This window comes from Heloderma suspectum, chromosome 7 (genome assembly GCF_057233095.1).
Source record: "Heloderma suspectum isolate Gila_16-S chromosome 7, 16-S_ref, whole genome shotgun sequence".
NCBI classification, from domain to species: Eukaryota; Metazoa; Chordata; class Lepidosauria; order Squamata; family Helodermatidae; genus Heloderma; species Heloderma suspectum.
The window spans coordinates 45,558,825-45,838,709 of NC_139464.1; the positions used below are offsets into that span (position 1 = coordinate 45,558,825).

The 279,885-nt window shown below is 42.2% G+C and overlaps 5 protein-coding genes across 23 annotated transcripts; 3 read left to right on the top strand and 2 right to left on the bottom strand.

Moving 5' to 3' along the window:
* Positions 1–357: 357 nt before the first annotated feature.
* Positions 358–30,733, bottom strand: SLC25A17 (solute carrier family 25 member 17). 7 transcript variants are annotated; one of them, XM_084809939.1, is made up of 11 exons: positions 30,688–30,733; positions 30,203–30,237; positions 21,192–21,252; positions 10,163–10,229; positions 9,244–9,395; positions 8,561–8,677; positions 6,023–6,168; positions 5,614–5,709; positions 5,041–5,103; positions 4,587–4,669; positions 358–3,092 (listed from the first exon to the last, which is right to left on the bottom strand). In XM_084809939.1, exons 3-11 carry the CDS (start codon positions 21,235–21,237, stop codon positions 2,945–2,947), a joined length of 918 nt encoding a protein of 305 aa, XP_084666065.1. In that variant the 5' UTR covers positions 21,238–21,252; positions 30,203–30,237; positions 30,688–30,733; the 3' UTR covers positions 358–2,944. The 7 variants fall into 7 exon arrangements, 5 of the variants coding, with proteins under 5 accessions (XP_084666065.1, XP_084666064.1, XP_084666062.1 ...); XM_084809938.1 differs by lacking the exon at positions 30,688–30,733 and adding an exon at positions 30,421–30,593; XM_084809936.1 differs by lacking the exons at positions 30,203–30,237; positions 30,688–30,733 and adding an exon at positions 30,421–30,593.
* Positions 30,734–32,458: 1,725 nt separating this feature from the next.
* On the bottom strand, positions 32,459–59,194 carry ST13 (ST13 Hsp70 interacting protein). 2 transcript variants are annotated; one of them, XM_084809935.1, is made up of 12 exons: positions 58,964–59,194; positions 55,625–55,682; positions 52,370–52,442; positions 52,164–52,234; positions 50,536–50,602; positions 47,432–47,516; positions 45,262–45,372; positions 43,305–43,407; positions 39,563–39,679; positions 38,998–39,049; positions 37,620–37,732; positions 32,459–34,070 (listed from the first exon to the last, which is right to left on the bottom strand). In XM_084809935.1, the coding sequence occupies exons 1-12, from the start codon at positions 59,071–59,073 to the stop codon at positions 33,942–33,944; spliced, it is 1,089 nt and encodes a 362-aa protein (XP_084666061.1). In that variant the 5' UTR covers positions 59,074–59,194; the 3' UTR covers positions 32,459–33,941. The 2 variants fall into 2 exon arrangements, with proteins under 2 accessions (XP_084666061.1, XP_084666060.1); XM_084809934.1 differs by having other exon boundaries at positions 38,986–39,049.
* Positions 59,195–59,616: 422 nt separating this feature from the next.
* Positions 59,617–110,657, top strand: XPNPEP3 (X-prolyl aminopeptidase 3). Of its 5 annotated transcripts, none has more exons than XM_084809931.1 (11): positions 59,617–59,703; positions 63,038–63,154; positions 66,869–67,267; positions 81,260–81,462; positions 84,482–84,544; positions 88,741–88,854; positions 96,119–96,204; positions 96,888–97,071; positions 100,982–101,102; positions 107,311–107,456; positions 109,663–110,657. In XM_084809931.1, the coding sequence occupies exons 3-11, from the start codon at positions 66,925–66,927 to the stop codon at positions 109,864–109,866; spliced, it is 1,464 nt and encodes a 487-aa protein (XP_084666057.1). In that variant the 5' UTR covers positions 59,617–59,703; positions 63,038–63,154; positions 66,869–66,924; the 3' UTR covers positions 109,867–110,657. The 5 variants fall into 5 exon arrangements, with proteins under 5 accessions (XP_084666057.1, XP_084666054.1, XP_084666055.1 ...); XM_084809928.1 differs by lacking the exon at positions 59,617–59,703 and adding an exon at positions 59,730–59,941; XM_084809929.1 differs by lacking the exons at positions 59,617–59,703; positions 109,663–110,657 and adding exons at positions 59,730–59,941; positions 108,930–109,039.
* Positions 110,658–113,200: 2,543 nt separating this feature from the next.
* Positions 113,201–127,292, top strand: RBX1 (ring-box 1). Of its 8 annotated transcripts, XR_014784311.1 has the most exons (8): positions 113,201–113,285; positions 114,916–114,994; positions 121,251–121,321; positions 122,638–122,723; positions 123,949–124,597; positions 124,666–124,721; positions 124,768–124,912; positions 126,328–127,256. XR_014784311.1 is itself a non-coding variant. In XM_084809941.1 (5 exons), the coding sequence occupies exons 1-5, from the start codon at positions 113,208–113,210 to the stop codon at positions 123,959–123,961; spliced, it is 327 nt and encodes a 108-aa protein (XP_084666067.1). In that variant the 5' UTR covers positions 113,201–113,207; the 3' UTR covers positions 123,962–127,257. The 8 variants fall into 8 exon arrangements, 1 of the variants encoding a protein (XP_084666067.1); XR_014784310.1 differs by having other exon boundaries at positions 123,949–124,721; XR_014784309.1 differs by having other exon boundaries at positions 124,666–124,912.
* Positions 127,293–166,753: 39,461 nt separating this feature from the next.
* On the top strand, positions 166,754–270,560 carry EP300 (EP300 lysine acetyltransferase). Its single transcript, XM_084809943.1, has 31 exons — positions 166,754–168,354; positions 182,128–182,786; positions 211,302–211,478; positions 221,010–221,271; positions 222,164–222,277; positions 224,933–225,169; positions 227,541–227,634; positions 228,412–228,549; positions 232,868–232,985; positions 234,680–234,848; positions 236,988–237,065; positions 238,211–238,311; positions 238,672–238,833; positions 239,398–239,856; positions 240,353–240,541; positions 241,470–241,626; positions 242,024–242,142; positions 242,542–242,781; positions 243,836–243,924; positions 247,326–247,406; positions 251,059–251,115; positions 251,859–251,936; positions 255,135–255,202; positions 256,863–257,013; positions 257,749–257,895; positions 259,815–259,928; positions 261,862–262,027; positions 262,426–262,590; positions 263,044–263,205; positions 265,459–265,740; positions 266,484–270,560. The coding sequence occupies exons 1-31, from the start codon at positions 168,264–168,266 to the stop codon at positions 268,713–268,715; spliced, it is 7,356 nt and encodes a 2,451-aa protein (XP_084666069.1). The 5' UTR covers positions 166,754–168,263; the 3' UTR covers positions 268,716–270,560.
* The last annotated feature ends 9,325 nt before the right edge of the window (positions 270,561–279,885 follow it).

The following is a 279,885-nucleotide window of genomic DNA, read 5'->3' on the forward strand; positions in this document are numbered from 1 at the left end:
GTTCTTCCTCTCGCACTTCTGGCTTTCTATTAACATACTCTATCAGACCCATAGGAAACTCCCTTTTGTACAAGTTCTATGTAGTGTTGCCAGTATCAGATTATTAAAATACTAGCACAGGTGAAGTCAATGGACAGAGCCTGATTGGCTGGGAGAAGGGAATAGCAGCAGAAAATCTTTGCTCGTCTGAAGTGCATTGCCACACCTGCCAAGCAGAATATCCACACATATTTTAGGCTCCCACAGATCAACTCAACATAAGCCAAACCACATGAATGTCATCATAAGGAGAAAGCATGGACAAATAACACATATGCAGAACAAATAACACCAGGTAATATAAACAGGTGAGCCACATTTCAAGATAAATAAAATACATATTACATGTATATTCAGTACATGATTAGAGAATTAAGCATTTGCATACAATTCTTCCAATTTACAGCTGGAGAATGAGAGAAGTGACTTATCCAAGTCACAAACACAAAAGCCAGCCTGCCTATGCTAGACATGCACACATAGAGCAAGCTAGCCATCCAGCTGTGCCAGTCCACCCTAGCTGTGAACATGTGCAACACATAAACACACCAGCCAGACCATCCATGCCAGGCATATACATCCCAGGTACATGCAAATGTGTATGTCATAATACTAGAACCCGGGATCATCCCACAAAGCTGATTAGTGGGCGATTCATAAAAGGAAGGACGTCTTCACACTACTCATAGTTAAACTATGGAATTCACTACAAGATGTAGCGATGGCCACCAGTTTGGATGGCTTTAAAAGGACACTGGAGAAATTTATGGAGAAGGCTATCAATGGCTACTAGTCATGATGGCTATATGCCACCTCCAGTATCAGATGCAGTATGTGCACCAGTTGCTAGGGAACATGAGCAAGAAGGTGCTGTTCCACTCATGTACTGCTTGAGGATTTCCCCCAGACAGCTGGTTGGGTACGGTGTGAACAGAATGCTGGATTAGATGGACCCTTGGTCTGATCCAACATGGCTCTTCTTATGTTCTTATGTCACATCCACTCAGGGCACTTGGCCAGCCTTTATCATCTTTATCCTCTTTATGTGCTTTATCCTCTGCTCCACTCCCTTGCTGTAACATCAAAGTACAACTGTGAGCCATGTGGCCAAAAACGTTCAAGTTCTGGCACTGCCAGTATGCTGTTCTTTATTCAGGAGTGATTCATCAGCAACAGAACAGCCCATTGCCTTTGGTGAAAAAGCCATAATATGACTGGTGCTAGGCACACTTACAGAAATGATGGTCTTATTCTGCTTGGTCTCTTTTGCATTTTGTCCCAAAGATTAACAAAACCATTTTGGTATTGACAAGTAGCCTGGAAAAGCTGCCCAATAGCTTATGATCAATATGCAAGTGGTGTTTACTCTCTTTTTCACTTAGCACTGTCAAAGGAAGTCAGTAGTCCAGCATGGGAGTCTTATAACTGAGTTTAGTGTTTTGTATAACACATCCCATTGCTTTGTTGCCAAGAGGAGCCCACAACACTGTGCCAGTACTGGGAAAACCCCAAGCAATGTGGCTCTTTGGGGGGGGGGGTGCAGAAAGGTCACCATGGGGCTGATGTGAGCTCTGTGGGAAGGCAGAAGCAAAGGAGCCTAAGCTAGGGAGCCTGTGTCATCAGTTTCTGAAGGGACCATCAAGTCAGTATTGCAACATTTGTCTAAAAATTGTAACCCACCTTTGGTGCAACCCTTTCCCACTCTGCTGTAGTTATGGCCACAAAATCCTATGTACATCAAGCAGCTACAGCAGAGGTTTAACAAGGCTGTCTGTTTCTTAATGCTTCCTCATCAAGTGTATTATTTACAATAAAAGCTCCTGTGGCACATTAAAGAATAATGTACTGTGACAGTGGGGCCACAGCCTACTTTGGCAAATGCACAAGGGCTACAACCCATATAAGCTTATGTCATAATAAATGTGTCCTTAAGGTGCCACAACCCACTGTTCTCTTTGCTTTAAACAGACTAACACAGCTACTCCTCCATACATTTCCATCTATATATATTCATGTCCTTTGTTGTACAACACAAATTACTGCATCTTTAAGTTAATAAAAAGTGAAACCCCAAGTCTTCATTTTATGTTTGATATGTCATGTAACAGAAGGAGAGAAGAAAATGCAAGGAATTATTCAATTTCTTAAGCTTCAGGAATCCAACATGAATAATGATATGGAAGTTCGATCAGTTCCCAGATGACTTAACTTCAACCATTGGTGAATATTATAAAATCTTAAGAAAGTAGATTGGCAAATAATATAGACTAGAGCATTAAGATACTAAGAAAGCTGGTGCTTAAAAGAACACATTCTGATTGCATTCACATAGTTCTTAGGCCACTACATGGGGAGGCAAAAGAGACCACAAGACAGCTCTTCTAGGACAACTCTTTTTTTTTTAGCCAATAAAAGAAAATAAAGCTTATACTAAAAGCATAGTTCTCTATGAAGTCCTTTAATGGGCCACTCATGAAGAAGTTATACAATATCAAATCCCTGAAACACAATCTGATAGCAAATGGAGAATGAATGATGGAATGGTACTTTAAAATGCAAGAAAAATTGAATACAATGAGAAATACCCTCATTCCCACAGAGAGAGAAACTAAACCCAACCAAGGAGTATAATGAATGTTTCCATTTTACTTCCTAAATCCAAAACTCCAAGAAGATGATCAAATCATCCTACAATGACTGGCAGCAGACACTTCAGAATACACTTCAAGCATACTTTCAGGCATATTCTGAAGCATTCATTCAGAATGAGAACATAGTAAAATACTATTGTAGCCTTTGAGATGAAACCGTCTATGGCATGCAGTCATTCCCCAGATTGTGCCTTTCTAGTTTCCCAAAAGTAATTTCCTTTTCCTAAGCTTAATGTGCTGTAGAAGCCCATACTTCAGTTCTTCAATGAACGCTTTAATCCCATGACTATGAAAGTAGCAGCAGTAAGTTTTTCATAGACTAGGAACATCAGTGCAGCAGTGAGGACCGTTTGGAGCAGCTTTGCTTCCAGCCCTTTATAGAGTCCTGCTAATCCGAAGCGCCTATAAAGAAAGAGGTTTAATATATAGAAAAAAAGTACCTTCAGTTATAACAACATGGCAGGTAATTTCTCATTTCATCCACAATTTATGACGAGGGATGACAGCCCCTCTCTTCATCAACCACTACTAAAGATCACTAAGGTTTTAAGGAGGTGATGTCCATTGACTAGTCCAACTATTATCTTTGTGCATGACTAATCATGAAAGAAACTAAACCAAATATTTTGCCCACTAAGAGCTGAATACAAATCTTACAGCCAAAAAATAGCAAAGATGTCAAAGACTATTGAATGCTCTCTGCTATGATGCCCTGTGAGCCAGCAGCCTATTGCCTTTATGTAGCTGCCCAAGGCAAACTATACACTACCATTTCTTCTTTGTAAAGAGATATTGGGATGGCACATTTTCAGCAGAGAAGTGGCAGAAAGGAGAGAAACCTAAGCTTCCCTCACTTTTTGCTTCCTCCCACTGCGAGTCCAGTTTCCAGGCCAGTGTTTATTGCAAACATCTTGTCTATTTGTTTAAAAAGTTTTGTGTACTGCCCTTCAGCAAAGCTTCTGCAGCAGTTTACAAAAACAACAACAAATTCCAAAAATAAGACATTAAGAATCATAACGTGTTTAAAACTATGTACATTAAGACACATTAAAAAGCTAGAGAGAATAACAAATGTCTTTGCCTGGTGCCAAAGGGATAACAACATTGTTATCCTTTTGCCAGGTGGGCCTCCCTGGGAAGAAATTCAATGAATGGGGAAGAAATTCAGTGAATGGGGTGCCACTGAATTCTCTCTCCAAGGTTCTCTCTGGTCATCAAATGGTGGGGGCACCTAGAGGATGCTCTCCAAATATTACCTCAATACATGTGTAGGTTGGGTCTGGAACCTTGGCTAGAGGAAAGAGTACCACTTCTCCATTGGAAACCATGTCCTCCTGGCTTGGCACCAAAGGCCTTGAAGTGGGCTTCACTTCTGGAGGCAGAAGTAGTATTTACTATTTTGGCAGACCTTTGGGATGAGGAATATTAACAGCTCCCCCTTTTCTTGCATGCTGCTTTTCATGCTGTTTTTAGTAAACTGGGTTGATATATCTATATCTTATCCTATCATAGGATTGTTTTATTGTTGTAAACTGTCTTACATGCCTATTGAGTGGAAAGCTGGAGTAAATATGGGGGGATAGATAATTAGGTAGTCAACAGAAGTAAACATTACATTTGGGAAAGAATGGCCAGCTTTTCCGTATTATTTCAAGTGTGAAGAACCAAAAGGCTCCATAGAGAGGATTACTGATCTCGCATGAAAGTGTTAACACTTTAAGATCAAATGTTTAATTCGGAAAGAAATTTCTTTGTAAATATTTAGCCATTTATAGTCAAGACAATTGTACACAATCCACAGTAATTTATCAGGGATATCCAATTGGATAGGAGGAACCCAATATTAAGATCCATATGTACTTATGGTTAGAATATTTTTAAAAATACAAAGCTTACTTTATTCTCTGTCGAAGAAGATAGAGAACATTTTTAAGACTACCTAGTCTCTTGTTTTCAGGATTCAGTCGGTGATGTCCAAACTGAAAAGGAGACAAAATGAATAGTTTTTCCTGTATTATTTTCCTCCTAACTTCTTTTTGGGGAAGTGTAACACCAGAAAAACCAGTGGCATTTTGTAATTTCAGGCACGAAAGAACAATGAAGAATACCGTGAACAAGCTTTTTCAATTCTATTGTTTGCTTATCTAGACATAACAATTCAGTACAATGATTTGTTTACTATGATTAAGATCTGATATCAGGGAACCAGCCCTGTATTCAACTAGTTCTCACGTATTCAGTACTAATATGTTCTTTCTTCAAGTTAGAACTTCACACCCTCCAGAAATTATAAAGAGAGCGTGTATGTATCTGTACAATTAAAAATAAAACTTTCATCAAGGAAACTCACATGCATCAAAATTATGGAGATCACCAAGGCTGTAGTGGTAGAGAACACCAAAGAACAGAAATCCTAGAAAGAAAAGAATATGGGGCTGCCAGGCCCTATCCCCAGGTAGAAAGGTGACATACAACTTCTATGTAGGAAGGCAAGTAAGAAATCCTGACTAAGTGCTAAATGAAATTATGCAGTCTCCATTTTGGCTAAGTTGCCTTTAGAACTTTAGAACTAGGGGAATCACATGTAGCTAAAACACAAAACTCTAGATCAATTACATATCCCACCTCCCCGCTCCCAAATAAAATTTCTATTTATGTTCAGAACCAGAAACCCACATTTGATGCAGGTGGTTTTGTTGTTGTTGCAAACACAACATATCCAAGATTAATTAGTGATGATTACTATTAAACAGTTTCCTAAAAGTTTCTTGACTTGGTTAAGCTGTCCTCTTCTACCACAGCAATAAATTAAGAACAATCAGATGGAATAAATGTTGGCCTGTTTGAGCTGTAAAGTACTGGCCAAAGGTAATTATATATAGAAACAATAAAATAAAAGTGATTTGGTGAAATGGATACCTACCCGTAAAATTGACTGTACTGTCTGCATAGGATAAGTGAGGGTAGTGGCAATCCCCTTGGCTATTGCTCCAATGACAAATGCATCCAACGAGGAAAGCTGTAACAGTATAAATAAATAGTTACCTGAATGCAGAAACAAATCTACCAATATTTAAGCTTAATCATAGAATCATAGAATAGTAGGGTTGGAAGGGGCCTTTAAGACCATCGAGTCCAACCCCCTGCTCAATGCAGGAACCTAAGTCAAAGCATCCCTGATAGACGGCTGTCCAGCCTCATCTTGAATGCCTCCAGTGTGGGAGAGCCCACTACCTCCCTAGTTAATGAAGTAGGTAAAGAAATATTTTTATGGGACCAACTTCTGACATCAGAATTTAACATCATCTTGATTTCAGGCCTTGAAATCTCACCTGCAGTTGAGTCTTCAAAATCTTCCGCTTAAGCCCTTCATAGAACATGAATTGTATGGCAGGATTGAACACTAACAGAAGTGAGGGGAAAGTACCATTCCACAAAGCCAGGACTCCTTCATCTCTTCTTATCTGATTAAAGGCATCTGATGAGAAAGATGAAGAGGGGCAACAAGAATCTTTAACAGCCTGCTTGCAGTTAGTTACACCTTTTGTCTGCCACCCTGTAATACATTTGGCGGTCTAGCATCATTCACTGTAAACTTCCACATTTGCCTTCCAGTCTAGGGCAGTATTTAATGGAACCTCTGCCCTCCCGCTGATTGTGTTGCAGCAGCAGGACTGACCACTTGCAGAATGGAGAGTTAGCAGTTCTAAAATTAACCCTTCCCTTTCTGCAAATTCCTTCTGCCCCGTTCTGAAAATTAGCATTTCTGCTCATTTGGGGTTGCTTTTAGAACCTCTAGCTCCCCACTGCACTTGCAAATAGTCTTGCTGGTGCATGAGCACAATAGCATACTGCCCCTAGACAGGAAACTCAAAGTACGTATTTTGTATTCCTATTCTCTTTACATCCTGATTTACTACCACCATCTTTCTTTTGTACTTCAGGTATTGTCTAAACAAGAAGTATATACAAATCAGTTGATATAACAATTGAAACATGTCAAGTTGCAACTACACAGAGCCTTTGTACTACTAGGGGAGTTTGTACACCTTATCTCTGTATGTATCTAACGTAATTTAACAAGACCAGTTACTTGAGGATTAAATGCTCACCCATCTTTTCAGATGGAAGGAAAGGTACTTACCGGCCAGATCAGTGTTTTTTCACAACTGAAAGCAGACCTCCATATTATTTGTTTAGCAGTTAGTCATAGATATTTGAAATTTCAGAACTGAGCATCATAGAGATAGAGGGCATAATATATGCATCCAGATGAGTTTAGCTGATGATTCTAGTGAAATATAGGAGTCAGGGGTTGATCAAACAGCTGTGATTTCTTTTCCCAATTCCTAGCCACCATCTTTATTTATTTATGGAGGGAGCAATCCTATGGTCATTAGACAGTGGCTAGACGGCCATAGGATATCCTGTTTTCCAGGAACCGACCTCCCCCCACTTCTGCGCTGCCTTGGAGGCAGCTCGGAACAGCCTCATCCTCTGCTCTCACAAGAGGAGTGTAGAGCGGCTGAAAAGGGGCATGTCTGAGGGCATTCTGGGGCAGGGAGGGTGGAAATGCTTGTACGACACACCCAATGTGTCGTACAACAGCCTCCTTCCCCACTCAGCCCTCCCTTCCCTCCCACAAAATAATCTCTGGAAGGCTGGGGGACCCCATGGAACAGATTTAGGTTGTGTGCAGGGAAGAGGGTGGAGGAGAGGAAGGGGAAATCCATTCACACAATTTTGAATGGAACCCAGTATTTCTATCTTTTTTCAAGCATGAGTGAATTTGTATGAACAACACAGCTCTACAAGAGGATTCTTGAGTCATGAATAATTAATATAGCGTGCATGTTATTGTGCTATATTTATAATGCTTGATCTCAAAAGGCAGATATTTCTAACATGGTTTGCTCTTCACATATGAAAAAAGTCTTTAACTACGTATTTTAAAAAGTTGAATGCAATAAGATAAAAACTAAGATTCTGTATTAAATTCTGATTTTATTTTAAACCAGTTTCTGTAATTTCTGTAGGAAATTAAAAAGTTATAACACCCAGTTCAAAATCTTTAAAAGTCCACTTTAAATTTACAAACTCCTTTAAAAAAAAAAATCCATCCTGCAAGCTGGAATGTATGTAACTGTTTTTGCTACTGGATCCTGAACCCCACCTCCATCTCATCTGTTAGATATGTAAGTTTACACCACCACTGAAGCAATGCCACTTTAGGAAAAAGAGACACACAGCATCTTTAGAGCAGTAGGGCTACACTCTCTCCATTGAGTTCAAGTATATCATAATTCTCTAGGTTGTAACTCTAAAATAAACGATTTTGCAGCTGAGGTAGAAGCTCGCTGTTCCTAGTGCTGATTGCCTGCTTCTCCCAATACTGCCACCAGAAAACCTCCCTCCCATCCCTTCAGCAGTTTTGCAATTTGCCAAATATTTCCTTTTTATAATTATTAGTAGGGGACAACTGACTGATTAAATGTGTGGCACTTTTCAATTCTATATTTCAAGGGGGATAGGCCGCCTGAAGCATGGGAGAAGAGAAAGAGAAGTGATTCCTGAGTTACTGTTGGATTTGCTGGTATACATATCTGATTTCATTGACAAATTCAAGCTCGCCCCATCTCAGAGGAATGAGCTATGAGCTCTCTTCTTATAATATGTCTGCCTTTACTCTTTGTTGATAATCCACTTTGTGGTTTTAGAATGGGCAGTGTCCATATATTTGTTCTGAAATGCATAATAGCAAATGAAGACACTTGCCCTATTGTCTGTAGTGCAAATAAGAGCTTGCTATCAACAAAGCCATCAGCCCAATACCAACATGAAATCTCCTCAAAGAAATAGCAAATGCCTACCTACAATGCCGTTGTAGTTGGTCGGTATAATCTCTTCATTTCTAAATTTTGCCCCCTGGAGTTTCAGACGGGTGTTCACTACCCAGAGTGGAGTAGTCAACAATACATTCACTACACCTGAGGCAACACAAACAAAGGTAAATAAAAAGATGCCTAAGAAAATTTAAAATAACAACCAGAATTAATCCTCACTTTAGCTTCAATGTACAAAATAATTAATATAGAAGAGCACATCCCAAAAGAACAGCAGACACACAGACTGAGGATTTTAAAAAGAGAGACACATGCGCAGAAAGGGCAATGACCTTGCCTTGCTCTAGTTCTTCACCATATTGAGAGTTGGCAAGGTGAGGTGTGATGATGTACATAATCTGCTATGCCAAGCAGGAAAAGCAAGTTTACTTCTCATAACAGGAACACACCTTAGTACTCACAAATACATTCTCTGACTTAATGCAAAGTAAAGTAACATAGGTAGAAGAGCTCATGGCATGTAAAATAAAAGGCACTTCTTTACAGAACAATATGAAGGATTGCATATGAAGAAAGGTGATGAAGCAAGTCTTCATGTAAATCTTCCAAGTTCAAAACACACAGATACAATGACTTTAAGCTAAGTTCATGAATTCATTAAACCCCTCAATTTCAACAAACCTGTAGCACATCTGGTAGGATTTCATTACCTGCAACCACCCCAAGAACCAAGTCTTTTCCTGTGGTTGAATGATGACCTTTGACCCACAAAGCTTTTAAACTGTTAAATGTATAGAAATAGACAAAGTTGGAACAACAAAGGCTGGAGATGACAGGGAACCACCCTCGATATGGTGCAAGGCTGAGGAACAAACAAAAGCAAAAAGTAAAAATCATGCAACCGCCATTGGCAAGAAGCAAAGCAACAACATCTGCAGCCTGACCCATACCGAAACATTCACAATATTTACCTGCAAAACAGGTTTTGGGTAGGCCTTCAAAAAACAAAGTGACTGACTAAACTGTAGACCCAAATATCTTTTATTAGTAAGAATGGTGTTAAATCTAATTGAACTCAGTAGCACTTATTTCTGATTTAATGTGTGCAGGACCAAATACGTTTTACTGATGGACAAACAGAAAATAGTATCTAAAGTTGGAGGGGGAGAAGCAACAGCATCACCGTTCAAATATTTTCTGTCAAAAATCATTCCTTATTATATTATGAAGGTTTATTGACTTGCAATAAATTACTACAACTATTTCTTATCATAATTAGCAACATTATTCAGTTCACAATGAGGGCTTTAAAAACATGGGGAGTTTCAGCCCATTCCATGCCTGCCTGGGAATTCTTACTGTAGCACTAAAAAAAGTGTTGCAGCAGTTCTCTTACTAGAGAGTGCTCGATTCCTTGTTTTTTATTGTAAGTAAGGGTGTTTTGAATTACAGAACAAATATAATCACAAACAATTCTATAATGTGCTTTTTACACAATCCCTTTTTCAATGACTTGTATTTTTATTAGATCATACAACGACTGGACTCTAGGGGTGCCCTCCTGCCTGATGCAAATTACGGCCTGTGACACTGAGTTAGTTCTACTTCAGTAAAAGGTTCTGTACTTACAGGCCTTCTTCTTTTATTATCTCCAACAGAACCGTGTGCGTTCTTTTAGATTTGCGTTTTTCATCAACTGGAAGAAAAGTTAAAATAATTACTCATTACTCATTCCAATATCGACCTGAGGGCAACTTCAGGTGTGATGGTATTTTATAAATAAACAATTGTTTTGTATTGTTTTATGCTGCACTTTGTGGTTTTAATTTATGTGAACTGCCCAGAGAGCTTCGGCTATTGGGCGGAATAGAAATGAAATAAATAAATAAATAAATAAATAAATGGTAAAGCAGGTGGGACAAAAACTACAAGTGCCTTGCATTTCCCATCTCCAGACTTCTCTGTTTCATGTTAAACAGAACTTTTACTGTCTTACTAATAGACCACGGGCTATACTTCCTGGAAGATGGGCTGTTGGCTAGGGATGGGTTGCACCTCACAAAGGCTGGGAAGAATGTGTTTGGCCACAGCATGAAGAACTTCATCAGGAGGGCTTTAAACTGAATCCTACGGGGAAGGGAGATGTAATGTTGGGGGTAACAATGGACGTAGGCGCATGCACTGCAATGGAGAGAACAGCGCTGATAGCGCCCAATAATAGTCTTCAGACACATGTAGGAAGAAAGCCAGACTATGAAGCACATGGTCTTCGATGTCTATATACTAATGCCCAGAGTATGGGAAACAAACAGAACGAACTTGAACTCTTAATACAGGAGGGAAATTATGACTTGATAGGTATAACTGAGACTTGGTGGGATGACTCTCATGACTGGAATACAGCAGTTGAAGGATATAACTTGTTCAAAAAGAACAGGAGGAACAGAAAGGGAGGCGGGGTTGCACTGTATGTGAAAAATACATATCTCTGCACAGAAATACAGGAGGAGGAGCTTGGTAGCCCCATCGAGAGCATCTGGGTTGAAATAAATGGAGCAAAGAATAAAAGGAACCTGGTGGTCGGAGTCTACTACCGGCCACCCAATCAAGGAGAAGCCAAGGATGAAACTTTTGAAAAGCAAATAGCCAATGTTTTAAGGAAGCATGATGTAGTAGTAATGGGGGACTTCAATTTCCCCGATATTTGTTGGGAGACAAATTCTGCAAAACATGGCCCCTCCAGGAAATTCCTGACTTGTGTGGCGGATAACTTCCTCCTACAGAAAGTAGAGGAAGGAACTAGAGGATCGGCTATCCTTGACTTGATCCTAACCAACAGAGATGACTTAGTGGATAAAGTAGCAGTTACAGGAACTCTGGGGGAAAGCGACCATGTTGTACTTGAGTTCTTGGTTCTAAGGGAAGCAAAAGCCGAGTGTACTCAAACGCGTACCCTGGATTTTAGGAAAGCTGATTTTAATAAACTCAGAACAATGATCAGTAAGGTCCCATGGCAAACAATACTAGCGAGAAAAGGAGTCCAAGATGGGTGGGAACTTTTAAAAAAGGAAATTCTCAAGGCACAATCACAAACAATTCCAACAAGAAGAAAAGGTGGAAGACAACAGAAGAAGCCAATGTGGCTTCACAAAAAGCTTAGGGATGACCTGAAAACAAAAAAGGACACATATAGGAAGTGGAAAGAACGCCAAGTAACAAAGGAAGAGTACAGGCAGGTAGCACAGAATTGCAGGGATGGCGTCAGGAAGGCTAAAGCGGAGAACGAGGTGAGGTTAGCGAGGGATGCTAAAAACAACAAAAAGGCTTTCTTCAGCTACGTGCATAGTAAAAGGCAGAGGAAAGAAATGGTTGTTCAGCTATTAAATAAGGATGGCAAAATGATAACAGATGACAAAGAAAAGGCAGAGGTGCTCAATTCCTACTTTGGCTCAGTCTTCTCCCAAAAGAGGGTCTATGACCCCCCTGGCAAAGGCGAAGTACAGGCTGAAGGGGCAGGATTGCAGCTTGAGATCGACAGGCATATGGTCAAGGAACACCTCATTACTTTGAATGAGTTCAAATCTCCAGGGCCAGATGAACTGCATCCTAGAGTCATAAAGGAACTGGCAGAAGAACTCTCAGAACCGCTGTCTATTCTCTTTGAGAAATCATGGAGGACCGGGGAAGTGCCAGATGACTGGAGGAGGGCTAACGTTGTCCCTATCTTCAAAAAGGGTAAAAAGGAGGAACCTGGGAACTACAGACCAGTCAGTCTGACATCAATCCCTGGGAAAATTCTGGAGCAGATCATAAAGCAATCCATCTGGAAGCACCTTGACAACAATGCCGTGATTACTCGAAGCCAACATGCATTTGTCAAAAACAAGTCCTGCCAGACAAATCTGATCTCATTTTTTGATCAAGTCACCTCCCTTGTAGACCGTGGGAATGCTGTAGACATCATATACCTCGACTTCAGCAAAGCTTTCGACAAAGTGCCCCATGATATCCTGATGAGCAAACTAGCTCAAAGTGGGCTAGATGAAACAACGATCCGGTGGATCCACAGTTGGCTACAGAATCGGACTCAAAGAGTGCTTATCAATGGGACCTTCTCAAGCTGGAGAGAGGTAACGAGTGGGGTACCGCAGGGCTCAGTCCTGGGCCCAGTGCTCTTCAACATTTTTATTAATGACTTGGAGGAGGAGGTGCAGGGAATGCTGATCAAATTTGCAGATGACACAAAATTGGGAGGGATAGCTAATACTTTGGAAGACAGAAACAAAATTCAAAGTGATCTGGATAGACTGGAGCGCTGGGCAGAAAACAACAGAATGGCATTTAATAGGGACAAATGCCAAGTTCTGCACCTAGGAAAAAGAAACCAAATGCACAGTTACAAGATGGGGGATACGTGGCTCAACCACACTACGAGCGAGAAGGATCTTGGAATTGTCATCGATCACAAGCTGAATATGAGCCAACAATGTGATGTGGCTGCAAAAAAGGCAAATGCTATTTTGGGCTGCATTAATAGAAGCATCGCTTCCAAATCCCGGGAAGTACTAGTTCCCCTCTACTCAGCACTGGTTAGGCCTCATCTGGAGTACTGTGTCCAGTTCTGGGCACCACACTTTAAGAAGGATGCAGACAAGCTGGAGAGGGTTCAAAGGAGGGCAACAAAGATGATCAGGGGACTGGAAACAAAGCCCTATGAAGAGAGACTGAAAGAACTGGGCATGTTTAGCCTTGAGAAGAGAAGACTGAGGGGAGATATGATAGCACTCTTCAAGTACTTGAAAGGTTGTCACAGAGAAGAAGGCCAGGATCTCTTCTTGATCATCCCAGAGTGCAGGACACGGAATAATGGGCTCAAGTTACAGGAAGCCAGATTCCGGCTGAACATCAGGAAAAACTTCCTGAGTGTCAGAGCAATACGGCAATGGAACCAATTACCTGGGGAGGTGGTGGGCTCTCCCACACTGGAGGCCTTTAAGACGAGGCTGGACAGCCATTTGTCAGGGATGCTCTGACTTGGATTCCTGCATTGAGCAGGGGGTTGGACTTGATGGCCTTGTAGGCCCCTTCCAACCCTACTATTCTATGATTCTATGATTCTATGAGAGATACGTAAGCCAGCCACCAATTAAGAAATGGAATAAACTACAGAAGTAGTATTTTGGACAAAATGGAAAAGAAACTTGTGCTTCCTGCTCATCCCACATCTGTATCATGTCTAAAGCTGCTTTGAATTCACTCCACACAGCAGTGGCGTTGTTAGAAGAGGGGCCACCTGGGCACAGGCCTCGGATCTTTTGAGCTGTCCTAATTGCCTTTTTCCCATTGACTTGCATTGGAAAACAAAAACGGCCATAACTTGCTTAGTTTGTATGATAGATACATGAAATTTGGAGGCTTGGTAGCCCCCATGGAGCTGATTGAATCTGCCAAATTTCAGGCAGTTAGGTCCAGTAGCACTTGTGCTAGTCACAGGTAAAATTTGCTATTTTCAAGAAACTCTGTCAAAGCAAAGAGGTATAATTTTTTTGTGCTTCCGCATACATGCATGGAATTTGGGGACCTGGCAGCCCCCATACAGCTGACTGAGCCTGCCAAATTTCAGACAGTTAGGCCTAGTGGCTTTTGTGCTAGCCACAGGTAAAATTTGCTTTTTCCAAGAAAATCTGTCAAGTAAAGAACTATAATTTCTTTGTGCTTCCACATGAATTCATGGAATTTGGGGACCTCGCAGGCCCTATGGAGCTGACTGAACCTACCACATTTCAGACAGTTAGGTCCAGTGGCTTTTGCACTAGCCATGTGTTAAGTTCCCTTTTCTCAAAGTCTAAAACAAAAAGTAAAAACTGTCAAGTCACCCAGGGGATTAGAGATCCTAATCAGGTGTTTAAGGTGACCATTAGGAGGTCACTATCCCTAATCTCTGGGGTAGGTTTTTTGTTTTTGTTTTGAGGGGCAAAAAAACTCTCTCCCCCTACTTTTCTTTTTTGCTCTTACATGCCCACTGTTGGGAGCTTGCCTGCAATGAAATTTTGAAGAGGGAGAAGGAAGGGAAGAAAGAGCTCCATGTGAAATACTGGTATTTCACCCAGCACCTGATTTTACTGCCCCAAGCTGGAACCTTTGGCTTCTGCAGAAGTTTAGTAGCTTCAGTACAGCAAAGGATCCAATCAGCCTCCACAAACTTCTTTCTCCCCCTCCACTTTAATTTCTCCTAAATAGCTACAGAACTCAAATTATTCCAAAAGGAGGGTTAGGACTATGTGGCATCATGATCAAGGAACTGCTAAGGCTTCTGAACAGGTTCTACAGTTTTAAAAAAGCTAGGAAAAGCCCTCCACCTCACCTCATAAAGTTAATTTAAGTATGTGCAATCCTTGCAAACCCTGCACAGCCTCCTAAATTCCTCTTTAGTACTACCTCTCTGAAAGGAGCCACTTGGCTTAGGGAATTCTCTCTACCCCCCACCCCTGCACTTCCAATCACCATTCTTCTTTTCATCTTCCTTCCCCTATCCCTTTCTTTCTTTCTTTCTTTCTTTCTTTCTTTCTTTCTTTCTTTCTCTTCTTTATTACACCCAGAGAATATCTTGGGGAATTCTTAAAGAGAATTCTCTTCGGTGGGCAAGAGAAGTTCTGAACGGTATATGACTTTATACAGACAGACAAGAGGGCTGGTTTTTCTCCTTCTGCTCACTTAAGTCTTTGAGAAAAGTGGGTTCACATGGTTGCAAAGAAACAAATCTGGGGCTGTTTTGTTTGTCAGTTGCCATTATCCAGCAATAGGAAGGGCTGTAGCTCAGTGGTGGAGCACATGCTTGGCATGCAGAAGGTCCCAGGTTCAATCCCCAGGATGTCCAGGTAGGGCTATGAAAGAATCCTGCCTGAAACTTTGGAGAGCTGCTGCCGCCAGTTATTATCAACAATTCTAGGTGGACTAGGGTTTGACTCAGTATAAGGCAGCTTCCTATGTTCCTATGAACAGAAAGCTTTAATTTTTTAAAAAGGAGTCTTTGGTTTGTTTTTTTAAGTGGAGAGGAGATAAATATTGCTAATTCATGCAATCCTATGTATGCCTCCTAGGAAGTCCCATTATGTTTAATGAGGCTTATCCTCAGGAAAGTGTGCATAGGATTCCAGCACAAGTTACTTTTGCAGGGAGGTTTGCACCTTGATGTTCTGCATGTGAGTTGTGAGCATGGTACTGCAAGCTTAATACAGTGCCTACCCAATTCCGTCTAATGAATTGACTACCTTTTCAGCTCAGTCCTATGCATGTTTTGTCATTTGGGGGTTTGGGGTGTTTTTGCATGAACTCTAGCTTCAGTGGTGAGGGAAAGGCACTTAGTACATGCTCAGATTTTCTCCATAACTTAGCCCTAGTTTTGAAAACAGACTCATTGGCTAAATCCTGGTGAAGTCTTGGCACAAATAAATTTATGGTGAGGAAGGTACAATGAGAGCTTGTGCATAACAAGGAGGAGATAGAGAGCAGTTGCACAAAACAAGACATCTGTTTTTATGAAGAGTTGCTGGAGGATGGTAGGATGAGGAGGGATGGTTGCATGGAGGGGAACAGAATTGGTAGGGGGAGATTGTAAGTGCTCAGTGGTGAAAGAAAAACATTCTGCACATGCTCAGAGGCACTCTATATTTAAGAACATAAGAAGAGCCATGCTGCATCAGACCAAGATCCATCCATTCCAGCATTCTGTTCACACAGTGGCCAACCAGATGCCCATAGGAAAGCTACAAGCAGGACATGAGTGCAATAACACCTTCCTACCCATGTTCCCCTGCGGCTGACACTGGTGAAATGTAAATAAGTTCTAGTAATTCTAAATTAGAATGCATGTATATCCTTAAGAAACTTTGCATGTTTCTTGCCTGGGAGACACCTCTAACGACCTGTGCATTTTCATACAAATTTACCCAAAAACTATCGGGGAAGGGGTGAATAGAAGGGAAAGCAAATCACTCCCTCCCTCAAATTGGAGAACTCCCCTTCCACATGAACTGCTGCACCTATCCTTCTGAAACTTTGCTGGTTTCTTACTTAGGGACAACTGTAGGCTGTCTGTAATTTTCAGAACAATGGTCCACAAGAAACATAGGGAGATAAGAATGCCCTCTTTTGGAGACCTCAAAATGTCAAGGCCACCCTTGCACAAAAAACCTTGTGGCTAGCATACTGAAATTTGGCAGACATCATATCCTCTGATGGGACAATAAATCCTCAAATTTTTATCCAATTCTTCCAAGGAATTAAAATGTTATTGGCAGTTCCCTTTAAAAGAATATCAAAATATAAACCCTGCACCTATTTTTCTGACATTGGGCAGGTGTAATCCCCTTCTAGGGGGCTACTATGCCTGAAATTATCATCCAGTTTTGACCAAAAGAAAAAAGTTAGTTTTTTTCTAATTTCCCATGGTAGTCAACAGGAAGCATAAAGACTCATTTTTCCAAACATTGACTCAGTTTGGTGCTGAGCTGAAGCGGTCTGACTACAAATTGGCCAGAGCAGAAGCAGGATGTTTTCCAAAATGCTGAATTGGGGTCTGAGTTGAAGTGGGGTGGGGGGTCAGTGAACACTTATGTATGTATGTAATCTCTACACACACGCAAGCACACGGCATGCACACACACACACACATATATATTAGACATGCACTTAGACATATATATGCAAAAATGTGTTATGGGCCTGTGCCCCGGATCTTTTAAGAACCTAGCAACGCCCCTGCCTCACAGTTAACTAATTTATGACTTCTACAAGAAGTGATCACATTCTTTCCCAGATTTCAGTTTCAAAAGTCTCCTTCCTCTGCCTGGTCTCGAAGACCCAAACACAGAATTTCAAAAAAAGGAACATATGCTAGAGATCACTTGAGAACATCTTCACACTTCTCAATACCATTTCATATGTTAGACCAGAGCTTTCCAAACTCTTCATGTTGGTGACACACTTTTTAGACATACATCATTTCGCAACACAGTAATTCAGTTTTTCTAGCAAACTGGAGGTTAAACTAACCCGTTATAAGAGATATGGACACATACATAAATTGTAATAACAAAATGTATGGGGACACAACATATCTCATGAAAACCTTTAATTTATATTTTTAAAAATATATGATTTGTAAGATAATAACATTGTTGTCATTTATGAGTAACAGTATGTAAATATGTGCAAGAATTTTAAAAAGTTGAGTAACACCAATAACTACTTACCATTTTAATGGGATATATGAGGTTGATGGGATGAACACAGCTTTTCAATAGTTGGTGGAATATTAGATGAAGACACTCGATTTTGTCATCAAGCATTTTTAAGCTTCCACATTTCATTGTCTTTAAGTTTGCCATCGTTGAAAAGGATACTTCACAAATGTATGTAGTAGAAAGCAGAAGAATTTTTAACACTCTTTTAGCTATGTTTGGATGCATTTTTGAAATGCGAATCCAAAAGCTGTCTTAGTCACCCTCCTCATACATCATTAACAGATTTCGATCATTTTTTATGTCAGCTAATTCTTCTTCTTCAATAAGTGAAATCTTATAGATCAAGACTATGATCTGATCCAATCATAGTCTTGGATTTCAACATTTGGGAAGTAATGATGAACTTTCTCTCCAAGCAATGTTAAATGGTCAACAATTTGCAAGCTGATATCACATTTTAGCTGGCACTCAGCAGTTTTGGAAAACATTTCAAATTCTTCTTTCACTTTCCTTTTCCAAATTGCTATTTTGTCTCTCATAGCACACATTTTATCTACTGCTGTTAAGATATTTTCTCCTTTTCCTTGCATACTGGTGTTTATTTTATTCAGATGTTCAAATATGTCAGCAAGACATGCCAATTTTGTGCACCAAAGTTTGTTTTGAATTAGATCGCAGAATTCATTTTGCTGATTTTCCTGAAAAATTTAAGCATAATTTCCCTCAATTCGTATACACGGCAAAGCGCTCGACCTCTTGAGAGCCAACAAACTTCTGTGTGTAGTAGAAGCTTTTTAAACCTTGCCCCCATTTCTTCACAAATAGGAGCAAATAATCTTGATTGAAGAGGTCTACTTTTAATGTCATTGACCATTTGAACCACTTTGTTCAAAACTTTTCTTAATTCATTTCCAATGGTTTGCGCGACTAGTGCTTCGCAATGTAAAAAGCAATGAGTAATTATAATATTTTCATTCTCTTTCTTTGCTAAAGCTATAAAACCTTTTGTTGAACCAACCATTGAGGGTGCGCCATCTGTGCATATTCCTACACAATTTAACCATTGCAAATTATTTTCCTTCATGAAGCAATATATCTTCACCTCTAGTTCTCATTGGAAGTTCAGGACAACACAAGGATTGCTCAATAATTCTGTCAGTATGAATGAAATGTATAAAAAACAGTAATTGTGCTAACCCACTGACATCTGTCGCTTCGTCTAATTGCAATGTAAAGATCATATTGTCTTGAAAAATATCCTTCATTTGCTGCTTAATGTCATCAGACATGTCTTGAATACGTCTTCCAATCGTGTTATCTGCCAAAGGGATTTTATTAACTTCTATCTCAAATCTGGGCCCAAATATTGTTCGAACAATAGCACAGCAAGATTCCTTTATGGTGGTTTTGGCAATAGCGTTTCTGGCAATTATTTGAGCAATCAAGTAACTTGCCTTTTGAGCTTTCTCTGATGTCTTCATTCTCTTTGTGAATGATGCAGACTGCTTCTTTATAGATTTTGAAAGCTAATAAAGCATTCTACTGTTTTTTCTGACAAATGACAGTGTTTTGAGGTAAAATGACACTTTAATTTATTTGGTACCATACTTTAATTTGCAAGTATTTGCAAGCCACAAACTAAACACTGGGGACAAGGATTGTTTTCATTACCAGAAAATGTGAACCCCAGTTTCATATAATCTTTATTGTGTAAACGAGGCTTAGAAATTGTTCCTTTACACTTCTTACGTACTAATACAGACGGTTCAACAGCTGATTCTTGCATAGTTTCCTCTATAGCGGCTACATTTTGTTAATCGCAAATGTCATCTTCACCAGCTTTCCTTTTCTTAATTAGAAACGTATCCATTTTACGGGTAATTCAACTGCAATGTAACGAATAAATCTATGCGGATTTATTTTTAGGTCTTAGCATTAACTAAATATGAAAATAACAGGACTGTTTTTAGCGCTTATCTTTCTCTGTTTTTTCTTATGAAAATAACAGCACCTGCGCTCCACTCCCACAGTAATAAAGTGAAATAAAGATAGGAATCAGGACCAGGAGAAAATGTGAAAAATAAACAAAATTAACTAAAGTATTTACAATACATATTAGGACACATAGGCCCAGGTAGGAGCTCAGCTGCAAAAACACATGAAGTAGAGAAGCAAAAGTCCAACAAAAATGGTGTAAATATATATGTCTCACTACAAGGCTATATTGCTGAAAATATTTGCAATGCCTCTGTCCAGAGTCCAGTTCCAGCACTCTCCAGTGCTATACTGCTGGTGGGTGGTCAATCCACAATTACAGCAGAGTAAAAATAAAAATAAATGGCAGAAATCAAATTACAAGTGCCACATAGTGGGTGGCTTGCTGTTTGCCACATTGGGTTTGGGAGGGTGGCCTCCCTTCAGCCAGCAGCAGGTGGGTTGACTGGGTGACAGCCTGCATCTGCGCTCGCCCGGGTGATTGGGAGCACGCTGATTCCAAGGCTTCTGGCCTCCACTGAGCTCTGTTCCGATTGGCCAAGATGACGGACAGCCCGCTCGGTGCAGTCCCAGTCCAGGACCTCCGGGGGACTCCTCTGCTCAGCACAGCCGAGAGTTGGGGGTGGTGTAACTCACAACTAATTGCTCCATTAAAGGAGTCTCTGACGAGAATTCCGAATTCTCCACACTCCTCGTGCAGCCAGCGTTACCACACTCCTCGTCGTACCTTAGCTGCTTTAACATTAGCTGCTTTAGGAAGTTCCAGGGGAGGGGCCAAGGGAAGCAAACGCGAGTAAGGGAGCTCCGCAGTGCCCTTCCGCACAATTTTCTGCATTTTGAGTGACACGCCTACACACTGCCGCCAACACACTAATGTGTCACAGCACACAGTTTGGAAAGCTCTGCTCTAGACATACCAATCTTTTTCTTCCAAACATTGGAGGTACATGTATGGAAGCAAAACTATGTGTGTACTTTTAAAATATGAGCACATCTTCTTCCATTTCTATTCATGGGAATAAGGAGTTGTATCCAATGTTAGTCTAAATTATCTAACTTAAGTCCCACTCATTTCAATAGGTCTACACTGTTTCCTTTGGAAAACTTTCTTCTAACCTGAGGAAAAATAATAGCTGATTACAAATTGCTAATGTCAGAACTGCTTTAGAGGTAACTTGGACAGGAGAAACCTTGGTTTAAAGCCCTGCTCAGCCATGAAGCTCCCTGGGTGGCCATGGGCAACCCATTAGCTTACAGCCTAAACCACCTCACAGGATTGTCATAAGGATAAAATGGGACAGCTCCATGTATGCTGCTTTGAACATCTTAAAGGAATGGTGGGTTATGAATGCAGTAAATAATAAAAAGCCAAACTGAAGATAACATTCACAAATATATAACAGTATATTTTTGCTTACCTTGAAGTCTTAATCTAGCTGTATCCAGAGGAAAAAAAACAGTCATTGCAGTCACACTACCCTAAAAGATTTAACACAAAAAGTTAGCTTTATTGTACCAGCACAAAAGCCTCCAAATATTTCTGTATATGAACAAACTTCTTGTTAAAAAATGCAGGCTTTTGCCAGACTAAACTTCTGATTCTAAAAACAAAACAAAACTAGAAAAATAAAGTTCCATTTTATATCAACGGTACTTACTTTCAAGCAAATTAATTTGGGATTGAGGTCTTGTACATAATCAATACATACTGACTTTTTAAAAAAATAAATGTATAAGTCACCTTTTGGCCCAGACAGGGCCCCCAAGGTGACTTACAATGAAAGTCAATATAAAGACTTTAAAAAACACAAACAGTTTTAACCCTTTAAAGCATTACAAACAACAGAATTAAGAGCCGGAGAAAATCTTAAAAACAGTGTGTGGTGCGGAGGGAATACATTTAAAATCTTTAAAAGCCATGAGGAACAAAAATGTTTTAAACATTCATCTAAAACTGAACAAAGGGGGGCAGTCTAAGAGGAAAAGAATTCCACAGGCATGGTGTTGCCACAGAGAAGGCCCTATCTTGTGTTCCCACCAACCTAAACTCTCTTGTTGGTGGGATATACAAAAGGTTCAAAAAGCTCTTAAACTATAGGCAAGTTCATATGAAAGAAGGCAGTCTTTCAATATCCTGGCCCAAATCATCTAGGGCTTTATAGGTAAGCACCAGCACCTTGTGCCCAGAAATAAATAGGGAGCCATTGCAGTACAGTTGAAACAAGACCAGTGTGATATAGTTAACAAAGCATGTGTCAAAAAGCAATCTGGATGCCACATTTTGCACTGGCTGCAGTTTCCAAACACTCTTCAATGGTATCCCCTCATAAAGTGTGTTGCAGTAATCTAAATGGGAGGTGATTAACGCATGGATCACTATGGCCAGAACTGCCTTCTCCAGGCAGTTCTTGTGCATTAACTGAAGTTAGGCAAAGGCGTTCCTGGCCACAGCAGCTACCTGACCTTCAAGGAGTAGTGCTGGGTTCAGAAGCAGCCCAAGCTGTGGACCTAATTCTTCAGAGGGAGTACCACCCCATCTGAAACAGGGTGTACCCCCAATCCCAGATTAGTTTGTCTATTGACCAACAGTACCTCCGTCTTGTCTGGACTGAGCTTCTTGTTTGGATAAAACCCATAGTGTGTGATATATATATATATTTGTTGTTGTTCAGTCGTTCAGTCGTGTCCGACTCTTCGTGACCCCATGGACCATAGCACGCCAGGCCTTCCTGTCCTGCGCTCTCTCCCGGAGCGTGCTCAAGTTCATATTCATTCCATCCGTGATGCTATCTAGCCATCTCATCCTCTGCCGTCCCCTTTTCCTTTGGCCTTCAGTCTTTCCCAGCATCAGGGTCTTTTCCAGGGAGTTTTCTCTTCGCATTAGGTGGCCAAAATATTGGAGCTTCAGCTTCATTATCTGTCCTTCCAATGAGCACTCAGGGTTGATTTCCTTTAGGATGGACTGATTTGACCTCCTTGCAGTCCAGGGGACTCGTAAGAGTCTTCTCCAGCACCACAGTTCGAAAGCATCAATTCTTCTGTATAGTTCTTCTGTGTATTCTTGCCACCTCTTCTTAATCTCATCTGCTTCTGTTAGGTCCCTGCCTTCTTTGTCCTTTATCATGCCCGTCTTTGCACAAAACGTTCCCTTGAGATCTCCAATTTTCTTGAAGAGATCTCTAGTCTTTCCCATTCTGTTGTTTTCCTCCATTTCTTTGCATTGTTCATTTAAGAAGGCCTTCTTGTCTCTCCTTGCTATTCTCTGGAACTCTGCATTCAGTTGGGTATATCTTCCCCTTTCTCCCTTGCTTTTCGCTTCCCTTCTTTCCTCAGCTACTTGTAAAGCCTCATCAGACAGCCACTTTGCTTTCTTGCATTTCTTTTTCTTTGGGATGGATTTCGTTGCTGCCTCCTGAACAATGTTACGGACCTCCGTCCATAGTTCCTTAGGCACTCTGTCTATCAGGTCTAATCCCTGAAATCTATTCCTCACCTCCACTGTATATTCATCAGGGATATGATTTAGGTCATACCTGAACGGTTTAGTGGTTTTCCCTAAGTTCTTCCATTTAAGCCGAAATTTTGCAAGAAGCAGCTCATGATCTGAGCCACAGTCAGCTCCAGGTCTTGTTTTTACTGACTGTATGGAGCTTCTCCATCTTTGGCTGCAAAGGACATAATCAATCTGATTTCGACACTGACCATCTGGTGACGTCCATGTGTAGAGTCGCCTCTTGTGCTGTTGGAAAAGAGTGTTTGCTATGATCAGCATGTTCTCTTGGCAAAACTCTATTAGCTTTTGTCCTGCTTCATTTTGTACACCAAGGCCATGCCTGCCTGTTATCCCGGTGATTTCTTGACTTCCTACTTTAGCATTCCAATCCCCTATGATGAAGAGGACATCTTTTTTTGGTGTTAGTTCTAGAAGGTGTTGTAGGTCTTCATAGAACCGATCAACCTCAGCTTCTTCGGCATCAGTGGTTGGGGCATAGACTTGAATTACTGTGATGTTGAATGGTTTGCCTTGGATTCGTACTGAGATCATTCTATCGTTTTTGAGATTGTACCCCAGTACTGCTTTTCCCACCCTTTTGTTGACTATGAGTGCTACTCCATTTCTTCTAAGGGATTCTTGCCCACAATAGTAGATATGATGGTCACCTGAATTAAATTCGCCCATGCCTGTCCATTTTAGTTCGCTGATTCCCAAGATGTCGATGTTCAATTTTGCCATCTCATGTTTGACCACCTCCAGCTTACCTTGATTCATTGATCTGACATTCCAGGTTCCTAAACAATATTGTTCTTTACAGCATCGGATTTTCTTTTCACCGCCAGACACATCCACAGCTGAGTGTCCTTTCGGGTTTGGCCCAGCCGCTTCACTCTTTCTGGCGCTACTTGGAAATACCCTCTGCTCTTCCCCAGTAGCATATTGGACACCTTCCGACCTGAGGGGCTCATCTTCCGGCGTCATCTCTTTTAGCCTTGTGATACGTTCCATGGGGTTTTCTTGGCAAGAATACTGGAGTGGGTTGCCATTTCCTTCTCCAGTGGACCACATTTTGTCAGAACTCTCTGCCATGACCTGTCCGTCTTGGGTGGCCCTGCACGGCATAGCTTATGGCTTCACTGAGTTACGCAAGCCCCTTCGCCACAACAAGGCAGTGATCCATGAAGGGGAATATATATATATATATAAATAAATATATTTCCCCCCCCCCCATCAGCCAGAGAACCAAGAGCCGCTGGGAGGCTGCACCTCCTGCCTCCCAGGAAGAACAGCATGACAAGGAGGAAACCAACTTGGTCCTATACATCAGCCAGAGAGGGAGGAGCTGCAGGGAGCTCACTCCACCCCTCCCTGCTAGAAAGAGCACGCAGCTCCAACTGACAGTTCTCTGGGTCTGCAGACTCTGTCCTCATCCATCAGCCAGAGAACCGAGGGCTACTGGGAGGCTGCACCTCCTGCCTCCCAGGAAGAGCATCATGACAAGCATCATGACAAGCATCATGACCAACCTAGCCCAATACATCGGTCAGCGATGTATTTGCTTTCTTTCCCCTCCTCCCTCCCATTCCCTTTTTCTTTTGTGTCCTGTCTTTTAGATTGTAAGCCTGAGGGCAAGGACTGTCTTAATATTAGTCTTTGTAAGCCACTCTGGGAGCCTTTTTTGGCTGAAGAGTGGGGTAAAAATGCTCTAAATAAATATTTACAGCCCACCATGTTGGAATGGCTTGGGAGAGATTACAGTATGATAATCACTTAACTCCTTATTTTATTGCAGTGATTAAATCTCACACTGTCCACAAAAAGCCAATTTGAGTAAAAACATATTGCACTGCTTCCAGAAAACACCTAGACTCGGGCTTTGGTAAGTCTCTAGGATAAAGGAATTTCCAGAGTTGAAGCACAGAAGTTCAACACTGAACTTCTCTATGAATACTTGCCGTTCCGACTTGAACACACAGATAAATTGAAGAGGGCATTCCCAGTTAATCTTAAATCCTACGATGGAACATGGGGTGGTGTTGGAACACTGATATCATATGAACAACTGGTACACTAATACAATATGAACAACCTATCCCTGTCGCTTATGATCCCTTATTTTATAAGTAATAGTAATGCTTACTATATTAACATTAAATATAAATGGCAATAGCATATATAAGGGGACAGGGAGAGAAATACCATGGATAAAAGATAATTACATAACCACAGAAAATCATGTCCTGTCCCTTAGGCTATAAACACTTTGACAAAGTATCGTATCGCTACTGTACGGCACCCAAAATTTAAGTACAAATGATGTCCTTCATACTGAAAGCAGCCTTAATGAGGACAATTTATTGTATTTATTGTATTTATTTATTTATTTCTATACTGCCCAATAGCCAAAGCTCTCTGGGTGGTTCACAAAAATTAAAACCACAAGGTGCAGCATAAAATTTAAAACTGAAAGCTTAAAACCACAATATAACAGTACAACCAGAATAAAACCCAGCAGCAATGTAGAGATTTAAAATACAGATTTAAAACACCAGAGCTAAAACATTAGGAAGCTAAAATGCTAAAATACTGGGAAAATAAAAAGGTCTTCACCTGGTGCGGAAAGGAGTACAACATAGGCGCCAGGCAAACCTCTCTAGGGAGCTCATTCCACAGCCAGGGTGCCACAATAGAAAAGGCCCTCTTCTTGGTAGCCAGTAGCCACCCACCTCACTTCCTTTGGTGGGGCCTCTCGGAGAAGGACCCCTGAGGATGATCTTAGGGTCTGGGTAGGCACATATGGGAGGAGCTGATCCTTCAGATAACCTGGCCCCAAGCCGTTTAGGGCTTTGAATGTTAATAGCAGTTTGAATTGGGCCCGGAAATGGACTGGCAGCTAGTACAGCTGGAAAAATACTGGTGTAATGTGATCTCGTTGGCCAGTCTCTGTTAACTATACTGTTAAACTATACTGACAATAGAATTATACTGATGTAAACATGCTTTATTAAGCTAGGTTAACCTACATAAGCATATTATGGCATTCCCAAATAATTTCTTCATAAATTAGGAACTTGCCATGTTGGAAAGGAACTCTGGGACATTTTGTTTGCAAAACAACGCTCATTTGCAATTAACATGTACATAAAAAACAATTACATAGGGGCATGAAGTACCCTAAGTTATCCAGTGATTAGAAGGATATCTCAGTCATACAGCGTGGGAAGAGCTTGACACTGTTTTTTAAAAAGCTTTAAAGTCTTAAAAGATTTTAAAATGTAGTTTTGCAAGCCTAAAGTCACTGGGTAGATAAAATAACTCTAATTCACTCCCATAACTGAAACACCTATAAAAGTCTGAACAAATTATCAGTGTGATGAGTAGGCGAAGACAAGTGATAGTTTCACATGTAAATCACACCTGGACGTCTTCTCTATAACAGCACACCATTCCTAATGAACTACTTTCCTAGGCTTTAGTAACTGTCTTCACACATACGTACATGCAAGGGGGCTGCTACAGTATTTGTTTTAAAATGGTCAGAAGCACTGTATTTGACAAACAGTATGAGTAATCTCAAAGCTGTGGAAACTGGTGCATGATTTAATCACAATTTTCACCAAGTTCTGATGTGGAAGTTTGCAATACCCAGGATTCTGAATAAAATGTCCACTGTTCTCTTTGCTTTTTAAATGGGCTACATCTTCATTTCTTATGCAGCACAATTTTAAGAATATGTACATATAGCTGCAGGCAAAACCAAAAAACAGCATTAACATACTGCAGCAAAATGAGACCACATGAGTACGTGTGGTCCACTGAACAGAGGATTATAAATGGGGCCTGCTTCAAATCTAATCTCAGCCAAATTGCTTGGGTAACCCTGGGCAAGTCACTCCACAGATTCACAAATTTTGGCTGGCCTAAGCAAGCTAAAATTTGCAACAACAACTGACTGTGCTGTTCTCCAAACTTGGGGAAGGGTGAGCTCTTGTCTCTCATGCCAAGCTGAGCTACAGAAGCACTTGTCTCACAGCAAACAGTCTCTCAACTTCTGTGAAGTGCATCATGATGCCAAGGACAAGCCCTAGCCCAGGTTTCAGGCTCAGGAGAAGGCTCATCATTTACTACCATGCCCTACGTTTTGAAAGCACTTGAAACAGCCAGACCTCTCATTGTAAAGTTAGGGAGGAGCTGCCCTACTGTGACAGTTGCTCACCAGAATGAAAGATATACTTGCCACTGACGGGTGCATTTATAGACCCAATTCTTCATACATAAAACAAGAGTAACACTGATCCGCTTCAAAGGCAGGATTAATGTTATAAGAAAGAATTTAAAGCAGATTCTGCAAAATTACAAATGCTCTGAAGTGGGGAGAGATTTTTTTTTACAATTCTTACTAAATTAATGCTAAAACATAGCACACCAGAAACCGACACTACTATGATTCCCACAAATATTTTTCCTTAAGTGCTTTCAGCCCAAAGTTCTACCAGTGTCAGAGAAAAACAACAAAAAAGGGAAAGGTGGACCACAAAGCCCAATCTGAATGTTAATTGCTTTAAACAGATTATCTCAGTATGAATGCTGCAAATATTAATGCAAATTTCTGCATTTAAGATGTACATTCAGGACAAGTTGTACCACTGAGTTTACGACCAAACCCTAACCTGGGGAGCTTATAGTGGTCACTAAAACAGAAAGGTACAACATACAAGAAATAGCTGTGCACGGTTCCATGAACTGCAGCATCTAGCTTTTAATGAAGAATCTGGTGTTTGTCAGAATCTTGGGAACAGAATTCACACACAAAGAATTCATTTGTAGCTTTTGCAGCTATGCAGATAATATCAGGATGTGTAGCAATTTCTGCTAAAGGTTCAACTACTAGAAAGTTGTACTTCTCTTCCATAAACGGTATGTACTTTCATATATATAAATGTCACATATCCTATCCAAGATGCTGATAAAGAACTCTAGGTTCTCCAAATATGAACAATGAACTACCAAATGGGCTTTATATTTTCTGAGACCAGCTGAGTGTGCCCTATTGCCCCACATTTGCACAAAAACGGAGAGAAGTGTTCATGGGGCAGTTCCGCAGCCACAATACGCCCTTCCCCTGGAGGATTGCCAAAGTACAGTCATTGTCCAGAAATATGATGTGTATGGATCTTTAACACTGATTAAAGCAAGCATGGTGTTATTTTAGCATTAAAAAAGTAGATCCTTAGAGAAGAACACAGATTTTTGTTGTTGCAAAAATGCCTTCTCAAAGAGCAATTGTATGGCCCCTAGACAGAGTCTGTGGGGCCATAGGATAGTTCGGACCTCAGAGGGAAGGGAAAAGGGGCGTGCCAGTGGGTGGGAAGGGGGGGACAGTTTATGCTAGAAGCTAACTTTAAAGAAGTGAAGCAATAACAAAGAGAATGCTAACAGTGAATTTCTCTATATAAGTTATAGACCTGAAGAGAGTTGGTTGCAAAAGCAATCTCGCATGGAATAGAGGATTGTTCAAGAAGTATAAAGAAGAGAGATTGTATAAGGAATTGAGGATGGTATCTAAAGCTGAGAGCCAAGGAATCTGCCTAATGGGAAAGCTTTTCAAGTACGGTGTGGCAAATAGGCATCAGAGAGAAATATCAGAACACAAGAACGCAGCAGAAAGTAGGAAGCACCTTAGAGCCAGAAGAATAATGGCTGGAAAGCTTATGTAAAGTACAGGTTGTTTTACAGAAGTTTAAAAGTACAAATGGCAAATCTCTTATGCTTGTGACTCCAGTGGAGGCATTCTTATATTCTAGTGCACCAAAAAGGAAGTGATGTGGCAACCAGGAGTCCTGTGAAGATGAAGAATCTAGTTGCAAAAACTCTGAGAACCAAAAGTTAATACTAGTAGATACTAACAAGATATACACAATACCAGCACATCAGTTTACAACAGGAATATCTTATATGTATCACTTGTATTATTATGCTGTATTATTTTTTGTAAACTGTGTCGAGTCTCTGAATCTCCAAGGGCAGAAGTAGAAAGACTGTTGACAGAGAAGCATCCAAATGGGGAAGGAAAGCTCTCCTTAAGAGGAACAACCTGTTGTGTGTCTCAAGTTCCAATTCCTAGACTTATCTATCTTCCTTCACTCATCCTGCTTTTGGACCCTGCCCTTAAAAATGCTGCTGTGGTCTGACAACTCCATTTAGGTGGGCTACAGGAAGGTTGCAGAGCAGCTGAAAATATCTGTACTTCGTCCTGCTTTTGATTGATTTTTTCTGACAACAGAGGTCGGTTCCCGGAAAACAGGATATCCTATGGCCGTCTAGAGGCCATAGGATTGCTCCCTAAAAAATATTTATGCCATAGCTGATACTGAATGGGACTGTTGGACAATGTTGACTTTTTCTAGAAAGAGTAAGGGTACTAATGCTCAAGATTCAACAGTAAGTTCGGACTTTGATTTTCACCAGATAGGCCTCTTGATCCTAGACAAATACTCAGGTGAATATAGATAATCAAATGGCAACTTACCACAATGTGCACTTGGTAAAAGTGGTTGCTTGTGCGTCAACCTACACATTGTTTTAAAGATGTAGCTAGCAGTTAAGTGTCTATCTTTTTTTTTTTTTACAGTAGGTAGCGCAATTTTTATTGGAAAACCCAGGCAACAAGCAGCTTAGCTGCGATTTTACCCACAATCACTCCTCTCAAGTGGTTACATGACTTAGGAAAAAAGCCCCCATGGGCATCCCATTTCAGGGATGAGGAAGGGGAGAACTATACCACAAATCCACACCCGATGCAAAAAAAAGTGGGGGAACACAGGAATGATAAAACTATCCTCCTTACTTGACAGGCCATTAGTGACGAAAACCTAAGTGGCGGCACGCGCAATTATGGTAAATTATTGCTGGTAAGTGGTCGTCTGTATTCACCTGTCGTCATGGCAGTTTGGGCTCGGAGGCATCACCTGAAGCAAAAGTTAGGAGGAAAGCTCTACCTCAAGTACTGTACACAAGGCGACTGTATAGCCGATTTACTAGCGAGAAGAACGAACCCAGGACTCGACGTCCCTACCCGGCAGCCCTCCCATATCGCCCCTACGAACCGGCACTCCCTTTCCTCACAAGCTGCCCCGCCGTGGTCAACTCACCATAGCTCCAGCCACGGCGTGGACCAAGCTCTCGTAGGAGAGCACCCCAGCCATGGCTACACGTTCAGCGGGGCCCTCCCACTGCCCCGAACTCCCGCGGCTGCATGGAGGGAAAGAGGGGCGAAGGAAGGAGACGAGAGGGCGTCACCAGCTCCACCCCCGCCCATGACCCTGAAGCGCCACGTGACTTCGGCGTCCGACGCTTCTTTCGCCTCGACCAATCACACGGCGGCCAATTTCAGTCGCTGAGCGGGTGGGAGGACTCACCTGACAGAATAAGCGCTATGCGCGCGCTGCTCACTTCCCAGACCCCGCCCGCTTTAAGTCAAACTAAAGGGGCGAGGTCTCTCTTCTGCTTCCTTCTCCGCCGGCCGGTCGCCCCCGTCCAGTCCTCGGCCGCGCGCCTGTGCGTTGACCCAGTCACTGCTGCTCTTTTTTGAAAACGGTTCTCTTATCAACTGCCGGAAGACAATAAGCCAAGACGGAGGAACCTCGCATGAAGCCAGCTCCTGCTTACTAAGGGACAGACGCACCTGCGCTAATAGGTTGTCAGTAGGGACCCGGGTAGCAATCTCTGCTACAAAGCCTAGTGAAACCAATAGGAGTATGCGCACAGGCTTAAAACCCAAGTCCCGAAAAGCAAAATGGAAGGCCAAATGTAAAGACGATCAAGAATTTAAAAGCAGCAGGAACAAAAATATTTGGGTTCTGTTAAGGCTGTGAAGCAAACAGATGCACACACATAGGTATGTGTAGTACCACTATTAATCTTACATTGTGACATTCCAGGATTTCTTCAAACCCCTGCAGTTCAGTTATTCAAATATCAATGGACAAGCCCCGGGCCCCTATATGCACCAGCAAACGTGGCCAAGTCCAAGATTGCGGGAGTTGTATTCCAACACATCTAGAGGATGCGCCTGCCAATCTGTGAACTAACACATTCATGTGTGTAAAATGAACTAACAAATGGTGTGTCATGTTTGGTATAATCACTCTAATTTCCATACTTCTGAGTGAATGGCTGGTTTAATCCTTTGGTACCAACTTCAAAATCCCCTTTGCTTTTTCCTGTTCTCAATATAACTTTATCACTAAACATTACGCATCAACTTCATGCTCTCACCATCTGAGAACAGCCCTCCCAGCCCACTGATCTTCCTTTTGCTTCTCATGTCAAAAGGCAAGTGATAAAACAGCACAGGAAACTTGCATTCATAAAAGCCCAACAAACCAATTCCATTATTTTTGCAGTGCAGGGTTCCCTTGTAGAATATACAGCATGCATATCAGTCAACAGTATGCACTTGGCAGACTGCATGCTCTTAAGGGTCATGTTACATTCAGGCTGTATACACATAACTTTGCAGAGATTTAGAACTGAGACTGTAGATCCATCATTGCTCATGGTAGAAGTATTTATTTTTCTGCGCTGTCTTGGTCTCAAACCAGTTCTGCAGGTCAATAGTGCTTCAGGTAGTATCTGTTGAAAGCCAAGCATTCCTAGTTCTACAACTTTTAACAGTTAAAATACGAGATTGGCAAGGCACATAAGCAGCTATACCTGCAATACAACATATCCCTACCCCAGCTAAAATCTCTTACACTTTTTGTCAGTTATGGTGAGGTAAAGACATATGCATATTCATTTAAAACACATGAGCTTTCATATGGCAAGACTACTCATTCTTGCACACAACAATGCCCCACAAGTAAAAAGACCTGTTTTTCACTGAACAGTGTGCATTTCCCCTCTCCAGCACATTAAAGTCCTTTTTTTCCTTTAAAGTTTCCCTTAGGAGTGAAGTTTACTAGTTTACAAGTTGATCACCACTCAATTGACTTCTACTGGATTAGGGGAAGCAGCAGCAATCATAACTTATTGGATCAGATAGGTTTCCCCCTGCAGCCAAACTCCCCAAATTACACCTATACGTTTATCAAGCTATCAACTGGAAGTACTTAAAACTTGAATACCTTCCCTTTGATTTGTTGTAGGTACTTTAGGCACAGCTTATACAAAGATAAACCAAGAAGATTCTTCAAAACCAGTCTTTATTATTTTTTAAAGGCAACTAGAAGTATTTTCAGGACTATTTCTTAAGCAAAAATGGATTCCTCTCTCCTTTCATTTGATAAGATAATTACTGTATGAGGACAAAATGTTCTGGAATTTATTTTTTAGAATCTACTGAGTTCTTAAACCAGTCCAGGCTTAATTAAAAAGAGAAAACATACATAACTTATGGATTCAGACAAAATTACAAGAGCACAGGACAAGAAACTTTCAAAAGCCCTATAAGAGACCAAGACCTAATTATAATAAGCTGTCCAACATTAAGAGCAGAAAATCAATATTTTAGTATAGACAAAGAAACAGAATTGTATTAGTTATCAATAAACTTTTCAGCAAGGTGTTCAATGAATACACATGCTGTAATTATATTTCAGATGTGCATTCCAGCACAGACCTTCTCTCTTCTCCCCTTCAGAACTCAAGCCCCACAAGTATTAATGCAACAGTATGACATTAACAAAAAACCCATAAAAACAATATTCAAGGCTGATAACTGGGGTATGTGGAAATAGGAAAGTACTCAACTGCATTAAAAGAACTAATACCACCAAATCTTAAAAATCTGGACAAGATATGTAGGACTCATGAACTCCAAATCCAGAGCTTCATCACTTTACAACAAACTTATACTGTTGTCTATCTGAATTGATTAAGTAATGAATGTGAGATGGTGGCAGGAATTAATTTGTTTCCCTACAATATTAAGAAGTTAAGCCAGGCAATAATGTTTAATAGTCAAATCGGTACAAATAACAAAGAGGTTCCCACCACTGGAGTCAATCAGCTTACTAATGGTGATAGAAACATATGCCCCCTAGACACCTTGACAAAGATAACTCACATGTTAATCTGTTCAACATTGATTGTATAAGTAGTCCAGTCTCAACAGCATTTGTGCCAACATATTTAAAGCCAAAGCATGCAACAGTAAGGGCGTTTCCAACTGCTGCAGATTTTAACTAAATTTAAGTCACTTTTGTGAATGTAAAAAATGAATATGAATGTACTATTTCTTCCAGTTAAAATAAAAATACCAAGCCTCATCTCATGTTAGAACTTAAACACTGTTAAAAGTTCTTACTAAGGAGTCCAACACCGTTTTAAGAAGAACCATCACCCCCCCAACAACCACCCACCCTATACTTTCTGGTACAATCTACTGGGAGATTACTATTAATGCAATTTAAAAGCAAAATTAACTACTGTTGAGTAAGACGAACTCCTGGGCAAAAGTGGTGAGAGAGAAAGAAGTGTTTTTGAAATAAAACCTGGATACAATCGTGAACAGACTGACATTCATTTCTGAAGCATTGAGGGAGAAAAAAGAGGGATTCTACCCAGAGCACTCTAGTTCTCTTTCGAGAATCAGAGGTACAATGGTTTGTGTTATTGCAACATACAGTAAGTGAACAATACTCCCCCTGTCTTGCCATGAAAGGGGATTTTATGGTTGACTTCCAAATTTGGCTGATAATTTGCCAATGAGATTCATGACTTTGGGGTTATTCTGGTACTTTGACATATTTGCTGGGTTCTGGGCAACATCTTGAAAAGCTGCCATGACTTCTGGGTCCTGTAAAACAAGAAGGGAAAAATGGGTTGGGCTTGTACTATTGTATGAAATTAAGTGAGCTTTTATTTAATGGCTTATGCAAAGCCACAATGCAACATAGAATCAAACATTATCTTCCCTACTAATTTCAATGAAGCACCCTTCATGCTTTGTTAGATTGTGGTCTAAATCATATCATAAGATGTGACCTGAAAAGCAAAAATCAAGACTAACGATTTAGTACCTGAATTAGTACTTCATTCAAAAAAGTGCAGAAGGTACTGTTTGAGACCTACCTCACATTTAATTCTCAAACCACTAACAGATTTATCCTGAGGTTAACTAGCGGAATGCCTATCCATGTGAGTAGCTAGAAGGGTAGCCATAAGCAAAGAAGCCCCTGTGGCAACATGAAGAACTGAGAGAAAAAGGGTCTGGACCAGGAATAGCAGGAGGAGCTTAAAGCTCGTGGTAGAAGCTAAGAAGGGATTGGCTACGCCAGAGAGTAGAAGTCTGGGCACTGTCAGTGACTACTGAAGGTAAGCAAGCAAGCACTGGATCCAGGACAGGAGGAAGCTAAGAAGCTATAAGAAGGGTTGATTGAGAAAGAAGTCCCAAGAGTTACAGAGTGGGCAAGGTGGAGATAGTGCACTATAGCCAAGAGTAGAAGGTGGAGAAGGGATTCTGGCTGGGAGTGGAAAAAGAGAAGGGAGGCCATGGCATGGTGAGAGCTACAGGCAACAGTCTCTCAGTGCATGCAGGAAGGTGCAGTTCAGAGCCCTAGGTGGGTGTTGTACAGAAGCAAAGTGAGTGTAACCACACCCAGTTTGTTGTACCCAACAGTTCCTTTGAATCCAACTGCTGGAGTGACTACCCTTCTTTGAGGAAAGAAGGCAATTCAATATGGAGTCTTATGATGTAGAATTGCCTTCAGCTAGCCCAGAAGCAATACTTCGCCTAGCCTGGAGGCAACACTCTACCTACACCATACAGAATTGGTTTTCTTCAGCATAGGACAGTTATTCTGAAAAAAGACATTTAGGCTTTCAAAGAGAAATGGAGGATTTGTCCAATGAAATTACACCTATCATCCATCCTTCCAGACTAATATTTTGCTTCTGAGAGCAATCCAAACCATAAAGAAAATCAAAACTGTTACTTACCATGCCATATTAAGACATAATGATATGAGTTAGTGCTATTTGTCCAAAATCCAACTACTCCACTATTATTCTAAGAGATTATTCAATTACATGATGAATTTTTAAACATTAATGGGAAGCAAGATGAGAAAGATATTCAGGATGCAAAAATTATGCAGAAAGGAGTTCTGTTGAGTGAATTATATTGACAAGCAGTTTAGACTTGCCAAATAGTAGTACTAGCAGGGAGGATTTAGTCCTTCAGTTTTTGTTCTTTTTTAAATCTGTTATTGTAATTTTTAGATCTTTACACTGCTGCTAGTTTTTACTTTCATTTTGTAGTGTAGTTTTAAACTGTTAAAAGTTTTATATTGTATCTTATCATGTTGTATTTTATGGTTTTAACTGTTATGAACTGCCCAGAGAGTATAGAAATGTAATAAATAAGTAGACACAGACACCTAGTTAATAGGTTACATTTGTTACTGAGGCTACATAAATGCTATCTTGAGAGCATTTTTAAAGCAGAAAACCAGGGTAACAGTACCTGGAAATATATAAATGGTGGAAGAATCGAAATGTTTTGGGGAACCATCTTAAGGAGTAAGTGCAGCACCTATGTAGAATCATGGCTTCATATTTCTCACAATCTTCATTATTTTTATTTGTTCTATGTTCTCTCTCACCTGCTGGACATCTTACCGACTCCATTATAACATCAAGAGGAGTGAAACAAGGATGTGTTTTGGCACCCTTATTATTCACTTTTTATATTAACGACGTGATCAGTTGTCTAAATACCACTGATATATTCCCCCCCCCCCACTTTAGCCGATAGAAAGATTCCTGCACTCTTACATGCCGATGACACGATATTACTCTCCAGAACTCCTGTGGGTCTCAGAAGAGCCCTATGGATATTTAGTCTCTATTGTAATGAGAATCAGTTGGAGATTAACTACCAAAAAACAAAGATTATGTCTTTTGGGAAGCGTCCTAAAATCAGGATACGGAGTATTAATGGACACAGAGTAGAGCAGGTGATGCGCTTTAAGTATTTGGGGGTGATGCTATAATCTTCAGGGGCAAGGAATGTCCATCATGAGTACGTGGCCAGGATTGGCCAAAGATCTGCTCAGGCTATATTAAAAAATTTTCACACTGATGGAGGGCAATATATACCTGCTTCCCTTAAATTATATCAGGCCAAAACACTATCTCAACTTCTCTATGGGACAACATCCTCTTGTTTTGGCCCATTAGAAAGAGTTCAATCCAAATTTATAAGGGCAATTTTCTGTATGCCCAGTTGTGTTTCTAATGCTAGTATGCGTTTAGAATCTGACTTGATTAAAATAGAGGCTAGGGTAAGCCTTGCCTCTATTAACTTCTGGCTCAAATTAAATTATTGCCCGCAAGGATTAATTTCTTTAATTCTTCGGGACAGCTTTCGTTCTTCTTGGCTAACTGCAGTCCATCAAAAGATTACATTGTTAGGATTCTCTTCACAGACTCTCCTAACAAGGGGATTGGATAAGGCGACGGTAACTACCAAACAGACAGTGTTAGATATTGAATGGCAGTGTGATATTAGCAGAGTACCAGACTTTCTGGCACCGGAGGACACCAGATACACTGTAAAAATGATTATGACAGCCTATGTATTGTTTTTGGAGTCTCCTACTCTTCGCAGGGCTTTCTCTTTAGCCAGATGGCGAGTACTCCCCTCAGCGGTGCTGGAGGGGAGATATAGTAAGACTCCAATGGCAGAGAGGATTTGCCCTTGCGGTGCTGGAGCGGTTGAAATAACCGAACATGTTATTTTCTCTTGTAGGTTCTATCAAGAAATTCGTGCAAAGTTTATTTCTCCTCTGCTTAGAAGGTTTCCAGGCAGATCTGATGTTGAGGTTGCCAGGAAGCTTCTTTTAGGTGCTAATGTGCAGTTAACATATCCTTGTGCAAGGTTTTTTGTAGCCACTTGTAAGATTCATGGGGATATTGTATATAATGTTTTAAAATCCTAATAATATTAATTTGAATCTGTAATAGGTAATTTTAAATAATGTTTTATTGTTCATTTTTTTATATTGTTCATTATCTATTGTTTGGGAATATTTTAGTTTATTGTGATATTTTTAGATTGTTTATACATATGAGCTGGTCGTACACTGTATTAACAAATTTATTAAATGCAGCCACCACTCTTAACGTTACTATACAGTCGCCTTGTTTACAGGCTATACAGTCGCCTTGTGTACGGTACGTGAGGTAGAGCTTTCCTCCTAACTTTTGCTTCAGGTGATGCGCCTCCGAGCCCAAACTTATTTTATCTTATGTATTCTATGTGTAATTTTATGTGTTATGTGTTTTTATTTGCTATGCTGGTCATTGACCGTAACAATAAATGATTGATTGATTGATCTCTCACCTGCATGGCTGCAAGAACTTCAGGGTCACTAAGAATTTCATTGAGGCCTGGCATGCCCCCCATTCCAGGCATGCCACCAGGCATGCCACCAGGCATGCCACCAGGAAAACCACCTGAAAATACAAGGAATACAGTTAGAGATTTTTTTTTTTACAATAGACTATATCCTGTGTATGTCATGTCTTAACATTTTCCCATTCTTTGGAAGATTCCTGTGTCTAAGAAGGCAAGGAAGATATTCCCTAAACCAGAAGGCCAAAACTTTATCATAAGAGTTGCAAAGCACGATTAGCTGCACCGTCAGTATCAAAATATGGTCTCTTCCAGCTGAAAGTTACCGAATACCTGTTAAATGGTTATGCCACCTCTCAGTTTTGTCCTACCATAAAAAGAGAGTCAACTCAAAACCTATCGTGATGCCCTCTTTAGTCAATCCTATGTGAATGAAGGGTTACTGCAGTAGAACAAGTTCTACATGCTCTTACTCAATAAGATTTTACCCACAAAGCAACACACAAAAGGCAAGCAATTCTACAGTGTACCCCATTTTTAAAGGTTCACTGTCAACAAGTTTATTTATTTATATGTCTTCCATCACCACATTTAGTCCTAGAGCAAAAAATGAAGTATCAAGAAACAACCAACCACATAAGCCCTACCACCAGCCATTCCAGCAGGCTAGGGAAATGAGAGGGGAAGCAGGGCCATTCAGCCCTGCTGAAACACTACTTAATTTTTTTCCTCTTCCCTTCCCACGCTGTTTTCCTTGAGTGTCATGTCTTTTTAGATTGTAAGCCTGCAGGCGGGGTCTGACTTGTTTTACTGATTGCATATAAGCTGCTCCAGGAGCATTTTTGGCCAAGGAGTGGGATAAAAATACTTTAAACAAATAATAAAATCACCAGCAGATAAGAACAGAGCAGTTGGCAATATTTTAATATGCTTAAAGCCTGGAAAAATAAAAGGTTTTTTTCCTTGTGCCTAAAAGCAAGCAACATTGGCACCAGGCAAGCCTCTCTGGACAGAGTGTTCCATAGATTGTCAACCACTTCACCTCTAACCAGGAAAGGTGGGGATGAGAGGGACAGAGAAGGGCCTTGGCCGACAATCTGTTTGGTTCCATGTCACTTTTACAGGCTCCTAGGCCACTGTCCTGGATGCCTATTCCTATTATTAGTAGTTACTTATTTCCTCTGCATACAACTCTGGCAGCCAAGCAATTTCCCTCTTGCTTAGTAAAAACAAAATATGTAAGAGCTTTCCTTTGTCGCATTTGCATGCTAATCAAAATGCTATGGCCCAGATTCATAAGGAAATTCAGTTACCTTCTATCTGAAGCTATTAATGCTTTGAAACGAACACATACCTGGGAAGCCACCTGGGAAGCCACCAAATTGAGGTCCTCCTGTCTGTCTACGAGCCTCTTCCTCCTGCAATCAAATAATTATAAGAATATTCCACATGCTCTCCAGCTACTCAAGCTGGTCTACAGAAAACTGAGAAAATCGTTTAAGATGTTTCCAACTGGATCTGAGGCCTTACGTGTTCTAGAGGTTTTAGTGTTCTGTGATACCACTTCATTCCAGTGCAATATAGAACTTCTAGCCCCGCTGAGGAATAAGGGAGTTTAACATATTTGTGACTTCTTTTAATGCTTAAATTTCTTGCTACTCCCTCACATAATTCTAGCACTGGATTTCAAATTACAATATTTGTTATCATTTTACAGTGCTCTGCAACTAAATACATACTCAGTTCAAGACTTACACTCTAAAGCAGAGGCTAGCATTTGAAACTATGATATACTATTGTGCAAGAAACAAGTTTTATGACAGTGTCTACTCTTTTCATGAGCCCATTTTGGAGTTTATATTAAAAAATGTGTCATATATGAAGTTATGTTCTGTCATTTTCCTATTGTACATGCTTTATTAAGCTCTCACCCTTTGAGCTCTCTCATGTTCCTCCCGTGCTTTCTTTACTCTCTCCATTCTTTCCCGGATTTCTTTTTCTTCACGCTTTCGTTCATATTTTCTCCTGTGTTCCGCGATCTTCTGAGCCTGAAGCACAGGGGGGAAAGTATTCACCATATGCACCCAAAGCATCTATATAGTACTATCTTAGCACTCAACCTATCATAACTACCTTTAATATGTAGTCTGCCAAATCTCTTAGTACTGCATTTCAGGTTATATCTGACATATATTCCGTTCCTTCAACAATATGATTTTTTTTCATAGAGCCGTTCCCCCCTCCCCGCTTCCCCAAAAGTGAACAGAAGAGAGCTTCGGCTATTGGGCGGTATAGAAATGAAATAAATAAATAAAAATAAATAAATTATGAAATATTTTCTTTTAGAACGAATAAAAAAATTAAAGTAAGGTATTTCTATTTTGCTACACAGCTTTTACTTCCCGCAAATGATTTCTAAAAACCACATAATATAACTTTTATAGAAAGACTAGAGATGTAAAATGTCTGGAAATAACAAAGCCATGGAGGGAAATGCTTTTTAAATTCTCCTGTATGATTCCAAAAATAGTTATTTCTTCCATTTCTTATTAAAATTATTGACATAATATATTTTTTACGGATAGACATTTAGAGATGCTCCAAGTCATGCTCAGTTTCCCAACATCTGAGTGGAATCACCATGTCATAATATGGAAGAAAATGTACATTCTTGACAGTTTGGGTTTTGTTCTATAGAGTCCTGTGTTTCTGGACTTGTCCTGCTTAGATGCTGTAACAGTCAATTAATGTAGTTCTAATCTAAAACCCACACGTGAAAGAAATACTGTAGGTTATCCCACCACTGCCACCAGAAGCGACGGAATAGCATGTGGGTTATCCAAAGAACATTTCTTTTTTTAAAGTTAACATTGAGGCTTGTGTCTATGGAAGTCACTGTCACAGTTTTAAACTTCCCAGTTAGACATCACTGCTAGGGAATTCTGTCTCAGCTATAAAACCATTAACTGCTGCCACTAGAATAAACCCTCTCTATCTAAAAGAAACTCAGTAGCCTGGTTCCTATGGCATAGGCATGGGATTGACACCTCCACTAAAGACAATCTTTGAAAAGGAACTAATATTAAGATGTTTATTAACAGATATTATTTACAAACGATAATAAAATGTCACTCTTCAAATAGATTGAGATTGCTTAAAGGTTCTCAAATTAAATATGGACCCTTCCATTCCTAACAGCTAAGAGAGCCTTTCCCAGTTAAATAAAAGCACAATAGCTTTTCCTTCAGACTGGATTTCCCTAAACTCCACCCCACAAACAGGAACAGGTTTGGGAATTTCCCTAAACTTCCTTATAAAAAGGAACAGATGCATAACCATTCTGCCTCCAGTTCTTCCTACTTCTTCTGTCTTGGATGATTCCTCTTAGGAGGATTCAGATATTCCAGGAACTACTTGCTGAAGTTCCCTTAAGTGAGACATAAAATAAGCAGCCGAAAACATCCATTAGAAGAGCAGTATTGCTGAAGGCCATTGGCAGACATTTTCTTCTTTGTGTTCCCCTTACAGAAATAAGCAAAAAAATTAAAATGGCGGAAAATTGTGCAAAAATCACTATATTGCTAAAATGTACATTTGCACATATGCGCAAAATTGCAGTATATAGCTACAACACACATTATGCCCATATATCACTAAAATGCAATTTTGTGCACATGCACATTTTAGCAATATACAGCAATTTTGTGCAAATGTGTATTTCAGTGATATGGCAATTTTTGCACAATTTTCCACTAGGTTTTTTTTTGCTTATTTCTGTAGGGGGAGCAGAAAAAAAGAAGAAAATGGCCGCCATCAGCAGCCCCACTCCTGTAATGGGTGTGTGAACTGCTGAGGCTGCTGGGATGCATGACGGAGTGGTTGGAGGACTGCAGGAGGAAAGGTGGTTAGAGAGTGGTTAAGCTAACTATGCTGTAGGCCATGATTAGCTGCATGTGTGGCAGTAGCTCTCGCAGTGGTTAGCACTAACCATCCTGCAGCATGGTTAGCCTAACCACCCTGCCCCATGTGCATCTGAACAGGGTCTATGTATAATTTGCTTTGCTCATAAAGTTTATCTGAATAATCTATACTTTTAAATTTAATATACCAAACACAGTTGTCAATCAATTTCTGGTGTGAAAACATGTTTAGCATCCACAACACTTCTACTTGGATAAACTACTGCGGAAAGTTTCCCTGAGTTTTCCACTTCCAGAGACTTTTGCTGAAGTTCTCAAGCAAGCCTTTCTGCATCTTTTATTTAAAAAAAACTTTAAAAGGCCTCTGGTGGTGGGTTCTCCGCTGGTGGGCCAAGGGTCAAGCCTACCACACCAAGGGTTGGCCTAGCTAACTTTATCTACCTTGTGAAATTATACTGCCACAATTCATAATTCTTTTGTATTTTCCCCTTTGGTGCAGTTTCAGTGGGAAGAGGACATGCCTCAGCAGTTTTCACAGCAACTAATCCAGCCCATTTTGCAGCAAAGGGCATTTCCTAAACACACCCACTCCTCTCTTCACATGGAAAGCAGTAAAGCAAGAGACATGGAGACTATAATGATGAGTGAGGGACAGAGGAATCTCCCTAAAATGACTTATGTCCTTTTTACCCATAAAACCTACAGATAAGAAAGGGAGACAAGAAGCCATATCCCATTCTGCAAGCCTGGACAATGTAATAGACAGAACATGTTGAGCACTCAAGGTTGTTGAATTAAAATAGAATTCTATATATTGACCATCAGGGGTGGGGAACAGGTGTCCCTCCAGATGTTGCTCCCATCATCCCTGACCATTGGCCATGCTGGCTGGTGCTGATGGAAGGTAGCCCAGCAACGTCTGGAAGGACACACTTTCCCTACTGCTGATCTACACAGTGGCAGGGAGAGGAAACAAAAGCAAGGCTGTCAGATCAAAGTTTTGGAAGTGTTCAATTATTTACATGCTTATGATATATTAAAATGAATGAAATACTACTGGATTGATCTTCCCTTTGTATAAAGTTAAGATTTGACCCTTGTTGATCTCTACTTTACATGGCAGTTTATAGAATGTCAAACCAGAAGCAACAGTACAGTTTAATAAGTATTCAAAACTATTACTTTAACCTATAGTTCAGCTTGCAAATAAAGGAGTGGTTCTCTGGAGTTACAGCTAAGAATTTTCTGTACTGTTTTTAATCAAACCTGACTGTACTCGCTTGTGGCCACCTCGCAAAGCAATCAAGAAACAACACTGCACTGCACCCAATGCGCTAATATCAGAGCCAGTTCACACTTTACACAGCACACTTATCTGATGCTTTTCCACTGAACATGTTGATATTGGGAGAGGAAGACATATTCATATATACAAACATTTCCGCTGCAAATGTTGCAGTGTTTATCAAGAGACATGCAACGGACCAGTGGCAAGCTTGTCTACTTTGCAGGGTATGAATTGCTCCTCAACCATCTTTGCCAAAAGACAGAAAGACACCGCCCATACATAATTGCTTAGCACTATGAGATCACATAGATTTTATTATATTCAGCGGTATATAAATGCCACAAATAAATAAAATAATTATAATAAGCACTGCTTTCTGATATGCTTTCTTGTAAAATAACACAGCTGTAAAACCATGAACAAGGAAGTAATCTCCCCATCATCTTTCTTTCTTTTGTCACTCACTCGTGGCTGCACTTCCTTCAGCATAGCACTAGCTTCATCATCATAATCCAGTTTACAGGCCAAAGCCAAGTCATGTGCGGCCTCCTCCCAGTGACCTAACAGCCTGGCAATGAAAAGTATTCAAGAGTTAATATTTTCTTCTGGGTAACTAAATTTTAAAATCAAATTTAACCAGGCCTAAAAGAAAACTCATGGATGTGCACAGGTATGTCTTCAATTAATGATTATGCTCAATAAATTTTTGCAGAACCAATATGTCCCTTATTTCAAAGTTTTACATTTAGGAAGCAAGGTGGAATTTACCATCTAGTATGCTTACAAGATAGAAATAATGGCCCGGTTTGCACAATGAGGCTACAGGCGGGCAGGGCACATGCAGCTGCCATTCTGTATATCCAAACCCCACTTGGGAGTTGTTGTGTGAACCCAGTGAGTGTGGGTTATGTGAGGGCTAAACAACCCACGCATAACCCTAGAACAGACCTCGCATAACCCGCACTGGCTGGGTTCGCACGACATGACAACCACCATCCAGGGGTGGATTTAGAAACTGGTGCCCATGGGCTCTGCAGCTCATCATGGGTTAGTGAATCCACACTGAGCTGTGGAGCACAGAGGCACCACCTTTTATCTGTTGCCCTATCCAGGGTTTTTCTGGTAGACTATCAGTGAAACTGCAGTTTGTTCTCTCAGTTCCTAAGTTGGTTTTTGCCTGTTCCCCCCCCCCCCCCATATCCCGAATGTCTTTGTAGTACTAGCAGGACTTTAATGCTTCAGCTGCCTGCTTACCATTGGTCTGTTCCCAACACCTCTCATAGTTCTAAAGAAAAGCTCTGTTTCCCCATCCCCACCCAAAGCTTTGGAAACCTTCCTTTCAGAGAATGTTAACCCTTTCTCACTGCAGTGGAGTTCGTGACCTCCAGAGATTGGGTAGTTGATCTGAGCACTTTACAGAAAGGAGAAATGTGTTTTGGGGGTAATCTCTGGAGGTCTGAAGTTCTTGACCTCCGTGGAGTGGGGTGGAGATAGCTTGGTACTTGCAGTCTGGCAAATGAGGCACCCCGCTCAGTAACTAGTCCTTGAAAAAAAAAACCCAGCACTGTCAGGAGCCATGCTGTGCTTCAGGTGGGGGAGGGGAGAAGATCTGCCTGGATGGTGTTGCTAGGCAGACTTTGCCATTAGTGTTAGTTTGGGCAATAGACAAACGAGAGCACAGCTTCCTGTGGAGTGACTGGGTGTGTTTTTTTTAACCACTGTTGCCTACTACTTCTGTGGCCTGGCAAAACAAACCAAGAACAACCCTCAATTGTGACTTTGCACATAACAACCACCTATGATTTAAACAACCCAGAGTTCACAATCCAATAACAAACCATGGGTTCTCATTCTGGGTTATTCATGGTTAACAAACCATGGTTAGTATGGCCACGTTCACACATCGTGACAACCCAGAATTCAACTACCCATTCCATAAGTTAGCTCTGTGTGAGAACCAGTTCATACAGCGGACTGCCCCAAAGCATCACCTCCTAAAAGTTACTTATGTGTAAAGTCATAGTATGTTGACTTTGATCTTAGGCCATATTTCAGTATGAGGTCTAATCTGTTACAATCGTATTTATGTACAGATCCAAACCCTAAAAATTACAACACTGAACCTGTTATTTAGAACATTGGTATTAGCAGTTTTACACCCAGATTTGACCCCCATTTAAAAAAAAATGGTAGTCATACAACTAATTCATGTTATAATAAGAAATTAGACTGGGAATTCAGTATTTCAGTATTTATACCCCACTTTTCAAGGTGAAAAAGCCTTCACAAAGTAGCTTACAAGGTAACAATGCTAGTATAAGCACAACTTAAAACAATAAAAATTCAATTAAAAAGCAAACAAAAAGTTGTCTTTTCATTAATTAGGGAACATGGATGTAAGCAGAGGCTGCTGTTTCTTTACCTGTGGGCTTTTCCTCGCCATTTGTAGGTCTGTGCTGAATCAGGGTTAATCTGAATAGCTCTATCACAATCTCTAATAGCAGCGTTTGGCTTCTGCATTTTCACAAAGACACTGTCAACAACAAGGAAAATATGCATGTTTAATTAAGGAACAATCAGCAGCGGATTGTTTGGGTCTTCAGCCTGTGACCCAGGAACACTACAGCAAGTTACATGACAGTTAAAGTACCTATTCACCTGACTGCGCCCCTTCACTGTCCACCAAATTACAAGTTGTTTCAGTACTTTGTGTATATCCTATTAATAGGTCAAGCTTCAAATGCCAATAACGTTATTGTCGTATAATGGCTACTACAGGACCATTAAGAGGTGGTATCAATCATCAGTTTCCTTCCATGTAGTCATTTGTTTGTGGCAACGTTAGGCAGAACGATAATTAGAATATCAGCTGCCAATTAAAGGCTAGCTGTTTAATAAAAAGAGCACCAAAAATCAGGATCTGGAATATGACATCGAAATTATGTACAAGTGCCCTAAGTAGAAGAAAATGCATGCTTCCTTTTATATCAACCTGCCTTGAATACATGCTATAATATGATCCCATGTATAAAGGTGAAGTGGTATTAAGGGAGGGGAAACAGAAGAGGTCATATCTGTAGTAGAACATGGACTGGGACCATTAAAAGGAGAAATACTTAGCAAGCCAGAAAATTGACATTACACTGGTTTTTCTACAGACCATCTTATAAACATTTCCATAACAACCATAAGGAATGGGGAGGGGGGATGCTTCTGTTCTTTCAGTTGATTAATAACAACTCAGAATGGCGAGAAGAAGCATTGGCTTGGGGATGAGCTTATCAAAACTAAGAAGCACAAGAGCCTACAATATTATTTAAAATATCCTGCTACATTTTGCATTGTTTCTGAAGGTCAGAAGAAGACGTTCCTAAACCATGAAATGGCGGAGGCATGACTGAATGTAAAAATGCGTGAGATTTCTGTTTCAGCCCCATGAACTGGAATTTTTAAATAAGCTTTATTAACTGTTTATGTTGAGTCTACATCAGGGGTCCCCAACCCCCGGGCCGTGGACCGGTACCGGTCCGTGGCCTGTTAGGGACCGGGCTGCAGTAGGGGTGTGGGAACCCCCCCTTACCGTGGGTCCGCGGGCAGGGGGAGGCGATCCGTCCCTTCCCCCCGCCCCAGAATCCTCGCCGGCCCTGGCTGGCTCCACTCCGCAGTGAGTCCGCGAAGCTGCCGGATGGCTCCGGCCCTGTTTTTTTGCAGTAATAGCCTATTACTGCAAAGAACAGGGAAGTAAATGGCTATATGATAGATATAAAAATAGATATGATATGCTGTATTTAAATATATTGTTTGAGGGTGTATTGTGCACACTCATTTATATATCTAGTATAAAATATATCACTGATATATTTGGCTTCTGCATTTTCTGCATTGTGGTAAGGTTGCTTTCAAGCTTTATTATATAATATTATAATTTCATCTTTTTTTAAATCACTATTACTATTATCATTATTTTAAGATTACTCAGTAAGATTGGTTGAATTGTTAAGCTTTATTATTACTATTATATTTTAGCTTAAGGGCAATATATGGTTACTGGGAATGAATTGTAGGCCTGCGTTCTTGTTATAAGATTGATATAATGATATTTAAATATAAGGTTGATTATTAAATTGTAATATTGCTAGTGATACAAGTATAGTTTTTAAAATAGAACGGCATCTGAAACCCGTGGATATTGGAGTTTAAATTTAACCTTTTAAGAGAGGAGAGAGAAGAAAAGAGAGGAAAAAGGAAAATTTCTTGTGTCCTCATAAGAATATTGCATTGTTGGGAAACTGTAGATATTGATCAGGTTGTTGGTATTGTTTATTTTATTTATAAAGACAAAATAAATAAAAAGTATTTTTTTAAAAAAACCTAAGAGGCACAAGAGCCTAAACAGCTTTTGCAACCAGGTCAGTGTTTAGGAACAGTCATGTACCAGATAGAAATTGAGATGCTACTAATGACTCATTTAACAAGCTTGGGAACATCTCTAATCTAGAACTCGGGAGTTAATTGGTCCAGACTAAACCGTGTTTGGGTATATGCAGTTTGGTACCTTCTAAAGCACACATTTTTAAAATTTAAAATCTCACCTGGCTCGCTTGGCATACAGGATAGCCAGATGAGGATTCAACTTGATGGCTTCTGTGAATAAATCAATGGCTTTCTGAAGTTCACCTGAAAATATCAATAAATATTTAACTGTACGCAAGAGGAAATTCAAATTATATACTTGTCTTAGTTAGGAGACTTAGACATATGCAAGTAACGGAGTGGTATGAGAGGAAGTGGTCCTGGCAGCCTTGAAGGAGGCAGTCATGCAACTGCTCCTTATGATCACCTCTCTTGACTCAGAGAATTGTAATAACTCTTGGCCAGTTGCAAACATTCCATTTGGGGGCATTTGAGTGGGTGACAGGAATGCAACTCCAAGTTCTCTTGGAGGAAAATTATTTTCTAGGCCTATTTCAAGTAGGTTTCAGGCCCAGATTTGGTGCAAAAACCACCTTGGCTGTCCTGATGAATGACCTATGCTTTGACAGAGACAAGTGAAGTGCAACCCTGTTGATTCTTGTGAACCTCTCAGTGGGTTTTGATACTTTTGACCATGGTATCTCCCTGGACCAGCTACGTGATGTAACAGTCAGAGGGACAGTGATGTTGGGGTTCCACTACTATCTACATGGCTGGCACCAGAGGATAGTTTACAGGAACAATTATTCAGACCCTTGGTACTTGTGCTATAGAGACCCACAGGGTTCCAACTTCTCCTCAGTGGTATTTAACTTCTATATGAAGATGCTCGAAGAGGTCATTCAGGGATTTGTAGTAAAGTGTCAGCAATATGTGGACAAGTGGAAGCGTTGAATTGTCGCTCGAGCTCAATAACAGGCTAGATGAGGGCCAATAAGCGGAAGTTCAGTCCCAATAAGGTGGATGCACTGTGCATGGATGATTCCTTAGTTCAGGAAGGGTAGATTCAACTTGTCTTAGATGAGGTTGTACTCTCCCCTTGAAAGATCAAGTACGCAACTTCAAAGTATTTCTTTATCCAGCTCTGTCACTTAGGCACAAGTGTTCTCAGCTATCCAGAGTGCTTTTTTCTAGCTTAGGCTAGTAAGCCAGCGGCAACCTCTCCTGGACACAGTCTGGCAACAGTGACCCATGCTTTAATAACATCCCACTTAAACTACTGTAAAGTGTTGTACATGGGATTGACTGTTAGGAAGCTGAAGTTAGTTTAATGTTCAGCAGGATTTTAACAGGCATAAAAGATGCCAATTTTAATCTTTAAAGCCCTTTACGGATTGGGACCCAGGAACTTTAAGGACTACTTTCTCCTGTATCCATCTGCATGGGTGTCACACTCTTTCACTGACACCTTTCTTAGAGGGCCACCACCATCAGAAATGAAGCAGGTGGTAAGAGGAGAGAGCCTTTTCCACTGGTGGTGCTCCAGTTATTGAATTACTTTCCCAGGAAGTTTGTCTGAACAGTGCTGTCATCATTACCTTTTCAGTGCCAGGTTAAAATTGTATTATCTCAAGTATTTTAAATAAAACGATATTTTTTAGATGTGATGGAAAAGAAAGCTGTATTTTAAACTGTATAACTGAGTCATCTATTCTGCTGTCTGAATTGATTTTGAAGTTGTGAGGAATTTGGAAAGCACTTGTGTTTTAACTGTGTTTCTTGTAATATTATTTAATTGTATTTAATTGTAATTTCCTACTGTGAACAGGACTGGGGTATATTTGTGTTAAGGTTGGTATATTAAAACATTTGTTTGTTTGTTTATATACTGCCCAACAGCCAAAGCTCCTTAAATAAGAAAGCAACTGTTCTGTGGGGTAATCAACAGAGTTACCAAGTTCTTCTCCAGGTAAAGCATAGCAATTTATTTCACACTGTAGGGACACCCTCACATACGTAATCTAGCAGCATACCAAGGAGAAGCAGGCAAGCAGTCATACCACAACCAATATCATAGTAGGTAGAATAATGGAACAGAAAAGTTTGTAGCAGTACCTTCAGTACAGTAAATTACTATGGACAACAGTTACGAAAGCATGCCAGATGTGCAAATTCTTTAACAGTAGACTTCCAAAGGAGGAGGAGGTCAGTATGAAAGATACAATTCTTTAAAAAAAGCTAGAATAAGAAAACAGCCAGCAGGAGCTCAATCAAAGCTCACAGAGATATGAGAAACACAGCAAGCATATTGAGCCTTGTTATGTTCACTGATTATTATACAAAGACATCATAAACATGTACTGAAGTACAATCAGTCAGCCATCATTAGAAATTAAGGAAATGATGTAGTTATGGAAATATTTCCTTAAATTTCATAGAATTAAAACAATACCAGACCCATAATTTAGAAGTCTATTTTGACCTATTCACTAGCTAATGTTAGTAACATTACTGAAAAAATACATAAAACCAAAATTACTTTTTTTTATTTGCTCCCTACCAATCCTTCATTGTTCCTCTGATTTATCAGTCGTAATTGGCAAACAAACAAAACCTATGGAGACCTCATGGAACCAGAACAGTAAGCCACAACAACACTGTGAAGGCAGATGGCAAAATCTGGTGTGTCCTTTTTAGATTAATTAGCCAGACAAATAGCACAGGGCCATAAGTTTCAATAGTACATTTGTTTACAAAACAAGTTCTGAGGCCATAGTACTTGGACACTGTCAACCAGAAGCCAGGCTACTTGAACAGCTACCACAGCAATAATAAAAAGCATGGATAGGTTATGAAAAACAGATATTGGGTTTTCTACCAAGACATAAGCAAGCTGCACAGAATACCACTCTTGTCCAATATTTTTCCTTCCTCACTCAGATTTAATGTTAATATTAAATAAGAATACTAATTAGAAGGCAGTACTTGAGAGTTGTGCTATCTCAAGAAGCCAGTAATGATGCAAGGAGGGGTATGAGGAATGTCTGGACAGTCAGTATACATGACTTCGTTACCCGCTTTCGAACAGTGGGGGGCTGTAACTATGCTGGCAGTTCTTACAGGAAGGACACGTTTCTGAGCTGTTCTGGGGAGTTAAAAAACTTACGATCCATCCTGTACAGTGGAAGCGTTCTAAAGTACTTCACATTTTGCTTACCAGAACCATGAGAGTGTATCAAGTGATTAATTTCTTTCTAAATACAACCTAATACAAAGAGCTCACCTTCGCTTAATGCATTAATAGCTTCCATTTTCTTTTCATTGGCCTGGTCCACCATCTCTTCTGTTACCTAAGAGGGAGAAAGATAAAGAGACTGGAATCTAGACCAAACCTAACACATTTGAAGGATATTCTTAATTCTAAAGCTTTAAGACACCAGAGTATCAATATGCAACTCGATGGCATCTCAGCAAGAGTTTAGAATCTCTCTCTGTTAATCTCCTATATATAAAAAGAGAGATGAAACATGTTTTTGCATGTGCTTTTTAAATATGTATCGCTGCCCTATATCCTTGTGGGTTAGTCTGGATATCTCTGTAAGTGAGGGGTGCAGAGCGTCAAGCCAAGGGGCCAAATCTGGTCCTCCTGGGGTCAAAATGCAACCCTCCCAGGTTCCCCAGATGGCCCCACTCCCTTTCCAACCACAGATCCTGTTATGGTTTCCCAGCTTTTGTGCATCTTTCCTCATTCTAAAAGGTTTAAATGCCTCTCCTAAGGTTTAGTTACTTGTACTAAGAGCTTTAAGCTAAAAAATGCTGGTATTTTGGCTCCACCCCTTGTGCCTTTGGCACCTTTTGCCTTTGGTCCCTGAAAGTTTCTCTGAAATGGAATTAGGCCCTCAAGCTGAAAGACGTTCTGCACTCCAGCTGTAGGGTAATGTTCATGCTGTGTAATCAAGAAGTATTGATTGGTTTATCTAAAAGGCAACATGCAGTTTTACAGAGAGTTCCAAACTTAATAAAATTGGTGCCTGGCTGCGACAATGGACTGGATGAGGGCTAATAAACTGAAACTCAATCCAGACAAGACTGAGATGCTGCTAGTGGGTGGTTCTCCTGACCAGATGGAGGGTGCTCAACCTGCTCTGGATGGGGTTGTGCTCCCCCTGAAGGAGCAGGTTCAGAGCTTGGGGGTCCTCCTGGAACCATTTTTGTCAAGTAGCCTCAGTGACATGGAGTACCTTCTACCAACTTTGGTTGGTGGCCCAGCTACGCCCCTATCTGAACAGGGATAACCTGGCTTAGCTGTCTATGCTCTGGTAACCTTCAAGTTAGGTTACTGCAATGCATTCTACGTGGGGCTGCCTTTGAAGATGGTTCAGAAGCTGCAGCTTGTGCAAAATGCGATAGCCAGACTGGTAACAAGGACCAGAAGGTCCAAAAAAATAGGACCGATTCTGGCCCGCTTGCACTGGCTGCCTATATGCTTCCAAGCCAAATTCAAAGTGCTGCTCTTAGCCGGTAAAGCCCTACACGGCTTGGGACCACAGTACCTGACAAAATGTCTCTCCCAGCATGAACCGACCTGTACACTATGCTCTGCATCTAAGGCTCTCCCTGATGAGGCCCACATGGTGCCAACATTGTCATATTTTGGGTGCCAGGTTAAAACAGCCCTCTTCTCTCAGGCATTTGGCAGCATAAAATGAGTCTCTTTGATTGCCTGGCTGATTGTTTAAATTGTTTTAGATATAAGTTGTAATGTGTGTGCTATTTGTTCTATGTCATTATGTGAATGGTTTTATACTTTTTATAATGTATTTTAATGGTTTTTAAGTTTTGTGAACCACTCAAAGAGCTTTGACTATGGGGCGGTATAGAAATATAATAAATGAAATGAAACTTGATTACCTCAACACTTTCATCTCCCAGTGCTTCAGGTTCATCATTGTCTGGTTCAATTACTCCCTCATTGTCAATTTCTAGAAACAAACACTCCACTAATTAGGTAAGAATCCCAGTTCTTTCACATAAGAGGCAAAAAAAAAGGGGAGCGGGGGGAGAAAATCAAGTTGCCATAACTACACCAGAGAGACTATGCAATATTGATAACTCACCCAAATCACTCTCTTCACTCTCAGGCTCTGGTGGTTTTGGTGGTTCTTCTGGCTTTTTTTCTTCTGGTTTTGCCTAATGAAAAAAAAAATTCAATTATTGATACACTCACCTAAACCCTCTCCCATAGGATGTATATTATCAGGAACTGAATTTGAGAACTGTTTTACTACACTGACTTTCCTCCTGGAAAGTTTTAAATCAACCTAAGGTAAACACATCCAAACTGTAATTATGACATTTTGATTACAAAACCTTTGCTTGCCACAGACCATTAGAAAATCTAGACTTTCAATTAATCTAAAATTCATCTATGACGATCTTGAAATATATATAGCAGCACTGAAGCACAGAGAAAAAGGAAGCACTATCAGAAAAAGAACGCATCTGCAAGCAATGTATTTAAGTCAGTAGAGCATGATGTTCATTGAAGGCAGTTCTTAAAACCACTATTACCAGAGGTCAGGATTCAAAGAACTATGCAACTAATTATGCATCCAAGGAAATGGTAAGCTTGTATTTTCCAAAAGGTAGCACCCCTTGCCATATGACAAACCATTTTTGTAAGTGACGAGACTTTCAAGAAGCACACTAAGAACCAGTGATAACCAGTACAGTATAGTGGTTAGAGTGTTGGGCTAGGACTGAAGAGACCTGGGTTAGGACTGAAGAGACCTGGGTTCTAGTCTCCACTCGGCCATGAAGCTCACTGGGTGACTTTGGGCCATTCTCTCTCACTCTCATGTGACAAGGGGCACTACTTATGTATGCCACCTTGGAGAAAAAGCAAAATGTAAATGCAACAAACAAAAAAAGAAGTAATTAAATAAGAATTCTTGCAACCTCAAGATATAAATGCCTTACAGTGCAATAACTTAGATGTTCACTCAGAAGAAAGACCCACTAAGCTCAATGGGACATACTCCCAGGTAAGTGTGTAACGGCCTTCCCCAACCTGGCATCCTCCTCACGTGTTGGACTGCAATTCCCATAATTCCCACCCAGCATGGCCAATGTACAAACCTCTGGATCAAAGTTTACAACTGGTCTTAAATGAGGTTGCACCTCACCCTGAAGGACCAAGTTCACAGCTTAGGAGTTCACTTCTAATTGGGGAAGTTCAGATGGTGGCAGTGCACAGGAGTGCTTTTTATCGCTGTGGTCTTATCTGGAGAAATCTGACCTTGCCTCAGTTATCCACGCATTAGTAACTCCCAGGCTGGACTATTGTAATGTGCTCTATGTGGGGCTGCCTTTAAAGACGGTTCAGAAACTTCAGCTGGTACAGAATGCGGCTCTCTAAATACTGGTGGGATTAGGAAAGTCAATGGTGCAGCTAGGTAATTTTAAATTCTAGTCTTACAAGAGGTGTGTGTGGGGAGGGTTTTAGAGAGCCATGCATATTACTTCGGGTGTAAAGCACATTTCTCTTGTCACTGCCCCCAACCACATTCCATGCTTTACAACTGCTTTTATATTCCCTATCATGTTAGAGCAACCCCCCCACAACTTCCCACCCCGTTTGATTTTAAAAAGTACTCTGAGCATGAACCCTTTTCATTTTAAACACGCTTAGATCATAACATCATCATGACATCAGGAATAAAATGGAGTTTGGGTCTGCTGCCCCAAACCTAAACACATTTACCTAGGAACAAGTATCATTTTGTTGTATAAAGTAAAAATAATAAACACACAAATCCACAGGTGGCTCTGTTGGGATGTATTCCAACAAGCAAATGGGACAGTTTGTTTGGAAAGTGATGGGTAGGTGGAGTTTAACCGGGCTGCTTCTCCTTCATTAGCCCTCTCTCAACACTCACTCACACTTTGGGGAAGGGAACGAAAACAGGGCTGCTCATTCTGCTATTAACTTTGCAGAGCTGTTGGCTACATACCTCCAGCCAACACTGCTCAAATCTCTGCTCTATTTCCTGCCTCTTAGCAGATGAGCTTTTAATTTCCCTTATGGGGAAGGGGACTCCTCCATGCAAAGGCCCTGAAGCTGCTGAGTTCTGTGTTAGCACTGCAAAAGAAAAGGCAAGAGCTTGGTTCTGCAGAAGCACAAAGCAAAAGCAGTGGAGGCAGAGCTTCTGTTCTCAGCAGCTCTCACTGCCGTTCTTAAGGTGACATTCTTGCTACACATCATTTGGAGGCCCTTCTGTTGAGGCAGAGGCTCTCCTGCTGACCTAAAGGAACATACCTTTGCCCCCATGTCCTGTAGGTACAGCACCACTGTAGACAGTCAGTTCATGCGACACATATATCACATCAACTGTACTGGTTGACAGTGCATTTCCAAGACCAATTTAAAATGCTGGTTTTAACCTTTAAAACCTTAAATGGTTTGGACCAAGTTAGATAAATGACCATTCTCAGCTATACCAGCCTGCATGCTTTTTAAGATTGGCGGTAGAGGCGTTGCTTGCTTGTCTGCCTCCAAGAGCAGTCAGGTTGGCAGGTATGAGGGAGAGGACCTTTTCTGCAGTGGTCAAACGTCTCTGGAATACTTTACCAATGAAAGTCTGTCAAGCCCATCACTACAGACCTTCAGGACCCATAGCCTTCTCCAAAGTTGTAATTTTTACAGGACTTCTGATTATTTTGACTGCGATTTGTTTTTGGATTGAGTATTTTTGGGGTGGCACATTTTATCTGTTTTACGTCTGTCACTGGCTTTAATTCTGATGTTTGTAGCTGTATTATTTTTATCTTGTGAGCCAGCTTGAAAAGTTTTGCATCCTAAAAGGCAGCCCAAAATATTTTAAAGAAAAAAATATCAAAGGAGGAAAAAAACACTTTGGCAGACTCAACTTCTAAAAGCACAACAGAAAAAGATCTTAACCTGCTTCCAGAAGGACTGACAGGGAGCCACAGGTTTCCTGAGGGAGGACATTGCAACAGAAAATATCCTGCGCCTCATGGAGGCCAACCTGGCCTTCACAGGCTGTGCGGTATGCTTCACAGCATACAGAAGACCCATATGGGCAGAAATCTTTACACAGAACTGATTGTCATGGAAACAACCAAAGATGTAACAGCTACCATGCATCCTGGGGTATGTATGTAGAGGGTCCAAGTCATTCCTAATCATGGTATTAACGTATGAGGCAGGGATACAAACCACGTGACAATCTACAATGACCTTTTTTTGCAAAGGCCTGAGCAGGGGGTCAACTTTTACATTAAATCACTCCCTATTCCAGGAATTTTATATACACACACAAAGCATTCATCTCACCAAATTCCTCCCTTACCTCAGCAGCCTCTTCGGTAGAAGTGTTGCATGGAGCTGGTGGTATTGTTCCTCCCATGCTTTCCAATAAAAAGATACAAAAAAGTGAGATACAAAGTTTGACACCATTTGAATTATGATAAGCACAACAATATAAACTGCTAACGAGATAATACTTTGCGGTGAGGGTCTATTCATGACTTCATTGAAATGCTACACAGAAAGTCTATTATTTTGAGATGCTTCAGTCTCATTTGGTTTTCTGACTTGCTAATTCAGGAATGCATCAACACAGTGCTAAATTAGGATAGAGATCTTCTAACTTTTTTAAACAGTTGAAATCCCCTTAAGGGCACAATCTTTTGGAGCTTGGAGGCGGCAGACTACCCAATGCAGGGCAGGTGGAGCACAGAGGGGATCCTCCCCTCCGCACTCCAGCCACCCTGCATTTGTGGCTAGATGGCTGATTTCAGCTGTCTAGCCAGGGCACAAAGGAGCGTGGGGGGGAGGCCTGATGGCGCATCAGAAGCGTCATAACGGCGCTTCTCAAGTCTCCTCCCCTCCCCCGGAAATGCCCTTTTTTCGCCCGCTCTGTGCTGCTCTTATGAGCTCGGAGCCAGGGACAAACTGCACTGCCTCCAAGGCAGCAGGGAGCCAGATTTCTGAAAATAAAAAAATCCAATGGCCATCTAGATACTGTCTAGCAGCCATAGGATTGCACCCTAAGTGTAGAAAATAATTAAACTTCCATTTGCCGCCTCCTGACCAAGGAAACATGCAAAAAATGGCTGGAGAAGATTAAGCAGCTCGTGACATTTCTAGAAATGTACTTCCATATGAAATACTACTATTCCACAATACCCAGGAACGCAACATTTCTTCAAGCTTCAACTGTGATGTGTAGATAGAACGGAAGTATACATTAACAGCAGAATAAGAACTCTTTCCATAAAATGAGGTGGAATGCGGAATAATCCCAGCACCATTCCTAGAGCAAGAAATGCAGATGCTCAGCTTGCTTTACATTGTTCCATACTTGTGCAATTTATCTCCAAGGCACCCACTTTCCACCCCATTTGGTTGCACCAGAATGTATAGCAAAAGGGAGGCGGGAATAATATGGCACTATGCCCTCAGCTGCATTTTCCAGGAACACTCTGCTTGTGTTCTATAACAGGGGTGGGCAGAAGGTAGATCAGGATGTACTGTTAGATTTGCAGTAAATCAACAAGGATTCCAAACTCCCATTTGTTTAATAGTGAAAACAAAAAGGCCTTTCCCCTCCTAAATTAGCAGGCCAAAAATCAAGAAAGCCTGGAGGAAAACAGGAGATTAGTGTGTGAAAGGATTTGTGTTTGAGTTCAAGCCCTTATAGTGAAAACAGGGGCACCTTGTTCCTCAATTCTAGGTCCACCTTCCTGAGCCGCTGTTTTGCATTTGGATCCAGTTGGTGGATGTCACGCTTCCAATGAAAAACAAAGCAGATCCCAGAAGCCTAAAATCTGCCCACCTATAAAACACATCTGAGATGACAAGAGCAGCTGCTGTGATATACTTCCTTAGGAAGAGCATTAAAACGAAAGCAAAAATTAATTAAAAGAAAATTCAACCAGACTACAGCTTCTCTTCCAAGGGGATTCCAAGAGAGTAATTACCAAACTAGAACTTTTAGTATTTTATGTCCATCCTATTTTACTTGGATTTTCAAAACTCATTTGTTATGAAGACTCTTAACATTCCAAAACTGATTAAAGTTCATGGCCCAATCCTATGCTGAGTTAGGCATCTCTAACAGATAGAGAGACTCCTAATTCTACAAAGGCCTTGTTGATAAACAATCAGTTGATTAAAAATATTTTACAACTGACCCCAAAAGGTACCTCAAATGATCTAGCTCTACCTCTCTAGAAGGAAACCTGAAGTCAAACCACCGAGCTAGAGCCATAATGGAGCAACTTCAGGGATAGCTCTTTCTACACTCCTCCTCCATGCCTCTTTGAAATGAATGCTTTGGCATTGTCATGCAATCATACTTTCATTTATGGTCTCAAGAAACTACAGCTAGCCTGTTTTCCATAGAATCCACTACTTGGGGTTTTATTCTGGACTATGAGACAAGACTCCATAGTGGTTTTGAATTTATTTTTCTGGTACATGGTTAAATAAATGGCACTCTTGGCAATGTAACACTGATTGCTTTCAAACTGGATCTGAAATCATAACAGGATGTAAAGAACAGTCTTGAAAATTTTAACAGCCAACTGTGCAGAGTGAGATGGGTAATCCAATTAAGTGCTTTAAGGCCAAGAATTATGCTTACAACAATATGGAAGAAGCTTGGTCTCACCTAGCCTTACAGAAGGTGGCTACTAAATCTAATACCAGTCACACCTAGTGTGTTTGTAACGTGGCTTGTGTTATATTCTTTGGAATACGTTGTTTAATGAACACTTTTTCCATACAGTGAAAAAAACCCAAACCAAAAACATACATACAGCCCAATGTTTAAGGCTCCTTCAAAGAGCATGCTTTTCCAACAGAGAAGGAACCCCTAAGTAAAAAGAAATGCAAAACCAAGTATGCTTATTACTTAGGATGATCATGCACACATTGCACTCTATGAATATGCTCTCAAGTGGGAACTGACCACCTATCCCAGCATCGTTTCTACCTTACAGATAAAGGAAGTGCAACAAAAAGTGCAACATGAATGACCCTCGCCCATGATTTAAAAAATCCCGTCTCCCCACTCCTCACAAAAGTGCTTTCTGTGTAGGAAAATGTTCATGTTCTAATCTAACTGGTTCTAAAACTAGGCAGTTTGGAAAACACATGTTCACTGTAACGGCCTGAAACCCTTCCTTGATAAGAAGGGGGTGGGTGGGAACAGTGTAAGTAACTGGAGGAAAGGAGGGCGGCGTTCCAATGGCACGACTAGGCCTTCCGTCCAGGAATTCGACAAATCATCCCAAACCATCCCCCAAATGACCTCGGATTCAGGCGAAAGCGCTGAAGAAGCAAAGAAGAAGCAGGTGCCCGGCAGAGCAAAGCTAATGAACACCCTTTCTTCTGAAGAATTACTTTTCTTTCCACCACCGCAGCACTCCCTACCCACAGGGCACCTATCTCCAACGGTCCTTGTTTCTCAGCTTCTGCTCTGGCTACCCTACAAGGGAGGCAGAGCTACCCCCAAGTTTAACTCTAATATCCCCCGACCTCCCACCCGAAGAAGCTGTAGGTCACATAAGCCCTTTAAGCTTAAACTGAACGGGGGGGGGGGGAGGAAAGAAAGAAGCGGGAATAACTTCACCCCCCCCATCTACTCCCCTATCGAGCGCCCGAAACGGAACTTCGCATTCACCTCTCCACCCATTCGCGAAAGAAGCGCATCTCCTCAGCGTGCAGGACGGCCGGGTTCTGCTTGCAGAGTTTCACGAAGGCCCGCAGCTCGCTCAACTTCCGCAGGTCCATGGCTCACTGAGACCCCCTCACCACAACCACGCCACACCTGCTGCTGCGGCCGCTACAGCTTCCCTCCGAGAGGAGTAACGAAAGTTCCCAGCCTCACTCGCTCCAGGCCCCACTGTCACGCGCAGGTCGGTTCCGCGCAGCGCCACACGCCCCTGCCCCGCCCCCTGTCAGCTTTCCCCGGTGGCGGCCGCCTCTCCCGCCGCGCTGGCCTTCCCCCTTCCCCGCGCCCGACACGCTCCTCCTGCCCCGCCCTCTCTTCCCCCCCCCCTCACAACCCACCCTTGTGGCCCCCGCTGTCAGGTGTGGGGGACCAGAATCTTCTAGAAATGACAGTCAAGTCGGCCAAGACATTGCCTCTTTCCATTGTCTTTCTAGCCTGCCATCCCCTTCTCCAACGTTCACATGGAGAACAACGCTCGCACACTTTATTCGCTAATGGAACGAACCGATCAACCGCTAAGCCGATCCCGGAGCACGACGGCGGGGTGCGTTTTAACAAGCAGGCGTTTGATTTGGCCACCTAAAAAAAAACCGCTCCTCCCCCGTCTCTTCCGAAAGCTGAGAAGCGAAAGACTATCGGCTTGAAATGGACGTAATGATGTCATTAAGCTTCGCCTCAGTACAGACAAGGTCCTCTAAACGTGCAAGAGGTCTATTCGAGCTTAGTGTGGGCTGGGAGGTTGGTTATGCTAGGGAGTGGGGGCTTGGGGACGAGAGTGAAGGCGAGGAGGAGGAGGGGAGTTGGTATTTCTTCCGAGATCGCCCTGTAGCGGTGGGGTGTTGTACTTGCAGGCAGGGGGCTCAGCCATGGTGTGGTTCCCAGCACAGAGGCTTATCCAGCCTGTAAGGGGCATGTGCAGCTTTTCAGGTCAGAGGCTTCCTTTCCTTCTAAAGATGACTTTCCTTAGTCCCGGGGAGGGTGGAAGCTGCTTGTGTTGAGCACCCACTTCCACTCTGCCTGATTTTTTAGATTCCTGTTGTTCCCTCTCTTAGTCGTGTGCAACTGGTTTTAATTTCTGTGGTGAACCACAAAAAGCTCTGTAGGCCGTATTGATTTAACTGGAAGATTTCTACTTCACCTTCTAAGTTTATGACTGATGTCATAAAACGGGGCATCATTTTCAGAGAACATGCGCCTTTTGAGTGTCAGGATGGACAGCAAAATACCATAGTAGAACTTCTCATGTATTTTGAGACTGCTGTTTTCCTTAATTTATTGTGGTCACGATTTAGCCAAAGTTAATCTCATTTAAGACCAATAGATTTCAATGGGAAAATTTCAGTATGTACTTAAATGCTTATTCATAGAAATGAATGAGACTGAAAAGTGCTTAACTCTGCTGGATTGCACCGTAATATGTCTTTCATGTGGTTTGTGAAACTAGCCCTTAAATGTATTCAAACTTGTGGTTATTTGAAGGATTAAAATACCTTGTCCTACTCCACTACCCTTCAGATAAGGTATTTTGCAGTTGCATTTGAAAATTTTGGCTCATCCATTTGTACATTCCCTATATACTTGTGCAGTCATACACACAAATAAAAATATCATTCAGTGTTGCAAAATCTTAGTTTTCTGTTTACCTTATTGTGAATTGCAGACCTTCAGGGGAAGGGGGAATTATTATAATAAGATTAAGCTTCCACATAAACCTTTGAAGGAATATGTTTTAATTAATATAAATTAATCCTACTTATGTATATACATCATAGGCTTTTGGCTGAGAAAATTAATGGTAAAGATAATAAGAGTTCTTACATGTTTTTCACTCTATTGTATGTCACCTTCTAAAATGTAAAAGCAGAAAACTTGTAAAATGGGAAAAACCACTACCTACAAAAGTGCATCATCACATCTTTTGACCTCAAAGCGTAAAGAAGGATGATATTTTTAAAACTTTTTAGTATGTTTTAATAATTGTTTTCCAGTGTAAAATAGAACCAAAATCTTTGGGTTGCATAATTTTATGCAGAATAAGGTATGGCTAACCTCACTGAAATCAATGGTTTAGGCTTGCCCAACTTTTCATGACACTAATCCTATGCACACTTGCGTGAGAATTCCTATTGAAATCAGTGTTACTTCTAATGAAACAAGCATAGGATTTGGTTTTAAGGCTGCAGTCCTAAACACCCTTTCTAGGAAGTAGGGCCTATTGAATTTAGTGGGAGTTGCACTTGATTACACATATGTAAGATCAGGCTGCAAAATGTGTAAGAAACATACATGGGATTTACTTCTGGGTAAAGATGCCTAGGATCAGGCTACCTGGCTGCAATCGGTATATGGATAGTAGCCAAAGGTTGCAATCCTCTGCATGCTTACTTGGCAGTAGGTCCATTAAATTCTGTGGGATTTACTTCTGGGCAAACATACCTAGGACCAGGCTGCCTGGCTGCAATCTCACTCGTATATAAATTGAAAAAGTCCTACTGAACTGAGTAAATACTGCATTGTATGAGGTGGAGTTGCTGCCATCCTGAGCAGATTTATTACAAAATATTAATTAGGGACTTCCCACTGAAACTGGGAAGTGTCTAGCAGGTAGTTGTAGATGTATTTTCCATTAATTTCAGTAGGGCATGCACTCCAGTCCCATGCATGTTTACTTGAAAGTATCCACTGTATTCAATTGAGCTTGCTTCTGGGGAAGTGTGCGTAGCAGTGCAGTTGTACAACTTGAGCTTAAACAAGTTGGGCAGCACAATTGCAATCTTATGCAGAGCTAGGCACACACAAGCTAGCTTAATTGAATGGGCTTAAGTGTGCCTAACTCTAATAAGGACTGTAGCCTTACAGAGCAATTGTATGCATGTCTACTCAGAGGAAAGCACCAATGAATTCAATAAGACTTACTCCAAGGTAAGTGGGTATAGGGTCACAGCCTTTGTTATTGCTACTTTTCTCTGAATTGCACTCCTTGTCTGTATTGCATTATAACTGCAATTTTAATATACATAGTAGCTTGTTGACTGTTGTGATTTATTCAATATACAGTTTATTCAAATGTAGTATTTTGGCACATGAAATGAAACAAACTGGATTTTTTTCCAGATACATTTTTGGTTCTCTATGCACGCTTAGCAAATTCCAAGTTTATATAATAAATTCTTATGTTGGTAAAGTCTTTTGAGAATTGGACTGAAAAATGTTGTGGTGTCAGATGGTAGTTCTATTCAATTCCAAAGAAGAGAAGCAGTGCCTTTGTCTTTCAGGAAAAAAAAAGTTAGGAAAGTGTCCTCATAAAACTGATACGACTAAAAATGCAATGTAGCATTCTTATATTCCTGTTTTCTCTCTCAGTGTAGCTTCTAATACAGACTCCCATTCTCACCATCCTTTTAGTCAGATATCCCTGCATAATTTTGAAAGAATGATTAGTTAAAAGCATCACTAAAATAAGCAACTTTTCCATTCTATGGAATGACTGATTCCAGTTCCTCAAAGACTGTTGGTAAATATTTTAGCTATATTCTAAAGAATGCCAGGTAACTTTTTGTAAAAATGGTGATGTCACAATCAGTGCCACAGCCAAGCCATTTGCACCCTTAATAATGGAAATAAATGCTGAGGACAAAAAATGTTTTATGGCGCACGCCTACACATGTTTAGACAGAAAAAGGTCCTACAGCTCTCAGCATTCCCCAGCCAGGGAGTTGTAGGACTTTTTATGTCTAAATATGCATAGTTTTGTCCTTTCAGAATGGCAAAAAGTCCACAACATCATATTTGTAAATTTAAAAGTGCAGTCTTTTGAGTCTCCAACCCAGACCTTCGTAATGCCAAACACCAGTTTCTGACATTAGGTTATTCCATGTAGGCACTGAAATGTTAGGTAGGAATTTATATTTGGAAGCAAGGTGAGATGAGCACTGCTTAAGAATGGCAGATGTATGACGTGTGTATTATAGCTAGAAAGGGGAAAGTATTTCAGCATGACATAGTGCAGCTGTTTTCTTTTAGGCTGCAAGTTCTGTTTCTTTCGGAAATTGTCCATCCAGCCTGTTCAACAGAAGAAGATTCCAAACCGATACCTAGGTCAACCTAGCCCTTTCACACACCCACATCTTCTCAAACCAGGTAAGGATCATTACAGTGGAGTCCTAAGCATATCTGCTCAGAAATAAAAGCAACTGTATTCAAGAGAGACTTTCTTCCAGCTAAATTTATGTAGGATTGCAGCCACAGACACTGTTTTCTCACTCTCACTGTCAAATTCTTTTTATGTTACTTTGAAGAAGCAACATGGAAAGGAAGTGAATTATACATCCTTTATGGTTTTACTCATGACGTCTTATGTTCCAGCTCAGGAAGCATTTTCTAAAATTCCTCAGATGCATCATCCCTCAGTGTGCATTTTTGTGGGCAAAGATAGCATGTAAGCCAGGTGATTACAGATAAGGCTAGCAGTAATTCCCCAAATTTTAGCAGCTGAAATTTTTTTTAGCAGTAGCTGCCTACCATAAGAACTACCTCATTCCATATGAACTTGCTTGGATGCTGAGGCCCATGTCAAAGGCCCTGTAATGTGTTCCCCCATCATCAGAGGTGGGGCAGGTGGACATGAGAGATGGGACCTTCTCTGTCATGGCACCAAGACCTTGGAATGCCCTCTCAACAAAAGACAAACTGAGTTTGTCTTAACAAGTTGTTAGATGGGCAGTGAAGATAATTTATTCCAAAGGGCCTTTTGCTCCTTTTATTGATGTGTTTAGTCTGCCTTACTGTGCTGTTGGTCTTCTTTGTTTTATCTGAGTGTTTTCATATTGAGTTTACTACTGTTTTAACTTTGTTACACTTTCTGATTAACTTTGAATAGAATATTGAGGTAAAAACATCTAGAAATAAATATATGTGCTTGCTTGATTCACATTTGTAAATTAGGCCTAGGACCATTTGTTCCTATTAGAAAAGGGAAGAAATTATTCAGCCATGCCTGAATTCTAGTTTTGTTCAACTGCACATTCTGCAAAACCAGCCATCCTTTTCCCAAGCACCCTTTATTTCTAGCTCATGTGGTATGATTTGCCTCTTTCTGATCTTATGCATGTGTACTTGGAAGTTAGCCCCACTGAGTTCAATCAAATTAGTCTCTCATAAGTAAGTGTACATAGGAATGCAAGCTTCCTGTGTGGGTATTTGTGTATTTTATTATCCTGCTTTTCCAGCAAACAGCTAAACAGTTGAAAATTATATTACTATAAAAATGGTGTATGTGTACTGCTATAGCTTTTCCCAATTCAGCTGTTCTGTCAATGAAGACTATAAAAACTTTGCCAGCTACAATAGCTGGGCTTCAGTTATTGGAAATTATAGGCACTCTCTCAGGTATCCTGGTCCCAAGTTCTTTAGGGCTTTGTACACTAGTACTAAAACCTTAAACCTGGCCCGGTAGCAGATAGGCCACCAGTACAGTTCCCATAGGAGAGGAGTTACATGCTGAAAACGAGCAGCTCCCGACAACAGGCTAGATAAGATCCATTTTGAATTATACCATTGAGAAGATAACCCTTAATGCAAAATTTGCCAATTAAACTTGAGTATATAATTTTTTCTAGACGTCTATATATCCAGTGTTTTGATGTGTATATTTTACACACTATTTTTGCTCATTAATTGATAAGCGAAAGCTTTAAGTACACTTTTGACCTGGAAGTATACAGTCTCGCACCTGTTTATTACTCAAATAAACTTTTGGCCCAAGTGATAGAGCATTTTCTCTTTGGATACTATCCAGGTCATCTTTTATTGTTATTTTTTCTTGATTGTTATTTTTATGCCAGTTACCCAGAATTCATTGTGAACCTGCTAGTGACTCTGTATCTTCTCTTCAATACAATTTTGTTCAATGCTTACTTATTTACATTTTCAGTTTCTTAATTATTCATAATATTTACCATTTGCAGTTCATAATAAGGCATCATGTATTGTTTGTGATTATATATTGATTTAATATTGATGATATTAAAAAGGAGGAGTCTTTCTGGATTAGACCAAAGAACTATCTAGTGCTGGAGTCTCCAGTGTGGTGCCCGTGAGCACCAATGTGCCTATGGACACCTCTTTCGGTGCTTGCCAGGCTCCTTGCCCCGCCTGATTTTTAACGTATTAGATTTTTTAATTGGGAGACTGGCAGGCCACAAAGTGAAGTGCTGGCCTCCGGTGCCGTCTTTATCTCCAAGAATGTCTCTGGGCCCCGTGTGATCGGTGGCTGCAGCCCATCGTTTTGTTTTGAAGCATGCCCTGCTGCCCAGAACAAAAGAAAAAGGTATGCTGACGGATGATGGGGGATGTCCTGGGAAGTGAAGGATGGGGGAGTGTTGTCCTGTGCTGTCTGTGTTTTGCCTGTGTGTGTGTGTGTGTGTGTGTGTGTGTGTGGGGTGTTAGCTGGCTTGGTTGTTTTTGCATGGTGTGTGTTTTGCCTGGGTTTTTGTGTGTAGTATGTGCTTTGTCTGAGGGTTTTGAGAAGGGCCTTGGATCCAGCGGAGAAGGGCCTTGGATCCAGTGGAGCTGCCTGCTAATGGAAGCAGGGAAGGTGATTTTCGCAGATTCCCCGCTCCCTGGCAGTCACCTGTGCCATCCCCCAACCCTCTGGAACAGATTTTCAGAAGTGAAGGGTCTGGAAGGGGAACTGGGGGGGAATCGCTTTCTCCCTTTTTGTTAGGAGGTGCCGGGAGGGTCCTTTCTCTGAGCAGAACTCCACTCAGGGGATCATTGGATCCAATGCTATATATTGTAAAGAAAGAAAAACTGAAAATAGAAATTATCTGTATGAAATAGGCAACAGAAACATGTTCTTGCCACAAAACTTTGAAGTTTTTAATAATAATATCTTAAAATACTAAAAGTGTGATCTTAAACTATTTTATCTAGAATTCAGTCCTATTACTTTCACTGGAATGTACTTCCAGGTAAATTTGCTTAGGATTGTAGTCAAAGGGTACAGTTCTCACATCAGTCATATGAGTATTAAATCCCATTAACTTCAACATTTATGAGTGAGTAACTGAGTGCAGGATCGTCATCTTAGAGCATACCAAGAAAGTACCTCATTTGCAAACAGCAGCTCTTGTGTCTTCAGTCCAGTTTTGTTAAGACCCTTGTCTTCTGTACTTGCATTCTTTGCAGATAAAATGTAGTTGAAAGATTAAATCTGAAGTTCCGAGAAAGAGAATTTTTCCTTGGAGCTATTAGGTACATAGCTTATAATACTAAAAATAGTCCAGCTTATTATTCAATTAGAAGCTTGGTGTTTCTTGGAGCATTTTCGTTGAGGAATCAAATATCCTTTCTTACATTGCCCTAAAAGGGAGCAACCAGCACTACTGTTGTCTGTTCAATGTCCAGAAGCTATAAAAGTTTATTATTTCAAATGGGTTAAAGTTTACCTCTTTCCTTCTCCTGCCACCCCCTGCCTGATCAACTGTTCTCACTATCGAAAAATTAATACTATGTCAGTTTAGCTTCTGGAATGCCTTGAATTCAAGTTTGTTCAACAACATTTTTGCATTAATGTTAATAATGGATACATTACTTAATTTAAAATGGAACATTTCCTCTCCATATGGCAGAGACATATGCTGGGGATATGGAGACACTGGAGTAGGGTAAAGAATTGTGATGAGCAGGAAAGAGGAAGTGAGGTGCAAAGTAGGGTCAGCTGAGAAGAACAGTAATATACAGGAGAATGGAAAGTTGAGGTTAGTGACATGGCATAGGATGGTAAAGACCAGGTTCAACAGCATGAAAAGATGTTTCTGAAACAGGAATTATACTTTTGATTTCTGTTCACAGGAGAAGTAACACCAGGGTTGTCACAAGTGGAATATGCTCTCCGTAGACACAAGTTGATGGCTCAGATACACAAAGAGGTGCAAGGAATGGACCACACAGTGATTCTGCTATCCAATCCCACGTACTACATGAGCAATGATATTCCATTCACCTTCCACCAGGACACTAACTTTTTATATCTGTGTGGGTTCCAGGAACCTGACAGTATCTTAGTGCTGCAGAGTGTGCCTGGCAAACCCTTGCCATCCCACAAAGCTCTGTTGTTTGTCCCACGGCGGGATCCAAGCAGAGAGCTATGGGATGGGCCACGGTCTGGTACTGATGGGGCAATAGCTCTCACGGGTGTGGATGAAGCATATACAACAGAGGAATTTAGACACCTGGTGGCCAAATTGAAAGGTAAGCAAAAGCAAACAAGACATATGCAGTGATATGAGATTTGGCAGGGTCTGTGAAGTCTTTAGTGGCAGTTTGATAGTGGGCTAATGCTACAGTGGTTGTTGTTGTTGTTGTTCAGTCGTTCAGTCGTGTCCGACTCTTCGTGACCCCATGGACCATAGCACGCCAGGCCTTCCTGTCCTGCGCTCTCTCCCGGAGCGTGCTCAAGTTCATATTCATTGCATGCGTGATGCTATCTAGCCATCTCATCCTCTGCCGTCCCCTTCTCCTTTTGCCTTCAGTCTTTCCCAGCATCAGGGTCTTTTCCAGGGAGTTTTCTCTTCGCATTAGGTGGCCAAAATATTGGAGCTTCAGCTTCATTATCTGTCCTTCCAATGAGCACTCAGGGTTGATTTCCTTTAGGATGGACTGATTTGACCTCCTTGCAGTCCAGGGGACTCGTAAGAGTCTTCTCCAGCACCACAGTTCGAAAGCATCAATTCTTCGGCGCTCAGCCTTCCTTATAGTCCAGCTGTCACAGCCATACATTACTACTGGGAAAACCATAGCTTTGATTAGACGGACCTTTGTCGGCAAGGTGATGTCTCTGCTTCTTACTATGCTGTCTAGGTTGGCCATAGCTTTCCTCCCAAGGAGCAAGCGTCTTTTAATTTCATGGCTACAGTCACCGTCTGCGGTGATCTTGGAGCCCAAGAAAGTAAAATCTGTCACTGCTTCCATTTCTTCCCCTTCTATATGCCAGGAAGTGATGGGGCCAGATGCCATGATCTTAGTTTTTTTAATGTTGAGTTTCAAACCAGCTTTTGCACTCTCCTCTTTCACCCTCAACAAGAGGCTCTTTAGATCCTCTTCGCTTTCTGCCATTAGGGTGGTATCATCTGCATATCGGAGGTTGTTGATAATTCTCCCACCAATCTTAATTCCGACCTCTGATTCATCCAACCCGGCATTTCTCATGATGTACTCTGCATATAAGTTAAATAAGCAGGGTGACAATATGCAGCCTTGTCGTACTCCTTTCCCAATTTTGAACCAATCGGTTGTTCCATGTCTGGTTCTTACTGTTGCTTCTTGACCCTCGTACAGGTTTCTCAGGAGACAGGTAAGGTGGTCTGGTACTCCCATCACTTTAAGAATTTGCCACAGTTTGTTGTGATCCACACAATCAAAGGCTTTAGCGTAGTCATTGAAGCAGAAATAGACGTTTTTCTGGAATTCTCTTGCTTTCTCCATGATGCAGCGAATGTTGGCGATTTGGTCTCTAGTTCCTCTGCCTCTTCGAAACCCAGCTTGTACTTTCGGTAGTTCTCGGTTCGCATACTGCTGAAGCCTAGCTTGTAGGATTTTGAGCATCACCTTGCTGGCATGTGAAATGAGCGCAATTGTGCGGTAGTTTGAACACTCTTTGGCGTTGCCCTTCTTTGGAATTGGAATGTAAACTGACCTTTTCCAGTCTTGTGGCCACTGTTGAGTGTTCCAGATTTGTTGGCATATTGAATGCAGCACTTTAACAGCATCATCTTTTAGGATTTTAAATAGCTCGGCTGGAATACTGTCATCTCCGCTAGCTTTGTTGTTACTAATGCTTCCTAAGGCCCACTTGACTTCACTCTCTAGGATGTCCGGCTCAAGTTCAGTGACCGCACTATCATGGCTATCAGGGACATTCAGATCTTTCCTGTATAGTTCTTCTGTGTATTCTTGCCACCTCTTCTTAATCTCATCTGCTTCTGTTAGGTCCCTGCCTTCTTTGTCCTTTATCATGCCCGTCTTTGCACAAAATGTTCCCTTGATATCTCTGATTTTCTTGAAAAGATCTCTAGTCTTTCCCATTCTGTTGTTTTCCTCCATTTCTTTGCATTGTTCATTTAAGAAGGCCTTCTTGTCTCTCCTTGCTATTCTCTGGAACTCTGCATTCAGTTGGGTATATCTCCCCTTTTTCCCTTGCTTTTCGCTTCCCTTCTTTCATGAGCTACTTGTAAAGCCTCATCAGACAGCCACTTGGCTTTCTTGCATTTCTTTTTCTTTGGGATGGATTTCGTTGCTGCCTCCTGAACAATGTTACGGACCTCCGTCCATAGTTCCTCAGGCACTCTGTCTATCAGGTCTAATCCCTGAAATCTATTCCTCACCTCCGCTGTATATTCATCAGGGATATGATTTAGGTCATACCTGAATGGTTTAGTGGTTTTCCCGACGTTCTTCAATTTAAGCCGAAATTTTGCAAGAAGCAGCTCATGATCTGAGCCACAGTCAGCTCCAGGTCTTGTTTTTACTGACTGTATGGAGCTTCTCCATCTTTGGCTGCAAAGGACATAATCAATCTGATTTCGATATTGACCATCTGGTGACGTCCATGTGTAGAGTCGCCTCTTGTGCTGTTGGAAAAGAGTGTTTGCTATGATCAGCATGTTCTCTTGGCAAAACTCTATTAGCTTTTGACCTGCTTCATTTTGTACACCAAGGCCATGCCTGCCTGTTATCCCGGTGATTTCTTGACTTCCTACTTTAGCATTCCAATCCCCAATGATGAAGAGGACATCTTTTTTTGGTGTTAGTTCTAGAAGGTGTTGTAGGTCTTCATAGAACCGATCAACCTCAGCTTCTTCGGCCTCAGTGGTTGGGGCATAGACTTGAATTACTGTGATGTTGAATGGTTTGCCTTAGATTCGTACTGAGATCATTCTATCATTTTTAAGATTGTACCCCAGTACTGCTTTTCCCACCCTTTTGTTGACTATGAGTGCTACTCCATTTCTTCTAAGGGATTCTTGACCACAATAGTAGATATGATGGTCACCTGAATTAAATTCACCCATGCCTGTCCATTTTAGTTCGCTGATTCCCAAGATGTCGATGTTCAATCTTGCCATCTCATGTTTGACCACCTCCAGCTTACCTTGATTCATTGATCTGACATTCCAGGTTCCTAAACAATATTGTTCTTTACAGCATCGGATTTTCTTTTCACCACCAGACACATCCACAGCTGAGTGTCCTTTCGGCTTTGGCCCAGCCGCTTCACTCTTTCTGGCGCTACTTGGAAATACCCTCTGCTCTTCCCCAGTAGCATATTGGACACCTTCCGACCTGAGGGGCTCATCTTCCGGCGTCATCTCTTTTAGCCTTGTGCTACGTTCCATGGGGTTTTCTTGGCAGGAATACTGGAGTGGGTTGCCATTTCCTTCTCCAGTGGACCACATTTTGTCAGAACTGTCTGCCATGACCTGTCCGTCTTGGGTGGCCCTGCACGGCATAGCTTATGGTTTCACTGAGTTACGCAAGCCCCTTCGCCACAACAAGGCAGTGATCCATGAAGGGGGCTACAGTGGTAGCAAGAGATAAAGACTTGTATCTGTAGCCCCTTGGTTCCATTTAGCACCACCAACCCCAGCTTTAGAAGAGGAAAAAACGTTTGAGGAAAGCTCTATAATCAAAATTTCAGTCTTCTAGCCGGTGGGTGAGTGATCTCAACTCAGGTAGCAGAGAACTAACAAGTGTTTTTTTTTACCAAAATTGTTTTTTAATTTGTCTTCTGTTCCAAGGAAAAGATTTAATTTGTCCCTTCAAGATTACTTTCTTTGAGGAATGACATGCTTGTAAGGGAGCCAAATGATTTGTTCAGGCTGCGATGCTAAACACATTTAATGAGAAGTAAGCACTATCAAACACAGCATGGTTTACTTCTGAGTAAACCGTTAGAGAGCAGGACAGGAAGGCCTGGCGTGCTATGGTCCATGGGGTCACGAAGAGTTGGACACGACTGAACAAACAAACAAAAGGTCCTCATGGATATGAGCTCACTAATATTCCTAATGAATATGCAGAGGTGAAGAATAGATTTAAGGGACTAGATTTAGTAGATAGGGTCCTGAAAGATCTATGGACAGAAGTTCGTAACATTGTTCAGGAGGCGGCAACAAAAAACGTCCCACAGAAAAAGAAAACCAAGAAGGCAAGATGGCTGTCTGCTGAGATGCTGGAAGTAGCCCAAGAAAGAAGGAAAGCAAAAGGCAACAGTGAAAGGGGGAGATATGCCCAATTAAATGCAAAATTCCAGAGGTTAGCCAGAAGAGATAAGGAATTATTTTTAAACAAGCAATCCACAGAAGTGGAAGAAGATAACAGAATAGGAAGGACAAGAGACCTCGTCCAGAAAATTAGAAACATTGGAGGTAAATTCCAGGCAAAAATGGGTATGATCAAAAACAAAGATGGCAAGGACCTAACAGAAGCAGAAGAGATCAAGAAAAGGTGGCAAGAATATACGGAAGATCTGTATAGGAAGGATAACAATATCGGGGATAGATTTGACGGTGTGGTCAGTGAGCTAGAGCCAGATATCCTGAAGAGTGAGGTTGAATGGGCCTTAAGAAGCACTACTAATAACAAGGCAGCAGGAGACGACGGTATCCCAGCTGAACTGTTTAAAATCTTGCAAGATGATGCTGTCAAGGTGATGCATGCCATATGCCAGCAAATTTGGAAAACACAAGAATGGCCAGCAGATTGGAAAATATCAACTTATATTCCCATACCAAAAAAGGGAAGCACCAAAGAATGTTCAAACTATCGAACAGTGGCACTTATTTCACATTCCAGTAAAGTAATGCTCAAGATCTTGCAAGGTAGACTCCAGCAATTCATGGAATGAGAATTGCCAGATGTACAAGCTGGGTTTAGAAAAGGCAGAGGAACTAGAGACCAAATTGCCAATATCTGCTGAATAATGGAGAATCATAGAATCATAGAATAGTAGGGTTGGAAGGGGCCTACAAGGCCATCGAGTCCAACCCCCTGCTCAATGCAGGAATCCAAGTCAGAGCATCCCTGACAAATGGCTGTCCAGCCTCGTCTTGAAGGCCTCCAGTGTGGGAGAGCCCACCACCTCCCCAGGTAATTGGTTCCATTGCCGTATTGCTCTGACACTCAGGAAGTTTTTCCTGATGTTCAGTCGGAATCTGGCTTCCTGTAACTTGAGCCCATTATTCCGTGTCCTGCACTCTGGGATAATCAAGAAGAGATCCTGGCCTTCTTCTCTGTGACAACCTTTCAAGTACTTGAAGAGCGCTATCATATCTCCCCTCAGTCTTCTCTTCTCAAGGCTAAACATGCCCAGTTCTTTCAGTCTCTCTTCATAGGGCTTTGTTTCCAGTCCCCTGATCATCTTTGTTGCCCTCCTTTGAACCCTCTCCAGCTTGTCTGCATCCTTCTTAAAGTGTGGTGCCCAGAACTGGACACAGTACTCCAGATGAGGCCTAACCAGTGCTGAGTAGAGGGGAACTAGTACTTCCCGGGATTTGGAAGCGATGCTTCTATGAATGCAGCCCAAAATAGCATTTGCCTTTTTTGCAGCCACATCACATTGTTGGCTCATATTCAGCTTGTGATCGACGACAATTCCAAGATCCTTCTCGCTCGTAGTGTGGTTGAGCCACGTATCCCCCATCTTGTAACTGTGCATTTGGTTTCTTTTTCCTAGGTGCAGAACTTGGCATTTGTCCCTATTAAATGCCATTCTGTTGTTTTCTGCCCAGCACTCCAGTCTATCCAGATCACTTTGAATTTTGTTTCTGTCTTCCAAAGTATTAGCTATCCCTCCCAATTTTGTGTCATCTGCAAATTTGATCAGCATTCCCTGCACCTCCTCCTCCAAGTCATTAATAAAAATATTGAAGAGCACTGGGCCCAGGACTGAGCCCTGCGGTACCCCACTCGTTACCTCTCCCCAGCTTGAGAAGGTCCCATTGATAAGCACTCTTTGAGTCCGATTCTGTAGCCAACTGTGGATCCACATGATCGTTGTTTCATCTAGCCCACTTCGAGCTAGTTTGCTCATCAGGATATCATGGGGCACTTTGTCGAAAGCTTTGCTGAAGTCGAGGTATATGATGTCTACAGCATTCCCACGGTCTACAAGGGAGGTGACTTGATCAAAAAATGAGATCAGATTTGTCTGGCAGGACTTGTTTTTGACAAATCCATGTTGGCTTCGAGTAATCACTGCATTGTTGTCAAGGTGCTTCCAGATGGATTGCTTTATGATCTGCTCCAGAATTTTCCCAGGGATTGATGTCAGACTGACTGGTCTGTAGTTCCCAGGTTCCTCCTTTTTACCCTTTTTGAAGATAGGGACAACGTTAGCCCTCCTCCAGTCATCTGGCACTTCCCCCGTCCTCCATGATTTCTCAAAGAGAATAGACAGCGGTTCTGAGAGCTCTTCTGCCAGTTCCTTTATGACTCTAGGATGCAGTTCATCTGGCCCTGGAGATTTGAACTCATTCAAAGTAATGAGGTGTTCCTTGACCATATGCCTGTCGATCTCAAGCTGCAATCCTGCCCCTTCAGCCTGTACTTCGCCTTTGCCAGGGGGGTCATAGACCCTCTTTTGGGAGAAGACTGAGCCAAAGTAGGAATTGAGCACCTCTGCCTTTTCTTTGTCATCTGTTATCATTTTGCCATCCTTATTTAATAGCTGAACAACCATTTCTTTCCTCTGCCTTTTACTATGCACGTAGCTGAAGAAAGCCTTTTTGTTGTTTTTAGCATCCCTCGCTAACCTCACCTCGTTCTCCGCTTTAGCCTTCCTGACGCCATCCCTGCAATTCTGTGCTACCTGCCTGTACTCTTCCTTTGTTACTTGGCCTTCTTTCCACTTCCTATATGTGTCCTTTTTTGTTTTCAGGTCATCCCTAAGCTTTTTGTGAAGCCACATTGGCTTCTTCTGTTGTCTTCCACCTTTTCTTCTTGTTGGAATTGTTTGTGATTGTGCCTTGAGAATTTCCTTTTTTAAAAGTTCCCACCCATCTTGGACTCCTTTTCTCGCTAGCATTGCTTGCCATGGGACCTTACTGATCATTGTTCTGAGTTTATTAAAATCAGCTTTCCTAAAATCCAGGGTACGCGTTTGAGTACACTCGGCTTTTGCTTCCCTTAGAACCAAGAACTCAAGTACAACATGGTCGCTTTCCCCCAGAGTTCCTGTAACTGCTACTTTATCCACTAAGTCATCTCTGTTGGTTAGGATCAAGTCAAGGATAGCCGATCCTCTAGTTCCTTCCTCTACTTTCTGTAGGAGGAAGTTATCCGCCACACAAGTCAGGAATTTCCTGGAGGGGCCATGTTTTGCAGAATTTGTCTCCCAACAAATATCGGGGAAATTGAAGTCCCCCATTACTACTACATCATGCTTCCTTAAAACATTGGCTATTTGCTTTTCAAAAGTTTCATCCTTGGCTTCTCCTTGATTGGGTGGCCGGTAGTAGACTCCGACCACCAGGTTCCTTTTATTCTTTGCTCCATTTATTTCAACCCAGATGCTCTCGATGGGGCTACCAAGCTCCTCCTCCTGTATTTCTGTGCAGAGATATGTATTTTTCACATACAGTGCAACCCCGCCTCCCTTTCTGTTCCTCCTGTTCTTTTTGAACAAGTTATATCCTTCAACTGCTGTATTCCAGTCATGAGAGTCATCCCACCAAGTCTCAGTTATACCTATCAAGTCATAATTTCCCTCCTGTATTAAGAGTTCAAGTTCGTTCTGTTTGTTTCCCATACTCTGGGCATTAGTATATAGACATCGAAGACCATGTGCTTCATAGTCTGGCTTTCTTCCTACATGTGTCTGAAGACTATTATTGGGCGCTATCAGCGCTGTTCTCTCCATTGCAGTGCATGCGCCTACGTCCATTGTTACCCCCAACATTACATCTCCCTTCCCCGTAGGATTCAGTTTAAAGCCCTCCTGATGAAGTTCTTCATGCTGTGGCCAAACACATTCTTCCCAGCCTTTGTGAGGTGCAACCCATCCCTAGCCAACAGCCCATCTTCCAGGAAGTATAGCCCGTGGTCCCAGAATCCAAATCTCTCTCGTCGGCACCACCTTCGTAGCCAGTCATTCACCCGGAGTATTTTTCGTTCCCTTTCTATCCCTCTTCTAACTACTGGAAGGATGGATGAGAAAACTATCTGGGCCCCAAAGTTCTTGAGTTTCCTTCCCAAAGCTTCAAAGTCTGACGTGATCTCTTCGTAGCTCCGCTTGGCGGTATCATTTGTTCCCACATGGATGAGAAGAAAGGGATACCTGTCAGTGGGCTTTATGAGTGCAGGCAACCTTTCAGTCACGTCTCTAATCTGTCCTCCCGGGAGACAACATACCTGGCGAGTCCACGGGTCTTCGCGACATACTTGGGTCTCGATCCCACGCAGCAAGGAGTCTCCCACTACTACCACTCTTCTCTTCTTCTTCTTGTAGGCCTGGGTTTCATCGCCTCTGTTTGACTGACCTTTAGCCTCTTGCTCACTCTCATGCAGGTTCCCCTGTGATTCTTCCTCTGCAGGCTGTCCTCCAGTCTCATCTGCAAGTACCTGGAATCGGTTCCACAGCTCCACCGCTTCCACTGGTGCAGAGTGTCGTCTAGTTCTTCTTCTCCTAACTGTCACCGTTTTCCAAGGAGTATCCTCTACTCCATTTTTCTTCACCTCAGCATTTCCCACTGCCTCATCTTGCTGTTGCTCTTCAAGCTTCTGGTCTGCCCTTTGCTGCTGTAGTTCCCCCATTCTGTCCAAGAACTCTTCGTGTTCTCTTATTCCCCGGAGGGTTGACAGTCGCCGCTCCAGTCCACTTACTTTTTCCTCCAGCAGCGTGATCAACTTGCACTTGTTGCAGGTGTAGGCCATGTTGTTCTCAGGCAAGAAAACAAACATTGCACACACCTTGCAGGTCACCACCACTGGAGAGTCTTGTCCTTCCATAGCCTCTTTTCCCTTTTTGTGTCTAGCTTTGTGATTGTTCTAGACTAGCCTGTGCCTGCTCCTCTACTCAGTAGAGGTTAAAAGCAGAGTCCCACTGGTGTGGAAGTGTGTGTTACAAGACAAATAAATGAAAAAAAGTTAGTAAAAAAAAATAAAATAAAAAAAAAAAATGTTAGGGGCCTCCCCCTTGACCTCCCGTGCCGAACTCCCCTGGCCAACTCCTGTTTGCTCCCCCTGTTCGCTCGCTCTCTGGGAGCTTGCCTGCTTCTGTAGTCCCTGGACCAGCTGGAGCAGCTTGCTCTGCTCTGCTCTGCTCAGCTGGGAGGCGGGAAACAGACTGAAGCTTCCCGCCCAGTCAGCTGCTGGGAGTACTCAGGCCACACCCCTCCAATTCAGTTGGAGCTCTCAGAAGCTCCTGGTGAGCTCACAGCCAGTCAGAAGGATAAAGGGCAGCGCCCTGGGCTTCCTGCAACCCACTTACCTCTTAGCCTCTGTCTCCTTTGTCTCCTTTGTCTCTTCAACCACTGCAACTCCCCTGGCCAACTCCTGTTTGCTCCCCCTGTTCGCTCGCTCTGTTCGCTCGCTCTCTGGGAGCTTGCCTGCTTCTGTAGTCCCTGGACCAGCTGGAGCAGCTTGCTCTGCTCTGCTCTGCTCAGCTGGGAGGCGGGAAACAGACTGAAGCTTCCCGCCCAGTCAGCTGCTGGGAGTACTCAGGCCACACCCCTCCAATTCAGTTGGAGCTCTCAGAAGCTCCTGGTGAGCTCACAGCCAGTCAGAAGGATAAAGGGCAGCGCCCTGGGCTTCCTGCAACCCACTTACCTCTTAGCCTCTGTCTCCTTTGTCTCCTTTGTCTCTTCAACCACTGCAACTCCCCTGGCCAACTCCTGTTTGCTCCCCCTGTTCGCTCGCTCTGTTCGCTCGCTCTCTGGGAGCTTGCCTGCTTCTGTAGTCCCTGGACCAGCTGGAGCAGCTTGCTCTGCTCTGCTCTGCTCAGCTGGGAGGCGGGAAACAGACTGAAGCTTCCCGCCCAGTCAGCTGCTGGGAGTACTCAGGCCACACCCCTCCAATTCAGTTGGAGCTCTCAGAAGCTCCTGGTGAGCTCACAGCCAGTCAGAAGGATAAAGGGCAGCGCCCTGGGCTTCCTGCAACCCACTTACCTCTTAGCCTCTGTCTCCTTTGTCTCCTTTGTCTCTTCAACCACTGCAACTCCCCTGGCCAACTCCTGTTTGCTCCCCCTGTTCGCTCGCTCTGTTCGCTCGCTCTCTGGGAGCTTGCCTGCTTCTGTAGTCCCTGGACCAGCTGGAGCAGCTTGCTCTGCTCTGCTCTGCTCAGCTGGGAGGCGGGAAACAGACTGAAGCTTCCCGCCCAGTCAGCTGCTGGGAGTACTCAGGCCACACCCCTCCAATTCAGTTGGAGCTCTCAGAAGCTCCTGGTGAGCTCACAGCCAGTCAGAAGGATAAAGGGCAGCGCCCTGGGCTTCCTGCAACCCACTTACCTCTTAGCCTCTGTCTCCTTTGTCTCCTTTGTCTCTTCAACCACTGCAACTCCCCTGGCCAACTCCTGTTTGCTCCCCCTGTTCGCTCGCTCTGTTCGCTCGCTCTCTGGGAGCTTGCCTGCTTCTGTAGTCCCTGGACCAGCTGGAGCAGCTTGCTCTGCTCTGCTCTGCTCAGCTGGGAGGCGGGAAACAGACTGAAGCTTCCCACCCAGTCAGCTGCTGGGAGTACTCAGGCCACACCCCTCCAATTCAGTTGGAGCTCTCAGAAGCTCCTGGTGAGCTCACAGCCAGTCAGAAGGATAAAGGGCAGCGCCCTGGGCTTCCTGCAACCCACTTACCTCTTAGCCTCTGTCTCCTTTGTCTCCTTTGTCTCTTCAACCACTGCAACTCCCCTGGCCAACTCCTGTTTGCTCCCCCTGTTCGCTCGCTCTGTTCGCTCGCTCTCTGGGAGCTTGCCTGCTTCTGTAGTCCCTGGACCAGCTGGAGCAGCTTGCTCTGCTCTGCTCTGCTCAGCTGGGAGGCGGGAAACAGACTGAAGCTTCCCGCCCAGTCAGCTGCTGGGAGTACTCAGGCCACACCCCTCCAATTCAGTTGGAGCTCTCAGAAGCTCCTGGTGAGCTCACAGCCAGTCAGAAGGATAAAGGGCAGCGCCCTGGGCTTCCTGCAACCCACTTACCTCTTAGCCTCTGTCTCCTTTGTCTCCTTTGTCTCTTCAACCACTGCAACTCCCCTGGCCAACTCCTGTTTGCTCCCCCTGTTCGCTCGCTCTGTTCGCTCGCTCTCTGGGAGCTTGCCTGCTTCTGTAGTCCCTGGACCAGCTGGAGCAGCTTGCTCTGCTCTGCTCTGCTCAGCTGGGAGGCGGGAAACAGACTGAAGCTTCCCGCCCAGTCAGCTGCTGGGAGTACTCAGGCCACACCCCTCCAATTCAGTTGGAGCTCTCAGAAGCTCCTGGTGAGCTCACAGCCAGTCAGAAGGATAAAGGGCAGCGCCCTGGGCTTCCTGCAACCCACTTACCTCTTAGCCTCTGTCTCCTTTGTCTCCTTTGTCTCTTCAACCACTGCAACTCCCCTGGCCAACTCCTGTTTGCTCCCCCTGTTCGCTCGCTCTGTTCGCTCGCTCTCTGGGAGCTTGCCTGCTTCTGTAGTCCCTGGACCAGCTGGAGCAGCTTGCTCTGCTCTGCTCTGCTCAGCTGGGAGGCGGGAAACAGACTGAAGCTTCCTGCCCAGTCAGCTGCTGGGAGTACTCAGGCCACACCCCTCCAATTCAGTTGGAGCTCTCAGAAGCTCCTGGTGAGCTCACAGCCAGTCAGAAGGATAAAGGGCAGCGCCCTGGGCTTCCTGCAACCCACTTACCTCTTAGCCTCTGTCTCCTTTGTCTCCTTTGTCTCTTCAACCACTGCAACTCCCCTGGCCAACTCCTGTTTGCTCCCCCTGTTCGCTCGCTCTGTTCGCTCGCTCTCTGGGAGCTTGCCTGCTTCTGTAGTCCCTGGACCAGCTGGAGCAGCTTGCTCTGCTCTGCTCTGCTCAGCTGGGAGGCGGGAAACAGACTGAAGCTTCCCGCCCAGTCAGCTGCTGGGAGTACTCAGGCCACACCCCTCCAATTCAGTTGGAGCTCTCAGAAGCTCCTGGTGAGCTCACAGCCAGTCAGAAGGATAAAGGGCAGCGCCCTGGGCTTCCTGCAACCCACTTACCTCTTAGCCTCTGTCTCCTTTGTCTCCTTTGTCTCTTCAACCACTGCAACTCCCCTGGCCAACTCCTGTTTGCTCCCCCTGTTCGCTCGCTCTGTTCGCTCGCTCTCTGGGAGCTTGCCTGCTTCTGTAGTCCCTGGACCAGCTGGAGCAGCTTGCTCTGCTCTGCTCTGCTCAGCTGGGAGGCGGGAAACAGACTGAAGCTTCCCGCCCAGTCAGCTGCTGGGAGTACTCAGGCCACACCCCTCCAATTCAGTTGGAGCTCTCAGAAGCTCCTGGTGAGCTCACAGCCAGTCAGAAGGATAAAGGGCAGCGCCCTGGGCTTCCTGCAACCCACTTACCTCTTAGCCTCTGTCTCCTTTGTCTCTTCAACCACTGCAACTCCCCTGGCCAACTCCTGTTTGCTCCCCCTGTTCGCTCGCTCTGTTCGCTCGCTCTCTGGGAGCTTGCCTGCTTCTGTAGTCCCTGGACCAGCTGGAGCAGCTTGCTCTGCTCTGCTCTGCTCAGCTGGGAGGCGGGAAACAGGAGGAGAAAGCCAGGGAGTTTCAGAAAAACAGCTATTTCTGTTTTATTGACTATTCTAAAGCCTTTGACTGCGTGGATCATAACAAATTGTAGCAAGTTCTTGGTGGTATGGGGATACCAAATCATCTTGTCTGCCTCCTAAGGAATCTGTATAACGATCAAGTAGCAATGGTAAGAACAGACCACGAAACAATGAACTGATTTAAGATTGGGAAAGGAGTACGGCAGGGTTGTATACTCTCACCCTACCTATTCAACCTGTACACAGAACACATCATGCGACGTGCTGGGCTTGATGAATCCAAGGCTGGAGTTAAAATCTCTGGAAGAAACATTAACAATCTCAGATATGCAGATGATACCACTTTGATGGCTGAAAGCGAGGAGGAGCTGAGGAACCTCATGACGAAGGTGAAAGAAGAAAGTGCAAAAGCTGGGTTGCAGTTCAACCTCAAGAAAACCAAGATTATGGCAACCATCTTGATTGATAACTGGCAAATAGAGGGAGAAAACGTGGAGGCAGTGACAGACTTTGTCTTTCTAGGCGCAAAGATTACTGCAGATGCTGACTGCAGCCAGGAAATCAGAAGACGTTTACTTCTTGGGAGAAGAGCAATGACAAATCTTGATAAAATAGTTAAGAGCAGAGACATCATACTGACAACAAAGGTCCGCATAGTGAAAGCAATGGTATTCCCCATAGTAACCTATGGCTGCGAGAGCTGGACCATAAGGAAGGCTAAGTGAAGGAAGATAGATGCGTTTGAACTGTGGTGCTGGAGGAAAATTCTGAGAGTGCCTTGGACTGCATAAGATCAAACCAGTCCATACTCCAGGAAATAAAGCCAGACTGCTCACTTGAGGGAATGATATTAAAGGCAAAACTGAAGTACTTTGGCCACATCATGAGAAGACAGGATACCCTGGAGAAGATGCTGATGCTAGGGAAAGTGGAAGGCAAAAGGAAGAGGGGCCGACCAAGGGCAAGGTGGATGAATGATATTCTGGAGGTGACGGACTTGACCTTGGGGGAGCTGGGGGTGGCGATGGCCGACAGGAAGGTCTGGCGTGGGCTGGTCCATGAAATGACGAAGAGTAGGAAGCGACTGAACGAATAAACAACAAGGTCTTCATTCTAGCTTATCTGAACTGAAGACCTAGTTTTCGAAGAGATGAGGCTAGACATTTACATTGACATGACACATCTTTTGTCAGTTTGTATTTAATATACACATACAGCTTTGTTTTTAAGGAGACAGCATATTGGAGAAATAATTTTAGCAATAGTTCTTACTGCTGGTTCTGTTCAGGCAGGTTTACAAAATGCTATCAAAATGAATAAAGTCAAGGGAAGATTGTCTGGGAATTATTTCCTCATTGAAATGTTATCAGAAATTGGGCAAGTGACCTTTAGCACTTACTCCTCCAAACCAACAGGTGTTTATAATTCAGGAGGAACTTGCAAGTTCTGAATAAACCCCAAATATGTTTGGCTAATTAAACTAACATCGGTTTATATTCTGTTTCACAGATGAATCTAGTATGGTTTGGTATGATTTTGCTAAACCTGTGCATCCACAGCTCCATTCTGATTACCTGCTACACTTGGCTGAGGTCAAAGCTAGAAGCAAGAACCGTATCCGAGCCATCAGGCACCTAGTGCAAAACTTACGGTTGATCAAATCTGCTGCAGAGATTGAGAGGATGAAGATTGCTGGCAAAGTGACATCACAGGTATGGGACAATACAATTATGCTCAACAGAATGGTAATAGAAAAGCTGGCATGGTGTTGGAGTTCCTGCTAAAGGGGACATGGGATGCACATGTAACTGAGCTGCTTCTGGTAGGATCTTTTTGGAGACAGGTTCTTTTATAAATAAATCATCCCAGCAAAATGTTGTATCTCTCAATTTGATGGGAAAGCTTTTGTAACCAACTATCATCAGAACCTCATTGTAATCTCTTAGGCCTAACACAATATGAAAGATGCAACAGTGTCCAGCCACTAGGACTATTTACGTTGCACTAGCGGAAACCAATGCTTACGCAGTGTCAATAACACTTGCTAGTGTAATGGGTTGCACAAATGTTGGTTTCCACTAGTGCAACATTAGTAGAGCTAGCGGCTAGACACTGTTGGATCCTTTCCAATAAGATTAATCTCATATGAATTCATGCAACAACAAAAACAACATGTGAGAAGGCTGCTACAATAGATTTTATTGTAATATGTGAACAAAACTAAAGGAAAACAAAGTATTAATGTCAGTAGGTTATAGATATAGACTTAATTCAGGCATCACATCAAACTGCCCAGCTAGGTGATATTCAACCTGTTCTGGAGGGGGTTGCACTCCCCCTAAAGGATCACATTCGTAGTTTGGGGGTGCTCTTGTATCCAGAACTGTCACTTGTGCACAGGTGAACTCAGTGGCATGGAGCACTTTTTATCAGCTTAGGCTGGTATGCCAGCTATGCCCTTATCTGGACAGAGATAGCCTAGCTACAGTTATCCATGCTCTGATAACTTCTCGTCTGGATTACTGCAATGTGTTATACGTGGGGCTGCCTTGAAAATGGTCCAGAAACTTCAGCTGGTCCAAAATAGGGCAGCAGAGATTGTTAACAGGGACTGGCCAATGAGCTCATATTATGCCAGCACTTTTCCAGCTGCACTGGCTGCCAGTCCACTTCCGGGCCCGATTCAAAGTGCTGGTATTAACATTCAAAGCCCTTAATGGCTTGGGACCAGGTTATCTGAAGGATCGCCTCCTCCAATATGTGCCTGCCTGGATCTTAAGATCATCCTCAGCGGCCCTTCTCCGTGAGCCCCTGCCAAAGGAAGTGAGGTGGGTGGCTAGCAGGACAAGGGCTTTTTCTGCTGTGGCACCCCTGCTGTAGAATGAGCTCCCTGGTGAGGTTCGCCTGGCACCTACATTGTATTCTTTCTGGTGCCAGGTGAAGACCTTTTTATTTTCCCAGGCATTTTAGCTTTCTAGACTTTTAGCTTTGCTGTTTTAAATCTGTATTTTGAATCCCTGCATTGCTGCTAGGTTGTATTCTGGTTGTACTGTTATACCGTGGTTTTAATGTTTTATATATTTTATATTGTTTTATTGTGTGCCCTTTGGTTTTAATTTTTGTGAACTGCCCAGGTTGCTTCAGCTATTGGGTGGTATAAAAATGAAATAAATAAATAGATAGATATAAACTAACTAACTAACTAACTGTGATTAAGGAAGGCTAACCATAGTTAAGAATGATGTTGAAATTGAAAAACCATGGCTTGTGACTGGCCACTAAATCAGTATCAGAAGCCATGGTTTGGCATTTGGAAACTGGTTTGTGCCAAGTCTGGTTTGGTATGATATTTGAATTGCTAGACCATAGTTTGGGCCATGACTCTGCTTCCAGAGGATGCTACACTATAAACATTGGAATGGACGTATGAAGTTGAGTACTAAGAGGACAGAAAATGAAACTAGACAAGGAGCTCTAAACTGTGGCTTACCTATGGAAGCTTGAACAATTGTCTGAGTTCTAATGTCTGCTTAGTACAAACCATTATGTGATACAGTGACCTTGAGCCATATTCTGGTGATCCCCTCTAGAAAGGGAATTCCATAGTAAGGTCAGTATTCCAAAGCTAGTGCCATGTCCCTGCAGTTGTCACTTGTGAAAATGTTGAGACACAGAAACTCACTAATCTTAATTGACAGGAATCTACATACAGGAGAAGAGACACCTTTAGATATGCCAATTCTCATTTTAATGGATTCTGCATATCTTTTAAATAAGCATGACAGATGCCGAACTACAGTTGGTGAATATGTGAGAATATAGCTAGGGAAGGGTTCTAGCTCAAAGACAGAGTACAGCTTTGCATGTAGTTGACCCAAAGTCTTTGTTGTGAGACCCTCATTGTAATAGCCTATGGCTAACACAATAACCTTCTATGCATTCATCATAGAATGAGATTTTGCAGAGCAACTCCCAGGTAGGGTTTATAGTACTATGTTACATGGATAATTTCTCTGGCTCTCTGTAAGGCAAGTACTTACCTTTGCATGTCGTAACTTCAGTGTATATTTGTATCTGGGGAGCTTCCAAGTCGGAAAACACCCTGTGCTAGATGTTATCTTGCTCTTTGGAACTGCATACTACATTTCTTATTGCTATTTTTGCCCACAAAGTCAAGTCCTGCTTCAGAAAAGTTAAGCTCTCTACTGTCTGGCACGAATGCTCATGTGACCCATAGGTTTTGCCTTTATGCCTTGCATTTGTGAACAAAAACTATTTCAGATTTGGTAATTAATTGTCATAATTATGTTTTAATTTTGCAAATGTAATTATATATTTGGTTCTTATGCTGTTCATTGTTTCTAAGTTCTAATATTTAGCTTTTTAATTCTGAAATTGAACTAAGGTTTTATTTCTTGAGAAGTTGCAATGGCCATTAACTGAAAGCAGTCGAAGCTTACTAACAGTGTTGGAAATTACACCTTTGTTTTGTTCAGAAATTATCATCAAATATGAAAAAAATGAATCAATCCTTGAAAAAAACAATCTTGATATATTAAGAGTTGATCCTGATTCTACTATTGCAAAATATTGTAAGGGGTGGTCAAATTCCTTTTTAAATATGCCTTTATCTTGAATAATTGTGACCTACGGTAATGAACGTAAAAGGAACCTGTTCCTCTGTTTCAGAATACTTGTTCACCAGAGGCTCTTATTGCTGCTTTTTGACAGGCATTCATAGAGACGATGTTTGCAAGCAAAGCTCCAGTAGATGAAGCATTTCTGTATGCTAAGGTATGTGCTTTGCTGGGTTGTGGAAAAATACCATAGTTCTTTATTCAGCTGTTTTTTACATTGAATTCTTAGGGTGCTTCCAGATAGAGGGCTCTTAGCAGTACCAATGAGAAGGCATTGTGTAACTATTCCATGTTTTCTTTCTTAATGGATTATTTGTGGTAAGAGTAAAGATGGAAGAAGCAGTGGGAAATCACAGGAGTTACAAGTTGAAGACGATGTCTGGCGCCCCTGTAGAATTCTCTAAATAAGGCAGGGCAATGGCACCATAAAAGCCTCACCTGGTAGCACCCTTAGGTTGCAATCCTATACACATATACCTGAGAGTAAGTCCCAGTGAAACTGATAGGATTCACTTCTGAGTAAATATTCATAGGATAGCATTGTTAGCCCTCCATCTGAACCAAAAATGGGAGGTTAAGAAAGGCCTTTGCCATCCTAGCACTAATTATGCAACTTCCCCAAAGCTGTTCCTCACCTTTTAAAGAGATAAAAGATAAGGGGCTGAAACTACAGGGAAACTTAAGGAAAACCCAAAGTGCTACTTAAAATTTTGGCATATGTTAGTGAAAAGCAAATACTTTTTTTTACCATACATACTCTCATACACAGGCATTTATATCCAAGAATATGTGTTTTCTTTCAAACTTAGAGGTGCACCAACAAGCCCCCACAAACATAACAACATGAACATTTCTCTGGTATGCGTTGCACAAACCTAGACAGCTCTCCTCCTTAAGGGAAATTGGCTAGGATATTGATAGGGCCTGCTATGAAGAAGTCGCTTTATGAGATAGGCATGCCTCCTAGTTTTCCATGTTTCTTTCAAGTAGTGTAGGAAAGCCTTTGAATTACTTCTATTTATTAAATTTATTTATTTATTTATTTAATTTCTTAATCGCCCATCCGGCCAGTCACCTGGCCACTCTGGGTGATGTACAGTAATACAACAATTTAAAACAATAAAATTCCACATTTAAACATCATATTTCTAAAAATACCCTAATCCACCCCAAATGCCTGCCCTTACCATGTTTTTAATGTGTGGCAGAAGCTCTTTAAAGAGGGGGCATGGCTAATACCTTGAATTTGGCCCAGAAAACAACTGGTAACCAGTGCAACTCCTTCAGCACCGGAGTAATGTGATCACGCTGGCAGCTGCCTTTAATCAGGCGAGCTACCACCCTCTGCACCAGCTGAACTGTTTTCAAGGGTAACCCCACGTAGAGCGCATTACGGTAGTCTAGACGAGAGGAGACCAGGGCATGTACTACCGATGGGAGCAGATGGTCGCGAAGGTAGGGGCGCAGCCGCCGTATCAGATGGAGCTGGTACAGCGCTGTCCGGCTCACAGCTGACACCTGAGCCTCCATGGACAGCTGGAAGTCTAAAATGATCCCCAGGCTGCGGACCTGGTCTTTCAAAGGTAGCCATACCCCATTCAACACCAGGTCAACATCCTCCAACCTCCTCTTGTCTTCCACCAAAAGTACCTCGGTCTTGTCAGGGTTCAGCTTATTCCTCCCCATACAGCCACTCACCATCTCCAGACATTTGGACGGGGATTCTACAGCCAACCTTGGTGAAGATTTGAACGAGAGGTAGAGTTGCGTGTCATCCACATATTGATGACACCGAACCCCAAACCTCCTGATGATAGCCCCCAGCGGCTTCACATAGATGTTAAATAGCATCGGGGAGAGGATGGAACCCTGTGGCACCCCACACATGAGCGGCCACGGGTCCGAAACTTCCTCTCCCAGTGCTACCCTCTGGTACCTGCCAGAGAGGAAGGACCGGAACCCCATAATACGGTGTCTCCGATGCCCAACCCCTCCAGGCAGTCCAGGAGGATACTGTGGTCAACGGTATCAAAAGCTGCTGAGAGGTCAAGGAGAATAAAGAAGGAGCATTCACCCCTATGCAAAGCCCTCCTCATATCATCCACCAAGGCCATTTCTGTCCCATGCCCGAAGTCCGATTGAAATGGATCTAGATCAGAGCTTTCCAAACACATTAGTGTGTTGGCGGCAGTGTGTAGGTGTGTCGCGTGAAATGCAGAAAATTGTGCAGAAGGGCACCGCTGAGCTCCCTTACTTGCATTTGCTTCCCTTGGCCCCTCCCCTGGAACTTCCTAAAGCAACTAATGTTAAAGCAGCTAAGGCTTAGCTGCTTTAACATTAGCTGCTTTAGGATCATGTGGCATCTTGACGTAGGGCACTCGTGATTGGCGGTGTTGGAACAGTACGGCAAGGTAGAGGCACGGGGCGAGGGGAGGGAAGGGGAGGCGCTGCCCTGGGAACAGAGCTTGGCCAACGCCGGCGCAAAGTGGCAGCGGCCCCCAGCCCTCCGAGATTTCGAGCGCACCCTTTGCGGACTTCTGCACCGTGCTCCTGCGCAGCCAGGCCAGAGTAGCGCACAGGTGGAAACGCCGCCTGGGACTGGGACTGCACAAAGCTGGCTGTCCACCATCTTGGCCAGTCGGAACAGAGCTCAGTGGAGGCCAGAAGCCTCAGATTCAGCATGCTCCCAATCACCCGGGCGAGCGCAGCTGCAGGCTGTCACCCAGTCAACCCACCTGCTGCTGGCTGAAGGGAGGCCACCTTCCCAAACCCAATGTGGCAAACAGCAAGCCACCCACCACATGGCACTTATAATTTGATTTCTGCCATTTATTTTTATTTTTACTCTGCTGTAATTGTGGATTGACCACCCACCAGCAGTATACCACCGGAGAGTGCTGGAACTGGACTCTGGACAGAGGCATTGCAAATATTTTCAGCAATATAGCCTTGTAGTGAGACATATATATTTACACCATTTTTGTTGGACTTTTGCTTCTCTACTTCATGTGTTTTTGCAGCTGAGCTCCTACCTGGGCCTATGTGTCTTAATATGTATTATAAATACTTTAGTTAATTTTGTTTATTTTTCACATTTTCTTGCACTTATTTACATACTGTTACTCATAAATGACAACAATGTATGTTATCTTACAAATCATATATTTTTAAAAATATAAATGAAAGGTTTTCATGAGATATGTTCTATCCCCATACATTTCATTATTACAATTTGTGTATGTGTCTGTATCTCTTATAACGGGTTAGTTTAACCTCCAGTTTGCTAAGAAAACTGAATTACCATGTCATGAAATGATGCATATCTAAAAAGTGTGTCACCAACACGAAAAGTTTGGAAAGCTCTGATCTAGATAATCAGCTTCTTCCAAGTGTGCCTTCAACTGCATCGCCACCACCCGCTCAATCACCTTGCCCAAAAACGGGCGAAAGTTATTCAGGACTTGGGGATCCAAGGAGGGCTTTTTTAAGAGTGGTCTTATCACTGCCTCCTTGAGGGCTGATGGCATCACTCCCTCCTCAAGGGAGGTGTTCACCACCACCCTGATCCCCTCAACCAGCCTCTCTCTGCAGCTCAAAATGAGACAAGATGGGCAGGGATCAAGTAAACAGGTGGTTGGCTTTACAGAGATGAAAGCACCTTGTCCACTTCATCAGAAGGAAGAAGCTGGTACTGATCTTGATACACTTAAGAAACCAATTGCTACCAATGGAAATGGGCTCAAATCAAAAGCATTATGCAGCCAAATACAGCCAATGGGAGAACTGTCTGGGCCTAGAGGGAGTCATGGAAACCTACAGTTGATTTAGCTACTGAAAAATAATCACCGAGTTCTAGGCACTTACCTTTCTCCAAGACAACAGCAAATCTCATCCTTTTGCTGGATGAGCAAAAGGATGAACCAGAGTCTTTTCATCTACTATAGACTGATTTTCTATGAGTTTCCTCCAGGGAGCTCATGGCAGCCTGTACAGCCGGGGTGGACAGCACACAGGCTGTATGTGGCCCCCCGGCGTCTGATGCAGTCCCCCCACCAAAGAAAATCAGCTGTTTGCTGCCAGAGTTCAGCAGCAAACTGCTAGGTTTTTTGCTGCCAAAATGGGGGGTTACCCCATTTCTCCTTACATGAAACTATTAGGTTAGATAGGGTGAGACTGGCATAAAGCTTCCCATCACTAACCAAGGATTTTAACCCCCTCCCCCTAGTACGAGTCCAACACTGTATCGGCCGCACTTCATTGGTTTGCAGTCCTGTGCATGGGCAGAAAAGGGCTTGGATAGCAGCTGTGAATTTGAATTAATGGATTTACTTATTACCAACTTGATCATTGTAGTTTGAATTTGAATGCCGGGCTCGTGGTGCTGACATTTTGGCTTATCCCCCTGTGGTTGCGGGTGGCAACAGGTCCAACACCTTGCATTATGTGAAAAACAACCAGCTCATCAAGGTAACCAAATGGATTTTGATCTTCTTTACTGAAACATACTGATATTTCATTTCTATGAAACCCTGCCAAACTATTTTAAAACATTTTATTCTAGGCGATGCTTGCTGTTTTGTGCAACCTGCACAGTTGTGATGTCTGCTTCCTGAGTGGATATCCACACCATCTCCTACCATAGTTAGTGCAACATGGACCAGAGTTATGATCCACAGTGTGTGTTTGCCTGTTAGGCTGCATATGTGGCTTGATTCCCCAAAGTGGGGAACTGCAGCATTTATCTTAGTTATTGTCCCTTTTACAGAACTCATGTGATATTTCATTCCAAAACCACTGTTCTTTGGTAAATCTTCCTGTTAAGATCTTCGAATTTACACCAGAAGTGCCTTCAAAGAGTAAATTAAACACATAAGCTAGAGGGGGTGGGGGTGCATAAACACACAGAGAGAGTTAATTTTAAAAAGCAAAGATAGCCATGCTGGTCCATGAGGAAAAAAAATCTAAAATCCTCAGTTAGGCAATACTCTTATTAGGACCATCCAAAATTACCAGAAAATGTGCAAGCTTTCTAGTTCTCCAAAATTTGTCATCAGTCTAGATTGTGTAGAAAGCAGGGGGTGGGGGAAGAAACAGAAATCCAAACAATTGGCCAGATGTGATGGCCTGCATTTTAGATGGTAAAAGGTAAAGGTGTCCCCAACCAGTCGTGTCCGACTCAAGGGTGCGGTGCTCATCCCCGTTTCTAAGCCGAAGAGCCAGCGCTGTCCGAAGACACTTCCGTGGTCATGTGGCCGGCATGACTGAACACCGAGGTGCACGGAACGCTGTTACCTTTCCCGCCGAGGCGGTACCTATTATCTACTTTCAATTTCTTGCTTTCAAACTGCTAGGTTGGCAGGAGCTGGGACTGAAGATGGGAGCTCACTCCGTCACGCAGCACTCGGGTCTCGAACTGCTGTCCTGCTGACCTTCCGGTCTGCAGTTCAGCGTCTTAACCACTAAGCCACCACGGCCCCCTGTTTTAGATGGACCCAGTCTCAAAATGGAAATTGCAGACTGAATGCAGTAAGGCATTGGAAGTGTTAGTTTATACCTAGCAATGCATTTTTGGAGAGAGAAGCAGCAATGTTGATCTCCATTTCTGAAAACACGAAGTCTGACCGTACCTCTGATCTGCCTTTTGCTTTGGGCGAAACAGGATAGCCAGAGATTCGTTTCAGGTGGTACATGAGATTTGAAAAGTCAGTTGAGATCAAATTGTATTACCTAGTCTTTCACACCCCACCTCTCACCTCATTTTTGTGAAATTTCAGTTGGTTCTAATATAGAAATTTCCCAACTGTGGATTTTTGATACATACTATTAGTAAAGGAGACTTGCATTCAGCAAGCATCAGTGATTGTACCTGGAATTGTACTGGAAGTGCCCCTTCCCCAAATTCCTGGCCCGATTGAAATATGTGAAGAGGCAACAGAACTCCTAATGCCCAACATTCCATCCCATGTGCAGCTTGGCTTGTTCTGTGCTGGACCTCTGGCCTCTAAACTTCATGTCTCATGTTTTAACCATTAGATATAAAAAAAGTCACATTTTCAGCCATTCCTATTAATCACTGTGTCTTAGGCTAGACGTGTACCAAATTTTAACATAAGTTGTTTGGAAGTACTTTACTCTGGGATATACTTCATTTTCTCCATTTTGAGGAGAGATTTATAAAGAACTCCCCTTTAAGATACTTCTAGTAATCAGGATATGTTGGGCCATGCGTGTCATAACTGTACAAAAATGCATATATAAGGAAAAAGTATCAAAAATGTGCATATGAGTGAAAATAACATACAAAAATCATATTAGCGGAAATATTGCAAAAAACGTGTGTATTATACAAAATTGCATACAAAAATATGTGTATCAGGCAAATTCATAGACGATTATGTACGAATTTTCATTCAGACTTTTAAAAAAGAATTGAAAACTGATGCAGAAACAGGACAGAACAAGCTTAAGATTGGAAAAATGAGAAGCTGAAAGAAATCAAAATTGACAGATTTGTCCATCCCTAGAAAGGAGTTGAAGTGAAAAAAGAGCAGAACTATCAAACCTTAAAAGAGGAATACACAGACCTGCTCTTGAATGGTTTTTTGAGTTGAACATTACTAGAGCGCTCCAGGGTAGTTCTGCCTCCCCTGTACCTACAGAGAAGGACCTACTTCCTTTCTAGAAAGTGGAGCAAAGGACATCAGGGATCTTCTCATGCAGCTCACTGACCATGATCTTTGTAGGGGAAAACAGGGTGATATATTTCTGTTCATGAAAACTGTGTGAATAATACAGAAGTAACACACATTCCCATCTCTGGACAGCACTTACAAAGCTCCTCCTGACACTGTTTGCCCTTGATCATGTGCATGCAAAGCCAGGGTCCAATACTTGATTGTGCAGTCATTACTTAAGAAAAGTCAATTTCCTCAAAATTAGACATTCACTTCCTTTCCTCTTTCCTTTTCAAAGAAACTATTGAATGTGGCCACTTGATGCTTGCCAGTCTTCAAATTCATGATGCTCTTTAACAGGTGATTAAATACTCACTGGAAAAAAGGAAGCTTCTGTGACTGGGAGAGGGATTTCCCCTCTACTGTTTACTTGGGGGAGTGGGAATATAGGAATGATAGTGAACAGCTGACGCGCACAAGCACAGGAGGACCCACTTATTGCAAGACAGCAGGTGTACTATTTCTTGAGTATCATATTATTGGTGGGATTCAAATCTTAAAACAGTGTCTTTTATCTCTACCATTCTTTCCTGGAACTTATGGACTTTATTCACAGCTGTTCTGAAATGGATTTTGAGATTCACCAGAACAAGAGTGTCTTTTGTATGCATTCCATCCAGTTAAGCTAAACCGTCCCAGAGATCATGGCCAGATTAAAAATGGTATGAGTGAAACAGGCTGAAAGTTGGCTTCTGAGCAGATTATTCTTGTTAAATTAACCCCCCCAATCATAGCTTAAATAAGCCATGATGAGCCATGGCGTGTCATGCGAACCAAGTCAATGAGTGCCACTTGAAATTTATGTAGGGAAGCAGCCACAACTTAAGAGTATATTAAGACATGCAAAATAAGGAAGGTGATAACTGCTACTGAATCAGCTTGTTACTGCATGTCTTTGATCACATACATATGTACTCAAATGACGTGGAAATATTAAGATCTTTTGCAGATGTGTGTGGCATGCACATGGTAAACTGCACATTAAACTTAGACTAAGTGGGAAAATTAGCCTAACAACACTGACAAAGACCTTCGGTGTTAAGAATAGGATAAGGCTATTAATGGCTACTACTCCTGATGGCTATATGCTATGTCCAGTATCAGAGGCAGTTGCTGGGGAACGTGACTGGGAGGGTGCTATTGCACTCATGTCCTACTTGTGGATTTCCCACAGGCAGATAGTTGGCCACTGTATTAACAGAATGCTGGATGTGATGTACCATTGGTCTGATCCAGTGTGGCTCTTATTATGTTCTTAATACATGCTTTTATTTTACCATAAATACTTGTAGAAAGATAAGATTGGTTAGTACCTTAGCACTGGACCAGCAGGGTATTCTCTTATAGGGTAATTATAATTAAAAAGGAACAGGAAAAGTGCTAGAGTAACAGCAGGGTGAACTTTCGAGGCCTAGACACAAGTGGAAAACTCGAGTTTCAGTGGCACAGGGATGGCCACATGAAGGGCAGGACAGACATAGAGCGATATCAGGAAAGAGAGAAAGGAAGTCAGAGTGGGTATATTTACCTGTTTCAGAGGAGGGAGAAAACACAGGGCTTCACTTCCTGGATGTTCATAAGGGAGCTGGCTAGGTTGGGGATTGTCCTGCTTTGGCTGGGTCAGACTCAGCATTAGGGTAATTGAGGGGCAAATCCAAAAGTCGAACAGAAATGTGGTCCAATCAGCAGAGCCAAGCAGGAAGGACCTCCTCATAAGGAGTCTGATTGCTGTGGTTCTTGAGGCGTGCGCTTCACCTCCAGGTGGCAGCCTGTGCCTCTACATTCTGGCGCATTCTAGGGCTAAGGCAGATGCTTGGTCGCCACCTCAGATACTGTGGGAGGTATATGGTCCTCAGGGGCCTTGTCCAGGGGTTCCTCAGTGTCCACCATACTGGAGGACCTGGTGTAGCTTCCCTGGAGGTGCTAGGAGTGCCAGTGTTAGAATGATGCACAGAGGTCAAGAATGGTCTCAGAATCATCATCTGACAAGTCATCCTAGCCTGGGTCAGGCATGACACCTGGAAACCTGACAGGGGCTGGCTTGAAACCCCACAAAGCCTCAGAAAAATGCCCTTGGCTGTTAGCTTGGCCACAGGAAGATTGAACCACTGAGCTTAAAGCCAATTATCCTTAAATGTCCTGTTATCCCCACTGCAAAGCACAGGCTGCCTGGCTATGTACAGAGTGTGGAGGTCCCTCAAATTTCTCAGGGAGGTGGCTGAGATCCAAGTGTAGCAGTACCATTGAAATGGATGTTGCCTAAGTACAGCAATGGGTGCTTTACTGGGGATGAAGCTCTAACTGGGACAGTGAGGTAGCACAGCAGTGCAAATAGAGAGGAAATCTCTGGACCTAGAAACATGAGTTTAGCTCCAGAGGTCAGAGTAGTGTTAGGAATGGATCACGAGGAACAGGCCGTGTTCCAAGTGAACCCCAGGAGCATGACAAGTAAATGTGACAGAGAAACTATGCACAATAAGTCCTGCAGTCAATTTGGACTCAAGGACAGCTAAAGGTACAGGTGAAGGACACAAAGGAGATTATGTCTTTGGGCGTGCTCCAGTTGGGGTCAGGGGAATGAAGGTTGGTTCTGGAGGTTCTTGGCCACATGATTGAATTTGGGCTGGCTAGTTCAGTATTACAAAGCCATGTTTCCAGGGGCCAATCTGGTGGAGGTGACAGAACAAAAGGTGGCGATGCTTTAACCTGGATGATCTCTAACAGTTGCTGATTGACTATCTGGAGGTGGGGACACTTCAGGATTGTACCATATTTCTTGCCAGGGCTTTAGATTGGCCAGTTTTAGGTTACTCTTGGGTTGCTTACCTAGGGAGCTCATCTAAACCTCAGGAAAGCATTTGCATTTACCTGGAGCTCCCATTGTTCACCTACCGTCATGAGGGCAACTCCTTTTAATTTAATTAGAATCAAGCAGCCTTCTCCAACCTGGTGCCCTCGTGAAGTTTTGGACTCCCATCAGCCCCAGCCAGCATGGCCAATGGTCAGGAATGATCTGATTTGTAGTCCCAAAAATTTCAAGGGTACTAAGTTGGGGAAGCCTGGAATAATACACAAGGGTCATGAACTTTAAATATATTAGGCACTAGTAGCTTGCACATTACCATCAGGAAATTATCATTCCTGTCTGTCTCCACACTTTCTTACACAGCCTTCCGGAACAAAATTGTGCTAGAAAAATATATGGGTAAAAGCTATCATGGCTGAGATTCTCAGTTGGTGTAAGAGCTTCACAATGCTTCCCAGTTTCATAGAACTCTTCATCCATCAGAGTAGAAAGGTAGAGAGCCCTTTACAAAGAACAAAGTTGGCATTAATGGCAAATATATTAGTCACTTCAGCTAGGTTGTGATTGAAGTGCAAAACATTTTTCACTTAAAGCATATAATTCATTTGCCTGTAGGGGGTAATTGGCTGCTGTTGTCTTCATGGGTCATTGCAACAAACTGTAACTGGGAATAAACAACTTCTGCTCTTTTGTATAGCTGAGAAATGGCTACCTGTCTAATCTATTAACATAAAAACATAAGGGCCGTACTGGATCAGACCAAGGTCCATCTAGCCCAGCATTCTGTTCACACAGTGGCCAACAAGCTGCCCACGGGAAACCCACAAACAGGACATGAGTGCAAGAGCATCCTCTTGCCCATGTTCCCCAGCAACTGGTGTACATAGGCATAGTGCCTCTGATACAGGAGAGAGCATCAGGACTAGTAGCCTTCAGGACTAGTAGCCACTGATAGCGCTATCCCCCATGAATTTGTCCAATCACCTTTTGTAGCCATCCAAATCGGTGGCCATTACTGCATCTTATGGTAGTGAATTCCATAGTTGAACTATGTGGTGTCTGAAGAAGTACATCCTTTTATCTGTCCTGAATCTCCCATCAATCAGATACAGGGAACGACCCCTGTTTTTAGTATTACGAGGGAGAAAAATGTCTCTTTCCCCAAGACCTCAGTTCTCTGTGGCAGCAGAGGATCTGTCACCCAGGGACTGGTGTACAGGTCAGCAACCTTGGCTTCAAGGGAACGAACTTGTTCCCTGAGAGCCAGGAGCTCATTACACCAAGCACACACCCATGACTTCTGTCCAGCTGGCAGATAGTCAAACATGTGGCACTCAGTGCATTACACTAGATAGCCCTTCCATACCTGCTGGCTGTCTACTGTCATAACTGTTTTTTTTAATTGGATATATTGACCTGGAAAACTAAGTTATTTACTAGGAAAAGGTGGGGAATTTATTTTACACACACACACACACACACACACACTAAGTGGGGAAGAGTAGAACATCCTGGCCACCTTGGCCTGTTCCTAAACTCACATGGGTGCTTAACTCGCTTGTGTGCTGCCATTTTGTCACTGGGCTTGAAATGCTATGTCATTGGGGCTCCCCGTGCTCAGAGAGCTGGGCTCCCTCCTTATATAGATTTAGCTCACTTGGCCCAACTGCTCCTGCCCCAAATCAGATTAGAGGGACTCATTTAAAAAGCAAGGGACTACTTGCTCAACTACTGGTCTGCACTAGCTTCCAGTGAGTGGAAATCTAGATCAGTAAAGCCCCCTTCTCTTCAGGGAGAGGACAAATGGTCAATGAGTTGCTGGAGGAGACAGATAATTGGGGGGTGGGGTTAAGAAAGGGATGTGGTTTGGCTGGAAGAGTTCTGTGCAAAGCATAGCTTGCTTAAACCTGCACATGCAGAACTTGGTCTGATTAAATGATATCACATATTTTGCTATGGCACATTAAATTTCTTTGGCATAGGTTAGAGTGAGGGACAAGGTTTGTAGGGAAAGGAAGGGCTACAGCTTCAAGTTCTCTGGGCTGCTGTCCAATGAAGAAGCATGAGTAGCTTATCTCACTTCCTAAGCATATGTTCAAAGTTGTTGTTTTATTTTTTAAAACATCTATTTAAAACCTCTGATTGAGTGATACCTTTGTATACCAAAGAATTGCTTTTTCTTGTGCCTCAGGATGGAGAAATGGTTTTATTGGATGGGGGATGTGAGTCCTCCTGTTACGTAAGTGACATCACCCGCACTTGGCCCATCAATGGCAGGTAGGTTCTGCTCCCAGCAGAGAAAATACCGTGCTGTTTTGAAGTGGCTGTGAGTACTGCAGCTCACAAACTCTTGAGCATTCTTGTGCATATCTCTGAAATTATATCTGGATTCCACCCCCAATCTGATTCATTTGCTTTCCTGTTTTTTCCCAAAGGGGCTCCATCTCGCCACTGTCATTTCTCCATTTCACTATGCTCTTCTGCCTTGCTTATCTTTGCAGTCCCTTGCCTGATATAAAGTGATTGCCCTGTTTCACATACTTGACTGTGTGGGAAGTGACTTAGGGTTGTAGTGATGCAGAACCACTCTGTCCATTCAGAAATATTGCATAGTAGTGTTCCACTTCAGCATGCAGGTGGGGAAAATATTGCATTGAATCCCCCCCTCCGCCCCAAAAAATGTCAAAAAAAACCACACCTGCTTATGGAAAGCTAGAATTTCAGGGGAAGAGGTTCTAGCTTTGTCTTCTCTTTAAAATACTGGTTTTCAGTGTGTGGGGAACATTTGATGTAGGAGAGTGTTCAAACATGGAATCCTCCACCTATATTCTGAAGTGGAACAATCCCAGGAGGGCTGTGCCACATAATTATTTTGAAAATGTGGCTTGGTCCTTAATTGGTAGCTTTCCTCCCTGTTTAAATCCCACCTGAGGTATTTTGCATTTGCCTCTCATTCTCAGGTTTACCAGTCCCCAAGCAGAGCTGTACCAGGCTGTACTGGAAATCCAGAAGTCCTGCTTGAGGCTCTGTTCTCCAGGTGTGAGCCTAGAGAACATCTACAGTCTCATGTTGACCCTTATTGGACAGAAGCTGAAAGATTTGGGGATCCTACAGAAAAGCACCACTGAGAACCACCTCCTCAAGGTACATGGCTTCCTTACATCACTCTCTGTTTGGTCTGCTGCTTTTCCCCATTGGATTAAAACAGCGCACTTCAGCTTGGGCCATTGCAGCTTGAAGTGCCAGCTTCCTCTGATATGGCTGTCGCTGGGCATTCTAGCATTGTTGCAGGTGTAAGTGGGATGCGTCCTGTAAAACCAAGGGCTGGCAGCATTTCCTCTTTTATACAGCAGATGGCAGAACATTCGGATTGCTCAAGGCATGCTCAAGGTTTAATTCCTGACAAGTGTCAATTGAATTGAGCGGGGTGGGGAGAGAAGGTGGGACCGTACTAACTTGTCAGTGAGATCAGTAAACAACTGCCAGACTAGGGGAGGAAAATGCCTCATTTTGAAATGGTGGTGGGAGTTATGGGAAGTATTTTCGCAGAGGGATTTTATTCTCATGAAAAGTGGGAACGGGCTATTCCGGAAGTGCCTGTTAATGAATCACTTTGATTCTGCTTAGCAGTGTAATGCCGCTTGCAACAGGTGTGTTTTCCTTGCTTTGTTTTCTGATGGACAGATACAAGCACAGATAGTATTTCAGCACAGGGTTTTTTTTATCACCACTCCCTGGAATGGTTAGAGCAATCAGACGTGCACCACTACAGCAGGCTTTTCTTTCAAAAGTAAAATTAAATTCCTTTTTCATACTGTGGCAAAAGTTCAAAGAATAAGGTGATCCTGAGATTTGTATGTGTCCAAATCTGTCCTGTGAATGAGCACAGAGAAGGGGGCTGAAGCTCAGTTACAGAGCACATGGTTTGCATGCAGACATTACGAGGTTCCTTCCAAAGACCTCCAGATAAGGCTGAGAAAGACTCCTGTCTGAAATGCTGGAGAGCCGTTGCTGCTGCTCTGTGTAAACAGTACTGAACTAGATGGAACAATGCCGTGAACTGATATAAGGCAGCTTTTGTTGCCGTTAAGAAGCCAGTGGAGATGATGCACTGCGAAGATCGCATCAAATTCTGCTTTAGTTGGCAAATGCGGGAAAGGCTTAATTTTTATGCTAAGCAAGGTGTAGAGTTGTGATGTCCAGCCAGGATGACTGCTGTAACTTAATGTATCTGAGAACACCTTTGTGTGGCCTGAATGTTTTCCTGCATCAGCCTCTTCTGAAATTCTACATAGCTTAGAACATGGTGGCTATTTCCTTATCACATCTCAGGGGAAGAGGGGCAATGTTTCCTGCTGCAGAGAAATTGAGGAGGCTGGTAGCATGTCTAGCATGAGGAGTAGCGCTGCCATAATGGTAGTGTAGTAGAGTGGTAACTGTCTGTTTGCGTGTATGCTACTATGAGTGAAGGTACTGGAAGCAGGATAGTATATGAGTCAGAGACATGTGAGGCTCCAGAATATGGTTCCATACATGGCCTCCCAGGCCTTTATTCCAACACCTAACAATTAAATGTGCAAGGCATCTCATGTTTAGCCTTGAGAAGAGAAGACTGAGGGGAGATAGGATAGCGCTCTTCAAGTACTTGAAAGGTTGTCACTGAGAGGAAGGCCAGGATCTCTTCTCAATCATCCCAGAATGCAGGAAACGGAATAATGGGCTCAAGTTACAGGAAGCCAGATTCCGGCTGAACATCAGGAGAAACTTCCTGACTGTTAGAGCAGTACAGCAATGGAACCAATTACCTAGGGAGGTAGTGGGTTCTCCCGCACTGGAGGCATTCAAGATGAAGCTGGACAGCCATCTGTCAGGGATGCTCTGACTTGGATTCCTGCATTGAGCAGGGGGTTGGACTCAATGGTCATATAGGCCCCCTCCAACCCTATTATTCTATGATTCTGTGATTCTATAATTCTCGTGGTATGAGAAGAGAGGAAAGAGGGAGCCTTGGAGAAAACATTGCCATTACAATGTCTGCTGTTAGTACTAGCAAGACTGCTCCTCGTGGAGGCTGTTGAAGGCTATTTAATCAAGGTATAGTTTTTCTCTGGGTTAATTAATTTGGAATAACTACAGCCCCTTGATTCTATACTCACAGTTGCTAATGTGGGTGAAAAACCTCACCACGCACATGCTGCATTCACTGAAAGAGCAGAAAAATAATCCAGTGTATTTATCTTATCTGAGCATAGCTTCCAAATCCCGGGAAGTACTAGTTCCCCTCTACTGAGCACTGGCTAGGCCTCATCTGGAGTAGTGTCCAGTTCTGGCCACCACACTTGAAGAAGGATGCAGACAAACTGGAGAGGGTTCAGAGGAGGGCAACAAAGATGATCAGGGGACTGGAAACAAAGCCCTATGAAGAGAGACTGAAAGAACTGGGCATGTTTAGCTTTGAGAAGAGAAGACTGAGGGGAGATATGATAGCGCTCTTCAAGTACTTGAAAGGTTGTCACAGAGAGGAAGGCCAGGATCTCTTCTTGATCATCCCAGAGTGCAGGACACGGAATAATGGGCTCAAGTTACAGGAAGCCAGATTCCGGCTGAACATCAGGAAAAGCTTCCTGACTGTTAGAGCAATATGACAATGGAACCAATTACCTAGGGAGGTGGTGGGCTTTCCCACACTGGAGGTATTGAAGACAAGGCTGGACAGCCATCTGTCAGGGATGCTGTGACTTGGATTCCTGCATTGAGCAGGGGGTTGGACTCGATGGCCTTGTAGGCCCCTTCCAACCCTACTATTCTATGATTCTATTATTCTATCTGGCTCATGAGCTATAGACAGAGCTTATTTCTGGGTTATCTCCTAAATGGGGGAATGTGTGGAATACAGCCCACCACTGTCTGTACTGGCCTAAAGAAGAAGGGAAATGACAGCTAAAACAGGAAGCAGCCACAACTGGAGATTGCTGTCAGTGCTCACCCAGTCTCAGGAATGGAGAAGGAGCAGGGGGGAGTCAAGTATTGGATACATTCCACAGCTGCTGTGCCCCATGCTGGTGGTGGCTCTTGCCTTTCCTTGAGACAGCGCAGGAATTGTAGCGGGAAGAAGCTTTGTATGGGGACAGGTGCTGGTACACTTCCTCCCCTGTCCTTGCATTGGGAAAAGGTGAGTGCTGGGAGCGGTTTTCACCATTCCCCACAACCCTACCACTACCTGTATTGGTTAGTGGAAGAAGGTGGTGAGCTTGATTCCACCCAGTTCCCCGTTAAGAGGGTGTCCTGTGAATCAGACAGCTCTGAGAAAATCTGAACTGCCACAATGAGTCAAACAAGTTATCTTCTAGCACAACTCCTGTCTGCCAACACTGGCCAGACAGATGTTTCAGGGAGGTTCATAACCATAGTAAGCATGCAGCTAATAGGTCACAGAGATACGATGTCTCAAAATGGAAGCTCCACTTTTGGCTATCACAGCCAATACCCCCTGATAGGTTCTACTCTCCAAGTATTCATCTAGTTTGTTTAAAAGCCACTGAGCTAGTTGCCATCACAACAACAATACATTTTATAGGTTGATTATGTGTTGGCGAAGAAGAGGTGCTTCCTTTTTATCTTAAACTGGCTGCCTATAAATTTCAGTGCAGAACTTTAACATTTTTGCATTGTTAGAGAGGCTCAGAAGCAATAAAGCAAATGAGAAGAGTTGTCGTCCCCCGCTTTCTTTGCATTTCTATCTCATGATTTCTTGCCCTTCTCCCTCCAGAATTTTAAAAATGAGCAATAACAGGGTGTTGGTTGCCCCACCTGACTAGAAGTCATAGTTATTGAAAGGAGACTCATCACACTTCACCAGATACCAGGAACAAGGCACAAAGATGGTGTCCACACAGCCTATGCTGGTTGTGTGTAAGCATGAACAAGCAGTTAGTTGTCTACTTCCTTTTTGGTGTATATTTCCCATGTCACACTCTATGCTGAAGAAGTTTGTCTACCTTGCAGCCCTCCACATTTTGCTTGTTTTAGGAGCATGTTGTTTATTGCCTTCTAGGCTGTTCGGAAATACTGCCCACATCACGTAGGACATTATCTGGGAATGGATGTTCATGATACACCTGATATATCCCGATCAATCCCCCTCCAGCCAGGCATGGTGATCACCATTGAGCCAGGTAAAATAACACATTATTAACAGTTGTGGGCAGTTATGGGCTTATGAAGGCCCAATTTCTTGTTGTTCAAAGATTAATTGACTTAGATCTACAGTATTTGAGAACTGTTGCAAATAAAACCTGCTCTCCATTACTCTATACTAAATATGATAATTTAAGTAATTACTGAATCACTGCAGCTCCATATCTGTATACATTAACCATTCCAAAGGATAGAAGAGCATTTACCCTTGCCTGTTTTAATGTGCTGCCATTGGTACTATTAAATGGACGATTTAGTAAGATCCCGATTAGTGAACAGGTATGTTTCTGTGGTGTTGGAGTAACAGAATCAGTTGAAGATGTTCTCTTATATTGTGACCTCTATAGGGAATGCAGAGAAAAGGTAATTTCCCCACTACTAACAGCCTTCCCAGGAAGTAGCTCCACCACTTTGGTATCCATTTGTTTAAGGGATGAGTCTTCTTGTGTCACGGGAAGGGTTGCTAGGTTTTTTTTTATGATTTCAGAGCAAACTAGGAAAAAATGATGTTATTTTCATGAGAGAAGGAACCTTGTACATTGTATTTTGTTACTGAACTAATTTTAACTGTGCTTTATATGTTTTATATTGATTTTGCTGGTCTGTGACTGTTTTGTTTATTTATTTATTTATTTATTTATTACATTTATATCCCGCCTTTTTCCTCCTGAAGGAACCCAAGGCAGCGTACATAATCCTCCTCTTTAGCCTCACAACAACAACCCTGTGAGGTAGGCTGGGCTGAGAGCCTGTGACTGGCCCAAAGTCACCCAGTGAGCTTCTATGGCTGAGTAGGGACTAGAAGCCAGATCTCCCGGCTCCCAGCCCAACGCTCCAGCCACTACACCACATTGGCTCTCAGACTGTAATAAATGAATTCATTCATTCATTCATTCATTCATTATTAACAGTACAAGAACAGAGTGTGTGTGTGTGTGTGTGTGTGTGTACGTACATACACATGTATGGATATGCTTAGATGTGTATATGTGTTTGTATGTGTGCACAGAGATGTAAAATTTCCAGAAATTTCGAGGCCATGGAAAAAACAGGGGTTTTTTTCCAGGGAGTTCTGGAAAAATTGGAAATTTTGGAAAAATGGAAAAATAAGCAATAATTTTTTAGCACTCTTTACAGATATAAGTCACTTTGTTGCTTTAAGACAGCCTTCCTCAACCTGATGCCTTCCAGATATTGTGGACCTCAGCTCCCATCAGCCTTAGGCAGCATGGCCAGTGGTCAGGAATGCTGGGCACTGTAGCTCCAAACATCTGCAGGGCGCCAGGTTGACAAGGGCTGCTTTAGGAACACAAGGCAGCCTTTCTGTTCCTAAAGTTTTTTTATATATGACTTAGTTTGCTTATAAAATTATCATTATATTTTAAAACTTTAAAAAGTAAACTCGGTAAATTTGTAATTATTGTCTGAATAGATAAGAACTACATTAAATGACTGCTACAGCATCAGAAACACCAGATTCTATAGAACAAAACCCAAGCTGTCAAAAATGCACATTTACTGTCAAGAATGTACAGTGTACTCTAGAATGTACTCTACTCACATGTTGGGAAACTGAGCATAAATGTCTATATTTTTCCCCATGACTTCATTATTTCCAGATATTGTACATCTCTAGTCTTTCTATAGAAGTGTTCTTATTACATAGTTTTTAGAAATCATTTTGGGGGGAGCAAAGGCTGGGTAACAATATATAAATACTTTTGTCTTAAATTCTAAAAGGAAATATTTCATAATCCAAAGCTGCTCAATTTTTCAGAGAAAAAAATGGAGAAAAACTGGAAAAAAAAGTTTTTTTCCCAAATTTTTCCAGTTTTCTTCTGGGCCTTCGTGTGTGTGTGTGTGTGTGTGTGTGTGTGTGTGTGTGTAGTATGCACATACATATACACACATGCACAGATATACAGACATGCATCATGTCTTCACAGACTTGCTATGCAGTTGCTGTATATGGTATTTTCCCTAAGTTGCCATCCTGCGTTTTTACATCACCCAAAGTGTATTTCTAGCTCTTACAGCTAGAAGGCTAGGGATGCCCCCACTGCCCCCACCTCGTTTTAAAGCAAAATTTGCCCTCTCTATGCCATTGTCACAGTTTGCTCCCAAAACTGAGTGGCAACAACCACTGATCCTTTTGCTGCTGCTAAACTTCGGCGGCACACAACAGTGAAGGTGTGGTCCCCAGAAGGTTTGAAATTGGCCCCCAAAACTTCTCACCATGATGTAAACAACATCTAGTAAAACCTTTCGGCAGTAGAACGAGGCCCTACAATGGCTAAAGGCAGGGGCCCTATAATACAATGCGCAACACCATATCCTTTTCCTAAATTCTCTGAGTACTTACATTATCTCCATAATATTTTTAAAAAACCTTGTAAGGTAGTCCTGGTTAGTTCATGAACATCTCCTAAGGAAGGAGATTCCGCAGCTTTATTCACTACGTTTTCTTTTATGAGAAGGAAATACTCGAGGCGCTGACAAAGACCCCCCCACCCAAAGAAAAGCCTCTGCCTTGGTGGGGCTATGAATCATTGCCATGTATGTAGGATCATTGTGTAAGCCTAGTTCATTAGTTTGCCCCTTAACAATACGTCATGTGGAAAGAAGCCTCTTAATGACTGTAGTGACCACCATTCTCCAAAGCAGCCACAGGCAACTGTGCCTTGGCAAGGAGAGATTTGTAGCTGCCATTTTTATTCAGCCTCGTGACAGTGCAACACCTTGATGGTTTCTGCTGGAGAGAACAAAGGAGTCACTTTCCTACATCAAGAGCCACAGCAGCGCTGCACTGCTGTGAGGGTGAGTGAGCGGTGGCTGATCTCTCCTTGGCCAAAGTGCAGGCCCAGGAGGGGGCTCAAAGGCGTTTATCAAGGCATGGCTGCCTATCACTGTTTTGGGGACAACCAGCCACTACAGCCAGTGGAAGGCTTTTTTCCATGTGATGCCTTGTAAATGTATGAATCCGGACTAAGAGCTGAGAAATCCTTCCCACTACATCTGTGTACTGGTGATTGATTTAAACATGTGTTGCACACATGTTTCAGTGGATGTGGTAACTGATCACTCTTCTTTCTGACATCTTTTTGATTATTTGAAAATTATCAACATATCCTCTCTTAACTTTCATTATTCGTGCCAGTGGTCCTCAAAGTGTGGCAGACATCAGCAAAGGCATGAACAGCTATCCAAGAGACAGTGCCATCCCCCTCCCACCTTTTTCCAACTTCTGCAATACAACTGGCTGTGTGTCCTTGTATTGCACCAGCACTAGAATCAACAGGGAACGTCTTGCTTTCCTAGATTTCTTTAACTGGTGTAGGCCCACATAGTCTCTCTCCCCTTCCTTATGTTTTCCTCAGGGCTGACGATGAGTGAGGTTGTTTTTCTAGTTAAAATCAGAGAGGATTGGACACTTGGTTTCTTGACCTGCAAAGACATATCCCACAGTCTTCCAGTTTCAAGTGTGTGTATCTGAAGGTGGGTGTTTGAGACAGAATAGGAATTCCGTCGGTGTACTGCCTGCCCTGCTGCTCAGCAGTCTCCCTTCCTGACCTAGCCAAGGTGGTCTCGGGGTTGGTGTTGGAGTCTCCATAGCTTGTTGTACTGGGAGACTTTAACATACATGCAGAGGTCACCTTGTCAGGAGTGTCTCAGGACTTCATGGCCTCCATGGCAACCATGGGTCTGTCCCAATTAGTATCTGGCCCCACTCATTCAGTAGGGCACACTTTAGATCTCGTCTTCTGTGCAGGATGGGATGATGGTGATCTGGGGGTTGAGGAACTTTATATAGTTCCATTGTCATGGACAGATCACTCCCTGGTGGAGTTTAGACTTGCTGGGACTTGGAGCTTCTGACGGCTCTTGGGGATTTTCCTCTCATTTTGGCAAATGATTCTGGTTGATGTCTGGAATGGAGAAATGGCCTGAGTAGTTGATAAAATAGTTCCAGAGTGTCCTCTCCCACAGAGTCGAGCCCCACAAGCTCCCTGGTTTTCCAGGGTACAGCGGATGATGAAATGAGTGGGACGCATTTCCCACTCCAGCATTTCCCACTACAGCAACCTTGACAGAAAACTCAGAACAAGTCCAATCCAGCATGGGCTAAAGGTCATTTTAAAGCCTACTCCGTGGCAATGAGGACAGCTTCTCCACCACCATTGCATCTGTTCTGAGCTTTTTCGGGTGGTCAGAGGCCTATTATGCTCTAGCTCACAAGAAGAGGATGTGGACCACTTTGATAGCCTGCTGTGACCAATTTGCATGACGCTTTGCAGATAGAATTGATTGTATCCACGTTGACTTGGATGCCATAGTTGATAAAGATCCAGTGGCTCCTGCTTGTCTGGTTACGAAGGATATATTTCAGTTTGTACAGCCTGAGGATGTGGACAGGATCCTTGGTGAACTGAGGCCTACCGCTTGTTCTGGACCCTCGCCCTTCCTGCCTTATAAAAGCAGCCAGTGAGGGACTGGCTGAGTGAGTAAGGGTAATGGTGAATGCCTGTTTATGACAAGGTGTGGTTCCGTCCTGCCTAAAAGAGGTGATGGTATGACTTTTGTTTACAAAAGCCCTCCTGGACCCCCACCACACTGGATAATTTCCAGCCAGTCTCTAATATTCCATTCTTGGGCAAGGTGCTAGAGCATGTGGTAGCTTCTCCACTTCAGGGACTTCTGGATGAGATGGATTACCTAGATCCATTTCAATCTGGCCTCAGGCCTGTTTATGGTACAGACACTATTTTGGTCACCTTGGTAAACTGGCCAGGAGGAGTTTGTCCCTGTTGGTTTTGCAGGACCTCTTGGCAGCTTTCTATACCATCAACCATGGTATCCTTCTGAGGCAGCTGTCTGAGTTGGGACTGGAAGGCACTGTTATACAGTGGCTCCAGTCCTTCCTAGAGGGGTGATATCAGAAGGTGGTGCTGATGGATTCCTGTTCAATGCTGTTGGCCTGTGGTGTCTTTCAGGGTTCCACCCTAACATATCAAGAAACTGCTGGGAAAGTTTTTCTGAGGTTTAGGGGTTCAATGCCACAAGTATGCTAATGGTACCCAACTCTTATCTTTCCTTTCCGTCTAAATCCAAGGAAGCTGGTCTAGTTCTAAATCAGTGTCTCATGTCAATAATGGACTGGATGAGGACAAATTGAAGCTTAATCCAGACAAGACAGATGTGCTCCTGATCAGTCAAAAGGCAGATCAGGGAAGAGGGATTCAACCTGTGCTGGATGGGGTTACACTCCCCCTGAAAACTCAGGCTCTCAGTTTGAGTGTACTTCTGGACTCAGCCTTGAACCTGGATGCCCAGGTTTCAGTGGTGGGCAGGAGTGCATTTGCACAGCTGGGCCTACTGCGCCAACTGCACCAGTTCCTAAAGACATCTGATCTGGCCACGATCATACATGCCTTAGTTACACCCCATTTGGACTACTACAACATGCTATATTTGGGGCTGCCTACAAAAAGTGTTCAGAAACTTCAGCTGGTCCAGAATGCTGTGGCCAAACTGTTGACTGGGGCTGGTTACAGAGAGCACGTGACTCCCTTATTACAACAGCTTCACTGATCACCAGTCTGTTTCTAGGCGGAATTCGAAGTGCTGGTTATGACCTATAAAGCCCTGTATGGCTTGGGACCAGGCTACCTGAAATACCACCTTCTCCCATACGAGCCTGCCTAGTTCTTAAGACCGTTTGGAGAGGCCCTTCTTTTGAGAGTGCCACCTTTAGAGGTGTGTGTGGTGATGACCCAAGAGAGGGCCTTTTGGTGGCTGATCCCTGGCTGTGGAACTCCCTGCCGAGAGAGGTTAGGTTCGCTCCCTCTCTGCTGGCCTTCCACCAGCAGGCAAAGACCGCTTTATTCAAGTGGGCCTTTGCAGCATTTTGCTGTGTAAGCAGCTCTGTTGGGTTGGATGCTATTTTTACTCTGTTATTGTTGTGTTTTAATTGTTTTTAACTGCATTTTTACATATTTATTTTATTGTTTTTATCAAGTTTTATAAGTGATTGTAAGCCATTTTGAGTACCATTTTTGGTAGAATGGCAGGGTACAAATCAAACAAAATATATTTATATGTCTGACCTTATATATCATGCAGTACTACAGATTTGTAGTAATTTGTAATGCAGGCTCTTTAGTTTTTGTTCACCATCTTTATTTCCAGGCATCTACATCCCCGAGGATGATGTAAGTGCCCTTGAAAGATTCCGTGGCATTGGTATACGTATAGAAGACGATGTTGTTGTGACAGAGAATACACCATTAATCCTGTCTGCAGACTGCCCAAAGGAGATCTATGACATTGAGCAGGTCTGTGGGTGCAGCCTTTGACTGCTTCACTGCCTTTTACACATTGCTGCGGTATAGAACAGGAAATATGCTCTTTCAGACATAGTGCAGTCCTTTATAGTCTTTATAACAGATTTATATGATTGCTAGAGTGGTAGAATCGCTGTTGGGGGAAAATCATTACTTACAAGGAATTGTGTGTACATATTTTGGACCGCAAGAACATGGTATTTAAATGAGGAAAATGTACTTAGATATTTGGCAAGTATTCTAGTTTGATGCTAATACTAAAGAAATCCGATGCAGAACTTGGATTCCACACCCCACTATCTGAACTATTTTTGCCGTTGTGTACTTATTGTAATAATCTTGTTACTTACAGTGTTGTATTGAATTGTAGCCCAATTATTCCTTACAGTTTCTTAGACTGTGGGCTAGGGCAGGCCTGAATTTCAACTTTCAAGCAAATCACTTTTTTAGTTTCAAGACCAGAAAATAATTTTCTCTTTAATTTTCTCTCCCTTGCCATAGGTGGTATTTTCACAACACCAGCATGAGTGTTCCAGCTGATAAATGGAGGTTAGAGAGGGCCAAGAAATGAAACCTTAAGATTAGAAAAGTTGCTTCCTTTTCAAAGGCAAAATAAAGGCTTTAGCATTAAGAAATATATTGATGTCAAAGTGAGTCTGTGCTATGTCTTTGAAAGCAACTTAACAACCTGATCCTATGGAGAATTAGGCATGCCAAAACAGCACACCTAACTCTGCATAGGACTGAACATTTAGATCAGCCAGTAACAGGCAGATAAATGTCCATTTTAAGTCTGACTAGATTCAGGATACTTGCCACTGCGTTTGGATTACTTTTTCTTCCTTACCCTTTCAGCCTTCCAGCATTTATTTGACTATTTGAAGAGGCATTGGGCATAAGGCTAGGACATTTTAGAGCTGCCTTTAACTTCGCACTTTGTATTTGGGTCTAGATACCAAAGAACAAAATATATGTACCTTGCATTCAGTGGCTTGGATCTTAACTTTCCTTCTAGAAACAGAACACAGGTCACATTCATGGAACAGGGCTTTCCGGTGAACATCTTCCCTTGCATCCCTATGTCCCACAAAAGTCTTATCCTGGGGGTTGTGGAACCCTTGAGAATGATGCAAGATATGATGTGGGGACTTCAGGCTGAGGGAGGAGTTGGCAGAAATCCCCCATTATGTGAATGGAAGAACAACTTTAGGATCCAAGCTACTTTAGGACCCAAGTAGTGTATATTAAATTCTCATTAACCTTGGCCAAATTAAAAATGGTGACTAGACAAGGATCAAGCCTTCACTATCTCTCCTCCCCCCCACACTTTTTTTTTTTTTTAGAAATGCAGCAATATTTATGGGAATTAATCATTCTGAACTGCTGCAAAACATCAATATTTTGTATTAGGGGTTTCTGACCTAGTTCCAAAATGTAAACTGATATGTGTTTTTTCCTGTTTAGACCTGCCTGTTACTGCAAATATTATACTGAGGATCAAAACAAACATTAAAAACAGGGGAATTGATTACTTGTATGCAAGCAGAAACACAAGAATAAAAGCAGGAACTACCATGAATGAAATTAAAGCTTGAAGTTTTAGGTAGATCAAGATAAATATTTTATGCCATTTTTTGTTAAGGATGAAATGTTACAGAACTATCCAGCAACCAGACTTTGTCTCTGAATAATTTCTAGATCTCTGAATGAGAGGTAGTATATTTGTACTGAATAATACTATATATATATATTTATTTATATATATTTTATTCTGCTTAGAACCAAAAGGAATTCTGTATCAGTAAAATAATCAGTAAATGATCAGTATCATTTTACAAAATTAGCTTTAAAACTCAAGGATTGCCAATCCAGAGGTGTTTGCCCATCAACGCCTATCTGCTTGCAAAAGCATCCTTGAAGTGAGGAATGTCTAGCTTTCCACCAGTAGCAGCCACTGAAGTTATTAATTCCTTTAAATATTTTCCAGGTTTTGAAGAGTATGTATAGATACATATTTAAGGACAACAGCAATTAAATTAGCGTTAGGTTTTGTAAAAAGAAAGATCTTAAGACTTAAGCAGTACACTTTTGAGCTGCTCCTCTGTGAGGGTGCAGCACAGGTGCACCCAAGGGTAGTCTGTTGAGTTTTTATGGTATATCTCTACACCAGCCTGATGCTAGGCTGCTCCTTTTTTAGGTAAAGGCGGTTTATGTTCCTCCTGCCATGATACGGTTTGCACGACTGCTGGAGCCCACCATGGCTGGCCGTCATTGTGTATATTCAAGCTACAGCAGCCACACAGCTTATCATGACATGCAAACCCAGGCAGGGTGGCTTGTTGCCGTGTTCCACCCTACTGCAGCCCACCTGCTGACATGTGTACATTTTATTTATTACTAGCCTTTAGTGATGGGGTGGTGGGACAGAGCGCAGAGGGAAAGGGGAGAGTTTCACCCTCCTTTGACAACTAACTCCACCGGTATTGGGTAGATGAAATTGTGATGAGCTTGCTTGGCTTTATTTCTTTCTGGCATAAGCCAGTTGGAGGTGTGTGTCCACAGAGCATCTGCACTTTGGGAAAAATTCTGCCTTTATAGAAAGGCATAGCTCTCTCATCATAACCACCTGGGCAAAATCTGAAGATTTTTACCTAGTAGAGATAAAATCATTTCAGCTGGGAAGAGGAGGGATATCTGACAACCAAGTGTTTCCTCGTCTGTTCTTTTTGCCCAAAATACTGTATTACTCTTATTTTGTTGCATGGTCTAATATACAACAGTTTTGTATATTGCTATGCTAACCAGAAAGCTAAAGTGGACAGTTTAATTTTATTCTCTGGACTGCAGGTTGGGCGGCCAGGGGGAGGGGGGGACAAAGCCTTAGTCAAGAGCTTGAAGTACTTTCTAATTGAAGGAAGTGTTTTCCAGAAAAGAAAGAGCAATCATATGAGATGCTTTAAAGCTTAGCGTTCCTATTGGACATTTTCAGTGCTAATCTCTGTCACTTCCATTGTTTCTAAAGTAGTAAAGAATTGAGGTCTGTACAAACTCCACTGGTATTTTATTTTGTATATAATATTTGTAAAATGTATGCATCTTTCATGTGGTGAAAACACTTATTTTTCCCCTACCTCCTATTTAAGTCCTTAAAATTCAGAACAAATATGACCTGCCAATAAACAAATCGCTGTAATACCATGCATGACTCTGTCTATTTCTTCTGAAATTTGAAGTGGAAATTACTAATGCTCCATTTATGAACTCCTTTACATGCATATAGACTTTTGTCTACCATAATCTGTTATATATTAGTATTGAGCCGACAGGCAAAATCCTATGCATGTTTACTCAGAAATAAATCCCACTGAGTTCAGTGGGGCTTACTTCCAGGTAGGTATGCATAGGATTGCAGCCTGAGGCATGTGTAGAATATCTGGCCTTTTGCACCTCCAGCCCTGTTCCTTCTATTATTTGCTCTCTTCCCATGCCTAGAATATTAGCTAATTTGTTCCAGCAACACAGATACCTAGACAAGCTAGAAATTTGTACATACTAATTGGAAAAGGGTTTTAGGTGGATTTGTTTTTGGTTCATCTCCATTTTCCAACCCCCTGACTATTTTAGGGATTTATTTTTAAATATTTGCATCCCATCTTTCAGGCCAAAGTATTTCAAGGCAGCAAACATAACCAATGTAAAAAATCATTCCTAGCCACTCCTGGAATGTCGTATTTTTCCTCCCATTAGGAGCTAACAAGGACCACAAGTCTAGATGTAGTAATGTGTAATTTTACACCAATACCTGTGCATGGGTATCCTATGTATTTTTACTCAGAGGTCCCACTTCGTTTCATAGGGCTTACTCATAGGTAGATGGGTGTAGGATTGCAGCCTAAACTGTGTATATATTTAAAAACTATGTTTGATACCAGACAGAGGAAAGGGTGAGCATATGGCAAAGTGAGATTCAAAAGCAACAATAGGAAGAGTTTGTTAGCGTACCTTATAATTTAAAATCTCTCAAGGGCTTATGGCAGTTGGTAAAAAAAAATTATTTAAAAGTAGTGGGTTCCTACAACTAAGCAACTCAGAATGTAATAAAAAGAAACTGGGAAAAAAGAAGACTTTTTTTTAATAAAGACAAAGATTTTCTAAATTTCCATTCTAAAAAAATACAGGTTAGTCTGATTTCTTGCATATGAAACAGGGTATCCCACAGAAATCTTAACAGGCAGGAGTAGTACATACTGTGTATACACTCTCTTGGAAGAACTGCTGGTGCAGGATAGATGAGGTCATTCATGCAGGCTAATCCTATGCATGTTTACTCGGAAAGAAGTTCCACTGAGTTCAGTGGAAGTTAAATGTTAAGTTAAAGCGTGTGTAGGATTGTCGCCTTTGGTTCATTAACAAGTAAGTGTAATGGTGGCGTTTTGTTTGAGCTCCCTTTCTCTTCTTTTGCTTCGTTGTTCGCTATGAGGGGGCCGGCCCAATCCTAGCTATTGTGGCAGCAGATACTAGAAAATCAATTCATAGCGACAATAACCGAGTTAAAAGTGGGTGCAACTCGGTGTAAGTTGACTGGGATTTCGTGGAGACACCTCCAGGCAGAAGCACCCCTGCCCCGACAACCAAGCCCTCTTAAGGACGGTGGTCAGTCTCCCGTTTGTGCCTACAGACCGAGATCGTGGAGAATAGCCGCAAGCCCTATAGGGAGCAAACCTCGCTTTACTCAGCGAGACCTTCTCACAGGTAAACATGCCTAGGATGGGGGCCGCGCACGGTTCCAGGCTTTTAAGCCTTTGCCTAGTTTGAAACACCAACTCAACGCGACTTTCCTTGGAGTAAACACGGTTATGCTGGCCTGGGGCGTAAAGGCAGACCGTCCCAGGATCCATCGTAGCCCACTGCTGCGGATTTCGTACGGGGTGGGGCGCGGATTCATGCTGCACCTTCGCTAAAGACAAAGCGAGCCGAGGATTTGGGGAGGGGGCGGCGGCGCTGTATACAATGCCTAAGACTAATAATGGATGCTCGAGAGCTGGGCGACGCCACTGGTTTAGTAAGGATTAGTCATCCTAATTAAGGCTGTGCGCGCTGGTGCAGCAGGCGGAAGGACGGGCAGCAATGGGAAAGGGGGGTGATTACGGAGCCAAGCCGGGGGGGGGCGTCGAGCAGCCCCCCACCCCAAAGGCCTGTGTTAACTACTGTGATTGTGCCAAAGGAATTGGCATGGCCCGCTCAAGCCCTGGCCAACCCTGGCGCCGAATTCACGGGCTTTGGGCGTCCAGGGTGGCAACACTTGGCCTTTCTCGCTCCTGAGGAACTGACATTGAGTAATTCGTGGCTATCCCTTTAAATAAACCTTCGCTGGGCCCTTCCCCTCATTCCTCATTCCTCACTCACTCACTCACTCCCCCCCTCCCTCCCGTCCCCTCAACCCCCACCCCGGCTTGGGTTGGGCAACTCCACCACGAGCGAAGGCGAAGACGACGCAAGGCCCTGCATAACGGACTCCGCCCTGACTAGCGCCTTTAAGAGAGGAGTGGCACGTGATCAGGCCCCTCCCCCCCCTTCTCGCACACACCTGTTTGTAGAAAGGGGAGGGAGGCAGCCACGGAGGACAGGGTAAAAAAACACACGCACACAAACAGAAAAAGTGGAGCGAAAGTATCGCGCGGCTTCGCTCCCACTCGTGCGCATGCGCCTTGAGGGAAGTCGGCCGGAATTTGCTTATCCAAAATGGCCGCTGCGATGGATGTAGACGCTCCGAGTGGGACCAATAGCGGTGCCGGCAAGAAGCGATTTGAAGTGAAGAAGGTGAGACCAGTTGGATCTAGAGAGGGCGGTGTGTGTGTGTGTGTGTGTGTGTGTGTGTGTGTGTGTGTGTGTGTGAGAGAAGTCTTCACGGGGACCGGGCTCCTGTTCACTTCTCCATAAGGGCCGAGGGCGGTTTGAATGGTCTTTAGGTAGAGCGTTGCCCTGGGCCAGCAGCGGGGGGTGGGGGTGTCACACGTGAGAGTGAGCGAAGCCAATAAATGTGTGGCTTGTTGCCTTGGTGACAATGTGAGGAAGACGGCGGAATGGGGGAATGACAGGGAGATTTACCGGTGGGCTTGTTTCTGTGACTCATCTATTTTTATAGGTATTATATTTTAGAAATACAAGTTCACGGTGACGTAAAAACAAGGTCTACTAATGGTGTACAACCTGATTTTACATTATGAGATTTTACATTATGGGTGGACTTCTCGAATTACAGATACCTGAGTGGGAGTTTCTCTTCCCTACCCTTGTGCTCCTTTGATCTGAGCCACTTGTAGCGGAGTACTCAATGACAGGGTGGGGAATATGTCACGTTATACTACCACTTTTGAGGTACTGTCTCAGTTCTAGTTAAGACCGCTGAATAGCTTGAGCTTCTAATCCTGTTTGAACCAGTTAATTTAGCAAAAATAGTAAATATGACAGTACTGGCTTACAAAATGGGTTAAAGCAAATTAAACATATCATTATGAAGTATGTCCCACCATCACTTTACTTGAAAGTGTCAGTTGTGCATGAGAAACTAATCTGTGCTGTTGGGAAGTAACTTCCACTGTGGCCATCTGACTTGGTAGGATGTATATAGATCTAAAAAAAAAAAAAAAGACTACTGAGGTTAAATGGTAAAAGTTGTGAAAAACTGAAGCAAAATTAACAAGACTGAAATTCAAGGGAATCAGGCTGTATATGGCCCTGCCTCCAGGGAACAATTGTTCTTCTCAGCTCTCATAGTAACAGACAGTGGAATGCTTTAGAAAGAGTTCCAGCATGAACAAAAGTCTGAAAGGCAGGCACCTCAAAAATATATTTCTTATTAAAATATATTTTCTGTCTGCATGATTTTTGAACCTGTTTCTACCTCAGTTGTAGGGATCTCTACACAAAAAGTCAAGCTATTTTTATTCATGTTAATAATGTGGAGGAACAAGAATCGGCATTAACTTAGAATTTACCTTGGCAGTCTTTTACATATATGCATCATGACCCAGGTTCAAAAATAACTACAAGGTCAACACTGAACACCCACAGGCTGCTGAGAGTGATTGCCTACCTTGTACTTTGTTTTACTTGCATACAATAAACATGACAGGTTGTAATCTAAGCCAGGATACTTACGTGTGAAAAAACACATTTGAGATTTTTTTTAAGTGCTGATTAGTGTTTGAGAACAATCAATGAAATTATTAGACTTTCTCTTTACAGATGAGCTGCTTTAAATGATTTTTAGAATCCTGTATGTAGAAAGCATTTAGACTACAGGGTTGAATGTGTGGGATTTTAAAGTATACTAGTATTAGTGCTGTAGAGTAATCCTATAATTGCATCGGGAGACGAGGGATAAATGGAGAAAATGAATTCTTGTATAAACTTTTGGTATGCTCTTAAATGTCTTTTCTTCTTGTAGTGGAATGCAGTTGCACTCTGGGCTTGGGACATTGTGGTTGACAACTGTGCCATTTGCAGAAACCATATCATGGATCTCTGTAAGTATAGAGTGTGTTTTGGCCCTATAACTATAGATGTGCAGATGCTGGCAGCAAAGTGATGAAGAAAATAACATTGCAGCTGGCTCAGCAAATCTTGATGAATTGTGATGTTAGGCTATAGAGATGGAATTAGGGCAGTAGTTAAGGCTACATCTGTAGTGTAAACTTAATCCAGTTTTACTGGCTTCGCCCTGAAGAACCTAGGAATTGTGGTGTCACAGTTCTGGAAACTGTATCAGATCCTCAGAGCTGTCACTGAACTTCAGTTCTTTGCGTGATGGTGAAAACCATGATTACAGACCAGTTTGTCAGCACTTTTAGAGTCAAATACATTTGTTAGCCTGATGATTTGTTTAACTGTACAATCAGTTTCTAGCTTCTGCATCCTTTACAGGGTTATAATATGAGGCAGAACTATTGTGATATTGTATGGGCTGACTTTACCTTGAAATGCAAGCAATGCAATGTCCTGAGAGAATGAACATAAGAATTGCCATGTGGAAACAAAATAAAAGATCCATCTAGTCTAGTAAAGTTTCTCCAACCCAAGCTCCTAGGAGACTTGCAAGGTACATTATGACTATAGCCATCCCAAGTTATTGGCCCAGTTAGGACAATGGTTGGAGGAATAAGCATTGGGTCTGAGTATTCCTCCTTCACTCCCTCCTGTTGTGTGCCACCTTCAATGTGAAGGTTGTGGCTTCTGTTAAGTTAGAGTTCCCCATTATGTCCAAACCTGAGAAGTCTTAATCTCAGTTAACTAACCAAGAAAATAGCTCATATCACACTTAATATTACATCCAAAAATTCCTTTCACCTTCCCTAACTGCATCAAATAAATAATTTTCAAGGTCTAGTATTTGATCTTTTCATTGAGTTATTTATTATTGGAACATCTCTATGTTTCCAAAGCCGGGCACTAAGAATTCTTGCTGCTATGACTAGGTAATACACTATTTCTGTTTCATCTTTTGTTTCCACATAACCAAGTGTTACTATCAGCAGTGGCAGTACAGCATTCCCCGGGGCCACCTCACAATGCCTCAGAGTTCAGTGCCTTGAGAACCCCTCAAACTGTGGCATTTGGGCGTAGGTGGCTCTCAGGAGAGGCTGCCTGCCTGATCTCTCATTCTGGGGGCTATCCCAGAGCAAGAGATCGGGCAGGCTCTCTGGAAGGCCTGCCCACCCATTTGATCTCTCATTTTCCCACAAGACTAACACATGGTGATAATTTAAGACATCTTTGCAGAGAATGATCCATATTTCTTCTGTTATTTTAAGATTTTGATCCCACTTCAAACAATACTCATTCACCTTATTAGAACTGCCAATCAAAATTTTACATCTTCAGTAGCATACCTATGTTTTTCTCCAAAATAATCTGCTCAGGGTTGGGTGGTTGTTATATCCCCAATTCTATTTTGGTATTGAAAAATGGGAAGTTTCTCTCAAAGTTGTTAGCCAGTTTCCCATAAGGTTAAGGGGAAAAGGTTTTTACTTATCTCTGAACCTATTCAACCCTGCTCTTTCCCAATGAACACCTATTGCTCTTAATTGCTCTTTCCCAATTAACATTTCAGGCTTGCATGCTCCCCTCTTCTCATCTAATACAGCTGCAACGAGGAATTTAGAAGCTTTTGCTTCTGTTTTAGGTTGATATCATCTTGTCATGAAGTCCAAACCCAGACAAGCTGCAGTTAAACTTACCTATGGATTGTTGAAACAAGCCAGCTTCAAACCATAGTTTATGAAGCTGGTTTGTTTCAACATACCATAGCTAAGATTAACTGCAATTAACTTTAAACTTGGTTAACCTAAAATGAAAGCAGCAGCAGAAATTGTTGTGTACCACCTTGATAGCTTTTTAGCAAATAAGACAGTATATAAATGTTAATAAATAAAAATAAATAATAAATAAGCTTCTGATCTCCTATTGGTTATGCTGGCACAAGGGGTGCACAGAAGCCTGAGGCTTGCTGCAGCTTCTCTTTGTGACATTAAACCGTGGTTTAGCAATAGACACAAAAATAGCCAAAGTCTTGACAACTGAATTAAAGTTCTGAATCTTACTATTGTTTTTTTGCCCAAGGTAAGTAACTAAGCAAAATATTAGTATCCATTGGTTTTTAACAATCTCTTATCCATGGTTAAGAGATTAAGAAATGTTACATTTGTACCAGGCTTAAGATACTGTTAGCATTACATGTGGAATAACTGTTTCTCTAGTCATAGATGCTTCAGAACCAAAACTCATGGGGTCATAGAAAAATAGTAAAATAAGGTCCTGTGTTTGAGGACTGTAAGAATGGTGTATAGTAGATAAATACTTTGAACAGAACTTTGTGCAAATATTTGGATAGTTTAAATAACAGAAGAAATTTTTAGCACATTACCATGAACTATTCCTAGAAGTAGTGATAAGATGGTGTGAACAACTGTCTAAGCTACCAGTGGAGAAGAATCTTTTTTGACATATCTAGAAACCACTGGTATAAGTCATAAGGAGCTCTGAAAACAAATCATGTTTATAGTTCTAATAGCAGTTATTCCAGAAATAGATGTCCAAGGGCAGTTCTTGTGTATCCAGATTTGCTCAGTATGACATGAAATAAAACAATGCCTGATGTAGCTCTAAAGTTCCTTCTGTTGGGACTAGAATAGGAATGGGTAACCAGTGGCCCAATGCAACCTGCTGGCCTCTCCTCTCAGCCCCTTCTTTCCTGCTACTCAGTGGTTTCCACTGATCAGCTGAGCTCTAAGGGGGAAGATTGGAGGGGAAGGTTTAAACCTCCACTACTCCTATGACTCCCCCCAGTGATAATTGGCAAGAACAGCTGATCATGGGGGGGGGGGGTTAAACCTCCCTGTAGTCTCTGTGTGTGTGTGTGTGAGTGTGTGAGAGAGAGAGAGAGAGAGAGAGAATGTTTAGATTTGACCAGGAAGGAATCACTGGGAACCTAGTGGCCCTTCCCTCTGCCAGTATACTGACTCTGATCACTTTCCCCCAAGGAAATATGGCCTTCAACTTTAAAAAGCCGCCCCCCCATGGGCTAGAAGAATCTCATATGCCTGGTATCCAGTCATCTGGAAATCCAATTTTGGTAATGCCTAAGAAACAGAAATACTAAACCAACATTCTCCCTGCTAGTATTGGCTCTTCCATGGCTGGATCTTCAAGAGAGTGAATCTACAGTGTCTCTTAAGTAAAACTGGGAACAAATAAGGTCTTATTCTTAAACATTCCTCAGGAATTTTAGAAATATGAGGAGGAGCACTAGGACTTCCTACATACAGCTGAGGAAAGAAATCCTGGGATCATTGCTGAAAGCTCACTGAAACTCTGCTGAATGTGTTGAAGCAGTGAAAGGCAAATTCAGTGTTGGGGAATTATTAGAAAAGAGAGCAGGGAGAGGGGAGAGGGGAAAACAGCCAGTATCCATAATGAGAGCACACCTAGACTGAGTATTGCTCTGGTCACTAATGTTAGAATACGTATTAGGAACCAGTTAATAACCTGTCTGCTGTGTTCCGAACTACCTGATATTTCTGAACACTTTTTATAGGCAACTTCATGTATGGCACAATAGAATAACCTCTCAGTACCATCAACCATGGTATTATTCTGAATAATTTACCTAGGATTGAGGGGGGCAACATAGCCCTGGTTCACATGAAACAACAACCCATTGATTGAAAAACTGATGGGTTGTCAGGGATGCACCTGCCTCTTCTGTTTTACAGCACAATCCACAATGGGTTCCTTCGTAGGTTGTGCAGCATGATGTGCAAACCCGGACTGCTGGGTTGTTTAGGGGCTAAACCACCCAGCAGTTAACCCATGGGTTGTTGTTGGGTTAACTGCTGGGTTGTTAACCCCAAAACAACCCAGTGGTCCAGGTTCACATGTCAAGCTGCAAAATCTACAAAGGAGCAGATCATGGCGGGGGGAGGGGTGCTAAAGTGGAAGATGTGGGAGTATCCACAACACCCCATCACTTTTTTAACTGTATTGGTGTTACATGCAAATAACCCCATTGTCTTGTTGTGCTCCTAACTAGTTTGATTCCAGAAGGTGGTGCTGGGGACTTCTGCTCAGCCTATTATTATTATTATTATTAAATTTATTAATCGCCCATCTGGTGCTGCAGGATTCCATCATATTCCCTCATGCTATTTAACAATGGATACTGTTAACAGGTGCCTGTAGTCAGTAATGGTCTGGATGAGGGCTAATGAACTGAAGCTCAGGTGGCCAAGATGAAGGTGGTGCTAGTATATGAGGCAGTTTGCATGGAAAGTGTATGTAGTCTGTTCCAAATGCAGTTGTACTCCCCTTAAAGATCAGGATGGTTTCAGGGTGGCTTCAAATCAGATAGCACTTATGAAGGCCTGAAGGCCATCCCTAGCTTTCTGCCAGCTCTGGTTGATATGCTAGCTTAATAACAGTTTCACCAAGTTTTATTAAAATTCCCCAAAGTTTATTAACATAATTCTCTTTTTCCTTCTTAAAAAGGTTCTTATACTTACTTTGCTGGGCTAATTGTGGAACTCTGTCCCCAAATATGCTCCCCTTAAGCCCACTTTACTATATTTTAGGTGCCAGAAAAAGCTATTCTACTCTTCCAAGCTTTTGGTATGGTAGAATTACAACACTGCTCATAGTTTGCATATTAGGCAGCTGTTGTTTATTTATTTATTTATTTATTTATTAAATTTATTAATCGCCCATCTGACTGGTCACCCAGCCACTCTGGGCGATGTACAACCCACCATAAACAATTTAAAACAATAAAATTTTACCATAAAATTTTTTTTAAAAAAAATACCCTAACCCACCCCAAATGCCTGCCTGAACAACCACGTTTTTAATGCACGACGGAAGCTCATTAAAGAGGGGGCATGACGGAGTTCCCTAGGGAGGGAGTTGACTTTGTTGACTTCAGTGTGCTGAAGCCGTCTTTGGAAACCATTGCTGGAAAGATGACATTCCTTTTATATAAACTGAGCTAGAAAAAAAGCCAAATAAAAAAATCATGGGGATGAAGCATCTTTGTTGCTAAGAAAGGTAGGGAGTTTGGAGATGGTTAGAAAAGATACAAAATATGAGAGGCTTATTAAACTAGGAACATTGTAGGGGGAGTTGTTTTTTCTCCATTACTCAAATTCTAGAAGTAAGGATCACCCAATATAGTTGATCGGTGACAGGTTCTAGGTAGACAGAATGGAAGTACTTCACACAAATGGTAGTTAATGTATAAAATTCACGGGCACAAGATATGGTGATAGACACTAGCTTAGATAGCTATAAAAGGTGATTAGACAAATTCATGAAAGATAAATCTATCAACTGTTACTGGCCACAATAGCTAAATGAAATCTTAATGTTCAGAGCCAGTATTGCTCTGGATACTAGATCCTAGGGACAAATAGGGATGGCTATTATATCATGCATGTGAGTTTCCAGGAATATCTCACTGGCTGCTGTAGGAAATAGAAAGCTGGAGTACATGGAGCTGGTCTAATCCAGCATGACAATTCTTATGTTCTTATCAGGTTGAGAAAATATCTCTGTTAAGCTTACCCAAGCTATTTATCACTCAAGATGCTAAACTGAAAGTCGTGCTGCTATGGTGTCCCACATCTTTATATAAATGCCCAATAGACTAGTGGGGGAGAGTTATATAGCCCCTACCCTTTCACCAAAATAACCAAAATCTTTTCCCCACTCCCTCAGTCACCACCTAGGGTTGTTGTCCAAGCCTACCCATTTCTGACACTGTGCTCTGCTTGGCATCCCATTTCAAGTGTACCACAGTTAATAAGAGTGGGAGATTGTCCTTTGGTAGCTCACTGTATAGCCTGGTAAAAGACAACTTTATACTATCTAGCTGTGCTGGGTTCAGGGGCTTTTTCTCTGCTCATCAAAGTCATAGAAGGAGGGTACCTATGCTCACCACTATGGTGGACAATGAGGGATCCAATGTAGCTTGCTGTACACTCAGTCTCCTGGCTCCTGTAACCTGTCACGCTGCAGTCATCTTTGTCATGGTGTAACAAAAATGGAACCTGGGGAACTGACTCTCATGATGTCCTACTGAACTGTCCTTGTGATCACACAGTGTAGTTGCCTCCTTTCTGATGTCTTAAAATACTGACATTTGACAGAGAACATATGTATTTTATAAAAGTTATCTTTTCAGCTACTGGAATCAATTGCTAAAAATCCATGTTAATCTTGCTCTTGTTTTCACAGGCATAGAATGTCAAGCTAACCAAGCATCAGCTACCTCAGAAGAATGCACTGTTGCATGGGGTGTCTGTAATGTAAGGAATCTATTTTTCAACCATTATGAAGACCGACTCTGTTCCAGTATTAAGCTAATAAAGTAAACTAATTAGAAGCCTCCAGCCAGAAGCAAAGGTTTTGGAAATAGTCACAGTAGCTTGAAGAAGGCAATGGGTGAATGAAAGTCAAGATTGAGGAGATGTGAAATGGTACATATGGGTAGAAAGAAAATTAAAAATTGGAGGGTAAATGCATCCTTTTCCAGTTAACTGTCCTTACAGAAATCTAATTTGACACTGCTTCTCAAACAATTACGACTTGCGAGCTGATCTCCCATCAGGAAAAGCATGATAGTATTGGCCTGTCTGATATTATTATTATTACTGTTATTACTATTATTATTAACATGGAAGAAACCCAAATTCTGCACACATCACTTTTTGTTTGAAGAACTTAGAAGTCCATTGCAGGGCCCACAATCTAAAGCAGGCAGTCTGGTGAGCTCTGGATGTTTTGGACTACTACTCTGATAAGGCCCAGCCAGAATGGCCAATCGGGGTTGTAGTCCAAACATCTGGAGTGTTCCACATTTGTCCCTTATTTAAAATAACGTTTAAAGAGAGTACATAAGGCAACCAGATACTCAGTCAGAAGTTCTTGTATCATTTTTACTTCTGCTGTTTCAGGTGTGAGAAAATAAGATGTGCAGTTTTAAAAACAGTTTTCCTTGTTGGCTGAGAACTGCAGCACTAAAAACTGCAAGAAGAGAGCTCATCTGGGCACATTGTTCCCATACACATGCTTAAATATCCACTAGCGCTCACAGCAAAGAGTTGTAGATGGTAGTAGAAGGTGGAAAGAATGGAATTGGAAAAAAGATTCTTATGACAGTGTAGGAACTTGTGACTATGGGGACAGAAGTGAATCTGTGTAAGACACAAATGTTCTTCCCTTTCGCTGTGGAAACCTTTCCCTGTCTCTTTCTACCAACTCTGTAAAGGTCATTTCCTGTGTGTTACAAAGCTGCTCCACATAAATATTGATGCCTGAAACCTCTGTTTTATCAGACTAGCAGCCCCAAATTCTGTTGTGTGCAGCAGGCACAGGCCTTTTCAGAAGACCAGCATAGTAGTCTGATTTCTGACTTCTTAAAATTCAGTAACTCCTCTGATTTTTTTATACAGTTGTATTTACTGAAACTATTCCATGCCAGCTTTTGCTCTGCAATTCTGGATGTTGACTTTCTCCCACTCTCTGCTGTTCATCTCATCGCTTCCTCCCCTAACTTTGCTAAATTGAAACATATACCATTTGCAGCATGCTGTTTGGGTAACTTGGCCATTATTTTTTTCAGCATGCTTTCCACTTCCATTGCATCTCTCGCTGGCTTAAGACTCGGCAGGTGTGCCCATTAGACAACCGAGAATGGGAGTTCCAGAAGTAAGTATCCTGTGCTTTTCTAAATAAAGGAAGTAGAGTTAACCATCCATAGTGTACACCTAAATTTGAGCTAGGCATTCTGGTTGTAGTTAGAACTTACCTTAACACTATTCTGGTGCTCTGAAACTGGCATCCCTGTCTCAGCCACAATATCTGCCTTATACTGATGTATATGAACTAGTGTAAATTAGCTTAGTCCTTTAGCAGCAAAGAAAAGTGACATTGATTGAAAACATAGCTCTATACGTCTTTATGACTTGAGTAGAATGGGTTTTCAAATCCATATAGATTGAGCCTCTTTTTGTAGAAATCAGTTGATCTGTTTAGTGTTGCCTCTTTTAAGATGCAGTATTACTTGTCAGGAATATTTATAATCAAATTTGGCTTGATGGGTAGTGGTTTGCTATGAAGAACCAGAGAGCAGTAGTATTGGAATACTGGTCTCTGTTTTCAGACTGGCGCCTAGATTAGCTAGGCATGCTACTGTTTGTAGTCAAATGCATGTTAAATTTGGTGACAAGTTAGGGCCCCTTGCTTGCAATAAGAAGTGTGTGCAATCTGTGTAATGGTTTTGGGAAACTCTGTTCACCATGTGTATACCTCGGTGAATGGTTTTTCTGCATTACACCATTCCTCACAGACATGAGGTAGTCTTCACCTATTAAATATTGCCTTTAAAAGCAATTCATTACTAAATATATGAATTAATAGGATTGCAGCATCTCTTTATCCTGCGTAGATTTGGCAGGCAAGTGCAATTCAGAGCAAAGAATTTGTCCTTGCTCTAGAAGATTGACCATAAGACTGCTACACACTGAATATATGTGATCTAATCTTTATATGTCCTGCAGCACTCTAAATTGCATTTCTGGGCAGGTGTAGTAGATGCCAACATTCATTGTGCAGAATAAAGAGATGCTGCAGTCTTATTAATTCATATATTGGCATAATGTCCTGTGCTGCTTCATTCCTGTTTAAGTTGCCATTAATTCAACAAATGGCAATTCACCATCCTTGAAATGGCAGAATAACCAATGTGTGCAAATCAAGTGCAGTGTGGACTTATAGTGTGGGCACATCTATGCAATCTTTTGTCGAGCAGATGGTCTCCAGCTTTACCATAGATACATAAAGCTAGCTAACTTCAAAGTTTGCATTTTAAAAGCTGATTGCATGCTGACATAACTGCTGCTGAGTCCTAAAAGGAAAATAAATCTCTTTCTAGGTATGGACACTAGCAGGAGAGAGAAGATCGTCAAGTTTATTGTTCTGTCTTCAGTTAAGCCTTCCACCTTGAAAGTGGGTTGATCCTGTAATATGCTTGTCTCATTTTTTGTTTTCACCTTAATCTAGTCATTGTGAATAGTAATAAATCTTGTCGGTCTCCTGTCTGAGTTTCTTGGGTTTTCTGCACTTGACTACCTTAAACTGGATGCATGTTTTTGTAATTTTGCTTGCGTGTTTTGAATAATCTTTATTCACTCTCTCTCTCTCTCTCTCTCTCTCTCACACACACACTCACTCACTCACAAGTGCATGCGCGCATGTTTGCAATTAACTAATATAAAATATACAAAGAACATCTTCAGAAGTGTTCCTTGTGGTCTACACAGCTGTCCCCTCCCAAAATCAGTACATATAACATTTTCAGGTATGGGCAATTTTTATCTAATCGGGAGAACAATCCTGTGCCCCTAGACAGTGCCTGGGGGACGTAGGATTGTTTGGTTTCCTGGCTACAAGGTCAGAAACAGGCTCTGAACTCAGAGCCAGGAAACTGCACTCCCTGACCCCTCCCTACCACCATAGAGAGAACTGTGCTGGCTACCTCTCCATACTCAGAAAATAGAGCTTGGAGACAGGGAAAAGGGGAAGTTCCCTGGGGCAGGGAGGGGAGGAGACCGGGGCAGCAGCCATATGACAAATCCTATGGCCATCCCAGCCTCCTTCCCTCCCCTTCCCTGAAACCTCCGTTACACAGGTGAAAATGTCAGTCTAGCTTAAATGCTCTGCATGGGATACTCATAAGCCTCCAACTTCGGAGGCTTATGAGTAGCCAGGGAGGATCCCATAGGATTGCATTCTAAGAACATTATCTCAGCTTTTGATCCCAGAAAGCAATGTAGTAGTAAAACTAAATACTTTGGTTTTTCTCATGCCTTTTAACTGATTGCCCAAAACTCACACAGGTATATATAATTTTTCTCTTCCATTTTTCACTCTGGAGTAAGCAGGGGCAGGGTGTGCATCATAACATTCTACAGAAGGAAAATGACTTGCAAAAATGGTTCTGATTAAAGGACATAATTCTCACAATTTTGAATCTTAAAATAAATTTTATAATTTTAATGGGCCTGGTGCTCCCATGTTGCCTGCCTAGTACAGAGGGCATGGTAGAAACAATGATGTAGTTTCACTGCTGTCTGAGAATGAGTGAGTACGTATACTGCGTATGTACTGTCAAATTCAAGATGGCATTTTCCCTTATAGCTGCAGCCATCTTGAATTTGTTCACATGTCCAGTCTGTACATACCAGTCCTCTGCGATTTCTCCACATATTTATAATTAGCAGTCATGCTGACACTCTTGGTAAGAAGCTCATCTAAATATGGCACAGAAGCTTGGATTTTTCATAGCTTCTGCATAGTTCTGCATGTATGAAAACGTATACATTCAGACTTCTAGAGCTCTGGCAGAAGCCCGAAGCATTCCTGTCCTTTCAGCATGCAGGAAAATTGGAAAGAATGCCTATAATAGTCTATCAATAACTTCTCACTCCTACCAAAAAGCTTTTCTTGCACAGCTTTCCATGATACATGTCAAAGTCCTACTTTTACATGGATCAATGGAGCTTGACTCTAAGCTAAGCTAGAGCACTGAAAGTAGGCTATTCGCTAACTGCCTCTGGTCACCTTGTTCTTCTCTGTTACCTTTGTGGAAGTTGTGCCAGAGGTGGCCAGTCTAGACTAGATGGTGCAGAGGGACACACAGTTGTGTTACTGTATATATGGGCACCAACATGCCTGTGGACACCTCTGTCAGCACCCACCAGGCTCCTTGCCTCTCCTGATTTTTATTTTATTTTTTAAGTCTTTGGTTTTCTAAAATTGAACTAGGAGGCTGACATGGTAAAAAGTGAAGGGGCGCCTTCCAGTGCCATATTTATTTGTGCTCAAAATCGTGGTTTTGTGTTTTGGAGGCTTCACCTCTACCTTGTTCTTAGGCAAGTTACTGTTTTTCTTTGTTTTTAGTTTGTCATCTGGGAAATTAGTGTTTTGTGATGGGCCATGTCCACCATGGCAGCCATTTTATGACTGGGCAAGCCCCCCACTCATGACAGCTATTTTATGAGAATGCCCATGACACTCTCAAAATTCCAAATACGCCCACCAGGCCAAAAAGATTGGGGGACCTCTGTAATATCACTGAGAGTGGTAATATATCCACCTCCAGGTGAACTGTTTATTCTGTCACACAGGGGACTATTCAGAAGTTATAATGTGGAGCAGGGATGTGCTCTCCAGCTGTTTTGGCCTACAACTTATGATCTCTCACCATTGGCTATGCTGGCTAGGGGCTGATGGGAGTTGTAGGCCAAAACAGCTAGAGGGCCACAAGTTGCACACCCCTGATGTAGGGCATAAAATAAGTGTGCAATCCTATACATGTTTAGACAGAAAAAGTCCTACAACTCCCAGCATGCCCCAGCCAGCAGTTTCTTCTTTCTTCTTAAACATGTATAGGATTGTACCTTAAGTGTGGCAATTCCATTTGAACCACACATACAGAAAGCTAGAGGAGCATCCAGAAACTTTCAGATACACATCCTAATAAGGTTGGTTTTTAAGGCACTTTGGAGTATGATAATTAACACTTGGGAATTTCAGTAGTGGACATTAGGCTATGTTTATGAGAATATTTGGTATTTTGTTTTCTTACATTAATTCATATGACCGAGGCTTTGTGTCTGAGAAGTTCTGAATGAAAATAGTTTTAAGGTTGCACTGGTTAAAACTTTTTGATGAGTCAGGGACAAAAGCCAGTCTGTCCTAAACTTCCTGTTCTTCAGGTGTCATTCCAGTGCAGCAACTTCCTCTTCCGGCTGGCCCAGTTTCAAGCCTTTACAAAGTCTTTGACAGCGTCAGTCTTCAACTGGATAGGTTGCATGCAATTTTACTAATCCTTCTAACTCATAGTGAACCATGAATCATCCAGGGAGCAGAGATTTAAATTGTCTTCCTTGTATAATTTGTTTATCTGATCTTAAATTCAACTCTGAAAACCCAAATTTAAATATCTATTCTGTAACAATATTAGAAAGCAATGATAAGCATACATTGCATAAAAAGTAATTAAAATAGGTTGGAAGTTCCATATACATGGATTCTAATGAATAGAACTGAAGTGACAAACTGTGATACCGCTTCCTTTTTGCAAAGGGAAATCACTACTGAACAAGAATCAATAATGTTAGAGTGCTAATTTGTTCTACTTTCTATTTTCTCCCCCTCAATAAACACATAATTTGAGGCAAACATAATTTGAGGATTCCATTACCAATATTTCAGGTATGTGCTGTAAACTGAATGTTCAACATTTCAAAAAGGAAATATGAAGTAGCAGTATTCACGCTAATGGGACAAACTTTTAAAGAAACAGTTATCTTGGAACACTAGCTCAGAGCCACTACTCCTAATAAGAACTGGTTGTTTTAAAATTTCTTCTGATGTTTTGTGAGCATCAAGGTATTGTGTTTATTGGGTGTGTGCTACTTCAAGTTATCCATCGTGCTACAGCCTCTACAATGAAAAAAAATTGCAAGTAGGGATGATGTGGTATTACTATGCTGAAAATTTTACTGAACTGCCTTCCAACTTCCTGCAACAGAAATGTGTGGGGACAGGTCACAGCTAACAAGGGATGGAACAATAATCCCCCAGCATGAGGTGCCTCCCACACCCAACGTGGAGAAGGACACCACGATAAACGGCATCGAAAGCCAGTGAGAGGTCCAGGAGAATCAACAGGATCACACTCCCCATGTTCCTTTACCAATAAAGGTCATCCTACAAGGTGACCAAGGCAGTTTCTGTCCCAAAACTGGGCTCTGAGCCCACTTGAAATGTTTCTAGGTAACTGTTTCATCCAAGAGTGGCTGGAGTTAGCTGGCCACAACGCACTCGAGCACATTGCCCAGGAAGTTAATTGTTGATGTCTTCCAAGGCCAGGCCAGGTTTCTGAGGAGCGGTTGGAATATGACTTCTTTTAAAGAAGCAGGGCCTGCTCACTATCTCAATGAGGTATTTACAACCTCTTGGATTCAGCTGGTCATCTCCCTGCTAGTTTTAATAAGCCACAAAGGGAAATGGTCAAGCAAACAAGTTGTTGGCTGGACTTGAGCAAGCACCTCATGGAGTTTCCCTCTTCTACCATTGTACCGGTCCTTTGGCCATTGTCATGATTCTTATATTTTATAAAAGTGATAAAGGTCAGACAAATATATTCCCTTATCTTGTATAGTCCAGTACCTATAGCTAAACAATATGTGCACTTCATATTGGGGTAAGGAAAACAGCTGTTCCTATGATGCAAATTCAGTGTTGTTGTTCAGTCGTTCAGTCGTGTCCGACTCTTCGTGACCCCATGGACCATAGCACGCCAGGCCTTCCTGTCCTGCGCTCTCTCCCGGAGCGTGCTCAAGTTCATATTCATTGCATCCGTGATGCTATCTAGCCATCTCATCCTCTGCCGTCCCCTTCTCCTTTTGCCTTCAGTCTTTCCCAGCATCAGGGTCTTTTCCAGGGAGTTTTCTCTTCGCATTAGGTGGCCAAAATATTGGAGCTTCAGCTTCAGTATCTGTCCTTCCAATGAGCAGTCAGGGTTGATTTCCTTTAGGATGGACTGATTTGACCTCCTTGCAGTCCAGGGCACTCGTTAAGAGTCTTCTCCAGCACCACAGTTCGAAAGCATCAATTCTTCGGCGCTCAGCCTTCCTTATTGTCCAGCTCTCACAGCCATACATTACTACTGGGAAAACCATAGCTTTGATTAGACGGACCTTTGTCGGCAAGGTGATGTCTCTGCTTCTTACTATGCTGTCTAGGTTGGCCATAGCTTTCCTCCCCAGGAGCAAGCGTCTTTTAATTTCATGGCTACAGTCACCGTCTGCGGTGATCTTGGAGCCCAAGAAAGTAAAATCTGTCACTGCTTCCATTTCTTCCCCTTCTATATGCCAGGAAGTGATGGGGCCAGATGCCATGATCTTAGTTTTTTTTAATGTTGAGTTTCAAACCAGCTTTTGCACTCTCCACTTTCACCCTCAACAAGAGGCTCTTTAGATCCTCTTCGCTTTCTGCCATTGGGGTGGTATCGTCTGCATATCGGAGGTTGTTGATAATTCTCCCAGCAATCTTAATTCCGACCTCTGATTCATCCAACCTGGCATTTCTCATGATGTACTCTGCATATAAGTTAAATAAGCAGGGTGACAATATGCAGCCTTGTCGTACTCCTTTCCCAATTTTGAACCAATCGGTTGTTCCATGTCTGGTTCTTACTGTTGCTTCTTGACCCTCGTACAGGTTTCTCAGGAGACAGGTAAGGTGGTCTGGTACTCCCATCACTTTCAGAATTTGCCACAGTTTGTTGTGATCCACACAATCAAAGGCTTTAGCGTAGTCAATGAAGCAGAAATAGACGTTTTTCTGGAATTCTCTTGCTTTCTCCATGATGCAGCGAATTCAGTAGAAACTACTTAAACCAGTACCCCAATAAATTTGTGAGATATCCTGAATTGCAGGCAGGGCTTGCATCTACAGCTTTTGGTATGCAGAAACTCCTAAATTGCTGATTCCAATGAAATGTTGTATGAGAGATGCAACATGGTTAAGGAACTGTTCCATGCCTTTCAGTATGCAACCATTATGCTGAGGGACCTACCACCAGCACCCTAGCAGATCATGATGTGTATGTAAATTCACCTCTTAAAAATAAATACTCTGCTTTCTTTTAATTAACTCAACCCAGGTTACAAAAAAATAGTAAGACAAACATCACACTATAAAACCAAGCAACATTGAAGCAACATTCAAACAATAAAGCAACATTATTGTGTAAACTGCCCAGAGAGCTTCAGCTATGGGGCCGTATATAAATGTAATAAAAACAAAAAAACAAAAGCTAAACTTCATAATCAAAATAGCACCAACAGAATAAAAACAGCAGTAATCAATATAAACAGGCATGCGGTAAGCCCTATTGTGGCAACAGCACCACCACCAAAGCAGCAAATACAAAAAACAGCTGATTCTGAAGGCCTTTATGACAAGCCTTTTTTTTTTTTTTTGCCTGACATGCACCTATTCAATGTAGAGACCAAGTGAGCCCCTCTGGTGAAGGTGATCTACACAAACTGTAAGGCAGGGATGGTGAAAGTGTAGCCTTCCAGATGTTGCTGGACTGCAACTCCCCTCACCCCTCACTATTGATTATGCTGGCTAGGGCTGATAGGAGTTGTAGTCCAACCACATCTGGAGGACCACACAGTCCCCAGCCCTGCTATAAGGAATGGAGATAGAGACCATGGGGAAATGGCTGGGTTAGTGCTTTTCGTGTTGCCTGACTCACCATTAAGGCTAACACAGTAGCTACTCCACAAATACAGAAAGACAGGGTTACTGTTCGTAAATGTTCGTACACTGACCATCCCTTGGGGAATTATTAGCAGATTTGCAGCCTGAACCTAACAATGTTTACTTGAAAGCAAGTCCTATTGACTTCAAAGTAAGTACACTTGAGACTGCAGCTTCAGACTGAATGGCACTGTGGCAAAGAGGCCCATAAAAACTCCTAAGGATGTTGGTGTAAACCTTTTTAATATAACTGAGGACTACTTACATGGAGGAGATGGTATGCATCCTTGCCTTGAGAGCCTATGAATGACCCAGATGAAATGGAGGATCAGCTAGATTGAGTTTAAAGTAATCTGACTCTCTCTGCCCCTCCTCTCTCTCTCTCTCTCTCTCTTTGGGAAATTCAGAGCAACCCAAGAATGCTCGAAAGAAGAACCCATGGCTTTTCAATGAGACTTGCCATTATTTAAGATGATAAAGAGGAAAAAGGACTTAGCTGCTAGAACTAATTGCAAGTTTGCCTGTCCAAGAGGAGGAGGGCGATAGGAAGGCCTTAGCCAGGGGATTACTGAAGGGAGGCTAGAAAAAGAGACCAGCTTGATGGTTAACTGGAGTGAAGATCTGACTCAACATTTCAGGTGTTGTACAGTGAAGCTGTCCATAATTTGCAGCCTCGTAAATTGGTCATTGTAGCAGAGGTTGGGGTGGGAGGACCGGTTTGCAAGGTGTCATTCATATGCATTTTGTGTATGCTCAGTCCCATTTACATTATTGCTGCCCAGAAAAAGACATCTCCAGTGTAGTACTGCATGTGCATATGTCCAAGCAACTGGTTGGTAGGTCACATGCACAGAATGGGCACATGCCATTGAAACATGTGGACCACTATCAAAGTGGAGAATAATCACAAAGTGCATGTGGGGGAAAGGCTGGACAAGTGAATCGGGGGGAGTGGCCACAAGGATGCCCTTAAACATACTTCAAACAAGACTTGAGTAACAGGATTTGTCTACTGCTTTTCAATCATTCACAAAGTGGTTTGCAATATAAAATGAACTAATACAACAATGATAATTAAAAACAATGCAATAAAGCAGCCAACCAGCTACAGGACTATATTAAGGCTCAGGCAGAAACCTTTTACAGAATAATAGCCTCAATATTTTGTGGAGCAAGGAAGCTTTTGTTTGCTTTCAAAAGGAACCCAAAGAGGCCAACTGCACCACCCAGGGCTGGCAGGAGCATGCGTTTGGCCACCTTATTTGACCTGGGGCTCCTGGTTCAGGCTGTTTCATCTCCCTCCCATCCAGGTAATATAAAGCTTGAGCTTGAAAAAAGGCTTGAGCTGAAGGGCTAGAGCGCAAGGGCTCTCATCTTGTGGCTCTCAGTTGAGGCAAGCAGACAGCAGGAGGCAGGACGTGTGGCAGGCTGAAAGTAGCTTGAAATTGAGTACATCTGGTCCCCTGCTTCCAGGAGCTGTGCCACCATCACCCAGCGCACATCCCCCTGTGGAGTAAATGTTTAATCTCAGCTGTTAGTTGCAGCTTCTCCTTGATGAGAGCAAGGAATGCCTGAGAGTGGCGGGGTATTGACTTTTAGCCTGGTGGAAGCTGAGTGTGGGGGACACTGGCCAAGGTGAGGGCTTCGTTTCTGCTTGTGAATGCACACCTTAAATGCTTGGTGGGTGGGTTTTTAAGACTGTGTCCTGTGGTGGCCTTGACTACAGAATTTGTTGGGCCAGTGCTCCTTTACTTTCTGGGCAGTGTGGGGTGTATCTGTGTATGGATTATTTAGTGGATTGTGATGTCTGGCTAGGAGGAACAGTGGGGAGGAGAACAGGGGTGCCTCTATAGGAGAGATGACAGCTTAGGGATGGCATGGGGTGAGGAGAAGGAGGAATCAACAGTTCAGAGGATATAGATGGCTGCAGGCCATCTTCTCTGCTGAACCTTCTCCTAATTTACAGGTATCTGGTGGCATGGCTACTGGCCCCTCTTGCCTGGCAGTGTTGCTGCTTAATACCAGATATGTTTACAATAAGACCTCGCTCATCTGTGATTTAATTATGGATGAGGGAGCTAATCTGGCATGCATCACCAAAGCCTGGATGAATGAGCTGGGTGTAGTTGATCTGACCCAGCTTTGCCCACCTGGGTATTCGGTGCAGCATCAACCCAGGTTAGAGAGTCAGTGCAGGGAATCACTGTGGTCCATAATACTACCTTCCTCACCAGGAAACCCCTCCGGACGAGGGCAAGCTATAAGGGCCTATACCTGGTGCTGGGCCAGCGAGACAGATTGAGGATGGTGTTGGTGTATCACTAACCATGCTGCCCAACAGTCTCCCTGACTGAGGTGTGGTGTTGGAGAACCCCATCAGATGCACGAAACAGTCACTAAGGCTGCAATTCTGTGTACACTTACCTGAAAATAAATCCCATTTAATAAATTGGGACTTGCACCTGAGTAAATATATGATTGCACTGTTATGGGTGTAGATATAGGCTGGATGCAGATATGCACCTATGGAAGTAGGCAGGTGGAAGCAGACTTTCCTGCCCTCTTCTCCCTTCAACAGCCCCCAAAGCCCCCCTCCCCAATATTCCCTTGGGGGTTGGAAACTTTGCTGAGTGGGATTTGCTGCAGTTAAGGGTGCTGAGAGGAACGGGGAGGTTATAGAAAACCAGGCAGAGGTACTTTCTGCTCTGCTCCACTCATGGAAGGTGTCTCTGCCGGATTGTCTGTGATCTCCTCCTGCCCCGGAGAAGAAGATTTGGATCCAACCCACGGAGTACAGAGAAAAGAAAAATGTGTGTGTGTGTGGTTTACAAAGGGAAGTTATAAGGCCAAAATGATGCAAGAGATAACTGCATATGTATCATCAAGCTAACAAATGACTAAAGAATCCATTTGAATTAGTGATGTTAAGAACATAAGAAAAGCCATGCTGGATCAGACCAAGGGTCCATCCAGTCCAGCACTCTGCTCACACAGTGGCCAACCAGCTGTCAACTGGGAACCCACAATCAGGGCATGAGCGCAACAGCACCCTCCCACCCATGTTCCCCAGCAACTGGTGTACATAGGCTCACTGCCTCTGGTTCTGGAAGTAGCACATAGCCATCAAGACTAGTAGCCATCGATAGCCTTCTCCTCCATGAATTTGTCCAACCTCCTTTTAAAGCCATCCAAATTGGTGGCCATCACTTCATCCTGTGGTAGCGAATTCCTTAGTTTAACTATGCGCTGTGTCAAGAAGTATCTGTCCTGAACCACCCACCGATCAGCTTCATAGGATGACTCCGGGTTCTAGTATTCTCAGGGAGAAAAATATCTCCCTCTCCACATTCTCCACACCCATGCATAATTTTGTAGACCTCTACCATGTCTCCCCTTACCCTCCTTTTTTCCAAGCTAAACAATCCCAGCTGTTGGAACTTTCTCTCATGGGGGAGTTGCTCCAGCCCCTGGATCATTTTAGTTGCCCTTTTCTGCACTTTTTTTTCTAGCTCTACATAGGGATGGCAGAGAAATCCGCCACGGACTCCAATGAGGCCAGATTCTTTAGAATCCGGCCCCCGCGGAGTCTGTGGTGGAACGGACTACCCCCCACCCCCCGAAATCCCCCCGGGACGGACCCTACCTGGTGGCAGCTGGTCCAGGTCGTCGTCTTTGTTCCGCAGCCATCCGCTCCTGGGCTGTGGAACAAAATGGCGTCCGGCGTAGTGGACGCCATTTGCATCCCTGCCCTTGGCCGTGATTGCCTACGTAAATATTTACATAGCCAATCACAAAAAGAGCAGGGACGCAAATGGCATCGGCTATGGAGGGGGGCTTGGGGCTGTTGAGCGGAGAAGAGGGCAGGAAACTCTGCTTCCACCTGCCTACTTCCATAGGTGCATCCATAGGTGCATTCCATCCCCTTCATGGATCACTGCCTTGTTGTGGCGAAGGGGCTTGCGTAACTCAGTGAAGCCATAAGCTATGCCGTGCAGGGCCACCCAAGACGGACAGGTCATGGCGGAGAGTTCTGACAAAATGTGGTCCACTGGAGAAGGAAATGGCAACCCACTCCAGTATTCTTGCCAAGAAAACCCCATGGAACGTAGCACAAGGCTAAAAGAGATGACGCCGGAAGATGAGCCCCTCAGGTCGGAAGGTGTCCAATATGCTACTGGGGAAGAGCAGAGGGTATTTCCAAGTAGCGCCAGAAAGAGTGAAGCGGCTGGGCCAAAGCCGAAAGGACACTCAGCTGTGGATGTGTCTGGTGGTGAAAAGAAAATCCGATGCTGTAAAGAACAATATTGTTTAGGAACCTGGAATGTCAGATCAATGAATCAAGGTAAGTAGGAAGTGATCAAACATGAGATGGCAAGACTGAACATCGACATCTTGGGAATCAGTGAACTAAAATGGACAGGCATGGGTGAATTTAATTCAGGTGACCATCATATCTACTATTGTGGGCAAGAATCCCTTAGAAGAAATGGAGTAGCACTCATAGTCAACAAAAGGGTGGGAAAAGCAGTACTGGGGTACAATCTTAAAAATGATAGAATGATCTCAGTACGAATCCAAGGCAAACCATTCAACATCACAGTAATTCAAGTCTATGCCCCAACCACTGAGGCCGAAGAAGCTGAGGTTGATCGGTTCTATGAAGACCTACAACACCTTCTAGAACTAACACCCAAAAAAGATGTCCTCTTCATCATAGGGGATTGGAATGCTATGGAAGTAGGAAGTCGAGAAATCACCGGGATAACAGGCAGGCATGGCCTTGGTGTACAAAATGAAGCAGGACAAAAGCTAATAGAGTTTTGCCAAGAGAACATGCTGATCATAGCAAACACTCTTTTCCAACAGCACAAGAGACGACTCTACACATGGACATCACCAGATGGTCAATATCGAAATCAGAATGATTATGTCCTTTGCAGCCAAAGATGGAGAAGCTCCATACAGTCAGTCAAAACAAGACCTGGAGCTGACTGTGGCTCAGATCATGAGCTGCTTCTTGCAAAATTTCGGCTTAAATTGAAGAACGCAGGGAAAGCCACTAAACCGTTCAGGTATGACCTCAATCATATCCCTGATGAATATACAGTGGAGGTGAGGAATAGATTTCAGGGATTAGACCTGATAGACAGAGTGCCTGAGGAACTATGGACGGAGGTCTGTAACGTTGTTCAGGAGGCAGCAACTCCATCCATCCCAAAGAAAAAGAAATGCAAGAAAGCCAAGTGGCTGTCTGATGAGGCTTGACAAGTAGCTGAGGAAAGAAGGGAAGCGAAAAGCAAGGGGAAAAGGGGAAGATATATCCAACTAAATGCAGAGTTCCAGAGAATAGCAAGGAGAGACAAGAAGGCCTTCTTAAATGAACAATGCAAAGAAATCGAGGAAAACAACAGAATGGGAAAGACTAGAGATCTCTTCAAGAAAATTGGAGATCTCAAGGGAACGTTTTGTGCAAAGACGGGCATGATAAAGGACAAAGAAGGCAGGGACCTAACAGATGCAGATGAGATTAAGAAGAGGTGGAAAGAATACACAGAAGAACTATACAGGAAAGATCTGAATGTCCCTGATAGCCATGATAGTGCGGTCACTGAACTTGAGTCGGACATCCTCGAGTGTGAAGTCAAGTGGGCCTTAGGAAGTATTACTAACAACAAAGCTAGTGGAGATGACAGTATTCCAGCTGAGCTATTTAAAATCCTAAAAGATGATGCTGTTAAAGTGCTGCACTCAATATGCCAACACATTTGGAACACTCAACAATGGCCACAAGACTGGAAAAGGTCAGTTTACATTCCAATTCCAAAGAAGGGCAACGCCAAAGAGGGTTCAAACTACTGCACAATTGCGCTCATTTCGCATGCCAGCAAGGTGATGCTCCAAATCCTACAAGCTAGGCTTCAGCAGTATGCAAACCGAGAACTACCGGAAGTACAAGCTGGGTTTCGAAGAGGCAGAGGAACTAGAGATCAAATCGCCAACATTCGCTGCATCATGGAGAAAGCAAGAGAATTCCAGAAAAACGTCTATTTCTGCTTCATTGACTATGCTAAAGCCTTTGATTGTGTGGATCACAACAAACTGTGGCAAATTCTTAAAGTGATGGGAGTACCAGACCACCTTACCTGTCTCCTGAGAAACCTGTACGAGGGTCAAGAAGCAACAGTAAGAACCAGACATGGAACAACCGAGTGGTTCAAAATTGGGAAAGGAGTACGACAAGGCTGCATATTGTCACCATCCTTATTTAACTTATATGCAGAATACATCATGAGAAATGCCGGGTTGGATGAATCAGAGGTCGGAATTAAGATTGGTGGGAGAATTATCAATAACCTCCGATATGTAGACGATACCATCCTAATGGCAGAAATCGAAGAGGATCTAAAGAGCCTATTGTTGAGGGTGAAAGAGGAGAGTGCAAAAGCTGGTTTGAAACTCAACATTCAAAAAACTAAGATCATAGCATCGGGCCCTATCACTTCCTGGCATATAGAAGGGGAAGAAATGGAAGCAGTGACAGATTTTACTTTCTTGGGCTCCAAGATCACTGCAGACGGTGACTGTAGCCATGAAATTAAAAGACGCTTGCTCCTGGGGAGGAAAGCTATGGCCAACCTAGACAGCATAGTAAGAAGCAGAGACATCACCTTGCCAACAAAGGTCCGTCTAATCAAAGCTATGGTTTTCCCAGTAGTAACGTATGGCTGTGAGAGCTGGACTATAAGGAAGGCTGAACGCCGAAGAATTGATGCTTTCAAACTGTGGTGCTGGAGAAGACTCTTACAAGTCCCCTGGACTGTGAGGAGGTCAAATCAGTCCATCCTAAAGGAAATCAACCCTGAGTGCTCACTGGGAGGACAGATACTGAAGCTGAAGCTCAAATATTTTGGCCACCTAATGCGAAGAGAAAACTCTCTGGAAAAGACCCTGATGCTGGGAAAGACTGAAGGCAAAAGGAGAAGGGGACGGCAGAGGATGAGATGGCTAGATAGCATCACGGATGCAATGAATATGAACTTGAGCACGCTCTGGGAGAGAGCGCAGGACAGGAAGGCCTGGCGTGCTATGGTCCATGGGGTCACGAAGAGTCGGACACGACTGAACGACTGAACAACAACAACAGTATGTTATTGGCAGTTTTATTCTCAATTCCTTTTCTAATTATGCCTAACATGGAGTTTGCCTTTTTTACAGCGGCCGCACACTGGGTTGACATCTTCACTGAGCTGTCCACCACAACCCCAAGATCTCTTTCCTTGTCAGTCACCGCTAGCTCAGACCCCATCAAGCTATACTTGAAGTTGGGATTTTTGCCCCAACTTGCGTCACTTTACACTTGCTTACACTGAACCGCATTTGCCATTTAGATGCTCATTCTCCCAGTTTGGGGAGATCCTTTTGGAGCTCTTCACAATCTCTTTTTGTTTTAACCACCGTAAATAATTCGGTGTCATCCTCAAACTTGGCCACTTCACTGCTCACTCCTAACTCCAGATCATATATGAACAGGCTGAAAAGCATTGGTCCTAATACAGATCCTGGTGGGACCCCACGATTTACTTCCCTCCATTGGGAGTATTTACCATTTATTCCTACTCTCTGCTTTCTGTTCTTTAACCTGTTACTGATTCATAAAAGGACCTGTCCTCTTATTCTATGACTGCTAAGTTTGCTCAGGAGTCTTTGGTGAGGGACTTTGTCAAAAGCCTTTTGGAAGCCCAAGTAAACAATGTCTACTGGATCACCCCTGTCTACATGTTTACTGACACTCTCAAAGAACTCTAAAAGGTTAGTGAGACAGGACTTACCTTTGTGGAAGCTGTGTTGATTCTTTTTTCAGCAGGGCTTGTCCTTCTATATGCTGACTAATTTTATCTTTAATAATGCCTTCAACCAGTTTCCCCAGAACAGACATTAAGGTAATGGATCTGTAACTTCCCTGGATCCCTTTTTGAAAATTGGTGTTACATTGGCCATCTTCCAGTCCTCTGGTATAGATGCTGATCTTAGGGATGTGTTGCTTATTTTGGTTAGAAGATCAGCAACTTCATATTTGAGTTCTTTGAGAACTCTAGGATAGATACCATCTGGGCCCAGTGAGTTCACAACTCCTTGGTCTGGAATATGAGTCTCAGCAACTCAGAATGATTGCCTTCAATCTCAGTTAAGTGTTTCAAGACCATAGTTCTTCTATGGCTTGGATTGCAATCTGAGCTGGAGAAAAACTCCTAGCTCCTTCTCAGTTCCACTTTATCTGTTTGTAGCTGCTGCAGCAGTAGGAAGTAAAGTCTCATGGAGGATTCAGACTCCATAGTGCTTCCAGTGATGTCATGGGGAGTGCAACAGAGTTCAAAATTGGCTGGTAATAGCTGAGCTGTTTTCTGACATTTTAGGAAAATAGTTCTGTTGCCTGTCCAATGAGGAATTAAGCTGAGTGGGTTTCACCCCTCATGAATTCAAATGAATGCAAGATCCAATCAGTGACAGTATGACAGACTCTTGACTAGTGCCACTGGTGATTAATAGGCAAAGCAAGATCAAAAATGTAAGTATCTAAGGAGGAACAATTACTTTCAGTAGTGAGTTACTCATTCCCAGGATTTGTCAATATCAAATTTGCTAATTAATTCTAGTTTGGTGGGTTCATATTGGAGTTTCCTATAAAGATTTTTGATGGAGTATAGCAACTTTAAGATGTGTTACAGAAATTGTATCCAAACCTGAGGCAACATTTGGATAAGCTCCTATTCCGAATTCCGAATTGTTGCGAAGCAAGGCTGGCCTAAAATATTTTTGCTGCCTGAGGCAGCAAAGATGGGTGCCTCCCATTCATTCCACATACAGAAGCTGAGTGGATTGGCAGTTGAATGTTAAAATCAACTGTGGTGTGTCCTCCACCATTCCTGAGGGCTGCTGGCTGGCTTAGAGGGTGCTGGGCATACCATGTAACAGACACAGCTCTGTCCTCCAATATCTTGCTGCCACTCCCTCCCCTTCCACCCCCGCATCTTCTCCCTGAGGCATCTGCCTCACTCTGCTTCATGGTAGAGTTGGCCCTGCTGCAAAGCTCATCCGAAGTTACACAGTGAATCATTCTTGTCTCTTCAATAGTTGAATAAGATAATCTGGTAGGTGAGGCTGTTGGCTCTAAAGTTTTTGTTGTTTAGAGTTGCTGTACCTCTGTACTTAGCCCCAGATAAGCTTAATGGGATTTCCCTTGCAACAGTAAGTTCATTCCTGAACGGTAGGGTCAGGAATGTTGTTTTGATAGCAGCTACATTAAATAGTGAGGATGAAAGTATCTCAAAGTATTAATATTTATGTCCAAATCCATCCCCACACACCCAGTCCCTCTACAGCCAGCCCCCCTCTTCCTGCTTGCTCAGCTACTTCCCACCAATCAGCTGAGCAGCGTGGGGGGACTGTAGGAGAGAAGATTAATCCTCCCCTCCCTATGCAATCCTCCCTGCACTACTCAGCTGATCGGTGGGAAGCAGCTGAGTAGTGGGGAAAAGGGGGACAGGCCAAAGAGACGGAGTGGGGAAGCCCTGTGGGCCACTGATTCCCAAAACTTTGTATATTGGATGGAATTCAGGGCTGAGATTTAGGTCTACAGCTCCTTTCTCCCCAGAAATGTCAGGCTCTTCATGACTCGTGATGTTTAAATGCTTAATAGTAAAATAAGATTCGCTATACATAATTGTCTAAACAGTCAGTGTATTTTAAATGGCTTTGTCCCCCGCCCCCAATTTGTAGTTCTTCATTTACTATACTTCCTCAGGAGAGTGTTCAAACCACCACTGGGGGGATTTCAACCAGGAAGCGGTACACTTATGTGTACTCTAACAAATTGAGGAGTAAGACATCACAGTTAGCTCAATATGAAGATTCACTTGCTAAAGAACAAATAATCTATATGTTAATTGCTATTACTAAATGATCAAAAATAAATGGAATCTTTTGCACAGAGTCCCTTTAGGGTTTACACAGATATCTTCCCAGCTCAGTTTTCAACTCTCACATTTCTCTCTCTCTCTCTCTCTCTGTTGACCTCTCCCTCTCTGATTTCTCTTGTTCCCCTGGCAACCAAAAGTAGTCAGCAACCTGTCTTTCACCAAGGGTTAACTTTTAGTTGCACACACCTTTCATAAGGCTCATCACCATGTACTATTGCCCCAAAACCAGTATTTGGATAGAAGATGTTTAGTCAAAAGCTCTGGTAGCTAAATACAGACTAGGAAGCCATAGGGTGAATACAGACAAACAATTTACACATGGAAAATCTGTGGAGGGTTGCTTGTATGTTTTAAAGTACAGCAATACAGACAACTGTGGCTGCTTTTTTAGTATTTCATGGTTGCTGTTGCTATGGTGTGAAGAAGTTCATTTTGTCTCTCTCTCCCTGCATGCTGCAGCATTTTAACATTTTCTGGTTCCTTCTTTACAAAAGTAAATACAGTCTTAAGTATTAATTCATATTGATAATTACGTTCTGTGTATTGGTTCCAAATATATATGTAGTTTTAAAAAACAGTTCCTGTTGTTGTTTTTTAAATGAATTCTCAATAGTGCACATGTGGCCAACCTTTGTGAGAGAAAAGGAGGGGAAAACGTCACAAAAGTTCCCTTTACACACTAAAATCAACATTAATAATTTTACACACATGCACACAATACCCCATCTTTCATTACAGAATACATAAACAAACATGATTTCAAAAATATCACAGTATGGTTTCTCTGTAAGAAAAGAACTCAATATACACCATAACATAAATGAAAATTACAAAAATTAAACAAGATACCTCATAAAAATGGCAAGAATGTAAATATGTTGAAGGACATGAAGAACGCTTCAAATGGTGAATTCTGAAAACTATGGGGGGGAAAAGCAGGGAAGACAAGCCATTCCTTAAAAGAAGATTCTAGCCATTAAATTCTATAGTTTAGGGAATACCTTCCCTACTCAATGTCAGCAGCTATGGATTAGTAACACAGACAACTATCCAGCCATGTGGAGAATGTGGGAAAGCCTTACCATATAGTAAAGACACCAACCTTTATCACATATAAGAATTCAGTGCTGACTCTGGGTTTTGCAGGGCCTTTTTGCAGTTATGCTCTGACTTGGATTCCTGCATTGAGCAAGGGGTTGGACTTGATGGCCTTGTAGGCCCCTTCCAACCCTACTATTCTATGATTCTATGGCCCTTGGGTAAGACACCCTCAGTGGGGCCCCTTCCCTCAGTGAGTCCACCTTCTCACAGCCATTGTCAATAGCTGCTATTGCTCCTCATCCTCCTTGCCATTATTGCTATCATATACTTACTTGCCAGGCAGAGAGCAAATGAGCAAACAGGTAGTGGTATCTATTGCTTCTCCTTCATACCACCACCTTTGTCTTGGCCAGAGAGACATGATAGTAAACAAGCAGGTTGCAATGGTGAAGAGGAGGAGCAGGTTCAGAGAGCTCTTGTCAGTGGGTCCCCTGCTGGATTGTAGGCCTCTGGTAGGTTCCCAGCCATGCCAACTCTTGAAGCCAGCCCTGAGAATGGTTAACCCCCCCCCCTCCTGCTCTGTTTGTAGTAATACAGATGACCAAGCAACCATGAAATCACTACTATGTGCTAGTGGTTTCTCTGTACTAGCTCAGTGGCATATCACAATCAGAAGATGCTGTCCAAAGCAAGCCATAAATGAAAGCGACTGGGAGTTGTGTTTTTCATCTACATAAATGCTGCCTGGGCCCAATCAATGTTGTATTTTTGTTTTAGTTAGGTTTTTGGTAATTTACAACACAATCCTATAAATGTCTACTTAAAAGCAAGTCCCACTGAGTTCAATGGGGCTTATCCCAAGCAAGTAGGTATACAATTGTAGCCCTACCTGTTTTGGGAAAAGTGAAAGCAAAACTACAGAATGCTGTTTTCTTTTTACATCAGGAACAGGTCTAAACTAGTCCACTGTCAACCCATAAAACATAAGGCAAATATTTTGCAAAGCATGCGTAACAAAACTATTTTGAAGACAAGTTACATGTAAGCATATTGATTCATCAGATAATCGTGTACTTCTGGACCAGTATTAATATTCAAACAGTAGTAGTGTCTAAATTCCTCTTTTAATACCATCTAACACAATTTAGATACATATCACCCGGCGGACATTAATCTCCGCTGTGTATATAATTCCTATCGTACGAGGTGTATCTTCCTCTCAGAAACATTTTGAGAATTTCTTGTCTCACTATTGAACAGCAAAATCTCCAATAATTGCTTCAAACAAATGCCAAGAGCGGGTCAGAGTGGGATGGATGCAGTTTTTGCTGTTTATTTTTTAGGTTAATTTTCTTTTGAACAGCTGAAAGACCATGCACGGAACTCACTTCAAGAGGTAATGTTTCTAGATTGCTAGAGAGAATGAACAGCTCTTCGCAGCTACTATCAAGCAATTAACCAGGTCCCTATGGGAATTGAAGTGAAGCTTCAGAATAAATCTGATTGGTTGAGACAGCCATCACCAGTTGTCCAACTGGCTGGGACTGAAATTGCCTCTAACTTGATTGGCCGTCGCTGGAAATGGTAAACTGCATTATCCTTTTCTTTCAAGCTTTTCAGAAAAGAAAAAAAGAAAAAGGCGCTGCCTGGATAGCCATCGCATTTGCTCCTTCAACTTAGCCAGGAGTCTATATGGGCAAGTGCTGCTGTTCTTAGCACATGCATGCAGCATTTTATGTGTAGATGAGCGTAAAATACATTATATAGGAAAGCTGGGATATCACTGTCTGAAGGGAGCTTTCTGATTCACTGGTGGCTGAAGCCGCTCCCCAACCCTCAATGATTACATAAAAAGAAAAGGTAGTCCATTTCTTAAAGGGACACTGCTCAATAATTCAATCTAAATACTAAACACTAAGATTTCAAGCCCCCTCCCCTAATTTAAACTAAATTGCTTGCACGACACTTGATCTCTAGCAAGTATGTTGAAATGCTTTGTCAATGGTCAAGAAACATTTCTTTTACATTCCATTGCACTGTGCTGAAACCAGTAATGCAACAATAGACCTTAGTGAAAATGATTAGGAAATGAAAATACAAAATGGATAATAACGATTTCTCTTCTTGGGCTGAGTAAAAGAGGCTGCTTACTGTACAGTTCACGGAGCTCTTCCTCAGGCAAAACGAAACGATAACGGATTCACCAGATTACTTAGAAATGCAGCTATGTCGTGATTTTTAAAAAGAGAGTGCGCTGGGGTGTAGCCCTCTCTGAAGGTTACCTCCTCTGTCCTGACTTCTTTATCCCTAATCACAGAGGACTGGGGGTTGGCTGAGGTTGCTCAAGCAAAGCTAAAATGCACTTTATGCATGCTAAAGACACTATTATTATCATATATTACATTGCTGAAATCTTGACGGTGAACCAGGTTCTAGGATGCAACACAGGTGAGATTTGGCATGAATTAAGCCCTGTTTATAGCCTAGAATCCTCTACATTTAGAATTTAGATTTTAATGGCTGTGTAAATATTTAACATCCCCCGCCCGGGCTGTTTGTAGTTTGTGTATTATTTTTTGTTAGTTTTGCATTTTATCCTGTTAGCTTTACGTAGTCTGCCTAGAGAACTTTTGTTCTTGGGCAAAGTAAATATATAATAAATTAGTAAATAATACATTTGCTGGTACGGGATGCAGCACCATTGTTGCAAGAAGTTAGGGGGGAAGGGGGATAGAGCTACAGTAATTCAGATAAGGCCAGCTTTACCATAAAGCAAAGTGAAGCATTTGCTTTAGAATGCAGGTTTCAAAGACAGTACCATCATCCTGCCTCTCATTTCTCTGTATGCTGCCTTTTACAAAAATACAAGCTCCAGCCTCAAGAGTGTGTGTTACTTTTTACCTTTTGCTTTAGGAGTGAGAATAGGAGCATTCTTATCCCTTAGGGTTACTCCGGAATGGGTGAAGGGCCCAGTGTGTGTTTTGGGGCATTAGCTGTATCCCAGTTTCTTCTGTTCCATGTCTGAATCCTGACATTTAGAATCGATTCTAGGGATGGCTTAAATAAAGTCCTGACAGCCAGTTAGCCACAACATAAACAGCACAATCCTACGCACGTTTGCTCAGAAATAGATCTCAGGTATGTCCTCAGGATTGCAGCCTTAGCATATCACATTGAGCATGTTTGTGCATGGCAAGTGCTACCACAAAGTATAGTGACAGGCAGCTACCTCAGACAGCAGATGTCAAGCACCATTAAAGAGAGGCAAATTAACAGTTTTGTCTAACTAATTATTGATTTTATTTTTTTACACTTGGGGAATTTTAATTTCCTGCCTTAAATGCAAAAATATCTTCATTTGGCTCTGCATAACTAACTAGCATGTATCCACACGCTGCTGCACATAAAACCAGCCTTGCTAGATCAGACCAAAGTCCAGCTAGTCCAGAAATCTTTTTCTAGCAGTGGCTGGCCAGATGCTGCTAGGAAGGTTTATAAGCTCCTCCCTATTTAAGCTTGCCAGATGATTTCATACAGAATAGGGGTCCTGTGAATAGTCCTGAGAATGGCATTACCCAGTGTAAAAATCCTTTTCATGTCTGTAAAAATGTTTTTTGTTTTTTTTTACTTAGCAGTAATTTGTTTGTAGGAATTTAGAAGGTCTGGTGAAGTTTCCATTGTGGAAAACGTGGGTCAGCACCAACTACTTTTTTTTAACTGATTGATTTGATTGATGGATTTGATTTATGAAATGTATATGGCCACTCATCAACAAATATTCCCTGGGTGTCTTACAGATCAAAACAAACAAGATAAAATCTTAAAATTATGAACTATATGAATTGAAAACAACAAAAAGCAACTTAAGAAAGTTTTCCTTCTAATAGTGATAGCATAAGCAATTAGCAATTGAGGATTGCACTGGGATGGGCTCTCATGCCTTTAATATCGAAAGATTTTATCAGTCGGAGGGAGCAATCCTATGGCCTCTAGACAGTGGCTAGATGGCCATAGGATATGCTGTTTTCCGGGAACCAACCCTCCACACTCACAAGGAGAGTGGAGTGGCTGGAAAGGGGCGTTGGGGCGTTCCGGGGCAGGGAGAGCGTAACTGCCTGTACGACACAATGTACAGCAGCCTCCTTCCTGCTCCATCTTCCCGTGGCTAGACAGCCGCAATCGACTGTCTAGCCAAAAAAGCAGGGCAGGAGAAGCATGGAGGAAACAATCCCCTCCGTGCTTCTCCTGCCCTGCTTTGGATAGGCAATTGCCTCTGAGTTCGGAGGTGGCCACCTATCTAAATAGGATTGCTCCCTAAGGGTGCAATCCAACATGGCTGGCTGGGAAATGCTGGGAGTTGTAAGACTTTTTCTGTCTAAACCTGCATAGGATTGCACCATAAGGGAGCAATTCTATGGGGATAGGCAGCTGCCTCTGAACTTGGAGGTGAGCGCCTATCCAATGTACGGCTGCTGGAGTACAGAGGGGATCTTCGCCTCCGGGCTCCAGCCACCCTGCATTTGTGGCTAGACAGCTGATTTCAGACATCTAGCCACAGAGCTTTGGAGGAGGGGCGGCAGCTGGACGACGCAGAGGAAGCGTCGTGCTGGCGCTTCCAAGGTCCTCGCCTCAGGAACGCCCCCTTTCTTCCTGCTCTGTGCTACTCTTACATGCGTGGAGCCCAGGATGATCTGCACCACCTACCAGGTGGTGGAAGAGGGGGCAAGGAGGCAGTTTTCTGGGAACCAGCCTTGGAGCACAGGCTCCGAGGTCGGTTCCCAAAAACTGAATAATCTTATGGCTGTCTAGCTGCTGTCTAGCAGCCATAGGATTGCACCCTGAATTAATATATCAGTTTATGTGGAGACTAAGGATATAGCCACAGCATGTGTGCTACAGTAACCTTTCAACTTTACTACTCTAATGTGGCTGCTCTGGAAAGCAGTCTGGAAACAGCTAGATCAGAATGCAGCAGCACGACTTTTGTCAAGTACTAGGTATCAGGTGGATGCAACACCAATCCTTCATGAGCTCCACTGGTTGCCGGTTTGTTTCAAGGCTACATTCAAGGTGCTGGCTTTGACTTTTAAAACCTATACAACCTGGGTCCCAGATATCTTCAGGAGCAGCTGCTGCCATATAACACACCATGAGTGAGACAATTTAGAGTGCTGCTCTGCCTGAAGTGAGGTTTGTGATCAGAAATAGGTTTTGGTTTATAGAAGTCTCTCCCCATGCAGGCTCATCAGACACATTTAGGGGAGGGGCTCTTGCTCCTTGGCAGAGCGCTTGCTTTGTGGGCAAAGCATCCCACCTTCAACCTCTGGCATCTCCAGGTAGGGCCGGGAAAGACCTGTCTGAAATCCTGGAGACCCTCTGCCAGTCACTGAAGAGTAGACAACACTGAGCTAGATGGACTAATTGTCTGACTTGGTATAGGGTGCCTTCCTACATTCACGTTCTTCTGGTACTTTTCAATCTGTAGTCAAGAACCGCCTGCTTCACTTGGCTTATTTATGAGGTCTACTTTTGATGCTGATATTTTTAATTGTTATTTTAAACTGTTGGGATTCAGGCCTGAGTTTGGCACTGAAACTGCCTTGATCGCCCTGACTGATGATTTGTGCCAGAAGGAGGACAGAGAGAGTATGATCACATTGATTCTGCTGGACTGCACAGCAGCTTTGGTTACATGGGCAGTCTGTCTGGGTTGGGGATTGGAAGTACCATACTAGGGTGGTTTTGTTCTTTCTTGGACCACTGGGGGACTACTAGGGAGGTAGTGGGCTCTCCCGCACTGGAGGCATTGAAGATGAAGCTGCACAGCCATCTGTCAGGGATGCTTTGGCGTGGATTCCTGCACTGAGCAGGGGGTTGGACTCGTTGGTCTTATAGGCCCCTTCCAACCCTACTATTCTATGATTCTACTACTCTACTCCCTGTAATCTATCTATGGTCTCCCTCAGGTTTCTATTTTGTTCCCCTTTTAATAATATCTACAACAGGGGTGCATAATCTTTTTGCTCTTAGTTGTGAAAGCTATTTTGGGGATTGTAGTGAAGTTTACTTTAAGAAGGGGTACACAAACATTTCTGCCCCAAGAACAGCATGTGATGCTGGCTGAGCAGTTAGGGGCCACACATATGCACACACATGCCCCACATGTGCACACATGCACACACATCCCAGCCATCCTAGTACAGATTGCTCTTTTCTCCCTGCAGGCCCCCAAGGGTGCCCTGACTGCCCTGTCACTGAATTCCCCCCACCCACCAAGAAAAGAGCAATCTGTATCAAGATTGTTGGGATGTGCATGAGTCTGTGCGCACGTGGTGCATGTCTCTGACTGCCAAGCCAACATCACATGCTATCCTTGAGGTCAAAAAGTTTGCGCACCCCTCCCTTAAAGTAAACTTCATTGCAATCCCCCAAATAGCTCTTTCACAACTAAGGGCACATGTTCAATATGATTTAGGTTCCTATTAATAACTGTAACTACTCCAGGGTGGTCAAAGAATGGTAGAAGAACAGATTCCTCCCCCTTGCTACTTTTTCAGTTCCTTCTTTTAGCGATCACCATTATAAACCATGCTAATTATGAGTATGGAACCAGAGAGTTGTAGTTATGCTGGATTCATCAACAAGGAGCATAACAATATACTCTAGTTTATGTGGGGTGAGGATCCAAAATGATCCAGATTATATTTTTTATTGTCAGAACTGTGTTGGTATGGTAACAGTTTTCTGAGTTGCACCAGACTCTTCTGCAACTAGGAACGTTTTGTTTTCCCATTTTTATTCCTACCAGAAAAATTCTGTGTAAGTTGAAAAATGGTTGCTCTCTCAATATGGTTGTGGCAATAAGAAATATCCTCTGGGCCCCTTTGTATTAGACTCTAGAACTCAAATAACAAATAATCATGCCACTTTCCCAAGTTGGGCAAAATGAAAATTAAACTTAAAGCTTGGGGAACCCTGAAAATTCCAAAATCATCCCATTGAATTTCTCAAAAACTTAAAAACAAATCTTCAACTGCCACAGAGGTTCTACTTTTTAAAAAGTGGTATATGCCTCTGACAGTTTAGTATTTAATAGAGAGCCATTCTTAGCATTTTATGACAGTTTACCGTAACTAGATGATGACCACCCAGCAAATAATCATTTTTTAAAAAAAATATATCTTATGCTACATACCTAATTGAATGGCATCAACTGAAATATGAAGAATCCAGAATAATTCTATTTGAAACAGGTGGACCACAAACAGATTGTTAGCTGTGCTCAGTTGCCATAGCAACCAGACTTCCAAAGTGAGGCAATGAAGAAATAGCATCAAAGAATATAGCTAAGTGTACATGACAAAGTCTGAGGCAAAGCAGCTCTTCTGGCTGCAGAGAACAAAAACTGCATTGCCTGGCTTTCTAACTAGGAAGGCCCTGAATTATCATAGGTAGGAAAGTAAATGGGTAGCCAGTTCCAGGACTGCAGCAGAGGTGACTGCACAGATCACCAAATTAAGTTGTGACTCTGGCTGGAACAGTCAATTATGTTGTCTCTTGAAAGGTAAACAAGATACAAATTAGATGTTGTAAGCGGTGGGGTGGTGGTGTCTTCTTACTGCAACATTTACATCCTTTAACTGACAAAGAGCATTGACATCCCCCCTGTCCCTGTCAGTCATCTGCATTGTGATCAGGGGGCTCCTAGCTTGGTATCGAACAACAACCAGTGTGTTAGGATGCAGTCCTCTTCTTGTCTATGTAGTAGTTAGCCTCATTGAATTCAATGAGATATTTATTCCCAGGTAAATATATATAAGACTCCATCCTAAGCCATTTCCATAGGGATTGGTGGTAACATTTATCCTATTACAGACCTGGTTATGGGAAATGGAAAGGAACACAATTATATAAGCCAGTAATGTGCTCAAAGGAACCTGTGGGGAGGAGCAGGGAAGAAAATATCTAATTAGACATCTGATCGATTGGTCCCCAACACCATCCTTCAACATATGTGAGTATGCCCCACCATTTATTTATTATTTATTTATTGCATTTATATACTGCTTTTCTGTAACCAACCAAGGTGGTTTACAAAAAAAAAATTAAAAACAAGAATAAACAAATACAGACATAATGGAACATTAAAAATCTTTAAAACCATAACAATTTTAAAAATCTACATTTAAAAATGCATCAACCCTCTTTCTGAATGCAGAGAAAGTGGGGACCGGTCATAACTTCAGAAGAAGCACGGTCCAGAGTTTTGGGAGCAACGAAGGAGAAAGCCCTTTCCCATATGCCCAACAAGCAGGACTCTGTGAGTGAGGGGGTCTTCAAAATGGTCTCTCCTGCAGACCTTAATGACTGGACAGGTTCATAGTAAGACAGGCAGTCCCGCAGATAGCCAAGACGTAAGCTGTTTAGGGTTTTAAAGGTTAAAAGCAACACCTTGAACCGAGCCCGGAAAACAGTTGACACCCAGTGCAGATCTTTCAGGTATTGGCGTGATGTGATCCCAATACTGTGCAATGGTTAGCAGCCTTGCTGCCTCATTTTAGATCAATTTAAGCTTCTGGGTGCTCTTCAAGGGTATCCCCACACAGAGCACATTGCAATAGCCTAGCCATGTCTCAGACTGACTCAAGAATGGCCACAGCTGGTGCACCAGACTTAGTTATGCAAATGTGTTTCTTCCACAGCTGCCACCTGAAAATCCAGGGAAGCATAGGGTCCAGGAGCCCTCCCAAACCATGAACCTGATTTTCCAGGGGGAGGGCCACCATCACCCATGCTGCCCTAATGAGAGTCTGTATTTCAGACCTGGCCCAGTTAATGCATACATACATTTCATGGGTGCAGAGAGGAACTATCAATCTTGCACTTGATTGTTAGGTTCATTGCGGTCATTAGTTATGTAGTTACTTTGTTTCCTTATATCTTGTTTTTCCTTTACAAAGCTCAGACTGACTTACATGGGCTCTGGGTATTCTATCATCCAGGCACTGATCTGCTACAACAGGGGTGGGGAACCAGTGCCTCTCCAGATGTTGTTGGACTCCAACTCCCATCAGCCCCAGATAGCATGACAAATTGTTGGGGAAAATGGGAGATGTAGCCCAACATCTGGAGGGTCACAGTCTCCCCACCCCATGCCACAGAATTGGGTGCCTCCAGACCATTAATTAGGTTTCCCCATTCTCATTTTATCTTGTTCAGTATCCTCCTACTTGCTTTATGAACTTTGCATCACTTTATGTACTCAGCATCACTTTCTTCTGATATCCTGTTCTTGATTGTCTTGCCATTTTGCTCATCCTTTCCTAACAGCAACCTCCAGCTCATTCAAGTTGAGCCAGTGAGTCTGACATGGACTGTGAATATCAGGAGATCAAATATTCACAAAATTCACTGATGTCTCTGGGCCAGTCGCTTGATCTCAGCCTTACCTACTTTACAGGATGTTGTGAGGATACAATGGCGGCGCGGAGGGGGGCACTCACATATACCATGAACACTGGCATGAGCTCTACAAGGAAGAGCATATAGGCATTATGTTTCCATGCTATCATTGTGATCTCACTGCTTGCGTGCATGTTTCATATCTTTCCCTTATTTCTAGGTTTCTTTCTCTTTCGCTTTCAGTACCTGGAGGTTTAAGGGGAGTTACACAGAACTAAGAGTTCAGCTTGTACTAATGGCTCATTGCTAAAAACAGAGTTGCTAAAGTTGAAGCCTGCCTGGCAGTCATGTGGTGCATTTGTATCCAGTCCTTCAGTCCTATGGGCAGGCTGTGCTAAATCAGTGGGGAAGGAAAGAGCTTAATCAGTGAGGAAGACCTCACATGATCTAAGGCTGATTTTAACTTTAAAAGCTGGTTTGGAGGCTGAATCCTCCTGATGACCTTTGGCTCAGATTAAGCCATAAAACTAGGAAGACCCCATCCCAATGCCTTCTTTTTAAAAGGATTGTAGATGGGTTAGGAAAAAACCGACTCTGGAAAGCTGCTGCTACTCAAGATGGCAATACATGCCACATTCCCCCAAACCAGCGTTCCTCAGTCTGGTGCCCTCTGGATGTTTTGGACTAGAACTCCCAGCAGTCCTGACCATTGGCCATACTGGCTGGAGATGATGGGAGTTGAACTCCAAAACATCTGGAAGGCACCAGGTTGATCAACGCTGCCCGAAACCATGCTCAGAGCATGATCCTTCATGACCTAAAATACAGCAGGATAGTGTTTCCAGATGGAGGGCTCCTAGCGCTGCCAGTAGAAGGCATTGTGCAGCTATTCCGTCTTTTTCTCCTTGAGAGATTTTCTGCATTAAGATAAAGACAGAAGCAGCAGCAGGGAAACTTGGGAGAGTTACGAGCAGAAGATGACAATATCTGGACCCCCTGTAAAATTATGTGAGTGAGGCAATGTCATGGCAAAAGCCTCATCTGGAAGCACCTGGAGTGAGGAGCCCCATATGTGAACTCTGCAGTGTAGTTCACTGTTATACCCCCAATGTAAGTTGGAGGGCTGTACTGAGAGAGAGTAGCTTACAGCAGCCCTCCAATATAGTCCATAGTTAATATTGCAGGGCAGAGGTAGGGCTACTTTAATTACTCCCTCAGACCTCCTTACAGGCCAACCAAACATTCAGTTGCATGCTCCATTGACTTACGTGCATGCAGACTAGTTGCACTTTTAAATGTTAAAAACTTTTTTTAAAACTTTTTTACACATAAAATAAGATGCAAATTGGGGCAAGGATTCCTGTCTTCAGTGCTAATTTTTGTTTTGTCAGCCCCCGCAGCCACAGGCAACACTGCACACCCAGGATACACCGCAACATTTTGTTGCAGGGTTCATTGTTAATGTGGATTCCCTAAACTAATTTTTAGGAGGGTAAGATGTCTGTGTGATTGTGACTACATTAGTTTCCTGTGATGGGAGTTTAAAATAAAGTGGAATTGGATGTCTTTCTCTTGCTAACTACAAAAGTCCACATAATGTTCCACAACTATATGTCCTTACAGACTGAGGCTTAGCCAAAATAATCTTCAAAGATTCAACCATATCACAGATGTCTTCTTTTAAATTATGTTACAGCTCAGCCTAATTGAGCTGGCATGGCTCAGATGCCCTCTGCTTTTACTGACCCATCTATTAAACAGTAAAGTAAGGTACATAGGGGAAATTTGTTCCAGGAAGGCAGATGTTTCTATGCCCTTTTGCTGTTGAAATGGTAACTTATTATAGTGTAATACTGTCCACTTTTTCTGTACAGACCTTCTAATCTCTGATTGTATCAAACTCATGCAATGCTTGTTCGTCAGTAAGAACTCATCACCTATGCTCATCTCCCCCAAAGCTGTAAGCTAATAACACACGTGTTTGAATATAAGCCTGATGAAGAGGAATGAGATGGAGCAGTTGTTACAATACTTGAGCAATAAAAGCTGCATGAAAACTGGCTCATAAAAAATAAATTAAGTACTGGGGGGAATTGATTATTAATCCCATTACTTTTCACTGTTCAAGGATAATTGGGCTGTGGGAATAGATTAATTATTGACTTCTATTTGTACAGATAGTGAGTAGTCATGAAGGCATGTGCCTCTCTTCTTAACAGCACAAAGAGCTGAGAAGAGCAATACCTGCAGACAATTGGTAATGCAAAATGACAGCACTACCTTTAGAAAATGCTCTCTCACTTTGAACTGACTGTGATCTGCCACACAGCCCCATTGCACTGTTTAATGAGTTTGTTGCCCCCTATAATCAGTGTTGGTAATCCACATTTTTTTTCAGGAGAATACATCAATAACTATCAGAGCTTCAGGACATTAAGGGTGCTTCAAGACAGAGGGCTCTTAGCCCTACCAATCAAAAGACATTGTGCAGCTATTCTGTCTTTTCCTCCTTAACATATTTTGTGTGGAAATAAAAAAGACAGAAGCAGCACTGGAAAAGCATGGGAGGGTTACCCAGTACAACTGTGTGAATATGGCAAGGTGATTGATTATATGATAAAAGCCTCATCTGGAAGCACCCACACACTTCAGAACACAAAGGTTTGCAGGACAGGGTGGGCTTGTGATGGGTTACTTAACCCATGATGAGCCACAGCATGTGTTGGGTGTGTGCTGTCATCATTATGAATGCGCAACACCCAGTTGCGGTGTGACATCCAAACCTGGCCATCAGGGGCTATGCAAGGGTTAAACAACCCTCATATAACCCTACTACTTAACCAAGGGTTGCTCATAATGGCAACCTCACATGCTGTGGCTCATCATGGGTTAATTAACACATGACAAGCCTGTCACATCTGGCCCCATGGCTCTGGGTCGGACTCAGGATGGACAGAACAAACGGATCAATAGCTTGACTCTGCAGAATGAAAGGATGTCTCAGTGAGGTCCTGGCGGCTTAATTGACTTAAAGGTAGTTAACTTGATCATTGCAAAATCATGCTATGGAGGAACATTGAGTAGAGTTATGCAAAACAAGATAGCAGGAGGGGCGCCCAGGTGGTACTTTAACCAACTGATCTCTCTTGGGCGGGGAATGACGACTTCAAGATTGGGCCATTTTCCCCACCAAGGCTCTGGATAGGCCAATTTACAGGTACCTTCATGGGTTAGTTGGTCTGAGTGTCTACTTGGCAGTCAGACAGGCATTTGCACATGTCTGCAGTTCCATGGGAACAACTCCCTTCAATTTAATGAATGGTGGAAGCACATACACAATCCAGTTCTGTCCCCTCTGCAGTCATCTGGGGTTCTCTTCTTATTCCTGGCAGCCTTCAAGGCTCTGGCTCTGCTGGCTTTTCTAGAACAAAATGGATTCTTCAGCCAAGGTGTCAGGGTGATACTAGTAAAAATACAAGACACAAACTACATGTGTACAGAGAGACAATATGTCTGAACTCCACTGTAACAAATGTATCAATTAGCTCTTAGAGACATTTCCTGTACAGTGAACAGATACTGTAAGTCTGTTACAGTTTTATATCACACAGACTATGCCAATGATATGCTTTTGATAATTTATTTTAAACAAAAGCATGTGTTCTGGGGGAAAGGGAATCTTCTGGTAAACACAGCAACATAGCTGTGGGTTTGCACACTGTAACAATAGTATGATTAGAGAAGCCTTTGAGCCAATGTACCGTAAAGTTGTTGTCTTCCTCCACAGGGTTACTTTTTGTCATTCCTATCCAGGCACACACAAGCAAAAAGCTGAACCTTGAGGAGCTTTAAAATGCAGAGGGATATGGGTAATAAAATAAGACATATCACACACAGTCCCTAGTAGCATAGTTCTAAGAGATCAAAAGACTTGCTGGAAGTCAGAAAAGCTGAGGTCTAGGATCCTTATAAATTGTGTCTGCACCTGCACTTCTGTACAGGTTGATTACCATTGACTATATGCTGCTTCTTAACCAGCCTGTACAGTCTATGCAAGGCTGGTTAACAGCTACTTCTCTTGTTGGCCTGGGCAAGTAATGCTGGTTTCCAGTTAACCAGAGAGGGAAACTTTTGTAAAGTGGAAGAGAGTGGGTTCTTTTGAAACGTAATTTCAGGTATGTATGCACAGACAGGCTGGTATAAATCCTTTGGCTTAGTAAATTTTGGAGAATTATTTTAAAGGCTGCATTTGATGCTGTCCTATGGGTCAGTAAGACATCAGTTTTGTGATCCATGTCTGAATTACTTGGGATGGTTGTCCTGGAGTCTAAATGACCTGTGATTTCAGTGCTACACAGTTCCTAGTTTTTCAGAATCAAAGTATCTTGTCATCTTTCCTGCCGTATCATCTAATCTTTTCTGCCACTTTGGAGGGCGCAATGTCAGCTGAATGTGCAGTCACAAAATAATCCATAGCAGTCTATAGCACTGGGAGTCAAATCTGCAACCTGCTTCATGGGGAGTAGCTTCCCATGTGCTCTCTCTCCTGTGGAATTTATCAGAAGCTAGATGGTTTTCACTCAAAAGATTACACACTTCTGTAAATCCACTATAGAGCTGCTCAGCTGGTCTGACATACCAGTTTATTGCACCAGGTAACCACGTATGTCTATTAAGAGTAATGAAAAGATTTTATTTGCTTTTCTTCCCCCACTCTTTGTGAGATTAATATAAATATTTAAAGTGGCTGGATTAACAATATTTATTATTTGCATACACTTCTCTAGGTGCTGTACAGAAACTGCAAAAGGAATGTATAGGCTTACAATCTAATCTAGATTTCCACTAAAGAACAAAAAATTATTACCATATTGCAAACTGGCCCAGTCAGAGCAGAATAGAGCTAACTCTCTGTCCATGTGTTCTGTGCTTTTGTGTGGATAATGAGACCAAGAATATAATTAGTTATATTGTTGTTCAGTTGTTCAGTCGTGCCCGACTCTTCGTGACCCCATAGACTATAGCACGCCAGGCCTTCCTGTCCTGTGCTCTCTCCTGGAGCGTGCTCAAGTCCATATTCATTGCATCAGTGATGCTATCTAGCCATCTCATCCTCTGCCGTCCCCTTCTCCTTTTGCCTTCAGGCTTTCCCAGCATCAGGGACTTTTCCAGAGAGTTTTCTCTTCGCATTAGGTGGCCAAAATATTGGAGCTTCAGCTTCAGTATCTGTCCTTCCAATGAGCAGTCAGGGTTATATTACAAGTACAAAATATTCAGTGATATAGTAAGCAAATGATGCCATCCCTTTTCCAAAAGCTTTCACCCATAGCTGGGTGCAGGACAACCTGGTGCCCTCCAGATGTTTTGGACTCCAACTGCCCAAACTCCCTTACCATTGGCCATGTTGGCTGGGGCTTGTGGGACTTGTACTTGAAAGCATCTGGAGGGCACCAGGTTGCCTTCCCCCTGAGTTACAGGGTCCAAATCACATCCCAATGCAAAGCTCCTTGTTCCCTTTCTTTGTTTCATTATGAGCCCAAGTAATTAGAATAATATAATTAAAGTAATACAGCAATATTTTAAATTCTATTTCCTATGTCTATGTAAGTCAGAACAATTGCTAGTAATAAGGAGTCCCTTATCCAGCCTGTAAGTAAGTATACTTTATTATCCACATTGCACACACAAGAAAATGAGGGACAGAAAAGTGAACAGACTGTATTTGTAGCACTTTCTGTTAAATACAGGACCACAGTGCTGTGACTTCTGCTCTGTACACTTCTGTGGAGCAGAGCCTTTCTTTCTGTAATAAAGAACATCTACATATTTTATGAAGATAGTCTCAGTTAAGGAACATTCCCTTAAATGTGGAATACTACACACATTAAAGAACATATTTTAATCCTAACGGGCTCTTCTTGTTTTTAAGCCTGAGTCTTGTAACTGTTCTCATTGGATTACTCTTCTGTTCCTATGACCAGGGCTGCTGAGAGGAGTAATTATCCACAGAGCAAAACACAAACTAAAACCTACACACTCTATTTTGTATCTGACCAGGTTGTTCTCTCAGATGTGATGGGTAGGCCACATGGTCAGCCTGATTAAAGATTCCTGCACTGCCCCTCCATGCAGCCCCTTTCTAGTCTGTGGACTATTATGCAAATATCCCCTTCACTCCCACAGTAGCCCTGCCTCTGACAAGTTTCACATGACTCAGTAGAATGCCATACACTAGTTCCAGAACTAGGCTGTGGACAGGAAGAGGCTGCATTATAAGACAGTGCTTGAATTGAAAGGGGAACAGTGGGACTCCACCTGTTTACCTTTGTGGCAGCCTCACTGAAAGCTATGGAGTGGCATGATTTGGCTATAATTGTGGGGAGTCAGGGGATGGGGCTTGTGGCTTTAATTAAGTGCCCCCTAACTTCCCCCTATAATTTACTGTAGTAGCGTGTTGCCTGTCAAAACATATGTACATAGTGAAAAAGATGCGTCAGATGAGGCACTTCCAAAGAAGAAGAAACAGAGGCAGCATAAATGAAATCTGAAGGTGTACAAGAGGGAAAATGTGAGGACCAATAATCTATTTGCAAAAAGTAACTATTGAAACCAGGAAGCTTGCAGGAAAATTGGCAAATGATTTGCATCTTTATTTTCTAAAATAAGTGTTGGTGGGATCCCTATTGTATCTGAGTAACAAAATTAAGTTCTCAGATCTTTTAACCAAAATGATGTATTAAAATGTAATGTCTCCAAGAAAAGATTTGTCCAAAAGAGTTGAACAAACTACATAATGAAATTGCTGAAGGATTTAACTGCAACAATCTCTCTAGTAGCTGCCTCTTTAACAGAAGAGTAGGAAACAATTAGGGTAAGCAGTGGTACAACTAGGGATGGTTCTTGGGGCCAAAGTCTAGGTTCTCACAGCCCAGCCCACCCCCTCACAAATGACCACCCAGAGACCAACAGGTGATGGGGCAGCAGCAACAGGCCCAGTGTCACCACCTGGGCTGGCATGGGTAGGCTGTGGCTGACACTACTCAATGCAGCGTCCTTTCTTTCTTATTTTTAAAGACACATTATAGTCAGGGGATGTCTGGCTGGACAGGTACATGGTTACAGATGCTCATTTTATTTTTACTTTCAAAATACTTGATCCCTTTTCTTCAACAAAATGGTGCTTATTCCTATGTAAATGTGGCAACAGAAGCAAACTTATTCCTGTAGTCATCATGATGTTATCATTGGAGGGAGCAATCCTACTGGGATAGGTGGCCACCTCCAAACTCGGAGGCGACTGCCTATCCAATGCAGGGCAGGAGAAGCGTGGAGGGGATTGTCCCCTCCGTGCTTCAGTCGCCCTGCATTTGCAGCCAGACAGCCAATTTCGTCTGTCTAGCCACGGGAAGGCAGAATGGGGGAAGCGGCTGCAGGATGACATGTTGGATGTACGGTACTGGCATTTCCGCCTTCCCCACCCCGGATTGCCCCCAGGAACCCTCCGTTTTCACTGTTCGTGCTCCTCTTCTGAGCGTGGAGCCATTCCTAGCTGCCTGCAAGGCAGCGCAGGAGGGGTGGAAGGTAAGTTCTCAGGGAAATGACCTCAGAGCACAGGCTCTAAGGTTGGTTCCCAGAATCCAACATATCCTATGGCTGTCTAGCCACTGATGGTCCATAAAACCATCAAGTCCAAGGTTTAAAATTACCTAGCTGCACCACTGAGTGTAAGAGCCAAACTCAACATAAAGTTAATTGTGCAAATGCTATTAACGTGCAGGATAAAAAAAATATATGAATAGCAGCTATGGGGGAAGGCAAAAGAGGGAGAGTTTAACCCCTTCCCTCCTCTACTGTGTTCCCAAGGAAAATTGCTTCTCTGACACTGCTATTTGCATAGGGAAGGAAGTCTCCATTGGCATTCTACTACTTCTATCTAATCTATCTGTCTATCTGATTCAGGGTTGTTGAACCTCTTTTTAGCCTGAGGGCTGAATTCCATTTTGGAGATGTTCTCAGGGGCTGCATTCCAGTGGGGCCAAAACCACCAAAATATACCAGCTGATTGTAGCCTAAAGTTCTCACTGCCAGTAACTAACGTTTTAGACTGGTGAAAAAACTGCACAAAACCTGGGAAACCACAAAATGAGTGGTCGTCAGAGGGAAGGGGGTGGGGCCATCTGAGGAAGTCCAGTGGGCCAGATTTGGCCCCCAACCTGAGGTTCTGACCTAATCTATTTCTATCCTGCTCTTCTGTTGATGTACACCGGAGTGGCTAGCAACATAGATAAAAAGTCATAATCATAAAATACAATACAAAGAAGTAATTAACTAAAACATCAAAATAAAACACATTATACATTAACACAGTAAGAATAATAGTAAAATCACAGTAAAATCAGCCAGCACCAATATTAAAATGACACACTTAAGCCAGCTGAAATAAAAATGTCTTCAGGTTCTGACAAAGATGGCTCAAAGAGTGGGGCCTGATCAAACCTGTGGTATCACCACAGAAAGGCCCCATCTCCCATGCTCATCCAGTTAATCATCAAAGAGCAGGAACTCTAAGACTGATTTTAATGCCTCCATCAGCTAATGGGGGAGTAGGTGGTACTTAAGGTACCATAGTCTTAGAACATATAGAGTTTTAAAGGCCAAAACCAGGAATGGAGTTAAATATTTCAACCTGTGGGTGCCAGATAAAAGACTGGCTCCTCTATTTGGGGTCAATTGACATTTCCAGTCTTCAAAAGCACCCCACATACAGTGCATTGCAACAGTCTAGGCCGGAGGTGATCAAATGGTGGCTAAGTGGGGCTAATCTGTGTTCGCTATACGGGTGTTTCCAGATGAGGTTTACTGTGCAATTGCACTGCCTGATTTATGGAATGTTGCATGCACGCGTGTAATTCTAAATGTCTGTAGCCCTCCCATGTTTTCCAACCTAACAGAAAAAAACCTGTTAAGGAAGAAAAGACAGGATAGATACACACAATGCCCTTTGAGTGTTAGCTCTAGAAGCCCTCCATTTGAAAGCACCCCAGGAAAGGATGCAGCTGTCAAATCAACAAAGGTGATAAAAGGTGTTCCTGGCTATTGCTGCCACCTGGGCATTCAGGGAAAACAATAGATTCAGGAGCATACCAAGCTACAAAGCTGTATAGGTTGCACCGCATCTATATCACCAGCACTCTTGACCAACAGCATCTCTATCTTGTCTGCATTAAATTTAAGCTTGTTAGCTCCCATCCATTCCTGACTCCGGACACAGGTTATAACTTCCACTGCATCCCTGGTATTGGGTGGTGGAAATGAGATGCATGGCTAATGTCACCTGCATAGTGATGACACTTCACATCAGGGTTGGGCAACTTCTGGGGTTCAGTGGGTGATATTGCTCCCTTGAAAGTCACTGGGGGATGCATCCCTTCATTCTGCTACCACCAAATGTGCTGCTGAAATTACTGCAGTGATGGCAAAGGAGGAGCGATTGTGCTTCCAAACAAGGTACTCCCTGCATGCCTTGTTTTCAAGCAAAATCACCACTTTTTTTGTTACTATGAGGAACACTGGGGGCTGCAAAAGAGGCCATGTGGGCTGCATCCCTGCATCAGACTAAACCTCTGGATGACCTAATCTAGCAGTTTTATGTAGATGTAAAAAACAAAGATGAGATGGAACCCTGAAGTATCCCACTAGTCAGAGGTCATGGGTAGAACAGCAGTCTCCCAGCACACCCTTGGAAGACCTACCACTCAGGTAGGAACAGAACTACTGAAGAGCAGTACCATGTAATATAACACTAATTGTAATCTACAAAAAACAACCACAACCCATAGATGATTCTATAGATCCCACTGGAAACTAGAGTCCAGCCTGTTGTCGCTAGATGTCAAGTTGGTACATACCAATGAGATGGTGTGGATGTGTTTGTCCCTTGGAAAAGGCAGATTAACAAAGAATCATAGAATGGAAGGAGCCCTCAAATCCAACTCTGTGCAACAGCAGGATTCTCTGTACAACACCCGCAACAAATGCTAATCTCCTTTTCGAAGTGGGTCACTGCCTTGTTGTGGCGAAGGGGCTTGCGTAACTCAGTGAAGCCATAAGCTATGCCGTGCAGGGCCACCCAAGACGGACAGGTCATGGCGGAGAGTTCTGACAAAATGTGGTCCACTGGAGAAGGAAATGGCAACCCACTCCAGTATTCTTGCCAAGAAAACTCCATGGAACGTATCACAAGGCTAAAAGAGATGACGCCGGAAGATGAGCCCCTCAGGTCGGAAGGTGTCCAATATGCTACTGGGGAAGAGCAGAGGGTATTTCCAAGTAGCGCCAGAAAGAGTGAAGCGGCTGGGCCAAACCCGAAAGGACACTCAGCTGTGGATGTGTCTGGTGGTGAAAAGAAAATCCGATGCTGTAAAGAACAATATTGTTTAGGAACCTGGAATGTCAGATCAATGAATCAAGGTAAGCTGGAGGTGGTCAAACATGAGATGGCAAGATTGAACATCGACATCTTGGGAATCAGCGAACTAAAATGGACAGGCATGGGCGAATTTAATTCAGGTGACCATCATATCTACTATTGTGGGCAAGAATCCCTTAGAAGAAATGGAGTAGCACTCATAGTCAACAAAAGGGTGGGAAAAGCAGTACTGGGGTACAATCTTAAAAATGATAGAATGATCTCAGTACGAATCCAAGGCAAACCATTCAACATCACAGTAATTCAAGTCTATGCCCCAACCACTGAGGCTGAAGAAGCTGAGGTTGATCGGTTCTATGAAGACCTACAACACCTTCTAGAACTAACACCCAAAAAAGATGTCCTCTTCATCATAGGGGATTGGAATGCTAAAGTAGGAAGTCGAGAAATCACCGGGATAACAGGCAGGCATGGCCTTGGTGTACAAAATGAAGCAGGACAAAAGCTAATAGAGTTTTGCCAAGAGAACATGCTGATCATAGCAAACACTCTTTTCCAACAGCACAAGAGGCGACTCTACACATGGACGTCACCAGATGGTCAATATCGAAATCAGATTGATTATGTCCTTTGCAGCCAAAGATGGAGAAGCTCCATACAGTCAGTCAAAACAAGACCTGGAGCTGACTGTGGCTCAGATCATGAGCTGCTTCTTGCAAAATTTCGGCTTAAATTGAAGAACGTCGGGAAAACCACTAAACCGTTCAGGTATGACCTAAATCATATCCCTGATGAATATACAGTGGAGGTGAGGAATAGATTTCAGGGATTACACCTGATAGACAGAGTGCCTGAGGAACTATGGACGGAGGTCCGTAACATTGTTCAGGAGGCAGCAACGAAATCCATCCCAAAGAAAAAGAAATGCAAGAAAGCCAAGTGGCTGTCTGATGAGGCTTTACAAGTAGCTCACGAAAGAAGGGAAGCGAAAAGCAAGGGAGAAAGGGGAAGATATACCCAACTGAATGCAGAGTTCCAGAGAATAGCAAGGAGAGACAAGAAGGCCTTCTTAAATGAACAATGCAAAGAAATCGAGGAAAACAACAGAATGGGAAAGACTAGAGATCTCTTCAAGAAAATTGGAGATCTCAAGGGAACGTTTTGTGCAAAGACGGGCATGATAAAGGACAAAGAAGGCAGGGACCTAACAGAAGCAGATGAGATTAAGAAGAGGTGGCAAGAATACACAGAAGAACTATACAGGAAAGATCTGAATGTCCCTGATAGCCATGATAGTGCGGTCACTGAACTTGAGCCAGACATCCTAGAGAGTGAAGTCAAGTGGGCCTTAGGAAGCATTAGTAACAACAAAGCTAGCGGAGATGACAGTATTCCAGCCGAGCTATTTAAAATCCTAAAAGTTGATGCTGTTAAAGTGCTGCATTCAATATGCCAACAAATCTGGAACACTCAACAGTGGCCACAAGACTGGAAAAGGTCAGTTTACATTCCAATTCCAAAGAAGGGCAACGCCAAAGAGTGTTCAAACTACTGCACAATTGCGCTCATTTCACATGCCAGCAAGGTGATGCTCAAAATCCTACAAGCTAGGCTTCAGCAGTATGCGAACCGAGAACTACCGGAAGTACAAGCTGGGTTTCGAAGAGGCAGAGGAACTAGAGATCAAATCGCCAACATTCGCTGCATCATGGAGAAAGCAAGAGAATTCCAGAAAAACGTCTATTTCTGCTTCATTGACTACGCTAAAGCCTTTGATTGTGTGGATCACAACAAACTGTGGCAAATTCTGAAAGTGATGGGAGTACCAGACCACCTTACCTGTCTCCTGAGAAACCTGTACGAGGGTCAAGAAGCAACAGTAAGAACCAGACATGGAACAACCGATTGGTTCAAAATTGGGAAAGGAGTACGACAAGGCTGCATATTGTCACCCTGCTTATTTAACTTATATGCAGAGTACATCATGAGAAATGCCGGGTTGGATGAATCAGAGGTCGGAATTAAGATTGGTGGGAGAATTATCAACAACCTCCGATATGCAGACGATACCACCCTAATGGCAGAAAGCGAAGAGGATCTAAAGAGCCTCTTGTTGAGGGTGAAAGAGGAGAGTGCAAAAGCTGGTTTGAAACTCAACATTAAAAAAACTAAGATCATGGCATCTGGCCCCATCACTTCCTGGCATATAGAAGGGGAAGAAATGGAAGCAGTGACAGATTTTACTTTCTTGGGCTCCAAGCTCACCGCAGATGGTGACTGTAGCCATGAAAATTAAAAGACGCTTGCTCCTTGGGAGGAAAGCTATGGCCAACCTAGACAGTATAGTAAGAAGCAGAGACATCACCTTGCCGACAAAGGTCCGTCTAATCAAAGCTATGGTTTTCCCAGTAGTAATGTATGGCTGTGAGAGCTGGACTATAAGGAAGGCTGAGCGCTGAAGAATTGATGCTTTCGAACTGTGGTGCTGGAGAAGACTCTTACGAGTCCCCTGGACTGCAAGGAGGTCAAATCAGTCCATCCTAAAGGAAATCAACCCTGAGTGCTCATTGGAAGGACAGATAATGAAGCTGAAGCTCCAATATTTTGGCCACCTAATGCGAAGAGAAAACTCCCTGGAAAAGACCCTGATGCTGGGAAAGACTGAAGGCTAAAGGAGAAGGGGACGGCAGAGGATGAGATGGCTAGATAGCATAATGGATGCAATGAATATGAACTTGAGCACGCTCCGGGAGAGAGCGCAGGACAGGAAGGCCTGGCGTGCTATGGTCCATGGGGTCACGAAGAGTCGGACACGACTGAACGACTGAACAACAACAACTTACAATTCCCTTCAAGTTGTGAGCACTGGCAGGCAGCTTCAAGAAATAGCTGGGACTCCGCACAGCAAAACTCAGAGCAGCAATAGAACCATTCTACTCAGATTGACAGGCCAAAAGCTAGACTATCATTAGGGATCAAAGTGGGGTTGGCAGCTAAGGGATCAATCCACATAGATTGGAAGCAAGATGGTGGATCTGGGAATATAGACTGGAACTGGGGAGATATTATTACTATTATCTAATATACAAAAGTAAAATTCATCTTAATTTGATTTTATTCCTTAAACTCCTCTTTCTAATATCAACCACATATTGCAAGTGGTGGGGACCCAGAAGAGCCTGATAATGTCCCAGGGCATTATGTTTAACATTCCTGGAATAGACAGTGCTGGACTAGAAAAACCAATAGCCTGTTCAGGGTAGGGCAGGTTTGTACATTCACATATTTTGTTTCATCAAATGTGATGCATCTCCAATTTTTCATTTAAGCAATGAATTAAAATACTGAATAGCAGTGGATCTGGTGGACAGAACCCACACCCTTAAAATGTAGCAGTGATTTGTTAGTTCATAAACATAGTTGAGGTGATATTTCAGCCTATGCAGTATGTATAATTTTGCAGCATCTCCTCACACCACAAAAAGCCTCCTCTTTAACCACACTTGTACCAGTTGATGCACTCCCCAAGCGAGTGCTGAACTGGCTGTTATGGTATAGTTTGTTGCAGTTTTGAGTGCTGGCTGAAGCAACCACGTATTTTATTCTTGGTGATCAGGTCACCTAAATGTTTCACAGACTGCAGATTACCAGGGGTGCGAATACTTTTGTCAAGTTTAGGAATCAGCAAGGTTTTCTAGGGCTAGACTGAAGGGAGTGATCCTGTAATTGTTCTTGTGTTCTGGTAGGTTACTCCTACCCTCGCCTCCCACTGGAGTAGGAAGTGTCCTGGCTTCTGCTTGTGCTGCTATTACAAGTTTGAGAGTAATGTAAGCCAAAGTGCACTGAAAATGGGCTTGAGAGAGCTAACCAAGCTGAGGGAAAAATTAAGTACAGACAAAAGGAGGAAGAGGAGGCAGCAGTGATGTCCTACAACCCCTCTGCCCTTCAATGTTTGGCACAGCAGCACATATTGGAGGAGAAACCTTCCTGCTCTTTTCAGCAACCCAGCTGCTACTGGCCCAATTTATTAGATGCTACTGGCTGTCTGGATTTTTTCAACTTCTTCAGGTTACAATATCCTAATGAATCCTCTTGGATCACTTCAATATATAGCAGACACCTCCACACACACACACACACACAATAGGACCATGGAATGATTAAGTCACACAAGAGGCAGAATACTCTGCTTTTGTTTTCTTTTATCGTTCATAAAACCATGATTGCCGTGAACTAGCCATCACATTTTTTTGTAAAAGCCGATTGAGGAAACCCTTCTAAAAGTGAATGTATCGCTGGTATACCACATTACAGTACGTGCTTAGGAATGGTTCAGGTGACGAGTTTCCCACAGGCAGTTTTAACTGGTTAAAAAACAAAAAAGCAAGCCATGTGCCCAGTGGTCGTGTGAGTTGGCCCTTCACCTCTCGGACTAAGGCCATGAGAGGGGGAAAGATGGAATCCTCTCTTTCTATACATTACACAACCAAGGTTTCCCCTGGGCGTCTGCAGAAACAGCATCATGTTTACACAGAACAACATATTGAAGGACAGAGGTCCCTCGCAGTCTATAAATTACTTTTAACTCCGTGTTTCTTTACACCACTGGCGTGATTCTTGTAAGAATGGACGCCGTGGGAAGTCAAGATGAACCACAGGGACCGCTTAACAAACAGGCTCGCAGTATTACAGGCTGTACGTAACAGCCCAAGCGCAACGCTGCCCCACGTCTTTCCGCGTAATAAAGCCCCTTCCTCCTCCTCCTCCGTGACTTTCCGTTCTTCTTCAGGAGGAACAGACATGGATTCTGGCAGAGAAACGAGAATATGGAATTGTGCAAGATCGATGGCTTGATAAAAGACCTTTTGCTCCGCCACCTTGAGGCTGCAGGACGATTTTGGTCTCAGTCATACCACCGTAGATGATGGCTAATGTTCCATGTAGTATGTTTGTGTACGCGCCTACACGCAGAGTCATCCGCTCCCCTCACATTTGTGTGTGTGCGTATTACATAGGAGAAACTATAAGACCGGCCCAGTCCTGCTGTCTTTCATCCTCCCACCCCCCACCTTGAAAACCCCCAGGTTTGTACGTCTGAACCGGTGCCTGGGTAGCGGCAAATGATGAAATAAAGGAGGGCCTCCCTTCGTACACAAAGCTTCCGATGCGCAGCACGGGCACAGCCAGTTCTAGGGTACACAAGCTTCCCCCCCCCCGCCCCCATATAAAGCCTGTCCCGACCAACAACCCCGCGGTACATTTTCGCCGACTGAAAAATGGTAAGGGCGGAGGAAAGAGGGGGAGAAGTTTCGCCTTCCCCTTTAAGAGGCTGAGGCGAGAGAGTTTGCGGAAGGCATCGCTCAAGGAGCACAAACCTAGTGGCTGAACGAGTCTCGTGACCGTAGCCGAACCCGCCTCGGGTTCTCCCCCCGTCTCGGCTCTCCGCGTTCCATTGTGTGCGCGAGCTGCGTGCGGCCCCGCCTCTCCTTTTTGAACCACGCCCCCTTTTCTCTTGGCTCATTTCCGGCCGCGGCCGCTCGCTTCCCTCTGAGGAAACGGGAGAGTGAAGAAACAACAGCCGCCATTTTGTTTGTGTGTGAGCGACTGAGGGGAGGGAGCGAACGAGAGGGACCGAGCTGGGCGGGCAGAGCCTGGGAGGGGGAAAGCAACGACAGAGACCTCTAGCAACTCAGGGCCCCTGGCCGGTCAGACCTGAGAGAACCCGAAACCTCCGTGATACACCCACTACACTAGCTCGCAGCCAGTAGGGGAGTACGCACTCCCGGCTTCGGCTAGAGATTCGGGACCCCGGGTGGACCCCACCCACAGTCCCTCCTGGCTATTGAGCCTTTTCGCGAGGTCAGGAAGCCGCCTCGCTCCGATTTGGAGAGCTGTTTCTTCTCTCTACACCCCCCTTCCCCTGGTCCTACATGGCGGACGTGAGACGGAGCCGCTCCAGCAACGCCTGAGGCACCGCGTCTCTGGTTCCGATGAGGGTCTTATCCTCTCCGTAGACCAAGCGCTCGTACCCATCCTTATCCCCCAGGGAGGGGGAAGAGGCAGAGAAGGGGGGGAGGGGCCGCTACTGCCGCTGCTACTGCTGCTTCCTCTTGCTGCTGCTCTGGGATCGATCCCTCCGTCTGACCAGAAGGGGGGTACCCTGCTACAGAGAAAGAAAGGAAGAAAAGGTGGGGGTGGCGGGGCGCGAGTCCTGAAGCCCACCCTCTCCAGCCCCCATCCCAGGATCTCTGCTGCCTCCATCGGGACAACAAGCCCTCCTCCGCCTCCTTGTTCCTGCACAACAAGATGTGAAGCGGAGGCTCCTGGGACTTAGCTTCATCCTCCTCCTCCTCCTCCTTACGGCTCCCTTTTCTGCAGCCATTAGTGACTGGCGAGAAAGGCGCAGGGGGAGTTGGGGACCCTCGATACGCTCCGTCTGTGCCCCCCTTCCCCAGCCCGCTTTTCACTAGCAGTGGGCATTTCCCCTCCTTTGCAGGCTGGTTTTGGAAAGAGGGGGAAGGAACTGCGAGCAGAGGAGAACGATCCTTTCTCCTTTTTTCTCCTCTCCTCCTTCGCCCGCCTCCTTGTGGCGATGAGGAGGAGGAGGACGACGCCGAGGAGGAAGAGGTTGATGGCGGCGGTGAAGAGGCAGCAGGAGGAGAAGACGACGACCCCCCGGAGGATGAAGATGGTGGTGTTGGCGGCGACGAGGAAGCACCAACAGCCCCACAGCCGGATTTAATTCGATTTGCAAATCCACCAAGCCCTCTTAATTGTCTTTTGGAAAGGGGTTGTTCTGCTCTTTTCATCCTTGTTTTTCCCTGTGGCCCGGAGAAAAGACTGCTTTCCCCACCCTGTTTCTCATCTCTGTTCCCCCGTAGTCGCTGCTATCCAACGGAGACCGATCCCGAGGAGCAGAAAAAGAGGAACTTTGTCCCTTTCTCTCGTCAGTTCTTTCTCATACTATTGTTCGGTTGATTCCGGAGCCAATAAGAAGGTTGACGGCACTGGGGATCCCCATCTTCAATTTGGGCTCTGTTTGTCTAAAAAGAATTAAAAATGGCCGAGAATGTGGTGGAGTCGGGCCCGCCTTCAGCCAAGAGGCCTAAACTCAACAGCTCACCGTCTCTCTCTGCAAGCGATGGCACAGGTCAGTCTCGGGCATTGATTCCTTCATTTTACCTCACCGCATATGGGCTCCTTCTGTTACTCCTTTGGTTGACTCCGTTTTTGCTCAGTCTGTTGCCCACTACCATTTTTACGGGCTTCTCTTTTGCCTTTCTATGTACCCACTTTTCCTCTGCACTTTGCTACATTGTCTTGGATGTTTAATTGCTGTTGCCCTTTATTTCTTTGAAGAGGCTAAAAGCAAGTCTGTGTTCCTGGCTTACCTGTTTGACCGTTTGCAGCACTTGAAAGCTATGTAAATTGTATCTCTGTAGTGTAAACCATTGCACAAATATTATCTACCTTTCTGTGGATACAGATTCTTAATTTTTCTCCAGTCTTAAAATGGGACATTCTCCAAATTACTTTCTTAAATTCTTATCTATATTCTGATAGCTGGTTTTTATTTCTTCCATTATTTGTTTCATTTCTCCAAATTGTTAAGTACTGGTATTGTTGGTGGTTAAGAATAAAATATATATTGCTGTTGGTGGTGGTTAGGGTTCATATTCACACTTTTGTTAAATAGCTTCCCCAGATTTATATTGAAAAACAATATCAACAATATGTCATTTTTTTTTAATGGTATCTTCTGCTTCTCTGCTCTGAGACTAAAATGTCTGAAATTCCCGTATAGTCTTGCTGGATTTGTGAGGAAGAGTACAGCCATTCTTTGCTATCTTGCCTATATTTTAATAATGGATTTCTTGAAGAACAAGTCATTTTGGTTGGACACACTAAAACTCCTTTGGAATTAGGGATGCAAGTTACAGGTGTTCATTTGGTAACAAATGTTTACTATTTGTCTTAGAAGTTCAGGAAACTATACCACTGCAGAATGAAACTGGCTACATGAAGGATAATTTTGATACTGCTTTCCTGAGGGCTGTGAGGAGTATGTGATCAACCTGTGTAATAGTTCTTAAAACTAATTTTATCAGGAGAGAAGATTTGGGAACTTTCTTCAGTCTCACATCTAGCATTGTGATTACTGATGGTAGCCAGAATCTTATTCATTGAACTTGTTTGTTGTACTGGATATAAGAAAGCATGGGGAAAATGGCTGAGCTTCTTTGATAGACAACAGTATATATGTTCGCTTGTTTTGAATACTGGTTGGATGGACTAGCATAATTTAGAATGCTTCTAGTATAAGTATTCAGTGCTGGGCAGTGCTTTCATTTGCATCTACATCTTCAGGAAGTTAGCAACTTGGATACCATTTCATACTAAGCAGTGTTAGTTAATAATACTGGGGTACTACACTTGCCTGAAAATCAACAGGTTCCATGTTACTAGTAGGTCCCAATCCTGCTTTCCAATCTGCGGAATTGTTTCTTAAGGTAGATAATAAAAAGCAAATACTGAAAAGGTAATGAAGTGTGTACTTTCTCAGAACTGTGCTACAGAGTAGTATTTAGATTCTTTTCATATCACTTTCCCTTTTTCTGTAGACAGAATGAGCAGATGTAATTTGGTCTCTTAAGGTTGTAATCCTATGCACACTTAACCTGGGAGTAAATCCCATTTAATTTAATGATACTTCTGAGTAGACAGGCATAAGATTGCATTTCAAGTCAGTGTGGACCTATGCATGTTTACTCAGAAGTAAGTCCCATTGTATTCAGTAGGGGGTACTCACTAGTAGGTGTGTTTAGGATTGCAGTCGTGTTCAGTGCATGATTCCTTTGCCAATGAAAACTTGGTTATGTTGCCTTGCCTAGTTAGACTCTTCAAAAAGCAGTTTCAGTTGTATTGTTTTGCCCTTCTGTATTAACAGTGAGCCATTGCATCTTTCTGTTCTCAGTTTACTTTAGAAGGACACTAGGCCAAACTGAGTTTATGGTAGTGTTTTAGTATGTTACCTGCATTTCCAAGGTAATTGTTACCTCATGCTTCTGTCTTTTTTCTTTTAATTGCTAATTATAAATAGCAATAATGCCCACTTTGACTGAATCCTCATTGAATTACTAGTCAACAGGAGATGTTGGAAGTGTACTAAGTTAACTTAGCCACATTTGGTAAAATGTTGAGTACATTGAATGTGCTGCAGACAGGACTAGTTAGGTTTAATCTCCAGTGGTGCTTTATCCTAGAGGTTAGATTATACAGATATATTTCATTTTTGGAATGTGCAAAGATACATAGCTATGCTGAGAAGTCATTTTAAAAATGCTAACATGTGGTATGGTAGTAAACCTTATTTCTGAAACAAACTACTAGCCTCTTTCCCATAATGCTGCGTCACAGTGGTGCATCATCTCTTTCTAGCTGTTAGAATCCCTAGCTGCTTCATTTTTGTGTGTGCTTGCTCTGGTGTATTAGAACATGTTTAACAAAAACTTGAACACTTGTACAGTTGTAAAACATTTCATGTAAATGCTAAATTCTTTTGGGGGCTCTGGAAAAAGAAGTCAGGCATGCAGGAGTGCTAACAGATTGAAGTGTGCCTCTAGGATCTGTCATTACCAGAAGAGTAAAATTGATCATTGGTACAACTTTTATATCTCTATACCAAATAGCAGTACCATTTAAAATTTCCACATTGGCTATATGTTTTCCCAAACAAATGAGTTTTGCTACAGTACTTAGTAATATCATATAGGATTGTGACACGTTCTTTATTTGAATATAACGAGGTCTATTCCTGTATGGAACTTAGCAGGAAATACAAAATTAAACTACTTAACATAAGCATGCAATGAACAGAAAGAACACAATCATACTAAAAGTTAGTACATTGTACTGTGGAACCTCTTACCAGACTTAAAGGATCTGTTTTCATATACTCATATTTTGTCAAAATACACCTTAGAGTGTATGGGTACATGTGAACATACAAGCTTGCATTTCAGTTGGATTTCTGCAATTAGTATATGTGTAGAAATGTGTAGTATATGTGTAAACTAGAATCTCATTCAGGTATATTAAAAATGTTGATGTGGGTTGTACAATGGGATGTAAAGTAGGTGAGGGACTTGCAGTTGAAATCTGTATTCTGCTGGTAGGAGGGTGACTGCTTTTCAGTTTGATGCTAGTATGCTTACAAACGCTTCTTTCTAGAAACAAATGGTTCCTATCTTGCTTACTTTGTGACTAAAGATGTATCTGTAAATATGTGTAGAAAAATATTACACATTTACGGTGAAAACTAAAAATGGTTTAGCAGGTACATAGCGGTTTGGATTCCATAGGTCAGGATCCAAAGAGCTGCTTTGGGCATGCCCTGTGGGATATTTTATTTTCGCTCTCTCCCCTGCTTCCGAACATGCTTTTGAAAGTCCCCTCAATTTTGAACAGTTTTGCCATGGGTGGGTGGATCTCCTGGAACCAAAGCCCCTTTAAGAGGTGGAATTAGTTGCATGGTCCTTGAGATCTCAGCCATGGATCTGGTTGGCCTTAGTGTCTACTTGTTACTCTTTGTTTCTATGTTTAATTATCTGGACCTAATTAGAATTATGGTTCTGATCTTCAAAATATCTACCTTTTATCTCTAAATCTTGTCATGTTCAAAATCATATTTTTCTTGTGATAGATAAAATGTTTCATTCCAAGCCCCAAGTACTGTGATACTGTATTTAATACTCAATTTGCTCTGTGTGTACCTGTCGCTTCTTAATTTGGAACAAATTACCTAAATCATGTCTTAAGAGCTAGTTTCATACGTTATTGCAAATCAAACTTATTTTTTCTTCTAAGAATTCTTTTTAATGATCTGAGTTTTTCCCTTTTGTTCCACCTTTTTTTCTGCTGACTTTTCTGTAACTTTGCAGCTGGGATATACTCATTCTGTGAGGTGAGGATGGAAAAAAAAATACTACAAGCTAATAGTTTGTAAATAATCCAGTGTTTCATACAATATCAGTCAATTTGCTATATGGACTATAGTCTATTAGGCAATCTTGTGAACAGGGAGTCATTTATCTCTCTTTCCCCCCACCCCTCTACTTGTTGCCAATTCTGGAAGTTCCCTTAGAGCCAGGGCTTGGGATAAGTAGTAGTGGAGGAGACCAGTTTCTATACTTTTCATACCTCCTGCCCCCGCTGCCACACAGCAGAAACAACTCCTTGCCATTTGGTTTGAGCTCAGTCAGTTACACCAGGGAAGTGGTAGCAGGGTGTTCTTGTTCTTCCCCACAGCAGGTGGTTGAGCATCGGGAGAAACTACCCACTGGTGGACTATTTGAACCTGGGAGTCCAGAGGAAATGGTGGGAGAGAGCCATGCTGCCCCAATTTCAGCCAGCACATCTGGCTTTAAAATAGAGTAAATCACCCTTCAGGTAGACATTGGGGAGAGTGTGCAGTGTGCAGCCGTACCACTTGGCTGACTACACACACAGCCTCTGTTCTTTTAATGTTAAATCACTGAGGTTACCACTAAGGTTAGAAGAGAGTACACACTGAGGAGTTCTATTCAGATGCTCTCCTGAAGCAATTATTACTTGCCCTAGGTGAGTAGCATGTGGGTGACTTCGGGCCAGTCACTGACACTCAGCCTAACCTACTGCATAGGGTTGTTACGAGGATAAAATGGAGAGGAGGACCGTGTAAGCTGCCTTGGGTTCCTTGCAAGAGGAAAAAAGGCAGAATACAAATGTAGTAATGATTTTTTTTAAATGAGTTTTATAGGTAACAGCTTCAGTAGGTCATACTAGGTTAATGCAGGTAACACCGTTAATAACTTTGCGCAACAAGATTTACAATATTGTAGCAAAGAAGCATCATACAGTAGCTGTTTGCTTTTTTCCTATTTGAAGCATAAAATGCTCTTCCAACAAATGTCAGAAGTAAGTACTTGGGAATTCTTTTAATTTTTAGAACAGCAGCTGCTCATTTATTAATTGGGACATATATTTCAGTTTTAAATTACATGAAAACAACTTTTGGGGCTTTCTTGTCAAGACCAACTTCTGTTTTTTGTCTTTTAAGACACAAAATAAGGACGCTTAGCTTCAATCTTGTTCCTTTAAAACAACCCCCACTCTTAGACCATGATCCAAAGAGGATTGTGTGTTCAAGACTTTTCTTCTAGTCTCACCTCCTTTCTGTCATATATCCAAACTGAAATTAGTAGCAGAATTGTCTAAAAGTATTTGGCTTACCTAAAATTAGCTTACCTGATCTTCCTATAAGCAGTTTGATATTCACGTTTCCTTACTGTCCTCTAATTTGGGGAGTTGAAAATTGTAGTTTGATTGGGTAGAGGGATAGCTGGTGGTATATAGCTCTGTGTGTGTGCATGCCTCTCTGGATTGCAGCCAATGCAGTGTACTTGTTAAACAATATACAAGGTCACTCAGGGTTGGCTCTAGAGTTGCGTTCAGATCAACTTCATGAATTGGATGAACCCACAAGTGGAGTGGGTGAGCGGATTATTACAGGTTTCCCCTGCAGCCTGCTATGCATCCAAAAATCTGCTCTGGAGGGTTGGGGGACTCTCCAGAACAGTGTGAGGAGTGGTAATGGAGGCTGCAGAAGAAGGAAGGGTTGGTAAAAATCACTTCCCTATTCCCTTCTTACAGCAAGGAGAGTCCAATGTACACCATTCCCTCTGCCAGCAAAAGGAGCCCTTCTGGTCATGGAGGGTCAACTCTCAGTCTAACTCAGGGTCTGCAGTCTTGTAAAGACTTACATGGTGCCATTGAAATAAGAGGGCCTTGCTTCCAGTTAAGTTTTATTAGGATATTGCTGAACAACACTTTATTAAATTGTATAGCCACAAATGAAGAGTTGCATTTTATGAAGTACTAAGCCAGAAGAGAAGTACCTAGGTGCAGAGACCTATATCCAAACAATCAGTATTACCCCACTGTGTTTCAAGTACTTAAGATTGCTCTTCAGAAGATAAACTGTCAATAAAATCACAGGCTCAGAACAAAAACTAAACAGCTTGGACATAGAGCCAAACTAGATCTAACAAGTAGCTTGAAAAATAAGTTCCACAGAATCTCCTAAAACGTTATTTATCCTTGATCAGCAATTGTGCAAAAGTGTTCTTATAGAAAACTTGTATATTACAATCAAACCATGTTCTAGGAGCCTTCAGGTTTTAATATTTTTCATACATAGAATCAAAAGGGTACCTGTATAAATTTTACTCCAGCTTCGCTTCAGAGCTTTTTGTGTTACATATTGTGTATCCACCAACCCTTTCTCAAATGAAATCTTATGTTTGAAGACAGTAGCTCAAAAGGAGAATTTTCGCAGTATGTGAATGACTCAAAGTGTTTGACCAGAAGTTTGTATGGATTATGTTGCTGCAGTGTTGAAGGATTTGTTTTGCAAAGAGATTTCATTTCATTTCTGTACCGCCCAATAGCCAAAGCTCTCTGGGCGGTTCACAAAAAGAGATAACAGTGTTTAGTCTGCAGCAAAAAAGGATTGTTGTGGCACTCAAAACAAACAAAGGTCTGCAATGCAGGCCCAGTGCTACATCAGGCAGTCCCAGCGCATTGTGGGGAACTTAAAATGGTGGCTCAGCTGCCCATCTCCACCAACAGGTAAACTTGTAGGAGGGAGCCCAAGGGGCCCTTCAGACCTGGAGCTGACCCTACTGCAGTCCTGATCTTGGGGTTGTGGTGGACAGCTTGATGAAAATGTCAACCCAATGTGCAGCTGCTGTAAAAAAAAGGTAAACTCCATGTTAGGCATAATTAGGAAAGGAACTGAGAATAAAACTGCCAATATCATACTGCCATTATACAAATCTGTGGTGTGACAGAATACTATGTACAGTTCTGATCACCACACCTACAAAAAGGTATTGTAGAGCTGGGAAATGTGCAGAATAGGGCAACTGAAATGATTGAGGGGCTGGAGCATCTCCCCTATGAGGGAAGGTTAAAACCGCTGGGATTATTTAGCTTGGAAATAAGGCAAGTAAGGAGAGACATGATAAAGGTGTACAAAATTATGCATGGTGTGGAGAATGTGGATAGGGAGACATTTTTCTCCCTCTTTCATAATATGAGATCCCTGGGGTCATCCCATGAAGCTGATTGGTGGGTTGTTCAGACAGATAAAAGGAAGTACTTCTTCGCTCAGTGTTAAGGGCAGAATTGTCTGGCTGCTAGACAGCGGCTAGATGGCCATAGGATTTTTCAGTTTATGGGAACTGACCTTGGAGCCAGTGCTCCGAAGTCAGTTCCCAGAAAACCGCCTTCCTGCCCCCACTGCCTTGTAAGAGGCACAGTTCATCCCCAGCTCTGCACTTGGAAGAGCAGGGCAGAGTGGGGGGAAACGGGGTATTCCTGGGGGAGGGGCCGGCAGAAGCATCCTTACGATGCTTCCTATGCACCGTATGGCCTCCCCCTGCTCCAATCCACTCCAGCTAGACAGCTGAAATCAACCGTCTAGCCACTAATGTAGGGTGGCTGGAGCATGGAGAGAAGATCTCCTCCTCCTGCCCTGCATTGGATAGTTGGTCACCTCTGAGTTAGGAGGCAGCTGACTGTCCCCATTGGATTGCTCCCTAAACTGTGGATTTCTCTACCACAAGATGCAGTGATGGCCACCAATTTGGGTGGCTTTAAAAGGGGTTAGAAAAATTCCTGGAGGAGAAGGCTTTCTGTGAACTGCCCAGAGAGCTTCGGCTATTGGGCGGTATAGAAATTAATTAATTAATTAATTAAATAAAATAGCTACTAGTCCTGATTGCTCTATGCCACCTCCGGTATCAAAGGCAGTGTGCCTTTGTACACCGGTTGTTGGGGAGTATGGTTGGGAGGGTGCTGTTGCACCTGTGTCCTGCTTGTGGGTTTCTTGTTGACAGCTGGTTGGCCACTGTGTGAACAGAATGGACCCTTGGTCGGATCCAGCATCGCTCTTCTTATGTTCTTCTGTTCTGAACACATTTGCTTGGAATACTAATCCTGTGTTAGAAATTCTAAGAAGTCGCACATGCCTATGCTTAGACGTGTATAGGATTGCACAGTAAGGTCTATTGTGGTATAAGCTTTTGGAGAATAGAGCCTGCTTTGTCAAATGCAAAGCATTATCCTCATTTGGCAGATATGTACATATACATGTCTATGTATGTGTATACAATAACTGTAAGCTGTGGAGCCAATAAGCCATGAGTTGTGGCTTCTGTGGCTATAATTGTGTTCATAATAGAAATACTGGAATAATGTCAAAATACTGTATTTGGGTAGCATCCTATTGTGCTGGTGTGCTTGCAGAAGCAACTGCTTACACAATGGGGCTTTTGCATTTCTAATAATCCAAACCGAGTGAAAACACTCATTTCCAGAATGGGGCAGGTCAGTGGAGCTTGCAGAAGGGATCTCTGCTAACATGTCCTGATCTGGGAACAAGCATTTCCACTTGTTTGTGGGGTTATTTTTAGAAGCGTGAAAGCCTTGTTGTGTGAGCGGCCGCTCTCGCAAGTGCAACAGAACTGGTAGAGCAGCCCCATTGGATACTGGCCTTTAAAGGGAAATGTAAAATTTTTCATATTCAAACAGTTTATTGACTTCAAAAATCTAGATTAAAAAAAAATTATATTCCAACTTTCTGCCTGATGAGAGGCCCCCAAGGTGACTGATAATAAGTGAGAATGAATACATAATGCGTAATATTTTAAAAAGCAGTGGGGGATCTGAGAGAACGATGATGGAAAATGTCCATGCTCTAGGGCTTAGATGCTGCTGCTGTTGCTGGTGGTGTGGCTTCAACAGATTGAATACAGAATGCTGATACTTAAATGAACATTACACTTTGTCATGCAACATATTAGAGGAATGTTGAGGATTTTGAAATGACTCTTCTGTTTAAGGCTGTTTCACTAACATGTGGAATATCTACTGCATTCTCATGACTTTGAAAACTGATTCAGTTTCATATTACTGCATGCACTGACCAGGTTTGCACATAATGCATTGAGTCAGTTTGCATGTCGTGGTAAGCCAGCATGGGTTAATTCTCTTGCTGGGTGACATGGTGTGTGCTGGCTGCCATTTTGAATATGCAGCGGTGTGCGGGCACTGTGGCTGGTCGTGTGAACCTGGCTGGCATGTGTTATGTGAGGGTTAAACAGCCTTCGCATAACTCACGCTGCTTGAGTTCACATGACATGACAAGCCACAGTGTGGACCCGCTGTGGCTTTCATATTCAGAATGGTGGCTGATCTGCACCTTGGCGCCCAGCAGATGAATTAACCCATGGTGGCTTATTGTGACATGCAAATTGGCCCTAACCCATGGTTTGTTGTCCTATCCAGGCTTTGTCTTGCAGCTTGTTTTCTCAATCCCTGGATTGTTTGCCACCTCATTTGCCTGCTCCCTCTCTGTATCCCATATGCCTTTGAGGCACTGTAGTACTGGCTTGTAGAGCGGCTGTTTTCTTTTGGCCACTGTTACCTGCTACCTCTGTAGCCTGTAAAACAACCCATGGTTCTAGGTTTGCATGTAACAACCACTACCCATGGTTTAAACAACCTAGAGTTCACAACAACAAACCATGGGTGTTGTTAATGGGTTGTCTGTGGTTAAAGAACAGCTCATGGCTTGTTAGCACAGCTGGCTTTGTATATCACAGAAACCCAAAATTCAGTAACTCGTGCTTTAAATCCATGGATTAACATTTTGTGCGAACCAAGTCACTAGCTGTGCATAGTCATGCATTCCAACTAAATAGGATGCATTCTGAAACAAGTTCCATTTTCTAAGAAAATATGTTTAGGATTGTGATGCTAGATTCTTAATCTGTAAGTAACAACTACCCAAATAACAAATCTGAATGATGAACCAAATGTCCATGAAATTTGTTAGTTTTGTTTTTCCAAGTGCTCCAAGAACGTGTTGAATGTTATAAGAGACACTATTTTAATTGGTGTTAAACAGCAACATTTAGTGTTGAAAGCTAAACCTTGGTGATAAGGTTCTTCTGATGTTCAGCTGAAGCAGGATAGAAATGGGATTTCAGTTTCTTGTTCCAGTGTGATGGTTATTAGTATCAGAAAGCTCATGCTTTTCACTATTCAATGTTTGAAACATATCCTGAGCGACATAGGAATATTTTCTTCAGCTGTGCCAAAAACTTGGTATATATCAATGAAAATAATGTACAAAGCTTCTAACTTTGTACTTTAATTTCCATTTGAAATTTTTTTTTGCAGCATTGGTGTCGTGATATTTATCAAGAGCAACTGAAAGCTATAAATTATGTGGTACTCAAATGAGTTGGTACTGAAACAAATTTCAGTAGGAAGAGTTATTGTTTGTCAAATCATTTGAACCTCCTCAAAACTTTAAAAAAACCCATTGTTCTTGCCTAGGTCTCCTTGTCCCTAAGTTAACTAGGAAAAAAACCTTCTCAGAATAGCTACTTGCATATCACAGCAACCTTACAAGCTTAGTGTAGTTCAATATTCACCTTGCCTGATAGAAAGGAGGAGTTGTACCTCTATCAGCTATGACTATGAACTGCCTTCCCAAGGAAGACCTAAGCCAACCTGGTAGGGGGGTCATGGGGGTGGGGTGCAAGACTCATAGGCATCACAAGGGCCCTTCTAAACTCTTATATGTTGCTCGCTTATTGAGCTATATCCTAGTTGAAGGCTAGGTGACTAGTGGCCCTCCACTTGTTTTGGCCTACAAGTTTCATCAGCTGTGACCATTAGCTATGGCTGGTTAGGGCTGATGGGAGTTGTAGACCAAAGCATCTGGAGAGCCACAAGTTGCCCACCCTTGTAGATGGTTGAAAGGAGAGGAGGAAGGCACTGGTCAGGTTGACCTGTGTTTGGCAGATGAATTGGATCATGCACTGCACACTGGCTACAAGGTTCCAAAGTTCTTGTGCTGTCACTTGGGATTAAATCTAACATAAGTCTTAGCTAGAGTAGACCCATTATAATGAATGGGACTTGAGTTGGTCATGACTAAGTTCAGTCCCATTCATTTCAATGGGTCTACTGTAAGTAGGACTGAGGTTGGATTTTACCCTTGGTCTGCCTGTTGTGTAGACTTTCTAACTTCTGGGATGTGACCTAATAAGAAAAACAAGCAAAAATCCTCGAGAGGGCTGAAGCTTCTCCCTCGGCCCAGTTGAAGGAAGCATGCACCTGTACTTCCTGTCGCATGTATGGTAGTGCTGAAGAATATGCGCATGTGAGTGCAGAACAGGGGAGTGAGACTACTCCCACACTTGTTTTTCATCCCAGTGCCCATCAAAATACAGTACAACTTAAGGGACTCGGTCTGCTCTTCTCCCTGACTTGGAGCTGTGAGGAGGGGAGTATGGTATTGTCAGTGATGTTATGTGAAAAAAGCACAGTGTGAAATTGGAGGCTAGAGGCTTAATTTGTACATGTCAGTTCAAAAGCTGGTCCCTCCAGGTTGGATGGGGCTTATTCCCACGTGAAAATGCACTGGATTTTTCTAAAGTTTTCCTTACAGTAAATCCTGTTGAACACAGTCGAACTTACTTCCAAGTAGATATACATTGGATACATAGGACTGGGCTGTTTGAGACGGGGCAGGATCCTGGTGAGCACACATTATGGTTGGGCTTCCAGGGCTCGTCAAAATGTGGGGACCCCTGGTTACAAGTTTCTTTTAATTTACAGACATTTGTGATATCTTCCCAGTGGTATTTAGTGCATTTTAAAATCTGGAAGTGTTGCATGTTAGCATTGCAGTGTTGGTTGTATGGAATGTGGACTGTAAAACAGAACGATTTACATTGACTCAATTGTAGTTCACAAGCATCTGAAAAATTAGTTTTCTGAAACCAGTTCCATCTTCAAAGCTTGCCTAAAAATAATTGTAAATAAAAGAAATGAGTAGTGTTTAACATTTTTGGCTACTAATTCTTACTGCATGGTAACCACGATGCATGAACGGAGACACACACCCTAGCTTACTAGCCTTCCTCAACTTGGTAGATTTTTAAAATCAGGATATTTATTGGGATACCAAGTTGGGGAAGGGTTACCTTAGCCCAATAGCGTGTGGTGGTTCCCATTACTAGGTATGCAGTAATAAAGCTCTGAAGTGGACGTGGAGCTTCTGGCTGTCCAGTTCAGCTTTGCAGGATGGCAAGTAGCTGATGTTTTGCAAGCATTGGTGTCTTTCCTGTCCGTTTCTCTTTCAGCAACTCTTAAAACTGTGTCCTAAACAAGTCCTTCAGGAAGCTTGGAAGTGGTTCATGGTTTCATTGGGTGAAGCTGCTGAATGGGAAATACTTGGAAAACATTGCAGGCACAGTGTTGTAATTCTCTCATAATCTTTACCTATTCAATATCTCTGGAATAAAGACTGTGCAATTTGAAATTTGTAAATCTGATCAACTACATTGTATATATTTTATTTTCATAATTACTAGCACATTGTTTTTGAGGTGTGCTTGCGTGTGTGAAGCTGCTCAGTAAATTCATGCATTGAATAAATACAAGGAGCATTATCACCAAAATAGGATCAGTGTAGGTACTAAAAAAGCTAGGGCAGTCTTAGTCTCCCAGAAATAAGGAACAGGTAGAATTTTTTTATTGGGATATCAAATCCTTGAAGGATATATGAACTTGTAAATTATATGGGACATCCCCAGGCAAAATGAATGGCGCAAATTCTTGCATGTTCAGTTTGGTTTAGACAAAGGGTGCCTATAGCAGCCTAGTGGTATTTCTGGCTAGAGGTGGGTGGATCCTGCTAGTTGTCAAGTTACAGAACTGCAAGTCTGGAACAAGTTAGCGGAATTGTTGAATTATAGTCGCTGTCATTTATTTCCTATGTTGTGTGGTCAAAATGGTAGTGGATAGACCCATGCACTAATTTGCTACTGTATAACTCTGACCATTGAGGCCTGTAGTATTGAACATGTAAAAACTCTGTTGCTTAAAGGCTTATAATTTGAGTTTTTTGAATGCAGGTTTTTAGCCTTATGTGCATGCACGTTTGCACTTTGTTGTTGGGATTATATAATCTCAGTATTGCACATTCTGGTATGGATGTTGTGTAACCAAAGTAGCTTTTTGGTGGTGGTTTTCATCATGACATAAGGTGTATATAACCTACCTTAAGATATTTTAGGCTTAAGTAGATTGTGAAATGAACCAAACTAAAGATAATTGCATTAGTGACAATATTTTTAAACATTTAAACCAGGCAGTTGTTCAGTTGCTGCAGGAAAGCAAGAAGAAAGTAGTTCTTGTACTTGCACATTGAGAAGAGAGTTGTTGTACCATAGTAACTGAGAGAAACAACTCACTTCAGCTGTAAACTTGCTAGATGTCCTTATAAGTCACTAGTCTCTTGGTAAACCCCCATCTTCAGTATGGGCTTAATACTGGCCTACCTTATAGGGCTGTTCGTAAGATTTGCAGAGTACGTATCTGAAGTGCTTTGAACTCGTGATGTAAGGTGTATAAACACTAGGTTTTAGATTGACCCTTTTTGGACTGAAATGTTTTAATATGAGTGAGAATCTTGCAGGAGGAAAATAAATTAATCCTTAAATGCATAAACAAACACCTGCTGTGGTGTAGTGGATAGCGTCAGATTTAGACTGGGGAGACCTGATTTCAGGTCCCTACTCAGCCATGCTTACTGTGGGTCAGTAACCATCTCTCAGCCTGATCTACTTCACAGAGTTGTTGAGGAAATAATGTGCGTTACTAAAAAGGCTATTCATTTTTTGGTTTGGTATAAAACAAATTCGATAAGCAAAGTGATTTCTCAGTGCTGATACAGTTAACTTTGTTCATCTGAAAGATCTGCTCAAGTGTTCTAATCCACTTTTTTGGCTTTCTCCCCCAGATTTTGGAACCCTCTTTGATTTGGAACACGACTTGCCCGATGAACTAATCAGCTCCACAGAACTGGGACTTACCAATGGTGGTGACATTAATCAGCTGCAGACTAGCCTTGGTATGGCACAGGATGCTGCTTCTAAACACAAACAGCTGTCTGAACTGCTACGGGCTGGTAGTTCGCCAAACCTTAATATGGGAGTTGGTGGGCCAGGCCAGGGCATGGCCAGTCAGCCCCAACAAAACAATCCTGGAATGGGAATCTTAAACAGTATGGTCAAAAGCCCCATGGCACAGGCTGCGTTGACTTCTCCGAATTTGGGGATGGGTGCAAGCGGACCAAACCAAGGTCCGTCAACTCAGTCCACTGCAGGAATGATGCCAGCAGTAAACAGTCCAGTAAATCAGCCTGGAATGGGAATGAATGCAGGAATAAATGCTGGTATGAATCCTGGTATGTTGGCTGCAGGAAATGGACAAGGTATGATGCAGGGGCAAGTTTTGAATGGTTCAATTGGAGCTGGAAGAGGACGTTCCAACATGTCTTATCCAAACCCAGGAATGGGTAATGCTGGTAACTTACTGGCTGAGACGCTGCAGCAAGGTTCCCCACAGATGGGAGGACAGGCAGGCTTGAGGGGCCCACAGCCTGGAGCAATGGGCAAGGTAAGGCAAAGATGTTACTGTGATCACATTAAACTTTTGAAGTGTGGCAATGAAAAGTTAAATATTTTTTAAAAAATTCTTTTCAGAACATTGCTAGACAGCAGGCTTGTCAGAGGCATTCAGCGCAATTATGAATGCAACCTATAAATATATGTGAGCTTATGAACACATAGTAATGGGGCATGTAGCTGGATGTGAAGTTATTATACTGTACTTTTTAAAAAGCTGGTAGAACTTGTCTAGACACTGTATTGCCGTTCAAAATGAAGCCTTGAATTTATACCTGTGACTGGTTCCTCACCTACAAAATGAATTTGCATGTGGGGGTGAAGATAGTATTACACTTTAACTAGACAAAGTGTTTCATTACTACAAAAAAATCTCCAAAGCCTGCTGTTCTTGTTCCTAAACAAGCATGTCCATATATTGGGGTGGGGGAAATTATATTAACTACCTCTGTGGCTTGAAGTCTGTGTATTCATTCAGTATTTGCCTTCTTGATTTAAGTAGGAAGCAGGTTAAAAAAAAGAAACGCTTTAGTGCAGCTATTAGCCATGATAGCGAATTGAAATCTCAGGAGGTAGTACATCTCTGAATGTATATGTTTGGTACAAGCAGTGAAGGGAGCTGTTGTCTTCATTCCCACTGCATACTTCTGGGATGCATCAGGCAGCCGCTGGCCCAGTTCGCCCATAACAGCAATCCATGGCTTGCTGGGGCCATGCAGGAGCGAGTGCACTGCGTCTTGCTCAGCACTTCCACTTAGCACCCGTTTTCATCAATGACCCAGAAATTCCCAGTTCCTGGGTGATTTGATGCGGCATGTGAACCTGGAAGAGGAATAAACAACCCAGACTTCTGGGTTCACACATTGCATCAAACACCCCAGGAGTGAGGTTGTTCCTGGGTTGTTGATGAAAGGAGATGCAAAGCAAAAGCAGTTGAGTGCATAGGAGGCAGTATACTCACTTGGACCAACACAGCCCTGCCAATTCATGGGTTAAACCTATGAATTGGTGTTACGTGTGAAACAGGTCACTGTTGGAAACTTGATGGACTAGATTGACCACCAGTTAGGTCCAGGAGATCTGCTCATATGTTCTTACTCAGAATGAACAGTATTGTGTTCGTAATGAAACATCAAGGTTTCACTGATGAGGGTGGGGTAGTGCATGTTGGTGGTGGAGCCGAAAAATTATTTAAATTTTAAAGCTTTACTAATTGTATATGCTTCTACTGTAAACTTTGCAAATAGTTTTATCAAGAAAAATATTATAGGACAGCCTTCCCCAGCGTGCCTTCTAGATGTTTTTGACTACAACTCCCATCAGTCCCAGCCAGCCCTAGTGCAGGGTATTTGGAATTACAGTCCAAAATATCTGAAGGGTACCATGTTGGGGTAGGCTGCTCTAAGAACACAAAATTAGGATGCTACTTGAAGTCAGCACTTGAGGGAAAAATTATAGGGAATAGCTTTTCCTTAATTATTTTGGCAAAGATTTAGGATTACATCTAAAACAAGCTCTTAATAGACACATGCTTAAATAAAGATGCATTGAGCGGGATTATGCAGCATACTGAGTGACAGCCCTAGAGAGCCAGTGCACTTAACCAGTCACTGCATAGAAGTGCAGCAAATGGAGAGTTGGGGTAGCAGGTGCAGGTGCTACACCTGCAGTGGCCTACAAAAGGCAGTGACACTATTGGTTTTCATTTATGCAGACTCCAAGAGACTTTTGCACATTATTGTGGTGCCTGTACCATGCAGATGGAGCCTCCTGCCCAACTCCCAGTTGCTGCACAATTTATGGGCCATTCCTTTGATTTGCTTAGTAGCAGAATGAGAGTCTCACACAAGTAGTGAGTGTTTAAAATACAGGGTAGTATACAATGTGGGCCTTGTGTGGGTGGCCCAGGGTGGGCCCTGCCACTAGCAGCTGAAATCTAGTGCTTTGGGGCGGGGGGGGGAGGTGCCGAAATGAGCACAAATGTTCATTTCTGGAAGGGGCAGGTTGCACCCCTTCTAGAAACCAGCATTTCCTCTCATTGTGGCCACCAGTGGTAGGGATTATGCACCAGTGAGGCTGCCCGTGCATGCACTGCTGCTGGCCTCCCTTTGTGGATATAATATACTTTATACAGGAGATCAGTTGAAATTCTTTGGGCTTATTTTTTAGTTTCAGCTGCTGTTATGATCTCAGCTATTCTAACAAGTTAAATGTAACACAGCAAAGAAAGCAATCTGTGGTGCAAGCAAAGTAGCTCCCTGATTTTGGTCAAATTAAGTTGTTTTTAGATGTATTTTAGCAGACTTAAGGTATAAAATACTGAATTAAGCTGGGTTGTCTCATCATTTGGTTTACATAATACTTTTAGGCCATCTTTTTAGGACACAAAACCCTCTCAAGGCAGCTGACAAGATAAACACAATACAACAATAAATAAATAAAATCAACAAAAACTAGTGGCAGTAATAAAACAGACATCCCAGCCCAAAAATATTTAAAGCAAAAAACCATTACAGTCAGAATCAGTAGCACACCCGTAAAAATGAAACCTAAGAGAAAGCCATGGAAAGCCACTAGTACTCCAGCAGCCACATTCTGTATCAGCTAAAGTTTCCAAATTATCCTTAAAGGCAGATCCACATATGGCAATAAATTGTATGTGGTGTAGTGGATAGTGTTGAACCCGGACAGGGTGGATTAAAATTAAATGATTAAAAAAGAGAATATATTTTTTAAAAATGGAAGTCTTGATTTTTAAAATGGAAATCCAATTTCTTCTTTAAAAAAAATGTAAATAAAATATTTGTTTCTCACTTTAAAAAATAACATGGTTACAATTATGTCACATCATAAACATGCTAAACCTACACTTACAGCCTTATAAAAATGAAGTTATCCACCAATCAAATGTGGACATTAATTTCAGCTTTTCATCTCATGAAAATTGATATTTTCTGCCCAGTAACTCTCAAATGTTGCTTTGACCTATCTGTCATGGGCATTTGGTTTGCTGCTTTGTTTTTTGTGAGGGGAAGGTTAGACTAAGACAGAATGAAACCGAAAGGGGCAACGCTGGAAAGAAAAAGAGAAGGCAGAATTTTCCAACATGCTTTCGGTATTCACATAGTAAGTCTGCAAGAAAGATTCTGTGGGAATATTTTAAAAGACATTCCCTCTAAAGGTAAAAGGAAACATGCGAAATATATACTGAGACGCAAAGCCTGCTTCTAAGAATGAAACAGTGTAAATAATAGTCTATGTAATTGTAAATTAACATGTCTTAGTGATCAGATTTGCACCATTGTTCAGGAAATATATGAAAAGGTTTTAGTGGGAAACTTCATTTAAATAGTGATTTAAGTCGACCTTTTTTCTTGCTGATTTAAATCATTGATTCAAATTGCCTTGATCCAAATCAATCCACGCTGAACTTGGATAGGGGAGGCTTGGCTTTCAATCCTAAATATCCCTCTATCCAAATCCAGCACTAATTCAGTCTTCTTTATTGACTGTCAAATGCTGAAGACGTTTTTATTCCAACTGGTTGGACTAAAAATGTTTCCTCCCAAAATGACTCTAGAGCTCTTGCTCCGGCACAATTATTTTGGGCCCCCAAAGGCATCATGGGGGAATTAAAATGGTGGGTGCCAGTAGAGATTGCTGACTAGACTGGCTTCTTTGCTGCTGCTCTGCCCTCTTGATACTGGCAAGGTAACGGGGAGAAGGAGTGGGGATCACCATGCTGGAGGGCAGTAGGGATGGAGCATGGTGTTGAGGTCTTTGCCAAACATAGTTCCAGCCCTGTAAAGAGCATTGTTTTGTTTTTAGGAAGTGTGTTTCTATTGGAGAATGGAAAACATCAGACACAATATCAATAACCAGGAAACAAGGCTATGTGACTAAAGAGGAACATACTGAAATTTATTCATTAAAAGCCTGGGGATAAGCAATTCAAAGTTTTGAGGGCTACCCACAGTTGTAGAACTCCCTTCTTGTAGACATCTGTCAGTCCAAGCTGGTATACACTTTCTAAGAGTTGTAAAAACTTCCTGTTTGGGCAGACATTAAATGGTCAGCCTTAAGCAGGTGTGGGGAACTAGTGTGGTCAGAAGCTAGAATATTGGACAGACAGGGAGACCTGGAGTTCAGAATTCTACTTAGTCATGAAGCTCTCTGCCTAATGTATCTCACAGGATTGTTTGCATTAAATTAGGGTGAAGTATACTTTGTGCTTCCTGGCATTAGGTCTGGACAAAAATGTAGCAGTAGGCATGGGATGTATTTGTCATTCAGATGTATGTGTGGCAGAAGGCTTTCAAATTGTGACAGGCAAGTACAAACTAGCATGGCTCAGTGAAATCTGGAATTTCAGAAATACTAATAAGGTATGTAGCATTGTTGGGCATAACATAAAACATTATTTACAATACAAAATGTACTTGACCGTGTCAATCTAAAAGAACCAACAAAAAACTTACTAGCCTACTTGTTTCGTCATTTGTGGCCCATCAATCCCCTTGCCAAGGAAAAACATGCTTCGTGGTTAAAAAAGCTTATCTGCCTGGAAGCGATTGCCAACTTGTCACAGCTTACTAGACAAGTTGCTACGTGTAAACCAAGGTTATTCCTGAAGCATGGCACCAAATATGCATTACTGTTTAACTGCATCTCTCATAGAATTCATTCTTATAATGCTTTAGATGGGGTCTTCTGCTGGATTAGGGGTAGGCAGTGTGGTGCCCCTGGACACTTTGTAGGTGCCTGCCAAGGTGGCCTACCTCTCCTAGTTTTTTAAAAATTAAAAACAATTCCTACTATTACCTGGGATTGCTTCAAAGCAAAGTGAGGGCTTCTAGCTGCTGCCATCTTAATTACCTATGAATGCCTCTGGGCCACAAGTAGGACTCAGAGACATTCTTAGGAAATGAAGGTGGCAGATGGCTGCAGGCCCATGCTTTCCTCTGCAGTGTACCCAGCCCCCAAGAAAAAGGGGAAAGAAAAGGGGACTCTTGGCACTTCTCTCTGGTAGTCTTGAGAGGGGTGGCCAGCTAAAGAGAGCAGCAGGGCCTAGAAAGAGGCAGGGGGCTAGGAAAGGCAGTGGTAAGAAAGCAGAAAACCTATGGGGAGGGAGAGCAGCAGGAAGATAGTGTGGGCTAGGAGAGACATCTGGGAGAAACTGGGGTGGGGGGGCTGTCTTGTATGTCTGAATGAGTGGGGGCTGCATGTGTGTGAGAGAGGGATGGAGGGTTGGAGGATCCTGAAAAAGAGTGAATGTAGTTTTTTGTGTGTTTGCAGTGATGTGTGTGTACGTATGTATGGGAGGGATGTGTGTATGTACCTGTCTATGCCTTCATGATGGATACATGGTGCGGGGAGAGGGAGAGAGAGCGTGCACATGTCTGAGTGGTGAGCCATGGTGAGAGAGAGAGAGAGTGTATGGGTGGTGATCCAGAGAGAGAGAGAGAGAGTAAAAGAGATGGGCAAATGAGCTGTCAGAGGGTGGGGAGAGAAAAAGCTTTCTGTCTGCGAAATAGGTTTCTGTTGGTGTTGAAAACAGTGGTTTTAAGAGATGTTTAGTGTGTTGAGCTCAGACTCCATGTCTGCCATTTACTCAAGTCTTTTGGGCAGGTTACTTGTCCTTTGCCATGCTTCTCATGGCAGCCAATTTTTGTTGATGTCCAAGACAGTTTGTCAAATCGCCAAATTTGCACAGATGTCCAAAAAGGTTCCGTACCCCTATCCTAAACAGTATGCTCTTGTTCCTATTTGGTGATTCCTGTAGTTAACACATATAAGGTGGATCCAGACTTGCACTTAATGGAGTTCCACTGCTGCTAGAGGAATCAGTAGGGCAGATTTTTTTTCCCAGTTCCCCTTCTCCCTGCTGCCTCAGCACTACCTCCCATGCTGTTCTTGAGGGTTGGGGGACTGGTGATACACATGAGAGGTGGGGGCTGCAGTGGGGAACGGAAATAAGAGAAAATTGCCATTTCACCCCTTTCTCCAGCAGGAAGCTTCCGCTGGTTGCCAGAGCTTTTCTGTTTGTGGAAGGGCAAGTCTGGATCCAACCCATAGCCAGTAGGAAAAATTTGACCATGTTATTTAACCCGGAGGGGAGAGGATAGGTCAGAGGGTGCCTGCACCTAAATGAGAGGTGGTGTTGATATGTGATCTTGGCTCCTGCAGGGCTGGGGAGGAAGGGGTCCTCACTACATTACCCCATAATGTAATGTAATGTATTTTGTGTAACTCAGCACATAGAATTGTACTATTTGGTATAAATCTACACTTTTGAAGTATTAAGTGTCTTTGCCTTACTAAAACAATTAAAAGTATACCCAGTGTTAATATGCTCTCTGAAGAACCTTAATATAACTTTATGCTTGGTTTTTCCCGTTTAGGGAGCATCAGCATTACTGTGCATGAACAAATGGTTCATACTTTTCAAGAGTTCAGAAAATAAAAGACCCAATAATTGCTTGGGTCCTAACTCTCATGAGCAAATCTCTGCTCACCGAATTGGTCTTTCCCACCACCTCATTCTTGCTGCAGTCCTCTGAGGGCCCCCCCCCCCATCTCTCCTGAATGTGCCTTCTGTTTGTACAGCAGCACCTTTGGAACCAAGCAAATGCAGTTAAAGAGTAGCAATACTGCTGAATATTCAGCAACTTTGACATGTCTACGAAGGTATGCTATTTCAGTCTTCAGTAATATTGTAATAATGGGATGGCAGAGATAATTAGTTATCCTGAATGCATATTTATCATTTTGCTTCAGTTCCAATAAATAATATTGAAAATGAATCGCATAACTCATTTTTCTGAATCCGTGCCTGAAACATCCATAGCTTTTGAACTTTCAGGTTGAGGTAAATGGAAACTTCACATTAAGTGCAACAAGATTCTGAACTGATATGTTTTTCTTACTTGGGTACGTGTGTGTTTTCAAATATTCATTAGTGTGCTTCACTAGATGCAGAATATGGCAGAATCTGAGATTATATAGAGGATTTGCCACCACATTGCAGGAGCAATGGGCTTGGGAAATTCCCAGAGTGCGCTCCTTCACTGAATATCCAAAGATATTCTCTGTTTTGGAATAATTGAAAGTACTTTTCCAACCTTAACTCCTAAGAGTTTTGTCTGTTTAGTAAGCTAATCAAATGCAGCAGCAGTGTTGTCATTACCACTTTTCAATCGAAGACATTTACAACAGTGTGAATTGGCTATAGCTATATTAAAAAGATGCTTTAAAAAGTGTTCCGCTCCAAAGGATGTTTTTGAGATTTTTCATTTTACCTCTCAGAAAACAGAGGCATTTCTTGACACCCCCGCCCCGCCCGTGGCCTTGACATCTAAACTCTCCTATATACTAAATAAGATTCCTGTAAAAGCATATATGTATTTTAAAGTCTCAAATCAGTGTGAATATATAACAGTTCTATAATACTCTTAAATGGTAGAGCAATCAGTGTGAATCACATGTGAAAATCCAGTTCCGTGGCTCTTATAGAAAAGGTCAAGTAATGATTATATGGGTTAATATTTTCAGTGTGGTCTTGTGGCAATATAAGCAGGGGTCTGCGATTTTTGGCTAGCCTTGCAGGCCAGGCCAAAAATGGTAGTTGGTAGCCCCCCCACCCCCGAGCCTTTCCAAACGAAAAAGCTGGCGGGGTGGGGAGAATGCCCCCTTGGTCTCAGTTGCTTGAAATTGCTCAGGGTGTCTTCTGACAATTACGTCCAGCCCTCGCCCACCTTTTCTGTGTTGGAGTAGGAATGCCTGTTTGGCTCTGTGTGGCTAAGACCCTCCAGCTGCCTTGGTCACACAGCTACCAAACAATCAATTGTCAGACTTCCTTCCACCATTTGAACTCCGGTGGTGGCAGGGATTGCTGGGAAATATCCTGGATAGTCTCCGTCCACCTCTGCAGTTACAAAGTTGGGAGGAAGGCTGGCCTCTTATGCTCGCTAGATAGTGGTGCCATGTTCGTGGTGGTGAGCAGAATTGCCAAAGCTTGGTAATAAAGTACAAGAGTAGTAGTTCTGACAGTTTAATTACCATAGCTTTTGTAATTCAAACTAACTCCAAGCTTGGCTGCAATCTGGAGCTCTAACTGCAGCTCAGCTCCAGCTCTATGGTTACTAGTAATCTGCCCCATGTAAATGCCAAGGATTTTCTAAATAAACTTTTAAAAACTTGCATCGCCAACAGTTCAAGTGAATCTCTTTATGAAGAAATTAGTACTTTGCATAATTACGTCATGGAACCTTGGCATCTTCACATGAAGATCATGGACAAGTACACAGTAACTGCTGTACAAAAACAGTAGTGGAAAGGTAAAATATTACTTTATTTTTATAGGTCTTTCACCACAATAAAAACAAAAATAAAATATTCACTAGAATAATCCAAATTGATGCTGTCTCATCATACTATCTAAAAACAACTTTTATAAAGGTTTTACTGGCAAACAAAGTCAATTAAATCGTGTTCTGGTATTGTAAACATATGTGCTCTCTGTAGTGAAACCCAAAACCTAGTGCAGACTGCGTAGTTTTACTCTGTGATCTGCCTGACTATCTAATCTTTAATAGTGCTCTTAATAACATGACCCATAAGCATTGTATAAAACAGCGCCCTGCAGAAAGCTTTGCAACATTGACAGTGAACAGGTATCCTAAATTACTTGTACTACTACAAGTTCAGATAAATAGTTAACGTAGTAAGACAACGTTTCAGTAACTGTCCAAGAGACCTCCTCAAAGATACTTGGTACATCATCCATGCAACATACAATTCTGTACTTGTTAATGCTTACTCATAAGCAGCAAGATCTAATGTATAGAGGACAGAGGGACTACAACAGAAAATAGCCTCTTCAAATTTCTGAACCAATATTCTTTGGAGCTTTAACTGAGAACTGAACAAGGAGGTAGTATACTTGTTTGCGGAATGTTACCCAATAAAGTTCCCTCATCTCAGGCCGGTTTCTATAGCAGTCCACTCTACTTGTTTAGAACGCAAATGAAATGTGTATTTCCAGCACTTATAAACCACCAAACAATTTTAGTAAGTGTCTGATACACAAACATATATACAATCAACCCAAATATACTATTTTTTAAAGGCGGTTTAATCAGAACTTTCAGATCCCTGACAGAATGAATGGGTTGTAACTCATGACCTCTTGCAATAAAATGAAATACTTTGAAATATTTGATTACGTGAAATACTTTGATTACAGTGTAAAGAGTAAGTAATGTTTACCCTGCGGAAGAGGGCAGACACCAGATTTAGAAAACTCCCATACCTGTTTTGAGTGGAAATTATGAGAGGAACTTATATGATTTATTTAAAATGTATAGCTAGCTGGCCAAACATTTAGGGTGGGTAATAAAAGCAAGAAAAAGAGATGCAAGAAAGCAAAGTGGCTATCTGATGAGGCTTTACAAGTTGCTGAGGAAAGAAGGGAAGCGAAAAGCAAGGGAGAAAGGGGAAGATATATCCAACTGAATGCAGAGTTCCAGAGAATAGCAAGGAGAGACAAGAAGGCCTTCTTAAATGAACAATGCAAAGAAATCGAGGAAAACAACAGAATGGGAAAGACTAGAGATCTCTTCAAGAAAATTGGAGATATCAAGGGAACGTTTTGTGCAAAGACGGGCATGATAAAGGACAAAGAAGGCAGGGACCTAACAAGCAGATGAGATTAAGAAGAGGTGGAAAGAATACACAGAAGAACTATACAGGAAAGATCTTAAATGTCCCTGATAGCCATGATAGTGCAGTCACTGAACTTGAGCCAGACATCCTAGAGAGTGAAGTCAAGTGGGCCTTAGGAAGCATTAGTAACAACAAAGCTAGTGGAGATGACAGTATTCCAGCTGAGCTATTTAAGATCCTAAAAGATGATGCTGTTAAAGTGCTGCACTCAATATGCCAACACATTTGGAACACTCAGCAGTGGCCACAAGACTGGAAAAGGTCAGTTTACATTCCAATTCCAAAGAAGAGCAATGCCAATGAGTGTTCAAACTACCGTACAATTGCGCTCATTTCACATGCCAGCAAGGTTATGCTCAAAATCCTACAAGCCAGGCTTCAGCAGTATGTGAACCGAGAACTACCGGGAGTACAAGCTGGGTTTCGAAGAGGCAGAGGAACTAGAGATCAAATCGCCAACATTCGCTGGATCACGGAGAAAGCAAGAGAATTCCAGAAAAACGTCCATTTCTGCTTCATTGACTACACTAAAGTCTTTGATTGTGTGGATCACAACAAACTGTGGCAAATTCTGAAAGAGATGGGAGTACCAGACCACCTGACCTGTCCCCTGAGAAACCTGTACAAGGGTCAAGAAGCAACAGTAAGAACCGCTCATGGAATAACTGATTGGTTCAAAATTGGGAAAGGAGTATGACAAGGCTGTATACTGCCGCCCTGCTTATTTAATTTATATGCAGAGTACATCATGAGAAACGCCGGGTTGGATGAATCACAGGTCGGAATTAAGATTGCCGGGAGAATTATCAACCACCTCAGATACGCAAACGATACCACCCTAATGGCAGAAAGCAAAGAGGATCGAAAGAGCCTCTTCTTGAGGGTGAAAGTGGAGAGTGCAAAAGCTGGTTTGAAACTCAACATTCAAAAAACGAAGATCATGGCATCTGGCCCCATCACTTCCTGGCATATAGAAGGGGAAGAAATGGAAGCAGTGACAGATTTTACTTTCTTGGGCTCCAAGATCACCGCAGACGGTGACTGTAGCCGTGAAATTAAAAGACGCTTGCTCCTTGGGAGGAAAGCTATGGCAAACCTAGACAGCATAGTAAGAAGCAGAGACATCACCTTGCCGACAAAGGTCCATATAATCAAAGCTATGGTTTTCCCAGTAGCAACGTGTGGCTGTGAGAGCTGGACTATAAGGAAGGCTGAGCGCCGAAGAATTGATGCTTTCGAACTGTGGTGCTGGAGAAGACTCTTACGAGTCCCCTGGATTGCAAGGAGGTCAAATCAGTCAATCCTAAAGGAAATCAACCCTGACTGCTCCTTGGAAGGACAGATACTGAAGCTGAAGCTCCAATATTTTGGCCACCTAATGCGAAGAGAAAACTCCCTGGAAATGACCCTGATGCTAGGAAAGATTGAAGGCAAAAGGAGAAGGGGGCGGCAGAGGATGAGATGGCTAGATAGCAACACCGATGCAATGAATATGGACTTGAGCACACTTCTGGAGAGAGCGGAGGACATGAAGGCCTGGCATGCTATGGTCCATGGGGTCACGAAGAGTCGGACACAACTTAATAACTGAACAACAACAATAAAAGCATAATCCACAGGCTGTAGATCAAAAGTCCACTGCTTTAATTTCCTTATCCTCTGTTACCTTGAAAACCAGTCCAAACACATGGGCCTTCCCCCCCCCCCCCCCGTTGCAATTTGTGGAGATTTCTAGGGAGGAGATTGTCATGCCAGGCATCCAGGATAGTGAGAGTTGGAGAGGTGAGTTTGCTACTGATGACCATATCTGACCCTGGTGGTAAACAGTTTATGAACCAGAAATGGGACTGTGAACATCGCATTGGAAAGAAGGTGTAGCCAGAGGGAGAAAAATCTAATCCTGTAGCCCCTTTACCTCATTTCTTAGACTTCGTGTGTGGAGGAGCTGAATTTGAGAATATTTTTTCTCCTTTCAGTTGCAGAAGATACTGTGGATATTTTGAGGATCTTTCTCGTTGTCTTAATGTATAAGCACATTCACACATAATTATTAAAGGACACTGTGTCTGATCCATGATCAAACTACAAGATTTAAATGTGTTCATACCTAGAACCTGACTGAACCTTTCAATTCTGCTTAAAGTAGCATGTGATGCTCCCTTGAAGTCAAGTATACTGGTCAATAGATCCTGTTGACTGCTCAAATATTTCATGAGACCAGTGCTTCCCTTGTTTCGGTTGTTTTCCAGGTCTTTAATTGCATCATGGTGTCACCTGGTAGCACATTGGGTCTCCTTGCTCTCTGTGCTGCTGGGGAGAAGACTGTCACTAGGAGGAGACAACCCCATCACTGCATAGTAAATGGTTTTGCCTTTTTTTGTATTTGTTTGTATATTGCGCTATATATATATATATATGAAATCAAAGAATAGCCCAGTTAAAAAACAAGAATTTCATAAATGGATGTGAATAACATTGTGTGCAACATATTATAGATAACAGCTTTTTTGGCGGGGTGGCAGGTTCATCAATAAAAATTGCGTAGCTCAGATCATGTGAGCAGAAGTACTGTCCGCAAAAGCACAAGTTGTTTTGTAAATAACTAATGTTATAACATTTTGGGGGGTTGTCGTTCTCCTTCTGATGAAAACCTAATCAAATATTCCTTTGGGGCTGGGACTAGTCTTAACCTTCCTAAACTCACTATTGGATACAAATATAACATTAACAGATACCTTAAAAGTGGGTGAAAAGATACTATCAACTGCTCTCTTCTGCGATGAAGGGAAAGAAGCAGCAATATACTTCTGAAGTAGTGACTTAGTTTGAACATTTGATGAAACGTAATCCGAAGAACAATTGGCACTTGAACAAGTTACTGTAGTTTCCCACCTTGTGGCCCTTAAGTGTTCATTTTAGAAAGTACTTCTAGCCACTTGTTATAGCTGCTTGTGGGGCACATTTTAACTCCTTAAAATAGTGTATAGTTTGAATTTGTCAACCCTGGACTATTGAACTCTGCTACATCACAGAAGATAAGATTGGAAGGAGATTGGATCTAGTCTAGTTGCTTTAAGCCTGGGAAGAGTTGTGTCCCTGCTTAATTGCATAGCAGATATTTAAAACATTACATTTTTTTAAGCTAAAAGTGGTCAGGACAAACTGCAGGTGATAGGCACCATCTTAGAATGGACATTGCTTCTTTCTCCACAAGGAGTAATGCCTCTTCTAAGATGGTGGCTGCTGTAACACAGGCACAAACCATCTTAAAAGCTAAACTGACTGGATTTTTCTTAAAATATTGTATTACTATGCAAATATATGTAGTTTTACAGCCTGACACTATGCATTTTTGCTCATATGGTCCTGCTGAACAAAGTAGGCCTATTTCTAAGTATGCATAACATTGCAGTCTTTATTGATTGGTTAAACATCACAAGACTAATCAACTCTGATTTCTTTAATTGAGTGATAGCCTTAATATAATCCTACTTCAAATATATGAACGTGCAATTTAATGAGCAATTCACATTTGAGTATTATATAATCTTCAGGTCCTGAAATTTACTCCAGGTTTGATAATTGAAGAAGCAGAGAAAGATGTGTATCAAATGTTAGTCTAACTTAGCTTGGAAAACTTGGAAAAAAGGAGGGTAAGGGGGAGACATGATAGACATGTACAAAATTATACATGGTGTGGAGAATGTGGGTAGGGAGACAATTTTCTTCTTCTCTCAAAATACTAGAACCGGGGATCATCCTATGAAGCTGATTGGTGGGAGATTCAGGACAGATAAAAGGAAGTACCTCTTCACACAGCGCATAATCTATGGAATTCGCTACCACAGGATGTAGCGATGGCCACCAATTTGGATGGCTTTAAAAGGGGGTTGGACAAATTCCTGGAGGAGAAGGCTATCGATGGCCACTAGTCCTGATGGCTATGTGCTACCTCCAGAACCAGAGGCAGTGAGTCTATGTATACCAGTTGCTGGGGAACATGGGTGGGTGGCTGCTGTTGTGCTCGTGTCCTGCTTGTGGGTTCCGTCAGCAGCTGGTTGGCCATTGTGTGAGCAGAGTGCTGGAGTGGATGGATCCTTGGTCTGATCCAGCGTGGCTCTTCTTATGTTCTTATGTAACTTAAGCCCCATTCATTTTAGTCGGTCTACTCCAAGTAGGTCAAACATTGGTTGTAGCCCATGATGCTTAATGTAACCTGTGGATGCAATTTGACTTTGCTGTTGTTTGATTTAGCGGAAAGAACACATTTTGTTTTTAGCTGCATGTATATCTTGCTTGGACATAAACTTTATTATTTATGTAGGTTCTTGAGCTAGTTGAAATGTGGAATCTGAAATGGAGGCTGAGACTCCAGAGTATATTCAACTTGGTTTGGTTATTGGCAGAGAACCCATGTTTCTTTTCATTTTTTTAGATGGAGTTGGTACAAATTGACAGCAGAAGTGTTTGATCTATGTTTCTCTCCAACCATCTGCCCTCAATAACCCACATCCAAGTCTAGAAAGTAGGAAGGAAGCAGGGTATTTTTTTTTAAGCTCTGTGATACTTTAGAAATTCAAGGCTTTGTAGCTTAGGTATAATATGTTGGTGTTCTATCTAGAGATAACATGATCTTCACATGAACATTGTACAAAGGCATAATACTTGTACTTTAAAAATGGTTTTTAACCCTGCCTTTTAGATAGGTGCAGAACAATGAAGTGGTTTTTCCAGGAAAAAAAAAATGTTTTGGAAATGTTTCCGATGCCCTAAATTTGTGTTCTGGTTTAGCATATTTGACGTATTTAGTAAGCACAATTGAAAAAACACCATGGTAATTTTACATACTATATAGATATTTCAGACATTTTTGCAAAAAGTATTTGAACTGTGGCTAGGAAAAATAAATGAATAAAGGGCACCTAATGTGGTTTAAATGTTGTCAAACACCTTTGAAGCTTTACTTAGAAATTATTTTCATCTGAATACTTGTAACTAATTTAAGATATAACAATTCAGTGGCCTGCACATTTTAATTTAAGTTAAACCCGTGAAGGCATTGAAAACAGTTAAACTACTACTTTTGTCAAGCCAATGAGATGAATCAGTGAGGCTAATTATTTGGCGTACATTAATTACAACTTTTGAATGCCCAATTTTGACTAGTATTGTATCCATGAATGATGATGATAATTAACTGTATGATACAATGCACATTTAGATATTGAAATGAATTCTGTAGAAAAAATACCAGTGGAAAATTTTGTAACTGACACAAAATAGAAGGTGTTTAGGTTGGAGTGATTTGTTTAGCGTTAACTGACAAGACAGTTTGGAACATTCTTTAATTTTAAAATACTCCTTCTGACCAGGTTTTCAGCCTTCTTAAAGAAGACTTGTGTTTCCATCCATTCATATAGATAGGTGATAGAACCAAAGAGGCACCGTCTTAAAGTATTGGCAGCCATCTGAGGCAGCCTCCTACAGTAGAAAGCCCCAGAGGAAGATAGTCTTCTCAACTGCCTTGTTGAAACCAACAGTAATGGTCTGTTTCATATTGGGTACAGCCAGAGGAGCCCCTCCCCCTCAAGTAGCCGCCACTCCTGCAGCTTGTTAGAATCAGTTCCAGCTAGATCGCTTCCTGCCCAGCTTGCAAGGACAGGTCAGCCTAGAGACATGTCAACTACACATGCTTAATGAAGTTCATGAATATTATGTGGCTCACCCTGCATAGCTAATGAGGTCATTATACTGAATGTATATAAGCTGTACCAAAAACATCTAGGGTGTGGTTCTCCTTTGTGGCGTTAGCTGCGAGAATCCACCCGAACAGCGCTGTTTGTCTCATGCCAAATAAAACTGCACTGGACTGAATCTCAGAGTTCTGTGTGTCTCTAAGGGGATATCGGCATACCCCTCCTAGAGGAAACAAACTTAAGCATAATTTGTGCAACATAGGCATGTTCTCATTATTATAACTGAAGGATCACTGTAATGTGCTTTATCTTTTGGCGCCTTTGGAATTACTTTAGAAGTCTTAAATTGTAGCAATAATTTATTGTTTCTTGAAGAGTAGTTAAGAACTGTGGCATAGTAGCTAGTTGGCAAATCATTGCTTTACATGAGCTAAATTTCTGTGATGGATGTAGGATAATATTCACAACTTATGGAGCTTAAGTGGAATGCAGTAGCAGTGAAAGATCAGTCAGGTAGAGTCAGATGATCATGATGAGCTTAGGGCCATAGCTCAGTGGCGGACCAGATGCTTTGTCTGCAAAAGATCCCAGGTTCAGTCTCTAGCATTTCCAGGTAGAGCTGGAGTAGACTCCTTTCTGAAGCTCTGGAGAGCTACTGCCAGTCAGTATAGACAATACTGTGCTAGATGGACTTATAGTTGACTTGGTATAAGGCAGCTTCCTATGTTCCTATGCTTTCCATTAGCTACATATTGTGATGTCCTGAAGTTACGGTTCAAAACTCATATCTGTGATGGCATTGCCATTTCTACCATTGTTCTTGGGCATCAGATTCATGAACACAAGACATGATGCATGTGCTGTATAGATGAACTCAGAGTAAAGTCTTCACATATCCTGATCCATTGCTTTACATATTGGCATCTTCTGATAGCGGCTTATGTATTCAGTATGCTTTATTTTTAAATGAATTGATAAGCTAAAATTTTAGTTTCGCATTGATAAGCCTAGTGAAACTTTGATTCAAATGTTGTAACCTTATTTGTCTGGGGAGAAGCAGTCTTGTCTCCACAATTTCTCTTGACTGACATTTAGCTCATCTGTTTTTTCTTGGAACTGGTATGTTAGAATAACTTGCAGATTTTGCAATGGGAATGCAGTCAGTTTGTGGTTTGTTTTAATGCATCTGCTGCAGGTTGAATTCAACAGAGGCGAGGAGAAAGTATAACAGTTCTTCTTGCAACAGGAGCTTCCAGTGCCATCTACGCTCTAAGGACATAGAGATTTTTCAAATCTGTTTATTTAAAGGATCAGTTTGCTGACGTGTGTGTGTGTGTGTGTGTGAGAGAGAGAGAGAGAGAGAGAGAGAGAGAGAGAGAGAGAGACTGACCAACCCACCCCAAATGTAATGTTTAATCAGTGAATGTGAATCATTGTAATTTACTTAAATGTTCATATGCTTCTTTATAGTAGTGGCTCATTTGCAAGGTACTTTTAGCAGTGGTTGATAAACATGATTTTAGTTTAATAGGGCCTTTTTCAGGCTTTGTCGGTAACCCAGCTTTCAGTACCATGTAAGAACCAGTGCATCTAAATCTTGTCTTTGCATCATATCTGTGTCACACCTGTGGTGGTAATCTCTTGCAGTGGTTGAACTGGTGTGTTGGCATAGATAGTTCCTGGATGTTTCAACTGCTCAGGGAACAAAATTTACAGGTTTATTTTTCTTACACAGAATTTGACAGTTTTGCTGGGATTAAAACCTACCTTCACAAAACTATTCCTCTTGAATCAAGGATTGGGGTGATCACCTGGGAGTTAGGGAAGCTAAAGACCTCTAGTTATTGCTCAGTTTGTTACATCTACACATGGTGCATACACATATAACCGCAAACTAAGACTGACAGAAAGTTTATTTTGTTTCAAGAATTATTAGAGGATTAGTCTTCAACAGTGGTGCTAGGGTTAATAACTAGTGAATCAGTCCTTAGTATTCTATCATAAGAGGACTTTCTAGCTGTACATTAATTATCACTCTGCAGTATTCTCTAATATACTGTCTTCTGTATATTGTTTGGAAGCAGCGCTGTCCTGTTGTGTTAATGATCGGACTGCAATGGACAGTTTAATCTCATTAAACTGGTGCAGATTCTAAACTGCCATTTAATTAAAAAATTAAATGTGTATTTCATGCATGTTACCTAGTATGAACTAAAACACTCATTTTGAAAGGTCTAAACTTGGAATTATAAGTGTTTAAAGAGCAAGTATTGGAAGGAGTTAAGGATGTGGTTTCTCATAAGCTACTCCATTGTTTTAACAACCTTGAGTTATTTTGTCCTTAAACATACAACTAGGCTATGTGTGTAGCATTAATTTCTACTGAATTGTTGTTCAGTTGTGTCCGACTCTTCGTGACCCCATGGACCATAGCACACCAGGCCTTCCTGTCTTGCGTTCTCTCCCGGAGTGTGCTCAAGTCCATATTCATTGCATCGGTGATGCTGTCTAGCCATCTCATCCTCTGCCATCCACTTCTCCTTTTGCCTTCAATCCTTGCCAGCATCAGGGTCATTTCCAGGGAGTTTTCTCTTCGCATTAGGTGGCCAAAATATTTGAGCTTCAGCTTCAGTATCTGTCCTTCCAATGAGCACTCAGGGTTGATTTCCTTTAGGATGGACTGATTTGACCTCCTTGCAGTCCAGGGCACTCGTAAGAGTCTTCTCCAGCACCACAGTTCGAAAGCATCAATTCTTCGGCGCTCAGCCTTCCTTATAGTCCAGCTCTCACAGCCATACGTTGCTACTGGGAAAACCATAGCTTTGATTATACGAACCTTTGTCGGCAAGGTGATGTCTCTGCTTCTTACTATGCTGTCTAGGTTTGCCATAGCTTTCCTCCCAAGGAGCAAGCATCTTTTAATTTCATGGCTACAGTCACCATCTGCGGTGATCTTGGAGCCCAAGAAAATAAAATCTGTCACTGCTTCCATTTCTTCCCCTTCTATATGCCAGGAAGTGATGGGGCCAGATGCCATGATCTTCGTTTTTTGAATGTTGAGTTTTCAAACCAGCTTTTGCACTCTCCACTTTCACCCTCAACAAGAAGCTCTTTCGATCCTCTTTGCTTTCTGCCATTAGGGTGGTATCGTCTGCGTATCCGAGGTAGTTGATAATTCTCCCGGCAATCTTAATTCCGACCTGTGATTCATCCAACCCAGCGTTTCTCATGATGTACTCTGCATATAAGTTAAATAAGCAGGGCGACAATATGCAGCCTTGTCGTACTCCTTTCCCAATTTTGAACCAATCGGTTGTTCCATGTCTGGTTCTTACTGTTGCTTCTTGACCCTTGTACAGGTTTCTCAGGAGACAGGTCAGGTGGTTTGGTAGTCCCATCTCTTTAAGAATTTGCCACAGTTTGTTGTGATCCACACAATCAAAGGCTTTAGCATAGTCAATGAAGCAGAAATAGACGTTTTTCTGGAATTCTCTTGCTTTCTCCATGATGCAGCGAATGTTGGCGATTTGATCTCTAGTTCCTCTGCCTCTTCGAAACCCAGCTTGTACTCCCGGTAGTTCTCGGTTCACATACTGCTGAAGCCTAGCTTGTAGGATTTTGAGCATCACCTTGCTGGCATGTGAAATGAGCGCAATTGTACGGTAGTTTGAACAGTCTTTGGCGTTGCCCTTCTTTGGAATTGGAATGTAAACTGACCTTTTCCAGTCTTGTGGCCACTGTTGAGTGTTCCAAATGTGTTGGCATATTGAGTGCAGCACTTTAACAGCATCATCTTTTAGGATCTTAAATAGCTCAGCTGGTATACGGTCATCTCCGCTAGCTTTGTTGTTAGTAATGCTAACAGTATTTAAGACATTTAAGATCTTTCCTGTATAGTTCTTCTGTGTATTCTTTCCACCTCTTCTGAATCTCATCTGCTTCTGTTAGGTCCCTGCCTTCTTTGTCCTTTATCTTGCCCATCCTTGCACAAAACGTTCCCTTGAGATCTCCGATTTTCTTGAAGAGATCTCTAGGCTTTCCCATTCTATTGTTTTCCTCGATTTCTTTGCATTGTTTATTTAAGAAGGCCTTCTTGTCTCTCCTTGCTATTCTCTGGAACTCTGCATTCTGTTGGATATATCTTCCCCTTTCTCCCTTGCTTTTTGCTTCCCTTCTTTCCTCAGCAACTTGTAAAGCCTCATCAGACAGCCACTTTGCCTTCTTGCATTTCTTTTTCTTTGGGATGGATTGAGTTGCTGACTCCTGAACAATGTGACGGACCTCCGTCCATAGTTCCTCAGGCACTCTGTCTATCGGGTCTAATCCCTGAAATCTATTCCTCACCTCCACTGTATATTCATCAGGGATATGATTTATGTCATACCTGAATGGTTTAGTGGTTTTCCCGACGTTCTTCAATTTAAGCCGAAATTTTGCAAGAAGCAGCTCATGATCTGAGCCATAGTCAGCTCCAGGTCTTGTTTTTACTGACTGTGTAGAGCTTCTCCATCTTTGGCTGCAAAGTACATAATCAATCTGATTTCGATATTGACCATCTGGTGATGTCCACGTGTAGAGTCACCTCTTGTGCTGTTGGAAAAGAGTGTTTGCTATGATCAGGTGTTCTCTTGGCAAAACTCTATTAGCCTTTGTCCTGCTTCATTTTGTACACCAAGGCTATGCCTGCCTGTTATCCCGGTGATTTCTTGACTTCCTACTTTAGCATTCCAATCCCCTATGATGAAGAGGACATCTTTTTTTGGTGTTAGTTCTAGAAGGTGTTGTAGGTCTTCACAGAACCGATCAACCTCAGCTTCTTCGGCCTCAGTGGTTGGGGCATAGACTTGAATTACTGTGATGTTGAATGGTTTGCCTTGGATTCGTACTGAGATCATTCTATCGTTTTTGAGATTGTACCCCAGTACTGCTTTTCCCACCCTTTTGTTGACTATGAGTGCTACTCCATTTCTTCTAAGGGATTCTTGCCCACAGTAGTAGATATGATGGTCACCTGAATTAAATGCTTGTCCATTTTAGTTTGTTGATTCCCAAGATGGTGATGTTCAGTCTTTCCATCTCATGTTTGACCACCTCCAGCTTACCTTGATTCATTGATCTTACATTCCAGGTTCCTAAACCTGTTCTTTACAGCATTGGATTTTCTTTTCACCACCAGATACATCCACAGCTGAGTGTCCTTTTGGCTTTGGCCCAGCCGCTTCACTCTTTCTGGTGCTACTTGGAAATACCCTCTGCTCTTCCCCAGTAGCATATTGGACACCTTCCGACCTGAGGGTCTCATCTTCCGGCGTCATATCTTTTAGCCTTGTGATAGGTTCCATGGGGTTTTCTTGGCAAGAATACTGGAGTGGGTTGCCATTTCCTTCTCCAGTGGACCACATTTTGTCAGAACTCTCCACCATGACCTGTCCGTCTTGGGTGGCCCTGCATGGCATAGTTTTATGGGTTCACTGAGTTACGCAAGCCCCTTCGCCACAACAAGGCAGTGATCCATGAAGGGGTTCTACTGAATTAGCAGATGGTTAATTTTTTGATGAGCTATGTTTTAATTATTTCACTTAATTTGAGAGCCAGTGTGGTATAGTGGATAAAATGTTGGACTAGGAGTTGGGAGATCTGGGTTCTAGTCCCCATTCAGCCATCAAAGCTCACTGGGTGACTTTGGGCGAGTCACAGACTCAGCCCAACCTACCTCACAGGGTGGTTGTTGTGAGGATAAAATGGAGGGGAGGAGGATTATGTACGCAGTCTTGGGTTCCTTAAAGAGGAAAAAAGGAGGGATATAAATGTAAGAAATAAAAATTTAAACCAAACTTTGGAGGAAATCTTTTAAAAATACTTAATAGTATCCAACTTGAGTATGGGTGCGGAATCTTTCCCTGAGGGCTGCATTTCCTTGGGTAAAAGCTGTGGGTGGGGTGCATGCTAGGGATGGGTGGGCAGGTGCCACTCCACACATTCGTTCGTTCTTACACATGTCTTTTCCACCCCCCCTCCACACACCAAACAAGGCTTTAGGGGGGAAATTCCCATTGGTACTAATGGGAACTATTTTTCAAAGTGAGGAAGGCTGGTCAGGAGACTGCAAGCGGGATGGCCCTGGAGGCTGCACCTGGCTCATGGGCCACCAGTTCCTCACCTATGAACATGAGAATAAAATTAGTAGATGTGAGGCTTATGAAACCTGGAGACCAGAATCATATTCTCATGTAGGGAAGGGCCATAGCTCAGTGGTAGAGTACATGCTTTGTACGTGTACTCCAATGTGGAAAGTTGGGGCTGAATGACATGACATCCCATGAACGTGGTTGCACCTATGAACCTGACATACAGTTGATCTTCACAAGGGGGGAGGAACATAGCCTTTTGTTATGCAAGGTTTGTGACCTTATTTGGCATGTTCTTCTTTAGGTTATTCACTTGGGGCCCAATCACCCTTCAAAAACCTTTGATGTTAAGACAATGTATAAAATCATAACAGTTCTCACTAGTAAGTCTTAACTGTAGTCTGGGGACTATTAGTAGTCCACAGTGTGCTTTTGCATGTTCCGTGAGATCACAAATAGAGAATGCTGGAGGTTTTTCCCCAGACCAAATAGTGGCAAATACTGGCTTAAAACAATTGTGCAGTTTAGTGCTGCTATACTGCACGTTCAAGGTAAAGAAGAGTCTTGGTTGACAAATGTATTAGTGAAAGAGTATATACAGATCTGGCAATGTGCCTTGCCTATCTGGCAAAACATCCTTTTTCCTCCTTCACGATGGGTGTATAGTAAGATTGCATTGGAGTGCAGAAAGAGTTAAGATTTAATTAGAAGCTGTTTTCATGTGGCTGTTACTTCAGCAGATATGGTAGTTTGCAAAGGAAGAGCAAACAAGAGCAGTCTGTAATATAAGGGTTTTAAAGATCATTAGAATATCTAATGAGATCTGTTGCCCTTAATATTAAAGCAGGGGGCAACTTGGTGGCCTCAAGATGTTTTGGACTACAACTCCCATAATCCCAGACAATTGGCCATGCTGGCTAGGCCTGATGGGAGTTGTAGTCCAGATCATCTGGATGGCACCACGTTGCCTACCCCTGATGTATATTGATACTGTGAAGCAACTGATAATGGTATAATAAAGCATTGGAACTTCTAGGACATTTTCAGCATGCTACAGTAGCATTTTGGATAGGCTCTTCCACCTTAACTATATAGGTTTGTCTGGTCAGTGACACTGATTACCAATTATGCTAGTGACTAGCCCTCTGTATCAGGATTAAATGTGATGCCAAGGGTTGCTTTCAAAGCAGAGTTGATAGCCCCTTTGCCTGCCTGCTAATGGAATCATTCTGCTTGTGAATAGGGCAGTGAATAGAGTCCCATCCATTGTCGAATAATGGCTAAATTTAAATGCTTTAATTGGTTAGAACTTTCGCAAATTTGTGTTAACTACCAGAGAACAAGTTCAGCCTTTCTTTATTTATTTATATCCCCTATTAAAAAATAACATCAAATTTGAAACAATTGTAAATGTAATAATGTTAAGCAAATATAAATATCTGTGAACATTATTCCGATAGTGAGACAGTTCTTCCTGTCTTTGCTCCTGGAACCTCCATAATAGCCCAAGTTAGTATATTTAAAAATGAGATGGAAAAATGCATATAAACTATAAAACAAAAGAGTTAATATTAGAAAACAGTTTCAGTGCCAAAGATGTGTACAGGGGGAACCTGGGTATAGCTGGGCTAGAAGCCCGTTGTGCCACCAAATACAATTGATGTTGCGCTAAAGGTTGCTTATGCCAATGCAACATAATTTACATTAAGGGTAGTGTTAAATAGGATACTACTGAAGGAGTTTTAATTTCTCATGCTTCAGTTTGCTACTCAGAGGATCCTCCCTCTATTTAAAAAGTTCTAAGACAGCAGGAGAGGATACACCTTTCTCTACTAATCTTTCTGCCCATCCTTTCCCTTCAGTTCCTGCGAGGTAAAAATGGGAAGCTTGCATCTGACCCCTTCTTAGATCACTTGCAATCTAAAATACACACAGAGAACATGGTCTGGCTTGAATGAAAAACCCTTAGATTTGGTCTCTAGGTTTAGACAAGTATTATTAGTTGCATAGATCACCATGTTGTACATAAACTGGTTGGAACAAGAATGCTTCCCTGCTAGGTGCTGTAGCCAAGTTGGAAGACTGTGTTCTGTTATAATTTTTTTAATGCATTAAAAGTTTAAGTGTTAAACATTTTGGAAGGGGGAAGCTGTGATATAACCCCCCCCAACTAGCTGTGTAGAACATAGTCTTACAAAGACTCAAGCTTGCTATGTATGTTGTATGTTGATGGTTATGAAATGGTGTGAATGTGTGACACTTTCCCCAATACTACAGAGTACAGCATGGATGCATTCCTGCCATATACAGTATTCTTGCCTTGCTACATGGTATGTTAGAGTTATAAACTGAGGCCACAAGAAGGGAAGAGCCACTGTGCAACTCTAGCTAGGAATGGATTTGAGCAAATTGCTAGATGCCGAGTTGTTAACAGTTGCCTCTGTTTTCCACTAACAAGACAGGAGAAGGTCTTCACTGATGTAACCAAACTGTTATTTTGTCCATACTTCTGAGTGCTTGAAGCTAAAGGATGTCGCCAGCACCATGCAAAATGACTATTACTACCGCTGCTGCTGCTGTTCCTGCTACTACAGTTACTACTTGGCAGAACTATGCCTGTCTTAAATTTTAAATTAATCCATACCTTCTAGCAGTATGACCTTTTCGGCCTCTTTCCACCTCATACTACATAGTTGTGAAGACTGGAGAATAGGACACTAGAATGTGTATCTCAGGGGTAGGCAACCTGGTGCCCTCCAGATGTTTTAGATCAGTGTTTCTCAAACTGTGGATCAGGACCCACCAGTGTGTGTCAGTGCTGCACACTCCCCAGGCCTTGTTGCTTGACCGCCCTGTGCCACAGCCACATCATATACACAGTGCATAGATAGGTGTGATAGCAGGAGTTGGTTAGAGAGCAAGGCTAATATTTTTTATACTTATTTTTAAAAACTGGGAATAAATAGGAAGGGGGTAAGAGAGGGAAGCTGTTATATGAGGAAGTGAATGTAAAAGCAGCAGGAAGGAGGGATGAAAGAAACTGCCAGTTGGTGACAAGGGTACAAGTTAAATGTGAAAGAAGAAGGGGAGAAGAAATGACAGGAGATGAATAAGAAGACTTTCAGAGGCATGTGGGGGGAGGAGAAAAACAATTTTTCTCTACTTAGAGCAGGGGTCCTTAACCTTGTTGTGTTGGTGGGTACATTTGGAATGTTGAGAGAATGTCATGGGCACTCTCACAAAATGGCTGTGATGGAGGGGCTTGTTCATTCATAAACTGGCTATCATGGTGGGCATAGCCAGTCACAAATCACTTGTTTCCCAAGAGGCATGAACTTAAGTACAAGGCAGAGGTGGGGGTCTGAGCTCCAAAATTCAAAATCATTCTTTTGAACCCAAATAAAGGGCAGCACTCCCAGTTGAAAAATAATAAACTTAAGAAATAAAATTAAGATTAGGAGAGGCAGGGAGACTGGTGGGCACCAAGAGTGGTGTCGGTGGACACACTGGGCACCATGTTGGAAACCCAGACTTAGAACCTCTGGAACAGCAAATTCTTCCCAAAATGGGGCGGCTGAGTAATAATACCTCCAGAGCCACTGACTGTACTTAACTTGAGGAAAATTTAATTATGGAACTCCCTGCTACAAGGAAATAACTGTGGCAAAGAATTTAGCAGTTTTCAAAGAAGGATTGGATACCAGTATAAAATTATATCAGTAATTGCCAGCTGATTATGCCAAGCATTGTCACCATATTGTGATTGGTGGGTCTCAGTAATTTTCAGCTCTCTCTCAAATGGGACCTGAGGGTAGAAAGTTTAAGAACCCCTGTTTAGACTACAACTCCCATAATTTCTGACCATTGGCCATGCTGGCTGGAGCTGATGGGAGTTGTAGTCCAAATCATCTGGAGGGTATCAGAGGCAGAATCCAATAGGGCACTTAGGCCTCACCAATTTTTTTTTCCACCCCTCCAATTCCCTTTTGCAAGCAGTGGGCCCCACTGATTGTGTTGCGCAATCTGGACCCACCACTTAGGCAAGGAAGATTTAGCACTTCTTAGGGGAAGCCCCCAAACGAGCAGAAATACTCATTTCAGGAAGGAGACAGGTCAGCGGAGCTCCCTTTTGTGAGCTCTGCCAATCTGTCTTCTTCCAGGAACAAACATTTCTGCTTGTTTTGGGTTGGCGCAGAAGTGCTAAATTGCCATTGCGCAAGCTGTAGATCCCACTTGTGGAAGGGAATTGGCAGGGTGGAAAAGAATCAACGGGGCAGAAGAGAATCAGTGGTGGCATATGCACCCTGTTAGATTTTGCCCCAGGTTGCCTACCTCGATGTAAGTACTGTGATAGTAAGTACTGTGGAGCAACAGGTAATGGTGTAATAAAGCAGTGTAAGGTGTAGGATATGTTCATCATGTTACAGTAGCATATAAGCTGGGTTCTATCTGGTCAGTGACACTGGTTACCAATTATGCTAGTGACTAGCTACGTAGAGTTGCAATTAGGGCAAACCTGTGGCTTAGTCACACTTAAACACTTGTGTTTGCTTTCAGTAGAAGTGAAATTTCTATGTAAAATACATTGTGGCTAATGGACCTTTCTCACAATTTCCAGTGCAGATTGTCTTGCTATTTAAGAAATTTGTTAGCTAAATAGTATTAAATGGTGTTACCCACTAAGGTAGATAAGATCTGATTTTTAAAAAATAGATTTTTAATTCTAAGTATGGTAAGTATCTTTTAAAATAGCCTTGTCTTACACAAAATCTGTATTTTTAATATTAAACATGTTGAAACACAGCATACACTTAAAGTAAAACTGTGGCTTCTGTCGCATGTCATAGGTTATATAGAAAATATGTTTTTCTCTGTAGAGGAAGAACTATGGGGAAATACCCGCTTCTCCAGCTTGGACCTGGAGAGAGGAGCCGGTGGTTGATCTCCGCTTCATGTGGAGATACAGCTACCAAGGCCAGCCCAAAATTGGGGACTCCTCCATATCATGTATTTTACACTAGGGGGCCAGTAGTCTGCAAGTCAATAAGGATTGGGTTCCATCCTGTGGGTTCAGGAGATGCTGTTCTGTATCTTACCAGAATAATTCCCTGAACCATCTAGATTTTGTCCTCCTATTTTATGCTCTTTTAACTGAAATTATGTTGGGTCAGTTCTCAAATTGTGAATATGTGTGCTGCAGCCAACAACCATCTCATGGAAAAATATTCAGTAGCAGCCCTAGTTTCTGGAAGAGCCTGGGCAATTGGTTTTCAAGTGCATACCTTTGTTTAGATGATGATGATTACAACAACAACAACAAGTGTATTAAGCACACTGTTTACAGATCAAGAAAAAGGCTTAAAAATGAAAGATACGACATAAGTAAAAAGGGATGTGGTAGGCGAAGAAAGGAAAAAGGCAAACTCAGGCACCAATTTTAAAAGTTGCTAATCCTTACAGTGCTAGATAGCATCACCGATGCAATGAATATGAACTTGAGCACACTCCGGGAGAGAGTGGAGGACAGGAAGGCCTGGCGTACTGTGGTCCATGCGGTGACGAAGAGTTGGACATGGCTTAACGACTGAACAACAACAATCCTTACAGTGACCAACTTGAATAGGAACACTTCAGGAAGGGGAGGAGCCAAATGTCAACTGGTCTCTCAGCCAAGCTGGGGGAGTAGCCCAATACTTGCACATATGTACAGAGAGTCACTTAAAAAAGAGAGAGAGAGAACTTCTAGATGTATTTTATTTTAGAGAATGATGCTTACAAGTTAGTATCCAACTTAAGCATTGTAAACTGTGAAAGCTAATGTGTTAAAATTTGTTTTAAAGGTGCTACTTCACTCCTAGATTGTATACTTGCTTTTAGTTGTAAATTGATATGGCTTAATACTTCATAAAACCACTTAGTATGCATTTTTAGGGGCTTCAGAAATACTAGCTTGGCTTATGAGAGAACCAACAGCCCCCTATCCTGCCTCCCCAAGTCTCTTCTCTGGGATGTGCCAAGGGCTTCAAAGAGAGGCAGAGATGTCTTTCGTTTGCAGTGTGGTATTGAGGAGGCAAGAAGTAACAGGAATCTCTGCTGCCATTTCTTCCCTTCTCCAAATTGCTGCACAAATGAGGAATCCCCACATGAACAGAGGTTTGGGGAAGAGAAGAAAATAGAGAAGATATATCTGGACTACAAATAGGAAAACTTAATCTAAATCAGTGATTTAAATTTTTATTTTCTGATGCCTTTTAAATTGTCTTGATTAAACCAATCCACTCAGTATACACAGTATCCATACATGTCAGGAGAACTGTTGGTCTCCTGTACTATAGCTGATAGTGGAAAAAAGTCAGTGGATATACAAAACTTTAATCCAGGTAGCTATCAGATTCAAGTGTATTGTACATATGTACCCTAGTGTCTGATGCAATTATGGCTTTAGGCATTGTGGCTCCATAAAACCTTTAATTTGTCTATGCATCAAGGCATTCCACTGAATCTTCAACTTTATTTATGGCCTATGAACAGAATCTGGCTCAGTGCCCAGTCTGTATTACTGATGATGCTTCTTTGCTTCATGTGCGTTCAAGCATATGTTCACTTGTGAAGTCCTCAAATACACAACTATAAGCATCAATGGAAAATAGAATTTGAGATATGTAAAATCATCTCTGAAATAATGTATGCTTAAAGAAGGAAAATTTAATAATTGGTATTAGCACTGAATAGTAGCAAACTTCTCTTAATTGTCAATTAGATGGGTATATAAGGTTGGAGAGGAGATGGAGACAGAACTATATTAAGAGAATATGCAGATCAGGATGTGTTGATACTTGTGTCATGCCATAACTTTCTGTTCTTGTACCAAAATTTTTGTTACCCATAGTATGCTCCATGAAATGAACAACATGAAAATGAAAATATTGCTAAATTTAATTACAACTTCTTAATTTCTAGATGGGAATGATGAACAACCCCAGTCCTTATGTCCCACCATACAGCCAAAACACTGGACAACCAATTGGAGCCAGTGGACTTGGTCCCCAGATGCAGAATAAACCGGTATTACCTAACAGCTTACCCCAATTTCCAATGGACAAGAAGCCAGTGCCAGGTCCAGTAATGCCTAACATGGTAGGTAGCAACTTCTATATCAAAGTCTTGTATACCTCATTTAGGATACTCCACTATTTGTTGTAATAGCTTGCATAATATGCTGTTTGATCCTATATATGGTGGAACATGGGCCCACTCATGCAACTGAGCATTCACCAAGCAGGTTTGGGGAAGAGAAGAAAAATGAGGAATGACTTACATATGCTGAAGGGCTTTGGAGAAAGGCAGTTACCTCTTTCTTCCACAGCGGTTTGGGGAAGGGAAGAAATGGCAGGAGAGACTCTTGTTGCTTCTTGCCTCCTCTAAGCTGCATCACAAAGTTGTGGAGCGCCTTCTTTGCCAGGGTTACTTGCAGCTAGTGAGTGGACTGGAGTACTCCTCCATTTTTGTGTAGGATGTATCTGGACTACAAATAGGGAAACTTAATCTAAATCAGTGATTTAAATATTTTCTGATGCCTTTTAAATTGTCTTGATTAAGTAAGTATATATTAAATATGCATATTAATCTACATTAAATATGCAGATTAAATATGTATATGCTCACACCTGATTTCCCCCCTGCTTCTACCTCCTTTGCTGAAAACGTTCTAATGTCGCAATTGGAGATGTAAAATTTCTAGTAACGTTGAGCCCAAGGAAAAGAACAATCCCATTTTTTTCAGAAAAAACAAATTTTGAGAAATTAAAAAATAAGGATTTTTTTAGCACTCTCTAGTTATGTAAAGTCACTTTGTTGCTTTAGGACAGCCTTCCCCATCCTGGTGTCCTCCAAGTATTTTGTACTTCAGCTCCCATCAGCCTCAGGGAACATGGTCAACAGTCAGGAATGCTGGGCACTGTAGTCCAAAACCTTTGGAGAGCACCAGGTTGGGGAACACTGCTTTAGAAACATAAAACAGCCTTTATGTTCCTAAAGTTATATTATGCATAGCTTGGTTTGCTCATAAAACTATCATATTTTAAAATTTTTACATTTGTAATTATTGTCTGAATAAACTATACTTTTAAATGTAATATACCAAAATAATAATTTTATGAGCAAACCAAGTCATACATAACGTATTTTAGGTTCCTGTTTTATGTCTGACCAGAGGGAACTTCAGCAAGTAGTCCCTCAAACATCTGAATCATCCTAGAAGCCTTAAGAAGCAGGAAGAACTGGAGGCAGAGGAAGACTGGTGTATAGCATCTATACCTTACACCTATTTGTAAGAAAATTTAGGGAAATTCCTAAACCTGTTCCTGTTTGTGAGGTGGAGCTTAGGGAAATCTGATCCAAAGAAAAAGCTATTGAGACTTTATTTAACCGGGAAAGACTCAGCTTAGGAATGGTAAGCAACCATATTTAATTTAAGAACCTTTACGCAATCTCAATCTATTATTTAAAGACAAACGTTTTATTCACTTATGTAAATAATTTCCACTAATGAACATCTTATTTTTTTTTCATTTTGAAAGGTCTGTAGTAGTAGCGTCAATCCCATGCCTACCCCATAGGAACCAGCCTACTGAGTTTCTTTTAGATAGACAGCGTTTATTCTAGTGGCAGCAATTAAAAGGTTTTGCAGCACTCACTAGTGATGAGGTCTACTTGAGAGCTTTACTAAGAACTGTCGCAGTGAGTTTTATAGAACCAAGCCTCAAAATTTATTTAAAAAAAGAAAAGAAACATAGGTGGGATAATCTGCATGCTGTTCCATCGCATCTTGTGACAATGATGGAATAACCTTTCACATACGGATTTTAGGGTAGAACTACATTAATTGACAACTACAGCATCTAACCAGAACAAGCCCAGAAACACAGGACTCAGTAGACCAAAACCCAAACTGTCAAGAATGCACATTGTCTTCCATATTATGATATGGTGACTCTACTCATATGTTGGGAAACTGCACATGACTTGGAACATCCCTAAATGTCTGTGAGATGCATTGGATCAATAATTTTAATAAGGAATGGAAGAAATAACTATGCTGGGAATCTTACAGAGAGCATTAAATAAACATTTTCCCCCATGGCTTCATTATTTCCAGACATGTTACATCTCTAGTCTTTCTGTAAAAGCGTTCTGATTACATACTTCCTAGAAATTGTTTTGTGGGGAGTAAAAGCTGGGTAGCAATACGTAAACACCTTGTCTTAAATTATAAAAGTAATTATTTCATAATCCAAAATTATTTCATTTCTCCCATTTTTTTCTGGGGTTTTTCCAGGCCTTTACATCTCTAGTCACAATAAAAACAACTTGTATAAGGTTTCAGGTATCCTTTCAGGTATTCAACGATATTGGTTTTGTCCATTTTTTGGAATATTTTCTTCTATATCCAGTGGTCAAGTTCAGACATAATGGGAAACCCATTACAAGAATGAGCCTTAAACTTACATGCTCCCCTCTTCCTTTTGTATGCACCTAAGGAAAATCAAAAGCTTTTGACCACAGTTCTCCATTATGTCTGAATTTGGGGATCAAAGCATGGACTGATCCTGTTCTTTTAAGTAGCCACAGAGAACAGTCTACATTACCCCAAGTAAGTTAAATACAGATGTAATGGGGAACTGCGGTTAGTTCAAAAGTGACAGCAGAAATGTATGATTTTGCCTCACTCACACGCTGTCAAGGGTTCCTTGGAGGCCTCTCTCAGTCTAATCCAGTAGCCAAGTCCAGACACAGACAAAGGGATTCCTTTCAAAGCTTTATTCTTCTTTTACAACTTAACAACTCTACAGGTAGCAACTAGATCTGAGCAGCAGAGTACTTATGCCCTAAGTTGGAACAGTTGGTCCCCGTTTGAAAGGGAATTACTGGCAGACCCCTGAACTTAAGGACTAGGGAGAGTCCCTCCCCTTTTCCCTTGGATCCTCTGGGCGCAGCCGTTGTTTGCGCGCCAACCGGGCACTACGCCTCCTTTCTGCGCCCTCCATTTGGCGCCGCTCTCTGCATCGGCGTCGTGCGTCCACCAAGTCTACTTCCCGCGCTCGGGCACTCCCTGGACTGCTATCTAATCTAGGAATGCTGGTGGGAGGAATCTCTGTCAGCTGTGGGCCCTGGGAAAGAGGAGCACGCTCCTCTCCCAGAAGCGACTGCTCTTCCTCAGAATCAGAACTACTCTAGGATTCTATGGGCTCAGTGTCCACCCTGACACATAGGAGGAGGGGGGAACACGTGAACTTGAGGTTCCATTCTGTAATGGGAAACCACTGTTTCCTGTTATGTCTGAACCATGCCATAGTGTTGGGAACCATCAAAATCTCAAGTCTAGCCCTGTGTGTCATGACAGAATCTCCACACAAGCCATTGCATTGTATGCGTCACCATCTGAGCATGGGGTATTGAAGCATATTGTGCCAAGGTTCCCAAAAATCTCATAATCTTGATGCAAGCAAGTAGTTAAGCCACACTGTATAGGGCAAGGTGCCTGTTCCTCAAAATTTCTGCTCATTTTCCAGTCTGGAAAATTCTTCTGGCCCAGAATATGGCAGCTGGAGCATTATGGCTCCAAGTAAGATAAGAAGAAAACCGTAATACCTCCCCATCACCTGAGGTCATCTTCAGAGGCCCTTTGGGTGTCTCTGCCTTCTGAGGCAAAGTGGTTTGCAAACAAAAAGTTTCCCTTCAGTTGTAGCATCTTATATTTGGAACACTCTTTCCAAGGAGGCTGATCTAGTACTTATTCCGGCCTTTTGGCACTAGGCACAGTCCTCTGGCCTTTAAAAAATATCTGAATTTTCTCTGGCCTTTTAAAATAACTGAATTGTTTTATTTCGTTGCTGCTCTGATTTTATTTCTGCTCTTGTCTGTGTGCTGTTTTGATATGTTCATAATTTATAAGAAATTGTTAGTTGCTCTGAGAATAGCAATACTGAAGGGCTCTTGTTTTCTATTTTAAACTGACCTGTTTTTATGTACTCTCCTGCTCTTTTTCATGTTTATGTTCCTGTCTTCTGTGTTTTTTTACTGTATTGTTCAGCTTTACTGTATTTCTGTGTTTTCATTTTGAAGCCCCCTTAGGATCTTCTAGAGTTAAAAGATAGGTAGAACATTCAAAATGTTCGTTAAATGTTGGCTAGTGCATGCACTGCAACAAGTGTTTCAGTTTCTAGCAGTTGTGCCCTTTTTTTTAGTCACAGAGGAGCACAATTGTGGCACCAGAATAAAAGCATGCACCCTTCATGCATTTATTCCACTAGGTTCTTGTGACAGATATTCCCACAAATATTCCAGGAGTGTGTTTCAGTGGCTAGCTGTTAATATCAATCCCTCCATGTATACTCAAATGCCCCTTCATGGATCACTGCCTTGTTGTGGCGAAGGGGCTTGCATAACTCAGTGAAGCCATAAGCTATGCCGTGCAGGGCCACCCAAGACGGACAGGTCATGGCAGAGAGTTCTGACAAAATGTGGTCCACTGGAGAAGGAAATGGCAACCCACTCCAGTATTCTTGCCAAGAAAACCCCATGGAACGTATCACAAGGCTAAAAGATATGACGCCGGAAGATGAGCCCCTCAGGTCGGAAGGTGTCCAATATGCTACTGGGGAAGAGCAGAGGGTATTTCCAAGTAGCGCCAGAAAGAGTGAAGCGGCTGGGCCAAACCCGAAAGGACACTCAGCTGTGGATGTGTCTGGCGGTGAAAAGAAAATCCGATGCTGTAAAGAACAATATTGTTTAGGAACCTGGAATGTCAGATCAATGAATCAAGGTAAGCTGGAGGTGGTCAAACATGAGATGGCAAGATTGAACATCGACATCTTGGGAATCAGCGAACTAAAATGGACAGGCATGGGCGAATTTAATTCAGGTGACCATCATATCTACTATTGTGGGCAAGAATCCCTTAGAAGAAATGGAGTAGCACTCATAGTCAACAAAAGGGTGGGAAAAGCAGTACTGGGGTACAATCTTAAAAATGATAGAATGATCTCAGTACGAATCCAAGGCAAACCATTCAGCATCACAGTAATTCAAGTCTATGCCCCAACCACTGAGGCCGAAGAAGCTGAGGTTGATCGGTTCTATGAAGACCTACAACACCTTCTAGAACTAACACAAAAAAAGATGTCCTCTTTATCATAGGGGATTGGAATGCTAAAGTAGGAAGTCAAGAAATCACCGGGATAACAGGCAGGCATGGCCTTGGTGTACAAAATGAAGCAGGACAAAAGCTAATAGAGTTTTGCCAAGAGAACATGCTGATCATAGCAAACACTCTTTTCCAACAGCACAAGAGGCGACTCTACACGTGGACATCACCAGATGGTCAATATCGAAATCAGGTTGATTATGTCCTTTGCAGCCAAAGATGGAGAAGCTCCATACAGTCAGTAAAAACAAGACCTGGAGCTGACTGTGGCTCAGATCATGAGCTGCTTCTTGCAAAATTTCGGCTTAAATTGAAGAACGTCGGGAAAACCACTAAACCGTTCAGGTATGACCTAAATCATATCCCTGATGAATATACAGTGGAGGTGAGGAATAGATTTCAGGGATTAGACCTGATAGACAGAGTGCCTGAGGAACTATGGACGGAGGTCCGTCACATTGTTCAGGAGGCAGCAACAAAATCCGTCCCAAAGAAAAAGAAATGCAAGAAAGCCAAGTGGCTGTCTGATGAGGCTTGACAAGTAGCTGAGGAAAGAAGGGAAGCGAAAAGCAAGGGAGAAAGGGGAAGATATACCCAACTGAATGCAGAGTTCCAGAGAATAGCAAGGAGAGACAAGAAGGCCTTCTTAAATGAACAATGCAAAGAAATCGAGGAAAACAACAGAATGGGAAAGACTAGAGATCTCTTCAAGAAAATTGGAGATCTCAAGGGAACGTTTTGTGCAAAGACGGGCATGATAAAGGACAAAGAAGGCAGGGACCTAACAGAAGCAGATGAGATTAAGAAGAGGTGGCAAGAATACACAGAAGAACTATACAGGAAAGATCTGAATGTCCCTGATAGCCATGATAGTGCGGTCACTGAACTTGAGCCGGACATCCTCGAGAGTGAAGTCAAGTGGGCCTTAGGAAGCATTAGTAACAACAAAGCTAGCGGAGATGACAGTCTCCCAGCTGAGCTATTTAAAATCCTAAAAGATGATGCTGTTAAAGTGCTGCATTCAATATGCCAACAAATCTGGAACACTCAGCAGTGGTCACAAGACTGGAAAAGGTCAGTTTACATTCCAATTCCAAAGAAGGGCAACGCCAAAGAGTGTTCAAACTACCGCACAATTGCGCTCATTTCACATGCCAGCAAGGTGATGCTCAAAATCCTACAAGCTAGGCTTCAGCAGTATGCGAACCGAGAACTACCGGAAGTACAAGCTGGGTTTCGAAGAGGCAGAGGAACTAGAGATCAAATCGCCAACATTCGCTGCATCATGGAGAAAGCAAGAGAATTCCAGAAAAACGTCTATTTCTGCTTCATTGACTACGCTAAAGCCTTTGATTGTGTGGATCACAACAAACTATGGCAAATTCTGAAAGTGATGGGAGTACCAGACCACCTTACCTGTCTCCTGAGAAACCTGTACGAGGGTCAAGAAGCAACAGTAAGAACCAGACATGGAACAACCGATTGGTTCAAAATTGGGAAAGGAGTACGACAAGGCTGCATATTGTCACCCTGCTTATTTAACTTATATGCAGAGTACATCATGAGAAATGCCGGATTGGATGAATCAGAGGTCGGAATTAAGATTGCCGGGAGAATTATCAACAACCTCAGATACACAGATGATACCACCCTAATGGCAGAAAGCGAAGAGGATCTAAAGAGCCTATTGTTGAGGGTGAAAGAGGAGAGTGCAAAAGCTGGTTTGAAACTCAACATTAAAAAAACTAAGATCATGTCATCTGGCCCTATCACTTCCTGGCATATAGAAGGGGAAGAAATGGAAGCAGTGACAGATTTTACTTTCTTGGGCTCCAAGATCACCGCAGATGGTGACTGTAGCCATGAAATTAAAAGACGCTTGCTCCTTGGGAGGAAAGCTATGGCCAACCTAGACAGCATAGTAAGAAGCAGAGACATCACCTTGCCGACAAAGGTCCGTCTAATCAAAGCTATGGTTTTCCCAGTAGTAATGTATGGCTGTGAGAGCTGGACTATAAGGAAGGCTGAGCGCCGAAGAATTGATGCTTTCGAACTGTGGTGCTGGAGAAGACTCTTACGAGTGCCCTGGACTGCAAGGAGGTCAAATCAGTCCATCCTAAAGGAAATCAACCCTGAGTGCTCATTGGAAGGACAGATACTGAAGCTGAAGCTCCAATATTTTGGCCACCTAATGCGAAGAGAAAACTCCCTGGAAAAGACCCTGATGCTGGGAAAGACTGAAGGCAAAAGGAGAAGGGGACGGCAGAGGATGAGATGGCTAGATAGCATCACGGATGCAATGAATATGAACTTGAGCACACTCCGGGAGAGAGCGCAGGACAGGAAGGCCTGGCGTGCTATGGTCCATGGGGTCACGAAGAGTTGGACACGACTGAACGACTGAACAACAACAACATACTCAAATGACAGAAGCTTCCTTCTTGCCAGAATTCTAGCAGAAGTCTTATTTGTACTTCATAAGCATGGATGATCTAGACTGGACACATGTTGAATTCCATTGAAGTAGCAAGAGCTGGTCACACCTTTATTGTGGTGTGCTTGCTATTCAAGACCCTATTTGTCAGTGTCTGTGCTATTTTCCTCAAGCTTGCCCAACAAAATATTCTGGGATAGAGCTGTGGCTTGCAGCCGTGTAAACTTGTTGTTGTCTCTTAGTTCCATACATCTGAGTTGTCATAGACTCATTAATCTTCAACGTGCTGCTGTTTTTAAAAGTTACAATCTTTGTCCTTGCTCATCAACTTTCACTTCTCTAAGTGACATGTATATGTAGTCTGCCAGTAACTTCTAACAACTGACTAAAGTGTGCAGCACATCTTGTATACAACCTGCAAAATTGTTGACATTCTAAAAGTAAAACAATGCTATAGAGTTTCTAATAAGGACTGACCTGAATTTTTGCCTGCAAAATATTGGGGAGCAAAAGGGATTTGGGGGGCCTAAAATATTTTACAGAGCTCCCTTTGCTTACCTCCACTGTGAACTGTTTGCTGCACCTTTCAGAATTCTGTCTGATGTGTGACTCAAGTGAATCAGATCATGTGGGCAGCATGATGACATGTTGCCATGTAACCAGTCAGTTTTCACATCACAGCAAATTGAAATCTGGGTAGAAACGTTGCCCTTACGCTACAGAGGGTTCCTAATAATGTCACGTTACCAGAGTTGACTAGATAATGGGGCTGTTTGCATGACACGCTGCGGCGTCCATGAGCGTCATCCTGAATATTCAACTCCTGGCCGTGGAATGTTGTGTCATGCGAACCCAGCTGGTGGGGGTTCTGTGAGAGTATAACCCAAAAGAAGGGTTGTCTAACTGTTTAAGTGTTGTTTAACTCTCAAACAACCCCTGCTGCCTGGGTTCACACAACAAGCCACGGCAAACCAGGCGCCATGCGAAAATTTCCCCTGTGGGTGGCCAGCATCACACAACAGCCATTGTGGGCTGTCGTGTCATGCGAACAAGGTCAGTGACTAATGAAATCAAATCGGTGTGAGGGGAAGTCTACCTTGGAATGGCCAAACATTTTCACCTTGCTTCTCAACCCCGCCAAACAACCTCCTCAGCAGGAGAACAGCAAGCCTAGTGTACAATGCCTGTTTTTGCTTAGCCATAATTTCCCAATAAAACCAATCTAGAAGGTAGTTATGAAAGAAAGAATCATGCCATCTGCATAGGGAAGTGCTAATGACTTCAGTGTGAAGAGCCATAAATGTTACTTACCAAGTTCTGGAGGGTACAACATTAAAAGAAAATAATTTATCCTGAAAGGCAGTTTAAAAACCCATTAAATAATTCAGTTGTAGTATTATGTTGTAGTCTGGGGAAAATGAAGTATAGTTTACATGGCTGGGTAATGCAGATGAAAGCACATCTGTTTAATTAACATAACTAAAACCTTGGAACACTTGTGTCCAGACTAGAGCAAGCCTATGTCTTTGGTGTTGTGATGTCTGAAGCGGGGATCCTGGTTTGTTGCTCTTAAGCCAGGAATTATAAGCCAACAACAAGCCATGGTTGTTTGAGAGCAACAAACTAGGATCCTGGGTTGAGACATCACAATGTTATACATATTTCTGGTTGGTTTTACATAAAAGGAGGAGCAAAGTGGGAGTGAGTGGGCTGCATGCTCTAGATTGCTGCTCATTCATAGTAAACCAGGTTAAGCCAGGATTCCTGGCATAATCGCTGCGTGCAAATACAGTCGCGAGTTTCCAAGAACCTCCTTAGCTTTGCTAACAAATGGGTCTTCTTTCTGCACTGGAGCAAACAGCTTGCTAGGTGAACCTGGATCTGAGAGAGAATTGATATAGTTGCTTCTTTACAGGTGTAAGCAAAACGTTTTCCTAAATTTTCTACCTTTCCTACTTTTGCTACATTTTGCTCTCTTGAAGCAAGAGATAACATTTCCATTTGTATTTTCCTCTGTCTCCCTCTGAAGGGTCAACAGCAGACTCCTCCAGTTCAGCAGGCTGGGATGGTGTCAGCTGCTCCCCAGGGTATGGGATCAGGAGCACCTACAGCAGACCCAGAAAAACGCAAGCTCATTCAGCAGCAACTTGTTCTCCTCCTACATGCTCACAAATGTCAGAGGCGGGAACAAGCAAATGGTGAGGTACGACAGTGTAACCTCCCTCATTGTCGAACCATGAAGAATGTCCTCAACCACATGACGCACTGTCAGGCTGGAAAATCCTGCCAGGGTAAGTAAAGCCTTTTGTTTCCTACACATCTGTGGTTCTATTCTGTAAAGCAGGGGTATATCAAGGTATATCTAGATCTACTGGTAGATCTCCAGGTGATCTGCAGTGTATCAGTAAGTATTTCTGACTCAGTTATGCAGAAATATCAGCAACAGAATGACTCTCCCAATCCCCCATCCTAACATATACCATGAAATGAAGAAAACTCAGGGTAGTCAGGAGTGGAGTTTTGTGTGAAAGGGCTGTGCGCTCTGTTCAGTTCTGGTACTCGAAACAAATTTCTGGGCTCACAATTATTTAATTCTCAGTGTATGTCTTTTGGATATACACTTAGAAGCTCTGGTGGAACCTAGGGTTCTAGTAAAAAAGTAGATCCTGCATTCCTGAAATCTTTCCAGCCCTGCTGTAATGAAGTACAGGCTAAGCCCCTCTAGAAACCTTTGCATTCTTACAATGGTGAGCAAATTGTCTGAAAAGACTGGAATAAAAGAATGGGTTGCAGTTATTTCTACTCCTTACAAAATTACAAGTTCAGGATGAGAAATACAGGTAAACTTAAGTTTTAGCAACCAACTTGGGTCTCCACTGTGCAAGAGGAATAAGTGATTCGGTAATGGTTTGACCTGTGGTGAAGCCCAGGGAATCTGTGATCTGCACTTGAATGAGATAGGTCTGTGGGACCTCCTAGTTGATTGCAAAACAGGATTAGGGAAAGTCTTTCACATTCTAGGAGCTAGCAGTTGTTGTTTTTAAGGTTGCAATCCTGTATACATATTTAACGTTGAGTAATTATGGTTGGTTCCTGGGCATCAGCAGTAGATTTCAATTTGTATAGAGAGCTGAAAGGAATTTGCAGCTTAAGTTTCACAAAATGGTTTTTACCATCTTTTAGTGGCTCATTGTGCATCTTCACGACAAATCATATCGCACTGGAAGAATTGTACACGGCATGATTGTCCTGTGTGTCTCCCTCTCAAGAATGCTGGGGACAAAAGAAACCAACAATGTAAGCATTTTGTTTCTTTTTTCTTAGGATTGAGGTCATTAAGAAATTGTTGGTCACTTGGATTACTTACAAATCAGGGCCTTACAACTTTGTATCGTCATCCTGTTTCTCCCAATACTATCAAATTTAGAAGGATGGGAGGACCTGTGGATCACCCCTATGGGGGAGAGAGTGCCAAGTGTGCCTGAAAGCAAGAGTTGTGGATGTACATGGATCCTCTGCTCCCCCATCACTTTCATCTTTTGATGGCAGTCTTATCTAGTCTGCAGATAGAGTAGGATGCAGCAATAGCTGCCCAAAGCAGCATTGACTTGAACTTGAGTTGATCAGCATCTGGCTGCTCTTAATAGGCCACAATGGTTGTTGTTCAATTGGTCTTTTCTTGGATGGGCAAGTTGCTGTTATTCAGACTTGACGTGGTCATGAAAAGTCAGCCTACCGAGCTGTGTTGGGTCATGCAAAGGAGCTAGGATATTTGCTTTCTCAGTGGCTGCAGGAATTATTTACTTCGGTGATTTATACCCCCACCCATCAACATCTTCCCAAGAAAGATCCATACCATGCTTTTAACACAATGGCCCATACAAAGGGGGAAATGCAAGACTGGACAAGGCCTGCCACTGCTTTTCTACTTTGCGTTGCTCTGTTCTCCTATCTACGTTGCTCTTGGAGCATGTTGAAAATATGGCCAAGATACTGTGGGGCTGAATTATATGCGTAAAAATTAAGCATGCAGACTGTTCAAAAAGTTAGCATGAAAAACTTGATTTGGGGGGCACGGGGGATCGGACATGTACAGTTAAGAGTTGAATGTTCTCCCAGTTAGTTTTTGTCTAAAAAGTGGCATCCCCCTGCCAAAACCCCCCCATTTTATCCTGTATTTCACAACTGTTAACCACTGTTTTCTCCCTTAACTGCCGGCTTGGAGGCTATTTTTTCTGTTACATCCTCCTTGAATTATTCCAACCAATCCAGGCTAAATGATTCACATTAGAGAAGACAAAGCTTCCTGTACTTATCATATGGGTAATCCTAACCAGTCAAGCTAGCCAGCATAGACAGGGCCTTTTCAGTGGCCACACCAATGTTTTGAAATTTCCTTTCTGGGGAAATCGTCACTCTCCCTCTCTTTGTTGTTTTAAGTATGCTTGGAAGAGTTTTTATACTGGAAGGCTTTTATGGATTTTGCGGGGCATGCTAACATGTTAAAGATCACATAAAACACACAATTGATTGTTCTTACTGTCCTATGAAAATGATTATTTTCGAAAGCTGGGGCTTACGTATGTAAACCAATCAACTGGGCACCATGCTTAAACAGTTCCTTGGCCCTTTTGCAATGATCTCAAAAAACACAAAGCGGGTGGAGCACTTTAAAATAGGGCAAATCTCTCTTGAAACTTGCCGCCGCCCCCATCCCACATGCACACATTGGCCTGGTACACTTGTAATGACAACCCTGAGTATGGGTTATTGTTGAATCGTGGGTTGTTGTTACATGCGAACCCTGCACTATGGTTTAACTATGGGTTGGTAACCACAAACAACCCAGAGTTCACAACCCAACAAAAAACCATGGGTTGTCTTCCTGGATTATTTGTGGTTAACAACCCATAGTTAAACCATAGTGCAGGGCTCGCACGTCATGACAACCCACCATTCAATGACAATGCATACTCAACCCATAGGGCAGGTTCACATGTCTCACTAAGCCACCCTGCGAAGAGGCCACAGTCAGTTGGTTGTTTGCAGAATGACCCACGGTATGCCCAACAGGCTTACTATGGCTTGTTCTCCCCCTCCTTCCCCCTCAGTCCTCCAACCAGCTCTGGGGACTTTATGGCAAAAACCGTCTTGTCTCCTGCTCTGATTGCTACCCATTTTGGTTCTCCATGAAAAGTAAGTGTGTGTGTGTGTGTGTGTGTGTGTGTGTGAATGAATATCTCCTCTTTACGGAGTAGCTGGAGAAGTATTGAAAAGGTGGAGGATACTGAGAAGTGTAGGTCCAAAACTTAAAAGCTGGAGGATCACATTGCCAAGGGGGAGATATTGTCCCGCCTCCCCTTTTGGTGTACTTGCTCCCTTGGCTTTCCTCCCCTCCTTTTTCTTACTATTATTTCTCCCCTAATCCTGCACAACTGTGCGCAAATTAGCAGATATGAAACCTCATTTTATCAGTTTCCTTGTATGTTACCTACTCTACTTCACAGCTCCCTTTGACAGCTGAAACATATAAGGAATTGACCAGGCAAAACTACACATTTTGGGTAGCTGTAAGCACGCACTTAGGAAAGACCGACAATAATAATAATAAATTGCGACCCCAATTGTGCTTTTTTGAGGCACCAAAAAATAAGAAACCTTGGGAACAAGCAATGGCCCTTCCAAAGCGCTGGTTCAGCATCAGTGGAAGGGCAGTCACTTGTGAGACTGTGAAAAGCTAGCAGCATGGGCCTTCTTGCTGAACAGCTCTGTAGCCAATTGCCACAATCCACGATAAAAGCGGTCTCCCTGGTTTGGCTGACACGACAACCCATAGTGGTCAAGAACAACCCTACAACAAGCCATGGGTTCTTGGCGTGGTTTGTTTCTGAAAAATAAGTAGTCAGTGTTTTCTGAGTACTTCTTTTCATCTTTGTTTTTATTTTCTTCTAGCATTACTGGGTGGTGCTGCGGTAGGACTTGGAAATTCTGGCGCTGTAGGAGTGGGACAGCAGACAACACCAAACATAAATGCTACTAACCAGATTGACCCCAGCTCTATTGAGAGGGCTTATGCAGCTCTTGGACTGACGTATCAAGGGAACCAGATGCAGACGCAGACACAGGCTCAAGTGAAGAGCCAGCAACAAGGACAGTCACCGCAGGGACTTCGCCCCATGAATCCCACAAGTAAGTTCATAACATCCTTCAAAGCTGTGTATTCTTGCACTTTACTAAAGTTGCTAAATTTGCAAATTATGCATTTTGCAGGGAAAGAGTGATAGTGGCAAGAAGCTTTGTATGTGAAGAAAGCTATCATCATCATCATCATCATCATCATTTTGTTTTGTTTTTTTTCATTTCTATACCACCCATAGCCAAAGCTGTTTGGGCGGTTTACAATAATTCATAAAATAGTTCTTCTTTGTGGTCTCTGTATATCACACATATGGGCTCTGTGCTTGTTCAGGGCCCCGTTTGAAAACCCTCTATAGAGTAATTTTTGGCAGGAACCCTCTCCCCCACCCCAGTATGCATGTCCTAAGTGGGTTCCTACCTGTTCCCTCAGTTCTCTTTTGACTGCCGCTGTGGCAGCCTCGTAGGGAATCTTCTCATAAAATGCTGCCTCATTCTAAAATCAGCACATACTTGTGCTTTTTTACGTAGAGATTATTCCATTGCTAATATTATTTACTGTCCTATAAATTAGGGCTCACAGTCTTAATCATCTCATTGTTACTAAATATTCTTTAAAAAGAAAAAACATACCAAAAAACCTTGCACATATATCTTTTAGGCTAGATATGATCAATTTTAAATCATACCCTTGAGACGATAACTCCTTACTTTAAAATTTGCTAATTAAACTTATCTGTAGAGAGGTCTAATTACACGAGAGCCAGTGTGGTGTAGTGGTGAGAGTGTTGGAGTGGGAGCTGGGAGATCCGGGTTCTAGTCCCCACTTGGCCATGGAAGCCCACTGGGTGACTTTGGGCCAGTCACAGACTCTCAGCCCAACCTACCTCACAGGGGTTGTTGTGAAGATAAAATAGAGAGGGGGATAATGTAAGCTGCCTTGGGTTCCTTGCAAGAGGAAAAAAGACGGGATATAAATGCAATAAAAATAAATAAATAAATAAATAAATAAAGGTTTTTTTAGACACCTGTATATCAAGCTTTCTGTTGTGTATACCTTACACAATATTTTTTGCTCATTAATTGATAGCTTTTTTGTTTGCACACCATCCAGGTCATCTGGACAACTGTTTTTTATGCCAGCTACTCAGAATTTATTGGGGCCACTCACATATAACAACAACTTACTGTTTTAAAAACTGGTTGTTGTGTAGCATGGTGTGTGAACCCAGACTGCTGTTTAGGGGTGAAATAACCCAGCAGCGAACCCAACAACAAACAATGAGTTAACAGCTGGGTTATTTAGCCCCTAAACAACCCAGCGGTCTGCAATTGCATGTCATGCTACACGACCTACTAAGGATGTGAATGTGGAAGAGGTGGGTGCACTGCAGGCAGCGCCCACTCATGCACAACAACCCATTGGTTTTAAACTGATGGGTTGTCATTACATGTGAACCAGGTCAGTGTTAACCTGCATGTGTTTAACATTTTAAAATTCTTAATTATCATTAAATAATTGGCATTTGGATGTTATAATAAAACATCCTGTATTGCATTAAGAGAGGTGGGTTAGCAATTAACAGCCTTCTCAGCAATTCCAATAAAGCAAAATCAGTTATTTCTTAAAAATTCAGGGCAACATTCTGAGGTGTATTTTTTTCTCTTACTGTTTTTCCTATCTTCTCGTATTTCTGTTTGCGTTTTCTTTTTGTTTTCTTTGTGATCGCCTCAGGGCTTATGGTCCTTCAGGCCATTTTTGGCAAGTGTGCTTGTTGTGGGAGCAAACTCCCCCCAACTGATGGACATTCACTTTGCCTACTTTGTCTAGGAGAAGGGCATAAGGTGAGCTCTTGTTCATTCCGTCAGGCCTTTACAAAGCAGGTTCATCTGCCTGCCTTTGCACTCTGCTGTGGGATCAGGCCTTGAGAACAGTGCACACTGTTTCTGAGTCAACGGATCAAAGACCATCAGCCAAAATGTCTCGGGTGTCTAAGGACTACTATCTTGGGGTGTCAGGATCCTCAGACCATTCTAATGTGGCTTTCTCAGTGGTTACAGGCTCACCCTCTCTGTCAGCACCGTCCACCTCCAAGGCTGTTTGCACTGACACTGGGTCAGTCACAAAATATCACTGTGGCTAAGAAATTGTTTGAGAACTTTTAAGTTCTCAAGGTTCCATTGTACTCTAGCATAACCACGAAATATAAACCATGTTGATTGTCTTCTTTGAGTACTAATTTTGTGTGGAGCTGTCTTACTAAGCTGCAGTGGCTAAATTATGGAAGTAGTGGAATGAAGTCATAATGAAGCAGAGCTCTTGAAACAAAACTGAAGGAATGCCGTGGCTGCATTAGGGCTCTTAAAAACCTAGAGTAAAGAATCTATAGTAGAACATATTTTTACTGATTTCTCCCCTGTTTAGATGCTAATCCTATGGGAGTTAATGGTGGTGTTGGTGTTCAAGCCCAGAGTCTGCTACCTGATTCAATGTTGCATTCAGCTATGAATTCTCAAAAGTAAGTTTAGTTTTGTTTAATTTTATACAAAACACCTGTTATAATAATATTTTGAGCAAAGAATTCACAAAGGTGGTATATAGCACAACAGCAATGAAAAAGCAGGTTTGGACATGAAGGCATTTTAGAAAAGGAAAATATAGTATACTTTAAGACTTCATCCCTGGACCTAAGGTTGAGTTTCAGCCACATCTTCAGAACTTGTCAGAAGCAAGAGCTGGTCGTTGTTGGGTGAAAAGGTGAGTCCCCCATCTATAAAGCGCATGTCCATGCTGTCACAGAAATTGATTTTAGAACTGAACACATTGCAGAGCTAGTTGAGCATAAAATAGGAGTGCACGATCATCCATATGGGCTCAGTGGATGATTTTGGTGAGTGGATGGCATGATCTGGATTCTAGTATCGGTGATGACTTGCTAGTCCTTTGCTCCCAGTCATCTCATAATAATAACCTTACAGTTATTTCATCTCCCCCTCCCACAGCCTTTCAGAAGTTTTTAAGAGGATCATGAGTTCAGTTTTAGAGGATTATTTGCAGGGTTCAGGTTTCATTTTAAACCTGATTATGTTTACAAGAGAAACAAACCTGAAACTTCTGAAAATAAAAAAATGCATTTTTGGATGATACAAATGTATTTATCTGCCTGTGGCTGAGTAGGAATCTTAACATGGGTAGACTGCATCCATACCCAATAACTTGTGAAGACTCTGCATACTGATAGTATCACTCAACCAAGTTTTAGGGTATCTTTGAAAAGTTCCCACTCTGTTTTCAGTGCTATGATGAATGAAAATGCCAATGTTGCCAGTCTGGGGGCCATGCCAACAGCAACACATCCATCTGGCATTGGAATTCGAAAACCATGGCATGAAGATATTACTCAGGACCTCCGAAATCACCTTGTTCATAAACTGTAAGTGTTGACCACCACATGTTATCTAGACTTCTAGATAAAAGAATTGAAATGGTGAAAGATACATGTAAAGCTTCTAAAGATAAATATCTCTGATGCATTCCTGCCATGTGTGATGGATATCTATTGATTTTTATTAGCTCTGTAACTGTCAGGGTACTGGTATTGTCTGCTGGAGAGTTATGGGAGGCTGGGCAGGAATTCATAGTCCAGACACAGTTGCTAATGAAAGGAGCAAAGGAACTTACCCCCAAAGATCGTAAGAAATACTTCCAACTTGTTGCCTAACTAACTGGACCCTATCCGGCGGTGCAAACCAGACTATAAAAACTGCTGTTCTTAACATTCAGATGGGACAGCAAAGGGGGCCAAGTAATGTGATCCATGTCTAACAGCACATATCATCCATACTGCCATGAACGATCATTTTCTGTGATCATTAGAAGTGAAATTTCCTGGGATTGTTGCCACACCTGGCCCGTCAGCAAGACACAAATGCATCATTTCCAAGGCTAAAATGAAATTTGATTCATGATGTAATGAGTGAATAAATACAGTGAGCATTGTAGCCCTGCCCAGATGAATTATCCCAGGTTACCAGCCATGTTTTGGTATATAGAAGGGCAAAAAGGGGGCTGCCACAGAACTTCTCGCAAGTACCAGTAAGAGAGAGTGGGCTAACTCCCTTCAACCAAATGGAGGCTGGGATGCAATCCTCACCATGCCCATATCAAATCACTAGAGAAAATGTTAAGGAAAAAGAGATTTTAGAATCCCATTGGTTTGGGGTAGACCAGGAGAGATCTTCATTATTGTGATAGTCTTCTCTGAAAAGTTTTTATTTACTGTTCCTACCACCTTTCCTCTGGAGAGCTCAAGTTCCCTCAGCTGACCCTTTACTCCCACAATAAGTATGATAGATAGGTTAGACTGAAAGATGGTGACTGGCCAACGGTCACTCTGAGTTCACACAATACGATAATCCACACTCAAGGCTGAGTATGGGTTGTCATTGAACTGTGGGTTGTCGTGTTGTCTGAACCTAGCCATGTTAACAAACCATGCTTTGTTAACCACAAACAACCCACAGTTCACAAGGGAAACTGGTGTATGGCGGGGAGGGTACATCATACGCACACTACAACCCATGACGTGCAGTAGAGATTGTAGGGTGGGTATGATGCCCCCACCATGCCGCACACCACGATTGGACGTCACGCCAACCTGTGCTACAGCACGAGGAATAATGCAAATGGCAGTTGCACGTGAGACGCGTGGGGGAAACAGCCACAATGGCTTCTTCCCCTGCTGTGATTCTCTAAATGCAGGCATAGTCTTATAAAAATGAAGTTACCAATCAAACATGAGCATTAATTCCAGTTTTTCATCTCATGAAAATGGTGCTGTTCAGCCTAACGGCTTTTGCTTCTTGAAAGATCTGAGCTTTCATTTTCTCTGACTGAAATGACATGTGCAAAAACACAGATTAAATAGGGTTGTTCTTCTGTGCTTGTGTGGTGGTGAAGTTGGGCCAAGCAAGGCAGGAGTTAGTTAAGACAGAAAGACAATGTAGCAGGTTGGATAACAATCACTGCTTTAAAAAATCCAAAAAAATTGGATAAAAAAAATACGTTGGGCTTTTTCAGCCCAGTAACTATCAAACCTGCTTTGACTTATCAGTCATGGGCATTTTGTTTTCATTTGCTACTTTGTTTTTTGTGAGGGCAAGACTGGGCCAAAACAGAGTGGAGCAGAAAGGAGCAACAACGGGAAAGAAAAAGAGAAGGCAAAATTGTCCAGTGTGCATCTTCCTGTATTCTCATACTAAGGCTGCAGTCCTATACCCACTTACCTGGGAGCACGCTCTATTGAACTCAATGGAATTTATTTATGAGGAGACTATATAGGATTGTTCTTTTAACATCAAGTTGTCATGGGTGCTGATCATAAGAAAGACGCTATATTAGAATATTTTAAAAACATTCCCTTTATAGATCAAAAGGAAAGTATGCAAAATATAAACAATGAGACAGAGAGATGCAAAGCCTGCTTGTAAGAATGAAACCATGCACTTGTACATTTAACATGTAATTTACCTTACATTTAACATGTAATTTAACATGTAAATTACAACTTTGGTTGTAATTTAACATGGCTTAGTGGTCAGATTTGCAACACTGTACAGGAAATACAGTTTCAATAGAAAAGGTGTCAGTGGGAAATTTGATTTAAATCAGTGATTTAAATTGAACTCTTTTTTTGCTGGTTTAAATCATAATTTAAGTCAGTAATTTAAATTGCCTTGATTTAAATCAGTCCATCCTGTTGGCAAACCTTTGTATTTCAGATGGTTCTTCTTTTTTACTCATTTTTATTGTGAAATTTCAAGATTTGTGTGAATACATATAAAATGTGTATATATGAAAATACAACTTTCTAGTAATTGTACATAAGCTTCAACAAAAGCGAACCAGGTAGCCAAATAAGTATCCATTGAAAGGTGGTGTCCATACCCCACCCATTCCAGTATTGAAAGCATTGTAAGGTCCTCAAGCCATCACATTACAGGAGGTGAATGTTTATCCTTCCTGTATTGTAATATCAATCTTTTAGCTGTCAAGAGCATAGAAAATTAATTTATCCTGATCATTTGTTAATTTCCAAGAAGCAGGCAGATAATTTAAAAGAGCGTGTACATCAGCAAATATTAAAGGCTGTTCCAATACAGAATTTATCCATTGAACAACCTTCTCCCCAAAAGAAGCAACTATTGGACATTACCGAAACATACATCTAAAAGAACCATTGGCTGCATTGTACTGCCAGCAATTAGCCGAATTAGACAAACTCTTATTAAGGAGACATTGCAGTCTCCAGTAGACATGAAACAACTGTTTTTGCTGAATAAGATCCATAGATGCGACAGGTTTAGATACCAAAGCAGTGATCCATTGATTAGGCAAAGTGGGACAATCCAGTTCCCTATTAAGTTCCTTAGAACCCTGAATATCATGTTTATTCACCAATAACAAGTATTTGTAGACATGGATTGTGGGGTCACTTTGCCTGACCTTAGTAAGTATTTCCAGTAACGACAGTGTCTGATGTTGAAAAAGCAGCAGGCCAAACATAAATACTAACAAATGCTGCAATTGCAAGTTTTTCCATTCAGCCATAGCTGGCAAATCATATTTGACATACAGGATAGAGAATGAGAATCTGTCCATAAAAACAAAAACATTTTCTTACCAATGTTTAGATCTGGATTGCTGCATAAAGTCAATTTAGCATGAGAAAATGGATCAAAGTGTAATTGACATAACATACGGCACACATCTCTAACAGCAGAAACTCTTGAAACATGGTTCTTCTTTGCAGATAAGATTTAAAGTGCATGTGAATGAAAAGCAGCCGATTGTTGGGGTCCACTGGGCCTAGAACTAAAACCCTGGATCTGTGCTGTGCTGCCCCTTGAGGTTACAGGTTAAAAGGGTCAGAGGTCTATCATTTCTTTGAAGCAACAGGGTGATTCCACCAACCTGGGCAGCCCAGTAGCTTCTGCTGAACTGATAGGGCTAGAAAAGCTTTGCCTATGCAGCAGTCATGATAGAGCCTTCTGTGCCTGGCTACTGTACTAGGCTATATGCTGCTGGATTCCTCTCAGTTCCTGTTTCCAAGAACTGTCTGTGGTCAAGCATCACCATTTTTGCTGAACACCTTTTCCTAAATAAGGCAGCTTGCATGATATGGATTTGCAAGCTTTCAGTGAGTTCAGTAAACGGATTGTTACCTCCTTTGGCCCAGCATAGCTACAGAATTCTCAATCTGTGATTGCTTTTAGCCTTTGCCAGAAGTTGATGGGAATATATCAAGAAGAGAATATACAAAAAAAAACCCACTACTTCTTAGCTGGACAGTTCACCCCTGCTCAGTCTGGATTCCTGTTTTGATCTAACTTGTTTAAAAGTGCTTGGAATGGTTCTCCATAGGATATATTTTCCTCCTCCTTGTACCTCTAGTTCCTTGTCTGTTGATGTTTTATGTTATGATATTTACATTTTCTAGACACTTAAATATGCTGAGAACTGATGGGAGTGGATTCATCAGCCCAACTACCTGCTGCCTGTTCCTAAAGGAAAACTTGATGATAAACTACATGTGAAATGCACATTTTATAATGCAATCTTTTTTGATGATTTAAGTATCAAGTAAAGTTGTAGTGGTATAAATAAAGTTGATCATGGGGCATTCAGTTTTGGGCTCCAGACGTTCAAGAGAGAAATACTACGTTCAAAATCTTTTCCTTCTATTTTTGTAGAGTACAAGCCATATTTCCAACTCCTGACCCTGCAGCACTAAAAGACAGGCGCATGGCAAACCTTGTGTCCTATGCTCGGAAGGTAGAAGGAGACATGTACGAATCAGCAAACAGCAGGGTAAGTTGTTGAGATTTATAATTTTCTGGTATCGTATTTCCGCTCTAAGTATTAATTTGTAAATACCTGGTCCTTGTGTAATTTCTTTACACATGCTCTTCAAAAAATACCATGTCCTTTTCCACCATTGTAGCATATGTATGAAACAAATTATTTGGAAGGAATGTTTCAGTAATACCATTGAGTCATCACTTGTAAATGGTTTGGTTACGTATGAAGCCAGTTACAGTGGTTCAGTCATGTTCTATTGTGTCCAAAAACCAGAACCCAGCATGGGGTATGTAGACAGGTGAAGGCTTGGTTTGAAATGGTTCCCACTATGGGACAAAGTAGATGGGCAAAACTACTTTTTCTGCAAAATCCTTGGTTTCTAGGAGCTGGCTGTCAGTCTGATTGGGCCAGAGGCATGTGTATGATCCAAACAGGCAACAGTCAAATTCCAAAGCAACAGACAAGGAAGGGTAACAGATTATTAGGCAGCATCGTTCCAGTGATGTGTTTTGACAAAGGGGCATGGTCTGATACTAGTGCTTTATAGGATCTGATGGATAGGTACTGGCCCTTGAGGTCACCTGGATGGTGCCCTTGAAGCACAGGACTTAGTCTTCCAGACTTGCAGTGTAAAAAGATTACTGGTGCCAGAGGAGATAAAATACTACTGCCTGATTTACTGGGAGCCCTGGCCTGAGATTACCCCCTACTGTTTCATAATGGTCTGCCCTCCTGATGGGGACCCCATGCGCACATGTTTCCCCCTTCATCCCCAATTTAGGTCACTGCAGTATAAAGCCCCTCCATCTGTGCTAGCAGAGCATCCATCACATTGATCAGCATTTTACTAGTATTGAGTAAAAAAACACATTCTAATGAGAAAAATCTATCTTCGTATAAGTTGGAGGATTTTTTTCAGTCACCTCTTTGATTGGGAGTATATATTGTTTGCTTTACTTGATGTATATTCGTTGTGCAGCTGCTATGAAAAAGGCAAATTCTATGTTGGGGATAATTAGGAAAGGAATCGAATTTCCAGTACCATAGCGTCTTTATACAAATGGGGCGAACACACTTGAAATACTGTGTACAATTCTGGTCACCATACCTCAAAAAGAATATTGTAGAGGTAGAAAGGGTGCAGAACAGGGCAATCCAAATTATCAAGAGATTGGAGCAACTTCCCTATAAGGAAAGGTTATAATGTTTGGGGCTTTCTAGCTTGGAAAAAAAGCAAGTAAAGCAGGACATGATAGAGGTGTACAAAATTATGCGTAGAGTGAAGAAAGTGGATAGGGAGAACATTTTCTTCCTCTCTTTTATAATACTAGAACCTGGATCATCCCATAATGAATGGTGGGAGATTCAGGACAGACAAAAGGAAGTACTTTTTCACACAGTGTAAGATGGCTACCAACTTGGCTGGAGTTAAAAGGGGATTAGACAGATTTATGGAGGAGAAGGCTATCAGTGGCTACTAGTCATGATGACTCGATATTACTTTTAGTTACAGAGGCAATATGACTGTGTACACCTGTTGCTGGGGAACGCCAGCAACGTGATACCATTGCATTCATGTCCTGTTTGTGGGCTTTCCACTGGGGCATCCTGTTAGCCGCTGTGGGAACAGAGTGCTGGACTAAATAGGCCTTTGGTCTCATCCAGACAGCTCTTCTTACATTCTTATTCTTTCCCCATTATAGGCAGAGTACTACCACTTATTAGCAGAGAAGATTTATAAAATCCAGAAGGAACTGGAAGAAAAGAGGAGGACCAGACTGCAGAGGCAGAACATGATACCAAACCAAGGCATGCCGTCAGCTCCTGTGAATCAAGGGTCTATGGGGCAGCCGCAGCCTGGGTTGACATCAAGTAAGTGTTGTGTGATTATATAGTTTGCTGTAAGCAGGGTAAACTGTATTTGAAACTTGTGTTCTTAACCACACTGCTGTTATAATGATGTAGTTGTAATTTATGGCTAGACTCCTCCTTGTTAGAAGTAGTCATATCAGTATGCCCTAGGATAGATTGCCTTGGGTTTATTTTATTAAAAAATGCAGGATATTCATTTAAAAAATTGACTAGTATTGAGTCATTTCGTTGATAATATCTTCATCTGTGCTGATTTTCAAAGTGGCTAATAAAACAACTTTTAAAATTTACCCAAGAAACTTGAGCATTCTAAGAATTGCAGTTGCTTGGGTAAACAGAGCCAGTATCTTCAACTATGCAGGAACTTCTTCCCTATGATGTGATCTGGGAGCTGGTTGTAAATGATACAATCACATGGGTGAGGATGAATGCATGATTTTTCCCCCCAATAAGCCATATACTGTGATGGTTTGGTAGCTAACTTTTATTCCTAGTAGCCACGAAGCCTCAGCTTTCTTGCTTCCTGCTCTGCTGATCCAATATCCCTTTTGTATTAGCTGCTTAGTAGGGGGGTTTATGGTGCAGGGGAGTAGTTTGTGTGTGTTACTAGCAACTCTTGTTGCTGAGTTCTCACACAGGATACATTCTGGTGCCATTTTGAAAGAGGAACTAGATGCCTCCTTATGTTGCCAGCAGCTTTTAAAAAATGGTACTTTTTCATTAGACTATACTCGAGGCTCCTTCTAGTGGTCACCAGAACTAAATTTATGGTTGGTTCTGGCAACTCTATTTGTGGACCCATCATCTTTTCTACACAGTTTGTCAACCTCCCTGTAACTGGGTGCTGATTAGGAATGGCTACATGATTTGTACACCGCCCTCACGTGCATGGGAGCAAAATATGGGGAAGTAGCTCCCAGTGGCTATGGTTGTATATGAAAGGGCATTACTATGATATGTATGTATGAAAACTGTTAACTACTGATCAGTCATTTTGGGTTGGCAGTAGTCTTCTGATATGTATGTTCTGTAATTATTTGACTGTTAAATAATAGTTTCACTGAAACAGTGGAAATAAGCCAAAATGCCAGGGAATCCTGGCCTACCATTTACAAGCAATGTGCTAGTGCATATTTCCCAATCATTCATTCCTCCCACCAGTGGGAACAGTTAAAGTAACCAGAAACTAACCAGGAGGCAGATGCTTGTGTCTGAGCCAGGACTCCTGGGTTGTCACTCCCAAACAAACCAGGAATGTGAAATCATTAACAAAGTGTGGCTTCAAATTCTGGCTTGCTGGAGGAGCAACAAACCAGGAGCCCTGGGTCAGACGGAATGCTAAGCTTTTGCTTCCAGGTTAGTTTCTGCTTGCTTTAGCCACACCCACTGGCAGGAGGAGCTAAGTAGGAGAGATCAGGCAGTGTGCACCAGTGCACTGCTCATGAATGATAGGCTAGGATTTTCTCAAATTCTCTCTTATTGTTATGTGTAAACATGACCAGTGTAATGCCATGTAATCTCTTTTCAATTGTATGTAGTTCTGTTTAGGATTATCTTTATTCTTCTTGTGATAGCTACATTTGACAGCTCCAGGGAGAAATGCTTGGAGAACTGCGCATGCTCTCCTCTTCTGTAGAATGTGCCTTCAGAATAATGCCCTTTGTCTTCCTTTCTCCTGAAGGCACATGTCTGAAGATGCATTTGGTTCTTGATTTTGCATTCTGAGCTATTAAATTTTACTGGGTTAGGGTTGCTGTTTTATTTTTCGTGTATAAAAAAGTTAACATCCAATTTCCTTAATACTACCTCTAACAGGTGAACACTACCTAGACGTATTTTTAATATATAACGCCTGTGGTTTTCTATGTTAACGTTTGATGTTTTGTTTCGATGTGCTTTTTCAATATGAATGATGGGATGCTATCTTATAGTTACATCTGCCGAAGATTTAAGTGTTCAGATATCTTAAACAGCTGCAAGTGAGAAGGTGTTGAAGGCCTCTTAAAATAATTGTTTAAAGTAGTATTTTTTGAGAATCAGGACAGTTTAAACATTGTCAAGTCCACCCCCCATATGAGGAATCTAGGAGTTGTGAAAATATTTTAATTCTTTAACCTTGGGTTTTCATCTGCATTACAGATGGTCCTCTTCCTGACCCAAATATGATTCGTGCCAGTGTGCCAAACCAAATGGTGAATCGCATGCAGACACCACCAGGTGAGAACTTGGATGAATAGTGGAAAGTTTCATTTTCATTGTATAGGCTCCTCCCTATCCTTTCCTGTCCTCTTGGGTCTTCATACTCATTGCCTTTAGTTACCCATTTCTGTTCTTGTCCATGTACAAGTTTTTCACATTACAATCCTTCTGATTTCCTTCAAGCTATTATTGACCACCACTACCACCACTCGCTTTTTGTAGGTATTCTGCATGGCTCAGTTCTTCATTACCTACTTTGTTTTCTCAATCTCTGGATGATCTCACTTGCACATTTGGGTCCTACTACAAACTTTCACTGGCTCTCATATCTACTTCTTTTCTCTTTTTCTCACTTTCTATTGAATCCTATATCTATTGAATCCTTTGTGTCTTGGTGACACATTCGTCTGAGTGTTCTACTGGCATTTTACTTTGAATATGGCAAAGACAGTGTCCCTTATCTTCCCACACAGGCTATTGTCCATCTCACTTCTAGACAGAATACTGCTATTTCTCTCATCTTACAGGGGTGTATATGATGCCTCCCTTTCCTTCTTACCAAGTACTTGCCAAAACATTGCCGCTTTTTTCTTTTTCAGTGTCTCTTAAGATTCACCTTTTTCTTTTTATTCCGTGTTCATATCTGGTAAATCCAGGCCATGTTCCTATCTAGACCCTATAGACTATTATTTGTTTTTTCCCTTCCTAGCGTATTTCCTTTCTTGCTTGTTTTAGAAACCCTGTGCTAAATGTATTTTCTCTCCAGTGCCTGATAAAGTTCCTCTTTGCCTTTGCTTCCTGTTTCTGTTCACTTCAGCTTCAAGCTTTGCACTTATACATTAAAGCTCACTACTTCTATGCACACAATCTCTCCACCTTCCCTTACATTGCTTTTGCTTCCTCCAACACTTTCTGCCAGTACGAAATATACATATATATAATAAATATATTTCCTTAATGATCCTGGTTACATCTGCTTACCCATGTAGTATTGCCTTATCCTCTTCTCTCCAGTACTAATTCTTGTTTGTCCCTGACATCTCCCCTCCTGTCTTGTCCATTTAAAATATTTCTTCTCCTTCTCTCTTACATGTAACTTTTGTGTGGCATGGTATAAATGTTCTAATGAACTCAGCATTTGCTTTAAACGTGCAAACTCACAGGAATGACTCAGTTCAGCATGCAGATGCCATCAGTTGGACCCCGGCAAACTCCTCCCCTACAGCATCCTGCACAGCTAAGCCAGACAGGGACCATGAGCCAGGTCAGTTGATCTTTCTATCCATTGTTAGTTGTGACGTCCAGACTATTTGTATTTGATTTCGTTGGTAATCAACTTTTTCTTAGCATTCCAAATATAGAGTACTCATTCATTTTTTAATCAGTTCTGTCTTGGGTTGCTTCAAGCTAGGCTTGCAGCCTTCTTCAGAGAATGGATTATTTGGGCAGCTGGGCTTAGAATCCAGAGGCAGTCCCATTTAAATTTGCAACTTCTTTGCAACCTTGAGGAGAATGGAGTACCAATAAATATGCTATATTATGATGACATGGAATTGTTGGATCAATTTGAACTTGGGTTATTAGTAAGGATAATCACATAGTGCAATATTTTATTCATTCATAGTTACAAATGGGATTTTCCCCACGTATGCAACAGCAAGGAGTTGGACAGCCTTCCAGTCAAAGTCAGTTCCTGCAACAGAATCAGTTTCCTGCATTGTCCCCTGGAATGAATCCAACAAGCACGCCTATGACTCAGCCTGGCAATCAGACTCCAACTTCTCAAGTATGTTGATGTTCCAGTGGCAGCCTCTTTGGATATGGACTTCTTTATGTATGTGGTAGAGGCAGATAAATGGGATTTATAAAAAGAAAACAAAGCGCTTCATACAAAAAGTGACTGGGTTCACACAACACAACAACTCACACTTAAAAGTTGAGTTTGGGTTGTTGTTGAAACATGAGTTGTTACGCTGTGTGAACCCAGCCACGCTAACAAATCATGGTTTGTTAACCATGAACAACCCACAGTTCACAACCCAACAACAATCCATGGGTTCACTTCATGGCTTGTTCGTGGTTAACAAGTAACTAGTTTCACAGGAGGGGCATTTTGAGTGGAGGATGAAGGGTGATAGGCTAGGGCCCTGCCCATTCTCCATTCTGCACCGTTAGCAAGTCCTATTACCATCACTTCCTCCACATCCTTCTTGCCTTTGGGTTGGCAACTGGTGGGGAGGGGAAGGGAAGCTGATAATATTTGGGGGCTGCTTGTGGTCCTGGAACCTCCAGTTGTTGAAGCAGAATGTAGTGTCTTCGGATATGGCTAGTTCTAACTCTTTCTTCACAGGCACAGATGACCAGCTCTTCCTGTCCTGTGACTTCTCCAGTAGTGGCTCCAGGTTCTCAAGGGAGTCATATTCATTGTCCCCCTATTCCGCAGTCTACTTTGCACCGAAACTCTCCTTCTCCAGTACCAAGTCGTACTCCCACACCTCACCATACGCCCCCAGGTCTGGTATCTCAGCAGCAGCAGCCATCAGCACCACCACAGGCAACAATTGCCTCTGCTCCTCCCAGTGTTTCTCAAGCAATGCCACCTGGACCACAGTCGCAAACTATGCATCCCCCTCAGAGGCAGACTCCAACACCTCCCCAGGTTCAGTTGACTCCACAAGTGCAGCCTCCAGTTTCTGTTACTCCTTCTGCAGAGCAACAGCTGCCCCAGCAACCTCTTTCACAACAGAGCACGACTGCATCTGTGCCCACCCCAACAGCAACATTGCAGCCTCAACATCCTACAACACCTGTAAGGAAACTTTAAGCCTTCTACTACTGTTAAGAGTGAAAGTTCAACCTCCAACATAATCTTTTTTGGGTTAGGTTGTTTGTAAACTGCATCAGTGACTAAATGGTTTCTGTGGATGGCATATATTGCATGAAGGTACAGAATAGTATACTGGACTTTGAAGCTTGTACTGTCTTTTGTATAGCAGTGTTTCAAGGGAGTTCAATGGTGTCAAAGATGCAATTCAAGTGTAGCTCTTTGATTTGAACTATATGTAGCTTTTTGGGGATGAGGGAAAATAGTAAGAACATAACAAAGCATATAGCCATGGTGGACCAGTATTGAACTTATTGTATAGTACATGTTCCTATTTGAGTAGAATAATTTGCCTGGATAGAACAATCTAACCATCAATCTTAGAAGCACAAAATGAGCAATTAATAAATTTCCTGCAAAATTATGTGATTCTCACTACTTAATATCTAGATTTACTGATTTTGTTGCTTTTGTTCTTTAGCTTTCGCAGCCAGGTGCAAATATTGATGGGCAGGTATCAAACCCACCATCCACCAGCAGTGCAGATGTGAACTCTCAACAGGCTGCCCCTGAGCAGCAGCAACAATCTTTGCCTGAAATTAAAATGGAGGTTAAAATGGAAGAGGAGGAGTCAGAACAAACAGACCTTCAAATGGAAGAGAAACCAGAGGCAAGTGCATGGCATGCACACTACATAGGCCTAGTGGTTGATTATTATTTCATGATTATTTCATTTTATCACCTTTGGATCTTGCTTTTCTTCCAAGAAACTCAGTGTGGTGTATGTGAGGTTTTCTTTATCCTGTGAGGTAGGTTAGGCTGGGAAGAGCGTGAGTGGCTCAAGGTCATCTGTAAGTGTCATGACCGAGCATGGATTTGATCTCAGGTATACGCAAGTCTAGCATTTTATCCACTACCTCACTCTTATTTGCTGACTGGGAAAATTTACAAACAAAACTGAAATACTTCAAAAGGTGGTATATATAATGGCTAGGACTCCTGTCTATATGGTCTGTAAGGCATGACCCAAGCAGAGTTAGAAGATAGCTTCAGATGATGACCAAGCAGCTTTCTTAGTATCACTTGCTGGTGTTAGGCCTTTTAGTAGCTGCAGTAGGACCACTGACTGATATACATTACACTTTTGAGGAGAGGGAACCAGTTTTTCCTTACGATGAATGTCTTCATTTTTCAGACATAGCTATATAACAGTGGTCAGAATTTGTGTTTCCTACACACAGTACCGAAGGAAAAAGCATGAAACCAATGTGTGCTTAGTAATATAAAAACTTGGTGTAGTTAGCCTGCCCTCTTACAATGAACATATGTTGGGAGACGGCAGTTGACCGTGGCTTTCTAGTCTGTGTACACATGTAGTTTTGTGCGCAGTTATTATGTGGTTATCTATGCATAATTTTGGCACCTTTCCCTACAAAGAAGTACTAAGGGAGTGCATAGTGCTTAAAATATTACCTAGCCTTGAACAAGATAAAGCTGCATGAGGGAGGGGTCATCTCCACAGTTGCTATAGGGGAGAACATGCAACATATTCTTATTACTGAGTTACTTCCTTCTGAAGTGTATTATCTGTTTTCCAGGTTAAGGTAGAATCCATGGCAGAGGAATGTAAATCTGAACCAATGGAGCAGGAGGAGAAGAAACCAGAAGTGAAGCAAGAAGTAAAGGAAGAGGAGGAAAGACCTAGTACTCCAGGTACTCAGTCTTCACCAGCTTCAGGACAGTCGAAGAGGAAAAGTAAGTGAAGCTTCTCTTGTCAGCTACATGGGAAGGCTGAGTAGTTTTCTTAAGACTTGAATATGTATTTAACTTTCTGGTAATAGAAATACTTTTTTAGATGGTCAGCCTTTATTGAAACACTGGTAGGAAGACAAACATATGACATTTAGTTACTTAATATTAGCACAACTATATACTTACTGTGTACATTAGCCCTTCAGTAAATTATTTTAAATATTGTCTTGTCATATCATCAAAGCCTGGTTCTTACTGTTGCAAGTTATAAGCTCTGTCTAGCACTCCAGCACTGGATATAGGTTAGGGAAACTGCAGATGTTGCATTGCCTGAATATTATTGAAGATGGCTAGTTTGTTTACTTGAATCTTGCATGTCTTGTCTTTTGAAAAAAAAAAGTTTTCAAGCCAGAAGAGTTGAGGCAGGCACTTATGCCAACTTTGGAGGCACTTTACCGTCAAGACCCAGAGTCCCTTCCCTTCCGACAGCCTGTGGATCCCCAACTGCTAGGAATTCCTGTAAGTGTATTTTAAAAGCATTTTCTTTCTCTTAATGCATAACCTAGCTTTGCCAGGGCTTTTTGCATACCTAAAGAGTCTTGTTAGCTCCATCTCATTTTTCCTAGATTAGAATTTGGGGTAGGGAGCCATGAGAAGTCTCATTAGAGCAAGGTTCTCTACTTTTCAGTTTGGAAAGTAGTAGTTCAGGTGTGGGCATCCTCTTTGACTGGTTGGAAGGAAATTGGTTATCCCATAATTTCTGAGGACGACTGACACATTGTCAGGGTTTCAGTTCATGTTTGCCTAGCAAATGAGAGAAGTAATGTTAGCTTCAACAGGAAGAAAATGAGGTCCAAGATCATCACCTAAGGGTTCAAAATTCTAATCCATTACACTGTTTTTTGTTTGTTTTGACAGGATTATTTTGATATCGTTAAGAACCCCATGGATCTTTCTACTATCAAGAGGAAGCTTGACACAGGACAGTACCAGGAGCCCTGGCAATATGTAGATGATATTTGGCTCATGTTCAACAATGCCTGGCTTTACAACCGCAAAACATCTAGAGTGTATAAGTACTGTTCCAAGTTGGCAGAGGTGTTTGAGCAGGAAATTGATCCAGTTATGCAGAGCCTTGGCTATTGCTGTGGACGAAAGGTGAGTTGGAGGGCGGGTTCTAAGTTGAACCTCAGGAAATAGGAACAATTGTCAAAGTAATAGAGTATCTGATATTGAAGTTCTTTCTTTCAATTTTGAGAATAGATGTAGACATCAAGTATGGTGAATATGCAGTCCATAGTTTTTGCCTCCTCCTCTCCTGGCTCTAACCTCCTTGTGGTTTTGGGCTGACCTGTCTTGCAGGTCATTGGAATTTTTCATCCACAATGGGAAATAGTATTTGGTGCTAATGTTTAGCACAAATAGTATTTGGTGCTAATGTTTCAGTTTGTCTTAAATGGTGTCCATTACTTATTCAAGAGTTGATTAAATATTCCTTAACACTATGTTATTGCATGTGAGCATAAAGCATATGGCCCTGCAAGGCATGTTTGCAATCCCTGGTCTATCCCTACACGAGTCGGTACAAAATATTCAGTATTTTGGATGCTGTTGTCTATTTGGAGGTGTTTCCTGTTCTTGGCAGTGGAATCCTCTGCATATGTATTTGGAAATGAGACCCACAATGTTAAGCAGGGCAGGGTTTCCAAGTAAGCATGCCTGTGATTAATACCTAATAAACTATATTATGCTGTTACAGAAACAGGGAATTTTAACAGTCTGGGAAATATGGAATGAATAAATTAATGTGTAAATGCATCTTCATTAACACCTTTGCATTTCTGCTGATGCTAGGAGCTGTTTCCGTGTGCTGGCAATGTTGATTTTGAATTGCCAAAGCTGAATCTATCTTCTCTTAGTTAGGCAATAAATACACCCTGTGTGTTACACCTAGCTAATACTGCACAAATTCATATGGATTCTGCACCTGCGCAGAGCAGCATTCAGAGCTTTCTAGAGCTAATCTATTGAAACATTTTGGTGCGGTGCTCCCCCACCCCAACAGTGCATGTACCCCACAGGATGAGGTGTGTGCCTTACTGCTCAGCTACTTTCTGACCACCGCAGCAGTAGCAGCATTTGGAAAGTCTTGTGAGTCTGTCATAGCTCCTTGGATGTCTGTAAGCAACCTGTTCCCCTTCTCTCTTTGCAGTTGGAGTTTTCACCACAGACTTTATGTTGCTATGGCAAACAGTTATGCACAATCCCACGAGATGCTACATATTACAGTTACCAAAACAGGTAAGAAAGCGTTTTGGGGCAATATTCTGCCTGCTGTGAAAAACCATATTAGACAGAGGCAGGCATGCTCTGAGCCTAAGCTGTTTACTTACCATGCTAACTAATTGCCTTTTTGCACCATTTGACTTTTTCTTCCTGTTTCAAGGAACTAGGATGTTTATATAAACTCTCTATATGCTATAGTAAGTTCATAGCTATAGCAGTAAGCACTCTCTCCCCACCAAACAGTGCACAACAAAGCATGCGTGTCTGCATCTTGAGTTCACTGTCTTTTTTGCTTTTATTCTTTTCTCAAGGGGAGGTGCTTTTCACTATTTAAATCCACAAGGTTGTCACATCCAAAACTATAATGAGTAAACTTCCTTTTATTTAAGGGCCAAATTCAAAGCTGGGTGCTTGGTAGGTGAAGGTTGTACTTAATTCAGTCTACCACAGTCTGTCTTTTAAAATGAAAAAAACTAGGATCTCTATCATGGTCTGATGGTGTGTATGTCTGGGATCTCTTAACAGTTAAGGCATAACTAATCTGTGTCAAGTGATCCTGAGCATGTACTCTTGTTTATGAACTTAAGTGCCTTGCTGGATCAGACCAAGGTCCACCTAGTCCAGAATCTTTTGCAGGAATTGCAGCAAACAGCAGATGCTCTGTGGTCCACTAATGGACTTGCGCGCTACCTTTTGTCCACTCTTGAGCTAGATTATTCTCTTCTGAAGTGGAAGAGTTGAAGCCTCTGGAGTTGATCTATTAAATAAGAATCTTCATGTCTTTTCAGTTCCACTTGCATGATGGTGGCAGTCTTCTCAAGACTTACTTCCTTTCTTTTACAGAAGGATTTAGTCTTCTGCTTTGGGGGCAACAAACATTTAATAGTAGAATTGTATTACAAGCTCCTTTGAAAAAGAAAGCAATAGTGAGAACACAGAGTAGACGTCTTAGACTGCCTGCTTTTTTCTCATTTAGGGGGGTTGCTGCAAATTATGCTCATTCTCAGCAAAGGAATGGAGCAGGCAGGAAAGGGTTAACTCTCAATTACATGGAAGGCAGGGCCAATCAAAAATAGACCTGGCAGTCTTGGCCCTGCCTTTCACAAAAGCACAGGGTTGATCTGGACCTCCGAAGTTCAGCTTGGGAGCAGTGATTTCTTCAATAGGATTTTTCTTTTTTTTCTCCCTTCCATCAGCTCTAAGCTACCAGAGTAGGAATTTTCAATTTTTGTACTCAGGCTTCCTAGCATGGAGGTAGACAGGAGGCTCACCTCACATACCCATACTCTCAACTCATCCCTTTGAAGTTCTCTGTAAAAGAAACCTAAAGCTAAAATTTCACGTATTTTAAAGAAAATATACAGCTTCAAGCCATATGTTTTATCACAGATGCCAACTTGATATTACACATGTGAGCTGCGATCCAAAGAGCTGCTGTAAGGGTTTGGGCATTACTACTGAGATTTTTGGCCTCTAATCAACAGACCATCACACCATACCATTAACTACTTTTGAAACTCCTTTAAAAAAATAATCTTGGCCTCATTTCAGGGCAGAAGCCGCCGCTGTGCCCCCCCCCCCCCAGCTTACAGCGATAAAATACATAAAAACAATTAAAATATTAAAAATAATAAAAACATACAGTAAAATACTAAAGAACGACAATAAAACCAGCAACAACAACGACGGTAACAGCAACAACCGCACTCATATCAAGAGAAGGCCAGGGTAACATATGTTTTCAAGGCCTTCTTAAAAGCCTGCAGTGACAGAGCCTGGTGGACCTCCAATGGCAACTTGTTCCAAAAGTGTGTGGCCACTGTGGAGAAGGCCCTCTCACGTGTGGTCACCCACCTAACTGCTCTCATGGGTGGGCAAATGAGAAGGGCCTCTCTTTTTGATCTTAAAGTGCGGGCAGGCTAATATTGGTGAAGGCGGTCCTTCAAGTAACTTGGTCCCAAACTGTTTAAGGCTTTAAAGGTCAAAACCAGCACTTTAAATTGGGCTTGGAAACACAGGTAACGAGTGCAGCTGGCACAGTATAGGCATTATGTGATCGAATCACTTCACCCCCACCAGTACTCGGGCAGCCACATTCTGCACCAGCTGAAGTTTCTGAACCATCTTCAAAGGCAGCCCCACGTGCAGTGCATTTCAAAAGTAGTGTGCTATGTGGAATGGAAGGTTGTTGTCCAAAACATGAAAACAAATGCCCCTTTGGCAAATAGCACTAGTGTGGTTTTTTGGAACTTGCCATTTTGAACATCCAAACTAATGTTTCTATCCTTGTGTTGTCATAAATGAGTAAACTGCTATTATTTACTGAAGAGGGGATGGGTGGGGAAATTATCCATTTCATAGTGACTATAAATCCCATACTGTTGGTTTTGTTTTGCTTTTAAGATACTGTCTTAGTTCTGATATTTGTTTTTGTTCCTTTTTGTTGTGTTTGTGCTCTCAAATTAACTTGCTTAGCAATGTGAAGGCTGTGGCTTCTATACACTGTTGAGGTAGAAAACCTCTTGAGTAAAACACTCAAGATTAATTCAGGTGGACATGGAATGCTTTAAATATGTCAGCTGTACTATGTTTCCAAATTGAAGTACATCCATATTTCATATATTATGCACATATGTGTAGCTGATTGTCATACATGTTAAAGTACCTAATATTTTGGCAGATCGCAAACAGTTGCACTGAAATGGTGTTGAGGATAATTACATCTGCTTTAAACAGATGTTGCAAGCAAACACTTCAGGAGGGAAAGACTGCTCTGTCAACATTTGAACATTCTCAAGATGGATTGTTTTCACCCCTTTCCAGCCCTCTCCTGGCAGATGTACTTGTGAAAGGAATTGCTACCCTGATGCAGATGTCAGAGCAGCAATTACTCTTAACCCTCTTCCTTCTTCATTTTGATTCTTTGTTTTATGTGGCATTGATTATTGAAATGAGGAGAGCATGGGTATACTAAAATGGAATACTCTTTATTTGCTATAAATTTGCTGCTTGTGATCCCGTTTGAGAGATTTAATGCTAATCTGTGCTTTGCCTTGGCTTTCTGCTTTGTGTTGTCCTGTCTTGCTTCTGTGTTCTTTGTTTTTCGTCCTGGAAACCCCCATTTCTTCGTGTGTGTGTGTTGTTTTTTTTTATTTCTCCTTCATGCTTGTCGTTGTCTGCACTTGGCTTTGATTGCAAAAAAAACCACCCAAAAAAACAAAAACCAAACCTAAACAACCAAACACAAACTCTGGGTCCCATAAATCTTCATCATTGAATGTCCCTGTCGCCGTTGATGACCTGCTCTCTGCTCCCGCCCCCCTCTTGGCCTGCTGTGATTGGTGACTCCGTTGCTTGGCTTGGGCTGTGTTGTGTGGACGGAACAGTTCACCCAAATATGGCCTTCTTGCCGACAGGTATCATTTCTGTGAGAAGTGCTTCAATGAAATCCAAGGGGAGAGCGTTTCTCTGGGGGATGACCCATCACAACCACAAACGTGAGTAGCTATATCCTTTTCATATATATATGTATGTATGTATGTATATTTAATACTCACCATAGCATTAGTCAGTCTCATCATGGTCTAAATCAAAGGTAGGCAGCTTTGTGCCCTTCAGATGTTTTAGACTACAACTCCCACAAGCCACAGCCAGCACGGCTAATGGTCAGGGATTATGGGAGTTATAGTCCAATACATCTGGAAGGCACCAGGTTGCCTACCCTTGTCTAAACACTACAACTTTGCAATCTTTGTAAACTGCCCAGAGAGCTTTGCTTTTGGATGATAGAGAAATGTAATTAATAATAATAACGTGGGGGGGGAGCCAAATTAGGGTAGAACATTTTATTTAATACTAAGGGGGTTGGACTCGATGGCTCTGTAGGCCCCTTCCAACCCTACTGTTCTATGACTATTCTATGAACCTGGATAAATCTCAGATGGTGGATTTCAGAACAAACTGTTGCTTTAAAACATTAGGTCATTGTTTTGGGGAGAATAAGAAACATCAGTTTTTTAAAGGCAGAAGAATTCTTCCCGTTAAATTAATATGTCTTATGTGCTAGAGTGCATAAAGGCTTAATGCTAAAAAATTGATCTCGTCTGAGTCTGAAAATTTGTTTTCTTGTTACTGCTTGTAGAAGGGTCTTCACAGCTTCCTAACTCCAAATCATGTAGTAATTAAACTAGCCCTGCTCACATTTATTAGCCTGCAGAACAGGAAGGAATTGTCCCAGGCAAGTACATAACTGAAGGCTGGCTTAAATTTGGAAGCAGAAATTACTTTTTTTGTTCAGTACAGAAAGCACAAAAACTGGTCATATATGAAAAGTACAAAGATGAAAGGAATCTCTACTAGAACACTGCACTCATGGTTTGACATTTACCAGTCATGTGCCTATAAATTTATGTATAATGCAAGACAATCTTGTGTAAACATCAGTATCTGAAACCTTGTTTTAATAGTTACAGAATGTGTAAAATACATAACAATTGTAGTAAGAATGGGCAGTTCTTTATAGAGGTGCAGATAAAGGGTTGGATTCAGTGGTGTCATTCCTCTGATATAATTACTTCCATCAGTAGAACCGGGAGGGGGTGATTCCTCCTCCTTTCTGTGTGCCCTCCAAAGCTGTTCTGCAGGGCTGGGAAACATTCTGGAGCAGATTTGTTGAGGGTTACAGCAGGGCGAGGAGACAAAGGGAGAAAGTCCTGTTGTGGTAGCAGGCCTTAGTTTTAACCCAAAGTTTTTGTAGTGGACGATCTTACGACTCATGTGAAAGTATAAACAGGGCAGGTGCTATAAGCAGGAAAGAGCCTAATGGTGAGGACTCGCTTATCTGAAACAAGAGTTTCTTTAAAGCAGGAAATTAAATTCTTATTCTTCAGTGTGATCCACCACTAATTTACAACTAAAGGAAGATGCTATGTAGTAGAGTTTCTGGGGAATCTGTTGTATTTTTCTTTACAGCACAATGAAGTATGATATTGTGACACAATACATTTCTGAATTTGGAAGTGATCTTTCCATATAATGTTCTGCCGTGTATTAGTCTCAAGACTAGTAATACGCAAGGTGCTAGTTCCTAAAAACTAGTTTATGATAGTGATTTTGTAGTTATGCCAAATAATATTTTGAGAATATTTTATCAGAAGGAGAATATTTTATATTTGAAATGTTCTTATATGTCTTTATCTTGACCTTGGGCAATATTAAAATAGTAGATGATAACAAAACCTGCCTATTACACTACCTTTTAAAAATATAGCCAATGAATGGAACTGTACATTTTGTCACGCTGAAGTGAAATCAAAACCTCAATATGTCGCATGTACTATGTTTCTCCTATAAATAACTGGATACTTTATTTCTATAGTCTCTCACATGACAGGATGGCTGTCCTGGTCTAAACACACCACCACACATGCCTAAAATGCTATTTTTTATGCATTTTTATGGCACAGTGCATCAGATCTTAGCAGACATAATTTTAAATCAGGTTGACTTCTGAGCGGGCAGATTACTCCAGCAAAGCAAAAGGTGAAAGGAAGCTAGCTAGGCAAGCCTTTTTAGGCAAGAATTTCATAACTGGGGCATTGTCACCAAGAAAACCATAGATCTTACAGGCACTCACCATAACTCAGTTGGTGAGGGCACTAGTAGCATAACCTCCTCTGAGAATCTTGGTAGATGGGAGGGGAACTATGGCATTCCTTCAGGTAACCAGGGCCCTGGTTACCTGAATTTAATAAAAATAAAAGATATTAATAAAAGGTGGTAACAATTCAATTTAAAAGCCTTGGTAAAAAGGAAAATCTTAACCTGGTACCTAAATAGTGGTGGCTATAGCTGCCTTGTACACTTCTAGTGAGGCTTTTCAAAGATGAGGCACCACTGCTGAAAAAGCTCTCCCTGATTGCTACCCACTAAATCTCTAAAGGGTGGGGGCTCCTGGACAAGGTCCTCAGCAGCAGATCTCAGAGGTTGGGCAGGTTCATATGAGGGACTGTGGTCCTTTAAGTACCCTGGTCCCAAGGGCCTTAAATGTCAAAAACAGCACTTTGAATCGAACCTGGAACAAACTGTTAGCAGTAGTCTGAGGGCGCCTGGTGCAGCCACCTTGCTGAAGATAAGCAGGTTGAGTATGACCAGTGACTGAATAGGGGCCTTCTTGGGAAACCCATCTGTGCCTCTCTGAGTTCTGTGATAGAAGGAAGATGGGATATAAATGTACTAAATAATAAATGAAGTAGAACTTTAATATTGGCAAGATGTTCAAATCAGTGCATCCTAGTTCACAGTTTAGCCGCCATGTTCTGAACCTGTTGAAGTTTCCCTACAGTCTTTAATGGCAGCCCCATATATGATGCATTACAGTAGTCTAACTTTGTTTCTGGAGCATGGTTAACTGTTCCCAGACTTCCTTTATTAAGGAAGGGTTTCAGTTGAGAGAGGACAAAGAGGTTTGACTAACCCAACTGCTAGTCTTAAGTTGTGTTAATCAATGTTAGGATTTGAAGATGTAACATTTGATAAAAAGGGGCTTCTTAAAACATCACTAACTCTTACACTTAATTCAAACTAAAGAATACATTTAAAGAAACAGAAATTCTGTATTTCTTGGCGACCTCTTTGAATTCATATGCTCCCCTATCTGTGACAAGAGGGTGGACACATGATAGTCACTTAGTAACCTATGTGGTTCCTGTGCCTCTTAAAGAGAACATTATCAGTAGCTTCTGACTATACTGTTAAGCCCTATGACCACCCTCTGACTTTTGAAGCATCTGCGGAAGGGTAGCAGTGCTTAAATGCACGGTCACAGGCAATGGATAACCACTGTGCAGTAAACATTTAACCGGCCATTGCAGTGCTCCCAGTTATCGAAATCCACCTGTAGTGTTCTATGAAAATAATCTTTACTTCATTGGAAAGCTGGAAATGAAAACGTACTCATACTGGGATGTGATACCTTTGTCCCATTCAGGCTTCCTTTTTCCTCCTCCCCAAACAATTAAGAAGCAATATGCTTAGGAATGTCCTATTGAAGTGTATAGCAGGGTCTACTGTAGACACTAGATAACTTTTTTAAATTATGAGCAGTTGCCTATTCTTGTCACAACTAAGATTGTTGAATTCTCTCCTCAGCACAATAAATAAAGATCAATTTTCAAAAAGAAAAAATGATACACTGGATCCTGAACAGTAAGTAATACTTGATAAGCTCAAATTACATCTTTAAAGATGTATTTACCTTATTTAAAAAGGCAGCGCTTTTCCACCATCTATACTTTAGTTACCTTTTTTGAAGGTAGCTTTACTCCCTTGGTCTATCAACTACAGTATTGATTTTGTATTCTATTGTGAAGGAAACAAACACTTGCCTAAGTGTAGTCCTAAAGGATGTTCCATTTTGTTTTCGATTTATTCTAAGCTTGAGACAATAAAATGTTGATGGATGGCTGTAGTAATTTTCAAAATTAAAATATATTGAGAACATTTGTCTTGAATACAGAAACATATATCCAGTTGACTTCACTTTTTCTGAAGGTTTCCCAGTCATCTTAAGTGCTCAACCTTTTTGTCATGAACCCAGTTTTGCCTTTACAATTACATACACGCGCGCGCGCACACACGTGTGTGCGTGCTGGGGTCTGAGTTGCTCTAAATTTTTAGTAATGAAGTATAAGAAAAGCAAAATTTATGGAATTCACACCTGCAATTACTGTAGCCCATTTGGGGAGTAGTGGTTTGGGTTGGGCAGCATCATTTTGAAGCATAGCACATTTGTCCATTTCTGAATGAAGATACATGTACAGCAAATGTATAGGTTTGAAGGATGCAGAGTTCTGCATAATCTCTGACTTTACCAATGAAACATTTTTCTAAACAATACTATTACCATCAAGAGTGTCCTGTGTTGCTTATTTTTTCTTTGTCTCTTCCAGATTTGTTGAATGTATAGAATGTGGAAGAAAAATGCATCAAATTTGTGTACTTCACAATGAGACAATCTGGCCATCAGGGTAAGTTGCTTGCTGCTTTTCCTTCTCTTGCAAGGATGGTAATTGGCTATATATTGATGTGTTTGTGTGAAGATCTAAAAAATGGCAGTGACTACAGTTCTGTCTAGAAAATGTGCTGCTGCCATAACTTAAACCTAATTTTAAATGTTTCTTAAAATGTCTGTCATGAAGTCATACTTTTTTAAAGTCTCAGGGTTGTTCTATTGAACAACCCTGGCCCTTTTAATAGACATTTATTAACATACTGCTATGTAATCTCAGTGTGGCCTTTAAGTGGTCTTTCCACAACCCAAATCCCAGGAAGCTTAGTTATTAGATTCAGTAGATTCCTTAGTGATCGGGGTATAAGCTGCCATAGGTCGGAATATACCACAGTATCTTCCATTCTGTCCTTCCCATAACACTGACATAGCTGAGCTTCATGCTCTTTGTAGAAAGTGTTTAAGAGGATGAAGGAAGGGGTGGTAGTGGCATAGATTAATAATTAGATCAGATTTAAAGTAATGCTTTGCTTGATCTGCAATAAATATTAGTTGGTTAAACCCATCTATTTGGGTAGTGGATCCTTTTCAGTGACTGCTGATTTCATAATTCTAAAATGCTGTTCAAGTCCAGTATATTGTTGTTGTTCAGTTGTTAAGTCGTATCCAGCTCTTCGTGACCCCATTGACCATAGCACGCCAGGCCTTCCTGTCCTCCGCTTTCTCCCGGAGTGTGCTGAAGTTCATATTCATTGCATCGGTGATGCTATCTAGCCATCTCATCCTCTGCCGTCCCCTTCTCCTTTTGCCTTCAATCTTTCCCAGCATCAGGGTCTTTTCCAGAGAGTTTTCTCTTCACATTAGGTGGCCAAAATATTTCAGCTTCAGCTTCAGTATCTGTCCTTCCAATGAGCACTCAGGGTTGATTTCCTTTAGGATGGACTGATTTGATGTCCTTGCAATCCAGGGGACTCATACGAGTCTTCTCCAGCACCACAGTTCGAAAGCATCAATTCTTCGGCGCTCAGCCTTCCTTATAGTCCAGCTCTCACAGCCATATGTTACTACTGGGAAAACCATAGCTTTGATTATACGGACCTTTGTCGGCAAGGTGATGTCTCTGCTTCTTACTATGCTGTCTAGGTTTGCCATAGCTTTCTTCCCAAGGAGCAAGCGTCTTTTAATTTCACGGCTACAGTCACCATCTGCGGTAATCTTGGAGCCCAAGAAAATAAAATCTGTCACTGCTTCCATTTCTTCCCCTTCTATATGTCAGGAAGTGATGGGGCCAGATGCCATGATCTTAGTTTTTTGAATGTTGAGTTTCAAACCAGCTTTTGCATTCTCCACTTTCACCCTCAACAAGAGGCTCTTTCGATCCTCTTTGCTTTCTGCCATTAGGGTGGAATCGTGTGCATATCTGAAGTTGTTGATAATTCTCCCGGCAATCTTAATTCCGACCTCTGATTCATCCAACCCGGCGTTTCTCATGATGTACTCTGCATATAAGTTAAATAAGCAGGGTGACAATATGCAGCCTTGTCGTACTCCTTTCCCAATTTTGAACCAATCGGTTGTTCTATATCTGGTTCTTACTTTTGCTTCTTGGCCCTCGTACAGGTTTCTTAGGAGACAGGTAAGGTGGTCTGGTACTCCCATCTCTTTAAGAATTTGCCACAGTTTGTTGTGATCCACACAATCAAAGGCTTTAGCGTAGTCAATGAAGCAGAAATAGACACTTTTCTGGAATTCTCTTGCTTTCTCCATGATCCAGTGAACGTTGGCGATTTGATCTCTTGTTCCTCTGCCTCTTCGAAACCCAGCTTGTACTTCCGGTAGTTCTTGGTTCGCATACTGCTGAAGCCTAGCTTGTAGGATTTTGAGCATAACCTTGCTGCCATGTGAAATGAGCGCAATTGTACGGTAGTTTGAACACTCTTTGGCATTGCCCTTCTTTGGAATTGGAATATAAACTGACCTTTTCCAGTCTTGTGGCCACGGTTGAGTGTTCCAAATTTGCTGGCATATTGAGTGCAGCACTTTAACAGCATCATCGTTTAGGATTTTAATTAGCTCAGCTGGAATACTGTCATCTCCGCTAGCTTTGTTGTTACTAATGCTTCCTAAGGCCCACTTGACTTCACTCTCTAGGATGTCCGGCTCAAGTTTAGTGACTGCACTATCATGGCTATCAGGGACATTCAGATCTTTCCTGTATAGTTCTTCTGTGTATTCTTTCCACCTCTTCTTAATCTCATCTGCTTCTGTTAGGTCCCTGCCTTCTTTGTCCTTTATCATGCCCATCTTTGCACAAAATGTTCCCTTGATATCTCCAATTTTCTTGAAAAGATCTCTAGTCTTTCCCATTCTGTTGTTTTCCTCGATTTCTTTGCATTGTTCATTTAAGAAGGCCTTCTTGTCTCTCCTTGCTATTCTCTGGAACTCTGCATTCAGTTGGATATATCTTCCCCTTTCTCCTTTGCTTTTTGCTTCCCTTCTTTCCTCAGCGACTTGTAAAGCCTCATCAGACATCCACTTGGCTTTCTTGCATTTTTTTTTCTTTGGGATGGATTGAGTTGCTGCCTCCTGAACAATGTGACAGACCTCCGTCCATAGTTCCTCAGGCACTCTGTCTATCGGGTCTAATCCCTGAAATCTATTCCTCACCTCCACTGTATATTCATAAGGGATATGATTGAGGTCATACCTGAATGGTTTAGTGGTTTTCCCTATGTTCTTCAATTTAAGCCGAAATTGTGCAACAAGACGCTTATGACCTGAGCCACAGTCAGCTCCAGGTCTGTTTTTACTGACTGTATAGAGCTTCTCCATCTTTGGCTGCAAAGGACATAATCAATCTGATTTCGATATTGACCATCTGGTGATGTCCACGTGTGGAGTCACCTCTTGTGCTGTTGGAAAAGAGTGTTTGGTATAACCAACGTGTTCTCTTGACAAAACTCTATTAGCCTTTGTCCTGCTTCATTTTGTATACCAAGGCCATGCTTGCCTGTTATCCCTGTGATTTCTTGACTTTCTACTTTAGCATTCCAGTCCCCTATATTACCCTTCTTTAGACAGGCGTTTGAAATCATTACTGGGTTACTTGTGTCAGAATGCTAGAAAGTATGAAGGGAATATTTTTGTGGAGGTTATTCACACTTCTGTTGGGAATACACTTGGATAAGTAATTTTTACTGCTTTACTCCTATTTCAGCTTTGTCTGTGATGGTTGCCTAAAGAAAACAGGGCGAACCCGAAGAGAGAATAAATTCTCTGCTAGAAGTAAGTGAAAAGATGACTTCAGATGTACTCCTCAATCCTTTGCTTCCTTGGTTTATTAATTTAAAACATCTTTATCCCGCATTTCCTCAAAGACTTCAAGGCATCTAAACAGAATGATAAAAAAGAAACACCATATAAAACCAAACAAAAAAATTAAAAATAGGATAAAAATGGCCCACAGTGGCCAATTAAAAGTTTCTAAAAGCCTTCTTAAAAAGGCGAGTTTCCCTCAGGAACATGTTTCAGAGCTTGGGTGGGACAACTGAGGAGACCGTCTCTCAAATCTCAACCAGATGTATTTCAGGGACCTTTGGGATATGCAAGAGGGTCTCCATTGTTGGCTGGTTTAGTGGACAGGTTTGTATGGATTATGGATTTAGAAATATGGTCATTAATTTTAGTGAGTTTTACTGTCAAGTAATATGTTGATGGCTGCAGCCTTACTGATGTTGGATGATGTTAACTGTATGCTCCATTTTTCCTAAATTGCTTATACTGCAAACATTGTGGAGTTGAAGAATATTCTTTTGGCCAGATGAGTTCCATTTAAGCTACTGACATGATGTCCAACAATATTGCCCCATCAGGAACATGATCTGCTTTTAATAAATTGAAGTTATGAATCTTTGATCATTTTATAATTAAAAAACTGAGGCAAACGTACAAATGCTTTGCTGTTGGTAACTGCCTGGTAAGTTGCACTGACAAGGCGCAATTAGGAGGCCCGGTTCTCTACACATCCTTGAAATATGGAAGACATTAACTTGCAACATAACTATTCAACTATTCTTCAGCTCCATTCTCCTAAAATGGAAACCAAACTACCATATGAGACTGGATATTTCAAGTCTCAACATCTGTTTGCTTTTTCCCATAATTAAACTTCCTAGATTTATTGGGATCATTGCTTGAGGTGGGGGTAGGGATGCTGCAGTATCGTATGTGCTATTTAATTCCCAATTCATTTCCTAATCATTCCTGATATGGAATTTGCCTTTTTTTCTCTCTACTGCTGCATACAACATCTCAGTGAGCTATTCACCAAGTTCTTTTTCTTGAGTAGTCAATCAGTTCAGCAAATATCTTGTCATGGTGGATAGTTCTAGATGCCGGAGATAGATCATGAGAGGGCTGTTGCCTTTATGCTCTCCTTGTGAGTTTCCCAGAGGCATGTGGCCAGCCACTGGAAACAGTGCTGAATTAGAACAGAGCCACTGTCTTGTTTTTATTAGCACTCTGTTTTAAAAAAGAATAATTTTAATATGGTGTTTTATTCTTTTTATCATTTTATCTCTTGTTGTTCATCACTCCAGAATCTGTTTAGATGTGGAGTGGTATATGAATATTGTAAATAAATAAATGCTTCTAGATAAATTCATTTTTCTTCATTTAGATGATGGTTTTCATGGATTGTTTTTAGTGGCGAGCACTTGCATAATGATGAGATTACTACCTTTATTGAAAACTGATAATCAGGGTAACTGATCACTCTTCAGTGCTGCAATATTTAATTGGCAGATTAATCAAAGAAGCTTTAGTTGATCATCAAGGGCAACTGTGTGCAGATTTTACCAGTGGAGCTACAAGTTTAAGGGCATACTTAGAGGCTCTTTTGGTTCTGGTGAGTTACTAGTATATTAAGAATTCTTCCTTTATATAGGATTACCAACCACAAGACTTGGTACATTCTTGGAGAACAGAGTGAATGACTTTCTGAGAAGACAGAATCACCCTGAGTCAGGCGAAGTCATTGTTAGAGTGGTTCATACTTCAGAGAAAACTGTAGAGGTTAAACCAGGAATGAAAGCAAGGTATGATTTTTTTTCAAGCCTTTAAGCATTACATTGTGTTCTTGCGTGAATCCTCACGTTTTACTACTGCTGTATGTGTTTAGGCAATACAAAATGTTATTTGGGTAATCAAAAGAGCACTGGCAATATCTTTGCTGTTGGTGGTATCTGACATATATAATATGCTCAAGCCTTCCTCTTTTGAATAATTTGATTTAAAAGCACTTCAACTTTTCCAGTATAACAGTGGTGATTTTTGAAAGTAAGTTGCATTAATCAGTTTTATGTATTTTATTGTTGTACGCTGCCTTGGGAGGGTTTCTGCCCTGAAAGGTGGCCAAGAAATGTTTTAACTAAGTAAGTGTGATGATCGCAAGGTGATAAACTTGAGCACTGATTTTTGGTATCAAATGTTACTCTCTGCATTATAGCAAGCCGAAAAGAGAATAATTTTTCAAGTGAGTTGTAGACACTGAACTGTTGAATGGGTGATTTTGGTTAAGTTAGGTTTAGTTTATTATTTGTATGCTACTTTACTGTCAAGACAATCAAAGCAGCTTACATGAAAAAAATTAAAACAACTTAAAACAATAAATCCATCATTAAAATAAAAAACAGCAGCAGTTAAAACATATTATTTCTTTCTGGGACAATATCCTTATTTTTTATTCTTTGTCACATGATGGGATTCAGTTTGCTGTTTTTGTTTTGTCATGTTAGTCTTCAGCCTTTAAATGATGCCTTTTAATTTTGCAGGTTTGTAGATAGTGGAGAGATGGCAGAACAGTTCCCTTATCGAACAAAAGCCCTCTTTGCTTTTGAGGAGATTGATGGTGTAGATTTGTGCTTTTTTGGTATGCATGTTCAGGAGTATGGGTCAGATTGCCCACAGCCCAACCAGAGGTAAAGAACTACATTGTGATAAGTTTATTCTTTTGATTACAGTTGGATTGTTGCTAAACATAAGATTTCAGACTACTAAGAGCTGTTGAAAATTTTAGCCAAGAAGCAAGATTGGTTTATACAGTTTAAGACAACTACCCTCTTCTCTTGTCCTATCCCTCACTTGCCTCTCACACAAGGCTGACTTTTCCCAATGCAAGGGCAAGTGTTTTTACTTGGTAGAAGGGGCTTATTTTATGCTAGGAATAATTGCTTGCTTTTTAGAAGCAGCTGGAATTTGCTTTATAGGAACAGCTTGACTCAGCTTAAAATCTGCTGACTGCGTTGTTAAAGGCAAGATTCCTTTATCTGATTTAGTGGAATGCACCATTAGTTGAACCTAGTTCTACTATTATATAGAAGGCTGCTGTTTATACTAGCTTCCCTCTCCTTCATATGTTTATCTTTAGGGTCTATAATTTTTGGCTGCCTTGCTAGCCAAACCAAAATTTGGGGCCATCAGGTTCCTCCCCACTGCTAGCTTGATGAAGGTAAATGCCTCCAGTCAGCAGCAAAGGAAGTCATGTGCGTGTCCGTCTCCCCCCCCAAGTGGGAAAGGAAGGCAGGGAGGATTCTTATTTCAGCTGATGCTTGACAAAGGGGCTCAGAGTCCCTGCTGAGCAACAGCTGAAGGTCCCATCCCCACCCCCGGTGCTCTCTCTGACCTTGCAGGAAAGGAAGGCAGAAGAATGTTGATGCTAGGCTGTGGCATTTTTAAGAGCCTACTACCAGAGGTTCCCTCCTGGGACACCCCCCTCCTCAGGCAGGGGACAAATGACATCAGGGAGAGTCCCATCTACTACATCATAATTTCCTAGCTCAGCGCTACAGAAGGCTACCTTTCTGCACCTCTGAACTGGGGAAAACCCAGCAGGGTTGGGGGCTTTAGGGGCAAGGGTTGGGGGGTCTGGCAAAAGATCTGGCAAGTCAGATGGGGAACTCTCATTGGCTATATTAAGCCTGTGGGCCAGAGGTTCCCCATTCCTGATATAAACTATTGCCTTACGTTTTTTGCTTATTGTCCTAACTTAACTTCTACTAGATTGCATAAGTTGCAACAGAGTTAAAAATGCTGCAGTGTTAATAAGACTTAATATATGTTTGTTACTGTAATAGTGGACATACCTTACGAAGCATGTGGGAACAGCCATCATTGGAGGCTAGGGAGTTATGCCTAGCAAATCTCATTCCAAACAGTAATCAAGATCTGACACTACAAGAACAAATCTTCAAGGACCTCTGGATTTGCACACTCCCTTCTCCTCCTCCTCCTCTTGCACATGCAATTCCCTTCCTGGTTTGAGGCAAGCCATAGTTTGCCATTTTGTCTGAACTGGCAAACTATGGTTTGCACTTGCCCTACAAACTGGGATTGGCAACCACAGTTTGATCCCAGTCGCCAATCCTGGTTTGCAGGTCAAATGCAAACCACTGTTTGCCACTTCAGACAAAATGGTAAACTATGGCTTGCCTCAAATTAGGAAGAGAGTTGCATCATGCAAGCCTACAGCTCCTGGAAGGTTCATTCTTGTAGGACCAAAGCATGGTTGGACATTGTGTCTAAACCAGTCTTGTGTTTCATTCTTCCAGAGGTGAGAGTGCTATATATTAAGTTTGAGAACAAAGTACAAATATTATGTGGAAAATGGATAAAGATAGCTCGGATAGGAAAATGGCAGTGTAATTGAGATAGCTGTGAAGGAGGAAGGTAAAAAAATGTGAAGGATGGCAAATTCCTCCAGTGTTAATGACACCTTAATTTAAACACAAATGACACCTTTTTGTTGAAAGAGGGGAAAGAGAATGGGCAGATATTTAAATATTGCAAAATACTTCTGGTTATGGCCTGGAATTATGAACTTTCTCTGTTCTTTATCTAGGCGAGTATACATATCTTACCTTGACAGTGTTCATTTCTTCCGCCCTAAATGTCTGAGGACTGCTGTCTATCATGAAATACTAATAGGGTACCTGGAATATGTCAAGAAATTGGGGTAAGCTTTCTCTTATGTAAAGTTCCATAATATAAAAATGATTGAAGATGGTATATCTTCAAGGTATATTTTGTATTCTAAGTCTAGATATGCCTTGACTAGTATACCCTTAGTGGAGAGTAAGAATTTAAGACCAGATTGCTTGTTAAAACTGTAGAATGCATTTTTAGTCCCTTCAGCGAGGGGAGAATTGTCAGTTATGTAGAGTTCCAGGATAACAGTATGTGCCCAACAAGAGTAAAAAAGGAACAATTCTTGAAATACTGATTTAGAAGAAAAAAAAGGTATTCTTATTTCATTGTCTCTATCAGCAGTGTGAAGTTCCCTTGTAGTTTCTGACCATTGGCCAGCTTTATTGTCAAATTGATTTTCCTTCTCTACCTTTTCCCTTAATTCTTCCTTGTCATTTCTTTTTATAGTTTGTATGCCTGAGAGCAGGGCCTGTGTTTCATTTTCATTTATGTACAGTATCCACCACCAATATTCTATTGAAGTTTTCATCCATGAGCCACTTTGGGAGATAAGTTTTGTCTCAAAAGCAGGGTTAAAGTAAAAAAAAAGAAAAAAGCAAGCTGTGTTGTGAGACGTATTATGGACTACAGGTTTAATCTAATATCTGACATTAACAAAGTAAAATAAGCAAGTGAAAGTGGGTTGAGTTTGAAGAAAAGGTGGAATAAGGAGGCGGATATAGTCATAAGAGAAGTTCCAAATAATACATCCATCATTGTGGAGTCAGTTTTTGAATTACACAAAATTTTAAATCTGAGCAAAAACACATTTTGAGATCTCTATCAGTGAGGTTTTGTTGCTTCTCTGCTTATTTAAATCATAGTTACTACAGAAGTCTTACCTTGGTAAAGTAGCCATTTTTTCACTGACAAACCTAAGTGTTCTTTGCCATCGAATTGAGTCATATAGAAGTTGTCTACCTAAATAAACTATCAAGATGTACAGACTGTTGGTCACCACATATTGGTTGCTGAAAGAGAAGATAAACTGCATAAGACTGAGGAGTGGGTGACTTAATGCCATTAAATCATAATCAGAATGGTCAACTAAGTATGCATAAATTGTCATGAACTAGCAAGCAAAAATTAAAGCAGAAATTAGTTGGTAGAGCAGCAGGGAATATTGAGAGAGTAGTTTCAAGGGTAGAAACATAGACACCAGATCCTGAACAACTTCTAAAATGAAAGGCAGCCTTACTACATCTTATCAACTCTACCCACCAACCTATAATCTACAGAACCTGCTTAAAAGCTTATGGTAAATCCTGGAGTTGGATCCAGGGGATCCTGGGATTAATGGTAATGGAAGAGAAAGAGGAATGCCCAAAATTAAAAGTCAAGTTGGGGAAAGGTACAGAGGAGAACTGTGGACAATTTAAAACACCAATACATATTTTAAATCCCTCTGAACCTAAAGCTCTTATTTTCCATCTCCAAAGAAAAGGAACCTAAAATTAAAGAAGGTAGGGGTAGGCTACTGAGATGCCTGAAATAATCACATATAACATTGAGATTTCTCCCAATTTGCAGATATAATTGAGTACCGGTTCTATCTAGCTATTTATATAGTGAGGTACTGGCAGAGGTTAGATGAATAAGGATGGACATAGTTTTTTCCATTGTCTGCTTTACTAGGCTTCTCAAACCCTTAGAATGGTTTGAAGATATTTCGAGTAGTTCTGTTGCTCCAGCTAAGCAGTTTTGGGTCTTGCCAGTGCCTGAAGTCATCTGGAGTCATACACACACTTCTCCTGAGGTCTGTAGATATAACACTGCTTAGTTCTTGATTCTGCCGACTGCAAGTAGAGGAAAAAATATTGCTTTTGAAAAGATGGATGAATGAAGTGGGCAGCACATTGAATCACTGTTAATGATAATGGATAATAGAATAATGGTCTTGGTTTTTCTTTAAATATTATTAGATATACAACTGGACATATCTGGGCCTGCCCCCCTAGTGAAGGAGATGATTATATTTTTCATTGCCATCCTCCTGACCAAAAGATACCCAAACCCAAACGACTGCAAGAATGGTACAAAAAGATGCTGGATAAATCTGTGTCAGAGCGCATAGTCCATGATTACAAGGTTGGTTGTGAATTAGATGCATCACTTCTGTTCTTGCACCTCTGTTTATCACGGAATAGGAACTTATTTCTAGAAAAATGTAAAAATGTTTTTTCAGAAGAGTATTTGAGAAGAGTACTTGATATCTCAGTGCTTAATTTGATGATTGAAAAGCATTTAGACCATTGAGGCGCTTCAACATTCATGATTAGAAAAAATGTTGCATCTTCCCTATATAACCCTAAATACAGTTTTTAAACAACTAGAAGCTATATAACCAAAATAGCTTGTAGAAACTGGGGGGGGGGGGGGGGAGTTCAAGAGAGAATAGCTCACCTTTTGCACATGTGTCCCAGAATTTTTCAGCTTTGAGTGTTGTCTTCAATATGGTGCATCCTGACAAACATTTTGCATTGCAGGATATTTTTAAGCAGGCAACAGAAGACCGTCTAACAAGTGCGAAAGAGTTGCCTTACTTCGAAGGGGACTTCTGGCCAAATGTTCTAGAAGAGAGCATTAAGGAGCTAGAACAAGAGGAGGAAGAGCGGAAGAGAGAAGAGAACACTAGCAATGAGAGCACTGATGTAAGGAAGTAGCTTATACCCAACAATTGCCAGCCTTCACTTTTCTAAAATCTGCAACTAGCAAATTAAATTGCATCAAAGCAAAGGGTGTATCACTAGAATTATTAACTGCTTGTAGGGTAGTTGATAAAAAGCAAGGGACTAGGGACCAACCAAAGGCATTTTGCTTTCATTCAAGAATCACTTGTTAAAATGGACTGAAGAGTGTTCCATCTGCCACGGTTCTTGTGTCTAACATGGATGGCTGAAAGATCTGCATACCATTACAAGCTTTTGTTTGGCTCTGCCTGGCATCTTTGCCTCAGCACCAGCAGCTTTGGCATCAGTGGTCTAACAAGTATTTTGTTAACCTGCTTCTCGATGATAGTTTAGTTATTCCAGGCAATGTCAAGTCCTAAACAGACTGTACCTTGCCATTCTCAAACATGACTTAAATTCTGGGTTCCCTTCCAGGTCAGCAAAGGAGATAGCAAAAATGCCAAAAAGAAGAACAATAAGAAGACCAGTAAAAATAAGAGCAGCTTGAGTCGTGGTAATAAAAAGAAGCCCGGAATGCCCAATGTCTCCAATGACCTTTCCCAGAAACTGTATGCCACTATGGAGAAGCACAAGGAGGTAAGAGCAAAAATAACACTTGAATAGCCACCTTCAGTGGTTTTGGAAGTAGGCAGTAGGTTTGTTGTTGTTGTTGTTGTTGTTGTTGTTGTTGTTGTTGTTCAGTCGTTCAGTCGTGTCCGACTCTTCGTGACCCCATGGACCATAGCACGCCAGGCCTTCCTGTCCTGCACTCTTTCCCGGAGCATGCTCAAGTTCATATTCATTGCATCCGTGATGCTATCTAGCCATCTCATCCTCTGCCGTCCCCTTCTCCTTTTGCCTTCAGTCTTTCCCAGCATCAGGGTCTTTTCCAGGGAGTTTTCTCTTCGCATTAGGTGGCCAAAATATTGGAGCTTCAGCTTCAGTATCTGTCCTTCCAATGAGCACTCAGGGTTGATTTCCTTTAGGATGGACTGATTTGACCTCCTTGCAGTCCAGGGCACTCGTAAGAGTCTTCTCCAGCACCACAGTTCGAAAGCATCAATTCTTCAACGCTCAGCCTTCCTTATAGTCCAGCTCTCACAGCCATACATTACTACTGGGAAAACCATAGCTTTGATTAGACGGACCTTTGTCGGCAAGGTGATGTCTCTGCTTCTTACTATGCTGTCTAGGTTGGCCATAGCTTTCCTCCCAAGGAGCAAGCGTCTTTTAATTTCATGGCTACAGTCACCATCTGCGGTGATCTTGGAGCCCAAGAAAGTAAAATCTGTCACTGCTTCCATTTCTTCCCCTTCTATATGCCAGGAAGTGATGGGGCCAGATGCCATGATCTTAGTTTTTTTAATGTTGAGTTTCAAACCAGCTTTTGCGCTCTCCTCTTTCACCCTCAACAAGAGGCTCTTGAGATCCTCTTCGCTTTCTGCCATTAGGGTGGTATCATCTGCATATCGGAAGTTATTGATAATACTCCCAGCAATCTTAATTCCAACCTCTGATTCATCCAACCCGGCATTTCTCATGATGTACTCTGCATATAAGTTAAATAAGCAGGGTGACAATATGCAGCCTTGTCGTACTCCTTTCCCAATTTTGAACCAATCGGTTGTTCCATGTCTGGTTCTTACTGTTGCTTCTTGACCCTCGTACAGGTTTCTCAGGAGACAGGTAAGGTGGTCTGGTACTCCCATCACTTTCAGAATTTGCCACAGTTTGTTGTGATCCACACAATCAAAGGCTTTAGCGTAGTCAATGAAGCAGAAATAGACGTTTTTCTGGAATTCTCTTGCTAGGCAGTAGGTTACACATTCTGAAATAATAGCAATACTGAAGCTGACAAGAGAGACCTGTCCTCGGACTGGGGACAGAGAAAGCAGGGAGAGCATTTCTGCCATTCTGTCGCGTAAGTTCTATTAAGCCCAAATAAACCTCTTTTAATTTGTCAACAACTTAGGCCCATTCCTCATTTAATCCTTCAGAGGGAGTGCAGTACTGAAATGAGCAACAGACCACACCACACATGCAGATGCACGCGTGCGCGCACACACACACACAGAAATATTATGGAAATAACAAGTAGCTCATATGTTTCTATTTGTGTGAACTCCAACTCCCCCGCCCCGATTCCCTTATTTAAAGAATATATAATAATCATCTTTTAGAGACTAATAACCTGCATAGCTATTTTAAGGACTGAATTTTGTAAATTGAAAAGTTGACTTTTTTTGCCAAATTCTAAGGCATTGTGCAGCATAAAATATAAAAAGTGCATAAGTTCACAGTCTAAACACACGATGACAAAGAAAGAAGTGGTAAGGAAAGACAGAGAAAAACACTAAATTATGATCACATGGAGGCATGCAATCAGGCTGAGGTTACCTGTATTGGTTTGTTCTGATAAATGAAGTAAAATATCAGTGTTAGTTAAACATACTATTACATTATAGACCAGATAATTGTATTGGAGATGCTTTCCTCTCCGAAAGTGGCATTTTCTGCCATTTTAGACACCTTGAAGTTGTTGCACTTTGTTAGGCCCTCAATCAGTTGCACTTGTTTGCCACTGTTTGTGACTGGATCACCAGGGGAAATTAATTGGTTACATTTCAGTGTTCAGTTAGTGCATGTGGAGGGTGGACTTACTTCTAATTGTGGGATCACTCAGTGCTCTCATACAGAGCAACTGAGGCCTATTTCTGATCTTTGTAGCCTGCTGACTTATTCAAGCATTTCACACTAAGATTAAAAGCCCTAGAACAATAAATATTGTGTAGTTAAGGGAGATAGCTTAGTCTTAGACTAGAACCTAAACTCAGCCACTCTCTTCTTCAGGTATTCTTTGTGATTCGTCTCATGGCTGGTCCTCAAGCCAACTCCTTGCCTCCCATCATTGAACCTGACCCACTCATTCCGTGTGACTTAATGGATGGGCGTGATGCCTTCCTCACCCTTGCCAGAGACAAACACCTTGAGTTTTCCTCACTACGAAGGGCGATGTGGTCGACTATGTGCATGCTGGTAGAGCTGCACACTCAGAGCCAGGACCGTTTTGTTTATACCTGCAATGAATGCAAGCACCACGTGGAGACAAGGTGGCACTGTACCGTCTGCGAGGTATGTTTGTCCTGTAATGGAACAATTGGTTACATTGCACTCAGAGGTGTATGGAGTTGTGGGGCAGGGGTTTCTTTAATCATGTGATCCTTAATGTGGCTGGTATAGGATTTTATATTGGGACATTTTTAAAGCAAATGTTCTTAATATCCCACCCCAGAGTCGGCTGTTTTCCTTTGGTACTGATCGTGAAAGAATGCATGGGTAGCCCTTCCATCTTAATGTAGTTCTGCTGACAGAATACCTACCTTAGAATATTACAGCCAGATAGATAATGGAAATGTACCATCTTAAGGCACTTTTTGTAGGGATCGCTGTTTGCTTGAGGACAGGGTGTGCTTAAATATGGCAGGACTGCACCTGTTGGGGAGACAACCCTTCACCTGTGTTGCTCTCCATACTAGTCCTAATGTTCTGTGCCACTTGCACTGATCTTCATTGCATGGTGTTCAGCGTGTGTTTATCCTTCACCTTTCCCAGCATAAGAAGTTAGTTCTCTGATCTATATTGATCAGATCAGATTTTCCTGCTCTTTCTGGGTGGGGATGCTCACACGCATAAGTCTTAAGAATTTTTTATTGGACAGCTTCATGATTAGCAATTTGAGATTACACTAATGAAGACTGTCTTATTCAAGCCATAGAATTCTACTGAAATGCTATTGAGTTTTTTAGAGTTGATAAACTTGTGTGCTTATGTTGGGCAACATGGCCAGTTATCTGACTAATTATGTCTGTTTTTAGGATTATGACCTGTGCATCACCTGCTATAACACTAAAAACCATGAGCACAAGATGGAGAAACTGGGTCTTGGTATTGATGATGAGAGCAACAACCAACAGACAGCCACCACTCAGAGCCCTGGTGATTCACGTCGCCTGAGCATCCAACGCTGCATCCAGTCTTTGGTCCATGCCTGCCAGTGTCGCAATGCCAACTGTTCACTGCCGTCCTGTCAGAAGATGAAGAGGGTTGTCCAACACACCAAAGGTTGCAAGCGCAAAACCAATGGAGGATGCCCAATTTGCAAGCAGCTCATTGCTCTTTGCTGCTACCATGCTAAGCACTGCCAGGAGAACAAGTGCCCAGTGCCCTTTTGCCTCAATATCAAACACAAGCTTCGTCAGCAACAGCTTCAGCACCGCCTGCAGCAGGCCCAGATGCTCCGAAGGAGGATGGCGAGCATGAACAGGACCGGCATGGTAGGCCAGCAGCAAGGGCTGCCCTCGCCAACACCAGCCACACCAACTACTCCAACAGGCCAGCAGCCCCCAACTCCTCAGACCCCACAGCCACAGCCTCCACCCCAGCCTGCCTCGCAGCCACAACCTGCACCTCCCAATAACGTGCCTCCATTTAGCATTTCAAGAATTCAACCTCCTGGTGCTGTGTCCCAAGGAAAGGCAGGTGGCCAGGTAACTCCTCCAACAACTCCTCAGACTGCTCAGCCACCTATCCAGGGCCCTCCTGCAGCAGCAGTGGAAATAGCCATGCAGATACAGCGAGTAGCAGATCACCAGCGGCAGATGGCTCATGTTCCAATTTTCCAGAGGCCAATTCCACACCAGATGCCTCAAATGAATCCAATACAGCCTATGGGTGTGACACAGCCTCAGATGGCCAGAGGTCCTGGTGGCCACATAGATCAAGGAATGGGACCAACAGGAATTCAGCAACAGCCTGCATGGGCCCAGGGCGGGTTGCCCCAACCTCAGCAGATGCAGCCAGGAATGCAGAGACCATCAATGATGTCAATGGCCCAGCCTGGGCAGCCGATGAATATGTCACCACAGCCAGGAATGGGTCAAGTCCCTGGTGCAGCTCAGTCAAAACCAAGTTCTCTGCCCCAGGCAGCCTTACAAAACCTGCTGCGGACACTCAGGTCTCCCAGCTCTCCCATGCAGCAGCAGCAGGTACTTAACATCCTGCACTCCAACCCTCAGCTGTTAGCTGCTTTCATCAAGCAGCGGGCTGCGAAGTATGCTGGGAACCAGAATCCACAGGGCATGCCAGGACAGCCTGGAATGCCTCAGGGGCAACCAGGGCTGCAGCAGCAGCAGACCATATCAGGGCAGCAAGGTGTGCACCCAAATCCAGCCATGCAAAACATGAATCCAATGCAAGCAGGTGTCCAGAGGCCCAGCATGCCCCAGCAGTCGCCACCTCAGCAGCCTCCACCCCAGCAGGCCATGGGTGGGATGAATCCTCAGGCCCAGCCAATGAACATGAATCACTCGGCAATGTCTCCCCAGTTTCGGGATCTCCTTATGAGACGGCATCAAATGATTGAACAGCAGCGGCAGCAGCAGCAAGGAGCAGGACCGGGGTTGGGTCCTGGCATGGCCAACCATAACCAATTCCAACAGCCCCAGGGAGTTGGGTACCCCCAACAGCAGCAGCAACGGATGCAGCATCACATGCAGCAGATGCAGCAAGGAAACATGGGACAGATGAGCCAACTTCCACAAGCAATGAGTGCGGACACAGGATCAAGTTTGCAGCAAGCTTTCCAGCAGCGGCTACTCCAGCAGCAGATGGGATCACCAGCTCAGCCCAACCCCATGAGCCCCCAACAGCACATGCTCCCTAGCCAGGCCCAGTCCCCACACTTACAAGGCCAGCAGATTCCATCATCGCTCACCAATCAAGTGCGTTCTCCACAGCCTGTCCCCTCACCGCGTCCCCAGTCCCAGCCACCCCATTCCAGCCCTTCCCCTAGGATGCAGCCTCAACCTTCTCCACATCACGTCTCCCCACAGACCAGCTCCCCACATCCAGGACTGGTAGCTGCCCAAGCTAACCCCATGGATCAGGGGCACTTTGCCAGCCCGGACCAGAGTGCAATGCTTTCTCAGCTTGCTAGCAATCCAGGCATGGCAGGTCTCCATGGTGCAAGTGCCACAGAACTGGGACTCAGCTCAGATAATTCAGACTTGAATTCAAACCTTTCACAGAGTACACTAGACATACACTAAGACGCATTGTAGCATTTTGGGAGCAAAAAAAAAAAACTTATTTTCTCAAGACCTTTTGTACTGAAGACAGTTTTTTTTGAATCTTTCTTAGCAGAACATTTTTCCCTGGAATACATCTGAACTCTGCAGCAGTAGTTTATGGTTTTAAAAACTCAAAACCAACAAAATGAACCTGAGGGACAATAGAATACAAAGAAAATATATTTTTGTTATGGCTGGGATCCTAACCAGTCCTTTTTCTTGTTTTTGTTTTGGGGAGGTGCTTGGGAAGGGGATAGTTATTTGGCTGCTGACCAAATGACCCTTCTCTGGCCTCCAATAGGTTTTATTTTTTTTTAAATTAATGAAAATATGTAATATTGATAGTTATAATTTACTGAGGCAGATGGTTAACTTTTTCCCTATTCTGGTTTTCCTCATGTCTACTGCAAAAAACAAAACAGAACATTACCTAAAACTGGAGGACAAAAAAGGGTGAATGTTGCTTTAAAAATACAGTGCATATATATAAATATATATTAAAGATAAATACCGATTTTTCCTCTTTGGTTGGAAAGATGTCAATTCTTTTAAAAACTGTAAAAAAAATATTAAGTAACCCAGTCTCCCTCCCGAAGTCTACTTTTGTCCTCCAAGAATTTTCTATACCAGAGTCTTGCTTAAACTTCAAGTATTAAAATTTGTACATGTAGAGAAAAGGCAACTTTTTTGCAAATACACAGGGGCAGCTGCCAAATGGATGTAGTATATATATTGTGGTTTGTTTTCTTGAAAGAATTTTTTTTGTTATTTTTACATCTAACAAAGGAAAAAATAAAGAGGGTAAGAAACTATTCCAAGGGTATAATTTTAACCTGAGAGAAAATCCCTGGGGTTTCTTCTTTATGCTTGCTTTCTCTTTCCCTCCCCTCCCTTTTCCTCCTCTTCCATTTTCTGTAAAACTTGAAAATAGAAAGCAAAAAACCCTCAAATGTTGTAAATCATGCAATTAAAGTTGATTACTTATAAATATGAACTTTCGATCACTGTATAGACTGTTAATTGATTTCTTATTACCTATTGTTAAATAAACTGTGTGAGACAGACTGATCTTTTAATGCTTCCCTTCTTCTTTTCCCCTACTATTGGTGCTTATTTTAAAATGGGGAAAGAAGATGGTACGCTTTTGCAAAAACCAATGGAGATCTACTTGATGTATAACATACCATTGTGGGTTTTTTTAAGGGTACTATGGGCTGTAATGAAGATGATCAATGTCCATTTTGCTGTGACTCTGTATTTGCTTCTACTTGTGATGTGGAAACTACAAACATTTCATAATATCCAGGTGGGATGGTGTCTGCATATTTGACTTGAGTACCTCTTCATCCTCAAATGAACTTGCAGAATGTACTTCAGTGTGTGGATATTGGAGCAGACTGAGGGATTAAGCTTTATTTTAACATCAGACACCATTCTGTGATTCAGTAGGCTGGCATGCAGTATGACTTGAAGAGTTTGGGGAGTAATGGAGACTTCAGGTACACTAGAAGTATCAGCCTGCTATGACAGTAACACAGTTCTAATTTTATTAGAAGAATGCTGTGAAGACTGATCCTCCCTACATCAAGGGGCAACAGTTTTGTAGTCTGAAGCTTCTTATGCCCACTAATGTAGATGGAGCAATCCCTAGCTACCCATCTAATAAATATAGTAAAATTACAAAAGGAATCTGCAGAGGCATCTTGGTTTCTGCTGATGTGGGTGTCCTGGGAGTCTGAGGAAGCTTCTGTGTTGTCAAGTACTAACGCATAGAAATCCTGTCATCTTGGTGCCTATATGAGCTAGTAAAGATAAGGTCTTCTAAATGATTCACAGCCTCTTGTATCCTTTTTGGGATTGGCTATGTTCCAAAGCGAGACTGTCATTCTGTGTCTAGACTCTTGGCCCAGCACTAACAAACTTCCTTTAGGCAGATAAATAGGGTCATAGAGATTGGGTGTTTACCAGGTAATGTATAAGGTGAATATAATCCAAGTATTACCATAAAAGGAAATCACAAATGTATCTGTATTGCAAACATTTGATAACAGAAAATATGATAACGTTGTCAAAGGCTTCTGTTTAAAATGATTTCTGAATCTGCAGTCTACTATGCACATAGTTTTACAGCCTTTCCCATGTGTGATAAAAAAAACTTCCAAAATCACTGATTCATAAGCCTCTATGAGGTTAAGGTGAGAAAATTGAAATCCTAGTCTTACAGTGGACTGCAGATGCAAAATTTACTTTAAATTGAAGTGGATGTTACTGTATCATCTGTGAACTATCGCCACTGTTGCATTTTTGCACTACCCATAACTGTGTCATCCTTCATTTCTGTTGGGTGGCTTTTGCATTTACTGCTTAATGTTAGTGCTATATTTCTACCTATAACATATCCTTGTTTCCACATGGGCTATATGGAAATATAAAATGAAATTGCTTTCCAGTTCTTGAGCCAAACATGCATTCAAAATTGATTGGAGGTAACATTCCTAAGCTGACAAGTTTCTTTATCTTAGTACAGCAGTAACATTAAGTTTCTTCAAACTGACTTACCCAGTCCTACCATTTAAAAAGGGTGAGTTAATCTGGACTGGGTTATACTCATTGTTCTACAATGGAGACTACAGGAGACTTGAGTATGCAATTCCGGAAATCACTGTAGGTGTACTGCAATCCTATTAAAATCCCAAGTTCTCCTCTTTATCTGGTTTACAGATGGGTCTAGGTCTCACAACATGCAGCTTGCCAAGTCTTGTTTTTAATCAGCAGTGAGAAACACTATCTCAGAATAAAAAATGTGGTATTTCATAGTTCAGACAGGATGAGGTTGCTATCCCTTTCTCTGGCAGAGGTAAGAAGGTGTTGCCTTGTGATGTGCCCGTCTGAATGTGAAGTTCACTTCCATGGAAAACACATAAGCAAAGCCAGAAGCCTACATCCTTACTTCCAGCATTGACCTTTAGGTTGCTTCAGCTCTTCTGTTGCCGTGTGGAAGCACGCAGTGCACATACCCTTCTCTTCTGCAAAGTCTTACTTAAAATGCAGCCTACTAAAACTGATCCTAAATTTTGATCCCCCTTTGCTGTAGCCAGGACTAACTATTAAAAAAGTAAAGGAGTTTTCACTTCCTACAGGTGCATTTAGCCAGCTAGTAGGCAGTTGTAAATGATATAGCAGTGCAGTTGGACCACTTATCTGTACCATTAACCCCTACGGAACAGGTAGTTGAATGTTGGCTGATTACATTTCACTCAAGGAAATATATATACACAGTGCTTTACATAGTAATGAAAACACTGCTCTGAGGAACTTACAATCTAATATATAACATGGGCTAACAACAGGAGAAGATGAGGATGAGGGGGAAGAAGGGATGGGTAACCTGCAGTGTTCTATACCTCCTAAACTGGCTTACTGTCTGATGAAGCTGGAGATTACGCGAGCCTTTATGCAGTAACCCACCCACCTTCCAGGACCCAGATCAAATGCCTTGATAGTGTTACTGAGTGGCTAGGCCACATGGGGAGAAAGAACCCCCTCCCTGGGGTTTGATCAGAAACCTCAATCGCTCCCCATCAACTAGAAGGAAAAAATACATTATTTTTAAAAAACACGTTGCAGAGGCAGAAGCACAGAGGATAAATCTAAACAAAACAAACCTAAGCTTTTAATGACCTAATCTGCACAGATTCCAAACTTATTCTCATACAATCACCCAGGGAATGCCTCATGAGCCACCACCTTGTTGGGAGGGGAGCCAGGGTGCAGAACAATGACATCCAGCTACCAACAGATACCCCCCCTTCAGAGGCTAGCCAAAAGAGAAGGGCAAAGGAGTGACACACCTGCTCCTGATTAGGCTGGAATAAGAAAGGGGCCAGCTGTTAATTAAGGGAAAGATACTTGGCCCAGTTCTAACAAGCTGACTGTCTCAAAGGAGAATTGGTAGAAGAAATGAGGCATGGGAAAATGGCTCCACACCACATTCAGCCATCAGTGCAGTTTTCCCTTCCACTTTCTGAAAAACTTTTTAAGTGTGGGATGAATGAAAATTCCTGTTTAAAAAGTTATGCCTTGCTCCCTGGGTAGGATTCAGTCTTGACATTAGAGGGGGGGGGGGAGATCTTGCCTAAAGACCCATTCACAAACAGGTAGCATTTCGCTCCTCTGACTCTTGGAGGCACAGAATAGAAAGCTAGTACTATGAGGATTTAGAAGTATCTCAGCTGCTGGAGAGAAGAGTTAAACAGTTTGCTATTGGGGTGTTGGTGAAGGTAAATTGAAAAGTTGATAAGTACTGCAGGAAAACAGTTGAGATGGGATGGCAGCGAGCAGGTTTTTAGGAAATGGCAAGGAAGATAATTTGACGAACCATCCATTGAGAATCATGCCTCATTTACTGCTGCACATTTTTGTATCCTTAATGTGGTGAAAATGGAATATACCTAATGACATCTGATCTGTATTCTGTTTGTGGTCAAGGACAGTGGAGGTGGCCATTTTGTGGTTTAGGCACTGGGGGGTGGGGTGTAAAGATGTGTCTCCAACTGTACATGCCTGTTTCCAGCTAGCAAAAGATACTAATGAGTACCTGAGATGAAGCTATTCCTAAAGAGCAGAGTACTGTGAGAAGAGAATATAGGGAACTGATGCATACTCTTGCTGTTATAAAAACAAACATAAGTTGCCACCAAATTGCTAGAAAATCTTTAGCTCCTGATCGACTACATTATAGTGTCTCCACCTGAACCTTAAAGTCAGGCAAGAATCTTGTTTGGTATCTCTGCATAATGAATGCATGTAGATTGTAGGATTGTTGAGGGAAAAACAGAGGATTATGTAAGCTTCCTTGGGGAAGGAAAAAAAGGTGGGATATAAATGTAATAAAAATGTAGGTTAATTCTGCTGCATGTCCTCCCTAAGTAAATTGGTTATTCACAAATATTGGATAGAAAAGGTCTTTTAAAATGTTTGCCATGATGACAACCTACAGGGAAATCTTCAACTAAACACAGCACTGCATAATAGCTCTGGCTGTCCCTCAAGGGGGCAGTCCTTGAGAGCTGGGGGAAGGAGGCACTTGTTCTTCCACTTTGCAGACCAAGATGTGCAAGAACTTCCATATATGAGAAATAAGAGCTTCGGTATTGAGGGTAAAATGTTTTGCACTTGTTTTCTACACAAACATGATTCGGGATTGGTCAGTGAAACAGTAACTTAGGCTGCATAATCTCAGCTCTTAGGGTGGCCGTTAAACAGATGAAATGAACAGACTAGATGGCTGGAGAGAAGGTAGCTTTTCTCTGATTTAATGCCACTGTTCCATGTATGGGGGGTGAGTAAAGAGTTTCAGTCACACAGCCAGTGCTCTCCCCTGGCCCTGAGTAGCAGCACCTATAGAAGCATAATGGGAGACCATGCTTCCTTCCTGGTCTCTTTGTTCTATGTGTTTAGGTCAGCCTTCCCCAACCTGGTGCCCTCCAGATGTTTTGGGCTATTAACTCCCAGCATTCCTGACTACTGGTTATGCTGGCTAGGGTAATTAGAGTTGTGATTGCAAACATCTGGAGGGCACTAGGTTGGGGGGGTTAGGTGGATTAAGGGCTACTTCCACCTCTGGCACTGCCAGTGCAAAAGCAAAGTGGAAGAGAAGAGATGGGGGCCGGGGCTTGGTGGTGAAGAAAGCAAAGAATGGAGAATGGTGCAGCCCTTCTAGATTAGGAGGCAAGAAGAGGAAGTCACTGCAGAGTGCAGCAGCCATGCTGAACCCAAGTTTTCTCATATGGTGCATCTGTGAGAAAGGAGATGATGCAAGAGAATGCTAAAGTGGCAAGAGTTTTGGGGGAGAAAAACAATATGATTCTGCTATCTTAGCTATCATTGTGTACCCACTTCGACCACATGTCTTTTTTCCAAGTGTTATTTTTAATTGTTGGGAATACAAAGTGCAGGGCACACACTCTTCTCAAATTGTATTAAACTGTTTTGGAAGCAACTCAGGATTTACATTTCCAGAAAGCACATGCCAGAAGCAAGGTTGCCAATTTATGAACTGGCCTTTAGCAGAATATAATGCATAGCTTCACAGCTTGAAAAGCTTCAGTTAACATTTTGTAGTTCTTTAGGATTGTCAGCATGGTCTGTTTTTAACAAGAACAACATGCCAGTTGACAATCCTCAATAAAGAACTACACCATTATGACTGACCTAGTGACACTGCTTAGATATACATTTCTCAATCTATAACAGAATGGAGATGTTCAGAGACAAAAGGCACATAACTGAGTACTGTGTACAAGAGTATGATTAACCTATTAAAGCTTACTTTCTGCAAAATATCACTGAAGCCAAAAGATGAAATCCTCTACACGCTTACTTTGAAGCAAGCCCCATTCATCACAGTAAGTAAACACGCGTAGGACCAGATTTCAAGGGTGTTCATTTCCTATAAAGTAATCCCATTGTAGCCAATGGGACTGCTTTGTGAAGGAGAGGATTGTGGTTTGTAGGTTAACACTACTTCACTGGATTGTCATGAAACAAATTGGAGATTATCACCAGGAAACAGCATTCTTTAATAAATTAATACAAATAGAAATTACATGTTCAGAACTATCAGTTAATTTAGATCCATGTGTTTTGCTTAATTCAGGCTGCAATCCTATACGCCAGAGTTGGGAAACCTATGCCCCTCCTGATGTTGGGTTCCAACTCCCATCAGCCTCACCCAGCATGGGCAATGGTAGGGATAATGGGGATTGTAGTCCAACATACTCTGGAGGGTCACAAGTTCCCTATCCCTGCTATACACACTTAATTGGGCATAAACCCCATTGAATTCAGCAGGGCTTGCTTCTGGGTAGGTCAGTGTAGGATTGCACTGTTAAGTGTCAGTGTGGCAGCTAGTGACTTTTTGAGTTTGGAGCACCTAAAATGTTTAATGTTCCCTCCTCTTCCCATATCAGAACTTGAACCATATTTATAAAGGAAAGAGTTTCTTTAAACGTGCAGAACGTCATGGTATTCCCACTGAAAACAAAACTGTCCTATACCAACACATGGATAAAGGGAACAGCCTCCACATGAGCATGACTTCCAGATTAAGATGAGTACCTCTCATCTAGAAATTAAGCCAGAATAAATGATTAAATTAATTACAACTATTTTCAACATTGTGGCTCAATTTTGGCTATCTTGTATAGATTACATCTTGCCATCAGGTAATCACAACCATCCTTCACATGTCTGGGATTAGGAAGACAATCTTCCAGTTAGGCAGATGACATCCAAACAGGCTTAAAACCCCACACTTTATAGTTATAGACATTCACTAACAAACTCTCCCTCAGACAGACCTACAAGAAAGCCAGGCAATGCTAAGCAAGTTGCAAAGTCAGTTCCTTGCTTGTCAGAAAGTGTGTGTGTGTGTGTGTTTTGTATCATCCCCCTACTTCACTCTCAAGAGTATCACACCATTTTTGTACAAATGAAGCAACCTGGCAAGATACCATCCCACCTCCGAGCTGTGAAACTCAGTGACCCGGTTCACGCAACACAGAGGGTTATTGTGGGTTAATCACCCCATGGTAAAACATGGTGCACACCAGCTGGGCCACAGTTTTGAATATTCAAACCCCAATCAGCGGTTGCACCATGTCATGCAAACCCATCTACTGGCGATTATTGTTTAATGGGCTAAAAACCCTTGCATAACCCTTAATTAGTAGGTAATAGTAACCCATGATTGCTCTGGTGGTGAGCTGCATATTCAAAATGGTTGCCACACGCACCCAGCATATGCCACAGCTCATCTTGAGTTAAATAACCCACGATGGTCCAGCTGTGTCATGTGAACTGGCTCAGTGCAAGCTGATTTTTCTAACCTCAAGAGACCTATTTAAATAGTAAAGAGTAATGTATTGTAACAAAGAATCACTGTTTGGAAAAGTATCTCAATACCTTTCATCCAGGTGGGCCTGGGGGTCTGACTGCTTATATATGCAACACTAGAGAGCAGGGACCCAAAATTACCAGCCCTATTATGCACTTCAAACTCAGGCATTGGAGTGGGGAGTCCGAATGTGCCATATGATGACTCAGGCTGCCATGCTTGAGAATGGGGCCAGACAGGAGTTATTCTCACACGATTAGCTCTCCTTAGCAAATGCAGTTTTCTCTCAGCCCAAGAGGCAACACCATTATCTTTGCAGGCAGGGTTGTCTAGAGGAGCAGTGTTAAACTGGGATTCTAGATGTAAAGCTTAGCCTGAGAGAAAACAGCCCCATTATGCGGGAGAGCTGTCTGGCTACACTCCAAAAATGAGGGGGACAGTCTGACTCACACTGCAGGCTCCCCCCCTCCATGTCTGAATGCCAACTTTAAGTTTAAGCTGAAGTTCAGCCCAGAGAGCCAAAACAAATATGGTGATACTATTGTCCTTCAGGGGTTCTCAAACATTTTGGATGCGAGTCTCCTTTTAAATGTAGGGTGCTTCCAGACAGAGGGTTCCTAGTGCTGACACTCCAAAAGTGTTGTGTACCTATGCTGTCTTTTTTGTTTTCCTAGCAATTTTTTTCTGGTAAGAAAAAAAGACAAGAAAGTAATGGGAAAAAATGGAGGGCTACAGACTAAAGACATCATCTAGACCTCCCATAAAATTCTGTGGAGGCAGTGCGATTTCACACTGACAGTCTCATTTGGAAATACACTAACTGTACCTTCTAAGCCACACAACCCACCAGCAACCATTTCTTTGGCAGGTGAGCCCAATGTATGTAACCTGTTATTGTGTTCATAAGGTTCTGTGGAGCAAATTGCTAATGGGTGGGGGTGGGGAGCTCCTGTGACCAGAAATTTACGTATCATAACATAGCCTAGCAGCTCTGGTGCTACAACACTAAATCTTTGCTGCTAGGGAGACTGTATCTCTAGCTTTACCACCAGCAGAATCTCCTCTCTCCTTGGAACTTTGCTTTCCTCCTCCTTTAGGTCATAGGTGGGCAGACTTCAGACTTGCAGGATCTACTTTGGGTTTTTTTGCTACAACCCTGAGATCCATTCACCTGGTGCAAAAGACATACATTTAGAATTAAATAAGTAAAAGTCCAGGGCTTTTTTGAGTACCGAAACTGAGCAGAGCTCACAGCCTTTTCCACACAAAAATCCATTCCTTGTTACCCCAATCTCTCTTCATTTCAGCAGTATAATTTAGGGCAGGCAAGTAGGCAGGGGAGTGATTTTGTCGCTGTTATTAAACAATTTGGAATTAGAAATCTTTGCCAATCTACTGAAAATCACCCAGAGATCTGCCAGTAGATCTAGATCTACTTTCTGCTGATGTCCTACTTGTGTCTTAAGCCCATGGTGGGCGGGGGGTACTTATTTAAGGTATGACCCTTTTTGTACTACCTCCATAAAGGCTCCTTGTCCCTCAACTGTCACCACCAGCAGTAGTGATTGTAGTAGTCTGTGCTCAGGAAGATGAGTGGGGGAAGAGGGACCATTCCACCAGTCCTGCTGAAGGACTTAATTCCCCCCGTCATCCCTCCCTATTCCTTTTTTCTTGTGTGTCCTGTCTTTAAGATTGTAAGCCTGTGGGCATAATAAAATAAGTATCTTTTATTATTTGTAAGCTGCTCCATAAGGCCTTTTGGCTGAGGAGCACGATAAAAACATTCCAAGTGTGCAATCCTACACGTTTAGACAGAAAAGTCCTACAGTTCCCAGCATTCCCAACCAGCCATGCTGCCTAGGAATGCTGGGAATTGTAGGAATTCTTTCTCTCTAAACATGCATAGGATTGTGCCTTAAATAAGTATACTTCTGCAACATTGGGGGTCCCTCAAACCTGTTGATATCTCCCTCCTGTGTGTGGATGGCACCATTTTGGCTACATAAGGATCCATGCTTGGAGAACGAGTTCACTATTATATAACAGACATAGTGGGTTGTGTTCAATCTTAGTCTAACTGAAGTCCCATTCATTTCAATAGGTCTATTCTAAGTAGGACTAACATTGGCTACAACCCAATGTTTAGAAAAACAAAGCTGCAATCCTAGATACAATTTTTTTAGCACTAATTAAAATTGATTTTAATTAGTGCTAAAATACTTTATTGGCTACAATTTTTTAATGAAACAGAGGTAAAGTGCTATAACACCATAATGCTATGTTAACTTTAAAAAATGTTTTTAAAACATTTCTTTCTAGTCACTACCATTAATCATGTTGCTAAAGTGGCAGTGACCTTAAAGTCTTTATCATTTTTAAACATTACCATTATTGTATTATAGTGCCCATTACTGGCAATGTAATGTCAAACCACCCCTGCTCCCCAAAATTTTCAACATTTGTTTTAAATTAGAAGTGTAGATTGGAAATGTTTAATCAGAAAAAAAGCTAAATAGAGACGATTGGATAGGCAGCAGGGGTTCATTTCTTAAAATACCTTTAAAATTAGTATATAACACTCTTTCACATAAGCACTATTTCATGAATATTGTAATTCTTTTGGTTTGACCTTTGATAATATCTGTTGTCCTAGTGTTCTCCCTATTTTCTTTCGTGGTGGCTTATCCTTGGAATGCCACTAGATTTTTGTGTGATCCAGTTGCTCCCACTCTAAGAAGAAACTCAAGACACATTTATTTTGGAGATGTGCTTGCCATTTTTCTTGCATTGTCATATCGTTCCCCCATCCTTCCCTTAGTCCTCTGATTATTTTAAGCCTGCAGGCAGACTTTTTTTTCTTATTATTTGTATGTGTTATAGTTGCCAGTACCCTTTTTTTAAAGGAAAATTTGTAATGATGTTAAACTCCCACTGCTCCACTGTCGGACTTCTATTTGATGGTTATAGAGGGTTATTCCTTTATTTGCTTTCTATAAAGGAAGATTACAATGAACGACTCTGGCCTGGAGCGGTCCTTTCTCTTCCCGCCTGAATGCACCAAGAACCCCAAAGGCGAACTCTAGGTGCCTGTTTCGCTTGCAACCTTAGGAGCAATTACCCGAGACTAAAGTGGGATTTTCTGCTTCCGACTAGCAAACATATACACAGAAGGCGGAATTGGCCCCGCATTCAAAGACGCGTAAGAGGGTCGCCAGGGGGGTCGTGCTTTGCCCGCTCGCTTTGTTGTTGTTG

What these genes read in the sequence shown, in the direction of transcription:
- SLC25A17 (XM_084809936.1), bottom strand. Translation starts at nt 30,474, where the DNA reads ATGGCTGGGGTGCTCTCCTACGAGAGCTTGGTCCACGCCGTGGCTGGA. An exon ending in CAACTACAACGGCATTGTAG is followed by an intron (nt 6,169 to 8,560) that starts GTAGGCATTTGC and finishes CTTTCTCATCAG; the next exon opens with ATGCCTTTAATCAGATAAGA. An exon ending in CAGTACAGTCAATTTTACGG is followed by an intron (nt 5,104 to 5,613) that starts GTAGGTATCCAT and finishes TTTTCTTTCTAG; the next exon opens with GATTTCTGTTCTTTGGTGTT.
- ST13 (XM_084809934.1), bottom strand. Translation starts at nt 59,073, where the DNA reads ATGGACCTGCGGAAGTTGAGCGAGCTGCGGGCCTTCGTGAAACTCTGC. An exon ending in CTGTATGCCAAGCGAGCCAG is followed by an intron (nt 45,373 to 47,431) that starts GTGAGATTTTAA and finishes TGTTGTTGACAG; the next exon opens with TGTCTTTGTGAAAATGCAGA. An exon ending in TGAAGGAAGTGCAGCCACGA is followed by an intron (nt 39,680 to 43,304) that starts GTGAGTGACAAA and finishes CCTGTGCTTCAG; the next exon opens with GCTCAGAAGATCGCGGAACA.
- XPNPEP3 (XM_084809928.1), top strand. Translation starts at nt 59,881, where the DNA reads ATGGTGTGGTTCCCAGCACAGAGGCTTATCCAGCCTGTAAGGGGCATG. An exon ending in AAGCATTTCTGTATGCTAAG is followed by an intron (nt 84,545 to 88,740) that starts GTATGTGCTTTG and finishes TGATCATTGTAG; the next exon opens with TTTGAATTTGAATGCCGGGC. An exon ending in CTGAGAACCACCTCCTCAAG is followed by an intron (nt 97,072 to 100,981) that starts GTACATGGCTTC and finishes ATTGCCTTCTAG; the next exon opens with GCTGTTCGGAAATACTGCCC.
- RBX1 (XM_084809941.1), top strand. Translation starts at nt 113,208, where the DNA reads ATGGCCGCTGCGATGGATGTAGACGCTCCGAGTGGGACCAATAGCGGT. An exon ending in AAACCATATCATGGATCTCT is followed by an intron (nt 114,995 to 121,250) that starts GTAAGTATAGAG and finishes TTGTTTTCACAG; the next exon opens with GCATAGAATGTCAAGCTAAC. An exon ending in TTGCATGGGGTGTCTGTAAT is followed by an intron (nt 121,322 to 122,637) that starts GTAAGGAATCTA and finishes TATTTTTTTCAG; the next exon opens with CATGCTTTCCACTTCCATTG.
- EP300 (XM_084809943.1), top strand. Translation starts at nt 168,264, where the DNA reads ATGGCCGAGAATGTGGTGGAGTCGGGCCCGCCTTCAGCCAAGAGGCCT. An exon ending in GGCTGGAAAATCCTGCCAGG is followed by an intron (nt 221,272 to 222,163) that starts GTAAGTAAAGCC and finishes ACCATCTTTTAG; the next exon opens with TGGCTCATTGTGCATCTTCA. An exon ending in GGCACTGTACCGTCTGCGAG is followed by an intron (nt 265,741 to 266,483) that starts GTATGTTTGTCC and finishes GTCTGTTTTTAG; the next exon opens with GATTATGACCTGTGCATCAC.